Source organism: Kogia breviceps, chromosome 1 (genome assembly GCF_026419965.1).
Source record: "Kogia breviceps isolate mKogBre1 chromosome 1, mKogBre1 haplotype 1, whole genome shotgun sequence".
NCBI classification, from domain to species: Eukaryota; Metazoa; Chordata; class Mammalia; order Artiodactyla; family Physeteridae; genus Kogia; species Kogia breviceps.
This window is the reverse complement of record NC_081310.1, coordinates 63,507,925-63,796,282: the sequence shown is the minus strand read 5'-3', so window position 1 is coordinate 63,796,282 and position 288,358 is coordinate 63,507,925. Positions and strand designations below refer to the sequence as shown.

Sequence of the window (288,358 nt, the reverse complement as noted above, 5' to 3'; positions counted from 1 at the left end):
TAAAGACGTTTCTGTCCTCCAATCTGAAGTCACTGGACCATTGCATAGTTAGCTAAATTGAGTCTTTACACACAGCCATTCCCACTGCAACATCTTATACACAACTGCCAAATTAACCTCACACTTCCTGCTTAAAATCTTCAACTGGCCTCCAATGCTTCTGAATAGCATAAAATGTGGAAGCCTTCCAATTAAGGCTCTCTCAAGTCTGTTGCCAGCCTATCTTTCAGCCTTTTTGTCCCATAGTCCAGTTCAGTTCCCCAAACTCTCCCTAAAGGAAACTCCTTACTATTCGTGGACTCAAATGAGCTTTTCCTGACCCCAAACCTTTGCTCATACCATTCTTATCTTTTCTCATATTTTCCCTATTGCATTGATATTCATTTGTCATATTTAGCTGAATCACTAGGCTGTTAGCCTCTTCCACCCAAATTGCCATGTTCCTTTTTCTCTTTTCTGAACCCCCATACTACACTGATTGTGGCATGCTCACAGCATTTATCATGTAAAACCTCTCTCCTAGGTTACACATTCTGGAACACAAGTATTGGCCCCTTTTTAATGTGCTTCTGAGTACTAAGTGGCCCTCAATTTATTAAAAACCTTCGATGTAGTCATTGGATGGTTCCTGGGACAACGGTGGGAGCCGTGTTTCCTAACCTCTGCCAAAATCATAGATCTATTTTCTATTTTGTTGAATGTTTTTCAATTTAATTATATAAACATTGTTTTGGAATTGGAGAGCTCTATAGAGACTATTTTAGTCCCAAACTCTTTCTTAATCAATGGGTACATGAGTCCCTGAGAATACATAGCTGGTTTTTGGTAGATCAAGTATGAAGGCTCAGCACCACTGCTGACACCAGATGCAGCTGGGTCTCAAATCACCTCCCCAAATTGCCTAATTCAGTGTCCTCCACACAGAAGAAAACTTTGCTGACTGATTCCAACAAAAAGAATGTAGTGTGGTAGGGTAAGATAGGTAAGTGTACTTTTGGGAATCAGACAAACTGGATTTAGACTCTGATCTGGTCACTTAGTAGCTGCACAGATGTGGGTAAATTGCTTGCCTACCCAGCTTGTTTCCTCATCTATAAAATGTGGACAGTTATTTCCACTTCATGAAGTTGTATTGGAAAAATTGTATATAATGTATATGAAGTGACTGGAACACAACAAATTGAGGCCAAAACAATCTTCTGTAAATTATGAGTTTGCATATTTAATTTTTCTTAATCATGTATAGATTTTTGTCATAGAACCTTCTTCTAAATTGAATAAATGGATACCACATTTCTTTTTTTTCTTTTTGCAACATTCTGAGGAAATGTTGAAATTTCCTGGGAGTGGTATTACTAAAAGTGTTACTAAAGAGTCCACCCAGTTATTTCTCATAAAAGTTCCTTTAAATAATGTGTTATCAACTAAGTAGTTTGGAAGGTAAATGCTTAGAGCATTTAGTGTGGCTAAGCTGGGTGAGAGACATAATTTTTTTTTTTTAATATTTGCAGACCTCATTGTTTTCTTTGGATAAAAAGCTATTATATTCACTTAATAAAAACTTAGAGAGCTCTAAGTTAAATCTTAGGCCTCAAAATGAAGTCTTCTAACAGTTCCATAACTGGACTTGACCTTCAACTATTTTTTATGATGCTACCTTGCCTTTCACACCAATTCTATGAGCTCAAGCAGGAATGTACACTACCTGTCTATGATGGTGTGGCCGAAGGGAGTGGTAGTTAAGGTTATGGGAAGCTCTTTGGAAGAATAAATGAAGACCTGGTATTACTTCTAAAACACTGCTGGGCCCTGATATACTTTGTGTTTTTATGTCAAATATGGGAGTAAAAAGAAGGTGTTTTAATATCAAATATGAGGATATATTAGATGGTTTTAAAAGCACCTCCCCTACACCCCTTCTAAACTCTAGAATGTTTTAATACTGATAGGTCATGAAAGCCTATAGGAGTTCCTTCCCTGGAATCCGTACAGGACTGGTTCCAGCACTGGGTGATACAAGGTTCCGTTCAGTACAGTAAGCATGAGTTAGAGAAAATGCTGTTGTCAAAACTGTTGTTTTCCTCCTTATAAAGCTCATACAAACCAATAAAGAGTGACCAGAAAGCATTTTGGAAAGGATAGGAGGCATGGATTCCACAGCTGGTCTGTGGACCAAGGCATAATTCCAAGTCAGGGATTCCATTTAATTAGGTAAAGTGTTTGAGGGCATAGGAAACCTAGGCTAGGACTCTGCTAACCAGATCAGGTAAATTACTTAAGGGAAACATGTAGTTTGAGTTACTCTCCTTGAAGATGAGTAAGTGGCCTTCTCATCAATGTCCTTTAGTGTTTTTGACAGAGACGGTCCTGGGCTGGGTGGATCTTCACTCTGACCAGCACCATACAGCTCTGTGGTTCTCAGCCTGGCTGCAAAGTAGAACTACCTGGAGCGCTTTAAATAATCCTGATGCCCGGTCCTATCTCCAGAGTTTCTAATTTAACTTGTCAGGTGTAGCTTGAACATCTGGATTTTAAAAAAAAAGGCCCCCCACCCCGGACACACCCCATGCGATTCTAAGGTGTGGCCAGCCTGGGAAACCCCTGGCATATACTTAAGGTCTTCTAACAAACCTTCCTCTTAAAATCCACCATCCTACCGTTTAGCTTTCTGGCGCCCGGTTTTCGTTTTGTCATCTTTCTCCCGGCCCGACACACGCATACTCCACAGGATGGTGACTTTCTACCTGCAGTCACACTACAATAGTCCCTAAGTAGAATTCAACAGGTGTCCTTGGTATATAAGGAGAACCCTGGAGACAAAAGCGATTCTCATGCAAACATGGTAAAAACAATGTTCACTCCCTGCTGTGTTTCTTGACCTGTTTTCTGGGGTGGTTTTCCACTTGCTGTTTTCTTATTACAGAGTTTCCTAGGAGACAACACACTGTGGTTTTTATTCTCCCATCCTCTTGTTGGCATTTGACAGACCTTCTAGTTGAAGACACCACGTCCCTGGGTGGGTCCTATTTCTCAGCTCCGGGAACAAACTCAAAATCCACCGCACAGACAGCTCAGCTTTGCAGCACACAAGTGCGCTTAATTTCCACCTAAACTAATTCAGATTCCCGGGGAGCAAAGCCTGCGCCACTTAACCATTCTGCTCTCTCTTCTGTTCCCCCCATTTGTTTGTTTACTTAAGAAAGCAGATATTTACATTTCCACTTGGCGGCTCATTGCAGCCCCCACCCCCACCCCCGCCCCACCAGCGTCCAGCTCCGGAGAGCTCCTCTCCTTGCCCACTTTCCTCTGCTTGGGTCCCCAGAGGCCGGTGACGATGGAGCCCCCGCCCTTACCCGGCCCAGCACCTGGTGTGAGCAAAGCCCTTCTCCACCCATCCCTTTTGGAGATTCAGAGCCCTGGCTCCGCCCAAGGCGCTAATTTAACTCGAATTGCAGAACTACCGGGCGCTCCTCCTACTCCCAGCTCCAGGCTCGAGCCTGCTTGGTCTTAACCTCAGAGACCGCGGAGCCCCGACGCCGGATCCCCGTCCCCGCTCGCCATGAGTCCCGCGCGGCGGAGCGCCCGCGTGGTGCTGCGCCTACTGGGCGGGCTGGCCCTGCCGCTGCTGCTACTCCTGCGTCCTCCCGCTGCGTCGGGTGAGTGGGGGACGGGGACACCCCCGCCCCAGGCTAAACCTTTAGGCATTGTGGGAGGGGTAGGGCCCGTCTCTACAATCACCGAAAAGTCGGCGGACCAGGGTCGCTGAGGAAGGTCGGCATCCCTAATTGTTCCCGTAATCCTCTACCTTTAAGGATCAGCGCTCCTACTGGCCCGATCTCTGGGGACGGGAAGAGGCTCTCCGCTGCCAGCCGGCAGTTAGGAAGCTTGCGGTGCCGGACCCCAGCTGGCAGGGTTTTAGGAGTGAGGCGTGGAGGATAGAGGGAGCAAACACCCGGCAGCCAAAAGGTGGGGCTCGAATAGAGTGAATCCTCAGCATCTCCTTAAGGGTGGAAGGCCACATAGTTGACCACTCTCACCTGTCAACAGGGTCCAGTCGTGTACAGACGTGGCGCTGCAAGTTTGCGCGTCATCTTCTCCAGGTGTAACGTTCCAAGGGGGCGTCTGTCTTTATAGTGTGCCTAGCAGCAGTATATATGTGAAAGTCTAAAGCACTATATATATGTTATATATGTGTATATGTGTGTATATATATATGTATATATTAGATAACGAAGGACAGGAATTTATTTTCGACTATTTCAGTTTTGAATTAATTGACAGACAGGAAGCCTAGCAAGTTCTCGGTATGTCAGCTGAGCATTGGATGGAAATGTTATGTGGGCATGGAAAGCCATTGCTGCTTCCCTTATTCGTCTTGGGAAAGGAATGCCGCAATGAATTGAAAAGTGGTATTTCCTTCAGTTCTGTTTTTTCCTCCCTAGGTGACTGCAGCCTTCCCCCAGATGTACCTAATGCCCAGCCAGCTTTGGGAGCTCTTACAAGTTTTCCCAAACAAAGCACAGTAACATACAAATGCAACGAAGGCTTTGTAAAAGTTCCTGGCAAGGCAGACACAGTGGTCTGTCTGAATAATCAATGGTCAGAGGTTGCAGAATTTTGTAATCGTAAGTTTTTCATTTCATTTTAGAAAAGTTACGGGAATGGAATGTTTCTTAAGTTTAATTTTATCCCTCTTTGGAGTGACTGGTAATAGATAGTTTTCTAGCATTATTAATCGCCAGGGTATACCTGTTGGCACTTCACAATCTAGCTAATTGACAGCATTGCTTTCCGGAATAGGTCCTGCCCTTCGTTAACGGTTTTTTTTTTTTCCCCCTTAAACACTGTAACTCTTGAACTGGTTAATAGCAAAAATAAACAATAGGTACTGTTTAGGGAGTAAATTATATATAACTACGTTTGGCAGTTACCTTGAGACACATAACAGAGATCCTCTGTTTTCTTATTAAATTTCATTTTGTAAAGTACGACTTACCCAATACAACTCTGTAGTGATATTTTAAAAAATTCTCAATTTTTATCTCAAAATCTATCATTATAGGCATAGCCCTAGATTAGCTTTGACATATACAAGTAAAGATAAAGGTAAGACTTGATTCCTGCCTTTGAACAACTTGGAGCAATGGAAGCTACAGTAAAGATAGAAACTGCCACAAGTATTTTTTGAAATCAGGTGTGAGATCAGCTTTAACTTTTTATCTATCCATGATACAAGGCAGGAGGTTGAAGTACATAAGTCTTTGCACATGTATCATGGTTTAGAGTTTATAACTCTTCTGCATATAGTACTTCATCTAATCCTTCCGACAACTGCCTGAGGTTAGTTAGGGACTTATCCACATTTTACAGTTGAGAAAGCAGCCCCCAGTTAAACAACTTCCTTGAGATCAGGAGCTCCCTTATGCAGGAGAGCAAGGATGGGAACTTGAGTCTTTTGACTATAAATCCAGTGCCCCTTCCACTATACCATGCCACTATAAATTCACATTTGCCTGGATGTTTACAGTTTGTAAATACTTCCGGGTACACCATTGGCTCATCTGATCCTTGTCCCCATAGGTTGTTCTGAGGATTAAATGAGTTTATATGTGTAAAACATTTAGAAGCACTCAATAAATATTAGCTATTATTGTTAACTATTATCGTTGTCCAGGACACTAGCCCAGGGATCTGGAAATGCCAGTTCTCATCTACCCCTGTGCTACATGGGGCAGGGTAAGGGAACTGGCATTAACTGAGTCAGTTCCAGAACTAGGCCAGGCAACTTAAATGAGTTATATTTTCTAAATTGTGGGCATAGTGACTTCTATGTACCAAATCTACTTCACAGGCCTCTAGTAACTAGGAAATGAAAATTTATATGTGAATATGCTTGATACACTGTCAATGCCATAGTGACATTAATATAAATACCAAATATGTACAGAGAAGTATAGAAAAAGGAGTGACATAGGACCAGATAATTAAACATAGGTTATAAAATAAAGTGATATTATTTTTGTTGTTGTTGCTTTTGTTGATACTTTTAGGTAGCTGTGATGTTCCAACCAGGCTACTTTTTGCATCTCTCAAAAAGTCTTATACCAAACAGAATTATTTTCCAGAAGGTTCCACTGTAGAGTATGATTGCCGTTTGGGCTTCATAAGGGACCATTCTCTCTCAGGAAAACTAACTTGCCTTCAGAATTTTACGTGGTCCAAACCTGATGAATTTTGTAAAAGTGAGTATAATTTTTAAAGAGTATTCTTAATCATATGGTGTTTGGGGAAAATAGTGTTTCTTCCTTCACTCATTGTGGAAGTCTATGTGTACATGTTATTATTTAGAATGATTCTTAAATGAACCATGGGAACCATTTTATTTTAAATTAGGGAAACTAAATACCTGTGAGCTAGAAATATTACTTTACTCACTGACTTCACATTTAATTAGTTTAAGGTTACTGAAAATGAAATAGCGTATAGTACTAAATATGCTTTCTTGAAACTGATAAAATGAAGGTATGATTTAAATAGTTTAAGGATAAGTAATATCAATGGTTCAGATGATGAATTTGCATAGATGTGCCTGATAATTTAATTTAAAAAATCAATTTGTATTCTCTTCTAGAAAAATCATGTGGTAACCCTAGAGAAATAAAAAATGGTCATGTCAGTATAACACGTGACCTGTTATTTGGATCGTCCATCCATTTTTCATGTAATACAGGGTAAGTTTGGGTGTATGAAACACTACATTTAACAAATTAGGATTTAAGATGGAAGCTTTTAGATTTGTGGCCAGTGTTTACAAGCTAGTAGCAATAAAACCACCCCTCTGTTCAAAGGTCCTTTATCATGAACTCATCACAGTTAAATTTAGTAAAATGGGGCAAGAAAGGAAGATTTCTCATAATACTACCAAAATTCTCTCAATGGTTAGATTTCAGTACATATGTGATTCATTATAAAATTTTAAGTGTGATATGTATAGGAAAAAACTTGTGATAAGTTGATGATCCTTGGAGAAATTAAATCCTTTCGGTGTTAAATATGAAACCATTCTTTACCTAAATAATGAATTTGCATTTGCTTTTTCTATATGCGAACAATCGGTTATAAAATATCATGGGTTAAAAACAATTATTCCTAGTGTGAAAATATCATTCTGACCTAAGATCTTTTGTAAGTTCTCTATGCAGGGAAAAGGAACTTACTCATTGAGTATTGTAAGTGTCTCAGGTGCTGCTAAAACCTTTATACTCATTCTCTCGTTTAATATCTGCAAATTGAATTATGATATTTTAATCTGTGTGTGTATCCCTGTTCTTTATAAAACTATCATTATCACTTGTCTCCTGTACTAAACATAGACGTTTGGATCACTAATATCATTAATATTAAATCTGGGGGTACTTTGAACCCTTTAAATAGAAGTACATTCTATTATTCTATGGCGTCTGTAGTGATCTTTTAGAACTCAGAAATATAAAATATTTAAGCATCTGTATCTTTGAAAAATGTTTTAAAGCACTTTACTATTTTCTAACATGTGCCCTACCCAAATCAAAAATATTTTGCCTGTCTTATACTTTTTCTTTTCTTTTTTTTCTTTTTAGTCAGTGAATATTTTTATTAAACTCTACTATGTAAGAGAAGCCTGGGGAGAGCTGCTGGGCGGCAGGCCCAGCAGCTGAGGCTTCTAGAGCAGAGACTCCTGGAAGCACATGGGTTTTCAGTTTCCTTCTGCTTGAGACGCTGCCTGGCAGCCCCAGGTTCCCAGGTTTTGTCCAGAATGAGTTTGTTCCTGCCACTTTCTCAGACAGAAATCTGGGTCTCTTGGCCAGTCCTGAAATGAGGCCCCTGAGTGGCTTTGGAACAGGTCCGCAAGCTCCACTGAACTGATGGTCCATTTGCTTTGAAGTCACACAGTTGGGTCTTTTCCTCCCACATTTTATTAGGAAGATAAAATTATGTACAGGACACATCGGTGTCGGGGGTGAGGGGCTCACTGGAATTTCTACAAGGAGGCCCACGGCTGGAAGAAGTTCTCTTGTCCACCTGGTGCCTGGAAAAGGGCCGGGTGCGGCCCAGTACTCAGTTCCTTCTTGCTTGTCTTTGATGGCCACCCGGAATCGCTCTTCCAGCAGGGAGAGCTCACTAATGAGGTCTGTGATGGCACTGGTGAAAGCCTCCTGGGGGCTGTAGTCCCTCTGCATGTGGATGATGATCTTGTGTTCCAAGGTCGGGGGGAGGGGTGTGCTTTGTAGCCAGCAAACAGCACCTGAGGGTCCATCGGCAGCTGCGATTTAATGATGTTTCCTAGAGTGGTCTTCCTCGTTGATGGTAAACAAACAGGCATTGGGTACCTTGGTGTCCTTGTTAATGGTGATCTTCTTTTCACCCTCAAAAAGAGCGGGAACGACTCGAAGGTGGGAGGGGCGTTCATCCTAGCGTCACAGCCGCCTCCAATGTCACCCTTTTGGCTATAATTTTTTCTTTTCCTTTAAACTGCCTCATGGACTTTTATCAACTATTGTTTTGTCTCTTTCTACTGGTGTCATAAATATTTTAAGATCATATTCTGGAGAATTTAAGGGAAGTCAAATATGTGTGAATGGAACTTAACTTTTTTTCTTCCCTCATTGTTTTAGGTACAAATTAGTTGGTGCAACTTCTAGTTACTGTTCTCTTGCGGGAAATACTGTTGAGTGGAGTGGTCGGTTTCCAGAATGCCAAGGTAAGACTGAAAAATTCTAAGCACTCAGGTGTGGGACTGAATAATTAATAATAAATTGCTTTCTACTCTTTAAGAATAACCCACAGTATATATTTGTAGTACCCTCACCTTCCAATGTGTGTGTGTTTTATGTAATTTAAAGATCTCTATTAGTAATGCTTCTTAATTTATTAACTGTGCGGATAAAGGATTAAAAACAAACTAAGGTTTATATTGTGCTTGGTCATCTTACCATTCCTTCTAAGAGTCAAGTAAAATAGATATGAGTTTTTTCCCCCATAATTTTTAATTTTATGGATTAAAATACTATTGATCAGAGGGTCTGTATGACTTGATCCTGTATGCCAAAATAAGTGGCAAAAGAAAGCATTTAACCCAGATCTCTTGATTTCAAACCCATAAGTCTTCTAACACCTAGTGTTACCTATGTGTTCCTTTAAGGATTATTAACTGAGATAGTTATGTAGAAGTGTTTTAAAGTGTGGTATATTTTTTTATCATTAGAGAAATAACCTTATATAATAAAGAAGAAGTATGGTTTCTGCACTTGAAAATCTTCTCAAGGAGGGAATAGGACACAGAGATAATTTCCTAAATGGATATATATATCAAGTTAAATGTATGTGCATTAGAGACATGTCTCCTGAAAATTGAGAGGATTAAATATATGTAATATTCTAAAAAGTAGGCTTTATTTCTCTCATTGTCATTAAAAGTATCGCTAAGTGCAAGTTTGGGGGGTTATTAGGAGCAGGAAACTAGAGTAGATGCAGTGTAATTTATCAAGTATTTATTGACTGACACTCTATGGTAGGAAATGTGTGGGGTCAACTGATATGAAGACAAATAAAATGAAGCCTTGCCAACCAGGAGTTTACTCCAGCCACACCCATCTGTCACCCCACCCTCCCATAGCTACTATTTCTCCCTTTTTTTCATTATTATTTTCAAATATCCATCATTACTACCCACCATCACCTCTTCTATTTCCACCATCCAGTAAGGGATGCTGTAAATGATACTGAACCAAATATGGAAAGCAAGCATGAGCTGGACCATATCTTTTTCTAACACAGGCAACAGCTTGTCACAAAGCCTGGACAAGTGGTCTCCCAGTTGAGGCCAATGTCTTTACAAGCAATTGCTGTCATGAGTGTCAGAAATGTGGACACCAAGCATGTATTCCAGCATAGAAGAGCTTTTGCACTGCAAACCCACTCTCTTTTCGTGCTTGCCCACGGCTAGGCCAGGTCCTACTCTCTGTCTGGTATCTTCAACTCTGTGGTGAACATCCTGATGTTCATATTTTCCTCTTTGATTCTTTTATCTGTCTCTGCAACTCAGCAACCACTGACATCTGAACCCTGCAGGAAAGAGCCCTTTTTCCTCAGCAACCCCAGTGTCTTCAATTATCCCTATTAAAGCCCTACTTCTCCTAGGGTAGATTTTCCACATAAATTTTCTGTTTTAACAATACCAAAAACATCAAGTGGAAAGTATAAATTCTTAAGCAATGAGCTGTTTTACCTCAAGTATGCAGCCCTGGCCTCTATCAACACATGAGACAGTATTGATGTCCATGTGTGGATGTGGATATGGAGGTGTGGATATAAAGAATGAATGAACAATGGACATATTCAAAAATTATCCTTGGTTATACATCAATCAAAAGTGATAGTTGTTCACCTCTGAACAAAGCCTCAGTATCAGAAAGATCTGTTTTCCTCTCTCTCTGCCAGTATTTTCTTTTTCAAAAATAATTTTAGTAGACTGCTAGTACATGCTAGCCTGGAAACAATCCCTGCTATATAATATCTGTCGTCCCGGGCCCCTCTCTTTATCTTCTCACTTCTAATCACTAAATCACTTTTCTTTACTCCTTAATCTATTTCTCAAACCTGTGTTTTATCTTCCACCTATAACACTTTTAATAAAGTTTATTATCCCTTGTCTGGACTATTGCAATAAGGGCCACCCCTAACATTTTCAGGGTCCAGGACAAGGGTATAAATGGAAGTCGCTGGCCTAAGACACAGCCTTTCTTGAGTCAGCGCCCCCTTCTTGCACTGTGAGAGATCTCTGATGCGTGTAAATGGATTAGTCGGCATACACACCCAAGTCACGTCCCCTGTAACTCTTATCCCCACTCCATTGAACTTTGGCCTAAAGGTGAACATATCCACAGTATAGACCATCCTCAAGAATATGGACCAGGAGACGACTTAAAAGGGGTGTTGGTACAGGGAGTTCTGGGTGCCAGTTCCTGGAGCATGATTTAGAATGGGGTGGGGGAGGAGCTCTCATTGAACATACCCCCTGAGCCCTGAAGATTCCCCATCTAGTAGAGAGAGGCACAGCCAAAGGAGGGCCAGAGCATGGGCTTTAAAGCTGTGGGAGCTAAGGCAGGAGTCCCATTTGCTCAAGTTCAAAAGTGATACCGATTGCAGTGGCCTCCAGCCTCCATTCTTACACTCCATTAATGTTTTATCTACCCTCTACCCAGTGATCCATCTAAAACACGAATGTGACTTGTCTCTTTCCTTCTTAAAGCTTATTAGTGTCTCCTTATCGTGTACAAAGCCTGAATTCCTTCATATAGTGTTCAAGGCTAGACATGGTCTACCTGCTTCTCCATGCTTATGTCTTGCCCTCATCCTTTGCAAACTTCTGTAGTTGTCCAGATACCTCAGACTTCTTCATGCCCCCCCCCATCATTCCTTGTGACACTGCCTCTGCCTGGAATGTCCTTCAGCCCCTTTTTTGCTTAGGTTATTTTTTTTCTTTAGGGTCTGCTCTTGTAGTTCTCCTAGAAGCTTTCCCTGACCCCCCAGGCTGGTTAACTGTCCCTCTTCTCTCTTTCCACACCACTGTGCATGCTTTTGTGATAATCCTCACCATTTTGTATTGAAATGATCTCTTTGAATGTCTTTTTCCACTGTATTTTAAGACAGAGGAACTGTGTCTTATTCGGTTTTGCACTTCTATTTATAGAACAATGCCCGGTATGTATTAGGTGTTCAGAAAATGTTGGAACTGAACTGATGGTAATATGTGTTGTCAGCGCCCACCCAGCCCAGTGTAAATCAGATTAACTTGTTCTTGTTCCTTGCTTTGATCAATGGTCTAAAAGTAATTTGTAAATTGCTAGTATTCTCTGGGTACTTAAGAGTATTTGTGTAATATAATTTGATGTTCACATGTGATCACATTGCTTTCCTGCTTAAAAAAAAAAAAAAAAAAGAGAAAGAAAGAAAGAAAAACAACTTCATGGCTCCAGAGAATGTGGAACCATTGAATTTTTTTATCAGGGCAACTGCCAGGGAGAGGCTTCTTTTTATAATATAACAAGCAATACTCTGCTTGTATTTGTTTTATAAATTCAGCTGCTCAGTAAGATTTACTTTAAGTAAAAGACCAAGAGTTAACACATGCTTAAAAAATTTTACCCTGAAAGTCAAAGTCTAATCCTGACATTTAAAATCTTTTGCTCTATCCAAAATTCCTGTTTCCCAAGCTTTTGCCACTTAACATTCCCGACTCCTTTCATTTGGCATATTTTCTCCTTGGAATGAAAAGCAGAGCCCTCTTCTCTGCTCTAAGAAGGGTACATCTTAGGTTTAAACTCAAGTCCATTTACTCCCTAAATGGAAATCTCTGCCCTGCTTTCATCTCACTTCTGAGATGAAATGCTTAATTTAGAAGAATAAGTTTTTTCTGTAAATAAAATCTTTAACAAATTTTAGTCTTATTTGTTTATAAAAATACTTTGCCAGTTTAATTAATTTAAAATATGTTGGGATTTTTTTAAAGAAATTTTATGTCCAGAACCACCAGAAGTTGACCATGGAATGATTGAAAATGAACAAAGCAGTTATGCATATAGACAATCTGTAACATATAAATGTATGAAAGGCTTCACCCTGCATGGAGAGAGCTCTATCTATTGTACTGTAAAAGATGACCAAGGAGAGTGGAGTGGCCCCCCACCTGAATGCAAAGGTAATCAGTTTGCAGAGTTATATTTCTGATTTATTCTTGCCCTTAGGTCTATATATGGACATCTGAGAATCTATGAACTCCCTGAGAAATGAATGTAAAATGTTGTACATATGCATATTTGCATTTTTCTGGGGGATACAGTTTTTCATCAGATTCTACGAGGGGTCTATGACTTCCAAAAAGGACGAACCACTGATGTGGAGAACATATGGTAACATGTAAATATATAAATACACACATGACCTTTATGAATATAGATACACACACACACACACACACACATTGTATGTCTCATGTTTTTAGTGAATTAGCTTAAATTTGCTGTGTCTTACCATGTTACTTTCAGTAAGTTAATACAGATATCTCTTTGTTTATACAAAGAGTATATAAAGTAGTTTATTTTATTTAATTGGGAGAGAATCTTAGATTGAACTAAGGGATCTAGATAATGATTATATATGTTGTGACAACGAAGAGAAACTCTTGCCTACCTGTTGACTTCATTGAATTACATTATATTTGTTTTCTGCCTCCAGAATTTCTCTTTTATTGAGAATGCTCTCTTCTTCATCTTTCTAGACCTCTTCTTCCCTCATTGCTTTTTGATACTTAGGCCGTACTCTCAGAATGTTTAGAACTGCTTTTAAAGTATATTTTTGAAGAGATATTTAGAAGATCAATGAAGCTGGATTATAACATTGCACAAGACCAGGAGGTGGCATTTATTTAAGCAGTGTCATATTTGAATGCCAATATAATTCAAGCAAATACTACTTTTATAATTATACTTGAATTTGTAGGGCCTTAACTATACTTACACCCCTACTTCCCTATCGATACTTTTGAGCTTTAAGCTTTTTCGGCTGGCAATAAGATACTGGAATGTCCCCCCACTGGGCAGAAACCGTTCCGAGCAAACAGGTATGGCGGGGGATGAAACCTCGAGCAAACCAGTATGGCGGGTGATAAGAATGATTAAGCCAGAGTTTAAAGGTCGCCCTAGCCAACCATAACTCATGTGACTCAACCCCCCACCACAAAAACACGAAAATGTAAAGTAGGCATCCGACAGCTAACCAATCAAGGAACTAGAGCCAAGACCCCACTCCGGTAAATGTAAAGTAGGCATCCGACAGCCAACCAATCAAGGAAGTAGAGCCAAGTCCCCACTCCGGTCCAGGAACAAACAAATCAATGAGAAAAAAACCCTTGATATATCCACACTTTGCATAATGAAAAATAAAAGCTATAAGATGTATGTGATTCCGCTTGGGGGGGTTCCTCTTCGGCCTCCTGCGTGAGGACCAAGGAACCCCGGTGCACCGGCTCCTAATAAACCTCTTGCGTGTTGCAGCGACTCTCGACTCTTGGCGGTTCTTGGGCGAGCTGGGATCCCTCGGAGACCGTTCAGGTCTAACAAATTCTATTAGCATGAATTTTTTAATAGTATTGCTTGTTAATAATAGTTTTTTCATATAAATGGTATACATAAATATAGTGAAGTAATATTAAAACCATGTCGATGATTGTACAAAATGAGAAGTAAAAGTCTTCTCTAGTCCTACTCTCAGAAGTAGCCACTGTTTACAAATTTTTGTATTTTATTCTAGAAAATAAATATACATACACATATATCTTTTTTAAAATCATATTCATTATATCGATATATTATTTATTTAACCAGTCTCCTATTGAAGGGAATTTAATTTTTGTTCTAGTTTTTTAAAAAATTATTTTACAAAAGGTGCTACAGTAAATGTTATTGTATATCTGTTCATTGTACATGTGTGCAAGTACATTTTTTACAATAAATTCCTTGCAGTGTAATTACTGTATCAAAGGTATATGCACCTAAACTTTTGAAACATTAACAATATTGTTTCCAAAGAAACTGTACCAATTTACTGTCCCACCAATATTGTATTTTTGTTCTCTGTACCATTAATGAAAATGGTTATTATGATACGGAGATGTGATAGTATAAGTGGTGAAAATTTCATTTAATTGTTGAATTCATTTAATTGTGAGTAAATTTTTATATTTTAAAATTTAGCCATTTGATCCACTTCATATTTACTTTCCCCTGTTTTATTAAATCATCAGTTATTTAGAGCTTACAACTCTATGGTAATGCCCAAGGAAGTCATGGCAGGCCAGTGCTCCCATGACAATGACTACAAAACCTGGGTAGATTTTTTTTTTTTAAATCATATTTAAAGGCATAGGTTGTTCCCTCAGGGGAAAAACTAGGGCTGAATGAACTAAAATTCCTGGGGGTAGGGAGTGAAGGCAAACCATTCTGAGGCCCATCTGGGCTGAGGATCCATCTTGACCCAGATAAAAGACCATTGCCAGGAAAGAGAGACTCTAGCAAAGCTTTCAATAGTTGTGGTGAGCTAGGATAATGCACTGGAAATTGGAAGTCCTCAAATGTTGACCCAGTTTTTCCCAAGAGCCATTTGCTGATTTCTGGGAGTGCAGGTGAGACTGGGGAACTAGACCCCAAGCTTCCAAAATACAAAATGAGATCTCCCTGAACCTTATGGTATTTGGACAACAAACCCATCACAGGAAGAGGCTTGTATCAAGCACACAGCCAGTGTCCTCCTTACCACATTTAAGCTCATTTTGAAGCTGTGTGGGGAAGGAGGCTACGTTGCTGGACTGGGACTGCTGAAGGACAGACCTGGCTCTCCTGCCATCTCTCAGTGCTGAGGAAACAAAGATCCACCAGGCTGTCAAATCAAAAATCCAGAATGTCCACTTCCAAGGAGCAGAGACAAGAGAGGAAGTAGACTGAGTCTTACAGAATCAGCCCCTCATAGGCTGAGTCCATCATAGGCTGAGGATGTGATCACTTCAAACCAATCTGCCTATCAGAAAAGGAGACCCTCCCTTTGGTGGATCATATCATCTGAGTTATATGGCATATAATAAAAAATTATTAGATATGGAAAGAAGCAAGAAATTATAACCAAATTAGGAGAAATGAAAATCAAATAAAAACGATCTGGATAATTGAGTCAGCAGACAAGGACTTTAAAATAAGTGTTTAATATATTTAATATACTAACGGAAAAGGTAAATAGAGAACTTCAACAGAGAATTGGAATCTATAAAAATGGTGTAAAATAGACATTCTGTGATGGGAAAATATAATATCTAAAATTAAGAGCACAATAGGTAGGTTTAACAGTGATTTGGATGTAGCAGGAGACAGTATTGGGAATTGGAAGAAAGGTTAATTAAAACTGAAGAACAAAGAGAAAAATGAATGTAAAATATAGATCAAATTTAAGAGACATTTGAGACATGTTAAACTCTTCTAAGGTATGATTTAAAAAAAGAGGGGGGAAAGAGAGAGAGGGGGAGGGAAGCAGAAGAAATACTCTAAGAGATAATGACTGAGAATTTTCCCAAACTGATGAAATACATCAACCAACAGATTCCAAAAGCTCTCAAGACTCTAAGCAGAATAAAACCAAAACCACTTCCAGGCACCTCATAGCAAAAACATTGGCAACTTAAAGCAATGCTAAAAGCACTAAGAGACATTGTTTTCAATTCTCATTATACAAATGAGAAAACAAGCTTAGAGAAGTTGACAACTGTCTCTAGTATGTGGTCAAACAGGCTTAGGCACTGCTCAGTACTGCTTTATGATGGAGATTGCATAAGCAACCCAAAGTCAAACAGGCACTGAAGATGTAAAATTTTAATGTTAGATTTGTGACTCTCAGAATAGGATCTTCACAGAATTTGCACTTCAGATATTTATTATCTCACCTAAAATCCAAAGAGGAACTAACCTATGTAAAGTTGGTAACCAACACAAGAGGAGAAAAGGGGTGTTATTTTATTCTAATTGAATTTATTGCTTTAAAAAAGAAGTGAAACAAAACAAGTTCCCAAGGTCACTAACATGTCCTGAAAGCTTTGGAAAAAGTAACTATGTTGTGATTATCTTTGTTGGTTCAGGGTTGCATCCTGCTGTTCTCTGGTCTTGGCATGAGAGAAAGAAGACAATTTATGAGAAAAACTATCTTTATTTGGGGTGTGTCACAGAATGAGATCACTGCCAACTCTGACTTTGGTTTCCTTTTTCACATAGAAAAGTTTTAAGAACCTCAACACTAGTTGGGTGTAAATTCACTTTAGTTGCCTAAAGGTATAATTTATTTCAAAGCAAAGACAATATAGCATTTTAGTTCTTTGGGAAATACATGAGAATACTTGGTTTCCTAAAAATCATATTTAGTTGTTTGTGGGGAAAGAGAAGAGTCATAGAGCAAACAATTGGTTCCTAAATTTTAACTTGGACAGCATTATTTAGCTAATTTTTTAAATAACACTTTTCCTCCACAGAAACTTTTCAAATTTACAAAGTCACACCAGCAGTTCAGAAACCCACCAGAGTACATGTTCCAGCTACCAAAGCCTCATCATCTCCTCAGAAATCCACCACAGTGAATGCTCCAGCTACAGAGGTTCCACCAACTCCTCAGAAACCCACCACTGTAAATGTTTCAGGTACAGAAACCCCACCAACTCCTCAGGAACCCACCACTGTAAAAGTTCCAGCTACAGAAGCCCCACCAACTCCTCAGAAACTCATCAAAATAAACTCTTCAGCTACAAAGTCCCCACTAGCTTCTCAGAAACCCACCACTGTAAATGTTCCAGCTACAGAAGTCTCATCAGCTCCTCAGAAACCTTCCACAGCAAATGATTCAGCCACAATAGCCCCAAATTCCCCCATCTCAAACACTGTCTCTACAGCAGCTCAGAATCCCATCATGGCAAATGCTTCTGCAGCACAGGCCACACCACCAACCCAAAGATTCACCAAGGCAAAATCTTCACTTACACAGAATCTTAGAGCAACACAAAAGTCCACTGCTGTACATACCCCAGTGACCAAGAGTCTCCATGCAACACAAAGATTGACCTCTGCTCATGTTACAGCAACAAGGAGTCCAGCTGTTCCCAGGACAACCACACATTTTCATGCAACAAGCACACCTAAAGGAGGAGGAAGCTCTCCTTCAGGTCAGTTGACTATTCTGTTCAGGTTTCCAAGTATTGATTTTATGTGCTATGGTGGAAATTTCAAATTGATTGGGATTATAAAATTAAATAGTCTCTGATTAATTGTAGGCAGAGTTTCTTCATACTGATGTTTTGACTTTCTTCAGAGGCAGACTTGGATTGTGCTAGGGCACACCTTTAAGAAAGAAACATTTTGCAGTAATATAGAAAAATGTTGTGGCTCCATAAAAGCAATGCTAAATTAAGGTCGATGAAGAAATTCTGTTTTTTATGTTAGCTTTAGGGAGTCACTGAATTCCTCAAGACCCCTCAAAGAACCAAATACCTTAAGGTTTATTTCTGGGTCTGATTCATTGACAGAGACCCATCCGTCAAGCATGCTAAAGGAACTCTCCAGATTCCCTAGAGTTGCTAATTTGGTAAAGCACCTTAATAGTATCTTCTAAGTAATTAAAAACAGAGTTCTTTGAAATAGTTCATATTAACTCTTTAAATGACAGTTTTCATGAAAGCAGAGTAAAATATGCTGTAGATTTCAGAAAAACCTGTTGAGTGAATGAAACCCCTCTTACTAATTAATGCTGTTTCAGACCACCCGGGTGTCTTCTTGTTTTACAACTTGCTTAATGTATAGCTATATTAATAGACATTCTTGTTCTCTAATAGAGATATGTGTTTTTTGTTTGTTTGTTTAGTTTTTTGGAAAATCTCAATAGGACTGAGCCAAGAGATAATTTTTAAAATGATTTTAATTTTTCATTGACATCAACACACAGAAAACCGTGTAAAATATACATATAAGGCTTAGTAACTTTTCTAAAGCACATATTGGTATAACCACCACATATGTCAAGAAATAGAGCATCAGCAGCCCCTCACTTTCCAGATGCCTTGTTGATTCTGAGCTCTATTCTCTGACTTCTCCAACCAGTGAGCCTGTGGCTTTCTGCTCCCTGCACCAAGTGGCCTAGGGATTTCCCCCTGCTGCATCCATGTAAATCTCACTCCCTGCAGCTTACCCCCTTGCCTGAGCTCTTCAGCTTTGATTAGTTTCTGTCTGAATTAGTTTGCTCTTCCATGCCTTCAAATCATTGTTATTGTTGTTTTTAAAATATTTTGTCCAGATTTCATAATTGCTGTGCTCAAGTTCATTTGGCCATTACCCAGAATCTTTAAGAACTTAAAACATTACAGGTATTATTGTTGAAATTTCCTTTGTATGTTTCTTTATTCCTTTAGGTAAAAGGCCAAATACCCACAAATACACAAACTCTCACTCCATTTAGTTCCCCTCTTTAAAAGGGGAACTTCAATACCTGCCTTCTTTCTTAAAAAAATTTTTATTGAAGTGTAGTTGATTTACAATGTTGTGTTAATTTCCTCTGTACAGCAAAGTGACTCAGTTTTATATATATACATGTATATGTATATATACATATATGTATGTTTTTTCATATTTTTTTCCATTATGGTTTGTCACAGAACCTGCCTGCTTTTGATCACTCTTCAGTGGCATCAGATAGTTGTGTTTTTTAGAATCATGTTTTATACATTATGACCATACTTTCATAATGATTTCATACATGTAATAAGGGTTATCTTGAGGCCTATTTTGCCATTACCTGAATATTTTTAGGAACTTAAACATTACAGATCTTACTGTTAAAGTTTCCTTGCACATTTCCCTACTCCCATTTCTCTTGCTGTAAGGCAATCACTGCAAGCTTCCTCTCTGTGTTTTTATTCTTATGCTACATGTATGTCACCATAAGTAGTATATATTATTGTTTTTATAAAATTTTTATTTTATATTGGAGTATAGTTGATTTAGAGTATTGTGTTAGTTTCAGGTGTACAGCAAAGTGATTCAGTTATATATATACATATATCTATTCTTTTTCAGATTCTTTTCCTATATAGGTACTATATAGAGTACTGAGTAGAGTTCCCTGTGCTATACAGTAGGTCCTTGTTGATTATCTATTTTATATATAGTAGTGTGTATATGTTAATCACAACTTCCTAATTTATCCCTCCCTCCAACCTTTCCCCTTTGGTAACCATAAGTTTTATGTTCTAAGTCTGTGAGTTTGTTTCTGTTTTGTAAATAAGTTCATTTGTATCATTTTTTTAGATTCCACATATAAGTGATATCATGCGATAGTTCTCTTTCTCTGTCTGATTTACTTCACTTAGTATGACAATCTCTAGGTCCATCCATATTGCTACAAATGGCATTATTTCATTCTTTTTAATGGCTGAGTAATATTCCATTATATATATGTACCACATCTTTATCCATCCATCTTTTGATGGACATTTAGGTTGCTTCCACATCTTGGCTGCAAATAGTGCTGCAGTGAACATTGGGGTGCATGTGTCTTTTTGAATTTGAGTTTTCATCTTTTCTGGGTCTATACCCAGGATTGCTGGATGATATGGTTACTCTGTTTTTAGTTTTTTAAGGAACCTCCATAGTGTTCTCCATAGTGGCTGTACCAATTTACATTCCCAGCAACAGTGTAGAAGGGTTCCCTTTTCTCCACACCCTCTCCAGAATTTATTGTTTGTAGATTTTTTGATGATGGCCATTCTGACTTGTGTGAAGTAATACCTCATTGTGCAAGCTTCCTTTCTGTTTTTGTTCTTATGCTACATGTACGTCACCATAAGTAGTACATACTATTGTTTTGTATATTTTTTATAATTTAAACAGTATGTTATATATTTCATTATCTAACTTGACTTTTTGCACTCAACATTGCTTTTGTGGCTTATATTGATATATTTAGATTCAGTTCATTAATTTTAACACATATGTGGTTACTGACTTCTTAAAATTTTATGGCATCTCTGGGCCTAAAAGTTTTAGGTTGAATACATCCAATTTTTAATAGGGCAAGGCAAAGAGAAACAAATTTCACTTTATATAAATTTGTTATAGAGCTAACTTTGTTGAAATATTTTTTTCTGCAAGAATACAAGAGAATTTAACAAATTTAACCTAAACCTAAGTCAATTATTATGATAAAAATGCAAACAAATATTTGGGATCAAATTTCTCTCATATATAATTAATTTACCCTTTAAATATTATTTACTTTTTTTGCTCTTATTGAAAAAATAATAGTAGCTACTACTTACTGAGTGTGTTCCATAGTGTCATGTACCATGCACCTTCCATTTGTTAGTATTAATCCTTACAATAACCTTGACTTGCCATCAAGTCATACAACCAAATGTACATGGTGTTTGTTTCAGTATTCAATAACTCTTTATCATATTTTATGTTTATAATGTTGACTCTGTTTAATAGAGATAGCACTGCTGTATAAGTTACTTGATTAAGTTAATAATGTATAATTGTTTTCATCAATTTATTTACAATTAGTTCTTTTAGTTATGAAAATCTGAGTTACTTTTGAACTTTCAAGTACAGTTGTTGATAGATTTATATATTTGTTAAATTGCTAACAAATCAATGACTTTAAAATATTTTTATTTTTGTAATTCTTTCCTTTTTTTTTCTTTAGTTGCTAGCATCATTGCATCGGGTAAGTGTGGCTCTCTGGCAGTTAACAGAACTTGTCCTCGCTTTCGGATGTGTAATCTATGTTCCTGGAAAATTATATTGTCTTTTAAGTGTCTTAGGAATACTATTAAAATACAGTGTTTACGGGTGCCAAAGAGAAAACAGGTAAATGCATTTTATCGATGTGTTTTGTACTACCATCAGGTACTTGGTATGTTCCTAAGTATTCCCCACCATGTTCTTGTTCCAAGGTAATTTTAGGACAACTTCAGATCATTTGACCAATTGATCAAGTATTATTGTGTTCCTGTCATCTCAATACATCTCATTCTAGTGGCTAAAGAACCACAAGAGGAGAGAGTTATCAATACAGTTTCTATCCTCAAGTATTTTATAATTAATCATAAACTACTCCTTGACCATTTCTAGATGTCTGTCTTATCCCAAGTAAAACAGAGTCTTACCTTTGGTTATATCCTCTTCATTTTCCCTTCCCTGTCAATGGTTTAAAGTTATCTTTAAAAAGTATTATGTTGCTATAGGCATGAGGCCGAAAACATACCTGTGTTGCAGTTTCTTCTAGCATTTGGTCTAGTCCTTTTCTTGTTCGTAAATAAATTATTTGATGTTATGCATTAACAAGAAGATTAATAAACTCCTAAAGAAGATGGTAAAATAAATGTTTGTTAAGAAGCAATACAGCTAAATAAGCATATATTGATAAGTAATGTCTAATGGAAAATATTAAAAAGTGAATTTTTTGATTTATGTGTTAATAAGCTGAAGTCTCCTATCTTATGCATGCATGAATTAGCCAAGGGACTATAAACCTGAAAGCAGGTACTTGTTTTATTATTTTCATTGTTATTTATTATAGTTTTTATATTTTAAATGAACATCTTTTAAGCTAAAAGATTTATCTTGAAAGATTCCAACAGTTGGAATTCACTTTGTTCATTCTATATTTTAAATAAAAATAAATGTATTCTAAATGAAAATCTCATGATTTAATGATTTGATGACATTTTTAATAGATGAGCTTAAAAATTTAATAGGTGAGCTTTTTCTTACAAGCTCAGTGGCATTCAATGAAGGTTTGAGGTGCTTATTATTTTCTCTGAAATTCTTTAAGTGTATACTGTGTGTTTTCCCAGAAACCTTCCCTTAGGGTTAGTTTTAATTCGAACATGTGCTCAAAAATAAAGAGGAACTCCTTCCCTCTTATATCAGACATATGACAATATTTTTCTTTGGGATCCTATACTTAAAATATAAACCTGATATTTTTACTTCTTAAATGTATTCTGTGAATGAGGTCACTTTTCTCATTTTAAAGATAAACTCTATAGCAAGGAAATTGCTTTTATTGATTACACTGCAGTGCACATGAATGATACAAATGATATTAGAACTTTGCAAGTATTTAATATTTTTCCTATTTAATTCTGCTAAGAAGTAAAGACTGACGACTCTTCCCAGAACTTTCTTATCTGCTATGTAAGTGAAGCCTGCATTTGGATTTTTAAAGCTATTCTCTGCTGGCTCTGTATCAGTGTTTTTCAAAAAAATTTTTTTTCATTATTACCCTCTCCCCGTCAAGGAGCTTTTAAGGCATTTTTTCTTAATCATCCCTATGAAATATTAATACTAGAGATGTAATATAAATCTATTTATGTACTGTATGCACATCTGTACTGTATACATAAAAAAGTGAGATTTTTTTTTTTCCCCTCTAGGGATGATACCATCCCCATTGAGAATACATGCTCTATATAGTTGTGGGGTTTTTGTTTTTGTTTTTGTCAACAATGTCATATAGAAGGAAGACTTGTGCTTTGAAGTCAGTCAGACCTTGGTTTCAATCCTCTTTTGGATTTTTTTTTTCCATTTAGTAATAATTCAACCCAAAGTGATTTACTTAATCTCTCTGACTCCCAATTTTCTCATTTATGAGATGGCGATAATGATTCCTATTTAAAGTCTTGGAAGCTTAATGAGATAACGGATGTGAAAACTACTAGCATAGTGCTAAAAATTGGATAAATCCTAGCTTTAAGAATTCATTTTTATTTTATCACTATTTTCCTAAGATGGATTTCTGATAATTTTATTCTCTCTGGCCTCACCAAATAAAAACAGTCTTTTATTAGAGCAATATTTGTATGTTTGGTGTGTGACGAGGACTGTACTGAAATATGCCTATGTATTATTTCATTTACTTCTCACAACAATCCTATAATGTAGCTATGTCCCACTTTTTAGCTGAGAGAACTGTGGCTTTGCAAGATTCTTAACTTGCTCAAGGTCACACAGCTATTAGGCTCTTAAATAGACGCAGATGACTAGCTTCTTCAGCACTAAATACTTGAAAGGATAGAAAAATTCTTCTCCTAGAGCTGCACAACTCAAATTTGACAATTAAGATAGTCCTGATTCTTTACAAGTATTGCTTTTTTTTCCCTCCATTGCTGAAATCCTAATTGTGACATTCATAAATCCCTTGTGGGAATTAATAGGTCAATTGGAGGAATATTAAAGAAAAAATTAGAGAATGCTCAGTGAAATATCTAAAATATTTTTTCTTTTCAATATCACATGCTTATTGACATATTTTTATGTTAAATAGGATTATAAGGAAGAACAAAACCTATTCATAGCTTTCTTAGTTTTTCATAGTATATAGACTGCATTTCCACTTTATGAGATGTATAAGTGAGACCTTTCAAAATGACTGGATGAATCCACATTTCTTCAGAAAAGGAGACAAGCCTCATTTGATAATACCAGATCTTGTAGTTAGGTTCTGACTTGGTTTGTTTGGTAATGGAGATGATACTCTATATATTAATGTAATACCCATCTAATACAAATTTTGTTTGAGTAATCTCAGGTATTTTTATAGAGAATATTGTGAACAGTTAAAATCATGCTCTGAACCAGGGGTTAGAAATAGGTTTTCTCTGGTGATAAACTATTTGTCTTATTGATTTTCAGTTTCAGTTTTCTCATCTGCGAAAAGAATATCATGCAATGCAATTTAATAAAAATTTACTGAACACTCTTTGCTATTTACAAGTACCATGCCAGTTATTGGAGATAATGAGATAATAGGTGACAAACTGCCTTGCAGTGTTTTAAGTACTAGGTAAATATAATTCTACATAATGGGGAATATTACTAAACTACTCCTTTTACTCCTTTTACATTTTCTAAAATTATGTAATTTTCCTACCTATGATCTCTTAATGAATAATTAAGAACATTGGAATCATAATCATAATTTCATTTATAATTTTATAGTTTCATGTAGCCCAAGTTGTGTCAATCTTAACACTGATTCACCTTTGGGTGAATGTTAAGATCATTGCCTTTATACTTTAAAGTTTTCTTTGTTTCTAATTTGCAAAATAATACTCTCATTAATTATTAATTATTGAGGAATCATTTATTTAGAATTATATTTCTCAATTTCTGTATTTTGCACTGGTTTTCTGTTAAAGTATCAACCTCCACACACTTTCTTCCTGAATCACTTACATGTGTTGATCAGTATTCTAAAAATATTCCTAACTTATGTCATCCAGACATTCTGGATCACTTTAAAATTTTCTATTTTCATTTATCATTCAAACTGAACATGAGATTTTTCTGCATCATTTTGAAAATGGTAGGATTAATGGGAAGTGCTGAAAGGAAAAGAAACTCCAAATTTTTGAGGAGCCATTATTTATTTTATGAGTACAGTCTTTTCAAACTAATGCTATGGTGCTAAGGGATAAATTAAAGAAATTGATTGGGTAAAATAGTGTAAAACCTGTGTGGAAACAGCTGTTTTTAAAATTATGTATCGACATGGCCATTCAGTTGTGTGACATCTGTAGTGTTTTGCTGATTTGGAACCAGATATACTTGTTAGTCATATTAGGGCAATGGGTGGTTTTAAGAAGAAAGTTTATGTGTAAAAGTCAATGTATAAAAGTGTTTTGCTGTTATTCAACTTATTTAACCAATTATTTTCTGTTGCTCAACTCAAAATAGTGCATTTAATCTTGAAGGTAAATATAAGTTTTCCTAAAAGAATTTTTATCTGCAACAGACTAAACACTGAAAAGCATTTCTGTAGGCAAAGTATGTTTTACTCTCGGTGCTCAGATGATGATAGCTTTCCTATGATGGAGGAATACCTACATCTCTGTTACCTTTATGAACTAAGTAAATGGCCTTCCCATTAACCACACATGGACGAATCACCTTTCTGAGACTCAGTTTAATTATCTACAAAATGAGCGTGAACTCTAAGATGCCTTCTAGTGCTGAAATTATATAATACAGTCATCATATTTAAATCAATGATCAAATCATTTTGGGGTTGAAACACTTTAGAATCCTCTTAAACCTGTCAAATTTTATTTGAACATTGTGATAATTTATTCTAAATATTTCATCTTTCCTTGAAAGAAAACAGGATAAATAACATGCAGTTTTTACTGTCAGACTTGTGACATAAGCAAGCAAGCAAAATATAATTCATGTCTCCTATTTTTTCTTTAACTTGCCTCATAATCAATATGTTTGTCACTGTGAACTACTGTATATATAATTGTTCATGTTTCTATATTAATTGTCTTATCAAATTCTTTCCCCCTCAAGGATGTGTTGCTGGTACTATAATAATTGGTACCATAATTCTAGTCAAAATTTTCTGGGGCAGTGGAAAATCAGGGTGAGCAGAAATTCTGATGATTTTAAAAATTTATTCTAGCTTCTTTCCAGTAAAACTTGACACTATGCTAGTAGATAACTTTCTTAGCTTAACTGCATTTTTTGATATGCTGTCTCTTTATTCCTTTTGTCTATGATTACTATCCTGGATGAACAGACTTTGTGTCTTAAAAAATTTTTAGATTTCTCAGTATATACGAAGACATTAAGTGATTTGAAAGCCAAAGTCTCATTGCAATCTATGTATCAACTCACCTTTTTCTCTACTCAGTACAATTTATGAGAGTATCTGTGCATTGTACAGAAGCGAAAAAATTTAGAAAGAGAAACTCTAACGTATTGTTAAATTGCCTGTGACTAGGCCTATTAATAAATTGCATTTATTAACAGATGCCAGTCTAGCCAAAATCAGCCCAGTGGTTAAGAGGGCAGGCTCTGGAACCTGACTGCTTGATTCCAATTCCGGGTCTACTATTTAAATGCCATGTGACTGTGAGCCCCTTAACCTCTCTAGGCCTCAATTTTCTCGTTTGTAAAAATGGGAGAAATATAATACCTACTTCATGGGATTGTAGTATCTATTTCGTGCGATCAAATGAATTGCCATCTGTAAAGAGGTTAGAACCTTACTTGTCACATGGTAAGCACTCAGGTGATAAAACAACACACAGAAAAAAAAATCAGTATTTGAAACATCTGATCTGCATTGAATTTACATGTGTTTTTAAGTATAAAGTCATGGTTGGCTCTGATGTATCCTGTAGACAGAGTATTATTTAAATTGACTGTCTTCTGTTTTGTAGATTTTGTTGTTCAGAAAGCTAATTGTGGAATTCATATAAACTTGAATTCTGTCTGAAGTGCCCTAATACCTATTTTTTCATTACTCAATTAAGAACAACTATATTTTAATGCTGTTGCTAAATTGCCTATTTCAATTCTTTGGATGATGTGAGGTGTCTATTTACCCTCCATGGCTCTTTCCCTTCTCTTTAAATTAACAATATCATTTAAGCCTATTATAACCTAAAGTATGTAAACGTTCTTTAAATCACTAAATGGTTCAGTCTTTTACTAAAAATATTTGACCATTAGGTCCTGGGTTGTTTTTTGTTTTTAATAGCTTTTACAGATATTTGTTTACTGCCAATAAAATATTCTAGATGCTATAAGAGCAAATGTAGTAAAATATAACTTTCTCTTCAGATTTTTCAGAAACTTTTTAAAGACTGTGGTTTAGAGCCCAGCATAAAAGAACAGAATTCTAAGTCATATAAAGTGAGTTAAGTTGGTACAGAAGTCTCAGAAAAACTACTCTGGAAAAAAGAATAAACCACCAATCTTCTATACTTCCTTACATTTGGTCCAGCTCTCCTTTTGAATTGGAGCATTATTAATTTACTTCTAAAACCATTGCTCTGGGACTTGGTAGATGAGGGGGGTGGAATGTGATGAGTTGGCTCTCTCTTGGCTATCATTAGTTTCTTTAGATACTTTGGTAAAATAATAGACCATCTTATTTTTAATAGAATGAAAAGTGCTGAAATGTAGAAGGAAGAAATATTTGTTTTATATTTTATTGGGATTTTGCAGTAAACCTAATTCTTCTATTTCTGAATCAGAGGAAATTCATGCAAACCTCTAAGAAAGAATTTGCCTTTTTTAATGTGCACTTAAAAATACTCCACTTGCCTTATTTTGGAAGTATAAGATGTTGAGGATAAGAGCTAACTTTATACATTCCTGGTTATTCTCTCAATTTCATACTGATTTAATTAAAATTTGATCTTAATGAGACAGGAGAAAGAGTTAATGTGTTTGAAGGTGTAATAATGTACCTTCACCTGGTGATACTTCGTGTTTGCCTATCAAAGGATTTATTTACGTCTTTTAGAAGTGTTGGATATATATGATAAATTTTAGTTTATGAAAAGAATGTGATTGTAAGCAAATGCTGATACTGCTTTTTGAGTGAACTTAAACTTTTATAATTCAATCAGTATTTTCCTTCTCTACTATTCAGCTCTTACTATACACATGAGAACCACAAAGCACTTAATGTTAAGTTCCATGATTTAACTGTGACTGGTGATGCTACGGAAGTAAGACCTTCTGTTAATTTACAACAGGTATATGGTTCAATAAAATCAATTTCTGTATCTTGGAAAATGTCCATTAACACAATTAGCTTGATATCTATCTGTGACTATTAAAGGACAATAGAGGCTTAAACCTCTGTTATTGTCAGAATTGTTTTTCTTTGTTGAACGAGTGACTAACACATTGAATCTTTCATTGATGTGACGTGTCTTCAGTCTTCCACTCTTTAGCAGTATACTCATTATCTCATCCTGTGCTTTGTACTCAGTTTATTGAAATGATTGTTTGCTCACAATGCTACAAATATCTGGAAAAAACAGAAGGTTGATACATTAGGGCTTACAAATAGGAATGCCTTCATTGTGACTACTTGCATCATGAGATGATTGGCCCATATTGTATTTGCTTCTCCGTCTTGCTTGGTGACTTTTAAAGTTTCCAGTGTTTAAGAAATATTAAATCTATTTTAATGTGTCTTTTCTAAGTCAAGTTTACAGATCTTCTCTGTTTTACATTGTTAGGCAAAATTATCACACAAAACTAACTTAATATGTATGTACCCATGAAACCTTCTAGGTGTCCTCTTTTGATTAAACTTTCTTCTATTCCAGGGAGTTTTCACTGACTTTTAATCTGAAAGTATCTTAGTTGAATCCATCTTGGCCACTTAATCTCAAGAAACTAAAAACTCAAGTGTCCTGTTTTAGTTGGTATTGCTATAGCTACTGAACTCTAAACTATGCTGGCTGAGGTTGTCCGTGCTCTATAACTTACGAATTTTGCTTTTGTTTTGCACCCTAAATTAACCAACTAACTCTTTTTCATGGTTTATCACATAGTGACTAAAAAATTAATGTTTATCACCAATAAATAAAATTATTTTGATTTAAACTTTTTTTTTTAACTTTCAGGACATATATGTATGACATTGACAGTTTTGCTTATGGTGCTAGTAACCACTGGCTTACTAAGCCAAAGAAGAGTTGAGAAGAAAGTGCACATGAGTACACAGAATATTTCTAGTTTTGTAGAACTTTCTGGTGGAGTGGACACAGTATATGTGGTAGTGTTCTTCGTTTTGCGTGTTATCTTGTCTTTAAGATGCATAAGAATGTCCACGAAGCAAGGAAAAATGAATCTGTCCTGGAATCACATTCTCAGCACTCTTAAGACTCTTGAAAATAGAAGAACTTACAAGATTGAGAGTGATTACTTTCATAAAAGTGTGGGAAAGTGGAGAGATTTGTTGATACTTAGAATGTGAGCAAGAAGAAAAGGAAAAAAGTGAATGTTTTTTCACCAAATGTGTAATGTTATTTTTACTTACAAAGGACACAACAAATTAAAAACATTAATTGGATATTGAAAACAAATAAACCACTCTCTTCTAAGGAAAATTGCCGAAGAGTGATGAAACATTATAAAATAATCCTTCCTTCACTAAAAGGCATTTTCACCTTTTCTTATTCCATTAAAATGAGTCTGAATCAGTTGGCAAAATTTTTTAAAGGAAAAACATGCCGATGAACCAAAAGTGTTGAGTTTCTTAGGTTATTTGGTGACAAAGGAGGAATACAGAATGAAGGAATAATTCTTCCTTTGTCATACAAGTACAGATAGTGAATTAGCTCCTTATTTGTCAGATAGATCAGCTATAATTTTATTCTTAAGACAATTTTTTTTAAAAAAAACAGCCCTGTGAAAGGGTGAAATGTGTCTTTATTGACTTCATGTCTTTAAAGGTCTCCAGAGATATTATAATATTAATATAAGAAAAGATTCTGTATTTCTGAAGTGAGACATTTGTATTCAAATTGTAAATCTTATTCTTTTGTAATATTAAGCTTAATTTATATTTATTTATGTTTTACATGTATACCAAAAAATTCAAGAAGATAGGTAAAGAAAAATTTGTTTTCCCTAAATAGAAATAATTGATCACATTTTTGTCTCAGGTGGTATTTGACATTTATTTTCTTAAATGTAAATAATTTACTTATAAATAAGAGAGTCCCTTCCTGCCTTTCATAAGTAGTTTAGAATGCCACCCTTTGGTTATCCTAGTGTGAATCATTTTCAGTTACTTTTAATGTATCACTTGTTATTGATTTACCTAAGGGCAATCACATCAATTTCCAGATTCTTAATATGTTCTTGTCATCTTGCCAATTACATGTTAAGTGTTGGAATAGACTAGAATATATACATAACTAAATTTAACAATAATTATTTTGTCATACTGCTTCATCTACTTTGTTGTTAAAGTATTTTAAAATAAATTCCATTAGCATCATGGCATTTCACTATAAATACTTAAATATGTATTTCTAACAATACAGACTTTTTTTCCTACCTAACCACTATCATCACAACTAACAAAATTAATGGTAATTTCCTAATAGTTTCTAATTTTAGGATATTCTTTTAACTTCCTTAAGAGTTCTGCAAATAGGCTCACATCCATCTATTAATTCATTCATTTGTTAAATAGGAGGGCCTACTCTGCTTACTCTGTGACAGTCTGATGCTTCCTGGGGTAGTAGCAAGGAAAACACTGATTCAGTTACTCAGAAAAATACATGAGAGCCCATTATGTGCGGGTTATAGTGCTAGGTGCTGAAGCTACCAAATGACTACCACACAGTATCTACCCACACGTTGCTTATAAGACCAGAACGATAACACCTATTGAGAGAAAGAATGTAAAGTTAGAAGTGTTACACTTATACAGAATATACGGAGTGCTAAGTTGTCTTTGCTAAGTGGATGAGTGGTTGGCTGAGAGCCATTCAGGACAGGATGAAAATTGAGAAGGGACAAGTAGATGAGATTCACATGGCAGGACTGGGGATGGCAAATAGTACGGCAAGCTCAAAGTAGGAAAGGCTTGGAGAGAGGACTATGGTATGTCATGTGTTTAGTGTAAAAGTAAAATTATAAATTCCAAATAGTTTATTCTGCTGTGATTAAATTAAAAGTTGGAATCAATGGTCACAAGTTTATGGTAGCAAGAATTTTAGATACTGGGAAACATTGAACTTTGACAATAAAATACATTGAGTTAGCCTTTGTATCTTATTACTTAGATAAGGGTAAAAGCTGAAAAAATATCTAACAACCAGTTACCTTGAAGAAAATAATAATAGGAGCAGGTATGTTAGGGGTAGTGGGATTTTCTTGTAGGACTTATTATTTGTATCCTGTTATCATTAAGTTGAATAGTTTTATATTTTCGCAAGGTAAGCTCTCCTATAATATTATACTTTATTTTTAAAATATATATTTATTTGGCTGTTCTGGGTCTTAGTTGTAGCATGCGGGATCTTCATTGCCGTGTGTGGGATCTTTAGTTGCTGCACGCAGGATCTTTTAGTTGCAGCATGCAGGATCTTAGTTGCAGCATTCAGGATCTGGTTCCTGACCAGGGATTGAACTTAGGTCCCCTGCACTGGGAGCATGGAGTCTTAATCACCAGGGATGTCCCCTAAATATTATACTTTAATTGCCAAGATTGTATTGCCTTTACTCTCGAGACTGATAATTATTTGTTGTAAGAAATTGTAGTTGCTCACCACAGAAATTTGCATTTTATAATAGTTAACCCACAATCACTATCAAATTTCTTGGAACAATTGAACATTGGTAGTTTTTGTCTTATCACACCCTGAGACTGTTTTTTGGTTAATGCCCAAAGTGTAAATGCCTCATTTTCCACCCACCCACCTTGAGTGTTCCCTCCACCCCCTTGCCTAAATTAAGAACAGCCTCTTCTCTAAAGTTGATGCTTCCTTTGCAGCCCATTCCAGTGGTGGCTGGTTCATTTTCAAGCTTTAGATGCCTCAGTGTTGAGAGGTGGTGGTGGTGTTTTCTTTGCTTCCCCTTGTCACTATTTCCATCTCAAGTCTCCTATACATTCTTTTTTTTTTTTTTTTTTGCGGTACACGGGCCTCTCACTGTTGTGGTCGCTCCCGTTGCGGAGCACAGGCTCCGGACGCGCAGGCTCAGCGGCCATGGCTCACGGGCCCAGCCGCTCCGTGGCATGTGGGATCTTCCCAGACCGGGGCACGAACCCGTGTCCCCTGCATCGGCAGGCGGATTCTCAACCACTGCGCCACCCGGGAAGCCCTCCTATACATTCTTTAAAAAGAGTAATTGTTCTTTTACTCTGGTAGGGTAATTAATTTTCTAAAATGTTAAAAGTTTTTCCCTGTAGTTTTTCCTCTCCCAATTCCAAGCAGCTAGCCAAATTTTGATCTTCCTTGCCATGGGAACCTCATGACAAAATGGAAGCAGGAAACTTAAAGAAGCTTAAAGACAGCTCTCTTCCTTGTTTTTTCTCTGAAATCCTATGCTTTTATCATAGACTAAGCTGTGGGGAGGGAGGTAGAAGAAGAACCAGGCAGAGAGAAGATTCCTGTAAACAACAAAGAAGACAGATGTTGCTCACAATCTCAAAGTCTCCAAGCCAAGCATCCTGAGGGTTTCTGGGGTGGGGAGGTAAGGACCCAGAGATGAGTGATGAGAATGCATCTTTTGGAGTTGCATATTTTGAAGTTAAGTTTAGCAAGATTTGCTAAAGCATTAGGTGTGCAGTTAAAAAGAAAGGAGTCAAGGATGACACCAAGATTTTTAGCCTGAGCAACAAGAAGGAAGAGGTTGCCACTTACAGAGCAGGGGAAGACTTTGTAACCGAAAGATCAGGAGTTTGTTTTTTGTTTTTAGACATGGTAAGTTTGAGATACCTTTCAGACATCAAAGTGGACATGTTGTATAAATAGTCAAAAATGCAAATCTGGAGCTCAGAGAAGGTGTTCAGGCTTGATATATTTGGGAGTCAATAGGAGAATATATGTCAGGGAACCCAAGAAAGAAAGATGAAGATGAATATTCAACTTTCAGGTTTATAATATGGAGGCTATTGGTGGCCTTGTCCAAAATTCTTTCCGTAGAGTGGTTGTGGGTAAATGCCTAGATTGAAAGAGAAACCTTACTGACACTACGTTAATCAACTGATCAAAAGTAACATTACCAATAATGGGACAAATAACATGAAGTTGATATTGATAGAACACCTTGAGAAGAACTCAGCGTCACTTGGGTGTGGTATTCCTGCTAAAAATATATAATCTAGATCAAATTATAAGGAAGCATCAGAAAAAAACAGTTTGAGGGACATTCTACAAAATAACTAGCCTGTATACTTCCAAAGTGTTATGGTCATGAAAACCAAGTCCAAAAAAATAAGGAGATTATAAAGATAAGTGCAAAAATCTTTGAGATAGAAAGCAGAAAAATTATAGGAAAATAAACAATGAAATCAAAAGTTAGGTCTTTAAAAAAAATCAATATAACTGATAAAATTCCATTTTGACTGATAAAGAGTAAAAGCAGAAGACAAAAATTACCAGTATCATAATGTAATAGAATACATCACTCACTACAGAGCCTGGTCATTAAAAGAAAAATAATACCAATAAATTCAACTTTATACCAATAAATTCAACAAAAAATTGGATGAAATGAACAAATTAGTTGAAAGACACAAATTATAAAGTCTGACCCAATAAGAATACAAAACTTGAATAGCCCTATATTAATTCAGGAAACTGAGTTTTCATTTAAAATCTTTCCAAAAAGAAAATCTTATGCCCAGATGGCTTCACTGGTAAATTCTAACATTTAAGGAAGAAATTATACCTATCCTACACAAACTCTTTCCGAAAATAGAGGAAGAGAGAATACTCCCAAACTCATTTTATGAGGCCAAAGACATCAGAAAAGAGAACTATGCACCAATATCCCTCATGAAAATAGATACAAATATCCTAAACAAAATTTTAGCAAAACAAACCCAACAATATACAAAAGAATATGGTGCATCATGATCAAATCGAGTTTATCCCAGGAGTAAAAGGTTGATTTAACATCCAAAAATCAACCAGTGTAATTCACCATATTAATAAAATAAAGAAAAAAACATATGATCATTTCAATAGATGCAGAAGAAGTTTGATAAAGTGCAACACCAATTCATGATAAAATCTTTCAGCAAGCTAAGAAGAAAAGGGAAATTTCTTGATCTAATTAAGGGCATCTTTAACAAACCTACAACTTTAATTGTACTAAACAGTGAAAGACTCAGTGCTTTCTACCTAAGAAAATAAACAAAGAGTGGATATCTATGCTACTACTTCTATTCAATATTTTACTGGAGGTTTTAACCAGTGCCATAAGGCAAGAAAAAGAAATGAAAGTCAATAAATTGGAAAGGTAGAAGTAAAGTTGTCTTTATTGGCAAATGATATGATTATGTATATAGAAAATACTTAGAACTAATAAATGAATTTAGTAAGGTCACAGGATATGATGTTAATATACAAACAATTATAATTTTATGTACAAGTAATGAACAATTAGAAAAAGAAAATTTAAAAATAACCCATTTCCATTAGCATCAAAAACATGAAATATTTAGAAATACATTTCACAAAACATATGAAAGAACTCCACAGAGAACACTATAACACTTTGCTGAGAGAAATTATAGGTCTGAACAAATGATATATCATTTTCATGAATTGGAAGACACAATTACAAGATGTCAGTTTTTCACACATCAATCTATAATTCCAGCAGGGATTTTAAGAAACTGATCCTAAATCTATATTAGAAATATACATTTCCTCTCTTAACCCTCTTTCAAAGTGTTATTTTTAAAAACAGGTCAGAAAACTAAGAACTGCATTTCTCAGATTCCACTGAAGCTGGGAGTCTGGAGGCAAATGACATCTACCATGTAAAAGCAGTATTTGGAGGTCAGAGTGAAGGCATAGACCAAATTCCTGCTGCTTCTACTTCTAGAAAGCTAAGAGTGGACAGAGGTAAATGTTTGTGGTGGCCATTTTCCACTTTCCTTTATCTAGTCACAAACTTCATGGGAATAAAAATCTGTTGTGAAATATAGTGGTATAGCAGCAGCTTCCTGAGATCCAGCTCATGACTTCAGTGATGTGGCTTTGAAGTCAATAGTCCAAAAATGGTTCTCTGACTTCTAGCCTTCCCAGCATTTTTTTTTTAAAAGAAACAAAGGGATTTCTGTTTTCTGCACTGAAATGTGGCTAATCCAATGTTCCACAAGTCTTAACTATTTTATATTAATCTGTTTCTTCTTCTTTGCTATGAAGTATGGTCTTCTAATCCACTGATTCTCTCTTAAACTGTGTCCACTATAGAGGTAATACAATTAATTGAGATTGAAATTTGACATGATTCCATTATCCATTTCCAAGTTTTCTAGTTGTTTTATATCTAACAGTCTGTGCTTCACACCTGCCCTATTTTAGTTTAGTTATTAATGCATGTTTATACTTCATTAATTTCCCAAAATACTTATTTTGGTGTTTTTAATCATAGTTTTTTATTTTAAAAAATTTCACCCATAGTGAATTTCTGTCTAAATATTGATTTCCATTGGCTGTTTCCTATAACATTACATTTTTTAACATATGTTACACTTGTGATTTGAAATTTTTAAAAAAATATAGCCTCCCTTGATCTAAGAGCAAGAAGGAGTTTCTCTAAATTTCTGAACACTCTTTTTATGGAAAGTTAAAATTCATTTACTTTTACTATTTTTTAACTTTTTAGTTGAAGTTCACAGCATGTATAACACCTTAAAATACAATTTATAAAAGTTGTTAGATAAATTGAAACAACAACAAATTCTGCATACTACATTACAACATATCCAATGTCCTTTTAGATAAATACTAAATTTGATATGTTACTCTATTTTTTTTAAGTTTTTATTTTGAGATCATTGTAGATTGACAAGTTTTTTGAAGAGATAACCCAGAGAGATCCCCTATTCCCTTTACCCATTTTCCTCCAATGGTCACATATTGCAGAACTATTGTACAATATCACAACCAGGATATTAACATACAATCTAATACATCTTATTCAGATTTTTCAGTTTTACTTGTACTCATTTGTTTGCATATTTATTTAGTTCTGTGCAACTTTATCATATGTGTAGGTTCACATCTTTAACACCACAGTCTAGATACAGTACAAGTTTCATCACTACAATGATCCCTCCTGTTGCCCTTTTACAACCACACCCATCTCCCTCCTGCTACCCCTCCCTGCCCCCTCATCCCTGACCCATGACAACCACTAATTTACTTTCCATTCTACAACTTTCTCATTTCAAGAATGTTATATAATGGAGTCACACAGCATGTAACCTTTTGAGATTGGCTTTTTCATCTGAGCACTTTCTAGAACTGCAGTCTATGTTAGACTGCAAAGTCTAGTACTTTGTCAAGTTACTTAAACATTCCATGCCTGAGTTTTCTTACCTGTACAATGGGCACAACAATTTCTACCTCATAAAGTTGTCCGTAGCATGGAGTATTATCTGTCCCAAGGCAAGTTGGTCCCACTATTGTTGTTCACTTGACTCATTTGCCACGTTGTATTGTGGGCATCTTGTGATCTCCTGCTATAGCCCCTCTAAGAAGACCCTGGCCATTACTGTCTTCTGAGTCATTGTTTGGGGGATACCAGAGACTGGGTTGGCCTGGAAAAGACTTTTGAACTGAAAAGTTTATTGTTATTTAGAAGAAAACACTAGAAGAATATGGCTCCTGCATGGAGCTGGCCATGTCTTGCTAGGGAATACTCTCAGAGGAAGGGATGCCATGGAACACTTTCAGAGGAAAGGATGTTGGGAACATCTGTCAGACAGAGAGTTGCTAGGAACTTTCCATCAGAAAAAGGATGCTAGGAACAATCTCAGAGGAAGGGATGCTGGGAACAGGCTGTCACAGAGGCAGCAATTTTTTAAAAGTGGATTTTTTTTTGTTTCATTCTCTTGTAGATTGTATTAATGTTATAATTCTCACCCCATCCATTTTACAGGTTTTACTTGGACACCTTTTGCTAGGTGACTTTTCAGTATAAGAGGCATAATAAACTTCCCCATAACATTGACGTTGAGGTAGGCTATATGACTTGCTTTAGCCAATGGAATGTTGTCAAACATAATGGAAGTAGAGGCTTTAAATGTCTTACTTGATTTGGCATGGCCTCTTCTGATCCTGTAAGCAACCGTGAGGGAGTGTGCACCAGTTGTCTGCGTGAGAGAAGGCATGGGAAAGAAACCTGAGCCAGACCTGAAGCTAATCCTAGCAAAACCCCTTCCAACCTCCTGCTGATTTCCAACCTAAGAGAGAGGAAAATATTTGCTTTTGTAAGCCACTAAGGTTTTAGAGTTATTTTTACAGCAAATATTGACTAAGAAATTTATACTTAGAAGTGAAAAATCCTAAACTGTGTATCTATTAAAGGAGGCTGGAAAAATGGCAACACTACAGTGGTGAAACATTAGATATCACTCTTGCCTGAGATACTTTGGAAGGCAGATATATACCCATTGAAATTGTGGCCCTGAGCAAAGAGGTTTCGCGGCAGAATTTTAAGAGTATAAATGCTTCCTATTTTTACATTTGATAAGAGACAAGGGATAAATTCAGAATATAACTGACCAGTGTGCACACAGAATTGGAAAAGAATATAGAGAGCCCAGAATGTCCAAAACTTTCAGGGTAGGAAAATGGAACTAGTTCTCCTCTCCAAATAACAATTATAGAAGCTAAAATTAAGAAAAGCTTGGATTTGGAGTCAATCTAAGACATAGCCACTGGGCAAAGACTAACTCAAGGGTGATGTCGTCACACTTTGTTAAGACCTCTGAAAGGATTAAGGTAGTGGTTAGCAGATGGTTTTAGTTTTTTGAAAGGAGACTGATGGCATGGACACAGAGAAACCTGGTTCACCCAAAGTGGAGATGATTAAGAATAGATATTTCAAAAAGAATCATGGAAACCTTTGTCACACTGGTATTCCATACTGTCCATTAGATCAATCTATAAATATGTAAAGTGGTGCTGGAGTGAGATTTCTTGTGTTAAATTATTTTTCTCGGCACTTCCAACTCTGCTGGCCCAACTCTGCTGACATCTACCTGTGGAATATCAGTAAAGGCTTAGGAATCCTGTATGTTCTGATTTCTACATTGTTCTAGGTTTCATTATAGCCAACACCATTGGTCACTAGTATAGTGGATCTGCCCCAGGAAGGTTCTTCCTTGTTCATTTTCTTCCATGGCCACTTCAAAATGACCATGAATGGAGGTTAGGGGCTATGTTTTCTTTGGGGGATGTACAGTTTTCATAGCTCACTTACTGCACATGAAATTTGGGGCACCCAAAGTTTGAACAGTTGAAAGCTTTTCAAGTCCAGTTTCTTCATTTGACTATACAATTCCCTCAGAAACTCAGTAGGCTTCTGATCTATTTGCTTCTAGCGTGCACCATGGGACAGTTGCCACAGCCAAGTAATTTACTAGAATTCTCAAGCCTGAGTTGTTTCTTTGCCTCGTAGTCACCACATCATTCTCTCACTTGTTTTTCCAGGTTCTCATTCGAAAGGGTTTATTTCCTTGTGTACTTGGTTGCCTTTGATTTTGCTGTTCATTCCTCTTTGTAAAATTACTTACTGGGATTCCCCAAAGCAAAGAGTGGAGATACTTCCCTCCAGGAATAATTTAGTTTTTCATCATTTTATTTGGCAATATCGTTAAATTACCTTTAGAGCATGGGGTTTCCTGACACACCCAAGTCATGGGAACTTGGGCTGTGAATCCTCACAATGACTGGGCAGTGGCCACAAATTCTCAGGGTTAAGTTTTTATATTTCTATTCCTTTTTAATCTATTCTTCATGCAATAGCTTCATGCAATGCTATGGCAACCTTCCCTCCAGTCTTCTGGAATTGAGTTCAGAAAAGGCAGGTTTACTTTTAGTTCATTCGAAGCCTGGGGGTAGAGTATTTTGCATGTCCAGTGCAATGCTGGGACCACCTCTGAAAAAACTCTCCACCTTGGATTGGTCCTAGGCATTGACTTCTGTTCCTCTTACTCCATGAAATTGAAAAAGATAAACATAAATTTCCTGGTATCAGTAAATTACCCTAGGGCAAATTTAATTTTGTTACTGGTATTTCCCCTGTCTTTTCTGGGTTCAGTTTTTCTCCTAGAATTTTTTCTAGTAATTTCCACTCTATTTTGTTGTCGCATCATGGTTTTTAAGGTAATTTTTAATTTTTTTAAAGCAGTTATCTTGGTTGCTCTTTAGAGGGTGATTAGTCCAAATGACTTAGGTCACCATTATCGAAAAATAGAATTCCTAAGCACAGTATATAATTTTGTCACATATACCTATGAAAGATGAAACGTTGAAAGAAAAAAAAGGATATGTCAGTATGATACAATATATGTAAATTTAAAATAATAAGTCAAAGAAAAATATATGTGTAGTTCATGAACACTTTCACATATATAAAAATCTTTAAAACTAGACTCCAAGGGTAAGGACTTATGATGTAAGGAACACAAAGGGGAAATAGAAAGAAATATATGGCTATTGTGACATTTGCTTGTAATTCTAGATTTTTTCTGGTAGGCAAGAACCTGATTTCCTGTGGCCATGATAATTTATTGATTCCAGGTGTTCTGTATTATGAATAAGAGTCAATGCTTTGATGTCATTTCTCTAATTTCATTTTTGTTTTCAAGATTCACGTAACTCATGAGAGGGAAAAAAGGGATATAAGAATTTATTTTTGCAAGTTAACACCCCTTTTAATAAAATATTAATTTCAGTACATAATTTTATTTTAGTTTTTAAAATTTCAATTGTATGATCCAAATCCTTATTCAAAATGGAGGCATGTGTCTCTCTGAGCTCATTATGTGCAAGATGCCCTTTGTTCATTCCTTCATTCAATGAACCTATTGTTGATTAGTTACTATGTTAGTTAATTACTTAATTAACGAATTAGTTAATTAGTTCAGCTGCATGTAAGATAGAACAAAAATAACAATGGCTTAAGTGTGAGGGAAATTCATGTATTTCTTAGATAAACTGACTTCCAGAAAACTGACTTCCAGGTTGAACTCAAACCTGGTACCAAAATCATTAGAGACCCCAGTTTATTTTGCCTTGTTTCTCTGTCATCCTCAAACATAATTTCCACTTATGATCCAAGATGGCTGGTGAAAATCCAAAGATTATGTCTGCATTGCAAAGACAAGAAATTAAGAAAGGACAGAAAAAGTACACACCTCTTCCTTTTAAGGTCACGTTCTGATATTAACACATACAGTTCTCCTTATACACAATTGACTTCTACTTAGTCACAAATTTGATAGACACATTGTCTATTGCAGGTGGCTCTGTACTGATGCATAAACAGAATTCTACTCAAAAGAAAGAGGAGGTAAATGGTTATCACATCCATCCTGTATCCAGTTGCTTTCACGAGTGTTTTGGGCTTTAGAATCACGTATTTTCTTGAAAGCTCTATTAGCGCTATGCTATTATTTTACTGTGTTTAGAGCTGCAAAGGGGTAATTTGTTTTGAAATTTGATTATTGGAGGATAACCCAATTAATTTGCCTGGATATTTATAATATCTTTTTTTTTTATTCTGCAAATTTGAAAATAATATCACTGTATGTGGTTTATTTTCATTAAGCTTTCTTAAAACACAATGTCCATTACTAATTTTCATAATAAGGAAGTGGAATTAGATATAAAGTTCACAGTGGTGATAAATTTGTCACAGAATGTGGAGAAATAATCTGTGTCATGGAGCTCTTTACTGTGTTTGGATGAATATTTCCAAGATCTTTGATTTTCTTCTAATCTTGACCAGGCAGATCGTCTTCCTTTTCTATACACAGTTCTTCTCCAAAGAGCATAAAATTAGTTGATTCTGTTTCCATTCCAAAAATTTTACTTAAGTTCAAGATTTGTGAGATCACAAATGTACACCTATGTGACATAGATAAGAGTTTTGTGGATTTCAAAATACATTAATGATACATTTACAGACATTTTAAAGATTTATACCCATCCATTATATATGGGTATATTTCTACCTTAAATCTGAGTCAGGCTTTATTTTCTCATTTTGAAGGAGGAGTCATCATATTCTTGCCATTATGTATGACAATCTGTAGCTATGCTTCATTCTCACCCATCTGATAATACAGAATTTTTAGAGTCTTGTCCTTTTCCTTTTCCATTGTTTTAATGGGAATTTGGTAGGGGATTGTGAGGCTTCTGAAGTCTTGATACCACTTTACCTGGTGATCAAATAATTTTTTTCTCTTTTAAATAAATTTAAATTTTATTAATAAACTTACCAATGGTTGTAAAAAGTAGTGTTTTTAAAATTAATTAATTATTTTTTATTTATTAATTTATTTGGTTGCACCGGATCTTAGTTGCAGCCCACTGGCTCCTTAGTTGCAGCATGTGGGCCCTTTATTTGTGGCAGATTGGCTCCTTAGTTGTGGCATGTGAACTCTTAGTTGTGGCATGCATGTGGGATCTAGTTCCCTGACCAGGAATTGAACTCTGGCCCCTTGCACTGGTAGTGCAGAAGTCCCCAAAGTAGTGTTATACTTGAAATTATTTATTCTTTAGGAGATAATGCATCACCAACATATACATTCCTCAGATCCTTGTAATAATGTCACCACTGTGACCCTTTCACTGGCGTCTACTGCTTATAGATTAAGAACATAAACCAATCATCAAGGTTTTAAAAAATTAATAATTTACTAAAGATACACTATCCTCTCCTGTTATCCAAGTGTAAGTTTCTAAAAATGTAATATTTTACATTGTGTAACACAATTAGAGAAAACTTGATATTTGTCATTAATGAAACTATACAATATATTTTACATAATTAAATATTTGTGGAAAGAACTGTCATATAACTGTATGTTATGGAAAAAATATCACCCTTGCCCAATCACACAATGGCATGATTGCTTTCTTTCTACCTCAGACTCACTAAAATATAAGCTTTATGGGAGCATTGTACTGTTTTTCATTATATGTCCATTGCATAGATGGAGCCTGACACGTATTATCACTCAACACACATCAGTTTAAAAAATGAATCCTTTGGAAATGCAAATTTGAAATTTTAGGAAAGATTTCAGTAAAGTATAAATGACTAAAATTGACCCAAGAGGACAGAATGCCTCAGAAATGACAAAAAATTAATCAGAAACATTGTTAAAGATTTGTAATTTCAAAAGGCACCAGTTTCAAGACTGGATCGTTTTTTAAGTGAGTTTTTATAAGATATTCATTCTATTATTCAAAATATTCCAAATCATATACATTTGGAAAGCTTATCATTTCATTTTATAAAGTTAACAAAAGATAACCAACACATCATTAAGACTGTATGAAAAAAATCCCTGCAATTGTACTTTTACTTATGAATAAAAATGCAAAACATTATTAAAATAGAATAAACATTATTAATATAAGTACAAAATGGTATAAATACAGATGAAATTAGCATATTTAATTCTACACTGTATTAAAAGAAACTCAATCATGATCAAACATGGATTATTCTGGGGCATCAAGGATGGTTCAATAATATGAAGTCTCAAAACAAACCACTGGAAAATCTGGGGATTTGGAGACCTTCACTGGGCTTTCTCCCTCTTCCTTCCCAGCTCCAACCTAGTTGCCTCTCCTGAGCCAATGGCTACTGTCAGCTCCGAACAGTTAATTATTATCTGAACTTGCGATTGCTTGAGGTTTTAGCTAGAGATATATTATAAACCTTTATTCCCTGTCTTGAGCAAGGTATTGAAGAAGATATTTGGTGCCTTGAGACAAAGGAACAAAAGCCATAAAACCCAAGGAAAAGTGTGATGTTCAGTGATCTAATGCAGGGGTCCCCAAACCCCTGGGCCACTGACCATTACTGGTCCACACAGCAGGAGGTGAGCGAAAGATGGGCTAGTGAAGCTTCATATGTATTTACAACCACTCCCCATTGCTCACATTACTGCCCGAGCTCTGCCTCCTGTCAGCATTATGATGAGTTGTATAATGATTTCATTATATATTACAGGGTAATAGTAACAGAAATAAAGTGCACAATAAATGTTATGTGCTTAAATCACCCTGAAACCATCCCCCCCAATCTGTGGAAAAAATTGTCTTCCACAAAACCAGTCCCTGGTGCCCAAAAGGTTGGGGACCGCTGATCTAATGAACTTCCTTAGGAAGACTGATATTTGCTCCATGTGATTTTTCTAGACTCTTTAGATCCCTAAAAGTTCAAGAAGGCACTAAGGAGGTAGGCTGAATCTTCCCTGACTCTCAATAAATATAGACTCTTTTGGAATGTAAGTTTTAAATAATGACTTTGTGAGACTTTAAGGATTGAGGAAATCTGCAAAAGAACAAAGTAACATTATTCTCGAAAGTCTCAGCAGAGAAGGACAGAGAATAAAGGAAGGAAGAAGAAAGAAAAAAAAGTGTTTCAGGGATCTTATCTAGTTTATGTAAGAAGAAATTTGGGCTAATGCAGCTGTATGGAGAAAGATACACATTCATATATTTCTGATCTTGAGAGCATCATGTGAACAATGAAAGGGATGAAAACACACAACTAATCTTTGAAAGAACAAGTGAGATGAATTTATACAAAAAAAAGAAAGAAAAGAAAAAAGTTAAAAAAGGAAATAATGAAATAAAATAGGTAACAACAAAAATAAGTTACAGTCATTATATAAAATGTGAATGGACTATCTTATCCTTCCATTAAAGCACAAAGACTGATGGTCTGGGCTGGAAAACAAAACTTGTGTACAAGGGACATGATTAAATCAGTAAAGAAAGGTGGGATATAAAAAGATGGGCAAATATAAAATATCAATACAGTAGGAAAATTTTACAAAAAAACCCACTCATAAATATGTAGATATCAAACTACATAGCAGCTATCTAAATATATAAACAAAATTATTAGTAATTCACTAAATTTGATAAAATACAATTATAATGAGATTTCAGTATACCTCTGCCAGAATCAGATATAATAGACAGAAAGAGACCAAGGGCATAGAAAAAGAACCTTATATCACTCAAAGAGAGAATGTGATGGTTTTCCTTTACTCTAAGACACTTTGATGCTGGTGTTTTCTTGACTTCTTGATCTTAGCAGAATGTGTGAACTGAACGTTTTACACAATTGCATCACCATTGCTATGGGCTGACAGCCATAATTGCACCTCAATTCCAGAGAGGTAAAAATGTGGGAGAAAATGTGTTTCAGAATAAAAATTTTTTTTGTTTTTCATACGTCCATAAAACTTTTGTACATGGACATCATATAGTTGGTCACAAAGTGTGTTAACTTTTTTAAGAGGTTACAATAATAAATATGAAATGATAAGAAGAAAGACGGTGATCAGCAAAATCTTTACTTGGAAATTAAGAAACACACTCTTAGATCACCCTTATATTAAAGATAATATTGAAAAATGAACAATTTACAAAACAGTGAAAAGAAGAACAATTTTCACCAAACCATGTGGAACACAGAGAAAACTGTTTTTGCAGGCCGTCATTATTAAGAAAAAGGATAGATTAAAATTAAAGTTGGTGAACGTTTGGTAATGCGGGGAGAGTGGCGCACCTGGAGAGGGCATGGAAGCTCCTTACCCTTTCACCATCCCTTGTCCCATGCTTCTCTCCCATCGAGCTGTTCCTGAGTTATATCCTCTTATAATAAACCAGTAATCTACTAAATAACACTGCTAGAGGTGAAGCAGGGTGAAAGTGGAAAGCAAAGTAACAATTACTATATCCCAATACAGGAAACTATGAAAAAACAGACTTTAGTAGGAGCCACAATGATCTCCATCATGCTAAAAACTGAGGGAAGAGCATCTCAGGCAGGGGACATAACAAACACTGTGGTAGGCTGTGTGAGACAACAGCCTGCTCCTCCCACCTTATATTTTGACAAATAGCTGGCCTCATTTAAAGATGGATAGGATCTCCCTAGCAGTCCAGTAGTTAAGACTCCATGCTTCCACTGCAGGGGCCGTAGGTTTGATCCTTGGTCAGGGAATTAAGATCCTACACACCACGCGGCGCAGCCAAAACTAGGAAAAAAAAAAAAAAAAGATGAGTAAAGATGGAAAGAAAAAGCAAGCAACCTAAGCCCTCCAACTCCATCAAAGAAAAATCAAGAAAATAGTGGAAAAGTTCAGATAAATATAATTCTTTTGAATCTTAAAGAAATTATAACGTGATCTCTGAAAGAGAGCTCAAAAAAGATTTTTAAGCCAACAGACAACATTTACAGAGAATGATATAAGCAAAATTACAGAGTTTTGGATAAAAAAGGAGATAAAATAGAAATGAAAGCCTCTTTAGTCATAAGAAAAAGTGGATGAAACATAATGAAAAATACAGTCATAATTGTAATAGTAACTAGACTTGAAAAGGCATGTAAAACAACATAAAAAGGTAATAAAAAAGGTACTGTGATTGAAAAACAGTACCTGAGAGATGAAAGACAAAAAGAGATCTAACATATGTATGCATAATTGTAGTTTCAGAAGAAGAAACAGGACAGGAGTAAACTTTTTTCCAAAGGTTTAACAGTAAGAAAAGAAATCCTAAAATAAAAACTAGTCTGAAAATCAAAAGGGCAAACTATGTCCCAGGAAGAATATTATAAGCCTAATCAATTCCACGAGACATTCTGGTAAAATGATTTCAAGTTAAGATGAACATTTTAGGCAATTAGAAAGAAAAGCAAATTATGTATAAGGGGGAAAATCAGGCTGGCTTCAAACTTCTTCACAGCTACCCTTTACACCAGAAAAGAGTAGCCTAGAAGTTCTAAGAGAAAAAAGTATTGTTATGGGTTGAATTGTGTTCCCTTAAAACTTATATATTGAAGTCCTAAACCCCAGTACCTCAGTGTGACCTTATTTAGAGGTAAGGTCATTATGGTGGAACCTAATCCAGTATGACTGTTGTCCTTAATCAAAATGCAAAGTTTAGACACAGCAACAGGAGAGAAGACACAGGGAGAAGCTGGCCATCTACAAGCCAAGCAGAGAGGCCTGGAACAGATTCTTCCCTCACAGTCCTCAGATAAAATCTATCTTGCCAACATCTTGATCCTGGACTTCTAAGCTCCAGATAAACAAAGGACAGCAAACTAAACCAGAAGTTAACAGGAGAAGAAATTAATAAAGAAAGTATAACATTTTAGTGAAGATAGATATAAAGCAATATTAAATAAAAACTATGGCCTCAATCTAAGGACAATAGAAAACTTTAAGGTAAAGATTGGAATCCTAAGAGTTATGCAATGAATACAGACATTTTTGACAATGGGAAAATTAAAATAGATTTAATGAACCAACTCAATAGAAAAACAATAGGGGATAATTCTTTGTTACATAAATGATGTATAAATCCTTAGTGTCTATAAGCCAGGAAAAGCTTGTAGAAATTGACAAGGAAATGATATGAAACCCAGTGGAATGGAAAAGCATACAAATAGGAAATCTTTAGCAAAGCAAATCAAATTGATCAAGAACACATGAAAAGATGCTCAAATTCACTAGTAGTCAAAGTAAAGAAAATTAGAATAACAACACTTCATACCTATGGGATTGGCAAAAATAAGAAGTGACATGATACCTACTTTGGCAAGGGTGTGAGGAATTAGAATAAACACTGGAAGTGAAGGCATATTTTAAATTTACAAATTACATGAGAACATACCTAGACAATCCAATTAAACTTTACTAAAGTATATTGGATTAAATAACGGACTTGATATTAGGTAAATATTGACAATAACAAGTTATTAATAGATGTGAAAATGCAAAAATAATGCTACACATAAGAGTGGCAATTCTTCTAAAATATCTAAGAATGTGGGTACCCAGAAAGATTCAGGACTATGTGAAGCAACTGTTAACATTTCATTAAAAATTACAAAAAGTTGAACAAATGAAGATAAATCATTCCCTCCACGAAACTATCTAAAAATTAAAAAGTCTTCACAAATTTAAAAGTAAAATAAATGCAATCCCAAATAAATTTTCAATGAAGTTTTTGTTGAACTGGACTGGAAAAGATAATCAAGCTTTGTACGTGTGAAAGAAATAATTGTATTATTAATCATCTGAGGAAAATGTATTATTTCAGGAAAAGTATCAAAATCAGCTTTTTAATAATAAGCTTTACCAGGTAAGGTTGTTATTTTTAACTCCAAGAGATTATACTAAATTGTGTTATTTCTCCAAAAAAAGTAACTTTTAGAAATGAAGCTAGTAAGTACATTGCTGAGTCATTACATAAATAGATGTAATTTATGAACTAACAATTTTCAATTTACATTGGCATATGATATTGTACCCAGATATTGTAATTGGAGTAATACATTAGAGCTACTTAATTTGTAATATGGTCTAAGATTCACAGGACACAATTTAGAAAGATACTGGCTATGTAAATTATTAATTAGTTTAGTTGAGCACTTATGGTAACATCTACAGAAATTCAGATAGTATTATAGATAACTTATCAAAGACCTATAAGCTTCATTTAATTTGGCCTTTTATTAAATTAAGAAAAAAGCTTTGGCATATACTAAAATCAGGACCAACTATACAATTTGCAGAGCCCTGGGGAAAATGAAAATTCAGAGCTTCTTGTTCAAAAGTTATTAAGAATTCCAGGATGGTTATAGCAGAGCATTAAACCAAGTGTGCGACCCTTCTGAGAAACTTCCCTGACATGCAACTGTATAGGTTGCATGTCAACGAAGCCAGCATTGAGTAAAATGCCATGTTTGCATGATTTTACACTGTAAAGCATCAGAGAGAAGATATGTAGCTTTTTTTCTTATTCCAAATTCATAAAATAATGTATTTATCAAAGAGTTTACCTTTAGTGTATGAATGAACTTGGATCATAATTCTTGCTTTAAAACACTTATTTCAGAAGTTTTCAAAGCCTTTAAATACATAAATTTAGGTTAAAAATTAACTTTTTTAATTTACAGAAAAAAAGGTTATTTTCTCCTTAGACATTTTCATGGTTGAACATTTATTGGCTATTGTCCTTTTGATATCTTTATCTTTTTAATCTTGTCACTATGTACAGACACTGAAGCTAGTAAAATAAAATTAGATTTCCCTTTTCCTTGTTCAGATACTTTTAAAAAAATTGAACAAATTTTAATTCTAGAAAACAACTTTTTGATTTTCCATTTACATATTTTATGCATACTCTGGGTATTTTTCTTTTTTCTTGTCAAAGGTGTTATCTACCTTTAGCTAGATACCATTAACTAAAAGGTTTAACACTCAATTAAATAACAAGTTTTTTGAATAAATTTGGAAGGTATTATTTCCAAGGGGAAAGCAACTTTGAGATAAAACTGTCTGATTATTAAATTCATTCTCCTATTTCATATATGAAGATTACAGTGACCAGGTGATTGCAGAACCTTCACTATTCCCCAGTATGTTAGTTTTCTTATAGGAATATAACAAAGAAAGACTAAGAAAGTCTTGCCTAATTTTTTTTTCTTTATTAAAAAAATTTTTTTTATACAGCAGGTTCTTATTAGTCATCCATTTCATACACATCAATGTATACTTGTCAATCCCAATTTCCCAATTCATCACAACACCCCCCCACACACAAACTGCTTTCTCCCCTTGGTGTCCATACGTTTGTTCTCTACATCTGTGTCTCTATTTCTGCCCTGCAAACCGGTTCACCTGTACCATTTTTCTAGGTTCCACATATATGCGTTAATATACGATATTTGTTTTTCTCTTCCTGACTTACTTCACTCTGTGTGACAGTCTCTAGATTCATCCACGTCTCTACAAATGATCCAATTTCGTTCCTTTTTATAGCTGAATAATATTCCATTGTATATATGTACCACATCTTCTTTAGCCATTCATCTGTCGATGGGCATTTAGGTTGCTTCCATGACCTGGCTATTGTAAATAGCTCAGCAATGAACACTGGGGTGCATGTGTCTTTTTGAATTATGGTTTTCTATGGGTATATGCCTAGAAGTGGGATTGCTGGGTCATATGGTAATTCTATTTTTAGTTTTTCAAGGAACCTCTATACTGATCTCCATAGTGGCTGTATCAATTTACATTCCCACCAACAGTGCAAGAGGGTTCCCTTTTCTCCACACCCTCTCCAGCATTTGTTGTTTCTAGATTTTCTGATGATGCCCGCTCTAACTGGTGTGAGGTGATACCTCATTATAGTTTTGATTTACACTTCTCTAAAAATTAGTGATGTTGAACAGCTTTTCATGTGCTTCTTGACCATCTGTATGTCCCCTTTGGAGAAATGTCTATTTAGGTCTTCTGCCCATTTTTGGATTGGGTTGTTTGTTTTTTTAATACTGAGCTGCATGAGCTGTTTATATATTTTGGAGATCAATCCTTTGTCCGTTGATTCATTTGCAAACATTTTTCCCATTCTGAGGGTTGTCTTTTCATCTTGTTTGTAGTTTCCTTTGCTTTGCAAAAGCTTTTAACTTTTAACTGGGTCCCATTTGTGTATTTTTGTTTTTATTTCCATTACTCTAGGAGGTGGATCAAAAAAGATCTTGCTGTGATTTATGTCAAAGAGTCTTCTTCCTATGTTTTCCTCTAAGAGTTTTATAGTGTCTGGTCCCACATTTAGGTCTCTAATCCATTTTGAGTTTATTCTTGTGTATGGTGTTAGGGAGCATTCTAATTTCATTCTTTTACATGTAGCTGTCCAGTTTTCCCAGCACCACTAACTGAAGAGACTGTCTTTTCTCCATTGTGTGTCCTTGTCTCCTTTGTCATAGATTAGTTGACCATATGTGCCTGGGTTTATCTCTGGGCTTTCTATCTTGTTGCATTGATCTATATTTCTGTTTTTGTTCCAGTACCATATTGTCTTGATTACTGTAGCTTTGTAGTATAGTCTGAAGTCAGGGAGTCTGATTCCTCCAGCTCCATTTTTTTCCCTCAAGACTGCTTTGGCTATTTGGGGTCTTTTGTGACTCCAGACAAATTTTAAGATTTTTTTGTTCTAGTTCTGTAAAGAAATGCCATTGGTAATTTGATAGGGATTGCATTGAATCTGTAGATTGCTTTGGGTAGTATAGTCATTTTGACAGTATGGATTCTTCCAATCCAAGAACATGGAATATCACTCCATCTGTTGGTATCATCTTTAATGTCTTTCAACCATGTTTTATAGTTTTCTGCATACAGGTCTTTTGTCTCCCTAGGTAGGTTTATTCCTAGGTATTTTATTCTTTTCATTGCAATGGTAAATGGTAGTGTTTCCTTAATTTCTCTTTCAGATTTTTCATCATTAGTGTATAGGAATGCAAGAGATTTCTGTGCATTAATTTTGTATCCTGCCACTTTACCAAATTCATTGATTAGCTCTAGTAGTTTTCTGGTGGCATCTTTAGGATTCTCTATGTATAGTATCATGTCATCTGCAAACAGTGACAATTTTACTTCTTCTTTTCCAATTTGTATTCATTTTATTTCTTTTTCTTCTCTGATTGCCATGGCTAAGACTTCCAAAACTATGTTGAATAAGATTGGCAAGAGTGGACATCCTTGTCTTGTTCCTGATCCTCAAGGAAATGCTTTCAGTTTTCACCATTGAGAATGATGTTTGTTGTGGGTTTGTCGTATATGGCCTTTATTGTGTTGAGGTAGGTTCCCTCTATGCCCACTTTGTGGAGAGTTTTTATCATAAATGGGTGTTGAATTTGGTCAAAAGCTTTTTCTGCATCTATTGCGGTGATCATATGGTTTTTCTTCTTCAGTTTGTCAATATTGTGTATCATATTGATTGATTTGCATATATTGTAGAATCCTTGCATTCCTGGGATAAATCCCACTTGATCATGGTGTACGATCCTTTTAATGTGTTGTTGCATTCTGTTTGCTAGTATTTTGTTGAGGATTTTTGCATCTATATTCATCAGTGATATTGGTCTGTAATTTTCTTTTTTTGTAGTATCTTTTTCTGGTTTTGGTATCAGGGTGATGGTGGCCTCATAGAATGAGTTTGGGAGTTTTCCTTCCTCTACAATTTTTTGGAAGAGTTTGAGAAAGATAGGTGTTAGCTCTTCTCTAAATGTTGGATAGAATTCACCTGTGAAGCCATCTGGTCCTGGGCTTTTGTTGGTTGGAAGATTTTTAATCACAGTTTCAATTTCAGTGTTTGTGATTGGTTTGTTCATATTTTCTATTTCTTCCTGGTTCAGTCGTGGAAGGTTATACCTTTCTAAGAATTTGTCTATTTCTTGCAGGTTGTCCATTTTACTGGCATATAGTTGTTTGTAGTAATCTCTTTTAATACTTTGTATTTCTGCAGTGTCAGTTGTGATTTCTCCTTTTTCATTTCCAATTTTATTGATTTGAGTCCTCTCCTTGTTTTTCTTGATGAGTCTGGTTAAATGGTTTATCAGTTTTGCTTATCTCCTCAAAGAATCAGCTTTTAGTTCTATTGGTCTTTGCTAATGTTTTCTTTGTTTCTATTTCATTTATTTCTGCTCTGATCTTTATGATTTCTCTCCTTCTGCTAACTTTGGCTTTTTTTGTTGTTGTTGTTCTTTCTCTATTTCCCTTAGGTGTAAAGTGAGATTGTTTATTTGAGATTTTTCTGGTTTCTTGAGGTAGGCTTGTCTAGCTATAAACTTCCCTCTTAGAACTGCTTTTGCTGCATCCCATAGGTTTCTGGATCATCATGGTTTCATTGTCATTTTTCTCTAGGTATTTTTTGATTTCTTCAGTGATCTCTTGGTTATTTAGTAACGTAGTGTTGTGCTCCACGTGTTTGTGTTTTTTTACATTTTTCCTCCTGTAATTCATTTCTAATCTCATAGCTTTGTGATGAGAAAAGATGCTTGATATGATTTCAATTTTCTTAAATTCACTGAAGCTTTATTTGTGACCCAGGATGTGATCTATCCTAGAGAATGTTCTGCGCGCACTTGAGAAGAAAGTGCAATCTGTGGTATTTGGATGGAATGGCCTATAAATATCAATTAAATCTATCTGGTCTATTGTGTCCTTTAAAGCTTGTGTTTCCTTATTAATTTTCTGTTTAGATGATCTGTCCATTGGTGTAAGTGAGGTGTTAAAGTCCCCCACTATTATTGTGTTACTGTCGATATCCTCTTTTACAGCTGTTAGCAGTTGCCTTATGTATTGAGGTGCTCCTATGTTAGGTGCCTATATATTTATAATTGTTCTATCTTCTTCTTGGCTTGATCCCTTGATCATTATGTTGTGCCTTTTCTTGTCTATTGTAACATTCTTTATTTTGAAGTCTATTTTATCTGATATGACTATTGCTACTCCAGCTTTCTTTTGATTCCATTTGCATGGAATATCTTTTTCCATCCCCACACTTTCAGTCTGAATGTGTCCCTAGGTCTGAAGGGGGTCTCTTGTAGACAGCATATATATGGGTCTTGTTCTTGTATCCATTCAGCAAGCCTGTGTCTTTTGGTTGGAGCATTTAATCCATTCAGGTTTAAGGTAATTATCAACATGTATGTTCCTATTACCACTTTCTTGATTGTTTTGTGTTTGTTTTTTTAGGTCCTTTTCTTCTCTTGTGTTTCCCACTTAGAGAAGTTCCTTTAGCATTTGTTGTAGAGCTGGTTTGGTGGTGCTGAATTCTCTTAGCTTTTGCTTCTCTGTAAAGCTTTTGATTTCTCCGTGGAATCTGATTGAGATCATTGCCATGAGATCATTGCTGGGTAGAGTAATCTTGGTTGTAGGTTCTTCCCTTTCATCACTTTAAGTATATCATGCCGCTCACTTCTGGCTTGTAGAGTTTCTGCTGAGGAATCAGCTGTTAACATTATGGGAGTTCTCTTGTATGTTATTTGTCATTTTTCCCTTGCTTCTTTCAATCATTTTTCTTTGTCTTTAATTTTTGCCAATTTAATTACTATGCGTCTCAGTGTGTTTCTCCTTGGGTTTATCCTGTATGGGACTCTCTTTGCTTCCTGGACTTGGGTGGGTATTTCCTTTCCCATGTTAGGGAAGTTTTCCACTATAATCTGTTCAAATATTTTCTAGAGTCCTTTCTCTCTCTCTTCTCCTTCTGGGACCTCTATAATGCAAACGTTGTTGCACTTAATGTAGTCCCAGAGGTCTCTTAGGCTGTCTTCATTTCTTTTCATTCTTTTTTCTTTATTCTGTTCTGCAGCTGTGAATTCCACCATTTTGTTTTCCAGGACACTTATCCATTCTTCTGCTTCAGTTATTGGGCTATTGATTCCTTCTAGTGTATTTTTCATTTCAGTTATTGTGTGGTTCATCTCTGTTTGTTTGTTCTTTAATTCTTCTAGATCTTTGGTAAACATTTCTTGCATCTTCTCGATATTTGCCTCCATTCTTTTTCTCAGGTCCTGGATCATCTTCACTATCATTATTTTGAATTCTTTTTCTGGAAGATTGGAAGGGTTTTTTTTTGGAAGGTTGCCTATCCACTTCATTTAGTTGTTTTTCTGGGGTTTTTATCTTGTTCCTTCATCTGGTACATAGCCCTCTGCCTTTCATATTGTCTATCTTTCTTTGAATATGGTTTTTGTTCCACAGGCTGCAGGATCGTAGTTCTTCTTGCTGTCTGCCCTCTGGTGGATGAGGCTATCTAAGAGGCTTGTGCACATTTCCTGATGGGAGGGACTGGTGGTGGGTAGAGCTGGCTGTTGCTTTGGTAGGCAGAGCTCAGTAAAACTTTAATCCATTTGTCTGCTGATGGGTGGGGCTGGGTTCCCTCCCTGTTTGTTGTTTGGCCTGAGGTGACCCAACACTGGAACCTACCTGGGGTATTTGGTGGGGCTAATGGCAGACTCTGGGAGGGCTCACGTCAAGGAGTTCTTCCCAGAACTTCTGCTGCCAGTGTCCTTGTCCTCATAGTGACACACAGCCACCCCACACCTCTGCAGGAGACCCTCCAACACTAGCAGGTAGGTCTGGTTCAATCTCCTATGGGGTCACTGCTCCTTCCCCTGGGTCCCGATGAGCATACTACTTTGTGTGTGCTCTCCAAGAGTGGAGTCTCTGTTTCCCCCAGTCCTGTCAAAGTCCTGCAATCAAATCCTGCTAACCTTCAAAGTCTGATTCACTAGGAATTCCTTCTGCCATTGCCAGACCCCTAGATTGGGAAGCCTGACGTGGGGCTCAGAACCTTCACTCCAGTGGGTGAACTTCTATAGTATAAGTGTTCTCCAGTTTGTGAGTCACCCACCCAGCAGTTATGGGATTTGATTTTATTGTGATTGCACTCCTCCTACAATCTCATTTGGCTTCTCCTTTGTCTTTGGATGTGGGGTATCTTTTTTGGTGAGTTCTGGTGTCTTCTTGTCATTGATTGTTCAGCAGTTAGTTGTGATTATGGTGTTCTTGTAAGAGGGAATGAGAGCAGGTCCTTCTACTCTGCCATCTTGAACAACTCTCCCTAATTTCTTATTGTTTTCAAATTTTTACAGTCATCTTAGTTTATAACTTAGTTTACAGTTATAAATGTTTGTATAATATATATAGTAAATATCTATAAAGTTATATGTAACTTAGTTTATAGTTATCTTTAGATAAGTACTTAGTAACTTTTAATACAAATTAAAATAGAGATTCTATTATTTAAGGGACTATTTTGCCTTTAAATTTCAGAATTATCTAAAAACCCACATACCAGTCTAGGTAAAGTGAAATCTTCCAATCAAAACCTGTAAACTGGAATTATTTCATTTCTTGAGAAGCACAGACAGCCATAGTGCTTCATCATCAAAGTCAGGAATCTCTTTTTTGGTGTTTTGGGAATCTCCCATTCCTCAGGGTGGATTTGATTTTGCTGGGAATAAAAGATATACAACTGTTGGAAGGAGTGATGCTTTTTAAGAAAAAGGATACAAAACTGTGAATTCAAATGTAGTTACTACCAACTTGGAAAGGGTCATACAAGGAAAGACCCCTGAGCATTAGCTTAATTGATGAAAATAGTCCATAAACAATCTATAATAAGAATTGGAAAGTGTTTTATTTGAGCCAAACTGAGGACTATAGCCTGGAAGACAGCCTCTCAGATAACTGAGGAACTGCTACAAAGAAGCATGGTTTTTAGCAGTTTTGTATCTTGTCAGAACAAAGAACATTAAACAAGTCAGGGATGCATTCCTTCAAGGTTTCAAAAACAAAAAACAGAAACAAAAAACACAACAGATCAGCATGTACACACAACAAGTCAATACGGCCTTGGCACCTGGAAAGGGAGTCTTATCATTGAAGGAGTATTTGCCTTGGTGTCCCAGCAAAAAAGGCATTTAACCTTTAACATGGACATTATTTCTGGTCAATGTGCCCTTTTCCTAATAATTAAAGCAGATTACAATACATGTTTGATAGGCCACAACCTGGCTGTTTTAGTTGGCATAAAATTCAAGTTAACTCATGTATAATCCAGAATGTCTTCCCCATACCTCAATATGTGAAAATATCTTTTATCAGCTTCAAGCATAAATCCTCCTCTGGTCACTCCCCATCTCCATTCATGTTGGCTTTCACAAAGGGTAGGGAGGAAATGACCCTTAAACAGTGACTATACTTTTTTTCCACAGAAAAGAAAGAACTGTATATATTCAGAACAAGTTTAGGTAAGCAGATAAAAGGTCATCTTTCTGCTTGCCTGCTTGACACAGGTTCAAGAATGAAGCACACATTCAGAAGAAAAAATACACACAGCTTTCCTTTTACACAGCTCCCCTGAGCTTCCACTTCTGCTAACCAGATCTTCACCTGCGTTTCTTTCTCACTCTCCAGATGGTGGCAGTTTCTTGTGGTGAGGAACAGCCTTCTACTAAAGATAGGAGTTCACCAGAGCTTCAGCTCTGTACTCCTAGTCTACCTGTAGTGCTAGAAAACTTTGTCTCCTAAAGCTATAGGTCTCACAAAGGAACAAACTTCTTGCCCTGAAGTAGATAATTCTAACCTAATCAGCTCTCAAACACAGAAATATCTATTCCTAAAAGACAGACATTGAACACTCTTTCTCTTATCCTGATGCTAGCAGATCTCTTTCACTTTGTTGGGGAGAAAGAAATTTTTCTCCATCCTTCTACTTTTTTCTGGCTGGTCTAAGAATTAAATTGACATGAGACAGATTAACAGGAGAAAATCACACAAAAGTTTAGTAGTATATATACCTGGGAGAGACCCAGGAAAACTGAGTAACTCACTAAAATGCCTGACCCTCATCTTAAATACCATCTTCAGCTCAAGATCAAAGAGGAGGTTGGGGTAGGGGTTTGGGGCTTCAAGGCGGAAGTGGGGAGGGAAGGCAATTTAGTGGGGATGGAAAAGCAAATGTTTGGTAAACAAATGTTTGCCTAGCCAGGCAAAGATAATGGGACACAGAGGAATTTTAACAAACAGACATTGCTAGGTTCCTCCCTGTCTATCATGCCTAGTACATACCATAGTTATCTGTGGTGATAGCTCCCTTGCTGGAACAGGTCCTCTATCTACATTCTTTTAAGCAGTTAGGGGGAAGGTCAAAATTCTTCCTGAGACTTTTGGGCCTTAAAAACAATCAGCCTAGATTAATCTTTATGCCAATGAGACAATTCAGGGTGGTGAACTTTGCTCCCCTAGGACTTCATTAAGTAAAGCAATAAATTAATTAACAATTACATGCTGAATCCATCTATACTGTGGTACCTTACAAGTAAAATGGGCAGAAGCTACAAAAATACAATCTCTCAGTGCTTCTGCTTTTCCACAGCATGGTATCCATAGATTTTCTCAGCAGATACCTCATTTAAGGTGGTTCAGAAGAGTTTACAGTGAAAAGGTAGAGAAAGGCAGGTTCTTTTAAAAGCATTCCTACTGGGTTTTGTCCTCTACTTCACAATACCAATTGTTATTTTTTAATGGAAACAAGACAAGGACTTTTAAAAATCTGTGTTTGAATAAAGAATCTAAAGCTACAGTCTCCCAGGCGTTCCCTAAGTCACAAAAGCCTGGCTCAAGAATTAATGATTCAAGGGATGTGAACATATAGTGACAAAAATAACAGTTGGGCCAGGAGAATTAATGCTAAACCCCCCACCAAATGGAAGATGTTAACTACTTTATGACCATGAGCAAGTAGTCCCCAGACGTACTAGAGCCTGAAGATTGATAATGTTAATGCCTGTGACACTATTCTGTCACTTCACCATTAGCCAAACACAGAATTGTGCACAAGCTAATCACACACCTTCTGACTCCCTTCCCTCAGCTTGCCTTTAAAAATACTTTCTTAAAACAATTCGGGAGTTTGAGGTTTTGAGCTGCCCAGACTCCTGGCCTGGCACTTTGCAATAAATGCTTCACTTCCCTTCACCACAACCTGGTGTCAGTATATTGGCTTTACTGCATACAGGCAAGAGGACACCTAGATTGGTTCTGTAACATAAGGACTTTCCTATGGTTCCACAAAAAAGAAGTAGAAATGGGATACTCTATAGCAGTGCTACTTATCAGCATGCTCTGCTGCCTGTAAAAGTAACTCCCAGTTTCTACCCTCTTTTATCTCTACAGAAGTTCAAAGTTGTGGCCACTATCAAGATTTTAAATTCATTTTAAAAGAGAAAGAAAACAATGATTATTATCCAAATATTGGCATGGGTAGTCAATATTTTATTTGTTCTAGTCCAATAATATCATCTTATAAATTATGATTAAAATAAATTAGCAAAAACTACAATCCACTTAAGTATCTTTTTAGTTGGTAATAGATCTTGGTAATTTAGCATATTTGTGAATTAGGTACCATCTTAAAAATGACGAAGCTTACAGTCTTTTAAATTATCACACACACATATTTTAAACATTTTCCTGACCAAGTTTTAAACATGTATGTATCTTCCAACAGAAGTTTTAAAATTATATATTTTTGTCCACTATACTGTCCACTTGTCCACTGGAAAAATAGACACATAGATCTTAAGAAGCAAGCAAGATTAGTGCATTTTTAAGAATATATCATGATTATTTCTTTCACCAATAGCTTTCACTTTTCATAATTTTAAATATTTTGTTGTATATGTGTATTTCTATTGAATTAATCTTTCATTTTAATAACATATTTTTCTCATAAGGAGAAAGAAATTCTTAACATTGCTTTTGTGCATTTAAGCTAAGTCTCATAAGAATTCATTTCAGATGCTTAACTATTCTCATTACAAATTTGTATCAAAGTGAATAGAAAAAGCATGAATGACTTCTGAACTGCTTTTGCACCTCTAGCATTATTATAGCCTGCCCACCAACGTATGACTCTTTGAGGTTTCATTATTTATATATTCCATCACTTTATTTTCTTATTTTTTTAAATGTCTATTTGATGTGTAGAAGTGAATACAAGTTTATTGAGAAATGATTTGAAGAGATTCACTTGATTTAAATCTTGTATTAGATCATTCCAAGATAATTAAATTTATTGTCTTTTAGTGGCAAATTCAAAAATCTGGAAATTTTCTCAAATTTTGGCTAATAAGTTCCAGACATTTTTCTTAGCATTACACTGGTATTATCTGTCCAGATTTTAGTGAATTTTCAAATAAATGTTTATAATGGAAACCATATTTATCAAGAAATAAATATAAAATTTTATGTTAATTTAGCTGTTATGTTAATTCTAATTCTACCAAATTATTAAATTATAAGGAATTTTACATTTGAAGTAATTAAATAAAATACAAATTATATTTATTTCAAATAAAATTTAGGAATAGACTTTGTTCTATGAGGTATCTTAATATATGATTAAGGTATCATATATTATGGTGTGGAAAATGTGGTTTATTAAATTAATAATGCTGGAACAATGGTCGACTGGTTGAAACAATAATTGCTTTGTAATTTTTCCTAAGATTTATATTCTCATTTTAGTAGAATATGTGCTGTGATAAGTGTTCCATAAACCTGGGTAGCAATGATAAGATCACATCAATAATTTTTTTGAAACTGTATTAAATATTTTACCTGAAAATGCTTCATTATTTTTTCTATTTAATCATAGTGTTAAAATTATGATGGTTTATTTTAACTTGTTTCATTTATTTATCCACACACTGAAATAAATTATTTTTTCAGAAATTCTGTTATTTCAAATATTTTAAGGTAGAATTTATTTAATATGTGTTTTTAATTTTTCTTTTTGATGATCACAACTTTTCTTTGAGCATGAGTTTTAGCAGAGCATTTTAGTCCCGTTTTGATGAAATATATGAGTATTTCATTTTTAAAGACAAAACTTTTGAGTGACATTTTCTCTCAGTTCTTTTCCTCCAAAGAGCCTTCACACAAGATGCTAGTTTTATTCTGTAGATTTCAGTCTTAATGACTGTCCTGTATTGGTTTTATATAATTTCAAATCCACTTATTTATAACTTAAGTGGAGTTGTTTTAATCCACTTGTTTATGACAAATACAAAAAAAAAAAGTCGTTTTTAGAAGTAAAGTTGTTTTGTTATAAGCATGAGGTCAGGATGTCATCATCCCTTCTGTTGTTGTTGATAAGCACTTGCAGGTCAGATGTTGAGGGGCCCCTCTGGGGGCTTAAGAAGAACGTGTGGGGAAGCAACTATGACGAGGGTACATTTAGACTGAAGATATAGAGATTTTGTGAGGAGTGTCCTAAACATTGCGTCAGGACAAAGCTACCCTTTGCTGATCTAGCTCTCTGAAGATCTTGAGACATTTGCTTCTGCTGCGACCAGGCTACTTTTGGTGGGCAGTGGTAGTAAACCATGCAACCGTTTCAGGGAGAGAAAGGACATCTGTTCCTGCCCGGAGAGGCGCTTAGGCAGTGGCTCAAGCCGGGTGACAGGTCCCAGTGAAAACCCTGGGAGTTTAGGGAGCCGGCCAACACTGGCGCGTCGGTTCCCTAGCAACAAGGGACTTTTATTTTTGCGCTGGCCTCTGGACGTCGGTTCTCGGTTAGAAACCAAAACTCTCGAACTAAATTTGGACTTTATTCCTCTCATCTCCCTTTGCCTGGAACAATAGTGTGATGAATTTATCATTGGTTTGGAGTATGTTATTTCTTGATTGACTTATTATTGTATGCTACTGGTTTGTGAAATTCCCGCAGTGAACCTGTGTTAAACTATTGGCAAAAAAAACCGATCTCAGTCTCTGAGCATAATTTGCCTCTCACCCAGACAAAACAGAGACCTTTTATGATCTGCCTGCCTGCCCCTCTGTTCTACCCACACCTTTCACTTCTCTCTGTCTCTTAATTTATGCTGCATCAAAAGCACACTTTCACATTCCCCACGCACTGTTCCATACAATTTATCATTCTTTGTTATTGTAATTGTATGTTTTGCTTAATTTTATGTCTTATCACTCACTGTAAACTCCTTGAAAGCAGGAACCATATTTATCCTACTGAGCATTGCATTTCCACCCCTTTCAATGTACTGGTCCATTAAAGGTGCTTAATATATATTTATTTAAGAAAAATAAGCAAATAATGACAAAATGAACATATATATATATTTGTGATGTGATATTTATCCTGCTTTATTGTTGACTGAAAATGATAGTGTTATGGTTGAAATTATTAGTCTATTTAAATTCTTACGGTGGTAAGAATATTTTATAAGCTAGTTTTGTGAGTTATAAACAGTTATAGATTCTGAATTCTACTGCTGGTTTTCTGATAATTGTTTCTTGCTTTATTTTTAGGGTTATCATGCTTCTTTTACAATTTTTTCCTCAGATTTCGTCTCTTCCTCTGCTAGTGTTAATCTAGAGGGCATAATCAATCAAACAATTGATGAGGATTCAAATGAAGTGCTCACAGAGCTATTAAAGAAGAAATTTTTGTTTCTTCCTAGCTTTTATAAATATTCTACTTTAGAAGATGAGATAGTTCTCATTAAAAATGTCACTGAGATGCATTTAACCTTTATAAATTACATTTAAAGGAACACAACATAATACGAATGTTCAAAGCCCATTTGCAACTTCTGTGGAGGTTGTATCTCAAACTCTCTCTCCTTTTATCACATAGTGGCAAGTAATCCTCCAGCTTTACAGCAGATTTCCTATAGATGTCCTAGTATACCCATTAGTTTTATATTTAATAAAAAACCAAATAGAATCACTTGCTAATATTTTCTTTTTACACATAATGCTTGTATATTTACAAAATTATCAGACAGTGACAAAGTATTCTGTAAGGCAGTGGTCCCAACTTTTTTGGCACCAGGGACCAGTTTTGTGGAAGACAATTTTTCCACAGACTGGGGGCGGGGGAGAGATATGGTTCAGGCAGTAATGCGAACAATGGGGAGTGGCGAGTGGCAGATGAAGCTTCACTCACTCACCCACCACTCACCTCCTGCTCTGCAGCCCGGTTTCTAACAGGCTGAGGACCCGTAGACAGGTAGAGGTCCATGGCCTGGGAGCTGGGGACCCCCCTGCTGTAAGGTACTCCGTAATTCCATAAGTTGGCTGTTTATTAAACTCACCGTGTCAGAAATACTGATGCCTTGTTATAGATCCAGATAACTTGAATTAGATTTTCCAGTGGTGAGGAACAGAATCTGAATTTGTAAAAGATCACAGGTGACTCTTACACATAGCCAAGTATGAGAACCACTGTTTTAGACATAAGTATTAATATATGTACAGAATGAGTAGCTAGATGTTTAAGTGTCTTCTGTTAAAGTCCGAAATATTCTGGTACATACACCAGGGGTCCATCTACCCCAGTCTCTGGGTACAAGATGCTGAATTACAGTACATTAGTATTTATGAAGTTACTATAATTGAGTTTGAAACCAAATTTATTTAATTTATATTTTTCTAGATCATTTCCCTTATGAGTTTCCTATTTCTTTAGTTTTTGCAGAATTCTTTCTCGCCAAACTTTTGCAATTCTGTTTTTAACCTGGATACTCCTAGCTAAGTGGCATAGAAGAAAATATCATCGTAAGCAATTCAATAAACCACAATCAAAATTTGAATAAAATGTCACTTTAATTGAAATAGGCTATTTTCTAAAATCTTACATTTTACTAGTTTGCTTAAAATCTTAATGAAATAATAAATAAAAATAGCATTTTTCAATCATATAGTTTTTAGTATTTAAAAACCCAAGAAGAAATTACATCAGAAATTTACATATAACACCAATGCTTTACAATTATTGGGTTTTATTTTTCCTGCCTTCTTATAATAAAAGAAGCTTAATAGGTGATTTTGATTGTTTTAGTTGTGGTTTTGTTAAGACCCACTTTTGGTAGGTTACAGAAATCAACTCAATGAAACTTAAAAACAATTGAGCTCATGTGTGTGAGGGGATATTGTAAGGATTAGGGGTCACACGGACCCCATTGACAATCATATAGCTGTCTTCAAACAGTGGGATCTGGTACAGGAAAAGCAGCCAGAGCTCTCTCTCCAACTCTCCTGTGTGCTTGCTTTTTTTTTTTTTTTTTTTTTCCGTCTTTCTTAGCACAGATCCTCCTGCTACTTTGCCCATATATGGCAGCAGACACGACAACCAACAGTTCCCAGGTTTGGTATTTGTTTTCAGGAGACACACCCAGACTGAAGGTGGAATCTCTTCGATCCAACCAAATTTTAGGGAACAGATGCAGGCACTGGTCAGTCAAGGGCCAATCAACCCTTAGGTCGTTCTCTTTGGCCAGAGACATGAGGTCGCGATGCAACAATATTTCATCACAACATCCAACCTGGTGACTTTGTGGATCAGCTATGTCAGTTTCCAGGGAAGAGGATTGCTGGGCAGAAAATGTAATAGGTGCCATTTCCAAAGCCAACTTAATGCACGTGGATAAAGGGTATTTTTTTTTTTTTAAGTTTCAGGTACTATTTCATTATTTAACGCACACATTGATGCTGAACTCACTTTTAGACATAAAACTTTAACCATGTTACTTTTACTTTCAGAATAGTCAATGATTTGAAGAAGATTTCTCTCCATCTGTTTGCTCCTAGATTCTCCACAATCTTTTGTTGACAAATATGCCTACTATGCTATTCTCGGGTAATTTCATATCTCCTAGTGGCAGAAAAAGATGGCAACATTGTTACTACTCCCAGTGCAATGGCTCTTTAGAACCTGTTTATACTGATATAGATCTTCTTATCCCTGTGTTTCCCTAATATCATTTATTCATTGTTAACTATATCATTACTCATTACATTGGTTATCCATTGTACTATCCATGATGTAGACTTAAAACCTAAAAGTTGAGAGTTATGTTTTATTTGTCAGGAATTTTTAAGACTTCAAGCCTGGGAGGCAGCATCTCAAGTAACCCTGAGAGAACTGCTCCAAGGACACGAGCAGGGGGAACCAGGTTATATAGTTTTGCAATTATATAGTTTTGCAACAAAGAGCAGGTAGTGAAGAACATCAAAAGATTATTGTAAATTAAAGAAAACCAGATATCCCAAGTTAAGGAATTTAGCGCTTTTCTATGTATGGGAAGATGCAAGAGTCTGGGCTCACCAAAATCGTTCCTTTGATATGCACCTCAGCTATATGGGGCCAGTATCCTGTATTTTCACATCCTGAGTTTCCTCAGGGCTCACCGTAGGAAGTGGCTGCAGTCTGATGGCTGCTAGATGGCAGGTATTCTTTCCTTCCTAAGTTTCCTGCTCACATTGGAGGGCTGCAATTGCTGATGACTGTGACATCCTTTATTTACTGATATGGCAGGAAATATTCCATTTCTCAATGAACACTGGCTTTCAATGACTCTCCAAGGTCATCAACCTTATAATATTGGCTTCATTGATGATAACTACAAATTCAAGTGTTATCCAGCCAGGAAAAATGTAAATAATACTTCATTTCCTTGTTGTGCTATATTTAGTATTTGGAATTTATTATATGTCTTAGCCTTGGACTTTTTACACCATAATCACTGCATTCTTAGAATGGGACTTTTTAAAAGTGGACTGCATCCCTGCCTTCCATCAGCTGGAGTAGGGGAAGTGAAAAAGCAGCCTATTCCTATAAGAATGCCTATTTCTTCTCCAGAATGGCCTAAGACTGTCCAAGGGTAGCACAATATCTCTATGTGAGTTGGATGCAAGAGAGAGAATTGAGAAGAAGATCTCACTGGCTTTGTGGAGTAATAATCTAGAAAGTTCTGAGGGAGGGATGGAAGTGGCCACCCCTGAATAATGCCTTACACATGGACCAGTGGAGGAAGTGGGTGACTGTTCTGGATGCCATAAAGGGAGGAATAGAGGATAAAGGACATTGGCTACCACTCTCACCATCCTCAGGTGCCATATTCCAGAGGTTCCAGAGGTGGCACCACAGTTGGAACAAATAGGTGACAGCCGTCACAGGGTCCCATACACATTCATAAGCCACAGGGTTGGTGGTAGTTGGTAGCCCAGAACTCTAAACTGGAAATATATAAATAATCTCCAGTAGATCTAATACAAAAAATAACACAGGCTTAGCTTCTTCAATGCAGTGTTATCGAAAAAAAATAGTTACATAAAAACTATACCAAAAATAATTGGATCTATTCCCAACCCCAAATGAGATGATATTTACAGATAGGGCCTTTGGGAGGTAATAAGGTTGAGATGAGGTCATGAAGGCAGGACCCTCATGTGTGATTAGTATCCTTACAATATGAAATCCCAGAGAGCATGAACCTCTCTCTCTCTCTCTCTTTCTGTTTCCCTCTCTCCCTCTTTACTGTATGAGGACACAGTGAGAAGGTGGCCATCTACAAGCCAGGAAAAGGGCCCTCACCAAAAACTGACCATGCTGGTTGGCACTCTGACTTGGGCTTCTACCTTCTAGAAAGGTAAGAAAATTAATTTCTGTTGTTTAAGCAACTCAGTCTATGGCATTTGTTATGGCAGCTCAAGCTAATACAACGGCTAAGTATAGTATTTACTTAGTTTATAAATGACTAGATAAGTATACTTTAAGTATATTTTAATAACACATTTTATATATTAATTTTTAAACTGAAAAGTACAGTTGACCCTTAAACAACATGAGTTTGAATTGTGTGGATCCACTTTTGTGTGTGTTTTTTTTCACAAAATACATACTATCATGCTACACGATCTGCAGTTGTTTGAATCCTTGGGTGCAGAACCTCAGATCCGGAGGGTTGGCTGTAAAGTTATATGAGGATTTTCAAGTGCATGGAGGAGCCCCAAGTTGTTCAAGGGTCAACTGTATGTTGAGATCATTATCATTAGCAGTGTTACTTTGTGCAAGGTATTTAACCTCTCTGTTCCCTCATCTAGAAATCTTATAGTAGAACCTCACAGGATTTTCATGAGTATTAAATTTGTCAATATTTGTAGACTGCTTAAAATAGTGCCTGGGACATAATAAGCTATAACTATATCAAAATAAATATAAGTAAATAAAAATAAAGCACATTTCTAAAGTTATTTATATGTATGTTACTTGATTAAATGTTATCTTATTTTTTATTTTTAAAAATTTTTATTGGTGTATAATTGCTTTACAATGGTTTGTTAGTTTCTGCTTTATAACAAAGTGAATCAGTTATACATATACATATATCCCCATATCTCTTCCCTCTTGTGTCTCCCTCCCTCCTACCCTCCCTATCCCACCCCTCTAGGTGGTCACAAAGCACTGAGCTGATCTCCCTGTGCCATGCGGCTGCTTCCCACTAGCTATCCACCCTACTAAATGTTATCTTTTTACTGCAGAAAACAGTTTAGGCCTAATGCCTCCAATGCTTTTCTCCTTTGGCCTTTTCATGACTATTAATTACTGGATTGCTGCTAATTAATATGTTGTTTTTCTTTATGTTGTAATTCAGCAATGACACAGAGGCCTTTAACTGTAGATTTCCTTCTTCCTCATCTTTCTTAAAGGTTAGAAAGCATTTATACTAGGACAGAAAAACATTTTTATTAATAATTTAGGTTTTTCTACACAGCTATGTGTATGTATTTTATTTCTCCTCTCATCAAGGTGTACTATTTCTTTATCCAATGATGCTATAACACCATTTAATAAGTCGGTACTTTTACTTGGAAGGCAACATTTTCAAATAGAGAAAATATTTTAAGACTTGCTCGTCTGAGTACTAATTTCTTGATCCTATCTAAATAATGGTTGTCTTTGCAAACACAGTGGCTGCAATGCATGTACTTAACATTTTCATCTCTTCTACAGAGGGTTTTGCTGTAGTTTTATTGCTGTAGTTTCAGAGATAACACATTTAAAATATTAGGAACGTTATCTTGTTTTTTAATTTTTTTTGAATTTTAGAGGTTCCTCCCAATTTACATATACATTTAGTCCTCTTTTTAATACTAATACTATGGAAATTCCATCATATTCAAGATACATTATTGCCTTTCTATTAAAGAAATAGGCACATAAACTGATCTTGATCAACTTTCCTTTGGTCATATTCCGAATACATCAGGGTTATCTTCAATATACTCATTTCACTTCTCAGGAAATATGCAGATCCGGAAACTAATCTGTTTCTAAAAGACTAGAGCCCCTATTTAGAAATCATGAATTTCACTTGGATACCCCATTCCTCACCTTCTAATTCAGGGAAGAAAAAACAATCATCTTCAGTGGTAGAATTCCATCAAATGCTTGTGCAAAGTGGAAGTTATGGTTATTCTTTTTGCCCAAAGAATAAAAGGGAAAGAGATAACTAACTCTGAAACTGGGCAAGTAGAGGCTGGCGTTGCAGAGGACTGTTCTTACCCACAGGTTCCTAATCACTGCCAGGAGTGAGCTTTGGGGAACTAGAACATAACACTGGATATTTATCCACCAGGGGGTGACAGTGTCCTTCTACTAAGCAAAGTATCTGGGGAGGTCAGAGGTTAGTCTACAGAGCTCCAGAGCTCCACTGCTGTCCACTCACACTGCAAAAACAAAACCTCTGTTCTGGGCCCTCACTTTGCCCAAAGAAACCTGTTGCCTGCCTTTAATCAGACTAGGGCTCAAATCAGGTGAACTATCCCACCAGAAATGCAGAACTTAGGAATTTAATAACCCATCCTCAAGTTCGAAGGCTTGTAGACTTCATCATGTCATTAAAAAAAAAAAAAAAAAAATCCAACTGGATCCAACCTCAGTAACAAACAGCAACAGGGAGCGATGGAAGCAGACAGCTTTCCCTCTGAGCCCCAGATGGAGGTTGATCTTACCTGTGTCAGCATACACCCCACCTCAGCTTAATCATTCAAACCTCAAACAGTTGTTAACTTAAAAGAGACATAGACTCTTAATTCTATTCTTGAATAAGGAATTCAACAAAACTCTGGATTTTACTTTACCTTTTGAATAATGGGAATAAACAAAATTTCAAAGCTCTTCCCTAAAAATAAGACTCACAAGTACCTATATCTTTGATAAAACAGATACATGAATTTGAATATTATAACCAGGGCTAACATTATTAAAATAACCAATCAGAAGCCCATACTTTCAGGGGATATGTTACAAACCATAGGATGACTTTTATATAATATGGTTCTGAGAGTCTTTGTAGGAGAGATGATGGGAAATACATTTTAATCAGGTTGGCTTACAGTTAAGCAGCCAGTCCAGGCTTTCCCCTACTGAAAGTCCCACTCAGAGAAAAAGACCTTTCATTAAGTTTAGGTAATTTGTGATAGGACAATATGCCTCACTGCTCCCAAGAAAACAGAATTATTTACTGTAGTGTGGGGGGGAAACCCAACGTAAATCAAGACAAAAGAACTATTCATTGTAGAAAAATTATTGAGACAAAAAGCACTGTGTTGTCTTTAGGTTTTAGGAAAACTAGGAATAATCTAGACTTGTAATTTCTGATAAATTCGTAATTTATCTTTTTTGATGCCTCAGAAAGAGGAACAAGTGAAATTATTTATCTTCATCATCAGAAGTACAGGAATTATACTGAATTTGAGAGTTATTGTAATTTTCACAAGTCATTGTTTTATATCTTTATATAATTATTTCAAACAAGATTTTTCAGATTATCATATTGTATAGCTAATGCTTATGTTCTTTTCCATATGCACTTATTAGAGGATGATGTCCTTTTTGCCTTTTGAAGAGGAAAGTGAATTTTGTCAGTTATGATTGTGTCTCCATCTAGTGGTGGAAATATATTTCAAGTACTTGGACAATAAGGAAACATCTTATCCTTATTTCCTATATTTCCACACTGTGAGACATCTGCAGTGCTCAATAAATAGGAATTACTGTGGTTGTTATTGGGTACATATCATTAGGGTCTCCACAATTTCTCTTGCTGTTATAAGGGAGGAAATACTATTTTCTGCTGAGTGATATCTTTATTTAAATTTTACTTTCTTCCGTTCAAATAGTAGCATCAAGTTTTTGAAATATTAGCAAGGTGTTTTCCTAAAAAATGTAAAATTCTAATCTAAAAACATATAGTAAAGATGCTGGTACTTCTTATTTATGTGATGAAGTCAATTAGCTATATGGCCATTGTATCAACTCTGCCTCGTCCTAACCTTTAGAGCTAAGGTTTGTTATTAACACTGTCCTTAAAAATAAAAAGTTCAAGGTATAAAATTTAAATACTTTTGTAATGACTCTCCCTCATTTACCAACTGAATCTTTCTGAGCCTTCATTTCTTTACCCATAACAATGTAAATAAACACTTGACAAACCTACAGTACTTCCTGCATTTACACACATGTTCTCAACCCTTCCTACAACTTTGCCAGGGGGGTAGGAAAGGTGTTTATGACTCTGTCTTATGATGAAGAAAATGTGGTGCAAAGAGATCTTATAACCTATCCAACCTCAATAAACTGGTAATGGCAGAGATGGAAATTTGTGGTAGATTTCCAGATTCAAAATTCAGTACTTTTTACAAGACCTCTCCCCACTTGACAATTATAATGATTAAGTGAAATCATATTCATACAAATGCTTAAGCCCAATAGGAACATAAGTTATTGTAAAATTACATAATAAAGAGAATGATGAGGTCCCTGAATGTAAGAAGGTTATGGGCAGATAAGATAGAAAAATACTTCATAAAAGTATATATGTCAAGTTGAATTGAACTGACCATTAAAATTTAAAAATCTCCAGAAATTTGAGAAGCTTTTAATACATACAACTTATACAAATATATATTTTTCTACCACCCCACTCTTTTCCTATAACCATCTTCTTAAAATACTGTTGGGTGGATTACTGGTAGGTTAAGATTTCTGCCATAAATTAGAAGAGTGACTAGGAGAAGATGCTATATAGTTCAGTAGACATTTTTTTATAATAGAAAAAAAGAAAGAAAGAACAAAAGAGACAGAGAGAAAGAAAGAAAGAAAACGAAAGAAAGAAAAGAAGAGAAAAAGAAAAGGAAACAAGCTAAGTGTTGATTGTATATATAAGGCACTGTATGTAAGAAGTGTGCATGTGGGGACTGGAGGCTGGCTGTAGAGAAGAGTAAGGTCAGGTTCTTTCTCTTGGAAAAGTTCTTGTTTCCTTCCTCCTATACTTCCCTTTCACATTTCACTCTATTCCCATCAAGGGAATTGTGACTTATATACAAGTATGTGACAATAGAAATGGAGGAGAGAGATAAAAGCTGAGTCACATCTTCTTCTGTTCCCATCAAGTTTCATGGGAACAGCTAGTCAGAACAACTAGTCTCCAAATTCACTTGAAGGTCCTTGTACTTAGTGGTACCTTAGGAACCTGCTGTATGTGGTTGTAGAAAAGTAGATTCTGAGTACATACTCCACGTAGAAGGGTAACTGAATTGCAACCTCAATTTCTCTTAACTTCTGCCTCCTGGCCCCCTCCTTCCCACCCTTTGCTCCTTTTAGAGATAATGAGATGCAAAACCCAAAGATCTAATCTCAAGCTCAGTCTTTCTTGTCAGCCATTTCTGAAAACAGAGGGGACTGGAATTACTTGTGGCCCTAATAATCCAACCAGGCATACTCAAAGCTAATCACAGATTTTTATTTTAGGACTAAAACTGAGTTTGGAAACCTAGACTTTCTTCCTTCCTATCACAGGTAATAAATAAGTACAGGCTAGCTCACATTTTTTCTGCCCTTGGAAAGGTCCCATTATGTCTGGACAAATGACTTCTCAACCAGAAGTTAATATTATCTTGTCTTTCACACATAGGCCAACTCGGAGCATGTTCTCCAGCCCAGAAGAGCTTTTGGTTGTATCTGGAAAGGACATTAACTGGGTGTCAGGAAATCAGATTCCAGCCCCAGCTGTCCCTGACTTGTTCTCACCTACCTTTCCGGACCTTAATGCCCTCTCTTGCAAATTGAATGAGTTAAACTAAAGACTCTCAAAACTTTCTTCTAGTATTAGTAAGCTGATTCTAGTGTTTAATAGAGAGCTGGAAATGAATTCCTGCCTGACATTTGCTTCAAAAGCCCCTGGTACTGGAGCGAGTCAATTTTCTTAGCAATCCTTGCAGAGAATCTGCTGTAAAAATAACTGAAGCAAGCTTGGTATAAGTTCTTCCAAAACGATCCTTCCTTTCCTTTACGTTTAACATTTTATTTGTCAGCAAAGTTAATCTATTTTTTATAAGTGCCAAAAGGATAGACTCAAGTTCAGGGATGTCTTTATCTGACTTTGGAGAATCACTGTCATCATTGCTGCTTTTCCTCTTTCTTAGTAAATGCTAATTTAAATTTTAAAATTACATGTAAATCACAGTTATTTTATTGCATTTAGCTTTTTTTCAATATCAGCTGGATTTTTTCTTTAAGGGCTCTTCTAGTTTCCCTCTCTGAAAGAGGAGTCACCCGTGGAATGAAACATGGCCCTCTGCTCTCAATTTGGCAACAGGCCCATCAAGTCTGTCATGCTTAGTACTGGGGCTGCCTTGCTCCTAAAACCTGCACTTACTCCTTACTACTTGACCCCCCAGAGATCCTGGATCCTTCTGGAGAGAGGGATCCTGGATCCCTCTGGAGACAGGTTTCCTAAGATCCTGATATAGGAATCAGGCACGCAAATAAATTACCCCCCTGCTGTGCTCCTCAAGTTTCTCAAATTCATATCATGCCCCCTGCCCCCAATTCTCTCTGTATCCTCTTTAGGTAAATTGTCTAAGAAATTATCCAGAGTCCCAAGTTTTCCAAATGATTCATTTTTTTGCAGAAAGCAGCAAAAATTTCCTTCTTCCTTAAGGGAAGTCTGGAGCAACTCAATTGCATAAGTTTCCAACTAAGTGTCTCTAGGGATTTTCTTTAAGCAAAGAGGAATGGGATGCCTCTAACTACTGAAGTTTCCAGCTAGAAGGTCAACTGGAGGCCCTTTCAGTCCTGCACTGCACAAGCCCTCTGGGAGACCCCACCCCTTGTGGAGCTACAGGCAACAAGTGTGAGACTTCAAAGCTCCTCCAGCTCTCACCCCTTCCTTCCTGACCCCCATTTGTAAGGTTTTGTTTCTTATGCTGTTTACTAGATGTTTATCTTATCATTCTCTATGTATCTTTGTATATCTGAATTACTTAATGATAACCAAAGAAATTTCAGAGGATTGGATCTATTTTGTCACCTTCTACCTTAGTGAATTGAAGCATTGCTTCTATGAGGAGATAATATTTCTTACTGAGTTTTTTCTAGTGCTATATTTTCGTTCCAGCTTAATAGAGAAAACTTTAAAAATAGCTACTAGTTTAGGGATCATTTACATACTTAACTAATTAACAGGAATCTTGAGTCAAATAAAAACAATGAAATTTTGTCTTAAATTTCATTTTAAAGAAATTGAACTTAATACATACAAGTTTTTAATAACCTTTTAGAAAGCTCTCGTGTGTTCTTTTCAACAGATACTTATTCCACACTGTATTCGGCTGGTGTTGCATTAGGAGTCTTAGAGTGTACAAACTGAAATACATGCTCCATGCCATTTAAGTAACTTATAATAAAATAAGGAGATAATAAATTCATGCACTAGCATCTAACATTATTTTTGGAACAAAGCATGGGATAAATATACTTTCATCAATAGTTAAAAGCTATGATTCTGGAAATTGAGAGGGGGTATGATGCTCTTCTTAATACTCCACATACATCAAGGTGATATGGTAGATGGGACTGACTTTTGCAACTTCTCATTCCACACAAAATAATTAGAAAAACTGGGTACAATAAGTGCAAATTAACTTTGAAAATGCATAGCTGAACTTGGAGTTAAGAATGAGAGATCCCTAGGTAGAAGAAATGAATAGAATATTCAAAATCAATGTAGTGAGCAAGAGCTAAACCCAGTGACCCATAGCGGAGACAGAATGAAGTAAATCCCTATGGGGACCATGGTTTTAACACTTACCAGGGTTCTGGACTTGAGACCCAAATCGCAGACAACATTGGCACCTAGAACTGGGCCCTTTCATACATCTGAGAGCCAGTCTATAAAATGGAAAGTAGAATACCCTGCCCACCAAGCCAGTGAGGCAGCAAAGAAGCAAAAGGGAGGAAAAAAAGAAATAAAAAGCCTGCCTCTAAACCTTAGAGTGCCGTAGGAATGTGCATTTTCTTGTCTATATGGAAAACCCCAACTGATAGATTCTTATAAACACTGAAACCCGTGGGGCCTTGGCAAAGTCAAATGTGCTACTGTCCCACTGCGAAACCACAAAGTAGTACACTTTATTACTGTGGAAACAACTCCCACTGAAGAAGAGTTCCTAGTAAAAATGTATAACTCACTAGAGGAGACAAAGAACTAGGGATGAGGGTAGGAGGGGAGAGGGAGAGAGGGAAAGCAAGAGATAGAGAGAGAGAGAGAGAGAGAGAGAGAGAGAGAGAGAGAGAGAGAGCGAGAGCAATGAACTAGAGAAATCCCATGTATTATCTATCCCAGATAATAGAAAAATGTGAGCATGCCTTAAGCTAAGAATATTTACGATGTTCAAAGAGAGGTAAGGAGTAGAAATTGTATTGCGAGAACAAGACATAGTGAAGAGGATCAGACATGTTTAAAAAAGAGCAAAACAGAAATTCAAAAAATTAAAAATATAGTAATTCATACTTCCGTATCTGGCCAGAGAGAATAACTAGTACCAGACCTGCCCTGCTACATAAACAACAAGTAAGTTGAATAAAATATAGAAAACAATTGTTTGTAGACATTAAATTACAGCCTGAGAAAATGGAAACAAATAGCTGACCCCTACAATTGCTCTGGCTTCTATGTGGTGACATATTTTGGATCAAAACAGACAGAGGGAATGCCCAAGCAGAGCACAGTGAGCTCAAAGAATTTAAGAGAAGAAGTCAGGGTTCAGGGAGGTTGAAGTGGCAGGATTTTTCTGAGAAGAGTGAAGAGAGCAACACACAGAAAGAGCTCCATAAATTCGCCTAAGCATCGCCTTGCATCAGACATTGTAGAAGCAGCAGCATAGGACTGTGATCCTTGAGAGAAGGGAAAGAGACAAGGTGAGCTTCCCCACAGGAACAGCTTACTACCTGGAGATGGTTACCAGGCTACAGTACTGGCAGCCGGCAGTCTCACTGGTTGACAGGCAGAGACTGGAGTTTGGTGTGGGCAAGGCAGCTAGGATTTGCAGAGTCAAGTATGAGACAGAAAAGGAGCTGCAAAGAAATCTACAGAGGGGTACTCTCAAGTATTTGGCTGAGTGCTAGCTACACATGTATAACAAATTACCTGAGACCAGAGAAAAAACACCAGAATATACACTGCTTTTTAAAAATATCATTTTCTGTTAACAGACATTTGGATTGTTTCCACATTTTGGCTATTGTGAATAATGCTGCAATAAACATTGATGTACGAATATATATTGGAGTTCCTGTTTTCAGTTTGTTGCGGGGTGTGTCCCTAGAAGTGGAATTTCTACATCCTATGATAATTCTATGTTTACTTTTTTGAGGAACTGCCAAACTGTTTTCCACAGGGGCTGTACCATTTTTCATCGTCATCAGCAATGCATAAGGGTTCTGTTTTCTTCACATTCTTCCTAAAAACTACTTAAGTCAATTTAATTTTTAAATCTTTCCATCCCACCTGGTTGAAAATTCCTCTTCATTTCTTCCTGTGCCCTCCACACCCACCCCAGGGCTGTATGGAAGTCCAAGGGAGACAGGGTGTAGGGGTTTGGGCACTTACGTCACTGAAATGTTCTTTGCTGCTGACTGATACCTTCAAGGTTGGCAACTTTCTGTCGCTTCCACCACCGTTACAACATGGGACATTCCTGGAAGGCTGAGAATTCCAGGGTCTATAAGTTCTTCTCCCTATATATACCATGCAGACATTTCCCTCTGAGGTCTCACAAGACCCCAGCATTATCAGAAAGCCCACTGTGGTGCCTGATACTCTGAAATGCACAAATCCTCTCTTTCAGTCTCTAGACTTCATTTTGCTCTCTGGGAGCAAGTTTCATCCCCTCCTTTTGTTTCTTCCAAATCCCCAATTTCTCTTAAAAATTTTGCAGACTTTACACCTTCAAATGAAAGACCGGAAATCCTGCATGTAACTTCTGCTTTCTTGCCAACCCCATATTTTCCCAGAAGCAAGGAAGCCCAGGGTCAGTTCGTTACCTGATCAACTGAATAGGGGAAGGAAATAGGGAGATTTGGGGGATGGGGGCATCATTAATACTTCAAAGTATTATCCAGACAAATAAACATTTAGATTTAAAACAAAAATAAACACTTATACAAACTCATGGAGAAAATTTGAGAAATTCAGTAAATAGAAAGAAAAAATACAAATTATTTATAATCATAGCACCTAAAGTTAACATTTTGAAAAATAATCTTCCAATCTTTTCTCTAAACATAGAAATGTGCTTTACAATTTTAAGTTCACACAGTATATATGTTACCTTTCAACATATTAGTCACTGTTTCTTAAATAACTCAATAAAATACGTTAAGCTTCTATTTCACATGATTTCCAGAAATCTAGTGCCCTCTCTACTAGTTCTGAGATTTCTGAATGACAGAGAACCTGCTTCTGGTCATTTATTTTTCACCCACTATTTCTGCTTTTATCTAAACACTATGTGTTGTCCAATATGATAACTACTACTCACATGTGGTTACTTACATTTAAATTAGTTAAATTTAAATAAACTGAAAATTCAGTTCCCCAGTCACACTAGCCACATTGCAAATATTCAATAAGCACATGTGGCTAGTGGCTATTGTATTAGCACAGACCTAGAGCATTTCATCACTGCAGAAAGTTTTATCAGCCAGCACGGCTCAGGATCAACTATCTCATCTGATTTCTCCCCTGCAACTGCTACCATTTCCTCTCATCACCTAGCTCCCACTCCCACATTCCCCAGAAGACCAAAAACACATTGCTGCTGGATGTAAAAAAAAAAAAAAAGTATATTTATAAAAGTTTAATAATATCAGAGGAATACTATTGCAAAAGATAAGAAAATAACTTAAAGCCAAATAATGGGTGTCACTGTTGTTCAAGTTCACTAACCTGCAGTCCCAGTGTATAAATCCAGGCAACTATTTAACCAACTAACTAGTTAATCAGTTCTGCAACTGATGGGTAAAGCATCATCATCTTTTTATCCAAATGTTAACTGGTTTTGAGTATTTATTATTCTCTTCTAATTAAAAACTGTATGTAAATATAAATATATATGATGTATAGTTAGAACTTAAGATTGGGACTTCCCTGGTGGCGCAGTGACTAAGGATCCGCCTGCCAATGCCGGGGGCACAGGTTCGAGTCCTGGTCCCTGAAGATCCCACATGCCACAGAGCAACTAAGCCCATGTGCCACAACTACTGAGCCTACACTCTAGAGCCCGTGAGCCATAGCTACTGAGCCCACGTGCCACAACTACTGAAGCCTAGAGCCCATGCTCCACAACAAGAGAAGTCACCATGATGAGAAGCCCATGCACGACAACAAAGAGTAGGCCCCGCTCGCCACAGTTAGAGAAAGCCCGCGTGCAACAGTGAAGACACAAAGCAGCCAAAAATAAATAAATAAAATAAATAAATTTATTTTAAAAAATTAAGATCAAGTATTCTTATGAAATTAGATGTTCATTTTTATTACAAAAGCAACTTTTCCTTAGTCCCTGGCCTGCTGCTATAGCGCTGGCTTTCTTTTTCCTTCTCCTCCCTTTCCTGAGTAAGTGCTCCAACTTTCTTTTAAGCTGCCAATGCACAAACTTAAAACTCCTGTTACATAATATGCTGAACAATTTAGCTCCTGATTTTAAAACCTCTACATATATAGACTGGCCCATGGCCTTCCCTTTCAGACCCAGAGAGTCTCCTTCATCAAAATTTCCTAAGCAAAAGAGTAGTTGTTCTCTACGAATTTTGCCATTCTTCTAAAATGCTGAAGCAGCCACTGGGAAATTTGTTTTTATAACTGACAATTTTTCTTTCTGCTTCATGCTGCTTGTTTCACTTCTCAATATTTCATAAGTATTTTCATAATTATTTTGGTAGATATCTGTAATATTCCTTGGCTATATCCTTTACTTAACTATCTCTTGTTGCATACTTAGGTATTTTATTGGCTTGTTTTAATCTTACTACACATGCAGAAATTAGTAAATTTTGCACATACTTATGATGATTTCTCTGACCTAAGTTTTTAGAAGTAGAATTATTTGATTCAGAATAAGTTAGCAAATATTTACTACCCTCCCACTGTAGATGAGTTTACAGCCCTATGCTCCACACCACCCACCCCACCTCCATTGATGTTGGGTTTGGCTAAGCTACTTGCTTTGGCCAATGAAACTTTAGTACATGTGACACAAGCAGAAACCTTAAATGTGTTTCAGCAGTTGGGCTTGCCCTCTTGCACTTCAATAATTTGCCATGAAAAGAGCACACTCTGTGTAGCAACTGACCTTCAGACTTGGCCCTTGAATCCAGCCCATAGCCTAGCGCCAGCCCAGCTGACTCCTTCTAAAGCAGAGCCACCTGGCTGAGCCCATCCTAGATCAACCAAACTACAGTCTACCTGCAGAAGCATGAGCATGAGAAAAAAATACTGGTTAAAATGGCAATGACTTTTAAGATAGGTAGTTACATATCATTTATTGCAGTGTTAACCAACTAGTGTACTTTTCTTATTATGGTTTGCATTCAGTAACAAGGTTTCCAAAATGTTCTAGAGTCAGGAGTTCTAGCTGGAACTTATAGTTCTGATTCTAGAAAACTCAAAGGACAAAACCTTTACCATGACTAAAGAACTTTTTATTATACAACCAAGACCCAAATATAAACTAATCTTACCTAAATGAGACTAACATACTATAACTCAAGACATTAACTTTATAGTTCCAAAATCTTGTGGAATTCAGCTTTTAAACCCCAGGCAAGAGTCACTGTGATGATTTTCAAATGCATATTCTTAAAGGTTTTACCACTGGGGCACAAATAGTAACTGTCCACAAGATAATACCTGGGTAACTTTGCTCCAGCTACTCAGCATACACTGGCCAAAGCTAAACAGCTCCAACCTTAGGAGATCTATAAACAAACATACCATGTGCCTCATGCAACTATGAAGGAAATAAATATATTTCTATTTTTTCATTAGCCCATGGATCTAATTTTAATGGAAATGAAGGAACTCTAAGGACTGTATGGTCCATTGATTGATTCTAAATGCACTGAAGAGCATGAAGGAAGAAAATGATAAGTTAAAGGCTTTATGTTCTCAATTCAAGGTTAATATAGGAAAATGAAAAAAATTTTGAATGCCATGAAAAAAATTATCTTTTATAGCCAAAGAGTCAAAACTTCTGAAAAACAAACCTACAGTCAAATTCTAAGGGTAGCCAAGTTACAGTGTAATAAGAAACATTTATTTTGAAGAGGTTTTAATGAAAGTCCCAGAGAAATTATACATGCTGATTCTCATGAAGACCCACCTCTATCAGCTCTCATTTCTTCTACACCTATAACCATTTCTAAATTCTATCAGTTCTCAGGGCTTGGGTAAATGTGTGACCTGGGAGGAGGTACCATATGCATGGAAAGAATTTCAAGTTTTTTCTAATTTATATTCACAGAAACCTGGCAAATATGAATGGGAGTGTGTCCTAACACTGTTGGTTCAGGGTGGAAAAAATATAATGTAATATTTTGCCAGATTTCACATTGATGCACTAACAAGAAATGCTGAATTTGATGTATTCACTTAGGCAACTGGGAGTGGCTCTAACAGTTTGCTCCATTGGTTGACTTAAACCTAGACTCAAAGGTGGCCTATGCTGGATAAAATTGAAATGCCAGAATTTCCTTGGTCTATTGTAGAGTAGGGTGTCTAAATACTAAGGATATTTCTGCTTCCAGCAAAGACAGAGGAATAGGAACTGGATTTACCCTTCCAACTGTAACAATCAAAAATGGATAAAATATATAAAATAATAATTTGGAAGACATTGGATATCACAGAACAAAGAACAGTGATCCCTGTGAGGTGGAGCACAATGAACTCCATGAGTTGAGGAGATAATATTGAGTTTCAGGAGACCGTGGGACCAAGGATGGTAGAGTTCATAGGACAGAGACAAAGAGGAGAGAAATACACAAAAAGAGAACTCTGGATATCTGTAGGGGGTCACCTTGAGTGTTCAGCTGAGTAACAATCAATATATGCATGTGAGAAAAGTACCTGTCTCCAAGGAAAATTCCACCCCCCAAAATTAGCTGTAACAGGGCCTGCTGCTCACAAAAGGGCAGGAACAGTGTCTGTTCTCATAGGTTTGCATTTTTAACCTCAAAATTCATGGGCATTGGGCTTCCCTGGTGGCGCAGTGGTTGAGAGTCCGCCTGCTGATGCAGGAGACACGGGTTCGTGCCCTGGTCCGGGAGGATCCCACGTGCCGCGGAGCGACTGAGCCCGTGAGCTATGGCCGCTGAGCCTGTGCGTCCGGAGCCTGTGCTCCGCAACGGGAGAGGCCACAACAGTGAGAGGCCCGCATACCGCAAAAAAAAAAAAAAAAAAAAAAAAAAAAAAATTCATGGGCATTATGTAAAGTGCCAGAGTGTTTTTAGCCCTGAATTGAGCACTGCTCTGGTCCCATCTAAAAAAACCTTAAAAATAAGATGCGAAAGGATCAAATGGTTTTTAAGTAGGTAAATTGCACCCAAGAACAAAGTTCAAGAATATATAGAAGTACAAAAATATCTGCCACCCAACAAGGTAAAATTCATAATTTCTAGCATCTAATAAAAAATTACCAGCTATCCAAAAAGCAAGAAAAACAGTCCATAACAAAGAAACAAATCAACCAATTGAAACATACACAGAATTGACACAGATGTTAGAATGAGCAGACAAGGACAGTAAAACAGTTATTATAGCCATATTTCATATGTACTAAATGTTAAACAAAGGCATGGAAGGTATTTTTTTAAAAAAGACCCAAGCTGAACTTATAGAGGTGAAAACTATATCTGAAATGAAAAATATAGTGGATAAGATTAACAGTAGATTAAACATTGCAGAAGTGATTAGTAAATATGAAGACAGCAATCACAGCTATCCAAATGAAATACAGAAAAAGGAATAAAAGGGTGGCATAGTATGTTTGAGCTGTGGGATAACTTCAAGTGACCTAATATACACGTAATTTGGGTCTTCAAAGAGGAGAGGAAAGGAGGAAAGAAAAAAATATATTTGAAGAAATAATAGTCAGAAATTTTACTAATTTGATGAAAAACATAATGCATAGATCAGATAAGCTCAATGAATCCCAAGCACAAGAAATATGGGGAAAAAAACTACACCAAGGTACATCATAATCAAATTACTCAAAACCAATTATAAAAAGAAAATCTTAAAAGTAGTCAGAGACAAACACTTTATGTACAGAGAAATCATGGTAAGGATGACAGCAGATTTATTGTCAATGCAAGCAAGAATATGGCACAGCAATGTCTTTGAAATACTGAAAGAAAAACCATCAATCAAGAATTCTATACCCAGTGAAACTATAGTGAAAAATAAAGGCTTTTTCAGACATACAGAAGCTGCAAAAATTCATCACCAGAAGACTTACACTACAAGAAATATGAAAGGAAATTCTTTAGGCAGAAGGAAAATAGCAAATGGAAATATTGACCTATACAAAGGAATGAAAAGCACCAGAATAGTAATACATTTGTAAATATGTCAGTTTTCTCTTATTATTCAAATACTAAGGGATATTGGAATTCAGAAATGGATTATGTACAAACTATTCATCTGTCACATATTACATCCCATGGGAGAATCCAGAGGAAAATACCTTCCCAAGAGTTTGAGAAATACATTGGTGAGAGGAATTTCAAGATTCTTTAAGTCCTCTGTACTACATTTTCTTTGAGGCCGGAGATGACAGTAGGAAATTCTTCCAGTTTTCAATGGCAGCATCCTGAAGTGCCTCTTTGAATTCAGTGGGGGTAATTGAATCTTGAAGTGGTAAGGGCCAAGTGGTATCTCTTATTCAACAGAGACAAGGGGCTTCCCTGGTGGCGCCGTGGTTGAGAGTCCGCTTGCCGATGCAGGGGACACGGGTTCGTGCCCTGGTCTGGGAAGATCCCACATGCTGCGGAGCGGCTGGGCCCGTGAGCCATGGCTGCTGAGCCTGTGCGTCCGGAGCCTGTGCTCCGTAATGGGAGAGGCCACAACAGTGAGAGGCCCGCGGTACCGCACACACACAAAAAAAAAACCAAAAAAAAAAAACCAAAAAAAACCCAGAGACAATGTGGCTATTATAATTAAAATCAATGTCAAAGCTGTAATAAGTATGGTTGACCCACAGATGACCTTGGCTTTGGCTAATTGATTAAGGTTGTCCCTTTAACTGATATAGGTGAATGATGAGTGGAGTTTTTGACTCAGGTCCATTTCAAAGGGAGCTCATGTGGTCCCTGGACACATTTCATAGATATTTTCCAATTCTTGAATGCATCGTTGAAATACACATACTCAGCAACTGGCAGAATACAAATATTGTTTCTTTAATTGGCATATTGAGGGTTATTCTGAAAAGAAAACCAGAGAAATGACTAGTGGAAACCCCTAGAACTACTACTATTATCAAAAGAGTAAACCAAAGCAATCTCACTTTCCTGAAGAAATTGCAGAGATTAATGCAACCATCAGAGAATTGAAAGAACTGGAGATTATGATTTCTTCATCATCATTCAACTCACCTGTTTGGCCTATGCAGAAGAGAAGTGGTCATGAAAAAGATATTGGTTTATTACTAACTTAATGAGGTGATGACTCCCATTGATGGTGCCAGTCAACACAGCCCATCCTATCTGCTATGTAGTTGTTGATCCAGAAAATATTTTTCTTTTTACTTGTTAGTAAAAACTACCAGAAGTAGTTTGCTTTCACTTAGAAATGCCATCAATACACCTTTTCTGTTCTACCTATTATTACATCAACTCTCATTCCTTCTGTCTTAATCTAGTCCGTAGGGATCTTGATCATCTCTCCATTCCAAAGAATATTACAGACCTGTGGCACAACTTAGGAACAAAGAGAAAGCTAGGAGGATAGTAGTAGACGGCAAGGCTTGGAAGATTGGCATGGGCCAGACAATTCAGCTTCTTTTAGAGGATTTCAAGAATGTTAAGGATTTTGGTCTTTAGATTAAACACAATGGAAAGTCTTTAAAGATTTTAAAGCTTGGGAGATTGATAAAAGATGGCAACATTCTTTTAAAATTGTTATTCAATAACAATAAGAAACTTATTCTATCAGAGAAAAACATGAGAATTGCATTTTGAAGAGACCACTCAATATCTTGTCAAAAATGGATTAGAATGGTGAAGCACAGGAACTGAGGGGAAATTAATTAAATGACTAGTATGTTAATTCAGGTTAGAGATGGTGGTGGCTTAGAATATGGTAACAGAAGAGATGGAAAATGTGAATTGATAGAAAAGAATAAAGAATAGATGACTCTCAAGGAAGGATTAACTTCTGGAGTGTGAAAAGAGTCCAGTATCATGGATGAATCTGAGATTTTTAAGTTATGCGTCTGTATGCATTGTGTAACTATTCAATGACATTAGAAACATTGCAGAGAAAAATCAACTTTGGAGGGAGTTTGGTGTTTGACATATTGAAACTGAAACATACATATGGAGATATGAAATAAGATATATAGTAGGCTTATTAGGCTTAGAAGAGAGATGTGAGCTACATTTAGAATTTTAAAAGTTATGTACATATACTTGGTAGTAGATGTATTTGCCTGTAGACATGTAATAGAATGTAAACAGAGACCAGGCTTGAGTCTTGAGAAAGTCCAACATTTAATTAACAAGTAGAGGAGGATGAATCTGCAGAAATTTTTTTTTTTTTTTTTGCGGTATGCGGGCCTCTCACTGTTGTGGCCTCTCCCGTTGCGGAGCACAGGCTCCGGACCCACAGGCTCAGCGGCCAAGGCTCACGGGCCCAGCCGCTCCGCGGCATGTGGGATCTTCCCAGATCGGGGCATCAGCAGGCGGATTCTCAACCACTGCGCCACCAGGGAAGCCCTGAAAAAAATTGTTTTAATTATAGAAAGTTAGAATGGCCAGAGAGCTAGGTAGAAAACCAGCAGATAATACTCTCCATGGAAACCAGCGGCATTGTTTCAAGAAGAAAAATGAGGTTAATAATGTTAAAATCTGCCAAGAAGTGAAAAATGTCCATTGGGTTTGGCAGTATGGAGGTGATTGTTAACCTCAGAGGCCAAATTAAAGAAGATTGAACATCAAAGTGTTGAAAAGAACAGGGAATCTATAACTCTTTTAAGAGGTTAAAACATTTGGCTCTGAAAGTGAGGAGAAAGGTGGAAAGTGAGGTGTTAGCCAGAATGGGGTCTGAGTATAGAGGTAAAAAATAAACTTTACAACATTTTTATGCATGTTTAAATGTCATTGGGAATGATCCAATGTTAGGAATCACTTTAACATGCAGAAAAGAGAGAGGAATTATTTGGTTGTGTAATGTTTATGAAAGATCAGGAAAGAGTAGAAGCCAAGACTCAGGTGAAAAGATTGACCTTAAATAGGAGTAGACAAAAGAGAAGGAAAAAATGAGTGCAGATGGAGGTTCATAGAACTGGTAGCAGGAAATTGGAAAAATGTATTTCTGATGGCTTCCAAGTGAGAAAGGAAAGAGGCAGTATGTTTGGAAGGGTGAGGGGTATAAAGAAGATACAAAGTAATCACTCAGAAAGTGAATTAAGAAGAAAAAAATAATTGTAAGGTTGCTATGCAAGGTGGAAAACCAATTTGAAATGTGTTACCCTAAATTTATCTGCCATTGCAACCTGCAGTTGAAGAAGAGCATTCAGAGAAAGAGGAGAATAGGGCTGATCCAGGTTTGGGGCTTTCTAAACACTTATAATAAGAAAGCAAAGAGGCAAAGGAGCATTTGTTATTGGCAGGAGTGCTATTGAATTTGAGCTTTGTAATCTCTAGACTGATTAAGGAACTGGGGAAAGAGTGGGCAAGTGGATTAGGAGGATAGGGAAGGGCAACAGAAAGTCCTGGTGCGGTCAAACAAAGGTCAAGAGTGAAATAAGTAAGCTGAATATAGAGGAGATTATGGACAGAGAATAGGATGTTCGAATTAGCAATTTTGTGTGCAATATTGAGGTGCAGTATTATGATGTAACAAGGTCTAGGGTGTTACCAAGGAAGTAATTTGTTGGGAAACCATGCTAAATTTCAACCTCACTCTTCAAAGTCAATATAATGACAATTATCATTTTCAACCCTGACATTTTGGGTTTATATTATAAAAAAATAATAAATCCACTAGGGATAGCTCTGCATGGTCAATCTCTGAATCCATTCTCATAGACTTCATTTACATGTCTTCACCTGCTAGCAACTGTAAAATATTATATTTAGAGGGCATACTTCCTCTCCATGGCATTCAAATTTCTCTTACCCATTTACCAGAGTTTCCTAAGTCTGTGGTTTCACAACCTTGGCTGATCATCAGTATCACCTGATGATTAAAATTCATAAATTCTCAGACTGCCCAAGGTTAACCAGATTCAGTAGTTCTCAGGTGGGGCGTGGGAATCTGTATATTAAACAAAAGCTACCCAAGTAATTCTGACAATTCGTCAGGGATGGCAACCATTGCCCTGTGGGATGGGGGAAGTATTCTGCCTCTGACTTATCAACTCCTCAATACAAACTTCTGGAGCTAGACATGTCAAGGGAACCAGGTGGAATTCCCCAGACTTTAAAATAATGGAGCCAAAATTTACATTTCATGGAGCTAATTTATGTATTTCAAATAATTTAAAATATTAAGACATTCTGTTGCTTTGCCTTCTGGTTGTCTTTAAGTAAGGAGAAGGGGATATTTCACAATTTCTCTATTATAAGAGTAGTATCAAGATAATAATTTTATTGTAACATTACTGTATGAAAATAAAAAAATATTAAATAATAATTTATTATTAGTTAATATTTAATTTAAAAATATTAACTAATAACAGTATGATAGACTTTACTGTAAAATGGTATAATTATTTGTGATATCGATTTCAAAGTTTTCTTTTTTAAAATATTCCCCTCCATATCTGATTTTTGGAGAATGAAAAAAGAGAGAGGACTTGGAAAGCTGTTGTAGAAGACTACTTTAGAGATAATGGTGATGGAATCTAAAAAAGTAGCAAAATGAATCCAAAGAAGACAAAAAATTGAAAGTGATTTATGAGATAGGATAGAGACAATTTGGGATTAGGGATAGTACATTCAGATTTCTACTGGAGTTCTAAAACTAACTTTGTATGAGTTATAACTTTAAGTGCCACAAAATAGAAAGCATCTTTATTTTGGTTTAAAGATTGTACCTTTGTCTTATTTCAAATTATATGATTATTCCTAATATTAGCTTATTGTTTTAACCAAAAAAGAGACTTAAAACCAACTTTCAAAGTTGTCACAAACACTCTTAACTCTTCCAACTTAAGAAGGACCAGAAAAAGAAGAATTGAGAAACAAGTGCAATGTACCTTGGTTCCTATTTCATATGGGAAGTCTTATGAGAGTTTAAGCTAAAACCCGTGGGGGAAAGGAGGAAGTGAACTTAATTATGTAAGTCAGATCACCAGAGAACAGCTAGAATAAAAACAGTAACAAGACTCACCAACTCCAGGTGGAGGATATTAAACCCTTTTAAAGTCCACATGTAAGGAAATAGAGTTCAACACTTCAGGGAAGCACATACATGATCTATGAGGTTGTGCTTAAGTTAAACTCATTTTATTTTTACCTTAATCCTTACAAAATAATTATTCCTTGCCATTGATAGTTCATTCTAAATAGAGCATGACTTTGGCTCTCTGGATGACTTGGAAGAATTACTTATGGCTTGTGTATAAAATGTGTGATTGATATGAAGTAAGAATGAACAGTCAGAGCTAGTTGAAAGGATGAGGATCCAGAATAATATTGACCCAGGAAAAGTTTAGGCCAAATGAAGCATGAAGAATATTGTAAATATAACTATAAACACTGGTACTTAATTTTTAAAGCATCTCCAAGTGTTTAAATGTGTAAGTTCAGTATGGGCACTAACATGGCTTAAAAGCAGCACATATTAACTTCAGGATTTAATGAATTCAATTTTAGCCAATAATGTGATGAAATAGTCTAAACTGCTTCTGTTATCTTGGAACATGTTGACACAAGTATAGTGTTCGGAAAAGAGAAATGATAATCTCATCGTTCTCTTCACTGTTTATACTGCACAGTGTTGAGGTCAACTTTGCCCACCATATTTTAGAAACAACATAAGCAAACTGGGTTGTATCCAACTGCGAGTGAAGACAATGGTACTAGAACTTGAATCCATAATATAATTAATTAAAGAAGCAAAATACTTACCCTATATAAGAGAAAGACATAGCTGGTGTCAAATATGTGAAGTAACATTAGATTCATTCTGTGTAGTTCCAAGTGGCAGGACTCAGAAAGGTCAATGGGTGAAAAGAGCAAGAAAGCAAATTTTGTCTGTGTGCCAAAATAAGTAAGAAGAGAATGGCTTAACAAATTTCAAGCCAAGAAGGAACTAGTAAAGCTTTTTGGGGATAATACTAACACAGAAAGTCTTGCATAAGGTATAAGAATAAAATGTTCAGAGGCCTTCAAAAATTGTTCAAATATTGGTGTTAAACTGACTACATGCAAACAATCACCTGGGAGATCATTAAAAACAAAAGTTCTAGATTCTTCCCCTGGGGCTTCTAAGTTATTTGGACTTAATTGGGTTGTGGCACAGGAATCCGGATCTTTAACATGCTCTTGGGTGATTGTTGTGAACAGCCACGTTTGGAAACCACTGAATCATATTTTTTCCAAAAGTCTATTTCAGCTCTTAAATTCTATAATTCCAAATATTTAAAAAAGATCATACTATTGGCCAAATGATCTAATGAAATATTCAGTGAGGTTAAGATTTAATTTGTATTTATTAATTTGTCATTGGTTAACATATATGAATGTCCTAAAAAAACATGACCTGAAAGAGAATTTGGAAGAATTAAGAAGCAAAACCAAACACTAGTTCTTCTTTGCTATCTAGTCATTCCACTAGATCATTTAAGAACATAGATGTTTGTTAGATGTCATGGAAGCCCTGGGGTCAAATATAATACTCCTTTGCAATCCTTCAGAAAGCACCAGTCTTTCTTAGTTTGATATAGGGGTTTTCCAAAAGGGAGCAAGGAATCTTTTGTGCAAATAGCCAACTGTATTGTCTACTATTGCTGCTCATTTAAAAAACATATTAGAAAGAAAACTGTTATGATTAAAAGTTTCACAAAGCACAAATGTTCTTTAGTCAGCATGAACATAAGCCAGTAACACTTAGAAATTGTTTCTGCAATATCTGTTTTCTACTCCTGGATTCTTGTCCCACTGTATGTACTCAAATATGTGGCCACCAGGACCTTGGACAGTAATTTGTTTCCTCAGAACAAGGATACCTGAACTGAAAAGGCTGGGATAAAAGCAGAGTTTTATGGGTGAGGCTGTAGACCTATTTTCAATAGGTCAGTCCTGAAAGTGCTAAGAGACTTAAAAATCATAACACACAAGAGTTGAAACAGCCCTTAAACAATATAGAGTGCAATCCCCTTTAAAAACAAGAAAACAGATCCAGAGAAGGACTGTGACTTGACCTAAGTCTTTCCCTTAGATAGTAATAGAATTGGGACTGGAATCTGAATCTCCAGTCTCAGGCCTGTTGAAAAAGAAAATCCAAGATACCACTTTGAGGAAAAGGAGCCCCACATAAATGGAGAAGTCGTGATGGGAGATGTAATTAACACCTGATATGCTCTGTGCTGACAACCAGAACTGGATAGTGATTTGCTCTGCATGTAGAAGGCAGGTAAATAGGATGACAATGAGGGGAATCAATAATTGTGGTAATTTAAGAGCCAGCCAAAGACAAGAACTGCAGGCTAAATTCAGTTTATTGGGATGAAAATTTAATCTGGGATCTCTGGATTAGCATTTATAAAATGTCATTTATGTCATAAATAGAACATGAGAAATAGAAAGAGAACCAGAAACTTAAGAGTACAAAGAATACAATCCTGCAAAGAAAGAGAATTAGATGCATACAACACACTGTGGATTCCTTGGGGCTGGAGTGTGAGAGATAACATCTAGAGAGAAAGCATTGGAGTCCCCTGTACCACCACAGTAGTATCACATCCTTCACACTAAAATACAGTTCTAGAGCAATTTTAAAATTAAAAATGAGGTAAACGTTAGAAGGATCTTCAAATAAATTAGTGTCTAGGAGGGAATATTAGGAAAGAATATTCTAGAAGGAAGTTAGGATTTTGATTCACCTATCAAATTGGAAAACAATCAGGTATTATAAAATGAGACTTTGTAGAAATGCTACAAACCTAAAACTTAACCAGCTGTCATTCAATCTTTTTGGATAAGAGTGAGGAATCATAGTTAAATTGGGTAAATGGTTAAGTAAATTTTGGAATATGTTTGGTGAATATTATGTGACTATTAAAGTGACAAATATGAAAATTTTAGAACTAATTTTTTTAAATGTAAGGCCTAGGATAAGTGAAACATATATCACAGGTTATTGTGAGGATTAAAATAATTGATGATAGTAATTTTAAACAATAAAATGGCATTAAATATAAAATATCATTATTATAACTACAAGAAAAATATTTTTGCATTTGAATAAAGATTTTTTTTTTTTTTTTTCGGTACGCGGGCCTCTCACTGTTGTGGCCTCTCCCGTTGTGGAGCACAGGCTCCGGACGCGGAGGCTCAGCGGCCATGGCTCACCGGCCCAGCCGCTCCGCGGCATGTGGGATCTTCCCGGACCGGGGCACGAATCCGTGTCCCTCACACCGGCAGGCGGACTCTCAACCACTGCGCCACCAGGGAAGCCCTGAATAAAGATTTTAAAAGACCATAGAATATATATAGCTGTCATTTTAAGAAGAGTGGTCCTAATTTTTCATAAAATTGTTCAAATAATAACCATTTGTTTTAAACAGTTAAATTAAATTCTTTACCAAAAGTGAGAACTCACATATAATGTAAACTTCAGGGGCTTCATAGATGGAACTTAATGGATAAAATTCAGTTTTATCAAACCTTAAAATCTTTAGGAGGATACACTCAAAGAAAACGTACTGCTCTTATAATGATCTTATCGAAAGTGAAGGAGGGCTTCCCTGGTGGCGCAGTGGTTGAGAGTCCACCTGCCGATAGAGGGGACACGGGTTCGTGCCCTGGTCTGGGAAGATCCCACATGCCGCGGAGCGGCTGAGCCCGTGAGCCATGGCCGCTGGGCCTGCGCGTCCGGAGCCTGTGCCCCACAGCGGGAGAGGCCACAACAGTGAGAGGCCCGCATACCGAAAAAAAAAAAAAAAAAGTGAAGGAGTTGTAAAATTTTTTAGTGAAACTTTTTCACGGTATAGAATTAGAAAGTGGACCAGAGAGCTAATGACTGGGACAACAAAGTTGACCCCCAAACTCCAAACTGGTTTGGAAATTTTGCAAAATAAATGACAAGATCCAGAATTGTGTGTGGGATAAATGGCAACTTCCCAAACAGGTGGTGTCAGAATCACAAGGAAAGAAGTTTGTGTGCATTCTTGATTTAGCTAAGAGAAGTCTTCTGTCCTCATATTACCTGAATCCTGCCACAGTTAGCACTCAAACAGAAGTATCTGGATTGTCTTAATTCTACCATGAAAACCCTATGCAACTTGGAGATGACTAAGGACATTCTCTTTTTAAAAATGCTTCTCTAAGTCACAGACATCTTGATGTTTCAAGTTTTTAAGATTACCTGCTTCTTCCGTTAGCCCTCATCTTGATTTGTGTTGCCCCAGAAGCAAACCTGAGTACAAGTAGTCTGAAAGGGAGGCTAATATTTCCTGGAGTCCCAGGAAATACTAATAGGAGTATGAGAAGATGAGACATGGAAGGGAAAGAAACCAAAAGTGAGCATTATCACACTCCAGTCCACTGGGGAACTCCAACAGTGAAGAACCCACCTCAAATTTATCCCAACCGAGGAGCAGAGAAAGTGGGATGCTTCTCCACCAACTCCCAATTTGTCATTTGTTGAGAATTGCTTAGGGGAACATGGCTTTCAAACAGTTCTGACTTGCTCTCTTTGGGCCCAGTATTCCTTCATAGTGAGAAAAAAGTCCATGGACAGAGGATCCCAGTGTTTCCAGTAAACAGCCTTAGGTATGTAGAGGTAAAACAACAAGGAGACCGCTAGCTATAGCGTCATCTGCTGCAGACCTTTTCACATAGGACAAAAGATATCCCTCAAGAAGAGTCTCTGTGCTTCTGCTCTTCTCTCTATATATGAATTTACTCAGAGACCTAATTGTTACTTATCACTTTACACCTTTTCTGTGTTGCAAATTTTTAATCTGTATTTCACATTCTGTCTTTCCCTCAAACCCTGGTTCCACATCCCTGGCTGTTGATAGCACAAATCCATTTGGATATCACCATCAACAAATATCCACTAATATTTTCTGAGCCCTAGCTATGGTGCCAGGCATTGCCTAGGTAGTGGGGATATGCCAATAAATAAACTAAATTTGCCTTTGCAGATTTTAAAGCCTGAAGATGAAGAGAGGTATATAGTCAAACAAACAGGCGATTTTAAGGTGTGAAAAGCCCTGGGATACAGGACAGTCCAGAGGGCTGTGGGAGATGTTGGAGAGGCATAACCTAGCTGTGAAGAGTCAGGAATGCTCCTTGGAAGAAGTAAGGCCTGAATTGAGACCAAAGGATGAATAGAAGTTAATGATACTTGTCAAGGCTGTTTTCCCAAGACTCAGCTCAGGGCCTAGAGCAAATTCCCAATTAATGTTTGCCAAATGTGTGAATAAGGAAAAAACACTTCAGGCAGAGATAAAAATATGTAGGGGACTCAGTGTTTTAAGAGAAGTCACTTTACATTTGGGCAAATGGTAGTAACATTGTATGGATAGAAAAGGGATGAATCTCCATCTGAGATGAATAATACTGATGATAAGAGAAAACTATTCATTCCAATAGATAGAAATGTGATTGCAAACTTTTAAAAGTGCATTTCCTTCCTATGCATTGTGCACTTCATTTTAGCTCCAATAACATTGAGAATAGTTAAGCAGTAAAAGAGAAGGATCACTAGGGGATGTGAGCTCTAAGTTTGAAACCTGAGAGATGAGTAGTTGTCCAAAAGAGGGAAAGTGGTAATAGTTGTGGAAAAGGAGTTGGAAAAACATCCTAGGCAAGGGAATACCTGCTCAAGGATGAAAGCTCAGAGATTTGGCAACTTTAGGTGGTAAGGCAAGTGATTCAGTAGTGTGGAAGTGAAGACAAGAGCAAAAAGCCCAAAGGACCCTACTCATAAGTCTTACAGGTCTTGTTAAAATATTTGGACTTTACCTGAGGATAATGATGAGTCCAAGGTTTTATATGGAGCCTTGTGATCAGTTAGAAAGAAAGAGTGAGGTGTTGAGAAAATCTGACTGGATGGCCACCCAGACAAGGTTTCTCATGGTTACTATTTGTATCCCCACATTCCAAGGTCTAATCTTTGACTTCAGAGTTTCAGAAATTGGCTTTCATCAGCATAAGGACAATGGATTGTTCCTTGGTGGATAGTCTCACACTAACAGAACTTCCAAGGAACTTTTTCTATCAATTACATAAATTTTTCCAGTGACCTGTATACTCATGTCTCCTACACGGAATCTCACCTCCCTTCTCTGTATCCAAGTCTGGACCTCAGAAAGTTACTTCTTAAGTTAGAATCAGAGAAAAAAGGCAAGTCAAGTATATTGAGGGATATTTTACCCCAGCCTGCAGCTCTCAACCCTGACTGTACATTAGAATAATTCAGGGAGGTTTTAAAAAAATTATTGATGTCCCTTTTAGCCCAGTTAAATCAGTATCTCCAGGAGTGAGCCCCAATTTACTTTTGTAAACCTCTCACATGATTCTAATGTACAGCCATTGACCTAGGCCCTTGTATAACTTGATGAGACAACTCCCCTACTGAGTAGATGTTCACACCCTTCCAAATTCAGTGTTTGCTCACTGGACAAGACAGGATACATATTGCCAACTTCTTGTCTCTGACCCCAGGTTTTCTAGTTTCTGTTGCAAACCACCTCTGCTCCACTGACATATATTTTCTTTTTCACTTTAAAATATTTCAAACAGACTAGAATAGAAAATAGAATAATGAATAACTGTGAATCCAAAACCAAACTTTGTCAAATCTAACCATTTTGTACATTTGCTTCAGATATTTTGTAAAATTACAGATATGAATTTTAGTCCCCTGTACACCCTTGTCCAATCCAATTTTCCTCCTTCTCTGCTTAGAGGTAACCATGATCGTTAAAGTGGTATTCATTATTTCTAAGCATATCCTTTTACCAAAAATGGTTGCATTTTTAAATGGATGCAAAAAACCAGAACTGTTTTGTGTACTTGTAATTTTTATATAAATGGTATCATCCTTCATGTAGCCTGAAATTTTCCATCATTGATCAAGAGTATGTTTTGGAGAATTATTTATTTTAATACATTTAACTTCAATTCAACCATTTTCACTGATGTATAAACTATACGAATGTAGCTTATATAAATGTAGCTTCCATGCTAGAGTTTCTCTTGGGTATATATCTATAAGTGGAATTACTGGATCAATATATATATGCATATTTAACTTTCCTTGATGTAACTAAATTATTCTCCAAAGAAGTTCTAATTTAGTCACCCCCAGCAGGGTATGAAAGTTCCATTTGTGTCACAGCCTTATCAATGCTAGACATTGTTGCCAATACCAACTTTAAAATTTTGCCTGTCTAATGAGTGTAAAATAATATGGGTTTTAATTTGTAATTCCTTTATTATTAGTGAGATTGAGCATCTTTTCATATATATTGGCTATACAGTTTTCCTTTGCTAGGAAACACAAGTCAAATATTTTTATCCAGCATAGAAAAACTTAATGATATTCTTTACAGGAAAATATTTCAAAAATATGTTCATCAGTAGAAGTGTAGAATAAAATACCCACTTGATCATGAATTATTACAAATAACAGAATTATAGGAGATATATATATAAATAATATATTGTCATATGAAAGCAGAAAGTGGAACAATATGTAATTAAATGCTTTATGAAAGAAAAGGATAGGAATAATACAATGGAAATTATTTAAGGGAAGAATTCGTCTATCTCATTGGCAAAGAAGATTGACCTTTCATTGGTTTATGAATCCCACATTTTATCTACCAGAAAATTCAGTCTCATTATGGATTAGGTAAATACAGGGGATGTGCGCTATACTATCACTTTCAACAAGATGTAGTTCTTCCTAGAAAGGAGAGGAGGTTTCAGTAATACTGAAATCTTTTGGGAGCTAAAACATGTATGGGTTCATTTTCTTATTCATAGATATTTAAAGCTATCCTTTTGGATCATTTTTAATAACACAAGAATGAGATTTTTGACTGTTTTGTCCAGCAATTAGAATAATGCCTGGCCCACACCATTTGTTCAATAAGCATTTGTTGGATGGATGAGTGAATGAATGACAAAGTAAATGAATAAATTGATGCTAACTTGTAAAAATATCATTGTCCTTGCCTGTGATTTCTTTCCAAAAATAAATTCTATCTCCACGTCAGAACCCACAGGAACATGGCTCTTTAATGGCAGCAGAAGGGAGCTGTATGTGATAGTGGGGTTGACCAGTTCTCTTGGAGACTCGGCATTTTAAACTCTTAAACCTCTAAGGACTTATAGCCCCTTCAACTATCAGAAAAGCAAAGATAAGTACAAGATAAACTGAATTACACTTAACATGAAGGTAGCGTTTGTATGTAGATTTTTCACAAAACAGAAGTTTCTTTAAGAAGTCTTACTATACAGAAGCAGTGGCCACTATGTTTTCAAAGAAACTGCAGCCTAGATACTAGCAGCCTTATTCTCCACTGCTATCCACACCCCCGGAAAGGTAAATGCTACGGACACCATTGTTATCCTTTCATTTTATCAATTCTACAGTAAAACATTAAGTTCCTTGATAACTACTCAAAATTGTTCAAGACTTTCCCTTCTGTAATATGTTAATACTGGCAGAAATAGTTCATAAACAGTAAATACAAACAGTAAATACACTAAATACAGACCCAGAAGAAAAGAATTGAAAGCATGTTAGCCATGAGAAAAGATGTTATGGAAGGAAGAAACCATGTGGGATATTATTACATGTTGAAACTAGGGAACCAACCTCTGACTCAGTGAAAGAAGTGTCTTTATTTTTCCAAACAGACTTCAATGAAGTGGGAGACTCATCACAAAATTTACTCACAATCAAATGAATTTTTAAGAGCTGAAGAAACTGATGTTATAGGTTAAAGGTTAATGTTAAAGGTCCAAGGAGAGAGTGATGCAATGCAGGAGCAATTCTGAATGAATGCAATAGAAGGGAGAGATAAACAAGCAAACAAGCAACCACCACCACAACAAAACCATTTACTGAGGCTTAAAACAGTCCCAGCATGTGATTGTGCAGTTTGCTCTACTTAAAGCTAAAGTAGAGGCTGAAGTCTGGTCCAAGCCATGTTCCCCAGCACAGGGCTCTTTTTGCCTAGAGTGGTACAAAATATGTCAACACATTTTTATGACTGCTGTTAAACTTTCAAAATCACCAACCAAAGTAGCAAAGGATCCCAAGAGGAAAAACTGCATGTCTAATCACTTTGCACAAGCTCATATTTTATCACTTATTTTACTTCTCAAAGTGTTTTGGAAAGTAAAATTTTAGATGTATGATTTACAATAGACCAGGGAATTATAATCTATAACTTACGGTGGCTGAAAATATCCAAGATGTTAAAAGATAAATGGTTACTAAGAGAAGGAGGGAATATGCCTAGATGCAGTTTTGTTCATTAATATTTTCATGCAGTATTTAATATTGTTGCATGAACTCTCTTCTAAAACTTCAGAAGGAAGAAAGATTTTATTTTCTTTTATTTGCTCTATATACAATGGAACTTGAAATGACTACTAATTACCGGTTAAAATTATATGTTAACTGGCAAGAATTTATAGACTTTCTGGGAGATTTACAGTTTGGGGGATGACAGATTATCTAAGTTTCCTATTTGCTGTCACTGCTGATTTTATGGATCTTTGCTCAATAAAAACCAGAATCAAAAGTGAGATTGTAGGGCTTCCCTGGTGGCGCAGTGGTTGAGAGCCTGCCTGCCGATGCAGGGGACACGGGTTCGTGCCCTGGTCCGGGAAGATCCCACATGCCGCGGAGCGGCTGGGCCCGTGAGCCATGGCCGCTGAGCCTGCGCGTCCGGAGCCCGTGCTCCGCAAAGGGAGAGGCCACAACAGTGAGAGGCCCGCGTACCGCAAAAAAAAAAAAAAAAAAAAAAAAAAAAAGTGAGATTGTATACATTGTGTGCTTTAGTATATTGACTTTATTGTCTTGTGATTACAAGTTGTAGACGCTTTATGAACTTTGACTTTTTTATCTATTTGCTATATGTGAAGGTGTTAGCTATCTATTTCTACCAAATATGTATAAAACACCATAATCCCAAATTGTTTTGTATTACCCAATGATATAAGAACTTTAAAAAGGGATTTTTCATAATCTCTAGGTCCATGCCAATCGCATTATTTCATTCTTTTTTATGGCTGAGTAATATTCCATCGATATATGTACCACATCTTCATTATCCATTCCTCTGTTGATGGACATTTATGTTGCTTCCATGTCTTGGTTATTATAAATAGTGCTTCAATGAACATTGGGATGCATGTATCTTTTTGAAATATTTTTTTCTGGATATATGCCTAGTAGTGAGATTTCTGGATCGTATGGTAGTTCTATTTTTAGTTTTTTAAGGAACCTCCATACTGTTCTCCATAGTGGCTGTATCAAATTACATTCACCAACAGTGCAAGAAGGTTCCCTTTTCTCCACACCTTCTTCAGCATTTATTGTTTGTAGACTTTTTGGTGATGACCATTCTGACTGTTGTGTGGTAATACCTCATTGTAGTTTTGATTTGCATTTCTCTAATAATTAGCAATGTTGAGCATATTTTCATGTGCTTTTTAGCCATATGTATGTCTTCCTTGGAAAAATGTTTATTTAGGTCTTCTGCCAATTTTTTAATTGGGTTGTTTGTTTTTTGATACTGAGCTGTATGAGCTATTTGTATATTTTGGAGATTAATCTCTTGTCAGTTGCTTCATTTGCAAATATTTTCTCCCATTCTGTGGGTTATCTTTCCATTTTGTTTATGGTTTCCTTTTCTATACAAAAGCTTTTAAGTTTAATTTGGTTCTATTTCTTTATTTTTGTTTTTATTTTCATTACTCTAGATGGTGGATCCAAAAAGATATTTCTGCAATTTATGTCAAAGAGTATTCTGCCTATGTTTTCCTCTAAGAGTTTTATAGTATCCAGTCTTACATTTAGGTCTTTAATCTATTTTGAGTTTATTTTTGTGTGTGGTGTTAGAGGATGTTTTAGTTTCATCCTTTTACAGGTAGCTGTCTAGTTTTCCCAGCACCACTTACTGAAGGGACTGTCTTTTCTCTATTGTATATTCTTGCCTCCTTTGTTGTAGATTAATCAACCATAGGTGCGTAGGTTTATTTTGGGGCTTTCTATTCTGTTCCATTAATCTATATTTCTGTTTTTGTACCAGTACCATACTGTTTTGATTACTGTAGCTTTGCCATTTGCAGCAACATGGATGGACCTAGAGATTATCATGCTAATTTAAGTAAGTCAGACAGAGAAAGACAAATATCACATGATAACACTTATACGTAAAATCTAAAGAAATGATGCAAATGAACTTGTTTACAAAACAGAAACAGACTCACAGACTTCAAAAACAAACTTATGGTTACCAAAGGGGAAAGGTGGGAGGAGGGATAAATTAGGAATTTTGGGTTAACTCATACACAGTACTACATATAAAATAGAAAATCAACAAGGACCTACTGTATAACACAGGGAACTCTACTCAATAATCTGTAATAACTTATATGGGAAATGAATCTGAAAAAGAATGGATATATGTATATGTATAACTGAATCACTTTGCTGTATACCTGAAACTAACACAACATTGTAAATCAAATTTACTCCAATATAAAATAAAAAATAAATTAAAAAGGAGATCTTTCAAATTGTTTATAAAATTAAGGTTTTATCATGTTTATTGTCACTGTTGTTTTTTATTGTTTTTGAGTTTAGAGGCATTGCTTTTATTTTAATTTTCAGATCCTATGAATTCAAGTGAACATACTGATTTAGAGCTTTTACAGAGATGTTAAAATTGCTGTAATAAGCTTATCAACTTTTTATGTATATCAGTATTCTTGTCATGAACAAATTAAAATTTTCACTGGGTTAAACCATTTGTCATTAATTACTAATTTTACAGATTATAGATTTTCATGGCAATTCAGAACTACTTCACTTGATTACTCTGTCTTATTTCCAATGTTGAGAATAATTCCTTCTAATTCCTCTTAATACACAAACTGAACTCCAACTTATAAAAATTTGCTTCCTGTTAGAATACCAAATACTCTTGGGCTTATAAAGATGCCTTTTTAAACTCATACTTTGTTCTTTGTAAGCTTGTATATATATTTCAACTAACTACTGATAAACTGTATAGTTTGGTACTGTCTTTCCTCAATCTTCAAATCTTCAGAGAAAACTTTAAAAAATATACTTGATTGCTGAGTGAATTAGGGAAAGTGATTTTTTGAAAAATAAAATTATGTCTTAAGTGTTCAGAATTTAAATTAGTGTTATCAGTAAATTAGTCTGTTAAAGTTCTTTTTAAAGTGAACTCTCTGCAAGGAACATCAACTGAGGATTTCTTCACATGTCAGGCAGAAATGGGAGACCATGTGCGGTGAGAGTCCTGTGTCTTCTTGAAACCAACGATCTTTGTTTAAATGAAAATTTGGATCAACCCCAAGTAAGAGAAACAAAGGAACCATTAAGAGGGTTGGAGAAGTCTGGAAGGAGTGTGAAAGGACACCTTCCTCCACTACTTACTGTCCCCTCGCTGCTCTTCTTAATCAGGCCTCCTCAGGAGGCAAGATAGGATGTCAAAAAGGACAGCAGTCAGTCTCCTTTCCCAGGGCCTTCACGAGGAACATTCAGGGGTTCTGCACTTCTGAACACTGTAATTGGTCAAGCCTTTGCTTCAGTAACCTATAAACACAGGATAACAGGATATAAGTTAAATATAGAAAAATATGATATGCAAATTCATGAGTTTTGCAGGTAGGTAGATCCAGATGGTAGCAAAATCTCTTCTGCTTTGACTTTAAAGGAATGAAAACAGAAATGGTGATGAAATGAATGTCTATAAAGAGTTAGGCAGCCTGCAAAGGCCCCTGTAAATGTCCCTGTCCCCTAGCCTCCCGACCACCCCACACCATTATCACCACTAGCACCACCACCTGGCCTCAAGGTTCTGAATTAGAAATTGATGTTTGACCACTTTCGTGGACAGTTCATTCGTTGATTAACATTATGTGATAGAAGTATTCTGAGGCAACTTAGTATAGGAGGTGCTTGTTTTAAACTGGCCACTCACTGAAATAATCAAGCAGTTTGGGAGGGGGAAGGAATTGTCCTAGCCAGAATCTAGACACTGATTCTACTCAGTCTGAAACTACATTAATTCTGTTTTCCAAAAGGGAAAGAACATTCTTCCTTATGTGACTCCTGAATGAACTTATTTAACTATTGAGGTCCAGCATTCCACACCCCTAAGCCAGTGTGGAAACTCCCCAAAGGAGCAGTTCCTCTTCTGCTTTTTAAATGAATGACCATATCTTTTTTTCCCCAAGAAATTCCTAGGGATTCTTTCTTTCACACACATTACTTTTTGTTGTATTCAAGAGACCACATTCCAAGTAATGTTAATGTTAATTAATTAGTTGGTAAAAACATTGCAGTTCTTTTAAAACTCCATATTAATGTCATGATAGGATTAGTGTCATGACAGATTTTTTTAAGCACTATTTATTTTAAGTTGGGAAAAATTAAGTTTCATGGAGAATGATTTTCCTCTCTTGTAGCTATCTGGGTGCTCTCTACCATGCCTATACACCCACTATACATATGTGTTCTTGGCAATACCCCAGGAGGTTTGCGTCCCAGATCCTGTCGCCAGTGAAAATCACAATATGCAGATGTGGTAGCCCCACTCTTATAATGGCAATTGCTCCATGCTGGAGCCACGTGCCCATCCACAACCTATGGTAAGCTAAGTGTAAATATAATTTTGTTGTAGGAAAGGGGGACTGGAGATGGTTTATGATGACTTGAAATCAATCTCCTTTATAATTCACCAGAAGTTTGGAAGTTCCAAAACTGATCATAACCATAGATAAATATCTTTGGGTAAATCACAGACTGGGAGGCATTTTGTGAGGAGTTCTGGGTTGATTCATTCAACAAACTTAGCATGACTTCTTGATCCATCTGCAGTAATGACCCTATAGATTTCCCTATTGTGGATTTTCATATGAATGGATCATATAATGTGTGAAATTTTGTGACTGGCTTCTTTTGCTTAGCATGTTTTCAAGGTTCATCCAACTTGTAACATGTATCAGTACTTCATTCTTTTTATGGCAGAATAATATTCCATTGTGTGGGTTGCTTATCCATTCATCAGTTGATTGACATTTGGATTATTCCCACCTTTTGGCTATTAAGAACAATGCTACTATAAACATTTGTTTACAAGTTTTATTATGAACACATGTTTTCATTCTCTAGGGTATTTAACAAAGAGTGGAATTGCTAGGCTTAATCATTTGAGAAACTCCCAAGCTGTTTTCCAAATAACCTGCACAATTTTATATTCCCACCAGCGGTGTAAGAGAGTTCTGATTTCTCCATATTTTTAAAACGCTTTTGTTATCTGATTTTGTTATTTTAGTCATCTTGTGAGCTTTGATTTCTGTTCTCCATGGCTCAAGAAACTTTCAGAATCAAAGCTCAAATTCTCCCACACCCCGCAAAATACCTAACTGGCTTCCCTCTTTCTCTTTTATTTTGCCCTGATAATTTCGCTCACATATTCTGATTACATATACTTATATGGATATCTAAATAGATAAATAGATCCATATCCATACATACACACACACACACACACACACACAAACTCTAGCACTTAAAATTGTTTTCAGTAGAATGATTTGTCTAATTTACCTAGGACATAATATAATGGAAAGTAGAAATTTTTTCTTTTGTCTATTTTTTATTGGGACTTTTTTATGATTGATATGTAGGAGTTCTTTATATATTCTGCATAATAATCTTAATTTTAGTTATATGTGTTGTAAATGTCTTATGTAGTTTATATTATTTTACTCAATACTGTCTTTTAATGAACAAAATTCTTAACTTTAATATAGTTGAATTCATTAATCTTTTCCTTTACGGTTTTCATTTGTATGTTTATTATAAGAAATACTTCTTTACCCCAAGGCCATAAAAATACTGCCAAATATTTTCTTTGAAATGTTTTAATGTCTTTTACACTAAAGCCTTTATCCATTCGGAATAGATTTAGTCTGTGAGGTTGGGATTCAATTTCATTATTTCATTATGTGTAACTGACTGTCCTAACAGTATTTATTGAACAGTCCCATCTTTCACCAGTGATCTACAGTGCCACCTGTGTCATATAGCTGTCTTCTATATATGATGTCTTTTTCATTTTTTCTCATTAATTTGTCTGTGTATTTATAAATACCACACTGTCCTAAATAGTAAGAATTTATGTCTTGATACCTAATAGAACAAGTTTCACCAAGTGCCACATTGTTTCTGTCATTTTGCTTTTCTTATATATTTTAGAATTACATTACCAAATTCCTTGAAAACTGTTGTTAAATTTTGACTATAATTGCATTTAATCTATAGATCAGTTTGTAGAGAGCTGATATATTTTCTTTATCAAGTTTTCCTACCCATGGATGGGCTTACTTATCCACTTATTTAGGGCATATTCAACTTCTCTGAATAACATTCTATAATTTTCTTCATAAAGATTCTTCACATATTTTTCTAAACGTAGTAAGCATCTTGTCTTCTTTGGATTTAAAATGGGATGCTTCTAATAGTTCACCGTAAAAGATGGTATTAACTGTAGGTTTTTTGCAAATACCTTTATCAGGCTAAGGGAGTTCCTCTCAATTCTGATTTATTTAAAAGGGTTTTTTTAAAAAAATATGACTTAAATTTTATTAAATACTTTGATTGATGTGTTTCCTTCAGTCAGAAGCTGGAGGATCACAATAGCCCCCTTTTAGGTTACTCAGCTTAATTCAAGAATTTTAGATGGGGACTTCCCTGGTGGTCCAGTGGTTGAGAATTGGCCTTCCAATGCAGGGAATGTGGGTTCGATCCCTGGTCAGGGAATTAAGATCCCACGGGCAACTAAGCCCGTGCGCTGCAACTACTGAGCCCACGCTCTCTGGAGCCTGTGTGCCACAACTAGAGAGGAAAGCACGACACAACAAAAGATCCAGCATGCCACAGTGAAAATCCCACATGCCGCAACTAAGACCCATTGCAGCCAAATAAATAAATAAACAATTTTTAAAAAGAATATCAGATCAAATTACCTACCTTTTGCAAATCCCTACACGCAAACCTTAGTCCCTTGATTGCAGTAAAACTTGACATTTGCTCTCAGGGAACCTGCCTTTTGTGAATGCCTATAATTCACTGTTACAGTTTCAGTTCCATTTAGATTTTTAAAATTGGCCCCACAGGCAAAAACATATGTATTCTGGATTTTGTTTATTAAAAATAATTAGAAAATCCTCCCAATGCATACCTAGTGTCTTAAGTGCAGTACAGGAGGAAAACCCTGTGCAGCATCCTCATTCCTCCATTGGATTCATATATTTTAAAAATTCAACACATTTCTATTGAGTGTCTACTATGTACCAGACAATATTCTTGGAACTAGGGGGTTTGGTTATGGATAAACAAAGAGACAAAAAAAAATCCTGCCATCATGGGTCTTACATTATACACACAGATAAACAAGATCATTGTAAAATATATAAAGCATTTAATAGGGTTAAGTACTAAGAAGAAAAATAAATAAATCAAAGGGAATATGAATGGAAAAGTAGGTAAAAAAGTGAGATAGGCTATCCAGGGAAGACCAGACTGAGAAGGTGTCTTAGAGTAAGACTAGAAAGAAATGAGGGAGCTGGCCATTGGGATATTCAGGAGTAAAGTCTTCTGGGCAGAGCACACAAGACCCTCTGTGGTCAAAGGACCTTAGTTAGAGCATGAAGGGTCTATTCTAGAACAGCAGAAGTCTTTGCGGTCAGAGGGGGGAAAGAAAAGGAAGTTAGCAGAAGGATGTACTCAAAGAGGTTAAAGGGAACCAAATCATATAGGGCCATATAGTTTTTACTTTGAATGAGACAGGAAATTATTGGAGGGTTTGGAGCAGGAAGAAGTAATTTTTTTTTCTGCCAAAGGTTTAAATAGAATCACTGCAAAACACTAGACACTCAGCACGCTTACCTGCTGAGAACTTGGGTTTTGGTGTTGGTGAGAGGTGTTCATTTGCAAAAGAATATACTTTGGAAATCCAGGAATGAGCACAAGAGTAAACACCAAATGTATCATGGATTTACCTGTAAAATCAAGAAAATGATACAAGTGCAAGAACACATGGATGAATTACTTTATAACCTGGGTGTATTGTACATAAAGCTTTCTCACTATGGATCATAATCCAGATACAATAAAAGAAAAGATTGATCAACTTTTGATAAAAGTAAAAGAAAATGTTTACTAGGCAAAACCAACATAAACCCACATCACTTGCACACCCAAGGTAAATTTCCCAATGAATTTCTTTTATAATTCCGTATGATACATATATAAGGATGTTCCTAATAGCATCGTAATAGCAGAGAGTTAAAGACAATTTAGGTGCCCAACATCACAGAGAGTAGGAAAGTGAAATGTGGCACATGTAGCAGTCAGAAGTAACAGATTAAATGCACATTTAGCAAAATAGATGGATATTAAAAACATAGTGTTGATTGAAGAAAAGAAATACAACAAGGCCTATAGGATGATAACATCTATGTAAATTAAAAGCAGATACCCATAAAACTATATATTCTGCAAGAACATATGCAAATAAAAGGATACACATCAAACACATTAGAATGGTTATTTATGGAGAGGAAGAAGAAGCATGAGAGTGAAGAAGGGAAATAAAAGCAAATGTCACCGAGTTTTCTGAGGCTCACCTATAGGTAATTCTCCTTTACTCCTAAATGTATGGGAGGATAGCACTTCCCTGCCCCACTTCACCCTTTACTTGGGCAATGTCATGGGGTTAGTTCTGTTTTAAGAGTTGTAGGTGGAATTCATGTGTGCCTGTTCTAGACCAGAGCACTTAATTTCTGGTGGGACATCATCCAGTGCTCTAGTCCCCTACTGCAAATAATCATGAAAGCACACATTGAGAAGAAACTTCCATCAGCCTGGATCTCTGAGTGAATACAAGGAGCTGAGCACTCCTCCAGCTCCTAACCCACTAACATGCATTGGCCAGGTAGTTTTAGTGAAAGATATACTTTTGCTGTTTTAAAATTCTGGGATTAGGGGGTGTTTGTTACGACAGCATAGTCCTAGCCTATTCTGATTAATACAGGGAATAATCAATTAAATAAAACCAGAGAGCAGTCTTTCAGGGACCAATGATGCTGAAGAGCATGAATAACTCAAATGTATACACCTGAGATTTCCCTACCCCACCCCAAGTGAGATGGAGAAAGAAGACAAGGTAATTGCCTAAGATCACACTGCCTTGAATTAGGGCATGATAAAAACCCTCAAAAGAATGAACAAGAATAAATGCCTCACCAGCCTAGAATTCAATGAAGTTTTCACAGAGTTCCCTGTGCCATTTCCAGAGACAGGATGGAGACTTGTAGGCTGAGGAGTATGGCTATTGGTTTTCTCAAGGATGAAAATCCATCTTATCCTACAAGGGCTGAAGAATGAATCCATGTTAGCCTGAATTTTCACCCCATTCAACCTTAAAAAACTAAATAAACAAAGTCAAAATATTACTGACTAACTGGGAGAAAATATCTGCAAAAACTGATAGAAAAGTGGACAAAAGCATGAACAGAGAATTCACAAAAGAACAAAAAATTAAAATTGCTATTAAACCTATCAAGATATGTTCATACTCACTCATAATAAGAGAAATGAAAATTCAGAGTACACAGAGATACAAACAATTTAGCCGAACCTATTAGTTCGGCTAAAATTAAAAACGATGATGACAACATATTTGTTTAATGAGACTGTGGGGAAATAGAGTGCTCTTATGCAACCCAGGTAGAAATGTAAATTGATACAACTCTTCTTGAGAGAATTTGGCAGTATCTAACAAAACAAAATATTTGTTTACTTTTTAAACCAAGATTCCCACTTCGAGGAATTTGCACTGAAGATAAACTTCCAATAGTAGAAAATAAATACGTACAAATTTATTTTTTATAGCATTATACAGAATTGCAAAACATTAAATACAACCTAAATGCCCATATATAGGAAAATGCTTGAATAAACTATGGTTATCTACATGAGTTCCTATAAGCTATAAAAGAATGAGGGATACCTCTGAACTTATGAATTCCAGCATATCTCTTAAGTGGGGGAAAAGTGCCTAAACTATGATTTTTAATGTAATAAAGAGAGATAAGAAGACATACGTGGTCTGCTCATTGGGGCAACATTTAAAAGATAGATAAGCCAGAAACTACTGAAATTGGGTAGCCATAAAAAGTGGGTGGAAAGGAAGAAGACAGAGTAGAAGTGGTGGGCAAAAGGAACATGTCACTGATCATATCTTTTTATGTAGTTCTGACATTTGAAACTATATTAATGTTTACTGATACAAAAATAAAAAAGGATGTGGAAAAAACTAAAATGGAATACAGAGAAAAACAAATACATCTATCTGTATAACATACCCACACTACAGGGAGGAGATAATTAATCTAAACAACTTTTGGACAAAGCAATGTTACTTTTATGCTCTAAGTCTAAAGGCAAAACAAAAAAATTTTAAACTAATAGGTTTGATTTCCACCATGGTATAGGATTAGCAATTCCAAAACTTCTTTCTGTGTATTCTAGGACTGAGTAAATAAGTTAATAGATTGTGGATAATGGGGACTAGATATCTCACTGCTGGAAAGGGAGTTACAAATAAGGAAAGAGGGAAGGTTAAAATAACATCCATGGTATTGGCCTTGAGTTTGAAGAACTGATATGAATTCATGACTTAGACATAAATATGAATATAAATAGATTTAAATAGGTATAGGGATATATATACAAACACATATTTCCCAGCTCTGCTTTCTGAGAGAGTCTAGAAGCAATGTTACTCCAATGGCAATGAACACACTTAGTATTCAGATCTTGGTTTTCAAATACCTTTCTCTATTAAAGGAATCAGAATCCTTTGGAGAAATGGCAAGTTTTAGTGCTGAGTCTGGAAAAACACAAGGTGAGCCTGGGACATCTTGTTTTGCCAGAAAAGAAATGTTCAAAGAATGAGGACAACCAGTCAAAATGACACAGGAGCTACTTTGAGGGCTCCCACCAGCCATATCAAGGGCAATCAAAATAAATAATGATAGTAATAAATTATGACCCATTAAATAAATGAAGTCTATATTGATATAGATATTGAGTCTGTATTGATATAAATAAATGAATAAATAAATGGGAGAGAAGGGAAATCTTTTCTTTATAGTAGAATGTCAACAATAAATATAGAAGTAATGACTGAATGAGAAAAAAATACAGTTTGGCAACCATCATGGTAATAATCGATTCAGGCAAGAATCATAAAAATACTAAAACTAAAATCAGTGGGTGAAAATTTGATGAAAAATGAGATATCTACATAGTTTTAAAGAATCTCTTCATCAAATGCTTATTAATTACAAACGGAAAATATTAACTTTACACTAGAACAACTGAGCAGGCACCACTTTAACTAAGTGATCAAAATTAACACCATCAGTAACAAGACAAATAGATAATATATGCCTCCTGATATAATGTACTGAAAAGGACATAATATCCCTTCTGTGATGTTCCTGAAAAAAATGCATAATCAGAATCTAATCTGATGAAGAAACATCAGACAAAACCAAATTGAGGCAAGTGCTGGCCAGCCTCCAGGATGGCTCTGAATGATCCCTGCTTCCTGTTATTCTCACCCATGTATAATGCCTTCTCACACTGAAAAGGGCTGATCTGTGTGTCTGTATTAGTCAAGTTTCTCACAGAGAAAGAGATATAGAGACAGAGACACAGAGACTCATACACACACAGAGAGAGAGAGACAGAGACAGAAAAAAGTGACAAAGAAAGAGAGACAGAGGCAGAAACAGAGATTTATAATAAATAACTGGCTCACACAATTATGGAAGCTCATAATCCCCAAGATCTGCAAGGTGAGTTGGCAAGCTAGAGACCCACGAGAGCCAACAGTGTAGCTCTAGTCCAAAGGCCAGCAGGCTTGAACCTCTGGAAGAGCTGATTTTCAGTTCTAGTCTGAAGGCAACAAAAAAGCCAATGTCCCAGTCTGAGGGTAGTCACACAGGAGGAATTCTCTCTTACTCAAGGAATGGTCAGCCTTTTCTTCTATTCAGACCTTTAACTGATTGAATAAGGCAAATTAAGCAGGACAATGTGCTTTACTTAGTCTACTGATATTACATGTTAATTTCAAGGATTCCAGTCCAATATGGTGACCTGGGAGGCTCCTGAACTTACCTCCTCCCATGGACATGCCAAAACACCCATTCCCTCTCTTTCTCTGAAAGAGGCCTATTTCCATATCTTAAAAGATATAGCCTGAAGGTCAAGCTTCTATTTTAACACATATCTCGAGGTGGACTGCAATCCTCTCCAGAGACCGAGGACACTTGCAGGCACTATCTTCATATTCTCCCCGTGGCCAGCACCAGGTTGCTGGTGTCACCCTGGAAAGAGCTTATGTACACATCTGGTATCCTGGCTTTTGTGACTGCCATCCAGGGGGTGTACCCCTTGGATAGCCTGGTTCTGGTGGCCACCACTGCTTGAGGTCCAGTTCCACAGGATTGTAATGAACAAAGAAACACTTCTTAATCAGCTATCCCTACCCCAACACTCCAGGCTTAGTCCACAAGGAGCAGACAGAAATGGCCATCTCCTAGTCTTTCCCTAAAAGAGGTCTATTTGCCTGCTTTAAAAGGTGCTGCCCAAGTGTCAGGCTTCTAATTTAGCAGACATCTAGCAGACTGTGATCCTCCCTGGAGACCAGGGACGTTAGCAAGTGTCATCTCCATGTTCTCCCTCTGGTTTGCTCCAGGTTACCAGTGTCTACCTGGAATGAGTTTGAACACATGTCTGTCACCCTGGCTTTTGTGGATGCCACCCAGGGGCCTTTTATCACCTGCTTCTGGTGGAAAGCAGGGCTTGTGTTCACGTTACCACAGACTGTAGCAAACAAAGAAACAATTCTTAACCAGCTATCTCCCCAGGGCTCATTGCAGCAGGAGCAGACAGAAATGCCCAGCTCCCAGTCTTTCCTTGAAAGAGGTCTACATACACACTTTAACAGCTGCTTCCTGAGGTTCAAGCTTCCAATCAGCATGCTTCTAGGTGCTGACTGAGATCCTTCCCTTTGGGACACTGACAGATCTTGACACACCCACATTCATTGGGAGCCTCTGAAAACAAAGAGGTGGTTTGGGCAAAAAAGTTTGAGAAACAACTAAGAGCTAAGGCTGGTGTGAACAATATGATTCATTTTCTACATAAAGCCACTCTGTCAAGACTGGCAGAGGTACCTGTTTTCTCTAATACACAGAAATCAACAGAGAGAATAAAGAAGATGAAGGAACAGGAATATATTATAAACAAAAGAATAAGATAGAACTCCAGAAACAGACCTTAATGAAAGGGAGATAAGTGATTTACCTGGAAAAGAGTTAAAAATAATGATCATAAAGATGCTTGCTGAGATCAGGAGAACAATGCATGAACAAAGTGAGAATCTCAACAAAGAAACAGAAAATATATGAAAGAACAAAACAAAAATCACAGAGCTGAAGAATACAATAACTGATATGAAAAATTCAGCAGAGTGGTTCAACATCAGGCTAGATCAAGCTGAAGAAAGGATCAGTGAACTAAAAGCAATTTATGCAATGAGTAAAGAGAAAAAAAGAATGGGAAAGAATGAAGAAAAATTAAGGGATTTGTGAAACACCATCAAGTGGATCAATATTCACATTATAGGGGTCCCAGAAAGGAAAAAAGTCGAGAAAGAGACAGAAAGCTTATTCAAAGAAATGATAGCTGAAAACTTCCCTAACCTGGGGAAGAAAACAGACATCCAGATCCAGGGATCTCAGAGAGTTCCAGTTAGATTAATCCAAAGAGACTTATACCAAAATATATCATAACTGAATCGTCAAAAGTTAAAGAAAAGGAGAAACACTTAAAAGAAGAAAGAGGAAAGCAATGTATTATGTATAAGGGAACCCTCATAAGACTAGCAGCAGATTTTTCAACAGAAAGTTTGCAGGCCAGAAAGGAGTGGCATGATATATTCAATGGCTGATCAAGAATATTGTGTCCAACAAAGTTGTCCTTGAGAATTTAAGGAGAAATGAAAAGTTTTCCAGATAAGTAAAAATGGAAGAAATTCATCACCGCAAGAACAGCATTATAAGAAACACTAAAGGGACTTTCTCAACCTGAAATAAAAGGGTGCAAATTAGTAACAGAAAAACATATAAAAGTATCAATCTCACTGGAAAAGATAAATATATAATTAAATTCAGAATACTCTAACGTTGTAATGGTGGTGGATAAATCACTTATAAATCTAGTATGAAGGTTAAAAGATAAAAGTAGTATAAATAACTGTAACTACAGTGATTTGTTAATGGATATAAAAAAGATGTGAATTGTGATATCAAAAACAAAACATATGGGTGGGAGAGTGTGAAAATATAGAACCTTAGTACGTGCTCAATCTTAAACTGTTATGAGTTTAAAATAGACTATTATAAGTACAAGATGTTTTATACAAGCCTTGTGATAACCACAGCACAAATACCTATAACAGATGTACAAAAGGTAAAGAGAAAGAAATCAAAGCATAGAACTACAGAAAGCCATCAAATCACAAAGGAAGAGATACAGAGAAGAAAGGCACAAAGGAATTACAAAATACTCAGAAAATAATTAAAATGACAATAGTAAGTCCCTACTTAACAATAATTACTTTAAATGTAAATTGACTAAATTTTTCAATCAAAAGACATAGAGTGTCTGAATGGGAAAAAAATAAAGAAAAATGAGCCAACTCTATGCTGCCTACAAGAGACACATATCAGCTTTAAGGACACATACACAGTGAAGGAAATGAATGAAAAAATATATTCCATGCAAATGTAAACTAAAAGAAAGCAGGGGTAGCTATACTTATATTAGACAAAATATATTTTTAGTCAGACTGTAAAAAGAGACAGATGGTCAATATATAATGATAAAGAGGTCAATCCAACAAGAGAACATAATATTTGTAAATATTTATGTCCTTAACATAGGAGCACCAGAATATATAAAGCAAAGATTAACAGAGCTGAAGGGAGAAACAAACAATACAGTAATGGTAGGGGATTTCAAAACCACACTTTCAGCAGTGTATAAATCATCCAAACAGAAAATCAGCAAAGAAACATTAAATGACGTTAGACCTGATGGACTCAACGGAAATTTATATTACATTTCATGTAACAGCAGCAGAATACACTTTCTTCTGAAGATGGAACATCTCCCAGGGTAGATCATATGTAGGCCAAGAACAAGTTAATAAATTTAAGAAGATTGAATTGATATCAAACATTTTTTCTGACCACAAAGACATGAAACCAGAAATCAATTACAAGAAGAAAAACTGAAAATTCCATAGGTATGTGGAAATTAAACATGCTACTGAACAACCAGTGGGTCAAAGAAAAAATCAAAATGGAAATTTTAAAATATGTTGAGACAAATGAAAATGGAAATAAAAATACCAAAACTTATAGGATGCAGTAAATGCAGTTCTGAGAGGGAAGTTCATAGTGATAAATGCCTATATCAAGAAGAAAGATCTCAAATAAACAATCTAACCTACACCTCAATGAATTAGAAAAAGAACAAACACAGCCCAAAGTCAGCAGAAGGAAGGCAAAAATAAATATCAGAGAGGAAATAAATAAAAGAGAGACAAAAAAAATAGAAAAGATCATTGAAACCAATAACTGTTTTTTGAAAAGATTAAAAAAATTGATAAGCCTTTAGCCAGGCTCATAAGGAAAATAGAGAGAGGACCCAAATAAATAAAATAAGAAATGAAAGCAGAGAAATAACAACCAATATCACAGAGATACAAATATCATAAGAGAATACTACAAAGAGTTATATGCCAACACATTGGACAACCTAGAAGTTGACAAATTTTTAGAAACATACAACATTCCAAAATTGAATCAGGAAGAAACAGACAGTCTGAACATGCCAATCACTAGGGATGAAATTGAATTTGTAATTTAAAATAACTTCCAGCAGACAGCTTCACAGGGGAAAGCTACTATATATATATATATATATATATATATATATATATATATATATATACCCTCCTCAAACTATTCCAAAAAATTGCAGAGTACAGGGCACTCCCAAATTCATTCTATGAGGTCACCATGACCCTGATACCAAAACCAGACAAAGACACCACAAAAAAGAAAATTACAGGCAATATCTTTGATGAATATAGATGCAAAAATCTCAGCAAAATATTAGCAAACTGAATTCAACAAAATATAAAAAGGATCATACACCGTTATCAAGTGGGATTTATTTCAGGGATCCAAGGATGCTTCAATATTCATAAATCAGTCAATGTGATACACCACATTAACACAAGAAAGAATGACCACATTATCACCACAATAGATGCAGAAAAAGTATCGACAAAATTTAACTTCCATTCATGACCAAAACTCTCATCAAAGTTGGTATAGAGGTATATTTCTCATATATGTTGGTATAAATTTCAACATAATAAAGGCCATTTATGGCAAACCCACAGCTAACTTCATACTCAATTGTGAAATTGAAAGTTTTTCCTCGAAAATCAGGAACAAGACAAGGATGCCCACTCTTGCCACTTCTATTTAACATAGTATTTGTTTAGCAACAGTTACAGCAATCAGACAAGGAAAAGAAATAAAAGACATCCAAATTGGAAGGGAAAAAGTAAAACTGTCACTATTTGCAGATGACATGATACTTTATATATAAAACTCTAACATCTCTACCAAAAACTATTAGCACTAATAAATGAATTTGGTAGAGTTTCAGAATACAAGATTTATATACAGCAATTTGTTGCTTTTCTATATACTAATAATGAACTATCAGAAAAAAATAAAGAAACAATCCCATTTACAATTGCAAGAAAAAGAATAAAATAGCCAGGAATAATCTTAACCAAGGAGGAAGGATACCCATACTCTAAGAACTATAAAGCATTCATGAAGAAATTTGAAAATGATACAAGGAAATGGAAAGATGTCCCATGTTCTTGGATTTAAAAAATTAATATTGTTAAAATGTCCATGCTACCCAGAGTAATCTACAGATTGAATGTAATCCTTATCAAAATATCCATGACATTTTTCACAGAACTAGAAAAAAATCTTAAAAAATAATTATATGCCAAATCTTGAGAAAAAAGAACAAAGCTGGAGGTCTCATGCTCCCTGACTTCAGACTATACTAAAAAGCTACAGTAATCAAAACTGCATGGTAGTGGCACTAAAACAGACACATAGGTCAGTGGAACAGAATACAGAGTCCAAAAATAAACCCACACACATATGGTCAATTAATCTACAACAAAGGCAGCAAGAATATACAATGGGGAAAAGACAGTCTTTTCAATAAGTGTGTTGGGAAAATTGGACAGCTACCTATAAAACAATGAGAATAGAACATTTACTGATCCCATATACAAAATAAACTCAAAGTGGATTAAAGACGTAAATGTAAGACCTAAAACCATAAAACTAGAAGAAAACATAGGCAGAACACTCTTTGACATAAATTGGAGCGATATTGTTTTTGGATCTGTCTCCTAAGACGAAAGAAATAAAAGCATAAATAAACAAATGAGAACTAATTAAACCTTTTGTACAGCAAAATTGAAAGGACAGCCTACTGAATGGGATAAAATATTTGCAAATGATATGACCAATAAGAAGTTAATATCCAAAATATATAAACTTATACAACATGATATTTTTTTTAAAAATCAAAAAATGGGTAGAAGACCTGAATAGACATTTTGCCAAAGAAGATGTACAGATGGCCAACAGGCACATGATAAGATGCTCAACATCACTAATCATCAGAGAAATGCACATTAAAACCACAATGAGAAATCACCTCACACCCATCAAAAAGTCTACAAGTAACAAAGGTTGGCAATTATGTGGAGAAAAGGGAACCCTAGTAAACTGTTGAGATTGTAAATTGGTGCAGCCTCTGTGAAAAACAGTATGGAGATTCCTCAAAAAGCTAAAAATGGAATTGCCATATGATCTAGCAATTTCACTGTTGGGTATCAATGTGAAGAAAATGAACACACTAATTCAAAAAGATACATACGCCCCAATGTTCATAGCAGCATTATTTACAATAGCCAAGGTATGGAAGTGCCCATCAACAGATTAATGGATATCATTTCCAACATTTAATGCCATAAATTTCTCTCTACATGCTGCTCTAGTTCCATCCTACAGATTTTTGTATATTATGCTTTTATTATCATTCAGTTTGAAAATTTTTAATTTCTCTTGAGATTTTTTTCTTTGACACAGGTTATTTATAAGTATTTTTTATAGGTATCTAGACATTTGGGGATTTTCTGGGTATCTAATATTTATTGATTTCCAGTTTAATTTCATTATGATCAGAGAATACATTTTATAAGGTATCAATTATTTGACTTTTTTGTGACCTACTTTATGGATCAACATGTGGTTTATATTAGCAAGTGGTACATGTGTGCTAAAAAAACAAGTAGATTCATTGCAGTTGGGTTATTTAGCAGTCGTTTGGTATTGTGTTCTTTGTTTTCACTTTTGTGCTTTTCATTAAGGTCATGCACATTTAGAATGTTTGTTTTCCTGATGATTGTTTCTTTTAATATTATGTATTGTCCCTCTTATGCTCTTGTAAAATTCTTTGCCTTAAAATCTACTTTGTCTGATATTAACGTAGACATGCCAATTTTCTTGTGGTTACTGTTTGCATGTTATAACTTTTCAATTATTTTACCTATCTTTGTCTTTATAATGCATTTCTTGCAGAAAGCATATGGATTTTCAATAAACTGATTTTCTAAGAAAAAAAGCCCAATGAATGGATAAAGAAGCTGAGTAATATGCAATGGAATATTACTCAACCATAAGAAGAATGAAATTCAGTCATTTGCAGCAATGTGGATGGACCTAGAGGGTATTATGCTTAGTGAAATAAGTCACACAGAGAAAGACAATTACTCTATGTTATCACTTATATGTGGAATCTAAAAAATGAAACTAACATATATAACAAAACAGAAACAGACTCATACATATACAGAACAAACTAGTGTTTACCCGTGGGGAGAGGGTGGGGAGAGGGGTGAGAGAGGGGTATGGGATTAAGAGACACAAACTATCATGTACAAAATAAATAACCTACGAGGATATATTGTATAGAACAGGAAAATGTAGCATTATTTTGTAATAACTTTAAATGGAATATAATCTATAAAAATATTGAATCACTATGCCATATACCTGAAACTAATATAATATTGTAAATCAACTATACTTCAATAAAAATAAAATAGAATAAAGTAAAATGAAAAATAACTATACAAGACACACATAAATGCAAAGATATTCTGTGCTCATGAATTAGAAGACTTAATATTGCTACACTATCCATACTACCAAAAGTGATCCACAGATTCAATGCAATCCTAATTAAAATTCCAATGGTAATTGCAACATAAATAGAAAAAAATAATCCTAAAATTAGTAGGAAGACACAAAATACCCCTAACAGCCAAAGCAATCTTGAGAAAGTAAAACAAAGCTGGAGGCATCACACTTCCTAATTTCAAACTATAAAGAGAAAATTCAGCTTTTTTCTTTTCTGTGTAGGGAAAACCCCAGTTCTTCCCCCACTTAGTGTTTCTTTCCTGTGTGTCTCCTTTACTTTTAATAGAACACACCTTCTGACACTTCAGTGACCAAATGTGTGGAGGATTTTCCTCACATCAAGCAATTCTCTGCAACACCTGCTGAGGTCCTACACTACAATTCTGACACTACCTACACAGAGATTGCACTAGATCTCACAGGTTAGGGTCTCAGTCCCACAAAACTGCCCCCTCACCCTAATTCAGATGCCAGTCAGAAGCCCATTTTATTTCCTGTGGCCGTGACCAACTGACTGTTGATTGGAGGTTACAAAGACCCCCTCCTTGAGTCTGATCAGTTTGCTAGAGCAGCTCACAAAACTCAGGGAAACACTTCCTTACATTTACCAGTTTATTAAAGGATATAATAGAAGACACAGATAAACAGCCAGATGAAGAGATACATAGGGCAAGGTCTGGGAGGGTCCCAAGTGCAGGAGCTTCTGTCCACATGGAGTTGGAGTGTGTCACCCTCCTGGTGTGGATATGTTCAACAGCCTGGAAGCTCTCTAAGGCCATGCTATTGGGATTTTATGAAGGCTTCCTCATGTAGCTATGGTCAATTATTAACTCCATGTCCATTCTCTCTGGAGGATGAGGAGGGGAGGCAAAACTTTCAAGCTTCTAATCATGGCTTTGTCTTTCTTGTGACCAGCCTAAAACCAGAGCCCACCCAGAATCACCTCAAGGGAATAAAAGATGTTCCTCATGCTCTTATCATGGGAATTTACAAGGGTTTTATGAGCCCTGTGTCAGGCATGGGGTCAAAGACAATATTAGAACAAGAGATCCTCCTAATACTCGTAACAGTTAGACAATTTCAAGGGTTTTAGGAGGTCTGTGCTAGGAACAGGGGGCAGAGACCAACATACATATTTTATAGTATCTCCTATGAACTATATTACAAAGCTATAAAAATCAAAACAGTATGGTATTTGCATAAAAACAAACACATAGATTAATGTAATAGAATAGAGCACTCAGAAATATACTCACACATATATGCTTAATTAATTTACAACAAAGGAGCCAAGAATATACAATTGGGTGAGGACAGTCTCTTCAATAAAGAGTGTTGGTAAAACTGAGCAGCCACATGCAAAAGAATGCAACTGAACCCCTATCTTACACCATACACAAAAATCAACTGAAAATGGATTAAAGACGTGAACATAATACTGAAACCATTAAATTCCTGGAAGAAAGCATAGGGGCTAAGCTCCTTGACATTGGTCTTGGCAATTTTTTTTTATTTGACACCAAAAGCAAAGACAACATAAGCAAAAATAAACAATTATGACTACATCAAACTAAAAAGCTTCTGCATAGCAAACATGAAAAAATGCTCAATATCATTAATTGTCAAAGAAATGCAAACCAAAACCAAAATGAGGTATCACCTCACACCTGTTAGAATGGTTATTATCAAAAAGATAAGGGAAAACAAATATGGGAGAGGATGTAAATAAAAAGGAACTCATAAATTATAAACTGGTGCACCTACTATGGAAAATAGTAGTTCCTCAAAAAATGAAAATTAGAACTGCTATATAATCCAGCAATTAATGAATCTTGCCATTTTTGATACCATGGATGAACTTTGAAGGCATTATACTAAGTGAAACAAGTCAAGCAGGGAGAGACAAATACTGTATGATCTCATTTATATGTGGAATCTAAAAAAACTGAACTCATTAAAACAGAACAGACTGGTGAGTGCCAGAGGTGGGAGGTGGGAATCCGGGGAAATGGGTGAAGGTGATTAAAAGGCACAAAATTCCAGTTATAAGGTAAGTAAGTTCTGGGTATACAATGTACAGCAGGATGACTATAGTTAACAATACTGTATTGTATATTTGAAAGTTGCTGAGAGAATAGATCTTAAAAGTTATTATAAGAAAAAATTTGTAACTATGTGAGGAGATGGATGTTAACTAAACTTACTGCGCTAGTCATTTGCAATATGTACATATATCAAACCATTATGTTGTATACCTTAAACTAATACAATGTTATATGTCAACTATATCTTAATAAAACTGTAAAGAATTAAAATAAATATATCAGTTACCCCCCCAAATTAATCTCATCCAAAAACACCCTTACAGAAACTCTCAGAATAATTTTTGACCATATATCTGGGCACTCATAGCCCTGTCAAGTTGACATAAAATTAACCATCACAGTATCCAACAGGATATTGTGGAAGTAATACAGTGTGAATTCTGAGAATAGGTTTTAAATGACACTGAGGCTTCTGCCTTTCTCTCTTGTTCTACAGGAAGCCAGCTGCCATGTCACAAGACACTCAAGTAGTCCTAGGGCAAGGTCCTCCTGGTGAGGATATCCGGCCTCCAGTCCACAACCATGACAGTGAGTCATCTTAGACTTGGATCCTCTAGTCCCAGTCAAACTTTCAGATGACTGCAATTCTGGCCAATGTCTGCACTGCAACCTCTTGAAAGATCCCAAGCCAGAACCACCTTGCTTAGCTGCTTTTAAATTCCTGACACCCAGAAACCATGTGAGATAATACATGTTTATTCTTGCTTTAAATTAATAAGTTTAGGGTAATTTGTTCCTATGCAATAGATAACTGATTTAAAAGTCATTCTACAAAAATAATTGCTGTGTACTCTTCAAAAATGTCAAGGTCAGGAAAACAGAAAAGACTTAGGATCTTTACCAGATTAAATGAGAAAAGACAATCGAGTGCAATGCATGATCCTAGAATGATCCTGGACCAGAAAAAAAAGGGTGTGTGTGTTCGTGTGTGTGCACGTGCGGGCACCCGCCCGCCCGCACGTGTTTGCTATAATAAGGAATATTAGATGATTGGAGAAATCTGTACAATCTGTCCCTTATGTAATACGTTAATTTCCTCTTTTTGATCATTGTACTGAAATTGTGTAAGACTATTGTCTTGTTTTTAGGAAATACATACTAAAGTATTTAGAGGAGGGGTATCATGCTTGTAACTCCTCTCAAAGAGTTCCAAAGTAAAAAATTATATAATTATACTTATATACACATATAAAGTATATGTGTATATATCTAGATCTCTCTATATATAACTATACTATAGCTATTTATCTAGAAATAGAGATGGAGAATGATAAAGAAAATACAGTAAAATGTTAACATTTGGAGAATCTGAGTGATGGGTGTATAGGGATTCTTTGTATTATTTTTGCAACTTTTCTGTAGTAATTACTTCAAAATAAAAAGAAAAGAACAGCAGAGCTGGTTGCTGTTCTTAAGTTTCCTTTGTAAATAAACGGTTTTCAAACGGAGGGTTGGAAACATTAATAACTTTTGAAATGAGTTTAGCGAATCCAAACCAGAATTTTCAAGAGAGAGAGGGGAGGGGAGTGAAGGGGAAGGGAGGGAATGGGAGGAAAGTGGAGGAGAGGAAAGGAAAGGAGATGATAATAGAATAGAACAGAATAGAATAGAACGGGAGCGAGCGTTGTAGATTAGTAAAGGCAGTACTATTTTGTTTCAGTTCTCCAGAGAGACAAAAGTGGATGCACTGGGTGGCATGGTCAAAAACGTTGGAAAGCCACTGCACTGACGAGTAGAGTCTGAGCCAAAGACTGAATCAGAGTTCTTCCGCCCGCCCGCCCCCGGCCAACCCCTCGCCCCCTCTGCAGCCCTCACCGCGTGGTCCCGCCCCCAACAGCCAGCAGGTGTGCGCTCAAGCTAGCACGTGATGCCAGACACTACTTAAGGGCCCCCCTTCCCCTGCTTGCAGCTGCCCCCTTCTCCAGCCCTGTCATCCCGGAGCTGCCGGAGGCTCGCGGGTCTCAGACGCTTCAAGCCGCTGGGGCTTCAGCCTTGGCATGGGCGACGCGGGTCCGCTCTGGGTTTTCTTGGCTCTCGCCGTGCCAGGGGTCCTCGGTGAGCTGGGAATGGGAGCGCGGAGGTAGGGACGCGTCTGGGACCGGGACGGGCTCTGTGCCGCGATGCAAAGGAGACAGTCAAAAGTTAGAAGGCGGGGCAGTCTTGCATGCCTCGCTCGCTTTGGGGGACCCCGAGATCTCTTGGTCCTGAATGTCCTCGCTCGCTCCTCCTGGGCTGAGACCACCAGAATTGCAGGCTGCATCAGAGACGCACTATGTGCTCTGCCCAGTGTGGCTTGTGGCGTGGCGTGCCCGCTCTGTGCTCTCCGGGCTCCCCGCCCCCGGGACTCAGCAGGTGCTCAGTGCTCTGGATCTTCGAGCTCTAACGCCCGGACACGTATCCGAAACCTACTCGTGCTGAGTGCATGCGACTCGGTTGCACGCTCCGCTAGGCGCGGGAGTTTCTGCGCACCCTGAACTCCCTCCTGCCTGGTAAAAGCAGCACAGCCTCCTGCTGCCTTCCCAGAATATGAATAATGTCTGATCCCCAGGCGTGGTTCTAAATGATAAACATAATGGAGTTATTTAGAAAAGTTGATACGTGAATAAAAACTGCAGTTCTTGTGTTCTTTACCTTCTGCAATGGCAAGGGCTCCAGAACGTTTATTATAATTTTCTTCCTCCAGATTGGCTTAATTTTAAAGAAGTATTGTAGTTTTTTAAGATTGGAGTCTCTAGGTGATAAGATAGGTATAACTTTAAAATAATTTTCAGAGTACATTGGATTCCCAGTTTATTAAGAAGTTTACTGTATACAGACCTCAATACCTGCGTGACTTTTGGCAAGTCCTTTCGCCCCCTAGCCTCAGTTTCTTCATCGGTAACATGAAACTAGAGATAAGCAGCCCTACCTTTACTCGGCTGTCCTGAATATCAGATGAAATTAGGCAAATGAAAGTTAGACGTTGGATGTTACTACTAGATGCCAGTAATAAGACGACTGTCTGGACCTGTTTTTTTTTTGTGTGTGTGGTACGTGGGCCTCTCACTGTTGTGGCCTCTCCCGTTGTGGAGCACAGGGTCTGGACGCACAGGCTCAGCGGCCATGGCTCACGGGCCCAGCCGCTCTGCGGCACGTGGGATCTTCGCGGACCGGGGCACGAACCCGCGTCCCCTGCATTGGCAGGCGGATTCTCAACCACTGCGCCAGCAGGGAAGCCCTGGACCTGTTTTGATGGAGTCAGCATTTAAGCTTGACCACTCCCAGCTTGTTAAGGGATAGTGCATACGTTTGTTCTATCACAGTTCACTTTGTCTGCTTCCTGACATTCAACTTTATCCTGACCCTTAACTGAACATTTCCCCAAACCATTATCTTCATCTCTCTGTCTCCTACATATTAACTCTTTGAACAAACGCACTTTCACAGCATTCTCTAACACCTCCGTGTGTCACAGTTCCCGATCTGACTTCTTGCCAGCATTCCATTCCTTTTTCTAAATTTCAGAGAGGATATTATCAATTGAAAATCAACTTCTTTTCCAGCCCTGTCAATTCATTGTACCCTACAAGGATGCCAGAGCATCCCCTTCCAGTACCAGAGCAGGAGCCTCCTTTCGGTCATTTAACTCCAGACGCACGAAAGATCAGGTCTACTTTTCTGTCGACTGTCACAGCTAATGTGCTTCTGTTGTTTGTCTTATTCTTACACCAATATTCTAATCATATTCATTATGATTACCTTTGTAACAACCTCCTCTCTTACAGGTTACTCTGATACCAGTCTTTAACTTTTCCAACGGTAAAAACTAAAATTTAAAAACATTTCTTTTTCATTATTCCACTCCCTTGCTCAAAAATCTAAAAGGGCTTCCTACTGCCTGTGGAATTAAAAAAAAAAAAAATCTGTCTTCAGCCTTTCAAGCCTTTGGTAATTGGATCTCACCTAAGCATGCCCTTCCTGATTCCCCACTGTTTCCTATCACAAATGCACTGCTCATCTTCTTGCCTGACACCCCAAGGTCCTTTGGTCATGCTATACCCACGCCCCCTCCTGACTTTTGCACGATGGTTTGATTTACATATATTGTGGAAAGATTACCATAGTAAGTTTAGTTAACATCTATCATCTCATATAGATACAATAAAAAGAAAAGAAAAATTTTCTCCTTGTGATGAGAGCTCTTAGGATCTACTCTATTAACAATTTTCCTACGTATCATAAAACCATGTTAACTATAGTCATCGTGTTGGACATTGCATCACTAATATTTATTTTTCTTATAACTGGAAGTTTGAACCTTTTGGCCACCTTCCTCCAATTCTCTCTCCTCCCACTCCCTGCCTCCAATAACCACAAATCTGTTCTCTTTTTTCCTAGTTTTGTCTTTTTGATTTTAGATTCCACATAAAAGTGAGTTCATACATTATTTGTATGTCTCTGTGTGACTTATTTCACTTAGTATAATGCCTTCAAGGTCCATCCATATTGTTTCAAGTGGTAGGATTCCCTTGGTTTTTTTTAATGGCTGAATAATATTCCATTGTATATATTCATCCACAACTTCTTTATCCATTCATATATGGATGGACACCTAGGCTGTTTCCATGAGTTGGCTATGTTTCCATTTGTAAATAATGCCACTGTGAACATGGGAGTGTAGTTATCTTTTCAAGTTAGTGTTTTCATTTCCTTTGTATATATTCCCAGAAGTGGAATTGCTGGATCATATGGTAGTTCTGTTGTTAATTTTTTGAGGAATCGTAGTGCCTTTTTAAAATACAGATTTTTGGGTTCCATCTCACCTTCCAGAGATTCATATGTTTGGGGTGGGGGTGGCCCAGGAAGCTGAGATTTAACAAGCACTCTGGAAAATTCTGAAGCAAGTGTCTTAAAGAGCAAATTTCCTTCTCAGAGTGTTTTCATTTTTCTCCTTTTATCTATTTGCATAAACCAATTCAAATTTCCTGTGCTCTTAAATTTCACTCTTGCCTTGACTGACTGCCTCACTTTAACCAACACTAAGAAAATAAAATCATCAAGTAGGAATTCCCTGATTTTCCAATCATCTACCTCCATCTGAGATCAGATCTTTTTCTCTCCTCTGGTTAAAACCTGCCAAGGGATACCCATCACATTAGGACAAAATCCATGCTCCTTAACCTCAACTCCAGGCCTCTGCTTCTCTGAAGTTCTCTGTACTCCTCCCTCACTGACTCTTCTCCGGTCACACTGGCTTTCTTTCTATTCCTTAAACGGCGTCATGTTTGTTTAGCTATGCACTAGGTGTTCCTCTCTTAAAATGCTCTTCTTTGGGTCATCCCTTACTCGTCTCCTCAACATTCAGATCTCAGCTCCACTGACACTTTTCTGTGATGCTCTGACTCTTACCTGAAGTAGTCTATACCCCAGGTCACTCTCTATCACATAACCATGTTTTATTTTCCACAGAGCACCTATCATCATATAAAACCTTCTTATTTATTTACTTGTTTGTTCCCTCACTGGTATACAAGTTCCATGAGATCAAGGCCTTTATCTGTCTTTATTGCCTGATGAATCTCAGTACGGTATTACCATCAACCAAGTTGCTCAAGTCAAAAGCCTAGACGCCATTACTGAATCCTCCCATTCCCTTAGCCCCACATTTAAGTACAACAGAGTCACCCACTTCTCACTGTCTCCTTGTGCTCAAGCTTCATTTTATTGGTCTTAGATGCTATAATAGCTTCCAGACTGCACTCCCTATTTCTGAAAGTAAAAGTCCAGTCCATTCTCCATCCAATTGCCAGACTATATTTTTAAAAAGTTAAATCAGGCCATGTGACTCTCTTGCTTGAACTCTCCAGTGACTCCTACCCAGAATAACACGGGGACGACCTCCTGTGGACTAAGAAGCCCTGTGCAATCCTTCCTTCTGGACTTTCAAACTCGGTTGCATTTCACTCTGATCACTAAGTTCCAGCCACACTTGACTTTCGTTTATCCCTAAAGCATAGTAAATCCATCCCTGCTGTTAGGCTTCTGCCTAAAATGCTTTTACCCAAAACTTTACCTGTCTGGCACCTTCTTATCCTCCAGTCATAACTCAAATGTCTCCTCCTCATGAGCCTTCTTTAACCATCATAACTGAAGTCATATGCCATCCTGTCCCCTCCTTTTTCCAGTGCATTACATTTTGATACATCACCCTGTTTATTTCCTTTACCTACCATCTATTTATTTATTGGTATTTATTTATGGTCTCTCTCTCTCTATTGGAATATAAATTCCATGAATGTAAGAGTCTTATATCTAATGTTCACTGATGCATATTCTGTGCTTAAGACAGTACCTTGGTTCATATGCACACCCATCATTCAAAAATGATCAGATAGCCAGGAAACCCAGTGTTATGTTATTTGATCATAATAATTCTCATTATCAATAATATTTTTTCCTCCTACCTGCTATCTGACCTATATTTCAGGGTTATTTTGATCATCTTGTATATTTGTTCTTCATTCATTTCAAATGGATTTCTAAGCCAGTCCAGTTAAATCCCCTTAGACACAGAGTTAAAAGTATTTCTGTTCTCTAGAAAGTCCTTTGCCTAGTTAGTTTTAACATGGTTCAAGGGATGTGTATGTCAATGTTTTGTCACTATATTCTATTTTAGATCCAGTCATGATCTACACTAATGTTTACTCCTGATTTTAAAAAGATGTGAAGAGGGTCCAATGACCCTTAAGAAAATTAATGTTACTTAATGGTTCATAGGCTAACTTTCCCTTTTCTGATATGGAAGAGAACATGATTGCTGGAAATTCTGTCCTGTGACCTGGGATTTTGGCAATATCATTACTAATAAGAGCTGGTGTTCCCCGAGAGAGAGGTGTCCCTAAGTCTCATTGAAGATAAAAATTTCCCACTGTTTCTCATCCAGAAAGTATGAATCTTATCTCCTTTCACCTTCTATTTTTTTGCTTCAAGATCTTGGTTGCTTCTCAGTCCATGTCATCACTATTGATTAAATCTTGTAAACTCAAATTGGCTTTCAGATTGTGGAAAATTACTTAGGATTGTTCTTATTCACATTGGATAATTACAGGTTCAAATATTTGATATGAGTGAATTGGTACAAATAACGGCAGGGTCGTGAAGTTGGTCTTCATTGAGGTCAAACCCTGACTTTCCCTATAGAGTTTTGCTGTTTTGCAAAAGTATGCATTTGGAAACATTTGTAGGTGTTAATGGAGGAAACCAAAGGAGTTGAGGAAAGAAATAGGAGACCTACAGTGGGATCTGGGTCCCAACAGTAATGGCTATTCTCAGATCCTGTCCATATGACTTCTCCAACAGAAGTGTTGGGCTATGAAAAGGTTGGGTCTGGCCACAACTTTGGGAGTTCTGTGTTTGCCTTTGTGTCAGTTAGTCCATGTTTGTTCTTTGACTGGCACCTGTATCAGTTTCAGATTTGTATGAAAAAGGAGATTTATAAATTAGATATTCAAATATACCACCATTCTGGAGTTGAAACTTGAACTCTCTTTCATACCTAGAAAAATTCTTTTCCAGGTACATCCTCAAGTATCTGGGTGTTACAGTTTCTTACCCCTCCTAGAATAAGATTTGTTTCATCTTCATCATCCTCATCATAATTATTTTAAGTCACAGAGAAGTGTCTTGAAAAAACTGGCTCCTTTTATCTGGTACCCATCAGGAAGTATTAACTCTTTTGGGAGTATATTACTCTACTAGGTTAATGGAATAAAATAATGAAGAATAAAAAACAACCCTATTTTCTTCTTGCTAGGACCTAAAGGTTTAATGACTAAGATAATAATGTTAATTCATTAAAGTAATTTTAGAGGATCATACATATGATGAGCTTTCAAGGTCTGATATACTTGATATACTTGTTTCCTGTGCTATTCCAGAAAATTTTTTACTTATAAGGTTTTAGTTTTTATTTATGAGGTTGTAAGAAGATAGAACAACTCCAGGGTCTTTATGGAATTTTATTAAAAAATGATTTTCTCCAGCTCTTCTTCTGAAGTCTATCCTAAAAAGTCTTTGAACTCCCGAGCGTATTTCTCTGTATATGCATTCATACTGCAAGATATATCTTCTTTGACCCAGAAAATATCGACATCTTGGGTTTACTGTCTAAACATCAAAGTTGTCATTGTAACTGGTGACAAAACAAGCTGAATAGAGATTTTAGCCTCTCTTAGTTTTGATATTCCTGTGGTCTTTGTCTCTAGGTCAGTGTAAGTTCCTGCCAAGGTATCCTTTTGCTAAGCCTAAAATTCAGAGTGATCAATCTGAGTTTGCTGTTGGGACAACTTGGGAATATGAATGCCTTCCTGGGTATGTCAAGAGGTCATTCTTTATCACCTGCCTAGAGACCTCCAAGTGGTCAGATGTTCAGCCAATCTGTAAACGTGAGTAATCAGTAATAGAAGAATCTTTGGGTCTATAGCATGTCTCTATGGGCTAACCTATTATTTTCAAGATAAAAGATGAGAAAGTTAGTAAGTAATCTCAAATGAAGGGGGCTCCTAGGTTCTCCATGTTTTCTTTTACTCCTAAGGGTATTAAGTTTCAGGTATTGGGGTTAAGTCACACAGCTGGCCAACCCTGTTTATCCTATAATCTTCATGACGTTGTTCTATGGTCTCTGTACTGTGTTACAGTAATCTTAGAAGTTAGTATACAGGAATATTAGTTTCACCTCATATTAGTTTTCACCTAACTCAATTCAAGAAATATTTTTGAGTAACCACTGGGTATGAAGCATTAGGCTAGATGGTGGGGCTTGGAAGCGATATAAAAATTAATCTACTAGTCTCTGTCGTTGAGGAAGTCCTATGTTATTTGTAAAGACTGGTTTTTAAACAAATACTGTACTATGGTGTAACTTCTTTTATTTATAGAGATAAAATTTTATGATATCATAGAGAAGTAGATAAGAAGTGCTATGTAGGAGAATACAGAAATCTAGGCAGTACAGACAGAGGAAACAGCATATGCCAACACATAAAGGTATGGAAGAACATGATGTCTCTGGAAAATAGAAAAATTCAGAGAGGTTAGAATATAAGGTGCATGGTGAGGAATAGTAGTTGATTAAGTGGATTGGAGTTTAAGTGTGGTGGGCCATGCATTCTTTTCCAATAAACAATGGTAAGTCATTGTAAGTTTTTGAATGTGGGGAGTGGCATGACCACATTAGTACTTCTGAAAGATAATGTGTGCAGCAGCATAGAAGATGTGCTGGACCAATGGCGACCAGCATTAGAAAGGTAAATTTTATTACTCGATGATCCAATGAGAGACTACAGTGGTAACAAAATTGTTGGTTTGGAGAGAGATTTCTGGAATCCAGTCATGAAAACTTGGTGATCTATTGAATTAAGGGCAGGGGGTAGAGAAAATGAGTTACAGATAGGAAATGATGACTGTGAGGTTTTTTTTTTTTAAGCCATAAGACTTGGTAGATGTTGCCATCAACTGACAGAATATAAAAAGGGGAAATAGAGATTATAAATTATGGTTGACAACAAATAATGTTTGCATCCATGCTCAGAAACATAGACTACATGCATTAAACAAATAGTGTTATGGAGTTGACTGATCCTTTGGAAGATAGAAGTTTTGGAAATGCCCCAAATTTCTTTGAATAAACATAAGTAGACTACTCAGCAAGTCCAGTCCGGTTGGAATTTAATGTAAAACACAAAACATCCCCCAAATCCCAGTCCCAAATCCTGTTTTGTCTTGTTCTCCCTTATAGGTAAATCATGTGTGAGTCCTAGAGAACTCCTCCATGGCTCTGTCCTTGCACCCAGGGGTATCGTGTTTGGGTCAACAATTACATATTCTTGTGATAAAGGGTGAGTCGCCAGGAGACATCTCCAGAGTACATGGATACTAGAACACTAGTTTCAACCAGAAATCACCCATCTTCCAGAAGAGCTGATTAATTGCCACCCACCCTTAACCATAGATAAGTAAAAAGAGAATCACCTCTCTGATCTGCTCCAGAGGCAACTCTTCAGGATTACCTACTAGAGAGGATCCCTAGTAGAGAAAAAAGTTTGGACTATTCTTCTTCCAATTTTAAATCTTCAGTGTTACTGACCAGGAGGTCAAGTTTCATTTGTCTTTCGATTGTTGGATCTTTTGTATGAGTCCTTAATCTGTCACCATTATTTGTCATATATGATATTCTATTCTTTGCCATTCTTTCAGTGGAAAAAGAACTAAGTTTTCCTAAAATGTCCAGCTGGGAGATGATCACTCATCTCTTTGTCTTTAGATATCGACTCATTGGTGACTCCTCTGCCACATGTATTATCTCAGACAATATTGTAACCTGGGATAAAGAAATGCCTTTTTGTGAATGTGAGTAGAATTTTCCCTTTATTGCACCTAGGTAATTCCTCTTGTACCCCTCCAAAAGGAAAGTGGGCATCTACACATCAAAATAAGTACCCAGGTGGGTTACACTTGGCTTGAGTAGTTCTGGACACAGATCTGTGGTTTATCTTCTTCCATGCCCCCAATCCCATTACACATTCCTTTGCTTACTGTCCTTTGATGGTACATTATCTCATAGTGAATACATGCTCAAATCTAAAATATGCCACAAGATTACACACTGCCAACTTTATTCCATGCCAAATGTACGCCACCCTAGGTGCCTTCTGTAACAGTTTATCTGTATTCTGGGGGTCAAGACTGGTGATCAGATCATATTTTTGTGGGTTTGTATCAGGCCAGTTCTGTGTATCTTCCTACCTTGCTACTTCCCATTTAGAACCATCTTTGAGATGAGGATACAGAATTTCAATAATAGGGGATAATTGTAGGCTAAGTGGAAGTTTGGTTTGCAAGAGTTAAGACAAAATTCCCAGAAGGTATAACATTTAAATGCCTTCTTTCTTTTCCTATCTACCCCATCCTCCCCAAGCTATTCCTTGTGAGTCACCCCGACCCATCTCCAATGGAGACTTTTACAGCAGCAGTAGAGAGGACTTTTACTATGGAATGGTGGTTACTTATAAGTGCCATGTTGGACAGAATGGGAAAAAGCTCTTTGACCTCGTGGGTGAGAAGTCAATATATTGCACCAGCAAAGACAATCGAGTTGGCATCTGGAGCAACCCTCCCCCTCGGTGTATTCCTGTAGTCAAATGCCCAATTCCAGAAGTTGAAAATGGAATTATGGAATCTGGATTTAGACGCTCATTTTCCTTAAATGATTCTGTGATGTTTAAGTGTAAGCCTGGCTTTACCATGAAAGGCAGCAACACAGTATGGTGCCAACCAAACAGCAGATGGAACCCTCCACTGCCAAGGTGCTTCAAGGGTGAGTTGGGCTGAAACTTTGGGGATCTAGAAATAAATTGAGACTTTGGGAGGAATAGATGTACGGTACCTATGAGAAGAGGAGGATAAAGACAGTGTATGTAGTTGGGTATCCTGGTTAAAGAATTTAAAAGTAAACTTTGACAGTAGTATATAAATGTTGAAGAGTTGGGAAATTTACTGTATTCTGGGACAGTGCTAGATATGCATTAATGTGGGGGAAATTAGAAGACACTTAAAAAGAAAAAAGCAGGTAGTACCAGAGCTAATGATCAGAGATTTTTATATGATTAAAATCATATGTTATTGCCAACAAACACATGAGATTGCCACAAACACATGAAGAATGCTCAACATCATTAATCACTAGAGAAATGCAAATCAAAACTACAGTGAGATATCATCTCACACCAGTCAGAATGGCCATCATCAAAAAATCTACAAACAATAAATGTTGGAGAGGGTGTGGAGAAAAGGGAACCCTCTTGCACTGTTGGTGGGAATGTAAATTGATACAGCCACTATGGAGAACAGTATGGAGGTTCCTTAAAAAACTAAAAATAGAACTACCATACGACAAAGCAATCCCACTACTGGGCATATACCCTGAGAAAACCATAGTTCAAAAAGAGTCATGTACCAAAATGTTCATTGTAGCTCTATTTACAATAGCCAGGACATGGAAGCAACCTAAGTGCCCATCAACAGATGAATGTATAAAGAAGATGTGGCACATATATACAATGGAATATTACTCAGCCATAAAAAGAAACGAAATTGAGTTATTTGTGGTGAGGTGGATGGACCTAGAGTCTATCATACAGAGTGAAGTAAGTCAGAAAGAGAAAAACAAATACCATATGCTAACACATATATATAGAATCTAAAAAAAAAAAATGGTCATGAAGAACCTAGGGGCAAGACGGGAATAAAGATACAGACCTACTAGAGAATGGACTTGAGGATACGGGGAGGGGGAAGGGTAAGTTTGGACAAAGTGAGAGGGTGGCATGGACATATATACACTACCAAACATAAAATAGATAGCTAGTGGGAAGTAGCCGCATAGGACAGGGAGATCAGTCACTGCTTTGTGACCACCTAGAGGGGTGGGATAGGGAGGGTGGGAGGGAGGGAGACATAAAGAGGGAAGAGATATGGGGACATATGTATACGTATAACTGATTCACTTTGTTATAAAGCAGAAACTAACACACCATTGTAAAGCAATTATACTCCAATAAAGATGTTTAAAAAAATCATATGTGATTAGATTTTATTTAAATGAGGATAAAATAATCTCTCAATCCTATTGGCCAGGCCAATGGGGGAAATGGACTGATCATAATTTGATTCAAATTACTATAGGTATTATACATTCTCCTATTGAAAAATGTAGCCTTTATGGAATAAGGCTAGAGTTAAGATCAAATCATTTCCCCCATTCCCCCTTTCTCCCCTACTCTTATTGAGAAGTGCCCGACTTACTAAAAACCTGGCAACATTGGAAGCCCCTCCCATAAGGCTCAGAAACTTCATCAGTGGTTTGGGAAGCAGGAAGAAAGAGGAGATTTTTGGTGGTAAAAATGCATTATAATAGTTTGATTCCCTTGGCTACAGTATGAATGAGAGTATATCCATTTAAATGAAATGGGAAAATGATGAATGGGAATAATGTTTCCTGTCATAGATCAAGGTACAGAAGGAAGATAAATGCAAGGTTGATCGTGTCTAAAATATGTAACATATGTTAGCCCCATTGCACCTCACCCAAAATAGTGTCTGCCTTATACTTTGGAGAATTGACATGACCACCTTCATCTGACTCCTGCCAACCTCAAGTTGGCTTAGGTTGTAGAGAAGAAAGTTCTTATTTCAGAAATAAAAGGACTCTGGTCCTGTTCTTTTCTCAGGGTGTCTACCACCTCCACATATCTACCACGGTAATTATAACAAATTGGATGAGGAATTCTTTGCAGTTGGACAGGAAGTGTCCTACAGCTGTGAGCCTGGCTATACTCTCATTGGAACTAACCCTATGCAGTGTACCTCCTTGGGAACCTGGAGCCATCCAGCCCCCAAATGTGAAGGTGCCTAAAGGTCTATTCCATCTCAAGGAAACTTAGCTGTTTCCTGACTCTTCATGTACCAGCCTTGTCTCTTTTTTCCTAGCGAAATCATGTGATGCCATTCCAAACCAACTTCTCAACGGTCATGTGGTAGCTCCTCCTAATCTCCAGCTTGGGGCAGAGGTTGCATTTGTTTGTGATAAGGGGTGAGTGCAAGGTGATGGGGCCTGACTTGGGGCCTATGATCCATAGCTAAGCATTGGAAAGTGTGATCTTTAAAAGTAGTTAAAATTTTTTTCTCTCCTTTTTCTTTACCCTTTATGATTAAGAATTCTGTTATTAAGTAAATTCCATTGATTTTCTCCAAATGTGTATATTGTGCATGGCCAGCCAAAGCTTAGAATTATCCTTTCATCATTTGCAAAAGCAAAGTTTGGGCTCCGAAGTTAAGGCTTCTATTATGGAGTTTGAATAGATGTTGGGGGTTCAGAAAGAGGGGCTCTTTGAAGTGAACTTAGGGAACAAAGTCTTTGATGTTTTCTTTACTAGGAACTGAGGTTATTTCCTTCTAATGGTCAAGAAAATCTTGACATTTGGATGCCAGAGAGGAAAGAGAGAATTCAAGAAAAGAACAGATCATTAGGACTGTTTTCTCTGTGTTTTTAGCTGGTCTGAAGTCCTCACATAGCTTAGCTGATTCACAATCTTAGACATTTTCCTTAAGCCAGAAATGCTTACAAAAATAGAGGGCATTAATACAATATACTTGAGAGAAGTGATGAATTCCATGCAACCGAGAATTGGTTTGTTCTGGTGATGATTTGCTGCCCCTTATTGTTTAAGGTACCGGTTAAATGGCCAATCTTCTAGTCAGTGTGTCTCAGAAGGAATGAGAGTACTCTGGAATAATAAGTTTCCTGTCTGTGAACGTGAGTAGAAAGCAAAAATAATCAAGTATGGATCATGCCTCTTGATTTTTGGTGTATTCTCATGCATCTATCAATTATAAAATCTTATCAATATGAACATATATATATATGCCACTCTTCTGTATGTTCTAGAATGCAGACCAAAACTAAATTTATTCAGTTGACTACATATGGTATTGAGTATTCTATGTGTATAAGGATAAAGGCTGTCGAAAGTTACCCCTACTGAAAATGAATAGCACTGATGTGCTGAAATTGTTTGGCTGTGTCTTCTTATGCCATTTCCTCATCTGATGAGCAATTCTTGGAGCTAAATGGAAATCAACCAGAAGTTTTGGAGGTTGGCAATTTTTCCTTTATTCTAAGACTCACTCAGGAAAGGTGTGCATATACCAACGCAGCTATAAACAATTAATATTCTTCATGCCTATTAGGACAAATAAATAAAAGATATGAGGTCACTATTCCAAACCTCTGATCACTTCCTGTGGGTCTTCAAATGGGACCAGCATCAAAGGATGACAAATGACTTGCAGTGAGGCTGCAGGATCTTTTGTAATGGGACAGAATGTGGTCTCACTACTTATAGCACCAGCTGTGTGTTTGAAACAGGCACTGCACAATTAGTATGTTCCAGATACTGTACTTGCCCCTTTCAGCTACTTTAATGTCACTGGATTCTCATTACAACCTTGAATTATACTAGACTTAGGAAACTGAGGCTTAAAGAGGGTGAGACTTGCCTAAGGTCACACAGCTATTGAATGACTGTGGGGATTTGAAACCAGGTCTAATGAGCCCAGATTTCATTAGTCCGTGGTGCCTCTCCACGTGTGATTAGTATGTCATTAACATATTATTTTCATGTACTGTTTGCCTTTTGTTTCATCATTGAAGTTGATTAGACACAGAACTATTCAATAAATTCTGTTTCATTGTTATTGTTTGGCCAAGATGGCTTAGAGTCCTATATTGCTTTGTTTGCTGAGGATCAAGAGAAAGGTAAGAATTTAGGAACTTGGGGACAGGCAGGGGCTATGAGTAAGAAATAAATTATACAAATTTCTAAGTCTATTTCTGAAAAAGTGACATGACCTATATTTGGACAATTATCTAAATTTGAATCTTATTGTCATAATCAGTATGACCACATATTTTCTTTTCTACTTTGCAGGAATTTTTTGTGACCCTCCTCCTCCTATCAAAAATGGGCAGAATAGTTATCATTCTAGTCCCATAGCTGTTAACGCCGTGGTGAGGTACAGATGTTTGAGTGCCTTCCGCCTCATTGGAGAAAGTATTCTTTTTTGTATAACTAAAGACAAAGTGAATGGAATCTGGGATAAAGCTGCTCCTGTCTGTGAATATTACAATAAAAATTCTATTTGCTCTGAGCCCATAGTACCAGGTGGATACAGAAATAAAATGTCTAGACCACCATACAGACACGGTGATTCTGTGACATTTACCTGTAATACCAACTTTACCATGAAAGGAAACAAAACTGTTTGGTGCCAAGCAAATAAAACATGGGGACCAACACCACTACCAACCTGTGAGAGTGGTGAGTAGAATGAAAATAAAACTGATTCAGGAGCTTGGAGCCTCGCATTTCTGTGCAGATTAAGTTTGGTATCATTCTGAAGGAAGAACAGTGTGGATGTGTGAATGGTAAGGGTGGAAGGAGGAAGCAACAGAAAGGGTGAAAATTACGATTTCCTGGATTTTTCTTGGTTGTAGAGGGATATAAATGTTCATTCAACAAACATCAGTAGAGCAAAGAATTTTAAAGTGTAATGGGAAAATCTAACTAAACACACCTAATAATTGAATGGAATAAGTCCCACAAGGATAGGGCCCAGAGTTTGTATGGACTGCGGGAACTGGGTTTTACAGTTTTCAACTGCATATCTGGGTTATTGTTAAAATGAAAAGAAATGTGGGCTCTAATAGCAAAGATACAACGAGTGGATTTAAAATCGATCTATAAGAGCTGTTAGTATAGTCTGGCAGAAATGATGTGCTGTTCTCTTTGGCCTCTATAAATACTTTCTGAGTGATCCGCTATTTTTCAAACTCATGTCCTAAGCCATAACATTTCAAATCAAGTAACTTTGAAAATAAGAACTACTGTAAGCTCTTCCTTTCCTTATTATTTGGTGTGGTTTATGTTGCTGCTGAACTCTAAATCTGAATTTCAGTTATGTAATTATGGAAACTGGCAATATTTGACAAAAACTTTACCATCAAAATAAGGTATTTATTTTCTTAATAAAAAACAATATTGGGCTTCCCTGGTGGCGCAGTGGTTGAGAGTCCGCCTGCCGATGCAGGGGACACGGGTTCGTGCCCCGGTCCGGGAAGATCCCACGTGCCGCGGAGCGGCTGGGCCCGTGAGCCATGGCCGCTGAGCCTGCGCGTCCGGAGCCTGTGCTCCGAAACGGGAGAGGCCACGACAGTGAGAGGCCCGCATACCGTAAAAAAAACAAAAAAAACCCCAAAAAACCCCAATATTGATAAATTCTAAATTGATTAAAGAGTTGAAAAATTATTATTAGAAAAATATGATTCTATCTATCTGTAGACAGATATATAATCTTGGAGGGAAGGAAGATCTTAAGAAAGTCTCAAATAGGGTGACCATGCAAAACAATTAAAGATTATAGATAGGATTAAAGATTATAAAGATTTAGATAGGCCTATATGTATTGACATGGACAGATATAGATTATTAAGCAAATAAAGCAGGGCCTAGAATAATATGTATTGAGTATACATACACACCCAAAATATGTGTAAAGATATATCACATATAGGATCCAAAAACACTATATTACTAGTATCTGGCAGGATAACCCCATAAATAACAACATGCTACATTTGGAGCAGAAAATAGGCTTAAGGGTAGAATGAGAGTGTGAGTGAAAATGGACTTTTTTTGGTAAATGAAGTTTTTCACGCTGCAAATGTGATTCATAAAGTGTAACTAAAAATAAAAAATAATGTACTATTTGTGGTATAAAATGGATATAATTAAACCATACCTGTTTGATCTTTAAAAGACTGAGTCGAAAATTAATGATGACTGCTTAGCATAGACCACGTATCATTTGTTTGGATGCATGTACTAAGTCAAAATACAGACTGTGAAGGAGCTATCTGATGACCTTTTTCCTAATGTGTGTGTGTAAAGATACCCCCCTGGAGTGTCCATCACTTCCCACAATCGCCAATGGGCATCACACAGGGGAGAGTGTTGATTCCTTTGCCCCAGGATTGTCTGTGACCTACAGCTGTGAACCTGGTTACTTGCTTCTTGGAGAAAAGACCATTCGCTGTTTGCCTTCGGGAGGCTGGAGTGCTGTCGCTCCCATATGTAAAGGTACCCTAAATTTACAATCAATGTTAAGAATTTGGGCTATTATGTTACTTGCCACACTTTGCTCATCTTTGGCCTGTTTTCTTAGAGGCACAGTGTGAACCTCCAGGACCATTTCTCAATGGGCAGTTAAAGAGGCCCACAAGACTTCGGGTTGGTGCAACTGTGAACTTTTCCTGTAGTGAAGGGTGAGTGTCTAGAGGGCCTATGAGATTTAATTCATTTGACTTATGTGTGCATGGTGTGAACTGTGAAACCTGCAGAAGGTTTCTCTATGACGGTCGATGGACAGCTTAAGGTTGTGAGAGATAATGCCAATAAAAGGAATTGGTGCCCACAAATTAAGTGAATTTGGATTTTAAATAGAGGGGTTTGTTCTGCCTAAAAGTTCTGAATGACCTCCCTTTGTCTCCAGGTATCGATTACAAGGCCCACCTTCTAGCCAGTGTGTAATTGTTGGACAGCGTACTTTTTGGACCAAGATGCCAGTATGTGAAGGTAGGTTAAGTGATTGTGGTTTGCAACTAGTTCCTTGGCCAGAGGTTCAACAGGACACCACATTCTCAGCTTAACTGAAAGCTTTTCATCCAGTTGTTACTATACAGGATCTTATAGAGCAAAGATCTCCCCTAGAGATCTTTAGATCTTTAAGGGATATGCTCTTCACTGAAACATCCTTGAATTACCTCTTTGTCCTTTGCTTACTCAAGTAAAACAGTGTTTCTAAGCTTTTCTTTCTCTGATAGCTATGTACAATTGCCAGCCAGACCATGCACATAAAGGAGACTATATACTTGGTAAAAGAAATCAAAGGATCAGCAAAGTAGATATATTCAGGAATAAAGTTTTAAATCATACTTTCTGAATTATATTGCTATAGCCGCTTTGACAGATTCATTACAGATTCCAATATTACTGTCACTGAACCCAGGATGTGAGAGTGGCATGTAGCAACACCTGAGACATTCTTTGTTTGTAGTACAGTTGGAATCTTGTCATCTCTTTCTGTAATTTCCTAGAAATTCTTTGCCCACCACCTCCTTCTATTCTCAATGGAAGACATACGGGCAGCTCTTCAGTGAATGTTCGGTATGGAAGCACAGTCACTTACAGCTGTGACCGGGGCCCAGAGCAAGGAGTGAACTTCATCCTCACTGGGGAGAGAACTATCCGTTGTACCGCTGATAGTCAAAAGATTGGGATGTGGAGCGGCCCTGCCCCACGCTGTGAACTTTCTGTTTCTGAGGTTCGGTGTCCACCTCCCCAGATCCTAAGAGGCCAAATATCATCTGGGCAGAAAGATCAATATTCCTATAATGACACTGTGGTATTTGCTTGCGTATTTGGCTTCGCCATGAAGGGCAGCAAGGGAATCCGATGTAATGCCCAAGGCACATGGGAACCATCGGTACCAGTCTGTGAAAAGGGTGGGTATTCCAATGCTCGGAACAGATGCCACTGATTCATCCTTCTGAAGCATTAGAGAAGCGGTTATGGACTTCAGCAGGGCCTTTTCCAACTTCCAGTCCCCTCAATTTTACAAAATATAGTGAAGATAATTTATATAGAAGGTTTTTTAAACACTGTCTCCCATTCATTTTGTAGGATTATCCTTGGGGGGAGAAATCATTAGGGACCACTAAGTTGCCTATTTCTTTAAAGGGAAAATAACTGGGAAAAAATGTTTGTCTTAACAGTGATTTCTTAAAAGAAAAGTGATTTTGACTTCAGCAAAGTAACCCTACAGATATGTCAGAATCTCCCATTAGAAATGTACAAGATGATTCCTTGTACAACAGAGGAATTGGAGCACCCAGTGGGAATGGAAAAAAAAAAATCTGCAGCTGCCTAAATGCAGAAAAAAAATTGACAACCACTGGTCTAAAATTACCCAAAATTGGGCTGCAAGATTACTTCTGTACTGTACAACTGCCACCAGAGTGGAATTGCAGCATAAATTTCACTTTCTTTGGCTCAGTTTCTTTCTATCATTGTTTACATAAGAAAAATTCTCTGTCTTTCCTTTAGATTGTCAAGCTCCTCCTAAGATCCTCCATGGGCAAAAGGAAGATAGACATATGATTCGCTTTGACCCTGGAACATCCATAAAATATAGCTGCGACCCTGGCTATGTGCTGGTGGGAGAAGAATCCATACATTGTACCTCTGAGGGAGTGTGGATACCCACTGCCCCCACATGCAAAGGTTCCAGGCTTTGAATGTCGATGTTTTTTGGTTTTGAGATTGCCTTGAGTTGATTTCTCATCCTCTTCTTTTTTCTTAGTGGCAGAATGTGAACCTATAGGAAAGCAAGTCTTTAAAAAGCCCAAGAACCAACTTATTAGACCAGATGTCAACTCTTCTTGTGATGAAGGGTGAGTGAGGACTGTCTCGGTCTGAACTAGGTCTGGCTTATCAGTTATACTGCAAGCTCTGTGTAGGAGTTTGTCTCAAAGACCCCCCTGTCACGTGTTCATGGAAGTGTTGATCACGCTATTTTTCCATTAATGGAAACTATGCTGTGCAATGGGTGGGTCGTGCTGATGCTGGCTACGTTTTTGCTCCTATTGATTCCTGTACTGAAAGTAATGTGTCTGCTATTGAGCCAATAGCTCTTGCTTAGGTTAGTGGTCGCCAGATGGCAAAATGTTATGACTCTTTGTCCCTAGGTACCGTCTAGGCGAGAGTGTTTATCAGCAGTGCCAAGGCACAATTCCTTGGTTTATGGAGATTCGTCTCTGTAAAGGTGAGTAGAAAAATAACAAAGGATCTTGAATAATGTGAGATCTATAAATATGAATAACAGAGGGTCTAGAATCCTGTGAGATTTCTGTTTTTGGCATATTATGGGATTAAGAATATTAGATTCCGTTCTATTCACTTTGTCAACAGTTACAGTTGCACAGTTTTGCTTTCTTTTACTTCAAAGCCTAGCAATCACTTAATTTAAATGCATTTAGTTACTGATTCTCTTTTGTGATATGGGAGAATAAGAGTAATGAGGTCAATGAGTATATGAGCCACCATCCTTAATTTTGGGTACACTGTAGTTTAGTGGAGAGAAAGGGAACTGGTGTGGGATCTGAACTCAGATTCTATTTCTACTGCTTATTGACCGGGGGTAATTTATGTAACTTCTCTGAACTCTAGCCTCTTATCTGTAACATTAGCATCAGACTGCAGACCTCAAAGTTATTATAACTAAATGGTACTATCCCTCCTTTGCAGATGAGACAATTGCCTGTCAAAAAGTAGATGTTCAAGCAACAATAAATATTCTTGGCTAGTCTATCATATCACCACAGCAAAAAGATGTACCATCTCAGAAAAGTTTAATTCTATTCCCCTGTGCCTTTTATTGACCTATTAGTTATTTTAAAAAGAATTCTTTTCTTAATTAATAATTTGCTATCAGACTTTACTGCCTCACAATATGATATTGATCTACATCTTCTCTTTTAACACATTACGAAAATCTTTCCTATGAAATCTTTTAAACTGAATTTTGCATAATAATGAGCTTTGATAGAATGCATATCATCACATCTCACCCATATCCTTCAAGAAACCTGATAACAAAAGATTCATAACCAGCCTCATTTCTCTTCTTTGGTGGTTAATACTGGAACAGAATTGTACAATAACTTTTCATCTCTCCAGATATCACCTGCCCACCACCCCCTGTTATCTACAATGGAGTACACACAGGGAGTTCCTCAGATGTCCTATATGGTACCACAGTCACTTACACATGTAACCCCGGGCCAGAGAGAGGAGTGAAGTTCAACCTCATTGGGGAGAGCACCATCCGTTGTACAAGCAACGATCAAGAGACAGGCATCTGGAGTGGCCCCGCTCCTCTCTGTAAACTTTCCCTCCCTGCTGTTCAGTGCTCACATGTCCACGTTGCAAATGGATACAAGATATCTAGCAAGGAAGCCCCATATTTCTACAATGACAGTGTGATATTCAAGTGTAACAATGGATTTACTTTGAAGGGCAGCAGTCAGGTTCGTTGCAAAGCCAATAACACCTGGGATCCTGAAATACCAGTTTGTGAAAAAGGTAAAAACTCAGTGGAGAGAAAAATGAGGTATTTACTTGCTTATTCTTGTTTGTTATCTCCCACCCAAAGCTAGAGTTATGGAAAAAAGCAAGAGGGCATAGATTACTGTCCCATTTCTTCCATTCTGTGACAAAACAGTCTATGTGTGTTGTATATATTCTTTGTGCAAATGCTCCCTTGGATCTGGGAAACAGTCAGGGTGGATAACTGAGAGGACCTTTTTTAAGGTTCCAGGTTCCTTCAAAAGAGCAGAAAGCACTCAGTAATGAATAAGAGCTTGATGATCTTTGGCTTAAAAGTTTCAGACTGTCTATTGTCAAACGTTGTATACTTAGTGTTCTTGAGTTTTTGTTGGTATTTATGTGGGAAGTTTTTTCTTTAGGCTGTCATCCACCTTCTGGGCTCCACCATGGTCAGCATACAGGTGGAAATAGGGTCCTCTTTGTCTCTGGGATGACTGTAGACTACACCTGTGATCCTGGCTACTTGCTTGTGGGAAACAGATCAATTCACTGTATGCCTTCAGGAAATTGGAGTCCTTCTACCCCTCGGTGTGAAGGTACTTTCAGTTCCTGAGTTGTCTTTCTCTTTTATATCAGGCATGTATAAGTAATTCCAACTTTGCTCCTCTAGAAGCACCATGCGAACCTTTGAAAGAAGGTCTTCAAGAGCTTCCATTTGGTTCATCTGTGGTACCAGTTAATATGTCCTGCCAAGATGGGTAAGTATGATTCATTCTCAGAAAGGGTCTCCACCTTGCTTTGTGCATTAATTCTAGCCTCAGTTTGTCTTGGTGACTCCCTCTAGAGGTTCCTCGTTGTCACACTAACAGAGATTGTGAGGTTCCAAAGGTCTAAGTAGCATCTCTAACTTTTCAGCCCTTTCTTGACATGGAAATGCCTTTGCTGGGAGTAACTCTAAGTCTAAAGTAGTTTGCTTACTTGAAGGACCAGGAGTTTTGACTCCTTTCTGCCAAATTTCTTATTTAGAAGTGCCTCTGTATTAGTGGTTTGAGGAGGCTAGGTTTCAGAGATGTGATTTTTAGGAAGAGAAAACATATTATAATCTCTCCCTAGGTACCAGTTGACTGGACATGCTTATCAGAAATGTCAAGATGATGAGAATGGGGTTTGGTTCCAAAAGATTCCACTTTGTAAAGGTAAGTTTAAAAAAAAGTTGTCAGCGGGCTGTAGGGAGTTAAAGAGAACAGGTCACTACAGAACTAATCTATACCTTAACAGTCGATGTGTTCTAGCTCAGTGTACATAAGAAACATGTTTTAGTATTTGGATGGTACTAGCATTGGGAAACAAAATTGTCAAGTAGGAAATGAGTACAGTTGGCCCTCTGTATCTGCAGGTTTCATATCCATGGAGTCAATCAACTGCAGATCAAAAATATCTTTTAAAAAATCCTGAAAGCTTCCAAAAGCTAAACTTGAATTTGCTATGTGCTGGCTACTATTTACCTAGCATTTACATTTTATTTACAACTATTTACACAGTGTTTACATTGTATTAGGTATTATAAGTCATCTAGAGATGATTTAAAGTATATGGGAGGTCGTGCGTAGGTTATATGCAAACACTATGCTATTTTATATAAGGGGCTTGAGTATCCTCAGAATTTGGTATTGATGGGGGATTCTGGAACCAATCCCCTGCGGAATATAAGGGGCTTGAGTATCCTCAGAATTTGGTATTGATGGGGGATTCTGGAACCAATCCCCTGCGGATACCGAGGCATGACTGTATTTGCCATATACCTGCTAATTGCTCAAAATTTAAAAAATAACAAATATAGACTATATCATGAGAACATAGCTGTATTTATTCCTTTCTTAATACTTTACTGTATTTTCTGAATTTTTTTAGAATGAGTATGTATTACTCATGTAGTCAAAAATTTAATAAAGCTTTTTAAAAGAAAGCATAATCTAGCATCTAAAATTTAAATAACTTAATAGCTACATGCACTACATGCAGTTGCATAGTTTTATTATTTAGTTTTATAGTATCTGATTGAAGACTGTCCACCATGGTGTACTAGCTGAAGTAGAATTTCCTAATCTCTTCTGCAGTTATCCACTGTCAACCTCCACCAGTGATTAACAATGGGAGGCCCAGGGGTGTGATGGGAGAACACTTCCTGTATGGCAAAGAAGTCTCTTATGAATGTGACCAAGGATTCTATCTTCTGGGAGAGAAAAGTATACGGTGCATAAGTGATTCTAAAGGACGTGGATCTTGGCATGGACCTCCTCCACAGTGCATAAAATCTCCTCCTGTGACTCACTGCCCTAATCCAGAAGTCACACATGGATACAAGCTAAATAAAACTCGTTCTTCATATTCCCACAATGACATAGTACATGTTGCCTGTGATCCTGGCTTCATCATGAATGGGAGTCACTTGATTAGGTGTCATACTGACAACAAATGGGTGCCAGCTGTACCAACTTGTATCAAAAAGGGTAAGATATTTTTAGGCCTAAAATATGGGATGTTGCACAGAATAAAGAAAAAGGGTTTTGAATCTGCACTTGCCATTCTGCCCAAAGAAAAGCAAGTAAAAGCTAAGGCAGTCATATCATTTTACAAAATACCTGCCTTGCCTTATCTTCTCAGCTCATTCTTTTTTTCCCTTTTCTTTCTAAGCTTGCTGAAAAAAGGTACATGAAAGGATAATGGTTAACTTTGAAACTGATGGAGTCTCCCAAGTTTATTATTTTTATTACTTTAGAATGGGGAAAATGCACATACCATTTTGGGCAAATGTTTGGCAGTAATATTGCTTGATAATTTGATATTTAAGGCTGTGATACCAGCCAGAAAGGGATTTTTGAGTATTCTGGAGAATGGAGTTGGCCTTAAAACTCACTGAATTGTCTTGTAATTTTAGTTATCATCGGTAGTTTTATCCCTATCAGTGGCTATCTACAACAGAGGCTGCCAAGTGGCGACCAAGAACTGAGTGCAAAACTGTTTTCTTTGGCTAGCACCGTAGTCTTATTTTAAATGAAACCTATCTCCACCATCCAAGGCAAACAGTGAACCTGTGATACAGTGTGGGCCCCCTCTGCTTTCCTGCAAGGTACCAGTATCTTGACTTGGGCAGTGGCTGCCATTTTTAGAAGGACAGGTGCTCTGTGACTTACCATATCTGGTGGCTTCACTTCCTGGCACCTGTAGATATTTGAGGGTGTGACCCTTGACTACAGCCTTTTTACCATTTAAAGAGAAAAGAAAAGATTACTATTCTCTGATAGATTACAACTGTGGGCTGTAACCACTGATGTTTCATTATCTTACATTTGACATTTGTCTAAAGATCATATATGATAGAGGTAGGAAATGCAAATCTCTGTCCTGTACTGTTTGGTTTGGGCTAAATGAATATTTTTGGATACTGACTAGTTGGCTTGTTGCCTGCCTTCTTTCTGTATCGCTATCACCCATTTGCTGTCTATGTGTTCCTCTGTACTAAATTAAAGATCTTTTTAAATTGGTGTCTAAGCTTTCTTAGGATGTCAACGTCCATTTAAGATCCCCCACGGAAATCATACTGGTGGAGACATAGCTCGATTTTCTCCCGGAATGTCAATCCTGTATAGCTGCAACCAAGGCTACCTGCTTGTAGGAGAGGCACTTCTTCTTTGCACACATGAGGGAACCTGGAAAGGACCTGTCCCTTATTGCAAAGGTGTGTTGTTTATTTGTTTTCTTATTTTTTAAATAAAATTTGTCCCAAATATATATATTCAGTTAGGTAATTTCAACTTAAAATAGACAAATAGATGCATTAATTGGATCATTTAATTAAATGTATTTAATTGGATTCATTTAATTGGATTAATAGATGAAGTCATCTTAATACTGCAAAATAAGAAAAGTGGCTGAGGCTCTTTCTGAGCTATCTCTTATGTAGTCATTTAAATATGGAAAGTTGAAGTCTTTATGTAAATCAAACAACTAAAGTACAGATTGAATTTACACTGTGGTTACATTTATGATAAGTGTGCATTTGACAAAATACTCATAAAAAGTAAAGTTATCTTTTGAGTATGTTTCCTCTAAGTGGTGGTAGGATTATGGGTATATTTTTATAAATGTTTCAGAATGTCATTTTCATTATCATAAGCAGTGCATATGAAATATGAGTAATGAATTAGTACTGAATATTAGTAGAGCACTTCTTACCATATGCCAGATACTGTGCACAGCACTTTGCATGCATTATCTCATTTAATCCTCGTGAGAACCATATCAGTGATTGGTGCCATTACCCCTGTATTATAGATGAGGTCCCAGTAGAATGGAGAGATTTGTAACTTACACAAAGTCCCACAGCTAGAAAATCCTAGAGTCAGGTTCAAATCCAAAATCTCACACTATTGGCCCCTACACTGAAAAGATGAAAGAAGAAATGAGGAAGCATTTACATGTAAGAAGAATTGGAGAATAAGAGTCAAAGCTGATGAAACAAAAATTCAGAAGTCTTAATGTTACCCATTCAGCCCTCATCATTTCTCTAAGAAGCCACAAAAATTATTCAACGTTATTGGTTTAGAAACTAAAGCACAAAGAAGGAAAGTAATCTGGTATAATTACCTGGATGTTCCTGAGGTAGATGGCTGACACTAAAAGGCTATGCCTAGGACATCATTTTGTGTTATTTCAGTGAAGTTTTACTAACTGAGAATAAACTAAATTGGTTTCATAAACCTTTCCATTAAGGGCAGTATCTATGTTCTTGGTAAAATGTCAAAATATGACTCAGCTTCAATTAGATTCCTTTAATTTCAGAGGTGAACTGTAGCTTCCCAGAGCATGTAAATGGAATCCAGAGTGGGCTGGAGCCTGGAAAAATGTATCAGTATGGAGCTGTCATCACTTTAGAATGTAAAGATGGGTATACCCTAGAAGGCAGTCCCCAGAGCCAGTGTCAGGAAGATCACGGATGGAACCCTCCCTTGGCTGTTTGCAAATCCCCAAGTAAGTGCAAAGGGCTTCACTGCAGCTCCTACTTGTTTCACTGGAAAGAAGAGAGTGAGTGGTATCCCTCAATGTTAGGGACTCCTGGGTTTTAAAGTGACATAGGTCTGTGACCAGTGGTATAGTAACAGACGAATTTGAAGTCGATGGTCTATTGTAGTAAAAGTGAGGCTTTCTGAGAATGGGGAAAGTAAAGAAAGAAAATAAAGAGAGAAGAGCACTAACTTAAAAGCTGCAAAACTAACAACCTTATAGAGTTGTTCTTTGGTATCCTCAGGGGGATTGGTTCCAGGACCCCCTTGGATACCAAAATCTGCAGATGCTCAAGTCCCTTATATAAAATGGCATAGTACTTGCATATAAGCTGTGCATATCCTCCCATATACTTTAAATCATTTCTAGGTTACTTATAATACCTAATATAATGTAAATGTTATGTAAATGGTTGCTGGACTCACAGTGTGAGTTTTGCTTTTTGGAACTTTCTGAAATTTTTTGCTTTTTCGAATATTTTTGATCTGTGGTTGTTTGAATCCACAGATACAGAGGACAGACTGTATTTTGAAAGGAGTTGCTGCTGAGACTTCTATTATTGCTGAATCTTGATTTATAAGTGCTTAGCAATATGACAGGGGCCTCCAAAAATGTTAACCAACCTGTTGTAACAGTCAGTGTTTGCATTCTGACCTGAGAAATCCCTGATTATAAAGTTGAGTTTATTGGTTTTTTTCATGGATGAACTACCCCAACTTAATTAAGGTGGAAAAAAAAATGTAAAGGCCAAGGAAGTTGTTATATAAGAAATGAATAAAGAGTGGGTAGGGACTTCCCTGGTGGCACAGTGGTTAAGAATCCACCTGCCAATGCAGGGGACACAGGTTCGAGACCTGGTCCGGGAAGATCCCACACACCACGGAGCAACTAAGCCCGTGCGCCACAACTACTGAGCCTGTGTTATGGAGCCTGCAAGCCACAGCTACTGAAGCCCAGGCGCCTAGAACCCATGCTCTGCAACAAAAGAAGCCACTGCAATGAGAAGCCCGCGCACCACAACGAAGAGTAGTCCCCTCTCGCCGCAACTAGAGAAAACCTGCATGCAGTAACAAAGACCCAATGCAGCCATAAATAAATAAATAAATACATTTATTAAAAAGAAAAAAAGAAAGAGTGGGTATAATTCAGGGTTCCAAAACCTCTTTTTAAGTAGACTTAGAGAGGAGGGAGCTGAGATTAATTTCTGGGACATTACCATGGGATTTTGAGATATGTGGAATCATACAACTAGACTAATATTTTCATGATTTTGTATTCTCCTTAGGCTCACTTGTTCCTCTTATTTGTGGTAAGTTTTCTTAAATACTTGAAGAAAACTTCTAATGGTGATTTATAAAAATGTATGTAAAATTTGAAGCCTTATATCCTGTTAATTTTTTTTCACTTTAACTCATAAGAAGTTATCTTGTTTTTAGTGTTTTAAGGATCTTTTAATGTGCACCTCACATCACAAACTGTCACTTTTGGATAGCATGGAATAAATGACTTGAACAGCTATTCCCAGTTTTTAAATTGAAAGTTAAGTTTACCAAAAATTTAGTTTAACTCTTGGTCTTTTGCATGATTTGGTTACTATCAAAATAGGCTGGCTTATTCAGCAGTAACAAAATATATTTCACAACTGAGAGTTAAATGTTGCTATGCAAAGTCATGGGATCCTGGTGTCCTGAGCTCCTAATTTCACCCCAGTGACAAGAATATTACTGATAAAACTGAAAAGAACAGAAAAACTCAACAGAAACTTGACTGGAACCCTGTGGTCAAATGCTTGGTCCTTTAGATTAAATATGGACTGGATTGAATCCAAAACTTTAGGCCCACATATAATGATTTAGGAATTCAGTATTGATATGGCTGAAGAAGAACAAGTAGAAAAGTCACATAACATTTTCCCCACCACTAGGAATAGGCCCCACAGTCACTTCAAAACAAAGTAGGTCACATTTTTCTAGCATTTGATACTCTGTTTTGTTTTCTAGGTTTTTCCGCAGGCATAGTATCTCTTTTCTGCTTGGGTGCTGTCACCTTACGCATGATATTAAAACACAGAGAACGGTAAGTTCAATGCATGCTTGACCAAAACGCACAAAAGGTTTTGACTTCTTGCCTGAAACTAAACACAGAAGGACAAGTTAAATACTGCAATGGGATAACTGGAATAAGGTACCTTGTGTTAAATAGAAGGCCCTTTCTGTAAGAACTTAAAAGATAACAAACTAATTTTATTTGAATGGTGTTTATTCAGATCAGATTATGTTTATTTACACATAATAAAAAAATCTAGAAAATAGAAAAAAATCCCTGTCATAACAACTGCAGATATTTGGTACATTCCTATACAGGTATGATCATTTTTCTTATATTATTTCTCTTTTTCCTTTTAAAACTGAAATTTTGACCTTATAATCTCTTGCCTTAATTTTTTTTTCATTTAGCCTCATGTACAGATTTTTAAAATTAAATCATGTTTTCATTTTACCTACTTAATTGAATATTTTTCTATTATATGTATCTATATTGTGGAAATTTTAGGTTGCTTCCACATTTATTTTGATAATAAATAAAGATATGAGAAACACCTTTAAAGAAACTTTTTCCACATCTCCTTATTTCCTTAGCCTAGATTCCTAGAATTGCTAGGGATAAGTGTATGAACATTTAGATGCTTAGTAAATATAGCCAAATGACTTTCTAGAAGGTTAGTTCTAACTTGATCATATGTCAAATAATTAACATATCTGGTTGTATTGTGTTTCTGGATTCTTTTGTTGTTGTTGTTGTATTGATCTGTCTATTCTATCACAAACCACTTTGTGTTTAAATAGCATAGCTTTCTACTATTATAATATCTGATAAAGCAAGAACCCCCTCACTATATTTTTTTAAGTTTTTCCTCTCTATTCTGTTTGTTCTTACAAGAGTTTTAGATGATTTGTCATTTTCTAAAAACAGATATGTTGTGATTGCATTTAAGTTTATAGATTAACCATTGAAAACTGGCAAATTTTCTGTAATGCTTTCCCATTCAGAAATTTACTAGTCCTTTCTATTTGTTCAAGTAATCTTTTCTCTCACTTGGTTGTTTTCATGACTCCTTAAATATACTACTAGGTTTCTATATTTTGTTATGTTTTATTATCCAGAAATTAGACATACTTTTACATTTTATTTTTAATTTATTTTTATTTATTGATTTATTTTTTTTGTGGTATGCGGGCCTCTCACTGCTGTGGCCTCTCCCGTTGCGGAGCACAGGCTCCGGACGCGCAGGCCCAGCGGCCATGGCTCACGGGCTTAGTTGCTCCGCGGCATGTGGGATCTTCCCGGACCAGGGCACGAACCCGTGACCCCTGCATCGGCAGGCGGATTCTCAACCACTGCGCCACCAGGGAAGCCCTAATTTATTTTTTTAAAAAAATTTGTATCCATAAAGTAATGTTGCCATAGTGGGTCATGTGATATTTGGTGAGGACACAATCAAATGGGCAGTGCTTGGGAATTTTGATCAGAAATTCCTCCTCCATAGTGGAGGAGATATTTCAGGTGCATCTCAAGAGAGTGTAAACAAGGGGAGAAAGGTATTCCAGGTAGAAGGAGCAGTTTGAGCAAAGACCCAGAGCCTTGTCATTCCATCATATATTATGAGAACTACATAAGCAGTTGACATGACTGGGAAAATAGTATGTGTGATGGTGATTGAAGGTGAAGGTGGCATAGGTTTATGTGGAGGAGTGGCATAAAAAACCCCTCTGGCCACATAAATCTTGTGGAAATTACAGAATATTCTGATAGGTGCAAAGGATACATTTTTAGCAAAGGATATCATCAGGCATCAGCCTGGAAATGTTCCGTGTGCTCAGGTTCTTAAGTCTCCATACATGGTAGTGTTAGGGAGGATAATCATGGGAAGTCTTACCAAATCTCAGGTAACTTCCAGTGGCAGATGACCAAGTCATGTTATCCTAAACAAGTTACCCATAAACTCCAGCAAAATTACTTTAACGTGCCAAGTCACTTGGATCTACCTAAATGATCTGATTACACTGTTCACAGTTCTATAATGCCTGCCTAGTGCAGGCATCAGACATGAAGGGGTTACATTGAAACTATGTAATAGTGGCATCTTTGAACCTGAATAGTTTCCTCTAAGCCTGGGAGGGCCTGAGCACAGTTGGTCTTGCAAGGGTCTACATTTGAGATGTACTTTAGGCAGTAGTGTTTATCAGAGTATGTATCGCATAACCCTGGTTTTGTGAATGACTTCAGGAGAAACAGTGTTCTCTGACCAAAAAAGATAGGGAAATATCCCTGCTACATTTTTCTCATGGAGATTCACAATGACCATGAGAATATTTAAAGTCCTACAATAAAGATGCCTGTTTGATTTTTTAAAAACTAATTTCTTAAACTAGTTGGACTGCAGAACTTTTTTTTTTTTTTTTCTCATATAATGCTTTTAACATCCCATTGAACTAATGTTTAATTTAACAGTCTTGGGGAAATCTGGAAAGATGGTCAAGAGCTAGATCATCAAAAGCCTTGCATGTGATGACAAGGAATTGGTGTTTATCCTGTAGAATCTTAAGCAAAGAAACAATACGTTCAGATTTGCATTTTCAAAAGAAGGGGCGGTACTGGGCTGTCAACCAAAGCAGCAGTGGTGGGGCTCAAGAGGATGGAATAGATGTAAGAAATACCTTCACTATGAAGAAGATAGGCTTTCCAGGATTTAGGGAATTGATGAATGTGGGGAGAAGGGGACACAAAGAATGAGTCAAGGACATGTCACTGGGTGGACCCAATGGTTCATCAAAAGAAGAGAGGGACATGTTTGTGGAGAAAGATGATGAGTTCAGTTCTGACCTGCTACTTCCAGGCACCGATGACGTAGGACTCAAGAGAGAGGACTGGACTCAGGTAGATGACATTTAAATCACAATTGAAGCCTTGGTCCTAAACAGAACATAGAAGATTAAAATAGGGATGAGAAAAGACCTCAGAAGGACAGTAATGCTTAAGAGGCAGGAAGGGAAGGAACAGTCAGAAGTAAGATGAAAGGGGAAAATATTTTCACAGAATTCAAGACAGAAAAAGGTCTCAAGAAAACAAAACTAGGGATGTCATTTGCATGGCTTTCCTCACAGGAAGTTAGAAGATAATTTTAGCCATGGGTAATTTAAATAAAAATTTAAGTAAAGAAGAAAATGTGGTCTCTATCTCCTTCCTTCCTGCTACTAAGTTTGCTATCAGAGCATTGCATGTATAGGAAAATTTGCAAACTTTGGGAAAGCCTACAAGCTCAAATAATTCATAATGTTCCAGTCTGATTATTAAGGTTATTAACATGTTTTTATCAAATACTATATGTAAGTGCCTCAGTTGATATGAACCGAACATGTATGTTAAACTAAATTCTTAAGCATCACTCACTTGTTTTATTTCCATTTTCTAACTGACTTCAATTTAGTTTCTGATACTTGATGTAGACATTTGAGTTGCCTTAAATACTTTTTGTAAGTAAGATGAGTAATGAATCATTCAAAAATTGATGTCTAGTAACAAAATTAAATATTTTAAAAAGTCATCCAAACATGTGAAGAAGAGACTGTTATTTTTTTTCTTGTCTTCTAAGATATTTTAATAAAACCTAAATTTCACATTAACCTAAAAGTTACCATTTTGTAATAATTTTAATGCATATTCCCCTTAAATATGTAAGTTGACCTCTTAAATATGATAGTGAGTGACAGGTTATAAGTACCCTCAACAGTAATCTTTCTTCCCCAATAATTTTGTATTACTTTATCTCAGAGTTCTACATGATAGTACAATCACATTTTATTGTCCTTTGCTAATTTTGGCAAAGAGTTTTAGAAGCACAGCAAAGTACATGTGCTTTCACAGAATAAAAGTAAAAATGTCTTCAAAATCATTTAAAGGTTTTAGCGCTGCATGACTATGTAAGGATTTTGAATTCAACATCAAATGTAAAGAATTCCTTTTTAAGTTAGATTGGAAGATTGGTTCCCCAAAGGTAAATTTATGGTCATATTATAAAATGAAAGCTTATGACTTTTTTTTCAATCTGGGAGTCATAGTTATTAGTCATTAAGAGTCCTGCCTAATATCAACTTCTGTCTTGGATACTTAGCAGCTTAGCAAGTTATTTTTATGGGTCTTTCCAAAAAATGGGGGTTAATTCATAGGATATTTAAGACAATAAAATGAAATCATCCATGAAAATTACTTACCTGGTGTTGGGAATTATGGAAAGGAAACAACTTTTACACCTTTATAGTAATCATGGCCAATGAGTAAAGAATTCCTTTTTTATTTTTTCTTCCATTTAGCAATTACTATGCAAATACAGGCGGTAAAGAAGACATTCATTTAGAAACACTGGAAGTATATTCTGTTGATCCGTACAACCTAGCAAACTAATCAGAAGACAAACTGGTATCTAATGAAATTTTAAATATTCTTATTAATTTATATGTCAAAATTCCCTTCAATTTAAATTTATCACTAAGCATAGTACTAAATATATATGGTTCTGTTGCACATCTTTAGTAATCATGCACAAAAATTGTTAACTTATCTATTTCACATTGCCAACTGTGTCCCTGTTTTTGTTAAAATTTATTCATCTATTCAACAAATATTTAAATAAATAGCAAAATAATTAAGAATAAGATAAATAAGACCATGATAAGTATTGTGGAGAAAAGGAAAGCAGGAAAGGGGATAGATGGGCAGGGTAGTTGGAAGAGAAGTCCTCACTAAGAAAATGACATTTGAGCAAAGACTAATGTGAAGTAAGGAGCTAGCCTTGTAAAGGAAAGAGCATTCCAGGAAGAAAGAACAGTAAGTGCAAAGATCATAATAAGGTGGTGTGTTCCTGCTGCAGTGTGGCCTTGCATGGACTGACCAAGGGAGAGAGCTGCAGAGACGAAACCAGAGAGGTACAAGAAGAGGGTGGCGATGGTCGACCCTACAGAGTATGCTAGGTCATTGTAATGAGCTTAGTGTTTATTCTGAGATGGGAACCACTGGAGGGTTTTAAGTAGAGAAGCAAATGATCACTTTAACTGCTGTGTTAAGAAGAGAGTGTAGATAGCCACAGGTGGAAGATGTGGAATCCCTGTGGACCCTATCACAGAACTCCAATAAATTGTGAGTGGCTACCAACAAGCTCGTGAGAAGAGTTCAGATTCTGCATGCATTTTTGAGATAGTGACAGCAGAGTTTGATGACAGTTTGTATCAGGATATAAGAGAAAGGGAGGAGTCTGTGATGATGCCTGGGTTTTTTGGCCTGAGTAACTGGAAGGACAGAATTGCCATTAATTAAGACAACTGAGAATGAAAAGCAAGACTGGGGAGAAAAATGAGTTCCACTTTGGAGATGTTAAGTGTGAGATATCTAATAGACATCCACGTACAAGTGGTGAAAAGGTAGCTGGATGTACAGGTCAGCACTTCGGGAATAGGACCAGGCTTGGCATACAAATTTGGGCCTTGTCAGTATATGGATGTACAGAATAATGAAACCCAGTAAGGTCAGCAAGGGGGTGAAAGAGGCTAGTGAAGAGGAAAGGTCCAAGTGCTGAGCCCTGGATCCTCCAACATTAGGAGTCATGAAGTGGGGAGGAGCCAACACAGGGGTGAAGAAGCAGCTCTGATACAGGACAGAACCCCAGAGTGTGGTGTTCTAGAGTCATGCAAAGAGAGAACTTTAATGAGGAGGGAGTGATAGACCCTGTCAAATGCTGCTGAGAGATCGTGAAAGATTAGTCGTGAAAACTGACCATTGTGTTTAGCAGCACAAGATTTGCTGGTGAACTTGACAAGTGCAGTTTTGCTGTAGAGGAAAGAGGCAAATTAGAGCTGATTGAAGTGACCTTAAGAGAGAATGAAAGGAGAGAAATCTGAGATATTAACTCTTTCAAGGAGTTTTTCTATAAAGAGGAGCAGATAAGTAGAGTAATGGCAAGAATAAGAAGTAAAGGGAAGTATTTTTAAGAGTCAAGGAATAGCTGCTATTCCTGTAAGCTGAAGAGAATATTTAGTAGGAAAGGGGAAAATGATGGCAGGAAAGAAAAGGAAGAATTGCTGGAGCAACATCTGGGTAAACTAGAAGGAATGGGATCTATGACTTAAGCAGAGGAGTAGACCCTAGATAGGAGCATGGCCTTAGTAACAGGAGGGAAGGTAGAATATATGGGTGCAGATGAAGGTAGGTGGTGAGATGTGATGGTGAAAGCACATGTGGAAGTTCTCTTCTGTTGCTTCTGTTTTCTCGGCGAATAAAAAGAAAAATGATCAGCTGATTAGGAAAGGAGATGTTAGAGATTTAAGGAGAAACGAGAAGGTATTAAATAGTCACCATGAGAGTTGAAGCCTGAATGATAGGGAGTATAGAAAGGTTGACAGGCAACATGAAGAGTCCCCTTGAGGTTCCCAGGAGAAAAAGGGGCTGAACATTTGACAGTTTGCTAAGCCCAGGCTGTACGCTGAGGCTCTTTCATGCCTTATCTCATTTAGCCCTCACTATAACTTTAAAAGGTGTATATTATTCCAAGATAATATCTAGGTGAGCGTATAATATCCCAGCTGAGAAAATCAAGGTGAAAAGGCTCTCTTGGCCAAAGACTTGGGGGTCAGTAATTAGCAAAGGTAGAATTCAAGCTCCAATCTGACTTCACGCTGCTTTCTCCTACATAATCTATAAGATATAAAATAAAGATATCACCTCTGCCCTCTTGGAACTTATTTTAGTAACAAAAAAAAAAGACATATACATATCATAGTGTAAGATTAAGTGCTATAAACAAGATACAGAAAAACTGCTGTGGCAGCTGAGGAAGAAAAGCTTCCTTGTTGCTAGTGAGTCATAGCCAAAGAGAAGAAGAGAACAGGAGAGACTACCAGAGTGATCTCTAAATTCAAAGCCATGGGGGCCCAAAGTAAAGTTATTACCTAAATGTTTGTTGAATGAATATTTGAATGAGTGAGAATGAAACCATTGCTTCAATTTCTCCCTCATTTATTTTTAGTCATATTTATCAGTATAAAATTTAATTATTATTTGCTTTACTTCATGTTATATGAAGAAGGACCACTTAATTGAATGACACCTTCTCATAGGCTTGATGCTCCATTATTTATAGCACTTGTAATTGGTATATATAGAGAGAATGTTAACGCTCATATTTAAATTTTGAGTTATACAACTGCCTTTCATGCTGTCTCCTAAATAGAAATTCATCTATTTCAGTATGCCTTGTTGCTTGGAACCCAACTGAACATGGGTTGGAGAGAAACCTAATATCAGCAAGTCTATCGGTATGGTCTCAACATCAGTGAGATTATTTCATAAGTTTTAGCTCCTATATGCACTTAGCCTCAAGGAGAACAAAGAAAGTTTGCTTGATGATAAAGATGGAAGCCCAGCTTTACTGCTACATGCTCTTCAAGGACTTTTTGAAGCCTCACCTGTGACATACTTGGAGCCAGGCTATGGATATAAACAGTCAAATAGCTCTGAAAACTGTCACCTTTTTTAGGAAGGCACTAAAAAGAGCTGTCCTCGTGTCTAGACTCTTCTTTTTATAATCAGCGTACTTACTGTTACCATATACTTTTGGCTGTAGTGTGGTTTAAATTATTTAAGCAAAGTATGAAGCATATCCTGTGGTTATGATGGGCATACATTTTTGGGGAAGTCTGATTTTATTTCAATAGGAGTATCTTCCTCTGATATAGTTAAATGTTTCACTTTTATTTCCACTTGGTTTGAGTTTTTCTCATCGTATATACTTTACCTTTGCATAATCACTCAGTAATTCCAATTTGCACAATTTTTTTAAATTATGGGAGTCAAGTTTTAATTCTGAAGCTTAATTCTGAAGTAACTGTACTTGCTTGTAAAATGTCATTTGATAATATGTACTTTCATCATTCAAATAAATGTTGTCTTTAAAGAAAAACACTTGTCTTATGTGATTTTTTTTTTTCTGGAGTCAGTGAACTCTTGAATAACAGACATAGTCTAAGGGTTTTAAAAGTTCCTGATTTAACGTTTATGCATTCTGGATCCCACCACTTCGTCATGTTAGCCAAACTCTCAACCCCCAAACTCAGTTCCCTCATTCTCAAGACTTATCCAGCCAATACTTTCCCCCAGGGCACTCATTCTCTCCTTCCACACTCTAAATCCAGCTGTCAGTTTTCTCTGTTCCAGCATTTCAATTATTGAGAAAATAAGATGTTGCTCATTGGCTACCACAGATTTACTCTCCCCATTTTCTCTTAGATTGTGTATGCTGTTTGACATCTTTTAAAAAAATTTGTGGTTAAAAAACCATGTAACATAAAATTTACGATCTTAACCATTTTAAGTGTACAGTTCAGAAGTATAGAAGTGTTAAGTATATTCACATTGCTATGCAACAGATCTCCAGAATTTTTTCATCTTACAAAACTGAAGCTCTATATCCATTAAACAGTAACTCCACATTCCCTTCATCCTTCAGCCCCTGCCAACCACCATTCTACTTTCCATTTCTATGAATTTGACTACCTTAGATACCTCATATAAGTGGAACCATACAGTATTTGTCTTTCATGACAGGTTTATTTCACTTAGTATAGTGTCCTCAAGGTCCATCTATGTTGTAGCATGTGTCAGAATTTTTTTTCAGACTGAACAATATTTCACTATATGTATATACAATATATTTTTTCCATTCATCCATCAGTGGACATTTAGGTTCTAATGCTGCTATGAACATGGGTGTGTAGAGATCTCTTCAAGACATTGCTTTCAGTTCTTTTGGATATATACCCAGAAGTAGTATGCTGTTTGGTATCTTATTCGTTCACAGTCAGTACCATTTTCATTTCTACAACTCATCTGTTCTTGCACCTCAAGCCACCTGCTCTATTATACCTTCATCTTTACTCTATTCTCCTTCCTTATCATAACAGAGGATGAAAACATCACAGGATAAATCTATTTCCTCTCCCTTCACCTCCAAGCTTATCTATACCCACTCATCCGTATTCTCATTTCCACCTACCACTTTTTACAGTCTATACAGTTCTCTTCTCACCCCTTTCTGTTTCTTCCAGGATATTGCTCCCTCAGAAATACCATCTCTCATCACTGGCTTCTTCTTTCCACCTACAAATATGTTCAAGCCAGTACCCATTCAGCTGCAAGTGACAGAAATCCATCTCACACTGGCTTAAACCAAACAGGAATTTTATTATGCCACATGACAGAAAAGGTCAAGTGTGCAGCTGGCTTCTGTCAAAATGGGAATTAACTATTCAAATCATATCCTCAGGACTCTGTTCCATTCCCTGGTTCTGTTTTTTCTTGCTGGACTCATTCTCTGATAGACACTCCCTAAACACTGGCAAAATGTTTGTTGACGATGCTAAGCGCACATCTCGTCAGCGTAGCATTCCAGCACAACGCACTTCTTTTGTCCAATAACTCCTGCAAAAGTGCCTTCATTACCTCTGATTTGTCCAAGTAGGGTCTCATGTCCCCATTTCAACCACTTACTAGGATGAGAGCAGTGAAACAAGCAGATGACAAGATGACAAGAGCTAGGGATAGGATTGATCTACCTCAGTTGTTCTCAAGTGGGGCACTCACACCTCCTCTCCGCAGAGGACATTTGGCAATGTCTATAAACATTTGTGATTGTTACAGTTGGAGGAGGGGAGTGCTACTGGCATCTAGTGGGTAGAAGTCAGAGATGCTGCTAAACATCTTACAGTGCACAGGACAGCCCTCAAAACAAAGAATTGTCTGTTCAACGTGTCAATAGTGCTGTATTTGAGAAACCTCGGTCCTGTGGAAAAGAGGAAAAATCAGGGGCCCCATTCCAGAAGAAGGGGCCCAGTTAAAGCAACAAATATCCACCCTCAAACCTGAAAACAAATCCTCCCCAAACCATCCATGCTTTCTCTCTTAAACTATCTCCCTTCTCTTTACCACCAAATCTTCTGAAAAAGGGGCTGACCTTAGCTGATTTACTCATTTCATTTATTCACTTAACAAACAATTGTAGAAATCTTTCTTGTGCTAAGCAGTGTTTTAGGTTGTGGAATATAGCAGTGATAAATAGACATGTTCTCTCATGTAGCTTTTATTCTAGTGAAAAGAGGCAGACAACAAGCAGATTGTCAGATGGAAATAAAATGAAAAAAAAGTAAAATTTTAAAAATTATATGAAGCAGAGAAAGAGGAAAGGAAGTTCTGAATGGACGTGCAATTGTAAATAGTGGCCAGAGAAGGCTTCACTGAGAAGATCACGTTTGAGCAAAAAAACTCAAAGAGATGACGGAGGTCACCATGCAGATAGATATCTGGTCAGAAAGTGTTCCAAGTAAAAGAAACATTAGGTGAAAAAACAAAACAAAACACAACAGAACAAACAAAAACAAAAAAAAAATTCAAAGAGGGACTATGTCTGCTGCATTTGGAGAAATTTACTTGCATGCTTATGGTAAAATCCAATGAAAGGGGGGAAATAATGATTCTGGAGAAAGAAGGGAATTCCTGGAGTGATGTCTTTGAGCAAGTAAGAACAAATTGAATCCAGTGCACTAGTGGAGAAGTTAGCCTTCGATAAGGGTGTGAACAGTATAACAATACTAAGAGGAGATAAGGAAACTATATAAACCAGATAGAGGTATTGGGGTTAAGTAATGAGAGAAGTTTGTGGAAGTTTTCTTTGATTTATTTTCTATTTTTTCTGGAAAAAAAAAAAGCGAAGCTATAAACAGAGACTAAGAATGATGGAGGAGAAGTCAGAGTTCAATGTCAAAATAAAAAATTTTAAATAGTCACTTGGAAGAATGAGAGACTAAATGGACTAGGTAACTATAGTAGGAACACCAGGCAGCATTACAAAGGTCCATTTGAAATGAGTTGTCATTAAACCGACTAGTTCTCACGGATATGTGTTTTTCTCCAACCACGTTCAGTTTCATGGTACAGGGGCAAAATTATGGAGAAATGAATCTAACCAAGATTGTTCGTTTAATAAATATGATAAAGTGGGAGAAGGGCTAGGAAGCCAAGGTTGTATGCAAGATAGTGATTATAATGATCGACCATGGAATTTAACCTGGTAAGGATGAAAGTGAGGACACTAAGGGGGTTTGAGATTGAAAGATGCTGGTAAGATCAATGGGCTGTAGGTACTGAGAGATACAAAGATTGTTGGCATCAGGGTACTAGAGGTGAAAAAGAAGGATAGGATTGGTGGTTGGACAGTGGGATGGCCAAAATTATGAAGGGATTAGAGTAATTGATGATGACAGGGTCTAAGGTATGGCCATGGGCATAAGTGGCAGAGTAGAAGGAAGAACAAGATCATTGGCACAGAAGAGGTCAAGGTGCCGAAAGGCCAGTTATTTGGAAAATACCATCACTGTGAATATCAAATCACTGAGGACTATGACAGGAGTAACAGTAGAGGAGTTTGCCATGAGTTAGGAGCTAAAACCTTCAAGACATGAGGGAAGAAAGCAGATGCTAGATTAGTGTAAAAAGAAGTGGTAGTGAGTGGCATATTCTGATAGCATGTGAGGTAAGCCTGGGGAATTGAATCTTCTATTCCCTTTTTCATGGCCTACCATGATCTGGTTTCTTTTTCCGTTGCTCTTTTGAGAATATCTTGAAAGGATAATATCAAATCCTTGATAGAGTGGTATTAAAGTATTAAAAAGGAGGTGTAGTAAATGATGTGATCAAAGTCGACGTTTCTTGCAGTAGAGTCTTGGGAGACAGTCTAATGGAAAGGAATGGAAAATTAAGAACATATCTGGCCTTTGGGACACTGCCCTTTCTCAACTAGTGAGGGTAGGAAGTGAGACTTGAATAAAAGGGACAAATGAAGTAAGACAGTATTCTGGATTGTGTGAGCTAAGGCTATACATGCTGAGTGATATAGATTTGCTGGACTGTGTGTACATGGGTCTCCAACAGTGAAAGTACACTAAGTAGAGAATAATTTCCAATCCTGAGTCTCTTTACTCCACCATGAATCAGTTCTATGCATGGAGGAGAAAATATATATTTTTGAAAAATATCTTTTCAACCCTCATCCCCCTCTTCTCTCTACAGTATTTGATATTTGGAATTACTCCACTCTCCATACGACTTGTTCCGACTCTTGCTTCAGAAATGAGTGGCTCTTGTTTTTACTAATTTTTAAATCTGGAGTTCTTGTCTTAGAAACCACAGACCTCCAAAAATTCGTGGCTAGAACTGTATTTCAGTATAACCAGTTTTCTTTGTAATCCTATATACTTTATTTTTTGCATTTAAAAATAATTCTGAGAAGGGGTCCTGCTTGATCAAACAGGCAAAGGGGTCCATGATACACAAAAATGTTAAAAACCTCTGGTTGATAAGTCAGACAGAAAAAGACAAATGCTGTATGTTATCATTTTTATGTGGAATCTAAAAAATAAAACAAAAGAATGAATACAGGGCTTCCCTGGTGGCACAGTGGTTAAGAACCCACCTGCCAGGGCTTCCTTGGTGGCACAGTAGTTGAGAGTCTGCCTGCCGATGCAGGGGACATCGGTTCGTGGCCCGGTCCGGGAAGATCCCACATGCCGCAGAGCGGCTGGGCCCGTGAGCCATGGTCGCTGAGCCTGTGCGTCCAGAGCCTGTGCTGGGGACACGTGTTTGATCCCTGGTCCCAGAAGATCCCACATGCCTCAGAGCAAACTAAGCCCATGCTCCACAATTACTGAGCCTGTGCTCTAGAGCCCTCGAGCCACGACTACTGAGCCCACATGCCACAACTACTGAAGCCTGCACGCTTAGAGGTCCTGCTCTGCAACAAGAGAAGCCACCACAATGAGAAGCCCACGTACCGCAACGGAGAGTAGCCCCCACTTGCTGCAACTAGAGAAAGCCCTCACGCATCAATGAAGACCCAATGCAGCCAAAAATAAAAACAAATAAATTAATTAATTTTTTAAAAATGAATGAATATAACAGAACAGAAACAGACTCAGATATAAGGAACAAACTAGTGGTTACCAGAAAGGAGAGGGAGGGGGAGAGGGACAAGATAAGGGTAGGGGACTAAGAGGTACAAACAACTATGTATTAATAAATAAGGTACAAGGATATATCATACAGCACAGGGAATATAGCCAATATTTTATAATAACTTTAAATGGAATATAATCAATAAAAATTTTGAATCACTATGTTGTACACCTTAAACTAATATTGTACATCAACTATACTTCAACAAAAATTTTTTAAAACCTCTAGATGAATCCTGATCTTTCTATTGTTTATTGTACATGTTCTCCCTTAACAGACCCAACAATTCCTGAGATTTTTAACCCTCTTCCATCCATTTCCTTTTTAGAAGTCCTCTTTATGGGCCTTACTAGAAGTCCAGCTTCATAATCAACAAACTACCTATATTCCCAAACTTTTCCTAGAACATTCCCACACCTCCTGGCTGTCATGAAACTCCATTTGTCCAATGACCATAACTTTCTCAGTTAAAAATCCAAAAAGCTTTTGACATTTTCCCTTGATCAGGCTACCCTCCTTCCTCCATATTAATTTCCTGTTACTGCTATAACAAATTACCTTGAATCTTAAAACAACACAGATTTTTGTTTTAACAATTCTGGAGGTCAGAAGTCTAAAATGAGTATTACAGGGCTGGACCAAGGTGTTAGTGGGACTGACTCCTTCTGAAAACTCCAGAAAAGAATCTGTTCCTTGCCTCTTCCAGCTTCTAGAGGTAGCTGGCATTCCTTGGCTTATGGCAGCATCACTCCAATCTCTGCTTCAGACATTGCCTTTTCCCACTTTGTTCTGCTGCCTTCCTCTTATAAGAACCCCTTTGATTATGTTGCCCACCCAGATAACACAGGATAATCTCCCCATCTCAAACTCCTTAATTTAATCACACCTGCAAAATCCCTCTTGCCACATAAGGTGACATGTCACACGGTGTGGGGAACAGGACGGGGACATCTTGGGGGTCATTATTCTGCCTACCACACACTCCCATTTCTCTCATCTTTGAATTCTTACCTTTCCCTCCCCCATACTTCTTATTTCAATAAATAGCACTACTGTTCATTTTGAATCCTTGGGCTAACTATTGATTTCCTTCTTTTTCTCACCACTAACTTTAAGAAAGAAATTAACCAAAATCCAACGCTTGAGCAAATTTTGTTCATCTGCAATATCTTTCTTAATTGTCTACTTTATCCACAGTCACTACCAAATCCCACCCAGGTGATGGCAAAAGCCTCCTTGCTGGTCTCCGCTATTGCCTTATTCCTGTCCAGTCTCTATACTATAGACAGAATCAGACTTTAAAAAATGCAAATTTGATTAAGTCACTCTCGTCTAAAAAATCTTTCAGTGGCTTGGTGTATCTCAATTCAACATAAAGAAATTGGTTCTTCATATTTCCTGTACACTGTACAGGCTGCCTGCAACGGTTGCTTCAACAGAGAGAGCAGGCTTTTCTTTAGGTGACCTACCCACGTGGATTCTTGAGAAGGGGAAAAGTCGTGCAGGGGTGTATAAAAGCAAAGTTGTGAGAATCCACCACCTTTGTCTGGAACTGCCCATCCTCACACGCGGAATACATCAAGGAGCTGAAAACGCTGCCAGATTTTCCTCCTGTACCTGGATCTCTAAGGTGATCTTTGGGAGTGATACTTGTTAGAAACAATGCAAACTGGGAGTAAACAAGACCTTGCTCACCAAGGGGAAGTTGTGGTCAAAAGCTTTTTGTCCCGGAACCTCCGCCACGCTTCTCAGACCCTGGGAGCGGAACCGGGTGTGTGGTACTTCTCTCGGCTGCACTTTCCCTTGACTTCGATTTTCTCCGAGATCGCATCTGGTTACTAGAGGCCCTTGGGGAGGATGGGAGCCACTTCTCCGAGGAGCCAGGCGCCTCTCCTGCCGCCAGCGTTCCCTGCCTTCTGTCCCGGAGGAGCCCTCCTGGGGGTCCTGGTGCTGCTTGCGCTGCCGGCGGCCTGGGGTGAGATGCGGGGGGCCGTGGGAGCGGGCGCGGCGGGCACTACCGCGCTGGCCCTTGCGCCCGGTGTCTCTTTCTGTGAGCTGAGCGCGCGAGAAGGCAAGTCGGCTCCGGGATTCCCTTCTGTGTCCCGTGACCCTGTTGGCACTGGTCGAATTTCTTCTCTTCGGGGGGCTTATGTTGTGCTCAGCGCAGACGATGAACAGGTGCTGCACGGAATTGCTTGCCTTTGTGTTAATTCAGAGACTGGCTTACAGAAGTGTGGCGCTGATCACAGGGAAAGAAAGGGGGGTTGGAAATTCGACAAACTTGGGTTCTAATCCTAGAAACATATTAATTGTGAGGAAAGTTGCTACACGTGTTTCGTCATCTGTCAATGCGAATACTGATCTCTGTACCTCATGGGGTTGGTACCTAAATGGCATAAAGCGTGTCCAAAGGTCTAAAACAGGGCCTGCCACTTGATTTTTATCGTTATTACTTCGGCTCTTTGTTCACGAGGGTGTTTGGACAAGCAGTCCAGGGGTTGCAATGATCACCTGAAAAGTGCCCTGCATCTGGCTATATTCACCCCACCCACACCCCAAACAACCACTGCCATCATTACAGATCCCAGGTGCTTGAGGTTAGAAGACCTAGCTAAGCCGCAGAACCCTTAGTGTAACGGTTACCAGTAGAAGGAGAGTGTAGAGATGTTTACATATTGTCTCTTTTTAGTCAGTTGTTTAGAACAAAACTATCATGAAAATTTTGACGTGGCATCCTCCCTTCCTTCCGTTAGCTTCAAACAGGTAAAAAGAGATTAGAACACTTCTCTTCTTATTTTTGGCTTTCCTAGAAGTCTTCTTAGTTGCTTAGACTCGTGTCAACATCTTGGTTGAAGTGACAGTCTTATTTTGTCCAGCCTCTTCTCGACAACTCATTTGCTCTTTGCTGTCACTAGACGTTTTGCATTCATTATTTGATTGTGCCTTCTATTCTAAGAGGAAAAGGGAAACCAAGTTTCCAAAGAAATTGCTATTAATATCTTATCTCCTTAGACGTCATAAAAGAACCTGTTCAGTGAAGAAATGGGATAAAACCTAAAGCTTTATTTTCAGAAGAGAAGCATGCCAAGTAAATGAAGCAATCTGTGCTTATAATTTTTGTGGACTTTGTGGCTATCTGGCTCCCTTTTTACTGGAATGTTGTTGTAGCCTGTCCGTGTTATTAAATTACTATTATAGTACAATCCCAGACACTTTTTTTTTCAATGTCAATTTATCTATTTTTAATGTAACATTTGTTCAATTTATGGAACTAATTTTTTAACATCTTTATTGGAGTATAATTGCTTTACAATGTTGTGTTAGTTTCTGCTGCATAACAGAGTGAATCAGCTATACGTATACATATAACCCATATCCCCTTCCTCTTGCATCTCCCTCCCACCCTCCCTATCTCATCCCTCTAGGTGGTCACAAAGCACGGAGCTCATCTCCCTGTGCCATGCAGCTGCTTCCCACTAGCTATCTATTTTACATTTGGTAGTGTATATATGTCAGTGCTACTCTCTCACTTCGTCCCAGCTTACCCTTCCCCCTCACTGCCAAACACTATTAATTGCAAAAAAAAAATTTCCTAAGGTCATCATAATAACTTCAAAATGTGAAACAGCCTAAACTAAACTATCTAGTAATTTACTTGCCAAAGTAATTTAGCTAAAGAAAATGCTGATGGAATGCTGACAGTATGCACAGCACTTTGGAGTTTGAAAGAAATGTAAGAGAGCTATGCCTCCAAGGTGTATGCATACAGGGTGGTAGGGTGGTGGGGTTTTATGAAATCTCCTTAATTAGGAGGCCAGGGTTCTGGTTTGTCCAGCCTCTGCTACTTACTAGCTGGGAGCCTTGAACCCAGCAAGCCAATTAACATTCCTGATCTTGAGAGTCCACATATATAAAATAAACATAATTGACATTCTTCTATCTGAGAGGGTTATCGTAAAAATCAGATGAGGTAGTGGGTGTGACAGGGTTTTTTAACCTGAAAATCCCCATGGGGATCTACAAAACCATGACTAGGAAGTCACACAAGAGCCTGAAGGCCATGGGGTGATTGAAAAGGGAGATCCAGTGATCTTCACCTGAGTGGAAGGAGCATGGCTTTAACAGCACTAGAGTGAATCCAAAAAAAAAAGATTGTAAAGTATGTTTCACAGGGATATTTATTTTACATAAAAATTAGCACACTAGGGCTTCCCTGGTGGTGCAGTGGTTGAGAGTCCGCCTGCCGATGCAGGGGACACGGGTTCGTGCCCCGGTCCAGGAGGATCCCACATGCCATGGAGCGGCTAGGCCCGTGAGCCAAGGCCGCTGAGCCTGCGCGTCCGGAGCCTGTGCTCCGCAACGGGAGAGGCCACAACAGTGAGAGGCCCGCGTACCACAAAAAAAAAAAAGAAAAAAAAAAAAATTAGCACACTAGTTAAGCATTACTAGGACCACTTTGAACATAGAGCAGACTCTGGCGCCCTCACTTGGTAAACATACATGTTTAAATATATTTAACATTTAAATATACATAATATAACACGTTATATATAAATTAACAATATAATTATGTTATATTCTGTAATATAACATACTGTTTTATATACATAAATTCTTATATTTATATTACAAAGCATTATGCTATATTTATGCTGTTATATAATATAGCATGTATGATTACATTGTATATTGCAAACATATAATTATATATAATAGCTTTATTAAGTTATATAATATATATTATAATGTAATATCTAATATTAACTTCTTAAAGTTTGTATAGATTATATATAATATTAATATATATAATACATAATGTGCATATTAAATATTATATATTATTTTATACCAAACTATACCAAAGTATGTATTATATTATGCCATATAGAAAATCTAATGTATATTATACATTATAACAAAGTATGTAGTACATATTATATATTATATAATACACCAAATATATAACATTTAATACATATCATAAAATATATAAATATATTTAAATATTTAAATATAAAATATATAAAACATTTTAAAGTGCATGCTCTTTTTTTCTCTAACTTAAAGAGTTACTTAAGCAAAACATTTTCAGGTCCCTTCAATAAAGAAGAGAATATGCAGCATGGGGAGCAGAGCATACTCCAGGTTGTCAGCTCATGTTTGAACAGACATGGAAGAAATAAAGGGTAGTTTGTACTTATAGTATAGAATAAATCAACCTGCCTTGAGTAGAAGTTTTGAGTCAGGTGTATTTCAAAGTGGACTGTGTCATCCAAGACAAAAATCACAATGAGATGACACTATACACTCACCAGAATGGCTAAAATTTAAAAAACTGACCATGCCAAGGATTGGCTATAAGGTGAAGTAACTATAATTATCATACATTGCTCATTGGTAAAATGATACAACCACTTTGGAAACAGTTTTGGCAGTTTCTTAAAAAGTTAAACACACATGTATCTAAGCATTTCACTCCTAGGTATTTACTCAAGAGAAATGAAAGCATATGTCCTCATAAAGACTTGTTCATGAATTTTTATAGCAGCTTTATTTGTAACAGCCAACAACTGGAATCAATACAAAAGTCCTTCAACAGCTGAAAGGGTAAACTAAATTAAGGTGTAGTTTTGCAGCTGAATGTTATTCAGCAAACAAAACAAAACAAAACCACGCAAATTTTTATATGCAACACATGGATTATTCTCAAAATAATTATGTTATGTGAAAGCTAGACAAAAATAAAAAGTACAAACTGAATGATTCAGTTTATATGAAATTCTAGAAGTCAGATCAATCTGTGTAAGAGGAAGCAGGTTGGAGGCTGCCTAGAGAAGGAGATAGAGAGATGGATGGATTACAAAGAAACATTAGGAAACCGTAGGGAGTGTGATGGAAATGTTTGTTGTCTTGATTATGGTGATCATTTCATGGTGCATACATATGTCAAGAGTCATCAAATTGTACACTTACTGTATTTAATATATCTTAATAAAGCTATACAAAACGTTTTTTTGTAAACTCTTATAGATCTTGAGTTTACAGAGTTCATGTTAATATAGTTATCATAGGAACCAACCATAATTTGAGGGATTGGCAATGAAGGAGGAAAAAGAAACTAGATCAAGCTTTCTCAGGTGAAGTTTCATATATTCCTTTTTATTTGGGATATTATCCAAATTTGAATTTTTAATTATTCCATATCCTATACCCAGAACTCAGGTAAGAATTTTAGGTAATTAAAGGAAAGTAATGCCATTCCAAGAACTGTCCATTCCATTTGCTTTTTTGTTTTAGATCTCTGTCTTCTCCTTGTGAGCTTTGCTGTGACAGTCAGCCTCTCCTAGTAAAACTTTTGGCACCAGAAGGTCCATTTGGAATCTCTTCCCTTGTCCAGCATCAGTGGAGGAGATGAATATCAAAATTACACTCATCCCACATATAAACTAAAGAAAAGGTGAAGGTATAACATTTGAAATCACAGAGTTGTTTTTTTACTTGGTAGCTTTTTCCTGATTGTCACGGTGGTTCTCAAAGTGCTGTTATCTGTCAAAATCACCTGTGAAGCTTTTTTAAAAGATAGTTTTGTGGGCTGTAACCCACAACCACTGAATTAGAGCTTTTAGGGACATAGCCCAGACTCCTGATTTTTTTAAGTTTGGTAGGTCATTCATCATTCATCTATTCATTGCAACAAATATGCACAGACTGCTTATAATTGAGTGCTAGGCACCTGGACTAGGTATTAGTTTAGAGGAGCAAAACTCATGGGGTTTCTTGCCTTCATATTATGCATGTCTAATACCTATTGAGAGAAATAGATATTCTTAAAAGCACATAAATATAAAAAGCAAACTTATAGTAAGTGATATAAAAGGAAAAGTAAAGGGTCCAATTAGAAATTATTATGGGGGTGGACAGAGGCAAGTAGGCCAGATTCAAAATCCCTGGGAAGGTCAGGGAAGGCTTCACAAAGGAAGCAGCATTTTAGCAGAGACCTGGAAGAAGAGTGGAAGTCAGAATAAAGATAAAAGTAATCACATAGAGGGACGATCACAGAAAGAAGAAAGAACATATGTCTTAAAGAAGGGGGAGAATGGGTTGTGGCAGGGAGGGACTACAGCTCAGTCAGAGGAGACAGTGGTACAAGATGAGGAAAGAATCATAGGCAAGGGCACTCATGCTTAATAATTGCTGGTTTAATAAAGAGAATGTGTAGTGATAGATATAAGACTGTCTAATATTAGGAAAAAATAAGTAAGAAATATGAGCTTTCTTGGATCATCATCCTTTGCTTAAGTAGGGTACACAGATTAAGTCCCCTAATTCTGATTAAAGCCATTAAACAGGAAAGAAGCAACTTAGCAACTCTGCAGGCCTAATGGCTAGTTGGATCCAGTTTCTTCAGGAATTCTCATGTCTGCCAGTGGTCTGGTGGGAACCATGATAGAACTCATGGGTTGCAGAGATTAAATCCCAGCCTGAATCTGGGACACATTCATTCAGGAGAACTTCTGAGATCACTGGTCACTGAGGTCCTTCAGGGCTTTTCCAACTAGACAAGTTTATTCTAAACTAGCTCTGTACATCTAGGTAGAAAATAAGCTCTTGGAAGCAAAGTGAACATGGCCACTTTTGCAGAATATTTGAATCTACTGGTTAGCATCTACCTATCTCTATGGATGATAACTACTATAATGACAATTTATTAAGTGCTTTCTATGTATAAGATGCTACTAAATGCTTTGCATCTTTGACCCTCTCAGTGAAAGTACTAGGTAAATATTATTATCACTTTTATGAAGGTGAAATTGAGGCTCAGAGAAATTCAAGCAGCTCATCTAAGACCCCACAGCTAGTAAGTAGAAGACATTGGATTCAAGGCCAGGTCTCTACAAATTCAAACTTTTTAACACCATGTGCCATTATCTTTTGTGTTAGTTCCTTATTGCTGCTATAACAAATTACCACAAACTCAGTGGCTTAAAACAACAGAAATTTATTCTCTTAAAGTTCTGGAGGTCAAAATCTACAATGGGTCCATAGGGTTGTGTTCTTTCTGGATGCTCAAGTGGAGTATAGGTTTCCTTGCTCTTTCTACCTTCCAGAGGCAGCATACATCCTTTGGCTCATGGCCCCCTTTCTCTACTTTCAAAGTCATCAGTGCACCATTTTCAAATCTTCTTCGCTCTCCTTTGATCATTTGCTTCTTTCCTATAAAGACCTTTGTGATTAAATTTAGGGTCCATCCAAATAATCCAGGATGATCTTCCCACTTCAAGGTTTTTAACCAAATCACATCTGCAAAGCACTGTTGCCATCTTATGTAACATTCACAGTTTCCAGGGATTAGGGCATGGATGTTTTGGGAGCTCATTATCTAGCTTACCACATGTTTCCACACAGATTTTCAAAATTTTAGCTGAGCCTGCTGAGGGAATCCATTGCCATTAGGGTCCAGGTTAGCAGCAAATGGTTACAGCCCAGCAAACAGCCTGCAGTGTGTACACTGATTATGACTAGTGTTAGTTTAAAATGTATGTAGAATTTAAGTACATGATAATGATAGAACAAAAGACAGAAGGGAATTAAATGGAGTTAGCATTTTCTATGGTTCTTGAATTGTTGGGGAAGTTATCATTGTTAATTACGTGTTACTATGTTAAGGATGCACATTATCTTTAAAGGAACAATAAAAGTAGATTATTATGTTCATAATAATCTAATAAAAGGAAATAAGTAAAATAGTAAGTATAATTGATAATCAATAAGAAGGCAAAATAGAAGAGAATAAAGCACATAGAAAACATAGGATAAATAAAAAACAAATAGTAAGAAGATTGATTGAATCCCAAAGACATCAACAATTTTATTAATTATAAACAGACAATTCCACTTTAAATACAAAGATTGTCATACTACTTCATTTCCCAAACTGTGGGTTGAAGTGCCCCGGGGGCCTTCATAAATTCACAGGAGACCTAAGGAATATTTTAAATTTTCAGTGGAAACACAGCAATATTTGATATCTCTCACGTATTCTGCAAACTGCTAGCTCAGAGTTGCTCCCAGTTACATTAGGTTGCAGAAAGCTCCACTTGGTGACATCAAATCTTTGCAAAGCTGGGTTTTCAGCAGTGACTGTGATAAAGAAAAAGTACCAAATGAAAATTAATGGTATAGGAAATTAGGTGGCAGTTTACAATCTGATTCCAAGGTTTGAGAAGTTGAGCAGTGTCTAACAGTCTATCATTAAGAATTATGGTGGGCACAAGACTTATTAAGCTGTTTGGGTCCAGTTATTTAATAAATAAAACTGTTAAAGTATTTCTTTTTTGGCTAGGAATGATGTGAAAAAATTACTAAGACCCCAAGAGCGCTGTGAACTAAGTTTGGGAACATCTATCATAATTAATTAAAAATAAAAACAACAGGGAATTCCCTGGTGGTCCAGTGGTTAGCACTCCGTGCTTTCACTGCCAGGGCCCAGGTTCAATCCCTGGTCAGGGAACTAAGATCCTGCAAGCTGTGCTGTGCAGCCTAAATAAATAAATATATAAATAAAAGTAAAAATAAAAACTATGTGTTCCATACAAAACAAATTAATATACATGTTCAGAGACAGAATGAATGAATATAAAAAGATGGAAAACACATTATGCAAAAATGAACCAAAAGAAAGCTTATTTGACAAATGTGGCATTATGACAATCTTTGTCTTTAAATGATCATTGTGTGTTTATATTTAAAATAGTTATAGATATATTGAGAATTAAATCTACGAATTTGTTTCTTAATTGCCTATAAGTAAAGTGGACAAAATAGAATTTGAGGCAAGATTCATTACTAGAGATAAAGAGAGATATCTTCTAACAATAAAAGAGTCTATCTACTACAAAATATAATTTTAAAATATATAAAGGTACATTACTGTACCTAAATAAAAATGTTAAAAATATGTATATATTAATATATAAAAGTTTAAAAATGGACAGAGTTAGAAATAAGACAAATGTACAATAGCTGGAACATTATATGGTAGAATAAGCATACCCCCAACAAATCAATAAGTATGTAGAAGATTTAAACAAATATTAACATATTGTGCCTCACAGATATACCCAGGGCACTGCACCCTCTACCACAGACACATATTTTTTACAAATACATACAAATACAGTTATCTCAGTTGATCATACGCTGAGCCATAAAACAAAATCAATCAATCTCAAAACTTGATAATAAATATACAGCTAAAAACATTCCTCAAATGGTTGTGAATTCTGCAAAACATTTCTAAGTAAACCATGGGTCATTGAAGAAACTACAATGGTCATTATCAAATATTTGAAATTGAACAAAAAGAAAATATGGCACATTAAAACTTGTGGAATGCAGCTAAATCTATGCTTAGAATAAAAATAATAGTCTGAAGCTTTTTTTTAGACTATGAAAAGCTGAAAATAAAAAAATTCTAAGTAATTATCTCAAGAAATTCATTTTTTAAAAAAGAACACCAAATAAAGTCAAGAAAATTTTAGTAAAAATAAAATGAAGATAAACATAAATCAACAAAGCCAAAATTTGGTTCTTTGAAGACTAAAAAAAGTGACCAGTTAATTGATTGGTTTCAATCTATCCTCCATTATTTGAATTAATTAGTAGGGAGTGTGGGGAGGAACAAGAGATTTAAAAAAAACAGAAAAAAGAGGTTTTTAAAACTAAAGTAAAATGGTATTTTCCAGCAGATATTTATTCTTGATTATATATTGATTGACTCTAAATGGTATTTTTATTACTTTAACTTAAAACTGTGAGGTCTTAAGGGGTAGTAGCTGAGTCTAATATTTTAAATATGCATTTAAAAGTATGCTTTCATAGTTGTTGACCTTTGTCTACAAATCATGTGCTGAAATTTCTTTGTGCTGACTTGGCAACAGACTTCCAACATAGGTTACTGCTACATCTATGAAACATATTGGAGAAAAAAAGAGAAAGTAGCATAGAAATTTCTCCACTATCTTTTTTTTTTAACTCAAACACAAATTGTTTACTTTATTTTTTAACAATAAAACAGTAATAATGACACAATAATTTAGTTGTAACAAAGCATTCCACAGAGCAAAATAAAAGCAAAGCTAATTAGGGAAGCAGAGCTTCAGCTCAAGTTACTTATCTCCTTTAAACAGGAAAAACTATCATTAGTCTAGAGGTTCTCCAACAGGTCTGCTCATTTGAGGAATGGGAGGAAGGAGAACTGGTGCTTAAAAGAAATTGCTACACCCAAAGTCCACCTCAGAACAATTACAAGAGAATCTCTCAGGAGTGGGGCCTATTCAAAACTTTTTGAAGTGTTGTCAGTGTTTACAACTACAAGTCTAAAGTAATAAGCATTAAACACCATACCCTCAAAACAATCCAAAACCAAGGAATTTTTTTAAAAAAGAAAAGAAAAAAATATAAATTTCTTTCCTCTTATCCTGGGAAAAGGGGGAAAGAAGAACCTACTCATTTCTCCTTGTTTTTTATCCATTTTTGATTGCCCAAAGTCAAGTTTAACAAGTGTTAAATATTGGAACTTATCCAAATATCCTACCCAATTAAAATTTTCACTACTTTACATTTAGAAAGCTCTTTTACAACAATACAAGGGGGAAGGAGCTTCAAGATGGCAGAAGAGTAAGACATGGAGAGACCTTACCTGCCACAAATACATCAGAAATACATCTACATGTGGAACAACTCCTAGAGAACACCTACTGAACGCTGGCAGAAGACCTCAGACCTCCCAAAAGGGTCTCAGTGCTCCGACCGGGTGTCAGGGCAGTGCCTTTGAAGTGGGAGAGCCAAGCTCAGGACATTGGTCCACCAGATACCTCCCAGCTCCATGTAATATCAAACAGTGAAAAACTCCCAGAGATCTCCATCTCAACACCAACACCCAACTCCACTAAACGACCAGCAAGCTACAGTGCTGGACACCCTATGCCAAACAACTAGCAATACAGGAACACAACCCCACCCATTAGCAGAGAGGCTGCCTAAAATCATACTAAGTTCACAGACACCCCAAAACACACACCAGACGTGTACCTGCCCACCAGAAAGACAAGATCCAGCCTCATCCACCAGAACACAGGCACTAGTTCCCTCCACCAGGATGCCTACACAACCCACTGAACCAACCTTAGCCACTGGGGACAGACACCAAAAACAAGGGGAATTATGAACCTACAGCCTGCAAAAAGGAGACCCCAAACACAGTAAGTTAAGCAAAATAAGAAGACAGAGAAACACACAGCAGATGAAGGAGCAAGGCAAAAACCCACCAGACCTAACAAATGAAGAGGAAATAGGCAGTCTACCTGAAAAAGAATTCAGAGTAATGATAGTAAAGATGATCCAAAATCTTGGAAATAGAATGGAGAAAATACAAGAAACGTTTAAAGGACCTAGAAGAACTAAGGAGCAAACAAACAGAGATGAACCACACAATAAATGAAATTAAAAATTCTCTAGAAGGAATCAGTAGCAGAATAACTGAGGCAGAAAAATGGATAAGTGACCTGGAAGATAAAAGAGTGGAAATAACTACTGCAGAGCAAAATAAAGAAAAAAGAAAATGTCATGAGAAGACTAGGGGTAGGATGGGAATAAAACAAAGATCTACTAGAGCATGGACTTGAGGATATGGGGAGGGTGAAGGGTAAGCTGTGATGAAGTGAGAGAGTGGCATGGACATATATACACTACCAAACGTAGGGCGGATAGATAGTAGGAAGCAGCCGCATGGCACAGGGAGATCAGTTAGGTGTTTTGTGACCACCTAGAGGGGTGGGGTAGGGAGGGTAGGAGGGAGGGAGAAGCAAGAGGGAAGAGACATGGGAACATATGTATATGTATAACTGACTCACTTTGTTGTAAAGCAGAAACTAACACACCACTGTAAAGCAATTATACTCCAATAAAGATGTTAAGGGCTTCCCTGGTGGTGCAGTGGTTGAGAGTCCCCCTGCTGATGCAGGGGACACGGGTTCGTGCCCCGGTCCGGGAAGATCCCACATGCCACGGAGTGGCTAGGCCCGTGAGCCATGGCCACTGAGCCTGCACATCCGGAGCCTGTGCTCCACAATGGGAGAGGCCACAATAGTGAGTGGCCTGCATATTGAAAAAAAAAAAAAAAAAAAAAAAAAAAGATGTTAAAAAAAAATTCTCAGCCCTCCTCCAGAGCTACAAAAAAAAAAAAAAAAAGAAGAAAAAAGAATGAAAAAAATTGAGGACAGTCTCAGAGACTTCTGGGACAATATTAACCACACCAACATTCAAATTATAGGGGTCCCAGAAGAAGAAGAGAAAAAGAAAGGAACTGAGAAAATATTTGAAGAGATTAGAGTTGAAAACTTCCCTAATATGGGAAAGAAAATTGTTAATCAGGTCCAGGAAGCACAGAGAGTCCCATACAGGATAAATCCAAGGAGAAACACACCAAGACACATATTAATCAAACTATCAAATATTAAATACAAAGAAAAAATATTAAAAGCAGCAAGGGAAAAACAACAAGTAACATACAAGGGAATCCCATAAGGTTAACAGCTGATCTTTCAGCAGAAACTCTGCAAGCCAGAAGGGAGTGGCAGGACATATTTAAAGTGATGAAAGGGAAAAACCTACAACCAACATTACTCTACCCAGCAAGGATCTCATTCAAATTAAATGAGAAGAGAAATTAAAACATTTACAGAGAAACAAAAGCTAAGACAATTCAGCACCACCAAACCAGCTTTACAGCAAATGCTAAAGGAACTTCTCTAGGCAGGAAACACAAGAGAAGGAAAAGACCTACAATAACAAACCCAAAACAATTAAGAAAATGGTAATAGGAACATACATATCAATAATTACCTTAAATGTAAAAGGATTAAATGCTCCAACCAAAAGACATACACTGGATGGATACAAAAACAAGACCCGTATGTATGCTGTCTACAAGAGACCCACTTCAGACCTAGGGACACATATAGACTGAAAGTGGGGGGATGGAAAAAGATATTCCATGCAAATGGAAATCAAAAGAAAGCTGGAGTAGCAATTCTCATAACAGACAAAATAGACTTTAAAATAAAGACTATTACAAGGGACAAACAAGGACACTATATAATGATCAAAGGATCAATCCAAGAAGACAATATAACAATTGTAAATATTTATGCACCCAACACAGGAGCACCTCAATAAATAAGGCAAATGCTAACAGACATAAAAGGAGAAATCGACAGTAACACAATCCTAGTAGGGGACTTTAACACCCCACTTTCACCAATGGGCAGATCATCCAAAACGAAAATAAATAAGGAAACACAAGCTTTAAATGATACATTAAGCAAGATGGACTTAATTGATATTTATAGGACATTCCATCCGAAAACAACAGAATACACTTTCTTCTCAAGTACTCATGGAACATTCTCCAGGATAGATCAAATCATGGGTTGCCAATCAAACCTTGATAAATTTAAGAAAATTGAAATCATATCAAGTATATTACCCAACAACAATGCTATGAGACTAGATATCAATTACAGGAAAAAATCTGTAAAAAACACTAACATATGGAGTCTAAACAATACACTACTTACTAACCAAGAGATCACTGAAGAAATCAAAGAGGAAATCAAAAAATACCTAGAAACAAAAGACAATGAAAACACGATGACCCCAAACCTATAGGATTCCACAAAAGTAGTTCTAAGAGGGAAGTTTATAGCAATACAATCCTACCTTAAGAAACAAGAAACTTCTCAAATAAACAACCTAACCTTACAGCTAAAGCAATTGGAGAAAGAAGAACAAGAAAACCCCGAAGTTAGCAGAAGGAAAGAAATCATAAAGATCAGATCAGAAATAAATGAAAAAGAAATGAAGGAAACAATAGCAAAGATCAATAAAACTAAAAGCTGGTTCTTTGAGAAGATAAACAAAATTGATAAACCATTAACCAGACTCATCAAGAACAAAAGGGAGAAGACTCAATTCAATAGAATTAGAACTGAAAAAGGAGAAGTAACGAGACACAGCAGAAATACAAAGGATCATGAGAGACTACTACAAGCAACTATATGCCAATAAAATGGACAACCTGGAAGAAATGGACAAATTCTTAGAAAAGCACAACTTTCCAAGACTGAACAAGGAAGAAATAGAAAATATAAACAGACAAATCACAAGCACTGAAATTGAAACTGTGATTAAAAATCTTCCAACAAACAAAAGCACAGGACCAGATGGCTTCACGGGTGAATTCTATCAAACATTTAGAGGAGAGCTAACACCTATCCTTCCCAAACTCTTCCAAAAGATAGCAGAGGGAGGAACAATCCCAAACTCATTCTACGAGGCCACCATCACCCTGATACCAAAACCAGTCAAAGATGTCACAAAGAAAGAAAACTACAGGCCAATATCACTGATGAACACAGATGCAAAAATCCTCAACAAAATATTAGCAAACAGAATCCAACAGCACATTAAAAGGATCATACACCATGATCAAGTGGGGTTTATCCCAGGAATGCAAGGATATTTCAATATTCACAATCAATCAATGTGATACACCATACTAACAAATTGAAAAATAAAAACCATATGGTCATCTCAATAGATGCAGAAAAAGCTTTCAACAAAATTCAACACCCATTTCTGATAAAAACCCTCCAGAAAGTAGGCACAGGGGGAACTTACCTCAACATAATAAAGGCCATATAGGACAAACCCACAGCCAACATTGTTCTCAATGGTGAAAAACTGTAACTATTTCCACTAAGATCAGGAAAAAGACAAGGTTGTCCACTATCACCATTATTATTCAACATAGTTTTGGAAGTTCTAGCCACAGAAATCAGAGAAGAAAAAGAAATAAAAGAATCCAAATCAGAAAAGAAGTAAAGCTGTCACTGTTTGCAGATGACATGATACTATACATAGAGAATCCTAAAGATGCTACCAGAAAACTACTACAGCTAATCAATGAATTTGGTAAAGTAGCAGTATACAAAATTAATGCACAGAAATCTCTTGCATTCCTATACATTAATGATGAAAAATCTGAAAGTGAAATTAAGAAAACACTCCCATTTACCATTGCAACAAAAAGAATAAAATATCTAGGAATAAACCTACCTAAGGAGACAAAAGACCTGTATGCAGAAAACTATAAGACACTGATAAAAGTAATTAAAGATGATACCAACAGATGGACAGATAGACCATGTTCTTGGATTGGAAGAATCAACATTGTGAAAATGACTGTATTGCCCAAAGCAATCTACAGATTCAATGTAATCCCTATCAAACTCCCAATGGCATTTTTCACAGAACTAGAACAAGAAATTTCACAATTTGTATGGAAACACAAAAGACCCCAAATAGCCAAAGCAATCTTGAGAATGAAAAACGGAGCTAGAGGAATCAGGCTCCCTGACTTCAGACTATACTACAAAGCTACAGTAATCAAGACAGTATGGTATTGGCACAAAAACAGAAATATAGATCAATAGAACAGTATAGAAAGCCCAGGGATAAGGCCATGCACATATGGTCACCTTATCTTTGATAAAGGAGGCAAGACTATACAATGGAGAAAAGACAGCCTCTTCAATAAGTGGTGCTGGGAAAACTGGACAGCTACATGTAAAAGAATGAAATTAGAACACTCCCTAACACCATATGCAAAAATAAACTCAAAATGGATTAAAGACCATAATGTAAGGCTAGACACTATAAAACTCTTAGAGAAAAACATAGGCAGAGCACTCTATGACATAAATCACAGCAAGAGCCTTTTGATCCACCTCCTAGAGAACTGGAAATAAAAAGAAAAATAAACAAATGGGACCTAATGAAACTTAAAAGCTTTTACACAGCAAAGGAAACCATGAACAAGATGAAAAGACAACCCTCAGAATGGGAGAAAATATTTGTAAATGAAGCAACTGACAAAAGGTTAATCTCCAAAATTTATAAGCAGCTCATGCAACTCAATACCAAAAAAAACAAACAACCCAATCCAAAAATGGGCAGAAGACCTAAATAGACATTTCTCCAAAGAAGATATACAGATTGTCAACAAAGACATGAAAGAATGCTCAACATCATTAATCATTAGAAAAATGCAAATCAAAACTACAATGAGATATCATCTCACACCAGTCAGAATTGCCATCATCAAGAAATCTACAAACAATAAATGCTGGAGAGAGTGTGGAGAAAAGGGACAACTCTTGCACTGTTGGTGGGAATGTAAATTGATACAGCCACTATGGAGAACAGTATGGAGGTTCCTGAAAAAACTAAAAACAGAACTACCATATGACCCAGCAATCCCACAACTGGGCATATACCCTGAGAAAACCATAATTCAAAAAGAGTCATGTACCACAATGCTGATTGAAGCTCTATTTACAATAGCCAGGACATGGAAGCAACCTAAGTGCCCATGTACAGATGAATGCGTAAAGAAGATGTGGCACATATATACAATGGAATATTACTCAGCCATAAAAAGAAACGAAATTGAGTTATTTGTAGTGAGGTGGATGGACCTATAGTCTGTCATACAGAGTTAAGTAAGTCAGAAAGAGAAAAACAAATACTGTATGCTAACACATATATATGGAATCTAAAAAAGAAAAAAAATGGTCATGAAGAACCTAGGGGCAAGATGGGAATAAAGAAACAGACCTACTAGAGAATGGACTTGAGGACACGGGGAGGGGGAAGGGTAAGCTGGGACAAAGTGAGAGAGTGGCATGGACATATATACACTACCAAATGTAAAATAGATAGCTAGTAGGAAGCAGCTGCACAGCACAGGGAGATTAGCTCGGTGCTTTGTGACCACCTAGAGGGGTGGGATAGGGAGGGTGGGAGTCATGCAGACATAAGAGGGAAGAGATACAGGGATATATGTATATGTATAGCTGATTTATTTTCTTATAAAGCAGTAGCTAACACGCCATCGTAAAGCAATTATACTCCAATAAAAATGTTAAAAAATTTTAAAAATTAAATTAAATTTAATTTAAAAAATAAAATAAAATGGATCATGGATAAGTACCTACTGTATAGCACAGAGAACTCTACTTAATACTCTGTAATGACCTATATGGGCAAATAATCTAGAAAAGAGTGGATATATGTATATGTATAACTGATTCACTTTGCTGTACACCAGAAACTAACACAACAATGTAAATCAACTATACCAATAACAATTTAAAATAAATTTTAAATAAATAAATAAGTAAACTAAGGGGAAAAAAACCCCAATACCGGGCGGAGTTCCCTGGTGCCGCAGTGGTTAAGAATCCCCCTGCCAATGCAGGGGACACGGGTTCAAGCCCTGGTCTGGGAAGATCTCACATGCCGCAGAGCAACTGAGCCCGTGCTCCACAACTACTGAGCCTGCGCTCTAGAGCCCGTGAGCCACAACTACTGAGCCCATGTGTCACAACTACTGAAGCCATTGCGCCTAGAGCCTGTGCTCCGCAACAAGAGAAGCCACCACAGTGAGAAGCCATGCATCGCAAAGAACAGTAGTCCCCGCTCACCGCAACTAGAGAAAACCTGCGTGCAGCCAAAATAAATAAATAAAACAAAACAAAAACAATACCAGGTTTCAGAAAGAATCCTCCACATTTTAAGTTTGCATAGATGTTTTAAGTCAGCTATTTGTTCAACGAAGAAGAGTCGATGAAATGTATTAGAAAGCATTTTATTAAGTTATTATAAAACAATATTCATTTCATGTAGTACAAATTAACAAGAGGAATATCTGAATGTTTCCCATCTATTTCTAAAACTGTCAGAATTCCTTTGTGTAAGATTGATATCTTCAAATTTAGAACTTAAACATACATTTTTCTTAAGAATGCATACATAAAATACTTCTCCTGTAATTGCACTATATCCTTGACAAATCCCTATTGGGAGGTACAGTAGTGACTGCAGACATTTATCTTTAAAACAACTTTTCCTCATTTTTCAGGTTTGGGAATGATATCACATCAAGTACGGAAAATAACTTTTTTCCTTAAGAAGACATAAATTCACTTAGAGATGTCTCCTCAAATTCAGAAAAACCCATTTCTTCAGCTCCTTCTGTCAGGGCTCCATATTAATCTCAACCACTTCATTCTTGCCCAGAAGTGTTTTTGTCGGGTTGTCTACACTTATATCTTCAATGTCTGCCAGATCAATAGGTGGTAAAGGATTCCTCCAGCACTGGAAGCTGTTATACTGCCAAAATTCTTCATTGCGCTGGCGCGGCGCAGAGCCCCAGTCTCCCCGCAGGGACTCTGCGCGCCCCGCCCCGTCGTCGCCACCGCCCCTCCCCCGGCTCGCGGGGCCGCATGGGAGGCTGCAGTAGCGGCGGCTCGCGGTCTCCAGGCCGGTGCCCTTACGCTCCGCGCCGTCTGGGGCGCCAGTGTACCCGCCGTCGCGGCGCTTGCTGGACGAAACCGAAGGCTCAGTCATAGCCCCCGCGTCGATTTTACGCTTTAGGGGCAGCTCCGGTACGCCGAGGCGCTGCCCGGTATGCGAGAACCCCGGCGGCAGGATCCACATTCGTGGCCGAGCTGGCTCCTCAGAAAAGTCGCGGAGCAGGAGCCTCTTCCAGGGCACGTGGAACCTCAGGGACTCGGCAGCACGCTGCTTGCCCGTGGGCCCCGAAGGCTCGGGCGGAGCCCTCCGGGAGCGGGAGGCCGAGCTCCCATAGCTGTGGGAGCGTAGGGCCTCTCCACTAACTTTGACGTCCCTGTGGTCTTGCTGTCCAGGTCAATGCCAATCCCCGGTGCACCTTACATTCGCCATGCCTACAGAACTGATTGAGAAAGATGAGTTTCCTGTTGGGACATCTTTGAAGTATAAATGCCGCCTTGGTTACTACAGAAGAGTGTTCTCTATCACCTGCCTGCAAAACTCTGTCTGGTCAAGCCCTGAAAACAACTGTAGGCGTAAGTAACTCTAGACTGAGGACTCCTCTGTGTCAATAATCTTTAATATCTGATCAGTCGTTCAAATTTTGAAACAAAGACACGTGTCTTGGTAACTTTGCCTAAGGTATAAAAAGATGTGAGAGTTATTCTTGTAGGTCATATCTTCCTACTGCTTTGAGTTCCTAGCACCTTCATTACAAGTTCATTTCATGAGAAATGACCATCACAAGGCATGACTGAGGGAAAATCTCCATTCACTAGGGGTGTCCCATTTTTACAACTGAAACTAAGTAATGAATGACTCAGGAAAGGAAAGAAAAGTGTAGGTGGGGAGAGAATCCCAAACTTCAAGACTTTTGATGTACACTGGTTGAATTACAGAGTAAGCATTTTAGTAATAAGCAAAGTTTACATCTTTTTAAGAGGCAAAAAATATGGGGATGAGATCTGGAAGGGAGGTCTTTTTGAATGTGGTGCTTAGTAGGTGGCTGATCCTGAGGCAGTCTTGTAAATTTCCTCAAGGTGGCAAATCTATGGAACTACAAGAGCTATGGCCAGTTTGGGACCTTATGTATTAACAGACGTTCAGAGTATTCTACACCCAATCCCCACATTCTGCTTCTTTCCCACAGGTAAATCATGTGGATCCCTTCCAGAGCTCATAAATGGCAAAATGGACTTCAACAAAGACACCCAGTTTGGATCAACTGTTAATTATTTTTGTAATGAAGGGTGAGTTGGCCGCTTTGTTTGGGATGACAGTTCTAGAATTGTAGCACTAGTCTCTAAACAGTAGTCTCAGAAAGGAAAGTCAAACTACCTGTCCATTTAAAACATAGGAGTAAGATTTCTAAGTAGAAGTTGTGCCTTGAATCCAGGCATTTAAATACCCTTGCAATGACTAAACAAATATTTGAAAAAAATAGGAAAAAACCTGTATCCATGCTAGAAATTGGAGGGATGAGGGTAGTGTTTGCATACCAAATTAATGCACCTAAAGCCAAGTGAAGCATTTACTAGATGAGAAGGACCAGCATTCTAAAGAAGTAAGTGGAACAAACACGCATATATTCTTAGCTCAAAGCAATAAAAGCTAGAAATGTTGGACTCAGGAAAAAGTAGGAAAGAGTTGTTTATTTGGGTTGATGGAGTAGATGTGGTGGATGGGCAAATCTTAATTGTTATAGCACCTCTCCAGAAGTGTACACAATACAGGAATCTTGCTGTGGACATACTCTTGGCTTATCTGTAGGGGAGACAACCAATTTAGGAAAGAAATAGGGACACCTTATATCTTAACTTTTGTTCTGTTTTTATTACTTATTATTACCTACAATACATGCAAAATAACATAAGTGAAACATTAAAATAGTAATAATAAAATGAATTTCAATGCATATGCCACCCACCTTAAAAACCATCACTAGTACCTTTGACACTGACTATGTGCTTTTCCCAATTTCCATTCCTTCACCTCCAAAACTTCTCCAGAAGTAACCACCATCCTGAATTTTGTTTATCCCTTGCATTTCTTTTCCATTTTCTCCCATACATAGTCCTAATCATTATATTTTTAGTTATACATATTTTGAACTTTATATAAATAACATGATTTTATATGAACATCTTTGCAAATTGATTTTGATTTAATAGTTTGTTTCTGACATTCATTCATGTTGTGGTTAATTCATTTTCATTTTGGATAGTGTTCTCTTGTCTGGATACAGAAGAATTTATGTCTTTTTTTGTTGTTTTTAAGTATTTGGATTATTTCTAGTTTGTTTTGCTTTGTTTTATTTTGGCTATTATAAGCATCCCTGATATAAAGATACTCATACATGTCTCCTAGTACACATGGGCAAAAGTTTCTCTAGGACAGTGGTTTTCAAACTTATTTTACCATGATCAACAACTAAGAAATGTATTTCTACAGCACACACACATAAACAGATACACATGTATACCACATCACATACACATTTATATAAATTAAAATTGTCACACAAATATTTAACATTATACTGGAAATTCTAACCAGGAAATTAGTCAAGAAAAAGAAATAAAAGGCATCCAGATTGGAAAGGAGAATTAAAATAATCTGTTTGGAATTAAAACAGTCTCTATTTGGAGGCCAGATCAAGACAGTGGAGTAGAAAAATCCTCGCCTTCTCCCACAGACATATGAAAACTACAACTACATATAGAATAACTATCTCTGAAAGTGACCTGAAGACTAGCAGAACAGATTTTCTACAACTAAGGATATAAAGAAAAGGCCACATTGAGATGAAGAGGAGGGGAAGAGATGTGGTCTAGTCAGAACACCCCCCCCCCACCAATGCAGTGACCCACAAGCCAGAAGAAAATCACAACCATGGGGGTCCCCCCTGAGGAGTGAGGGGTCCAAGACCCACAATGGGCTCCCCAGCCTGGGGCACCTGCACCAGGAAGACAAACCACCATAGTGTCTGGCTTTGAAAACCAGCAAGCTTATGTTTCAGGGGAGCCAGAGGGCAGTGGGAGACTGCTCTTGAAGGGCTCACTTGCTCTGAGTCCCAGCACAGGCAGAGCAGAAACTTTAAAAATGCCTTGGCTTTATGAGGAGGAGAGTTATTGATTAATTCTGGGGCAGGTACCAGGGTATGGAAGTGCTGGTAGGTGCCATTTTTTTTTCTCTCCTTACACCTAGCTGGCCCAGTGCTGGTAGGTGCCTTTCTGTCACTCTCCATCAACACAGATAACACTGTGTGCCCCACCCCAACATTCCCCTAAGTACCTGCCCAACCCAACCCACCTGCCTCAACCAGTCCCTCTAAAGAACCTCCCACCCCATCCTGTCTGGTACATGGTTCTGCCCAGGACCAGTGCTCCTCCAAAGTGGCTCACATAATGGGGACCTAGCCCTTCCCATTAGCGATCCCACAGAAGTTGCAACCAGGCCTCACAGACAGCTGGGCTGGGGATCAGCCCTGCCTACCAGTGTGTCTGTAGAAGTCATGGCCTAAACACAACAGGAGGATGCAGGCAGCCAATGCAGGGGATAGCCTTGAGCACCTGGCTCGGGTGACCAGGGGGGATTATGCCACTGGGCTCTACATAACACTATCTACAGAAAGCCACTCTTTTAAGGTTTGGCGATGTAGCTGATGTACCTAATGTATAAAAACAAACACTGAGAGTTAGGCAAAATAGGAGACAAAGGAATACCTTACAAGTGAAAGAACAAGATAAAACCCCAGAAAAAGAAATATACAAAATGGAGATAAGAAATTTACAAGATAAAGAGTTCAAAGTAATAGTCATAAAGATGCTCATCAAACTCAGGAGAAGAATGGATGAACAAAGTGAGAACCTCAACAAAGAGATAGAAAATACAAACAAGAACCAATCAGAACTGAAGAATACAATAACTGAAATGAAAAATACATTAAAGGGAATCAATTACAGAATAGAGGGTGCAGAAGAACAGATCAGTGATCTGGAAGACAGAGTAGTGGAAATCACCCAATTGTAACAGCAAAAAGAAAAAAAAGGAATTAAAAAATGAAGATAGGGCTTCCCTGGTGGCGCAGTGGTTGAGAGTCCGCCTGCTGATGCAGGAGACACGGGTTCGTGCCCCAGTCTGGGAAGATCCCACGTGCCGCGGAGCAGCTGGGCCCGTGAGCCGTGGCCGCTGAGCCTGCGTGTCCGGAGCCTGTGCTCCGCAACGGGAGAGGCCACAACAGTTAGAGGCCCACGTACCACGAAAAAAAAAAAAAAAAATGAAGATAGCCTTAGGAACCTCTGAGACTACATCAAGCATACTAACATTTTCATTAGAGGGGGCCCAGAAGGAGAAAAGAGAAAGAAAGGGACAGAAAGCCTATTTGAAAAGATAATGGCTGGAAACTTCCCTAACCTGGCAAAGGAAACATATATTAAAATCCAGGAAGCACAGAGAGTCCAAACAAGATGAAGCCAAAGAGACCCACACGAAGACACATTGCAATTAAAATGTCAAAAGTTAAAGATAAAGAGAGAATATTAAAAGGAACAAGAAATAAACAAGTTATGTACAAGGAAGCCCCCATAAGACTATCAACTGATTTTTAGGCAGAAACTTTACAGGCCAGAAGGGACTAGCACAATATTTTCAAAGTGCTGAAAGGAAAAAACTTACAAGAATACTCTACCCAACAAAGTTATCATTCAGAATTGAAGGAGAGATGGAACCTTCCAGACAAGCAAAAGCTAAAAGTACATCACCACTAAACCAACTTTACAAAAAATGTTAAAGGAACTTCTTCGAATGGAAAAGAAAAGGCCATAACTAGAAACAAAAAAAGTTATGAAAGGAAAAATATCTCACTACTAAAGGCAAACACAGAGTTAAGGTAGTGGATCTACCACTTATAAAGCTAGTATGAAGTTTAAAAGACAAAGGTAGTAAAATCCATCTAAATCTAAAATAATTAGTTAAGCAATACACAGAATGAAAGGATGTAAAATATGATGTCAAAAACATAAAATGGGGGAAGGAGTAAAAATGCAGTGCTTTTAGAAGGTGCTCCAACTTAAGCAACCATCAAATTAAAATAGGCTGCTATATACATAGGTTGCTATATGTAAATCTCATGGTAACTACAAACCAAAAACCTATAACACAAAATATAAAGAGAAAAGAATACAGGCATAATGCTAGAGAGAATCATCCAATCACATGGGAAGAGAACAAGAGAAGAAGAAAGGAGCAGAGAAGAACTACAAAAACAACCATAAAACAATTAACAATATGGTACTTACCTATCAGTAATTACTTTAAATGTAAATGAATGAAATACTCTAATCAAAAGATAAAATGTTCTTGGATTGGAAGAATCAATATTGTGAAAATGACTATATTGCCCAAAGCAATGTACAGATTCAATGCAATCCCTATCAAATTACCAATGGCATTTTTCACAGAAATAGAACAAAAAAATTCACAATTTGTTTGGAGTCACAAAAGACCCCAAATAGCCAAAGCAATCTTGAGAAAGAAAAACAGAGCTGGAGGAATCAGGCTTCCTGATTTCAGACTATACTACAAAGCTATAGTAATCAAGACAGTATGGTACTGGCACAAAAACAGAAATATACATCAATGGTACAGGATAGAAAGCCCAGAGATAAACCCACACAGCTATGTTCACCTAATCTATGACAAAGGAGGCAAGAATATACAATGGAGAAAAGACAGTCTCTTCAATAAGTGCTGGGAAAAGAATGAAATTAGAACACTCCCTAACACCATATGCAAAAATAAACTCAAAATGGATTAAAGACCTAAATGTAAGGCCAGAAGCTATAAAACTCTTAGAGGAAAACAAGCAGAACACTCTTCGACATAAATCACAGCAGGATCTTTTTTGACCCACCTCCTAGAGAAATGAAAATAAAAACAAAAATAAACAAATGGGACCTAATGAAGCTTAAAAGCTTTTGTACAGCAAAGGAAACCATGAACAAGATGAAAAGACAACCCTCAGAATAGGAGAAAATATTTGCTAATGAAGCAACTGACAAAGGATTAATCTCCAAAATATACAAGCAGCTCATGCAGCTCAATATCAAAAACACAAACAACCCAATCCAAAAATGGGCAGAAGACCTAAACAGACATTTCTCCAAAGAAGATACACAGATGGCCAAGAGGCACATGAAAAGCTGCTCAACATCACTAATCATTAGAGAAATGCAAGTCAAAACTACAATGAGGTATCATCTCACACCAGTCAGAATGGCCATCATCAAGAAATCTACAAACAATAAATGCAGGAGAGGGTGTGGAGAAAAGGGAACCCTCTTGCACTGTTGGTGGGATGTAAATTGATACAGCCACTATGGAGAACAGTATGGAGGTTACTTAAAAAAACTACAAATAGAGCTACCATATGATCCAGTAATCCTACTAAGGGGCATATACCCTGAGAAAACCATAATTCAAAAAGACACATGCACCCCAATATTCATTGCAAGACTATCTACAATACCAGGGCATGGAAGCAATATAAATGTCCATCAACAGATGAATGGATAAAGAAGATGTGGCACATATATACAATGGAATATTACTCAGCCATAAAAAGGAATGAAATTGGGTCATTTGTAGAGATGTGCATAGACCTAGAGTCTCTCATACAGAGTGAAGTAAGTCAGAAAGAGAAAAACAAATATTGTATATTAACGCATATATGTGGAATCTAGAAAAATGATACGGGTACATATTTGCAGAGCAGGAATAGAGATGTAGACATAGAGAATGGACGTGTTGACGTGTGGGGGGAAGGGGAGTTGGGATGAATTGGGAGATTGGGACTAACATATATACACTACCATGTGTAAAATAGCTAGCTAGTGGGAAACTGCAGTATAGCACAGGGAGCTCAGCTTGGTGCTCTGTGGTGACCTAGATGGGTGAGATGGAGGGGGGTTTGAGGGAGGTCCAAGAGGGAGGGGATATGTGTATACATAAAGCTGATTCACTTTGTTGTACAGCAGAAACCAATGCAACATTGTAAAGCAACTATACCTCAATAAAATAAAAAAGATACAGGGTGGCTGAATGGATTAAGAAAACAAGACCCATACATATGCTGTCTACAAGAGACTCATTTCAAATCTAAAGACACACACAGACTGAAAGTGAAAGGATAGAAAAAGATATTCCTCACAAATGTAAACAAAAAGAAAGCTGGAACAGCAAGACTTATATTAGACAAAATACACTTTAAAACAAAGACTGTAACAGAAGACACAGAAGGATATTATATACTGATAAAGAAGAGGACATAACATCATAACATAAATATATCTATGTACAGTAGTCAAGATATGGAAGCAACCTAAGTGTCATTGATAGGTAAATGGATAAAGAAGATGGAGTATATATACAAAACAATATCACTCAGCCATAAAACGAATGAAATCTTGTCATTTGTGACAACATGAATGGACCTTGAGGGCATTATGTTCAGTGAAATAAGTTAGACAAAGAAAGACAAATATGATTTCACTTATATGTGGAATCTAAAAAACAAAACAAATGAACAAATAAAACAAAACAAAGCAGAAATGGACTCACAGATACAGAGAACAAACTGGTGGTCATCAAAGGGAAGGGGGATAGGGAGTTGGGTGAAACAGGTAAAGGAGATCAAGAGGTATAAACTTCCAGTTATAAAATAAATAAATCACAGGATGTAATGTACAGCACAGAGAATATAGGCAGTAATATTGTAATAACTTTGCATTATGACAGATGGTTACTAGGCTTATTGTGGTGATCAATTCAATATATACATATATATACACATATATATGTATATATATAATATGTCAAATCACCATGTTGTACATCTGAAATTAATACAATATTGTATGCCAACTATAGTTCAATCAAAAAAAGAAAAGGAAAACAACCCCTCTGTTTGCAAATGACATATCTGGTATAGAAAATACTAAGGAATGCACACACACACACACACACACACACACACACACACACACACACACACACACACACATACATACATACATATATTATAGCTAATAAATAGTTCATCAAGATTTCAGGATACAAGTTATCAGATGATTTATTTTTAACATGGGTGTTTCATTGATGTAAAGGAAGATTATTTTTAGAGAGGGATTTAAGAACATAATTATATCTAAAATCACAGAGTATAATAAGAAATCTTAAAATTAAGAAAATTTTAAAGTGCTAGACTTATAGTCAGTGTCTTATTCTTGACCTCAAAAAATGGAGAAAACAAATTCATGTGTATTTTTAATGGATGTTACCCTGGTAGGGTAAAAAATAATTTCCAACTGAACAAAAGTAAACAAATTAATCCATGTAGCAAAACAGAGGGCAGAAAATGTTACACTTTCTTCATATAAATTGGGGGCACAATTGGGGTATTTTTGTTTTTTCCTTTTAGAAATTTATTTTATAAAAATGAGATCATGTTCATTGTAATCAGGATGTAAAGCAAATTTATTGTTTTTCTACATGAAGATTTTCTACCTAGTATATCTATTACTTTGCTTGAATAATCTATGGAATTTAAAAGTACATTCTCTCACTGTAGAGTACAAAGTTGAAAACCTGTCTATTAAAAGGGCTTCAGTTTATATTATTCAAATCTTCAACATCTTTACTTCAAAGCATATTATTAAGTTAAAGTAATTTTAAGTATATTATAATGGTATATTATAAAATACAGAACTCAAAAGAGTAGAATAGGAAGTCCAGAAATAGACCCAAATTTGTAAAAGAGGGTATTGTATGAAGGTATCATGCAGCATTTCAAAGCAGTAAGCAAACTAGTATTTTTTATTTATGTTAAATAATTAGCACATTTTATGCACCACAAAAAATTCATATTGATCAAAGAATTACATGTTATATGTGCACCTAAAGAAAATGAAATAAAAAATAATAAATATGTATCAGATTTAGGAACATTCCAAGTCAGTGGGTTCATTTCAAGCAAAGTCAGAATCCACAGAAAGGTTAATAGAATTGACACATATACAAATACTAAAAACAAATAAAATACAAATGAAGAACCACAAAAATATATAAAAAGCCCTTACAAACAAAATATGAACACCTAAATAGAGAAATGATCAAAAGATACAAAGTGGCAATTAACAAATAAAAAGGTACAAATTGTAAATACATGTGGAAGAGTCTGGCTTTGCTATTAATACAATTAATGCAAATGAAAATATCAATAATATGCTACTTTAACCACTTATTCAATCCAAAAGTATTTATTCAGAGCCCACAAATACTAAGAATAGGTACTATTCTGGAAGCTGGAGATATTGCAATAAACAAAACACACAAAAATCCCTCTGTATAGCTGTTAGTTTTGAAGTTCAGGGTAATGGGCATTAACATAAACTCCTAGTAGCAGTATAAATTGATACAAATTTATACCATTTAACACAATTTAGGCAATACACTTTTGCCAAGAAGTCAAACTTAACAGTCTTCCCTTTTGAAGTCTTTTAGACTTTAAAGGCTTGGAAAGGTTGGAATGGAAAACATCTTAATGTTCAACAACAGGGTATTATTTGAGTAAATAATGGTCCATTCATGTGATGGAATATTATTCTGCCAATAAAAATATTGGGGATTGATTATAATATATTTGCTGGGTTTTGAGGGTTTCCAATAAACAGTACATATATCTTCACCACCAAATTTCTGGACCAGCTGAGGAATCAGACAGACGAAGATCAAATTATATCTTTATTGCTAAAAGAGATTAGTAGAGAATATAACTTTAGGTCAGGGCTAAATGACCTAATTTTTAAAATCCCATAATTAGATGTAATTACCTGTTCTCAGACACAGCTGGACAACTGTAAGCGTCCCGCATCCATCCCATCCCCACTGCCACTCACCACAACCACAGGGGTAGGAGAGGCCCCTTAGCACATGACAGAGAATAAACTAGAATACATCTGCAGGCATGAAGTGTGGGAATGAGGCGCAAGATGCAGAAGTTTGAGATGAATTGCCCTATTTCTTCTCTCAAACTCACCAGTCTGAGAACTCATGATTGGTAGGTAGGGGTAAACAGAGAACCCAGGACTGTCGATCTCAATAAGGCCCCAAAGGGAAATCTGAAAAGCAAATGTAGGTGTCCTACCCAACAATATTGTATATAGTGAAAACAGTTTTAGGATAGACGTTATATTTAAAGAAGGTGAGACCCCAAAGGGCCTGTGCTATGCAAGGCAAGGAGAGGAAGTTGCTTGTTTTTCCAGAGAAGGAGGAGAAAGACAGTGAGGGATGGAATAAAATGCCTAATGGCATTCACTTCCCAGTGCAACACTCCCTAAAACTGCACCCAAATGCAACAACAAATGCTTTAAGCAAGTGGATTTGTGGGAGAAACCCACAAAAATCCTGGGCATGGCTGCTAGATAAAATGTAGTACAGAACCCAGAGCCAGCAGGGAGGGACACAGGAAAGTGGAAGCAGAGAGAAGTATGGGGAAATTAGCCCTAAGACACACAGTAATCATGTGTGTGGAAGAGGACTCTCACACAGCTGTGAAATATAGGTCCTGGCCCAGTTTAACCACACCAACTTGACAACTGACTTCCATGTTACATATATATCTCTTCATGTAAGAAACTGAAATTATTTTCTGTAAGTTCTTGACCCAGAGTATGGTGCACAGACCAGCAAGGTCAGCATCTCCTGGGAGCTTGTTAGAAATGCAGGATTTTCATACCCACTGAATCAGAATCATATTTTCACAAGATCCCCTGGTGATTTCTATGCAAATAAAACTTTGGAGAAGCACTTCTCTAAACCATTAACTATGTTGTAAGATACGGTTTAGGTAATTTTTTTCCATTACTGGAATTTTCTGTATCTTTCACATTTTTTCTACAATGACTGAGTATTAACTTTTGTAATCAGATTTTAAAGAGCTGTGACTGAACTTCCAGTTCCAGATTCACTTTTCCCTGCTTCTCTCTCTACACATAACTAAATACCCTAGAAATTGTTCAACATACAACCATAAAAGGACCACAAAAGGTAGAAAGAAAGTGGACTGGCTAGGGACCCCAGAACTTAATGAATGACCCTGCAGTGAGTTCCCTGGGTTTTCTTTTTATCTCTCAGGATGGGTGCCATAGAAGAAGACTGTAAGCCAGAACAGTCAACAAGCAGAGAGAGAGAGAAGCCTACTCCCCTGTTAAAGGACTGGGGAAGGGAAAGCTCAGCAGGATGTAGTAGGGAGACCCATACTTAGTGATAGTGGTGGCCCAGTCTGCCTAAATTAGCAGCATAAGGAGAAACTGGGAATGGGGGAAGTTTATCCTTCCCATGTCACACACCCACGGGAAGTAGCAGGTCCCAGTCCACCAGCAGCTGTGTCAATAGCGGAACCTGGGTGCGCTGACATATCTCATGCCCCCGCATGTGAGCCTTATTCTGCCTGAAATGGCAGCATCAGCAGAGCCTGGTTGGTGAGACCTAGACTTCAAGATAGCAGCAGGAGGGCTCCTCCACTCACACCAGACATGGGATTGGTAACTTATTTGTCTGGCTTCTTGGAGGCACCTCTGTGCATTTGTTCTCAAGTGGTCTTATGGATGTCTTTCAGAAAATGGTTATTTTATATGATTTGTTATGGAATTTGTTCTAATAAATCATTCTTCTATCATGTGGCAACATGTAAAACAATGCAACAAAACAAAACGTTTCAGAAGAATTGCCGACTAAAGTTAGAACTTGCTTCACCATTTTTATCCCAATCCTCTTGATTAGAAAATCAAAAAGAGCACTTTAAGAAATAATCTTTATGAAGTCAAAAACCAGAGGAGTCTCCATGATTCTCCACTCCTATGGCAAACAGGAAGGAAGAGGTGCACACATAGTGGAAAGACTGCAGCTTTCCTTTACTCCATTTGTTGTCTATTTGTGTGTATGTGTGTTTGCAGTGCAATTTAGAATATTTTCATTTTTGATGGTGTAAAACAATACTGTAAAAACAATACTGAAGGCATTAATAAATACAATATAACCACTGCTTCAATGTAACAGTGATACAGGTTTCTTCAAGAACATCCACAGCTCTTTTCATTTGATCTCCACTTGACCCATTTTGATTTTGAATAAAGTTTGTGCTGCCGTAGTTTCTTATATATTCATAAGGCAGTGTTCTCAGCTATACCAAATAACACTTGATTGTTATTTGACACTATTCATCTTAACCTGTAGTAGTATCAAGTTCGGCCTTACTCTCCACCAATTTTCATGAATGGTTCAGCCCAACATTCCAAGACTATAGAAGATTTCAGTTGAAGTAAAAATAAATGTCATCAGTTTTTCCAAATTGTAGGGCAAACTTTGAACAGCTTGTGGCATACTAATTGAGAATTTCTGCCTTTAACATTTATAATATGAAATAAGTGTTCAACTGTTTTTGTCTTGCTTGGATTTCCTTTGGTTATAGTTTGATGAATCTTATTTATCTTAGATGTATATAAAAAATGTGCCTTAACCTAATAAAGAAGAGAGATCTCATCTAATTTAGAAGGCATGAAGAAAATTTTAAAGTCCAAATAAAGACACAAAAATTGGGAAATCAATAGTACTTTGACAAATGGAAATTGTCCTTCTGAATTCTCCAAGATTGTAATCTCTTGTAAGCAGCAATTTAAGCAGGATTAAGTATTTATTTAGAATATAACATTCATTTTTCTTTGCCTCTAGATACCGACTCATCGGTAAATCCTCTGCTGCATGCATCATCTCTGGCAACTCTGTCACCTGGGATAATGACCCACCTATTTGTGAGAGTGAGTTGAAATATTCTTTTCTATCACCTTTACCAATAAATTCTCACTTTCCCCCTGGGCTTATAAAAATCTTAATTGATTTTTGCATTCTGTCATTCAGATGGATGAAGACAGCTATAATGGTCTCAAAAATACATGTGGGGTCCTGGCAACTGTTTTCTTAAGTTCTTCTTTATCCTAGGTTGTGCCTTTTCTGAACCTTGGGACTTAAATGCATGAAAGTCTTCAAACTTTATTTTTACTTCAATTAATTTGGAATTATGTTGTTTCTGCCATCCCCAGTATAATAACCATCCTGCTTAGAAAATTAGTAAAGATTTTTAAAGTGATACTCTATGAGGTTTGATGAAACTGTGGAGGAATTCACACTTTCATGTGCCAATGGTTCAACACACTCTCTTGAAAGTCATAATGCAATATAAGCCTCAAAAATGGGTTTATATTTTGACCCACTTATTAGAATTTATACTTAGGAAATAAACAGATTGTAAACTTTTTATTGCAGTATACTTTATAATGGCAAACATGTTAAACTAACCTAAATGTACTGCATTCCTAATATGGTTTGGAAATAACCTATTGGAAGCAAAAAGACATGTTAAAAGTGACTACAGAGAATTCCCTACGAAGCATAAAATAGCCATGCAGAATTAGAAGAAATATATCCATACATTGGAAATTTATTCAGCCATAAAAAGATATTATGGAAAAGCACTTAATATTTATAAAGATGATTATTATATATATTTCTGTGAAGAAAATCAGATGACAAAATAGTATGTTTTATACACAATTTATACAAGATTATATAAGATCTCATTATATTAAAAATAATACACCTTGACATATTTCCATATTTTTGTCTGTATCTATAATTCTGCAACCTTTTCTATATCCAACCCTGGCAAATGGCTTCAAGCCTCCTTGGTGAAGGGAGGAAACTTACAGTATACATTTTGGCTGTGCAGCAGTCGCTTCCTCTTCCTCAAGAAGAGCCAGTCTCCTGTTTTATTGAAGCTGCTCTGCATCTCTAAACTGGTTCTCAAGTCTTAACATTGGTTGATAATTAACCACAACTCTCTTTTGTAGTGATTCAAGTCAGACTTATGTTCACTAGACCTAGATCTTCACTGCTAAAACAAATTAACTAAAACTTTAGACCACTCTCCATCTGCTTCAGTTTTAGAGATTCCATGATCAATGAGCTAATGACAAAGATCTTTGCAGGAAAATCATTCTGATTTCTGCTTCAGCTGTCTCTGACAGTTAAGTGCTACCACTTGGCCTCTGTGACCCTGAGGTCCTTTCATCCCCATTGGATTCAGGTAACCCCATTTAATAGCTACCATTCCCACTGTCATTCCTGGCCTATGGAGAATAGCCATCACAGAGTTCTTCAAGGATGCTGAAACTTCTGCATAAACATATTTCTCAAAGCCTTGGGTAAAAGGTCTCACTTTCAACGTATGTGCACCGTGGAGATAATTAGGGAGTAGATGAACAGGTCTTACATAATAAATCCACTCTAGCATTCCTAAGTCCCTAGGCCACAGGATGTTTTCCTCTGCAGTACACTAATAATGTTCTGCTTTTCAACTTCATTCTGTTAGGCCACACTCAAACTAACACATTGAATTCAGAATCTCAATTCTTTTGCTATATTTTATACTTTCTCACAGGTCATAAGTTTTATTTCCCCAAATCTCCCTGGTCCTGTCAGGGCTTGAATCTGGTTAGAGGACTAGAAACAATGCAAGGTGGTAGGGATAGGTCCTGAGGAAAATCAGCAGTCCCTGCAATTTGGGTTGCAAGGTGGTAGGGATAGGTCCTGAGGAAAATCAGCAGTCCCTGCAATTTGGGTTGCCAGACTTAGTAAATAAAAATGCAAGATGCCCAATTAAATTTGAATTCAGACAAGCAACAAATATTTCTGTAGTATAAATATGTCCCATGCAATATTTGGGATATACATAGAAATTTTCTTGTTTTTCTGAAATTCAAATTTAGCTGAGCGTTCTGTATTTTCCATGGCAGTCCCAGCAGGACAGCTACCTCAGGAGAGGCTGTTAGTTTCTTCAGGCAAGAGGAGGATTTTCTCCTCAGACCAGGGAGGAAGGCTCTCCTTCTGGCAAAGGAGGCTTGGCAGAATCTTTTCTTCTTTGCCATCTGTGTATCTTCTTCTTTTTTTTTTTTTTTTGTATTTAGAATTATTTAATTTTCTTTGTGGTTACAATTTTTTTAACATCTTTATTGGAGTAAAATTGCTTTACAATGTTGTGTTAGTTTCTGCTGTATGAAAAAGCAAATCAGCTGTATGCATACATATATCCCCATATCCCCTCCCTCTTGCATCTCCCTCCCATCCTCCCTATGCCACCCCTCTAGCTGGTCACAAAGCACCGAGCTGATCTCCCTGTGCTATGCAGCTGTTTTCCACTAGCTATCCATTTTATATTTGGTAGTGTATATATGTCAGTGCTACTCTCTCACTTCATCCCAGCCTACCCTTCCCACTTACCATGTACACAAGTGCATTCTCTATGTCTCTGTCTTTATTCCTGTCCTGCCCCTAGGTTCTTCAGAACCTTTTTTTTTTTTTTTTAGATTCCATATATATGTGTTAGCATACAGTATTTGTTTTTCTCTTTCTGACTTACTTAACTCTGTATGACAGATTATAGGTCCATCCACCTCACTACAAATAACTCAATTTCATTTCTTTTTATGGCTGAGTAATATTCCATTGTATATATGTGCCACATCTTCTTTATGCGTTCATCTGTTGATGGACACTTAGGTTGTTTCCATGTCCCAGCTATTGTAAATAGAGCTGCAATGAACATTGTGGTACATGACTCTTTTTGAATTATGGTGTTCTCAGGGTATATGCCCAGCAGAGGGATTGCTGGGTCGTATGGTAGTTCTATTTTTAGTTTTTTAAGGAACCTCCGTACTGTTCTCCGTAGTGGCTGTATCAATTTACATCCCACCAACAGTGCAAGAGGGTTCCCTTTTCTCCACACCCTCTCCTGCATTTATTGTTTGTAGATTTCTTGATGATGGCCATTCTGACCAGTGTGAGGTGATACCTCATTGTAGTTTTGATTTGCATTTCTCTAATGATTAGTGATGTTGAGCGTCCTTTCATGTATTTGTTGGCAATCTGTATATCTTTTTTGGAGAAATGTCTGTTTAGGTCTTCTGCCCATTTTTGGATTGAGTTGTTTGTTTTTCTGATATTGAGCTGTATGAGCTGCTAGTAAATTTTGGAGATGAATCCTTTGTCAGTTGCTTCATTTGAAAATATTTTCTCCCATTCTGAAGGTTGTCTTTTCATCTTGTTTAAGCTTTCCTTTGCCGTGCAAAAGCTTTTAAGTTTCATTAGGTCCCATTTGTTTATTTTTCTTTTTATTTCCATTTCTCTAGCAGGTGGGTCAAAAAGGATATTGCTGTGATTTATGTCATAGAGTGTTCTGCCTATGTTTTCAGCTAGGAGTTTTATACTGTCTGGCCTTACATTTAGGTCTTTAAGCCATTTTGAGTTTATTTTTGTGTGTGGTGTTAGGGAGTGTTCTAATTTCATTCTTTCATATGTAGCTCTCCAATTTTCCCAGCACCACTTATTGAAGAGGCTGTCTTTTCTCCATTGTATATTCTTGCCTCCTTTATAAAAAATAAGGTGACCATATGTGTGTGAGTTTATGTCTGGGCTTTCTGTCCTGTTCCATTGATCTATGTTTCTGTTCGTGTGCCAGTACCATACTGTTCTGATTACTGGAGCATTGTAGAATAGTCTAAAATCAGGGAGCTTGATTCCTCCACCTCCATTTTTTTTTTTTTTTCCTCAAGATTGCTTTGGCTATTCAGAGTCTTTTGTGTTTCCATACAAATTGTGTAATCTTTTGTTCTACTTCTGTGAAAAATGCCTGTGGTAGTTTGATAGGGATTACATTGAATCTGTAGATTGCTTTGGATAGTAGAGTCATTTTCACAATGTTGATTCTTCCAGTCCAAGAACATGGTATATCTCTGCATGTCTTTGTATCATCTTTAATTACTTTCATCAGTGTCTTATAGTTTTCTGCATATAGTTCTTTTGTCTCCTTAGGTAGGTTTATTCCTAGGTATTTTATTCTTTTTGTTGCAATGGTAAATGGGAGTGTTTCCTTAATTTCTCTTTCAGATTTTTCATCATTAGTGTATAGGAATGCCAGAGATTTCTGTGCATTAAATTTGTATCCTGCTACTTTACCAAATTCATTGATTAGCTGTAGTAGTTTTCTGGTAGCATCTTTAGGATTCTCTATGTATAGTATCATGTCATCTGCAAACAGTGACCATTTTACTTCTTCTTTTCTGATTTGGATTCCTTTTATTTCTTTTTCTTCTCTCTTGCTGTGGCTAAAACTTCCAAAACTATATTGAATAATAGTGGTGAGAGTGGGCAACATTGTCTTGTTCCTGATCTTAGAGGAAATGGTTTCAGTTTTTCACCATTGAGAACGATGCTGGCTATTGATTTGTCATATAAGGCCTTTATTATGTTGAGGTAAGTTCCCTCTATGCCCACTTTCTGGAGGGTTTTTCTCATAAATGGGTGTTGAATTTTGTCAAAAGCTTTTTCTGCATCTATTGAGATGATCATATGGTTTTTATCCTTCAATTTGTTAATATGGTGTATCACGTTGATTGATTTGTGTATGTTGAAGAATCCTTGCATTCCTGGGATAAACCCCACTTGATCATGGTATATGATCCTTTTAATGTGCTGTTGGATTCTGTTTGCCTGTATGTTGTTGAGAGTTTTTGCATCTATGCTCATCAGTGATATTGGCCTGTAGATTTCTTTCTTTGTGAGATCTTTGTCTAGTTTTCATATCAGGGTGATGGTGGCATTGTAGAATGAGTTTAGGATTGTTTCTCCCTCTGCTATGTTTTGGAAGAGTTTGAGAAGGATAAGTGTTAGCTCTTCTCTAAATGTTTGATGAATTCGCCTGTGAAGGCATCTGGTCTTGTGCTTTTCTTTGTTGGAAGATTTTTAATCACAGTCTCAGTTTCAGTACTTGTGATTGGTCTGCTTATGTTTTCTATTTCTTCCTGGCTCAGTCTCAGAAGGTTGTGCTTTTCTAAGAATTTGTCCATTTCTTCCAGGTTTTCCATTTTATTGGCATAGAGTTACTTGAAGTAATCTCTAAGGATCCTTTTTATTTCTGCAGTGTCAGTTGTTACTTCTCCTTTTTCATTTCTAATTCTATTGATTTGAGTCTTCTCCCTTTTGTTCTTGATGGGTCTGGCTAATGGTTTATTTGTTTATCTTCTCAAAGAACCAGGTTTTAGTTTTATTGATCTCTACTATTGTTCCCTTCATTTCTTTTTCATTTATTTCTGATCTGATCTTAATGATGTCTTTCCTTCTGCTAACTGTGGGGGTTTTTTGTTCTTCTTTCTCTAATTGCTTTAGGTGTAAGGCTAGGTTGTTTATTTGAGATATTTATTGTTTCTTGAGGTAGGATTGTATTGCTATAAACTTCCCTCTTAGAATTGGTTTTGCTGTATCACATAGGTTTTGGGTCGTCATGTTTTCATTGTCATTTGTTTCTAGGTATTTTGATTTCCTCTTTGATTTCTTCAGTCAGCACTGATCCTCTGTGTGGGCATCTCTCCACTTTGCCCTCTACAGCCCTGTTGCTGCACTGTCTTCCGTGGCTCTGAAGCTGTCCCCATGCCCACCTCCCATCTCCACCAGTGAAGCAGCTTCCTACTGTGTGGAAACTTTTCCTTCTTCACAGCTCCCTCCCAGAAGTACAGGTCCTGTCCCTATTGTTTTGTCTGCGTTTTTTCTTTTTCTTTAGCCCTACCCAGGTGCATGAGGATTTTCTTGCCTTTTGGGAAGTCTGAGGTTTTCTGCCAGTGTTCAGTAGGTGTTCTGTAGGGGTGCTTCCACATGTAGATGTTTTTTTGATGTATTTGTGCAGAGGAAGGTGTTCTCCACATCTTAATTCTCTGCCATCTTGGTAGAATTTCCAGGTTCAAGGTATTATGTTTCATTAGAATTTTTCCATATATCTCCATCTCAATTTTCAGAGTCTTTCTTTTTCTAATCAATGCCCAAACTTTAGCGTAAGAGACTCTGAATTGTGAATTCAATTGGCGTTGCAGTTCAGCCACAGGTTTAGGTGGTGTGTTTGTTTTTCAGGAATCTTGGCCCTGTGGCTACAGGATACAAGTGTTTCTTTTAGGGAAGATGTAGAAGCTTCCAGATCCAGACCTTGAGCAGGAATTTAAAGCTCTGTACTCATAATTTTCTTTCTCTTAAGTTCTCTGGTGCACTTACAAGTACGCAACCAACTCTATAATTTGCCTTCCTTAAAATGTTCTAGGACAGCAACCACTTGGTCACCCAAAACTTTGCTTCAATTGATTGTAGATGTCTATGGGTGTTAAATCAGGTGATCTTCTTTCTCTACACTCCATAAACTACTTGTGTGCCCTTTTTCATGGGCAACGTTAATTCCTTTAAATCCAATCGTATCAAAGAACCAATCCCAGACTCTTCTGTTACTCTGGGATAAATTTTGGTCCAAATATGGAAGCAGAACTACTATTGATATTATGAAATAAGAGATTTATTATGGAATTAAACTTTATCCAGTTGCATGAGGAGCTGCTCTAAAAAGATCAGAAAAATCACTAACCAGCTGTCTTGGAGTTAGGGCTTTCAGGAAGCTAAGAATATCTGACTGCTGGGATAGAACTGGAAGAGGGCTGGTGTTAGAAATCTATAAAAGTTTTTTGCTCTTCATGACTACTGCTTCTGTAAGCTCACAATGAAGCATCTGAGACTGGGTTGGAATCACTGTAGGTAAGCAGGACCAGCAGTTAAGGATAGCTGGATGCAGAAATAAGGAGAGCAAGAACAAATGGGAACCTGTCCATTTGTTTGGTGCATTTGTCCCCTTGCCATCTCTAACCAAGGATGACCTTCAGAGTGGAATGGCTGTTGCTTCATTTCTACCTTGCATTTAATGCCAATTTCTCAAACTCTAACCCCAACCTAGAACCATACAGGAAAAGTAAGTCTGGGAAAACTAGCTCCAATTTAGCCTTGATGACATTGTACAAAAACAGTAGATAACTACAAACTTTCTGTCTCCCTCCCTCTTCCTCCTCTTCCTCCTGCTTCTTTATTTTCTTTCTCTATCCCTTCCTTCCTCCTTCTATCCTTCTTTCTGGTTTTTTTTGTTGTAGTTTTTTTGTTTTTTCCATGACACATGATTTCCAGGATCTTAGTTCCCCAACCAGGGATTGAACCTGGGCCCATGGCAGTGAAAGCACTGAGTCCTAACCACTGGACCACCAGGGAACTCTCTCTTCATTCCTCGCTCCCTCCCTCCCTCCCTTCCTCCCTTCCTTCCTTCCTTCCTTCCTTCCTGCCTTCCTGCCTTCCTGCCTTCCTGCCTTCCTGCCTTCCTCTCTTTCTTTCTTCCTTTCTTTCACTAGGTAGACCACCAGTGTAACATTTCACATTGGGGGCTAGATGGCATCCTTGTTTTGTTCCCCATCTCAAAGGGAAAGATTCAATCAAATATTTCACTATTAATCTGGTATGTGTGGTAGGTTTTTTGTAGATACCCATTTTCAGATTAAGGAAGTTCCCTTATGCTCTTCATTGCTAAGAAATTTTGAAAGACAAACTGATTCAAATTCCAATTTTACATTCTTGAAATAAATCAACTTGGTCATAATATTTTTTAATTTTTATTTGTTGTTTGAGATATAATTCACATACCATAAAATTACCCTTTTAAAGTATACAGTTCAATGATTTTTGGTATATTCCTACCTGTGTAACCAGCACCACTCATTTTAGAACACTTTTATTACTCCATTCTTAATATTTTTTAGAGAGATTAGACTGTAATTTTCTTTCTTGTAATGTTTTTATCTGATTTTAGTATCAAATTTATGATAGCCTCATAAAGCCAGCTGGTAGTGTTCCATATATCTGTTTCCCTGTAAGGGTTTAGGTGAGATTGGCATTAATTCTTTTTTAGATATTTGAAAGAATTCATCAATAAAGCCTTGTGGCCTGGAATTTACTTTGTTAGATGGTCTTTTTTTTCCAACAATTTTTTCACACTGTGTAGAGTTTTTATTGAAGTTTAACATATATTAAAGTGCACAATCTTAATCATTCAGTTCATTGAATTTTTACAAAGTGAACGCACCCATGTAGATAGCACTCAGATAAGATATAGAACATTATCAGCACCTCAGACTCCCCATCTTGCCCTTTCTCAGTTATTATCTTCCCAAAGTAACTATTATTCTGTCCTCTATCACCAAAGATTAGCTCTGCCTCTTCTTAAATTTTATATTAAAGGAACAAAAAAATGTGTATTCCTGTGTCCAGCTTCTGCTCAGTGTTATACTTAGGAGACTCATCCATGTTGTTGCATGTAGGATTAATTGGATCTTTTCTATTGGTACATTGTATTTAATTAATTTGTAAATTCAGCTGTTTAAATATCAGCAGTATTTCTTACAGGTACATATACAAATCTATATAAATTTGCAAATCTTTATATATATGCAAATCTATACATATTTATATACATGCAAACCTATATAAATTGTTTATATTTCTATAAGTGGAATTGCTGGGTATAAATATATTCAGTTTTAGTAGATACTGCCAAAAGATTTTATAAAATGGATGTACAAATTTACACTTCCACCAGAAGCATATGAAAGGTCCAGCTGCTCCACATCCTTGGAAACTTGTTATTTATCAATTGTTTAAATATTAGCTATTCTGGTGGCTCACTGTGTTGTTTCTTTTTTTGTTGTTTTGTTTTGTTTTTTTTCACTGTGGTTTTTAATGTGCATTTTCCTAATGATTGATGCTGAGCACCTTTTCATACGCTTATGAATGCCTGTTTAAAACTTTTTCCCAGTGTTTACCTGTTTGTGTATCTCTTTATTGTTCTGTAGAAGTTCTTTACATATTCTCAGATTTTCCAATAAATGTAACACAAAAATTTTCTTCCAGGTTAAAACTTTTTGCTTTCTTAATGATGTCCTTGGTAATAGAAATACATTTTAATAATGTCTAATTCATGAGTCTTTTCCTTTATAGTTACTGCTTTCTCTGTTCTACTTTAAAAAAATCTTTGCCTATCATTTTATTTTTCATGTTTAAGTCTGTGATTCATCTCAAATTTATTTTTTGTATGGTGTGGAGTATGGTCAAAGTATTCATTTTTTGTTTTTTTTCCCTGTTGGATAGACAACTAATCTAATAACATTTATTTTAAAAGACCATTCCTTATACACCACAATGCCCATGATCTGTGAATCTCATTCCAGAGAGGTTCTGTTCCTTTGGTTTATTTACTAAACTGTTTTCACTTCTATAGCATTATATTAAGACTGATATCTGGTGACTCATATCCTCTAACTATTTACTTTCATGATTTACATGGTAACTCTTGGCCCTTTGCATTTCCATATAAAATTTAGAATCAGCTTGTCAGTTTCCACACACACACACACAAAATCCTGCTTGAATTTGTAATGGGTTTCTATTGACTCAGTAGATCAATTTGTGGACCATTAACATATTTACATTTTTGAGTTTTAAATTCATGAACATGATATATCCCTCCATTTTTGAAGTCTTCTTTAATTTCTCTAATATTTTCCAGTTTACATTATAGAAGTCTTGAACATCATTTATTAGATTTATTCCTAGATATCTTTTTCAAAATATTATTTTCTAACTGTTTATTTCTTTTTTTTTTTTTTTTTTTTTTTTTGCGGTATGCGGGCCTCTCACTGTTGTGGCCTCTCCCGTTGCGGAGCACAGGCTCCGGACACGCAGGCCTAGCGGCCATGGCTCACGGGCTTAGTTGCTCCGCGGCATGTGGGATCTTCCCGGACCAGGGCACGAACCCGTGTCTCCTGCATCGGCAGGCGGATTCTCAACCACTGCGCCACCAGGGAAGCCCCTAACTGTTTATTTCTTAAACATACAATCATTTGACCTTGAATCCAGCAATTTTGCTAAATTTTCTTTTAAATTCAATAGTTTATCTGCCTATTCTTTTTGATATGCTGCATAAACCATCATGTCATTTGTGAATAATTATCATATTTTTAAATTGTTTCCTTTCCTATATCTTTTATTTCTTTTATTTTATTTCATTGGCTAGAAACTCCAGTACAGTGTCGAATGGAAGAGATAATATTGGTTTTACATAGTCATTATAAAGCATGATATTTCCTGTAAATTTTTGGCAGATATCCTTTATCAGATTAAGGAAATTCCTTTTGCTATCTAATTTGCTGAAAGTCTTACCATGAATGTGTGTTCTAATTTATCACTCTGCATCTATTGAGATAATCATATCTGTTTCTCCTTTACTTTGTTGATGTTTTGTATTACATTGATTGATCTTTGGAAAGCTAACCAGCTTTGAATTACTAGAATAAATCCATCTTGGTCATGATGTGTTATATATGATTATCTTGTGTGTGGTGTATGTGTTTGTGTGTGTGTGTGATTGCTAATATTTTTTTATTCAAGTATTGTAAGATTGGTTTAATATTTTAAAATTAGTCAATGAAAGTCCTATTTTGACCATTATACCATCCTCTGTAAGTACTGCTGTGTTCAATTTCTTAATATTTTGTTTAGAAAATTTGCATTTATGTTCTCAAGAGATGTTGAACTCTAATTTATTTTTTTCTTTTAATGCTCTTGTCAGTTTTGGGCATCAAGATTATGCTAGTCTTATAAAATGTTTTGGAAAGTATTCATTCTTTTCTATTATCTGGAATTATTTATGTAACATTAATATTATTTTTCTTTATATCTTTACAATAATTCAATAGTAAAGCAATCTGGATGTGAGTTTTTATTGTTAGGTTTTTAATTACTGATTTAATTTCTTCAATAGCTATAAATATTTTTTAAGGTTTTTAATATCTTATTTAATAAGTTTTAGTATGTTGTGCTTTTTAAGGAATGTATTTCATTTACATTAGCTAAGTTATTGGTATAATGTTGTTCATTATATCCTCTTATTATATTTTAACGTGTATGGGGTCTGTAGTGATATCTCTGTTTTAATTCTTGATAATGGTAACATTTTAAAATTTCTTTCTCTTGATTACTTTTACTAGGCGTTTATAAATTTTACTAAGATTTTTTGAAACACGACTTTTTTTTTTTTTTTTTTTTTTTTTTTGCGGTACACGGGCCTCGCACTGTTGTGGCCTCTCCCGTTGCGGAGCACAGGCTCCGGACACGCAGGCTTAGCAGCTATGGCGCATGGGGCCAGCCGCTCTGAGGCATGCGGGATCTTCCCAGACCGGGACACGAACCCATGTCGCCTGCATCGGCAGGCGGACTCTCAACCACTGCGCCACCAGGGAAGCCGTGGAAAACAACTTTTAACTTAATTTTCTGTAGTGTATAACTAGTTTCTATTTTATTGATTTCTGATTTATTATTTCCTTTCTGATACTTACTTTGAGCTTAATTTGTTGTTCTCTGTTCATTAATTCTTGATATGGAAGCTTAGATAATTTTGTTTCAGCTTTTATTTTTTCTAACAGATATATTTAAACCTGTAATTTTTTCTCCAAAAGTGCTGTATTTGCTTCCCACAATCTTCATATTTTCATCATCACTATACAGAAAAATTGTCTAATTTTCCTTTTGATATCTTCTCCTATCCTTAGTTTGTTTTAAAGTGTGTTACTTAATTTTCAAACACTTGGAGATTTTTTAGTTATCATTCTTTTGTTTTAATCCTTTGAAACTTTTTGAAACATGTTTTATAGCCCAGAATATGGACAGTTTTGGTAAAATGTTACATGTGCCCTTGAAAAGAAGGTGTAGTTGTTTTATGTCATTTTCTATAGATGTCTCTTAGGAAAATATGATTTACTGTGTTTTTTCTTCCTCCACTTTTTCTCTCAGTTATTGATGGGAATGTGTAAAATACCTGTGTTACTTTCCTAGGGCTGCCATAACAAATTACCACAACTTTAGTAGCTTTAAACAATACAAATTTATTCTCTCATAGTTCAGAGGTCAGCAGTCCAAAATCAAGGTGTCAGCAAGGCTGGTTCCTTTTCCTGGGAGAAAGAATCTGTCCTGTGCCTCTCTCCTACCCCTGGTGGCTGCTGTAATCCTTGGCATTCCTTGGCTTATAGATGCAGCACTCCAATATCTGCCACCATTGCACATTGCCTTCTCCTCTGTGTGTGTCCCCTTCCCTTCTGTCTCTTACAAACACTCTGGTCTTTAGATTGAAGATCTACTCTGTTAATCCAAGATGATCTCATCTCAAGATCCTTAACTTAATTATATCTTCGAAGACTCTTTTTCCAAATAAGTTCACATTCACAGGTACCATGCGTTAGGACATGGAATATCTTTTTAGGGAATCACCATTTAAACCACTACAATCACCAAATATGACTGGATTTGTCTATCTCTCCTATCAGCTCTAGCGATTTTTCTTTATGTAATTTAAAAGTTATGTTATTACATGCATGAAAATTTTGAATTATTATATTTTCCTGCTTAATTGACTCTTTTATCATAATGAAATGTCCCTCTTTACCTTTCATAATATTTCTTGCCTTAAAATCTATTTTGTATGATATCAATATAGATACACCAGCCTTCTTTTTTTGTTTCCTGTTTTTGTATTACATGTTTCAAATCTTTTACTTTCATTCATTCTTTGTCCTATATTTAAAATTTACCTGGGAATTCCCTGGCAGTCCAGTGGTTAGGACTCTGTGCTTCCACTGCTGAGAGACTGGGTTCAATCCCTGGTCAGGGAACTAAAATTCCACAAGCCGCTCAGCACATCCAAAAAATAAATAAAAATAAAATAAAATAAAATAAAATTGATCTCTTGTAAGCATCATATACTCAGATTTTGTTGTTTTATTCAGTCTGAAAATCTTTGCTTTTAATTAGAATGTTTAGGACATTTCAGATTAATATAGTTACTGATATAGTTAGGTTTAAACTAACTATAGTTATAGGTTATTTAGTTATAGGTTTCTCAAATTTTACAATTAATCAAGTATTTTTATTCTATTTTTTTCTCCTCAAGAACATTTTAGTTGTACTTTATTTTCTTATTAATGCTATCCTAGAGACTCCAATATAGATCCCTGATTTATTATAATCTAATTTATTATAATTATAACCTATTATAATTATATAATCTAATTTATTATAAATAATGCTTTTTACCACTTTCTAAACAATACAAGAACCATAGCAGTTTAACTCCATTTATGCCCTTCTGCCGTTTTCTACTGTTTTTTTTTACATATATTATATATCTCACAAGACAGTATAGTTGCTGCTTTTATAAAAATTGTATTTATTTATATTTATCTACACATTAACTCTTTCTGTTATACTTCCTCCATATTGCAGTTCTATCAGTTCAATGTGACACTATTTTCCTTCAGCCTAAAGAATTCTTTCTAAGCATTTTTGTATTGTAGGTCTTCTGGCAATAAATGCTTTAAACATTTTTCTAAGTATGGTTCCTCTGTTACTTTTTTGTCTATTTACAATCCTTTTGTGTCTCTATGTTATGTCCTGGATATTTTTTTCTGTCCTAGTTTCCAATTCATTGATTTTTCTTCAACTCTGTCTAAACTGCAACTAATCCTATCCAAATTCTTAATTTCAGTATCAAATGCCCCCTCCTGGTTCAACTAACCTTCCCAGGGGGGAAGGTAGCCCAAATGCTTGGCTCTCACCTGGATTTTAACCTTCTATGAAACCAGTTAGCACCCTGATGCATTCTGATATGTTTTATATTTTACCCAGCATTTCTAGTTTTTCTCTGTGAGTGAGATGGGTGGAATGATGTTTGATTTGAATTATTGAGATTACCATTACCAGAAGCAGAAGCTTCCTAAAGAATTTTCATTTTTAATTTTAAGTGTTTTGGAATTTTGGTTGATGTTACTTAGTTCCAGCTATATAGTGTTAGAACAATACAATTTTTTCTAACTATGTCCTACTGTATACTAGTCTTACTTCTATGTTTTTAAATGTATTTAGCATTTTTTTTGGTGGACTACTATATGATCACTTTTACATGGGTATAATATTATGATATCAAACTTAGGCTTGATAAAATGGCTTACTAAGTTCTCTCCTTTACCTCTTGTGAAACACCAGAAATTACATTTAAAAGTATATATTACTTGAAACTGTGATAGAACTTATAGGTGAAATTTTTTCTTCTATTTTTACAAGTTTCTTGGTCTATTCTAGCTTTCTATATCTTCTTTAATGTATATTAGTAATTTATATTTCCATTTATATCATTTAGATTTTCAAAATGTTTAACATCCAGTAGTCTACAGTTTCATAAATATTCTCATGTTTACTCAGATATACTCAAATTCTACTTAGGTATGTCCACCTAAATTACAACTTCATAAAAACTTATCTACATTAGCAAAGATTAAAAGCAAATAATGAAGGTAAAAATAGTTACAATTTAGTGACTCATTTGATTTCTCTCACTAGTTATTTTAATTCACTGCTTTCCCTTTTCCCAGGCATTCCTTGTGGGCCACCCCCAGCCATCACCAATGGAGATTTCATTAGCACCGACAGAGAATACTTTCCGTACGGAACAGTGGTGACCTATCGCTGCAATCTTGGAGAGAGAAGGCAGAAGCTGTTTGACCTTGTGGGTGAGCCGTCAATATATTGCACCAGTGAAGACAATCAAGTTGGCATCTGGAGTGGCCCTCCCCCTCAGTGCATTACACCTAATAAATGCACGCCTCCAGTCATTGAAAATGGAATAAGGATGTCTGAGAACAAAAGCTTATTTTCTTTACGTGAAAGCGTGAGGTTTAGGTGTCAGCCCGGCTTTGCCATGAAAGGACCCTCCACTGTTGAATGCCAGGCCCAAAACAAGTGGGGACCGGAGTTGCCCAGCTGCTCCAGGGGTGAGTCTGACTGAGGCTTTGAAGGGGCCTACAAATGATGTGAGTTGTCGGAGGATCAGGAGGTTAGTGTCGGTTCTGGGGGGGAGGTTGTGTGGTGAGCAATGTGGATGGGTAAATTTTCTTGGGAGGAAACATTAAATAAAGCAGGTGTGTGTGTATGTGTATGTGTTCAAACTCAGAAGCAAAGATAAATCTGGGCAAAGAATGTAAAATTTCCTTGGGATGTCACTACTGACATCATCATCTTTCAGCTCTTTATTTTTTTCAGTTAAAATAATCTTTTTAAAAAAAATTTATTAGTTACTCTTGAGTATTGTAACTGCTAATACGTAATGACTGATTATTCTTGTTAGGCACTGCTATATAATCTATGGATTCACTTAATTTTTTAAAATTAAATTTATTTATTTGTTTATTTTTTGGCTGCATTGGGTCTTCGTTGCTGCACTCAGGCTTTCTCTAGTTGCGGTGAGCAGAGGCTACTCTTTCTTGCAGTGCGCGGGCTTCTTATTGCGGTGGCTTCTCTTGTTGTGGAGCACGGGCTCTAGGCACGCGGGCTTCACTAGTTGTGGCCCGCGGGTTCAGTAGTAGTGGCTCACGGGCTGTAGATTGCAGGCTCAGTAGTTGTGGCTCGTGGGCTTAGTTGCTCCACGGCATTTGGGATCTTCATGGACCAGGGCTCGAACCTGTGTCCCCTACATTGGCAGGCGGATTCTTAACCACTGTGCCACCAGGGAAGCCCCACTTAATTCTTAAAACAAAGACATGAGGTAGTTACTATTCTTTCCATGTTTTACAGAGAAAGTGAGTCTTAGAGAGGTTAGATAACTGTCCAAGATTAAATAGATACTCACTCTGTGAAGACAAGAACCCAAGTCTACCTGACTCCAGAGCCAGGGAAATAGAAGGCTACTCTAGATATTTCAAGGAGTGAGGGATTTAGTGCAGGTAAGAGAATATAAAGATGTTAAAAGGGCAGGAAGAGCAAAAGGAGGAAGGCAGTGTTACCAGAGCTCAGGGGCTGCTATTCCTCCTGGACTAGAGCACAGGCACCTGCACTCATTGAGCAGGTATTTCCTCCAGCTTTTCATGCTGCAGAATCTGCTGCTGCTGCCAGAACATAGCTGAGGTTGCTGGAGCCTGCAGTCATTGGCACTGATAGAATTAATGTTGCTGCTGCTAAGGAAGAGCCATCAGTTGCCACTTCCTGAGCCTCCTTTACAAGAAGAATGACTTCTATCATCTTCCTACTTTTTAATTTAGTATATATGCCTCCAATTGTCAGAGCTTAACCAGGACCCAGCTGGCAAGGAAGATTAGCAGTTGTACTTTCAGGCTTCTGGCCCCAGCAGTCAAAGGAGAATGCAGAAGTGTAAGGCTGGGAGTCAACAGAGATTTAACCAGCACAGCACTTAAATTATCACATCACAGTGCATTTATTAATCAAGGAAAACAGGGGAGTGATGAGCCCTGAAATTGGGTGTTACAGCATCAGAGTATTTACAGAGTCCTTAAGGGAGTCATGTATTCTAGTCCAATGCCCCATTTTATACTTGAGAAAACTAAAGTCCAGAGAGAGAAACTGACCTGATCTAAGCCAAAATGAAATGACTTTTCATGTTACTACAGTTTTATATAATTTAGGAGATTCAAGTGCATTCTGATTCTGAGTTCAAACCAACTGTATAAAGAGACAGAGGCTCAGTTACAGCATATGGTATGGAATATGCACTCTCATTGTGAGGGCTGTAGGTTTTTTAGAAGATTTCATTCAATAGTTGCCCATCTTCTCATTGGAATGAAGTGAATGGTTAAACAGGACCTGGCCCTGTAGAGTGCAGAAAGGAGACTTATCTTCTCCACCAACCCATGTCAGGTGGCGTGACCACTGGAGAGGAGCTGGAAAGAGATGAGAAGAGATGTATGAATCTTGTTTGTCACAGCAGAGTGTGATAGGTGATTAGGAAATCTGTTGGATGAGATTTGGGCTCAAGAATTCCTTATTGCCAAAAAGGTGGATATAAATTGGTGATGCCAATAAAAATAAATATAAAAATAAAAATCCATCAATCTAATAACTGTGTACTAAGTGAACGGTAACAAGAAGAATTGTGGAGGGGAACTGTTTGTTGTGTCATCTTGGGTGTGTACTTTAGATGGAAAACCATGAACTGAAGATGTCTCAGTTCTAGTCACTGTCCTGCAGTGTATCAGTTCTATGACTTTTTGCAAGACTCTCTCTCTCTCTCTTTCTTTCTCTCTTAGTCTCTGTCTCTGTTTCTCTCTCTGTGTTCAATTTTACCATCAATAAAACGAGAGGGTGTTAGTCTACCAGATTTTTAAAAACAAATAGATTTATGATTATGATTCTCTTAGCCAGTTTACCACTGAGGAAAAGTTATTTTCACACAATTAACAGCACTTTGGTTCTCTTTCCCTAGTATGTCAGCCACCTCCAAAAGTCCTGCATGGTAAACACACCACCCCAAGCCACAAGAACAACTTTTCTCCTGGGCAGGAAGTGTTCTACAGCTGTGAGCCTGGCTATGATCTCAGAGGGGCTGCTTCTCTGCATTGTACGCCCCAGGGAGACTGGAGCCCGTCAGCCCCCAAATGTGCAGGTGCCTATACTGTCATCCGGTTTGTGGATCAGTCTCTTTGCCCCTCACAGACATCTCACCCCTGTGTGTGTATATTTTTTTTTCCTAGTGAAATCATGTGCTGCCTTCCTGGACCAGTTACCTAATGGACATGTACTCTTTCCAATTAATTTTCAGCTTGGAGCAAAAGTATCCTTCGTTTGTGATGAGGGGTGAGTGTGAGTTTGCCTGGCCTACTGAACACTGAAATTGAGGTTAATTCAAAAAGGGAAGATTTAGTGTGATTTTTAAAATAGGAAATACTCAGGGATGTTAAATTTGGGGAGTGTGTATGGGAAGTTAAGAGTAGGAACAGGGCTTCCCTGGTGGCACAGTGGTTGAGAGTCCACCTGCCGATGCAGGGGACACGGGTTTGTGCCCCAGTCCGGGAAGATCCCACATGCTGCGGAGCGGCTGGGCCCGTGAGCCATGGCGGCTGAGCCTGCGCGTCCGGAGCCTGTGCTCCGCAACGGGAGAGGCCACAACAGTGAGAGGCCCACATACCACACACACACACAAAAAAAGAGTAGGAACAGGTGGAACTAATAACATAAGATATGAAGGAAAAACTGAAACGTATATTAAATGGCATGCTTAAACACAAATACAACTACTGTTTAAGAGTATACATAGGTGACACATTAAGTGAAAAAATCATATTTTCCAAGCATAAAAGAAAAAGAGTAATTTGGAGAGTTCCAGAAAAAGTTTGATATGTGACAAAAGTCTTATTAAAAATAAGATCATTTAAGAATTATTTCAGAAAATTTTTTAACCATCAAAAGTGAATTTTGTAATGAGAGAAAGTATAAGAATAAGCATTTTAAATCCAATCGTATATCACTTGGTTGATAACAGGCCAAGGGCTCTGAAATGGTATTATGGTGGCTGATATTAGTTTTAAGTAAGGTCATTCCCTTGACCTTACACAGCATGCACATCTCTACATGGGAAGTATCAAGCATGGGCAACAAAGTATCTGATCTCAAAATGTTCCAAAGAATCCTTGACAGGCACCAAATAAAATTTAGGAACCATCAGGGTCCAACATACATTGAGAAATTTGGAGGATCTTGTACAAGAGTCATTTCCAATCTCCTTTCGTTTTTCCCCCCAGAATATTCACGCTTATTCTTCCGTAGCCCAGCGTGCTGTTGTGAGCCTTCTGCGTAACCATCACAAATATAGAGACAAAAGAACAATCTTTGTTCTCTTTCCAGTTATTCTCTGCTTGTCTAGTCCAAACTGGGAGCTGTTTTACTAGCTGTTCCAGTGTCGTCACTTGGAGGATGTTTTATTCCAATAATGACTATGAGTAGATTTATCAGCTTTACCACGGGATGCTCAGTGAGAGACTGATTTCGCTGAGCCTAGGTCCAGGATCACGGAGATGGCAGCTATGCTACAACTGCCTTCTTCAACTTAGGCTGGGACTATATTATGTGACCAAGTGACTGTGCTTTGCTGTTCTCCCTCACTGGAAGCTGTGACTTCTCCAGATCGATGTGGCCTCTGAACCTCTGCCACCTGCTGGTTTCAGAGCCTCAAAATGCTGAGATTTTTGAAAATGGAATGGCATTTTGGCTTAAGCAGCTCACATTCACTACCATTTTCTTCCTTAGATTCCAATTAAAAGGCAGTTCTGCTAGTTACTGTGTCTTGGTTGGAATGGAAAGCCTTTGGAACAGCAGCGTTCCTGTGTGTGAACGTGAGTAGAAGGGATAACACTTCAGGCCAATCTCTCCCTTTAATCTATTTGGTAATTTGACCCATGGCCTCCCCAGCCGTGGTTCTTCTGTTTTCTAATCTGAATTATTTATAAATAGTTGCTTATTTTAATAGTATTTTATTGTGGATCAATTTGTTGTGATGCACTTTCTTGTGCATCATGTGTTTTGAGAAACATCTGATCAGTCTCTGTCATTTAGAATTCTTTGTTTTACGTGATAAATCCTGCTGTAGTTTGTCTCTGAATGAGGAGAGATTAGCTAATGTGAAGCTTTGACAAATTTTGTTCTTTCTTTCTTTTTTCCTTCCTTCCTTCTTTCTTTTTCTTTTTTATGCCATCAAGGTGCAGTCACTCTACAATATTCCTGTCTGTTTGCTAATATACAAATATGAAACATTCATTCATTCAGTTATTTATTGAGCACATACTATGTGCTTGACGTTCTTCCAGGCACCGGTCTTATAGCAGTGAACAAGATGAGCAAACTCCCTGTCCCATGTTATTTATACTCAAGTGGGGAGATGTACAAGAAAGAAAATAAACTAAATCTTATGGAGATGATAGGTCAGAGCAATGCAGAAATGAGGGGAAAGTGGGGAACAGCATTACACAGGGTGAGCAGTTTAAGACTCCTTAAACTCTCAAAACTTGTATCTAAATAAATTATGCTGAAAGATTCAGAAATAATAAGCTGATTAAAAAATGAGTCTCCTATATGCAATGCCACCACTGATTTCTCCTAGTCTACCCATTTGTATTTTCCCCAATAGAAGATAGGACTTTGCCTCATCACTTGATCCTAAAGATTGGAAAATATATACATTTAAAAATAATCCAAATTTTACTAAAATGTTTATGTTGCAAGAAATCTGCTCGGTTCTCCTATGATGCATTTTATAGTAAAACTTTATTTAAAAAAATAACTTCTGGGGCTTCCCTGGTGGCGCAATGGTTGAGAGTCCGCCTGCCGATGCAGGGGACGCGGGTTCGTGCCCCGGTCCGGGAAGATTCTACATGCCGCGGAGCGGCTGGGCCCGTGAGCCATGGCCGCTGAGCCTATGCATCCGGAGCCTGTGCTCCGCAATGGGGGAGGCCACAACAGTGAGAGGCTCGCAAACTGAAAAAAAAAAAAAAAAAAAAAATAACTTCTGTATAGATCCTGTCATCCAAGAAACCCAACTTTCATTGAAGTAACATGACAAATGGCTGTCCACTGGCATGGGTTAGAGCTCAGTTATTGATTGTACTATTTCTCTTATTTTTCATGACTCTTTCTAATTTAAGTAGCTTCTTCCAAATCCCAAGCCTAATAAGAAACACTAAATAGAAGTAAGGAAAGGACTGTTTAAACAGACAAGCAGATACCAGAAAGCAGTAACAATTTGAAGCCTGATGGAAAGTAAAGAAATAAAAAAAATAATAAGCAATCCCATGCATCAAAAAAACCAATAACAACAAAACAGTCTGGATCATTTAGAGTTTTTACAATGAACCATATATGTTTCAATTCATTGTGACAGCACTACTGTCATAATCAATTTATGGTCACTATGGGTAAGTTATTAAGGAAAGGTTTCATATGATTAGGTGATTAGTACATATGGAATACATTGTAGAAATATTTCCTGAGAATGTAAGTTCCCTGGAGGACAGAGACTTTATCTGTGCTCTTCACCATTTTATCCAGCTGGCCCTGATGAGTGGCTGACACAGAATAAGTGCCCAATTAATATGTGTTGATTAAATGAATGAGTTACTCTCCAATAGATTCTTTTTCTTCTTTAAAAGTTTTGGTACGTAATTAAAGGTGTAAAGTTTCTGTCATCCAGAAAACTTAAAAAGTCTGGAAGATTCAGGATTGGCAAATTCTTTTGTACTTTTTCAATTAAAAAAAAATGGGATTGAAATCTCACTTCATTTAGTCCATTCGATGTTTTTAGGTAGTACCAATCATAACACCCAATGACTATAGATTACCTCTGGTGAAAACTCATCAATGAAACTTAGAGCTTTTGCCTTCTTTCCAGAAATCTTGTGTCCAAATCCTCCTGATATCCTTAATGGGAGACACACAGGAAAACCTCTGGAAGTCTTTCCTTTTGGAAAAGAAGTCACTTACACATGTGACCCGCACCCAGAGAGAGGGATGATCTTCAGACTCACTGGGGAGAGCACCATCCGCTGTACCAGTGACAGTCAAGGGAACGGAGTTTGGAGCAGCCTCGCCCCTCGCTGTGGACTTCCAGGTTCGTGCGCGCTACCCCACATTCCAAATGGATTCAGAATATCTAAACCAGACTCTCCAAGTTTCCGTAATTACAATGTGGTGTTTATTTGTGCACTTGATACAATTAAATGCCAAATCAATAATAAATGGTTTTAAGATACATCAACATGTAAGATTCTGATGATCTTTGCTTCTAGAGGGCTGGTGAAAAGAGATGGAGGAAGTGGGTGACGGTTCTAGTTCTAATTAGAATTAGGAGGAAAATGTTTTCAAAGCATAGGAACTGAAAGCAAATACCTATGAACTTTAACTAGCTTAGGTTGTACCATCTTCACAGGTTTTGGAGAGAAGCACAGACCAGCAGAGAACAAAGCCTGGCAAAATCGCTTTTAATTACCTATTTGGCCAGAGACCACTGTGTGTTCTCTCTGAAAACTGGGCTGCATTGTAGACAAAACACAAAGATTCTTTCAGCCAGTATGGGCTAAGTTCTAAGTTAAGATAAGGCTTACTTGCTCCTTAGCCCCACACTAATTTCAGCTGTTGAAGTTTTCCCTCTTTGGTGGAAAGAAAAAGCAAAGCAATGTGAACTCAAGGGAAAAATGCAAAATAGAGTATGTATTTCTAAGGTCTAGAGAAGGTATCCTAAAGTAACCAATACCACTATGACACGCACACTCAGGAAGTGAAGACGGAAGGGGAAAGTAAATTGTCAGAAGTGACCCTAGTCCCGGCATAACATACTGACTGCTGAGGAACTCTGAAATAAAAGAACAGTTCTAAAAGGAAAGGGACCAAGAATGGAGATTCAGAAGTCATTTTTGCCCTCACTCTCCTTCTGTAACACCATGGCTTCAGTTTGGGGTGTCCCTATGAGCCTGTTTACAAATACAGAAACCTAGTTCAGATTCACTGAATCGGCAGTGAAAGGCAATCTTCCCCTAAGTTCTATGACTTTTTCACCAGTACCCTATCCTGAGATGGCAGTCCTAGTTTTATCAGCTAGATTTTTTAGACTTGGAGACCTACCACACCATCTTCATGTGTGATTTGGCCTTAGGTAGTAGGTTTTAGTCATAAGGGGACTCCTTGAACTAGAAGCTAGTATAGCTAATATTCAAACTCTAAAATAAAAAAGAAACAGGCAATATAGATGGATGTATTTCCTGTGAAGCCACCTTGAAAATAAGCCAAATTTTCATATTGAGAAAAATCACTTAATTGTATGTTAAAGAAATGAGAAATTGGTTTGCAAGTCTTCATACAGAGAATTATCTGGGTGCAGAATTGGCTCTAGCATAGCTTTTACTATTTGAAAAAATAATTGAAAGGGAGGTGGAGGACAGCTGGAATAGAAACTAAAAGAGAAGTTATTGTCAAAACCAAGTGGAAACGATTTCTATTCTTCCAAACATATACACTTTTTTGATTTCATACTACTTGAATCCAAAGTGAGTTTTTACTTCTCAAACCTAGAGCTTTAGGTGTAGGGGCTTGGAGCTAAAGCTAGAATTTGATTCAACATACACTTCAAACACTGTTTCTGTTTTTGTTTTGTTGTTGTTGTTTTTATTTTGAGGAGATGCTGTTTATTTCCTTGTTGTGTTGAAATGGCCAGCTTAGGAATCAGACCTAGAAAGTTGGTGGCTGCTTCCTAGTTTCAAAAAACATCTTGAGTTCTCCATTCTTGCTTGTAAGCATGGGTTTTGATGCACTGAAGTACAAAGAAACCAGACCAGGTGTAACCTGGGCAGAAACACTCCTCTGTCTCCCTAAAAATGTGAAAAATTGAATTGAAGCTTTCTTTTACAGTAAATAATATGAGTAAAATGCCCAGATATCAAAATAGCCTTCCAGATAGTATATTTTCTAATGGGCACATGCTAATGTAACTTTCCCTTCAAAGATTACAAGGAAATTATCTTTCCACAACTAAAAGTTTCTTTTGTTCTGATATCATATCTAACAAGAAAGAGAAAAGGAAGAATGGCATTGGGTATCTTTTTGTTAACTCTGATGTTCTTGATTTTTTGGTCTCTAGGTCACTGTAACACACCAGATCATTTTCAATTTGCCAAGTTGAAAATCCAGACCAATGAATCTGAGTTTCCCATTGGGACATCTTTAAAGTATGAATGCCGCCCTGAGTACCACAGGAAGTCATTCTCTATCACGTGTCTACAAAACCTCATGTGGTCAAGTGCCAAAGATGTCTGTAAACGTGAGTAAGCCCTGCATTGGAGCGTTCCTATGTTCGTCAAAGTATCTATAGGATCTTATTTAATTTCTCCAAATTTTAGAGATAAGAAAACTTTGTCAAACATGTTCACATAGGTGGAGGTAAGAGTTGGTCTTGTAGGTCACCCCTAATTATTGGTTGAAATGCTTATCTCCTGAGAATGTTTCAAGGAATATTTGCAGGAGAACTCCATTTTTTTATGGGGAAGTGAATAATGAATTACTCCAGATCAGGAAAAAAATTTGTAAGGAGACATAAACTGTTTGAATAACCAGGTAGTAAAAAATTTTATACTGGTGGGATATAAGGCCACAAATGACCTTTATATTTTGATAAGAGATTTGAGGCAAAGATAGGAGAGATTTAGAGGGGAGGTCTCTTTGAAAGTGGTGCTTAGTGGGTGGCTGATCCTGAGGCATTCTGGTGAGGTTCCTCAAGGTGGCAAAATCGGTAGAACCATCAGAATTTCATATGCTCTTCAGAAAGCTACAGTCAGGTGGGGACTAACTTGTTATACACTAACAAAAGTTCAAATTACTCTTCCTGGCTCCAAAATTCTCTTTCTTTCCCAAGGTAAATCATGTAAAACTCCTCCAGACCCTGTGAATGGTGTGGTGCACATAGATACAGACACCCAGTTCGGACCCAGAATCAAGTTTTCTTGTAATAGAGGGTGAGTAGGCAGGAACATCTCTTGGTTCAAGAGTTCCAGGACAGCGATACTACCTTCTGGTCATATCTTGGACAAGAGGACTAGGCTATTACCATCTGTTCTCAAGAAGCTTGAACATAGGTGTTTAACTCCTAATTGAAATGGACAAAGGTATGATAAGATTTGAGGGGAAATCTGTCTCCTTGCTGGAAACCAGGACAGTACATACAGGAAAAGTGAGGTATTCACCAGGTAGAAAGGAAGAAATTTCGGGGAGGGCATAGTCAAACCATACAAACAGCCCTTACCCAGAGCAGACATTGCTGAAAGAAAGGGAAGGCCACAGAGCCACTGTGTAGAAAGCAGATCTTATAAGGTTAACTGCACTATTTGTTTGCTAGGGCTGCCATAACAAAGTAGGACAAACTGGGTAGCTCAAAACAGCAACAAAAATTTATTCTCTCAAGGTTCTGGAGGTTAGAGGTCCAAAATCAAGGTGTCAGCAGGACATGTCCCCTCCAAAGCCTCTGAGGGAGGATCCCTCCTTGCCTCTTCCAGATTATGGTAACCTCAGGGCTTCCTTGGCATGTGGTGCATCACTCCCGTTTTTCCCTCTGTCTTCCCATAGCCATCTTCATTCTGTGTCTGTGTCTTCACATGGCACTCTCCTCTCTGTGTGGGTCTATGTCCAAAGTTCTCTCTTTTTATAAGGACTCCAGTCATATTGGATTAGGGCCCACCTTAATGACCTCATCTTAACATGATTATATCTGCAAAGGCCCTATTTCCAAATAAGGTCACATTCGTGGGGATTGAGGGCTAGGGCTTCGACATACTTTTTGGTTTTGTTTTTCTTAATTTTTTTTTTTTCGGTACACGGGCCTCTCACTGTTGTGGCCTCTCCCATTGTGGAGCACAGGCTCCGGACGTGCAGGCTCAGCGACCATGGCTCACGGGCCCAGCCACTCCGCGGCATGTGGGATCTTCCCGGACCGGGGCACGAACCCACGTTCCCTGCATCGGCAGGCGGACTCTCAACCACTGCGCCACCAGGGAAGCCCTCAACATACGTTTTGGGGAACACTGTTCAACCCATAACAGAGTCCCCTGTGAAAATGTCAGACATAAAGTGTTTACTGGACAGCAGTCCCACTTTTGGTGCTTACCCTTGCTCAGTCTCAACCTCACTCCCAGTGGGAGCAGCTGAACCAGTTAGAGAATATGGGCTAAATTTGCACTGCCATGATAAACACTGAAAAGGAACTTGTGGCCTTCAGCATATTTGCTAACCAAGGCCTTACAGATCATAGTACCTATAATCTGACAAAGTGAAATTAGCATAAATCTAAACACTTCTGTCTTTCTCTGAGCATTTTTAAGTACAATCTATAAATTCTCTGTCTGTACCCTCTTTATATTGTATTACGGAATAAGAGTGAACCTCTCAATGGCATAAAATAGAAAACCATTGTGCTTATGATATGTTACAGGAAATTAATGTAAAAAGAGCAATCTGAAAAATCACAAGAAATGTCCTCTTACAAAGTAGAGTTACTTCCAAGAAATAAGAGAAACTTTTAGAAAAATCTCCTGTTTACGTTTTTAACAAGATTCAGTTGCACGCTGTTTCTGTGAAACTATTTCGGAAATAGAGAATGTTTGCATATGAATGAAAAGCACAACTGTCAAACTAAAGAAAAATTCTGTGATAAACACACTGAACTGTAGAAAATTAAAGCAGAGGGTAAGAAGACAAATTAATCAAATTCTCCCAAAAGTAAGTGGAAAAGGATGAAGAAGAAGAGAAAAGAGAAGATATGTATAAAGGAGTACTGGGATTCAAATTATATGTAACAGAAATTCCAGAAGGGAAAACAATAAGCCCATATTTAGCCATCACTAGGGAATCATCTGTATTTCAGGGATTATGAAAAAAACCTCAAGAATGCAGAAAGGAAATTAGTAAACTATAATAGCTGCAAAAGAAATTAATTTGTATTGATATCACATTGATCCTTCACATCACTAAATTGCAGAAGATGGAGTTTCTAATGAGCTAAGCTAGTATTCACATCTAGAGGCTACAGATGTACAGTAAAGGATAAGCAAGTACCTAAAAATCACACCTGTGTACTTTCCAGGAAGCATACTTCCTGGGAGAAGGAAAAAGATAAACTCAGGCAATCCATAAGTATTTTCTTAAAGGATAATGATAAATGCTGGTGAGGTAGAAAATTGCCAAAAATCAAACAAAAGAAAAACAAATTTTAAAAAAAGTTCAAATATTTTCAACAAAGTTATAAAACTTAATACAATGACAGAACTAATTGTTAAAAAGTGAAACTTGACAATGTAATCCTAATCTAATAACAATTTCTGAAGTCATAAAATATATCCATAAAACTAGAAAATGGAAGAAAGCAAAAAAAAAAAAACAGTCTAGAATTTTATTACATAGGAGATGGGTAGACTGTATATATTTTGACACCAAAATTGAGAAAATAGGTTTGAATACCTGTGTTGTGTATGTATTGGGTGGGCCAAAAAGTTCACTTAGGTTTTTCCATAGGATGTAGTGGAAAAACCTGAATGAACTTTTTGGCCAATCCAATATATAACACATGAAATGAAATTTCAAAGGAATGAAAATCAGTTATTTAGCTTCCAAATTATTAGAACAACTGAAAGAAGTTCACCTGTCTGGTTCATGTAGCAAATGAGAGGGAAGAAAAAGGAATAGCATGGACTGTATCCATCTCATTCACCAGAAATAAGCCCCCTTATATTTGGGGCAGATCTGTTGTGTTCACTGCTATGTACTTACCATTGAACATTATGAAGGAACATTATGAAGTGATGACAAAAGCAAGATCAACCATACCACTTAGTTCAGTAAATTTGAATGGTTTAATATCCCTGTTGAAAAACAAGTTTCCAAATAGGTTCAAAAGCATCACAAATCTTGTTGTATTTACAAGGAACATGCCTAAACTAAAATGACATAGCAGTGTTAATATACAATATGTATATTTATGTATATCAGGAAAATGCAAAAAGAAAATTAAGTAACAATAATAATATAAGAAAAAACATTTTAAGAAGAAAATTATCAGGCAGGTCTACAAAAGTATTGTTTTATTTAGGTACTGGGTACAATCCAAAATGAAACCAAGAAATTAAGAAGCAGAGTGAGCCATGAGGAATTAAAGAGGAAATATTCCTTTCAACGTGAGAGGATAGAAAAAGAGAAGAAAAGCCAGATAAAATAGGTGGAGTTTAGGCTAGTCCTTGAACTTCTTTCAGATTGTTGCCTTTCAGATTTGCCATGCATGTATGCATGCTGAGGAAATTGATGGGATGTGTACAGCATGCCTATTTTTCATTTTTGGTTTCAGGTATCAACTCATTGGTCACTCCGCTGCTGAATGTATTATCTCAGGCAATACTGTCTTTTGGGATTCAGAGCCACCAATTTGTGAACGTGAGTTGAAATCTCTAGCCCCATTTATTCCATGCTCAATCAGTACAGTTGGTCCCTAGAATAACAAAGAATAAATTTCATCCCTTTTGGCAATAATATCCTTCTGATATTTGAAGAAAACACTCCTACCCTTAAAGGTGCTTACAATGTTCCAAACTTCTAGTTCCTCCTGATTTTTCCTTATCCTAGGGTATAATTTATTTTAAACAATAGTTTTGAACTCATTTAGAAGAGCACCCAAATTCTTCTTTTGTTGGTTGAACACCTTCCAGTTTGAAGACTGTTCTCCTTAGTGAAGTAAATGAATACAAGGTTAGTGAAAGTGCCTTCCTTCCTCTCTATCAACACTTAATACCAGGCCATCTGTTCAAGCTGTGGGCCCTCCCTGCTCTCTTATTCTTTGTCTGAACAGTGACAATGCCATCTTTCCCATGAGTTGTTTGGAATATGAACTTTCTACACTTCAGGGCACATAGAGAAAGGAGCAGTTGCAAATTAACAAAGAACATAAAGATATATATAACCCTGGGTTTGGTGATAATGTAAAAAAATCAGCTCGGTGCTTTGTGACCACCTAGAGGGGTGGGATAGGGAGGGTTGGAGGGAGACGCAAGAGGGAGGGGATATGGGGATATATGTATATGTATAGCTGATTCACTTTGTTATACAGCAGGAACTAACACAACAATGTAAAGCAATTATACTCCAATAAGATGTTAAAAAAAAATGTGGGCTTCCCTGGTGGCGCAGTGGTTGAGAGTCCGCCTGATGATGCAGGGGACATGGATTCGTGCCCTGGTCCGGGAGGATCCCACATGCAGCGGAGCAGCTGGGCCCGTGAGCCATGGCCGCTGAGCCTGCGCGTCCGGAGCCTGTGCTCCGCAACGGGAGAGGCCACAGGGCTGAAAGGCCCGCGTACAGCAAAAAAAAAAAAAAAAAAAAAGAAATCAACAGTCTCCAGCTCAACTGGTAGTATGATAAGTGGTAATGAATTTTCTAACAGGCCAGTACACAGTATGTATCAAAAACCTTAACTGTATGCAAGCCTTTAATCCAGAAATTCTACAGTTCATGACTTTAAAAAATCACCATAGGTTTTTGCAAGGATTGATGTACAGATGTTACCTATATTATTATTTTATGATAGTGAAAAAGTCAAAAGAATCTAAATATAGTGCATATTTCCAAACAATGTTCTGGAAATAATCTACTAAATAATCTAATAAAGGTACACGGAATGTGTTCTAATAAAAAAGTTTAAAATATGCCAGAATGCATTAGACAAGAGAGAGAATTCTTTCAGATGGAATCAGTTAGTATGTTTGTGCTCTGAAATATTACTTAGGCAACAAAGATATTTTAGAAAAAAAATATGTGTGTGTGTGTGTGTGTGTATATTAAAGATTGCACATTAAATAGTTAATAGTGATTCCTTCTAGATAATGGGCTTAAAGGTGATTTTTATTTATATTTTATAAATTTTCTACAATAAATATGCATCTTCTTAAATATTTTCTTAAGCAAAAATAAATAAATAAATGTCTACTTTGATATTCATGCCCAAAATGATAGAAATATTTTATATGCTCAGGAATGATTTAAACTGCCTAGAAATTATCTGTTACTTGAATATTAGATTAAATTTGTCCATAAAATTATCTGTGCTTCATACCTTTTTAGCAGTAGTGGGTTTTTTTGTTTTTTTTTTTTTTTGCGGTACGCGGGCCTCTCACTGCCGTGGCCTCTCCCGCCGCGGAGCACAGGCTCCGGACGCGCAGGCTCAGCGGCCATGGCTCACGGGCCTAGCTGCTCCGCGGCACGTGGGATCTTCCCGGACCGGGGCACGAACCCGCGTCCCCCGCATCGGCAGGCGGACCCTCAACCACTGCGCCACCAGGGAAGCCCAGCAGTAGTGTTTTTGATATATTTTTTTCCACTTCTTCTATATGCTACCTTTTTCTTGAGTCAATATTGGCAAAATATATTTTTATTTCTAACATCCTCATTTTCAAGGTTATTAGCATAGACACACATTTAGTTATTTTTGTTACTTCTGAATCTGTGATTGTTATGTTTGTCGTGTGTAATATTGTGTTTATTTTTTATTAGTTGTACCAGAGCTTTTGGTTTTGATTTATTTGATAGACTGTATTGTATGCTATAGCATATTAATAACCAATAGAATAAATCCAAATGCCCTCTACAGAGAAAGAATTGAATTAAAAATAGTTAAATAACATATAAATTCTCACTTAAAATGAGAAGTATGTGGACTATAATAACATATGGATACATTTATTGAAATAGCATTAATTGAGAACAGCAGAGGTCATAATATTGTGGCTATCTAATCTGCGATTGTGTAAAAACATGTCTGTGCATTAGCAAATATTAGATAAGAGCAGAAGTGTTCTGAATAGTGACATTTTGATCATTTTTTAAACTGGTTACCAAAATTCATAATTGAATATAACTTTAAGAAACTGAGGTTTTAATTTGCTGTCCCTTTTCCCAGGCATTCCTTGTGGGCCACCCCCAGCCATCACCAATGGAGATTTCATTAGCACCGACAGAGAATACTTTCCGTACGGAACAGTGGTGACCTATCGCTGCAATCTTGGAGAGAGAAGGCAGAAGCTGTTTGACCTCGTGGGTGAGCCGTCAATATATTGCACCAGTGAAGACAATCAAGTTGGCATCTGGAGTGGCCCTCCCCCTCAGTGCATTACACCTAATAAATGCACGCCTCCAGTCATTGAAAATGGAATAAGGATGTCTGAGAACAAAAGCTTATTTTCTTTACGTGAAAGCGTGAGGTTTAGGTGTCAGCCCGGCTTTGCCATGAAAGGACCCTCCACTGTTGAATGCCAGGCCCAAAACAAGTGGGGACCGGAGTTGCCCAGCTGCTCCAGGGGTGAGTCTGACTGAGGCTTTGAAGGGGCCTACAAATGATGTGAGTTGTAGGAGGATCAGGAGGTTAGTGTCGGTTCTGGGGGGAGGATGTGCGGTGAGCAGTGTGAGTAAATTTGGGGCAAGGAAGCACAAAATTAAGAAAATGTGTGGGCTTCCCTGGTGGCGCAGTGGTTGAGAGTCCGCCTGCCGATGTAGGGGACACGGGTTCGTGCCCCGGTCCGGGAATATCCCACATGCCGCGGAGCAGCTAGGCCCATGAGCCATGGCCACAGAGCCTGTGTGTCTGGAGCCTGTGCTCTGCAACGGGAGAGGCCACAACAGTGAGAGGCCCGCGTACCGAAAAAAAAAAAAAAAAAAGAAAAAGAAAATGTGTGTTTGCACTTCTGTGTAAGTGCCTTCATTTTGAGAAGCAAAAGTTTAGTTATTCAAGGAAGGAGACATTTGGGACTCTCATATTGAGGAATTCTCAAGGCAAAGTACCAGCTCCAATATCTCTCAGTTGTATTCAAGAAGGATGTGGACTTTCTGGTCAGCTGTATAATAATCTTGTCTACTCTTTGCAACACTCCTTTGAAATAGTGCTATCCTTATATCCATATGACAGTGAAGTTAGCTTGGTCTTTCAGAGGTTAAATAAGTTGTCTAAATTATGTGCTACTAAGTGGCATATCCAGGAATAGAATGCAGTATGTCAGCCCCTAAAGTTGAATCCTCTGGTTCTTGACAGAACTTTGCTTTATAGAATTCTACTTTTATCAGCATCTATCACAGAAAGAAACTGGCTTATGAAGAAAGATATCATATCTTCAGAATAGTGACAAAGACTTTAGAGTTTGTTTTGGTCCACCTCCTACATTTTATCATTAGAAATCTTAAATTGAAAGTACAAGTAACTTGCTCAAAGCCAAACAGATTTTTCATTCTTCTTTAATTAGATACAGGTTAAGTTGAAGTTCAAATGAGTTCTAATGCCCCTAGCACACACCAAAAAGACTGTGAATGGAGGCAGCCACACCTTGAGTTGACTATTCTCTAAGAAATGTGTCCTCTCATTACAAGGACTGACTTATTTAGGGGATTTTGTTCTCAATGGCTGGTCTTGTCTTCTTATGCCACAATAGCTGGCATAAGAAGAACTGTAGAAGTGGATTGGTAAATACTGTGGTTGATACTAGGGACAGAGAGGGAGCTTACAGTTTTTCCACCAACCCATATCAGCCTTGTACAACCAATGAGGGGGCATCTGGGAGGACAAACAGATACAGTATGGATTATTGCTACACTTTGATCACAGAAGTGTGAAAAAAAGAGATAAGGGGAAATCTGTTACAGGTTTAGGCTCAGGTAACCTTCTCATTACCTGAAAGATGAGGCTGTAAATTGTATTGCCTTTCTAGCAAATGTGTGAGTTGGGTAGCCCACCAGTACTAGTGACTCTATACTAGAGAGCCAGCAGTGGAGGAAGAGACACCGTGCCTGGTGGACTAATGAATGTATTTTAGAACTTGTGCTGGGACGGACTGAGTTCTAATTCTCTACCTCTTACTAGCTGTGAGGTTTTTGGCTACATCTCTTCCCTATCCTTAACTTCCACATTAGTAAAACAAGGGGATTGGAGTATCATTTGACTTCCTCTACCCCCTTAATTATGATTCTCTAACTCCTTGTAAGGGTTAGAATTTATCAAAAGGTATTTCCCTATAACTGACAGGTACTTTACTGTTCTTTACCCAGTATGTCAGCCACCTTCAGAAGTCCTACATGGTAAACACACTCCAAGCCACAAGAACAACTTTTCCTCTGGGCAGGAAGTGTTCTACAGCTGTGAGCCCGGCTATGATCTCAGAGGGGCTGCTTCTCTGCACTGTATGCCCCAGGGAGACTGGAGCCCGGAAGCTCCCAGATGTGCAGGGGCCTATACTCTCTTCTGGTTTGCAGATCAATCTCTTTATCTCTTACATGGCAGTCTTACTCTTTTTTTTTTTTTTTTTTCCTAGTGAAATCATGTGCTGACTTCCTGGACCAACTTCCTAATGGACATGTGCTCTTTCCACTTAATTTCCACCTTGGGGCAAAAGTGTCCTTCGTTTGTGATGAGGGGTGAGTGTGAACTGGAAAAGAGACCAGGGCCACATTTCCGGATGCTGATATGCTGATGCCCTGGGCAATGGGTTTTATCCAAAAAGGGGGCTGACCAAGGAGAAAACGTACTAAAAGAGACTAATATCTCAAACGGTGATTGGGAAGTATGGTAAGAACCAGATGGACCATGAACAGATGCTTAAAAAGGAAAAGGGCTAAATATACTGAACAGCAGAAACATAACAACAGAACTTGAATATTTAGGTGGAACATTAAGTGTTTGGATAAAATGGATAAATGGTAATTTGTAAGCATGAAGAGATAAATATTCCAGAGGTTAAGTTTGATATATATATGTATGTGTATATATATATATATATACACATACATATATATGAAAGAAAGTTATTTATAAGACAGATGACATGCAAGGATTGTGTCAGGAAATTTTTAAACCAATCATTAGTGGCATCTGGAATAGGAATGAAAGAGTAAGCAGAAATATTTTTAATCTATAATAATTACATACCATCTAATTAGTATTAGGCTGTGTTGAAAGAACATGAAGACTGCTGTTCATATTTCAAATAACATCATTAACTCTTTGTGTGAATCTAAATGATCTTGATATTATGTTCCGACACCATTGGCAGGTAAAAAGCATGGACAATAGAGCAGTTGTTCTCGGTATATTCCAAGGACTCTTGACAAGCATCAATTACCAGTTACCCAATAAAGAGCCAGAGGCAATTCAGGAGCCACTGGTTTGACAATAAACCAGATGTTTTAGGATGATTGTTCTCTAAGGAATCCTCTCTCCTCACCGTTTCTTCTTTTTTCTAGATAATTTGGCTTTACTCTTCAGTAATCCAGATATGTCAGATGACTCATTCAGGAACATTCCAAATGTATTGGCAAAAGGAACAGTCTCTGATATATTTCCTCATGTCCTCTGATTTGCTTAAATCAGGAGTTGTGTTCCTCCTGATCTACTAAAAGAGGAAAATGCCACGCTTTGCATTAGAGGACAAAGTTTCTCCTAATTACAAAAGGGGGCTTGTCAGAGAGCAGTCAGGGTAAGATGGTCTCCTGAAGGTCCAGGACCAGACTAAGGAAATGCCTGTCTATGTTTTTTGTACCTTCTTTAGTTCAGGCAAGTCTGATTACTGAGCTTTGACAGGTGTTATTGCTTTGTCCTCATTTGAAGCAGCAATTTTTAAAAATGTTTTGGTTTCTGAGCATGTATCATCTGAGAAACAAAATGGGCTGAGCTTTTTCTTTCACCTGGGATTTAACTTGGGCATTAAATTGTGTTTTAGCAGAAGGGAAGTAGCGGAGATCTGTCAATGGATGGAAGAGAGAAATGGTGTGCTCATCCAGTCACTACTGCTTTGTTCCTTAGGTTCCAGTTAAAGGGAAGCTCAGCCAGTTACTGTATCTTGGTTGGAACGAAAAGCCTTTGGAATAACAGTGTTCCTGTGTGTGAACGTAAGTAGAAAGAATATCTGTTCAGGTCTACATCTTTCTCCTTGTTTTTTTCATTTTCATGTTGCATTTTACCACATGAAATTATCTAATGTCTGCCCCTCTGTTTATTTTGGTTTTGATAGAAATATTTATAGTTGAAATAGTTACAAAGAATGTTTTTTGGGGAAATAAACCTGAACATCATGGGCTTTGGGTGTCATTCTATAAATATTTATAAAAATACTATGTGCTATAAATGGGAAGAAATGCTTCACAGATGGGGAGAAATTGATGGCCTGAAGCTTTGTCAAATTTTCCCTTTTTCCTTCTCAAAAATGATAGTCACACTTCAGCTTTTTCTATCCTTTCTTCAATCATCCATCCATCATATACACATTCTTTCAACAGATTTTTTTTGAGTAACTACTATGTGCCATCCAGTCTCCTAGATACTAGGAATATGCCTGTAAACAAGACAGACTAGGTCCCTGCTCCAATGTTGTTTATATTCTTGTGCAGGGAGAAAGGCAAAAAAAATAAATATATAATAAGTAAACAAGCAAACACATAAATAGACAATTTCAAATAATACTAAGTGTTATTAAGAAAAAAAAACAGGGTAATGCATAAAATAGTTGTTAAAGGGGAAAAAGGAATTCCAGAAAAAACTTGTTTCCATTTAAAATAAAATGATTAAGGAAGAAAAAGAGAAAATAACATTTGAGCTTTGATGGAAATTGATTGATGACCAATGTGCAAAGATAGAGGAAGAACTTTCCATGCAGATGGAGTAGAAACTATAAAGGTCCAAGGCAGAAGTGTTCCCGGCATTTTCTTTGAAAAGCCTGCTCCTGACATTTCTCAGAAGCCAATATGGCTGATGTTCAGTGAGCAAATACAGAAGTATACAGAAGCAATAAAAGAGAATATACTCTGTAAGAATTTAGGCTTTCACTCTAAGCAAGATGAAAAGCCATTGGAGTATTATGAGTAGAAAAGTAACATGATCTAACTTACTTTTAACGATTTCACTCTGGCTACTCTAGAGACAGCTGAGTTGAAAGGGTGTATCTTAGATTGAGATTCCTCAAAAAACAGTGCCAGAGACAAAGTTTGAGTTATAATGATCTACTGGAGGGTATAGTTCCAGGGCAGCAAGAGTGAAGGAAAACAAAAAGGGAGGTGGAGAGGAAAGAAAAGCAGATAAATAAAAGAGATTGTGTTATTGAAGTGGCCATAAGCTTCACAAGAAACACGGCTGGTTGTTTGGCCGTATAGGACATCTCCAGAGAGATTCTGTGGAACCAGAACTGACCATTAGAAGAGAAAGAACAAGCAGCTTATCTGCTCAGTCTTTCCTGTCTCTCATCTTCTGTTTATTCCAAGGCTATTAAGTCCTTGGATTTCATGTTGTATTATTTCTCTCCCTGATCAGACTCTGGGGACACTAAAGCTCATGACCTATTGCCTGGTACTCCACCTAAGCCAGGAAGTGATAGAAGGAGCCAGCGTGGACATGGATCCAGTCACGTTGGCTTCGATTTAGAACTACTGTGACCTCCACTGCAGTGGTACAGCAGAGGCTGTGCAGAAGCCCATCTCACCCTTGGGGGAGCTGAGACAGCCAGTGTTGTCAGGAAATGAGGTAGCAGTGGTATCAGCACTCTCAATTGAGAAAGTAACTGAAGGCCCAAAAGATACCTGTAGCCAAGAAAATCTGAGGGTAGAGCTGAGGATACAAGCTGGGAGGCTATTGCAAAAATCTAACCAGAGATGTTGGCCCAGGATAACACTGAGAGAAGTGATAACAAGTATTCAAATTCTGGATATATTCTGAAGGTAGAAATGACAGGATTTGCTGATGGTTTAGATATAGAGTTTAAAATAGAGATTAAGTGAGATCACCCGGAGATTGAATGGGGCCAGAGAATAGATGCATGGCCTGAGCCTTGTGAATTCAACATTAAGGTGTTGGAAAGATTAGAAGGAATAGGAAAAGGAGATTAAGAAGAAGCAGCCAGTGCATTGAGAGAAAAATCAGGAGGATGAGGTATCTTGGAAGACAAGTGGAGAACTTGTTTAAGGAGATGAGACTCAGAAACTGCGTTATATTCTTCAGAGAGGTCAAATAATATGAGGACAGAAAATTATCATTGGGTTTAGCGACTTGGAGGTAATGAATGACCTCGATAAAAGCAGTTCAGTAGAGTTGTGGGGGCAAATGCCAGATTGGAATGAGTTCAAGGGAGAATGAAGGGGAGGAAGGACAGACCATAGGCAACATCTTAGAGGAGTTCTAATGTCAAGGGGGTAGAGAAAAGGGACTGCAGCTGCAAAAGGAAGTGGGATTAGGGAGCTTTTTCTTTTTTAATGACAGAAATGTAACCTGTCAAATAGAGAAACACTACTAGTATATCCAATCTGTACATTTATTTCTTCACTAAATCACCAGGATGTTGCTTCATCTTCTGATTGTAATGACTGAAAGATACATATTTATTTTTTCAAATGAATACTTTGCTTTAATATTATTTGAACATATTGTACTGATTTATATAATGAAACCATAGTTACATCTTTCACGTTTGAAAGTCAGCTATTTGAAAATCTTAACATAATTAAGAAACATGAAAGAAAGAAAGAAAATTACTCCCATGAACGCAAGGATATACCTAAAATCACTTAATAGAGTATAAACATTGGTTAAGCTACTCCACCCTTTGAATAGTTAGTTTATCCATAATTCTTTCAAGCTGCAGTATCCTCTTCCTAAATACAGATCAAATCAGAAGGGGAAAGGAGCATCTCTAAATAGATAACGCTCAAAAGAAGAAATGTGTGTTTCTTCAATGATAAAAACAAACTGTAAAACCTACAAGTATCTCAAAAGTCAAAACATTTCTGAGCCTTTGGAGCATGCACTGGAGTGTGGAGAATGTTTCATTTCACTGTGGCAGCATTTCAGTAACAACTCATTTTGCTTTTGAGAATAACAGCCTCAAGGTATCAAGAAAATATTAAATCATGGATAGACAAATAGTAAATGTATATATTTGGAATATATTTGGAAAAAATTCTCTATGATGAAGATCCTTGATGTTAAAAGATCTCACCTATTTTGTGCTTAAAATAGTACTTTCTGTATAGTAGGTGCTCAAAAAAAAAAAAACCTTCTTGGTGAATTAATGGATGATTTCCTTGTTAAATGGATGTGGTTAAGAAGATTTTTGTTTATTTAAGCCTCAATTATCCAGAAGGCTTAACTCGCTGAAGAGTTCAGGATGCTTAATTCCCTTTTAGACTTTTATAATCAAAATTGATTTTGATGTACTTCATTTAGCTGCATCTCAGCAGTGTCCTAATATATTTAATTTGTAGTTTGTACTCTCCCTAAGAGTTTAATTGTTGTTGAACTGGCAACACAGTCACAGAATCCCACAATTGTGGAATCGACCCAGATGAAAATTTAAACATTTTAATATATTTTTTTGCTCTTTTAGAAATCTTTTGTCCAAATCTGCTGACTATCCTTAACGGGAACCACACAGGAACTTCTCTGGGAGGCATTTCCTGTGGAAAAGAAATATCTTGCACATGTGACCCCCACCCAGACAGAGGGATGACTTTCAATCTCTTTAGGGAGAGCACCATCCACTGCACAAGTGACAGTCAAGGGAGTGAGGTTTGGAGCATCCCTGACCCTCACTGTGAACTTTCTGGTTCTGTTGGTCAGTGCCCACTCCTATATACCCTAAATGGGTTCAGAACACCTGGACCACATCCTTTATATTTCTATAATGAGATATGGTGTTTTCTTGTGAGTTTAACTTTGTCATAAGTGGAAGTGTCGAAATTACATGCCATAGCTAAAACAGATATTTCCAGCAGTGCCAAGATGTTTGACTAGGTAAGATGCTAATCATTCTACTTGCTGGTGGAGTGGTGAGGAGAGTGAGGCAAGAGAAGAATGGAAGCTGGGATAGAGTGTGGCACCAACCTTGGAATACCGCATCATTGGCAGGGGAGCCCAGAGATAGAAGAGCAATCCAGTGAGAAAAGGCTACACATGATGAGAGGCATTTAACCTTTCCTTGATCTTCCTCACCCTCCACCTGGGTGGTATATATCAGAATCCAGTGAGATTTCTTTAAATGCAGATGCCTAGGTCCCCAGCCAGGCTTATTGAATGGGCAAATAGAATCAGTCTCCACCAGAGGAGATAGTCGAGTTCAGACTCTATTTCAAATTATGCAGCACACAGTATACCCTCTCATAAAGAAGACCTAGCTTCTTAGAGGAAGCTACTGAATGGCTTAGTCTGTTTTGTCCTTGTCATTGAATGTCTGCATCAAAATGAGAAGAGTGATCTATTAGTATCCTAGGGCTGCCATAAACCATGAACTAGGTAGCTTAAAACAACAGAAATTAGTTCTCTCGCAGGTCTAGGGGCTGGAAGTCTGAAATCAAGGTGTTGGCAGGGCTGCACTCTCTCCTATGGCTCTAAAAGGAGGATCCTTCTTACAGCTTCTGGTGGCTCCTAGCATTACTTGGCTTGTGGACACATCACTTAAATCTGTGCTTCTGTCTTCACATGGCCTTCTCCCCAATATCTCTGTGTCTCAAATCTCCACTTCCTCTCTCTTAAAAGCACAGGGAGCTCAGCTTGGTGCTCTGTGATGAGGTGGGATGAGGTGCTCTGTGATGCTCTAGATGGGTGGGAAGGGGGGGTGGGAGGGAGGTGCAAGAGGAAAGGTATAAATGTATACATATAGCTGATTCATTTTGTTGTACATCAGAAACTAACACAACATTGTAAAGCAATTATCCTCCAATAAAAAAAATAAAAGCAAAAAGAAAAGGACATCAGCAGTCACTGGAGTTAGGGTTCACTCTGGTAATCCAGGATAATTTCATCTCAAGATCATTACCTTAATTGTGTCTGAAATGACCCTTATTACAAATGAGTTCCCAATCTAATGTTTTAGATGGTTGTATCTTTTGGGGGACATCATTCACCCACTACAAGTGGTGACTGCTACTTAGTACCAGAGAGGCAGCTTATGGTAGGCATCCTAAGACTGAGGTAGGGAGGGATAAGTGAAAAGAGACAGTAAATATGTCTTAATATACATGAGTATGTTAACACCAGTAAATGAGGATGTAATGGTTAACTTAACTCTAGATAAAGGCACCCTTATAGGAGGCCTGGCACGTGAAACTATTGGCTAAAACTCTTGCTTTGAACAGAAAGGCCAAAAAGGTGAATAGTCTTCCAAGCAGTAAAAATTTCCTGATGGGTAGATGCTATTATAAAGCACCATCCTAAGATAACTTCAGGGGTTATCTTAGGGGAAGAAACTCTTTAGCCATTATTATGTCTCTGTTTCTGTGATCCCATCTATCAGCTCAGTTGGAGAGAAAGAGGAGATAGGGTGGAAGTCTCTCTGCTCACTTTGATATTTCTGTGGTTTTGGTCTTCAAGTATTGTAAAGCCCCTAAACAGTTTTCATTTACAAAGCCTACAGTCCTGACTGATGAATCTGAGTTTCCAGTTGGGACATCTTTGAATTATGAATGCTTCCTTGGGTATTTTGAAAATATGTTCTCCATCACCTGCTTAGAAAACTTGGTCTCGTCAAGTGCCAAGATATTTAGAGATATGAGTATCCCCTTCCTGGGAGCCAATTCATGTATATCAAAGAATCTGTGAGATCTGATTTAATTTGTTCAAATTTTGAAGGTGAGACATCTAAGTTTGCCCAAGGTATTTAAATGGAGGGTGGACTTTTAAGTCATCCCTTCTTATTGCCTTGCATTTCTACACCTTGACTAGATATTCATTTCATAGGAATGGCTCTCACAAGAGGAATTGGAGGAAAATTTTCCATTCACTGGGGGTTACCCTTGGTGGCTAAAACCATGAAATGAATAAAACAGGGGCACAAGAAAATTATGTGGGTCACAGTGAATTGTGCTTGGCTAACTAAGATAGGAGGAAAATCCCAAATTTAAGGCCTTTGATTTAGGCTGATGGGATGGAAAACCACAAATGACCTTTATTGAGTGATTTGATGGGATTATTTAACCACAAATGACCTTTATTGGGTGATGCTCATTGGTCGTTTTAAAAGCAGGTGCCCTATAGCTACTTGTATGGTGAGTTTTCTCAAAGTGGTCAATTCTGTAGAACAGTCAGAAGTATACAGGCTGTTCAGTATGCTGCACTCCAGTCTGACTCTTAAAAACAAATGTAAATTGAACTGTACACCTCATCCCAAATTCTGCTTCTTTTCTGTAGGAAAATCATGTGGAAAACCTCCAGAACCCTTCAATGGCATGGTGCATATAAACACAGATACGCAGTTTGGATCAACAGTTAATTATTCATGTAATAAAGGGTGAGTCGGGAGCACTATCTTTGGAATGTGAGTTGCAGAACAGCAATGCCAACCTTCCACCCAGTCTAAGATATGCAAACCAGACTACTGACGTATGTACTTCGAAAAGTAAGCAATAGGACTTTTGGGTAGAGATGGTAGCTTGAACAACATAGGCATGTGACCAAGGAATCTTAAAAAAGAAGGCACAATGTGTACCTGTATTAAAACTAAGGGAGGGCACCATGCTTCTGCTGAAGGTAGTACATGAGAAAGATATTCACTGGATTAAAAAGGACCAGCTTGCCAAATAAATAAAAGGAAAAATGCTGGTTGAACCATGCAAACATCCTTAACAGGTTAGTGGGTGTGTAGCTGATTAGAGGACCCTGGGGCAGGGTTTGGGAGGATAAATATTAAAGGTAACAGCAGCTCTGGGAAATTAAGTGTTAAAGTGCACACAGAGTGGGGACCTTAAGGGAGTTCTTGCACTTACTTTTCCCTGGAATGGGGAAACATGCTAGAAGCCATTGCCTCAACTTAGAGGGAGCAATTAAAGAATGTTTACTAATTTTCTGTTGGCACAATAACTTAGAGGGAAAAATGATATCTATATTAAATCTTCCTGCAAAAACTGTCCCTAGTCATCGGCCCCATGCTATTCTGCCCAGGCTATTATACCTATGATCCAGCAAGTTTAAACTAGGATAAATCAAAATTCACCCCTTCTCACTTTGTCTGAGCTTGGGAGACTTAAAAACTTTCCATACAATCTCATCATCAGTCCCTTTTCACCTCCCCTCAGGAATAAGCCTAAAGCTCTCTCTGTGGTGAGCAAGCCAAAACATCATTAAATATAAGGTAACATACAGCAATTGAAAATAAAAATACCAGTTTGAGAAATCAGAGAAAATATTCCTCTATAAATCAGAGTATTCCAATAAACATGGGAATAAGCTACAAAATAGGATATTAGAAATCTCTCATATGTGTTTATAACATAGAATCTATGAAAGGCATTTATATGATTTAATGATCTGATATTAGGAAAATTTACCTGTGGATAAAACACACAGGAATCTAAAAAGCAGTAATAATCAGGAGATTTAATCCAGGAAAAAAACAAAGAGATCATTAGAAAATAAGATTAAATTCTCCAGAATTAATCCAGGACAAAACTGGAAATTATACACATTCACTCACACACAATCTAGATATGAGAAAAACAAAAGAAAGCAGAAAAAAGTGAAGCATTAATTAGCACATAATGGAAGATAGTTTCTCAGAACAGAATAAAAAAGCCTAGATTGTTTGAATCGTTAAGGCTTACTAAACAAATGCAAGGTTAATGGTAAGAGGCACTGGCCCTACATGAAGGAAATTTATGAAATTCAGATACTGAATAAAAATACTGCAACTATCGTGAGATAAAATAAACAGAAAAAGAAGAACTTCATTTTGGCATCAAAAGTCTCTTCCACACACTAAATTGCAGAAATTAGTGTTTGAGAGAAAATATTATGCCATAAAATACCTGTGCTCAGCCAAGCTATCATTTATCTCCAAGGTACAGATGTATAGTCTTACATGAGTAAGAACCCAAAACATGTGCCAATTAGATATGGTTCCTGGGCTTCCCTGGTGGCGCAGTAGTTGAGAATCCGCCTGCCGATGCAGGGGACACGGGTTCGTGCCCCGATCCGGGAAGATCCCACATGCCGCAGAGCGGCTGGGCCCGTGAGCCATGGCCGCTGAGCCTGCGCGTCCGGAGCCTGCGCTCCGCAATGGGAGAGGCCACAACAGTGAGAGGCCCGAATACCACAAAAAAAAAAAAAAATAGATATGGTTCCTGAAAAAATAATAATTCTCACAAAAATATGAGTAATTTTTAAAATTTTTAAAATTTCAAATTTTTACTATTTCAAAGAAATAGTAGTGAGTCACAAAACTATTTAAACAGTTTAAATTGTTATTTTTAATATGGTTGTGAAATTAAATATAATGGCAGAACTAATTCTTAAAAGAGAACTCATGTATGAAAGGAAGTATAGTAAACTTGATATAAAATAATAGATTTTTATCACAACAACTAGGAAGTTGGTGATGCAGTAAAATAAATATATATATATGCTTAACTTATAATACATACGGATAAATACATATTCTTGACATGATAAATAAAGAAGATATTATTCCATACTAGTATAAAATCAAAATATATAAATTCAAAATCACAATGGCAATCAAAAAAGCACAACCACTTGGTCCATATGACAAAAGAGGGGTAAGAAAAGGAAGAACTAGGAAGCTTTCTATCTCTCTTGCTGGAAACAGCATCAGCAGAGCAAGAATGGAGCTGGTTTTATACAGTACTGAGTTCCAACCCTGGGAATTGTTAAATAAATAAAAGGAAGGAACACTATAAGCAAGATAAAATGTGTAAGTTATTACAGTACCTGTGAATGGCTTAAATTCCCCTTTTGAAGAACAATGCCTTCTAAATATAGTCAGTAAAAACTTCAAACTACATGATAATTAAAAGACACATTTCTAAAATAAAATAATAAAAAAATTCCATTTATAATTGTATCAAACAATAAAATCCTTAGACATAAATTTAACAAAAGAGACGTAAGACTTACACACTGAATACTATAAAACATTGCTGAAAGAAATTAAAGAAGACTTCAATGGAAATGCATTCATATTCTTGGATTGGAAGACTTAGTATTGGTAAGATGAATATACTGCCCAAAGTGATATACAGATTCAAGGCAATACCTACAAAAACCCCAACAGTATTTTTTGCAGAAATGGAAAACCATCCTGAATTTTGTATGGAATTTCAAGGGACCCAGAGCACCCAAACAGTATTGAAAAGAACAAAGTTGGTTGACTCACACTTTTTATTTCAACACTTACTACAAAGCTGTAGTCATTAAAATAGTATGTTACTGAAATAAAGTTAGACACACAGGCCAGTGGAGTAAGTGATAGCCCAGAAATAAAGTTACATATTTATGGTCAATTGATTTTCAGCAAGGGTGCAAGGACCACTCACTACGGAAAGAACTGTCTCTTCAGCAATGGTCCTGGGAAAATTGGATATTCACATGCAAAACAATGAAGCCACCTTACACCATATACAAAACTAAATCAAATGGATCAAAGACTTGAAGTTAAAAGTTAAAATTATAAAATTCAAGGAGGTTCTAAAAAGAAGTAAAAAGATAAATTGATAAAAAATAATAATAGTTGAAAACTTCAGATTGGGTAAGCAAAGGTACAAAAAATAAGACATTGATGGATGAGGCTGCTTTGGTACTTGTGTGTTGAATTTTGTACCTTACCGAGAATGTAAACTCTTTCTAGGGACCATTTATAAGAGTTGATAGCATATCACTCCACAGGGTGTACCTCAGTAGATTTGAACATAGGAGAAACTAAAACAGCTATATACTCTTATTATAATAAAAAATAACACTAGGAATTAATGACAGAAGAATAAATAAAAATTCAAGTTTTGGATCTTAGTCAAAGAGAAAATTAAAACAGACATTGCAGATTACATATCAAATAACAATAAGGAATGATTATTGAGTGCATGAGCCCTGAGAACTCTTCTACTGCTTTACATGAATTAACTTAATCTTGAAAATGACTCTTTGAAGTGAATATTACCCATAGCCCCATTTTACAGAAGAGAGAAACTAAGACAGAGAGATGAACCAATTTACCAAAACTCACAGGACAGAGGTTGAGGTTAGAATTTGAATACTGCCAGTCTTTCTCAACAGCCCATATTGATAAACCTTACATTATTCAACCTGTTCATTATGAATGCTGGTGCAAATATTACTCATGAAAATTTCTGGGTTGCTGATGCCAAAACTGTCCTTAGAGAAATAGTCAATACTTTTGTTATCTGACAAAAAGTTTTCAAATAAATGAACAAAACATTTTACCTAAGAATTTTTAAATGACTAGAACATGAACATATAAAAGAAGCTGGACTAAGAAATTAATAGAGAAAGGAAATTAATAAAAAGGAAAAAGGGAAACGATAAGTAAAAATCTCAGAGTAGTTTCTTAAAGTGGCCAATTAAACAAACGGAATTTGACCAATTGTAATTTCACAAAATAACAAATCTGCAAATACACATGAATGAGAAAGGAGATATCGTAGATATTGAAGGGAGTCACTCAATATTAAATAAAAATAGTATATCCTCTCTATCCTAATGAAATTGAAAACATCCATGAGATGTGCCATTTTGTAGGAAAAATACAATTTCCAGGATGTACTTAAAAATAACATAAATCAGCTGATAAACCTGTATCTACTTGAGTCTCTGTTGTCAGTCTTTCTGGATATATAGCTAGGATTGGAATGCTAGACCATATGTTAATTATATATTTAACTTTTTGAGGAATAGCCAAACTGTTTTCTACAGTGGCTGTACCATTTTACATTCCCACCAACAATTACAAGCATTCCATTTTCTCCACATCTTCACCAACACTTTAATTTTCCATTTTTAAAAAGTTATTATTAAAAAAAAACTCAAAAAAGTTATTATAGCCATTCTGGAAGGTCTGAAGTGGGTTTGACTTTGATTTCCCTAATGACTAATAATTGTTAGTATCTTTTCATGTGTATATCTTTTGTAATTTGTATATCTTCTTTAGAAAAATGTCCATTCAAGTTCTTTGCCCATTTTTCAGTTGGGTTTTTTGTCTTTTTGTTGTTGTGTTATAGGAGTTCTTTATATATTCTGTATATTAAACACTTCTCAGATAAATGATTTCCAAATATTTTCTTTTATCCTGTGGGTTATCTTTTCACTCTCTTGATAGTGTCTTTGATGTTGAGTGGGGCTGCAGTCATCTGAAGGACTGATGAGGCTGAGAAATCTGAGAATGTTTGGAGGGATTTGGAGGGGTTTGGAGGGCGGATGGGAATCTGTACTTTACAAATGTAGAACTGGTGCTTGTGTCCAATTTGACCAGCTCTTCCTTCTAAAGGTAGCTAAGCCCAGTTGACATCTGGGTTACATGTATATTTTTAGATTAAAAGGCTAGAAGGATTCATAGCAAAATATTAGCTACTATGAGTGGTGCTATCTTGAGTGGTGATATTTTTGATCTTTAGGTTATTCACAACTTCCAAATATGTCTACAATGAATGTATGTTAACTTTTATAAGCCAATAAAATTCAATTTAAAATTTTTTTAAAAAAAGAGGACTGCTGAAAATCATATCTGTGAGCTACTTTTAGTAATTTGCAGCCTACTGAATGTCTCCATAGATTCCTTCCACTGCTAAATAGTTCAAAGTACATGAACAAATAGGAAAAGATAAAAGTGACACCATCCTAGCACTTGATTCTCCCATACCTGACCTTACTTAATGGGTTCTCCAATGCCTCAGCACGCTTCTCCACAGTATGTATAATGCTTATAGGGAAAGGAATCTCATGGCTCTTGAACAACAATTTAGAGTTGTTCTATACAGAAAACTATACAGATTTCTAATGCTCAGGGGAACTGAGTAGGCTCCAGTAAAAGAAATTCACAGAGATGGGAAATCGGTCCAGGAAAACAATTACAACATAATCACTACTGCAGTATACTGGTGTCCTACAATATGTTCAAAAATATTCACTGCTTTTTACAGTCATACAGAAGCTGGAACCTGCTTTACATTTTTACTCCAAAGCTCTAGTTTAGTCATAGTGAGTACATTAAGAGCAGCCTTTATAAGGTCAAAAGTCAGGGGATACCCATGACCCTGTGCTCCTAAGGCAACATTTAAATGTATGATAGGAGACAGGCGGAAGGAAACACACACGTAGTACAGGGATGATTATCCTCTTTCCTTACTAAAGTGGTTCTCAAAATGTTTGTTTGCAGACATTTTGAAGATTAAATATTTGTTGGCACACTTAAAAGATTTTAGAACACAGCTCATAAAAAACAAGGTAACAATAAGTAAAATTTAGTCACTACCTAAATATAAAAGTGACTTACCACGTCTACCAAAATATTCACTGTCATTGCTCTACCAATGTGGTTGCCACCATCTTTTTGTTACTGTTTTGGGAAGAGCTGGTATACCAGTTAAGATTAGATTAAGTTATAAAAGACAGAAAAAACACAAAATAACAGGAGCTTGAACAAGATAGCAGTTTACTTATCTCTCTTGTTAAGAACCATGGCTGCCCAGGGCTCATACAGTGGCTCCAAGATCCACAGAAACCTGGGATCCTTCCATTAGAGAGTCCATCTCAACTCATGGTCCAAACTCCATTTAGCAAATAGGAAGAACGGAGGAAGTTCCGGAACACTTATCCCTGTGAAGACACTTTCCAGACACTCCATTTACATCCCTCTAGCCAGAACATAGTCACACGGCTGTAAGGGAAGCTGAGAAATGAAGCCGTTATTGAAAGTGGCCAATGGCCCAGTTAAAAATACGGGTGATGCAAGAGGGAAGAGATATGGGAACATATGCATATGTATAACTGATTCACTTTGTTGTAAAGGAGAAACTAACACACTATTGTAAAACAGTTATACTCAAATAAAGATGTTAAAAAAAAATACGGCATCATGTTACTAATGAAGGAAAGAAAAGTGGATACTGGAGATTCCAGTAGTCTCTGCTACAAATGGGTACTGCCCTGATCACATGTCCTAGGTAGTCAAAAGGCAGATTTCTTAACTGTTGCAGTAACTACCTCCCTGTTATGTGACTCTGCATTACACCCATCACCTTTTATTTTATCAAGATTAGCCCTGCTGTACATTGAAACATATGAATAGCTTGGCTGAGTATCTTTTGTGACATTTCTCACAGTAACAACACAGAGATGTAATAAATAAAAAATAAATGATGAAGTTTCAAATTTTGTGACCTACTTTGAATGATTTTATGACACAGTGGGTGAGTACCCCTGCTTTCTGCATTTGAAAGGTTAAATGGTTAGCTGTTTCCTCTGACTCTTATTTACTAAGTCTTCAGGGTAAAGCCATCATTCTTTCCTTCACTCAGTAGATATTTTTGAGCACCACATGCTTGAAAGTCTCTAGGCTAGGTGCTAAAGAGTGTATATATTTCAGTAAGATATCTTCCCTTCTAATCAACCACTTATAATTTCTTAGCTGAAAGTTCAAATGGATAAAATAATTCTGAGGTATCTTTAAGACAAGTACAGAAGTGTCCCTGATTAATAACAGGAATATGGCAATGAGTTGTGAGGGGACTAGGAATGGAGATGGATTAAAGAGGTAAGAATTTTAGCTTGCCCTGGAGAATAAAGACTAATTTGTATGTGGAGATGGGGTTTCTTTCTTGAGGTCTCTCATGTTTTAATCTGTCCTGTAATTTGTAACATCCTCCTGCTATTGTTTTCTCATGGTGACTTAAGTGGGAAATCTGTGTAGAGTCTAATCATTTTTCATTCTTTGCTTCTAGGTATCGACTCATTGGTTCCCCTTCTGCTACTTGTCTCCTCTCAGGCATTGATGTCACTTGGGATAAGAAGGCACCTATTTGTGAGAGTGAGTTGAATTATTTTTTCCCATAATTCCCTCCATTTGATTCTTATTTATCCCTGGAATTATGAAGAAGGAATTGAATCCTTCTTGCACAGAGTTGTCTCTCAGTTGTTTGAAACTTGGAATCATGTGCTGCATGGTCCTCCTGGTTTTTCTTTACTTAGGAGGTAATTTATCTGAAACTGTGGACTTAAACTCAGGCAAAATTGCCCCACTTTCCTACTTTGATAATAAACTTTCAGTATAATGATCATTCCCCTTAGTGACTAAACTTAAAAGATACTAAAGAAAATTAATTTTGTCTCTACAACCTCTTAATATCACATTATAAGCCCAGGAAGTAGATTACTCCCTTCCTTATCATTCTTACTCTGAAGCATAAAAGATCTTACAATCCTTAGCAATTTTCCCAAGCCTTGGGTTATTCTGCTCTTTATTCTTCCCCCAAATTCTTCCAAGCTCATGCCCTAGTTGTATTTGTTCTTGGTTAGTTGGCCATTCATCTTTTCAATGGAATATTGTAAAGTGAATCTCCAAAATTTTGAGGAACATAGAAGAATGATTGCAAATTGGTAAAGTATTAAGGCTGTTAAGAAATCAGTATCACATGCAGAATTGATGGCAGTAAAAGTGGGCACAAACTTCTGCAAGGCTAATGAGCAATATATACTAAAGCCTTAAATGCAAATACCCTTTGACCTAGCAATTCCATTTCCCCGAATTTATCCCAAGAAAATAATCATCATGGACTTTTCCCGTGATTTTCGTCCAAAGACACTCAATGCAACAGTATTTATGGTAGTGGAAAATGTTAGAAATCATGGTTTGTAAATAGCTGATGGAAGACATAAGGCTTATTAAAAATGGTTATGATAAGTTTTTAAGAAAGGTAAAAAGTATGCCATGAAAAATTAGAGATAGAGATGCCACATCCAAGTAGCAATAGATTTATTTATATATCTACATCCCAGAATATTATTCAGCCACCAAATATACCATAGAAAATATAACCATAGACACACATGCATGTGCACACACATATCTGAAACAATATACATTAAATTATGAAGAATATTTATTTTTGGACCTTATCATTTTTTGTTTGTCCACATTTTATAAATTTCCTACAATGAATATGTTCATTGCATTCACAGGTATTCCTCCAAAAAATACTGTCCTTTTCCCATTGGGTTATTTTCCCTCCAGAAAATAACATTGGCTTTTAGATATCCAAAGACATAAATGAGAAACTATAAAAGGTGCCTTCTTTACTTGCCAAAAAATATGAAATTCTCTGAAAAAAATTCAAATTAGCAAGGTATTATCATTTACTATATACAATTTTCAAAGTCTGGCACCTTTTGTAGGAGGTTATCTTTAATGAAAAATGTTTCCACTTCTACTATATTTATAGGTCAGTAAACATTTAACTGAGTCAGTATTGGTCATGTGTGTACATGTGAATGTATGAATAGTCAATTATACCAGTATGTTTTAAATTACTATGTTGTGATAGAACATAGTAGTCATTTACCATTTTATTACCCCAAATCTGTGATTATTTCCTCATGTCTTATCTTTTATATTTTCTTTTCAACCTTTTTTTTGAAATATATTAGACATATAGCTTTGTGTAACTTTAAGATGTACATTCATGTATTGTAATATAATTGCCATCATAGGAATAATTATCACCTCCATCACATTACATAATTATTCTTTATTTTTAGTAGTTGGAATAATTAGTTTCTAGTCTCTCAGCAAGTTTTATGATTATAGTACAATGTTGTTTCTATATTCATTGATCTGTGCATCTCTAGGGTATATTTTCTACTTGTTGTAAGTTTATACTCTTAGAAAACATCCATCCTGTCCTCCCATCCCCTGGTAACCACCATTTTATTCTGTTTTTAAAACTTGGCTTTTTTACATTCCACATATAAGTGGTATCATATAGTTCTTGTCTTCCTCTGTCTGACATCTCATTTAGCATAACGTGCTAAAATTCCATCCATGTTGTCACAAATCTCACTTGGCATAATGTGCTAAAAGTTCATCCATGTTGTCACTAATGGTAGGAAGTCCATCTTTCAATATTTCATTGTATATGTACCACATTTTGTTTATCCATTCATCTATTGATGGACACTTAGGTTGTTTCTATATCTTTGCTATTGTAACTAATGCCATCGTGAACATGGGAGTGCATACACCTTTTTGAGTTAGTGTTTTTATTTTCTTTGGATAAATACTCAGAGGTGGACTTCCTGGATCTATTTTAAGATTTTTTAGGAACCTCAATATGTTTTCCATAGTGGCCACAGCAATTTACACTCCTACCACCTTTGTACAAGTGTTCCCTTTTCTCCACATCCTCATCACCACTAGACATCTCTTGTCTTCTTGACGACAGCCATTCTAACAGATGTGAGGTGATATCCCATTGTGGTTTTAATCTGCATTTCTCTGATGATTAGTGATGTTGACCATCTTTTTATGTACCTGTTGACCATTTGTATGTCTTCTTTTGAATTGTCTAGTTGTGCCCATTTTTCAATCAGATTTTTTGTTTTTTGTTATTGAGTTGTATGAGTTCTTTATATATTAAACCCCTTATCCAATATATGGTTTGCAAAAATTTCCCCCCATTCTGTAGATTTCCTTTTAATTTTGCTAATTGTTTCTTTTGCTGCACTAAAGCTTTTAAGTTTGATGATTTTTCCTTTTGTTGTTTGTGCTTTTGTTGGTATTGTATTGAAAAAGTCATTGCCATGACAAATGTTAAGAGCCTCTTCCCTACACTTCCTTCTGAGAGTCTTATAATATCAGGTTTTATATTTAAATCTTTGATCCACTTCAAGATACTTTTTGTGAATTATATAATATAGGGATCCAATTTCATTGCTCTGCATGTGTTCATCCAGTTTTCCCAGCACCAATTGTTGAAGAGACTATCCTTTTCCCATTGGGTGCTCTTGCCTCCCTTATCAAATATTCATTGACTGTATAAGCAGGGGATTAATTCTTGGCTCTCTATTCTATTCTATTGGTCTATATGTTTATTTTTGTACTAGTACTGTACTGTTTTTTATTATTGTAGTTTTGTAGTGTAGTTTGAAATCAGGAATTGTAATACCTCCAGTTTTGTTCTTTTTCATCAGTATTGCTTTGGCTCTTCAAAGTCTTCTGTGGTTCCATATACATTTTAAGATTCTTTTTCTATTTCTGTGAAGAGTGCCATTGGTATTTTGATGTGGATTGCATTAAATCTATATATGGGTTTGAATAATATAGACATTTTAACAATATTAATTCTTTTGACCCATGAACATGGGGTATCTTTCCATTAGTTTGCGTCTTGTTCTATTTGTTTCAGCAAAGTCTTGTGATTTTTGTTGTGCAGATCTTTCAGTTCCTTGGTTAAATTTACTCCTAAGTATTTTATTCTTTTTCATGCTATTGTGAATGGAAGAGTTTTCTTTATTCTTATTCAAATGTTTCATCCTTTGTGTATGAAAATGCAACTGATTTATCTATATTAATTTTGTATCTTTCAACTTTACTGAAATAACTGATTAGTTCCAACAGTGTATGGGTTGAGCATTTCAGGTTTTCTATATACAGAATCATATCATCTGCAAGTAGCAACAGTTTTACTTCTTCCATCCTGATTTGGATGCCTTTTATTTCCCTATCTTTCATATTCACTCTAGCTAGGACTTCCAGTATTATACTGAGTAAGAGTTGTAAGAGTGGGCATCCTTGTATTGTTCCTGATCTTAGATGAAAAGCTTCCAAGTTTTTCTCCATTTTGTATAATGTTAGCTGTGGATTTGTTATGGCTGGCCTTTATTATGTTAAGATATATTCCTCTATACCCAATCTGCTAAGACTTTTTATCATGGAAGAATGTCATTTTGTCAAATGCTTTTTCTGCATGTATTGACACGATCATATAAGTTTTTATCTTTAATTTTATTAATATGATATATTACATTTAATGATTTGTGTATGTTGAACTATCCTTGCATCTCCCAGGGGTAAATCCCACTTGGTTGTGGTGTCTAATCCCTTTTATGTGTTCTTGAATTTGTTTTGCTAATTTTTGTTGAGAAGTTTTGGACCTATATTTATCAGAGATATTAGTCTATAGTTTTCTTTTCTTGTGTTGTCCCTGTCTGGCTTTGTTACCAAAGTAATCTAATGCTGGCCTCACAGAATGAATTTGGAAGTATTCCCACCTCTGTAATTTTTTGGAAGAATTTGAGGAAAATTGGAATTAATTATTCTTTAACTTTTCGTAGAATTCACCAGTGAATCCATCTGGCCCTAGGGTTTTCTATGACGGGAGGTTTTCGATTACTGATCCAAACTTTGCTCATTATTGGTCTGTGCAGATTTTCTATTTCTTCCTGATTCAGTCATAGTAGGTTTTGTGTTTCTAGAAATTTATCTTCTTTTTCTAGGTTATCTAATTTGTTGGCATATAATTTTTCATAATAGTCTCTTATAGTCCTATGTATTTCTGTAGTATCAGTTGTAATATCTTCTTTTTAATTTTATCTATTTGAGTTTTCTTTTTTTCATAGTTAGCCTGGCTAAAGGTTTGCCAATTTTGTTTATCTTTTTGTAGAGCCAGGCTTTAGTTTCATTGATCCTTTCTATTGTTTATCTGGTGTCTATTTCACTTACTTCTGTAGAGATCTTCATTATGTCCTTCTTTCTGCTAACTCTGGGCTTAATTTGTTCTTTTTTTTAATTCTTCAAGGTGTAAAGTTAAGTTGACTGTTTGAGAACTTTCTAATTTCTTAGTATATGCGTTTATCACTGTAAACGTTCCTCTCAGAATTGCTTTGCTGCATTCCATAAGATTTGATTTGTCATATTTCCATTTTCATTTGTTTTGAGATAATTTTCTAATTCCCTTTATATTTCTTCTTTCACCCATTGGTTGTTCAGAAGTGTACTTTTTAGTTTCCACATATTTGTAGATTTTCCATCTTTCCTCTTGTTGTTGATTTCTAGTTTTATACAATTGTGGTCAGAAAAGATAATTGGTGTCATTTCAATCTCCTTAAATTTGCTAAGATTTGTTTTGTACTTTCTTATATGGTCTATCCTGGAAAATGTCCCATGTGCACTCGAGAACAATGTTTATTCTGCTGCTGTTGGATGGAATGTTTTATATATGTATGTTAAGTCCATTTGTTCTAGAGTATGGTTCAATTCCAATGTTTCCTTTTTGATTTTCTGATGATCTATCCATTGCTGAGAGTAGGTATTGAAGTCCCCTACTATGATTGTATTGTTGTCTATTTCTCCCTTTAGATCTCTTAGTATTTGCCTAATATATTTTAGTGCTCTGATGTTGGGTGCATATGTATTCATGATTGTTATATATTCTTGATATTCTGACACTTTTATCATTATATAATAACCTTCTTTATCTCTTGTTATCATTTTTGACTTGAAGTCTATTTTTTCTGACATAAGTATGAATATGCCCTCTTTCTTTGTTTTACACTTGCATGGAATATCCTCTTCCATCCCTTCATTTTAAGCCTATATGTTCTTTAGAGCTGAAATGAGTTTCTTATAAGCAGCATACACTTGGGCTTTGTTGCTGTCTTTTTAAAATCTATCCAGCCACTCTGTGACTTTTGATTGATGAATTCAATCCATTTATATTTAGAGTGATTATAGATATGTAAGAACTTACTACTGCTGTCTTATCATTTTTTTGTTTCTCCTTTGTTTCTTTTTCCCTCTGTTTCTGTCTACCTTTGTAAAGTGGTGGTTTTCCATGGTGATTTTCTCAGTCTCCCCTTGTTTTGTTTCATGACTTCTAGAATTTTGATTTGTAATTACTGTATGGCTTACATAAAACATCACATAGATAAAATCGTCCTTTTTATGATGATAGGAATTTATCTTAATTCACCTATAAAATTTCCACCATTTTAGTCCTCCCTTTTTGTATTTTTTTTTTTTTTTTTTTTTTTGCGGTATGCTGGCCTCTCACTGTTGTGGCCTCTCCCGTTGCGGAGCACAGGCTCCGGATGCGCAGGCTCAGCAGCCATGGCTCACGGGCCCAGCCGCTCCGCGGCACGTGGGATCTTCCCGGACCGGGGCACGAACCCGTGTCTCCTGCATCGGCAGGCGGATTCTCAACCACTGCGCCACCAGGGAAGCCCCCTTTTTGTATTTTTGATGTCACAATTTATCTTTTTTTGAGCTATGAATTTATTGAGAAATTATAGTATCTATAGTTTTTTTTTAGTTGAAACCTATAGTTGTTTTTAATACTCTTTTCCTTAAACCTTTATACTATAATTAAGTGACTGACCCACTGTTTTAATATTGAAGTACTGTTTTCTAATTCTGACGGTTTATTTTTCACCTTTGCTAGAGTATTGTATACTGTCATTTGCTTTTATGTCACAAAGTAGCATCTTTTCATTTCAGCTTGAAGAACTTCTTTCAGCGTTTCTTGCAAAGCAAGTCTCATGATGGCAAACATTCTCAGTTTTTGTTTGTCTGGTAAACCTTTACTTCTGCTTCATATCTGAAGAATAACTTTGCTGGATAAAGTATTCTTGACTGGCAAATTTTATCTTTCAGCACTTTGAATGTGTCATTCCACTCCATCTGGCCTATAGAGTTTCTGCTGAGAAATCTGCTAGTAGCCTCATGGCTACTTTGTAAGTTACTTTCTTTTTTCCCTGGCTGCATTTAAGATTCTTTCTTTGTCATTGATTTTTGACAGTTTCATTATAATATATCTTGGAGAAGGTCTTTTTTCATTGAGATAATAGGGTGTTTTATTAGCTTCTTGGACTTCCAGTACCTTCCCCAGGTTTGAGAAGTTCCCAGCTATTATTTCTCTAAATATGCTCTCTGCTCCCTTCTCCCTCTCTTCTTTTTCTTGTAGACCAATTATTCTCACATTTGTTTTTCTCATTATATCTGATAGCTCTCATAGGACTTGTTTTTATTTTTTTCACATCTTTATTGGAATGTAATTGCTTTACAATGTTCTGTTAGTTTCTGCTGTATAACAAAGTGAATCAGCTATACATATACATATATACCCATATCCCTTCCCTCTTGCGTCTCCCTCCCACCCTCCCTATCCCACCCCTATAGCTGGTCACAAAGCATGGAGCTGATCTCCCTGTGCTAAGTGGCTGCTTCCCACTAGCTATCTATTTTACATTTGGTAGTGTATATATGTCCATGCCACTCTCTCACTTCATCCCAGCTTACCCTTAACCCTCCCCATGTCCTCAAGTCCATTCTCTACATCTGCATCTTTATTCCTGTCCTGCCCCTATGTTCTTCAGAACCATTTTTTTTTTTTAGATTCCTTATATATGTGTTAGCATACAATATTTGTTTTTCTCTTTCTGACTTACTTCACTCTGTATGACAGACTATAGGTCCATCCACCTCACTACAAATAACTCAATTTCATTTCTTTCTATGGCTGAGTAATATTCCATTGTATATGTGCCACATCTATATCCATTCATCTGTCGATGAACACTTAGGTTGCTTCCATGTCCTGGCTATTGTAAATAGTGCTGCAGTGAACATTGTGGTACATGATTCTTTTTGAATTATGGTTTTCTCAGGGTATATGCCCATTAGTGGGATTGCTGGGTCATATGGTAGTTCTTTTTTTAGTTTTTTAAGGAACCTCCATACCATTCTCCATATTGGCTGTATCAGTTTACATTCACACAACAATGCAAGAGGGTTCCTTTTTCTCCATACCCTCTCCAGCATTTATTGCTTGTAGATTTTTTTGATGATGGCCATTATGACTGGTGTGAGGTCAAAGTACAATGAGGTATTCATTGTACTTTTTTTTTCTTTTTCTTTGTGTTATTTTATTTAAAATTAAAATGAGGTTTTAAGTCTCAGCTTTCTGAAATCAACAGACTGTTTTGATTTACTAAAGACATCTCTTGAAAAAGCATTCTTTCTTCCAATTTTCCCTCCCCCCCCTTACTCCTTGGTAACTATAAGTTTGTTTTCTACACCTATAACTCTATTTCTGTTTTTGTAGATAAATTTGTTTGTACACTTTTTTTAGATTCTATGTATAAGCAATATAATGTGATACTTTCCTTTTTCTGTCTGACTTACTTTGCTCAGTATGACGATCTCTAAGTCCATCCATGTTGCTGCAAATGGCATTATTTTGTTCTTTTTTATGGCTGAGTAATATTCCATTTTATATATGTGGCACATCTTCTTTATCCATTCCTCCGTTGATGGACATTTAGGTTGCTTCCATGTGGAGTGCACGTATCTTTTTGAATTATGGTTTTCTACAAATATATGCCAGGAGTGGGATTGGAGGATCATATGGTAGCTCTATTTTTACTTTTTTAAGGAACCTCCATACTGTTCTCCACAGTGGCTGCACTAATTTACATTCCCACCAGCTGTGTAGAAGGGTTCCCTTTTCTCTACATATTCTCTGCAACAATTATTGTTTTAGATTTTTTGATGGTGGCCTTTCTGCTCAGTGTGAGGAGATAACTAATAAGGACCTACTGTTAAAATAGAATTACCATATGACCCAGCAGTCCTACTACTGGGCATATACCCTGAGAAAACCATAATTCAAAAAGAGTCATGTACCAAAATGTTCATTGCAGCTCTATTTATAGCCAGGACATGGAAGCAACCTAAGTGTCCATCAACAGATGAATGGATAAAGAAGGTGTGGCACATATATACAATGGAATATTACTCAGCCATAAAAAGAAACAAAATTGAGTTATTTGTAGTGAGGTGGATGGACCTATAGTCTGTCGTACAGAGTGAAGTAGGTCAGAAAGACAAAAACAAATACCGTATGCTAACACATATATATGGAATCTAAAAAAAAATAAATAAATTGGTCATGAAGAACCTAGAGGCAAGATGGGAATAAAGACACAGACCTACCAGAGAATGGACCTCATTGTAATTTTGATTAGCATTTCTCTAATGATTCGTGATGTTGAGCATCCTTTCATGTGTTTGTTGGCAATCTGTATATCTTCTTTGGAGAAATGTCTGTTTAGGTCTTCTGCCCATTTTGGGATTCGGTTGTTTCTTTTTTTGATATTGAGCTGCATGAGCTGCTTGTATATTTTGGAGATTAATCCTTTGTCAGTTGCTTCATTTGCAAATACTTTCTCCCATTCTGAGGGTTGTCTTTTCATCTTATTTATGGTTTCCTTTGCTATGCAAAAGCTTTTAAGTTTCATTAGGTCCCATTTGTTTATTTTAGTTTTTATTTCCATTTCTCTAGGAGGTGGGTCAAAAAGGACCTTGCTGTGATTTATGTCATACAGTGTTCTGCCTATGTTTTCCTCTAACAGTTTTATAGTGTCTGGCGTTACATTTAGGTCTTTAATCCATTTTGAGTTCGTTTTCATGTATGGTGTTAGGGACTGTTCTAATTTCATTCTTTTACATGTAGCTGTCCAGTTTTCCCAGCATCATTTATTGAAGAGGCTGTCTTTTCTCCATTGTATATTCGTGCCTCCTTTATCAAAGATAAGGTGACCATATGTGTGTGGGTTTATCTCTGGGCTTTCTATCCTGTTCCATTGATCTATATTTCTGTTTTAGTGCCTGTACCATACTGTCTTGATTATTGTAGCTTTGTTTATAGTCTGAAGTCAGGGAACCTGATTCCTCCAGCTCTGTTTTTCTTTCTCAAGATTGCTTTGGCTATTCAGGATCTTTTGTATTTCCATACAAATTGTGAATTTTTTTGTTCTAGTTCTGTGAAAAATGCCAGTGGTAGTTTGATAGGGATTGCATTGAATCTGTTGATTGCTTTCGGTAGTATAGTCATTTTCACCATATTGATTCTTCCAATCCAAGAACATGGTATATCTCTCCATCTGTTTGTGTCATCTTTTGTCAGTGTCTTATAGTTTTCTGCATACAAGTAGTTTGTCTCCTTAGGTAGGTTTATTCCTAGGTATTTTATTCTTTTTGTTGCAGTGGTAAATGGGAGTGTTTCCTTAATTTCTCTTTCAGATTTTTTATCATTAGTATATAGGAATGCAAGAGATTTCTGTGAATTAATTTTGTATCCTGCTACTTTGCCAATTCACTGATTAGCTCTAGTAGTTTTCTGGTAGCATCTTTAGGATTCTCTATGTATAGTATCATGCCATCTGCAAACAGTGAGAATTTTATTTCTTCTTTTCCAGTTTGGATTCCTGTTATTTCTTTTTCTTCTCTGATTTCTGTGGCTAAAACCTCCAAAACAATGTTGAATAATAGTTGTGAGAGTGGGCAACCTTGTCTTGTTCCTTATCTTAGTGGAAATGGTTTCAGTTTTTCACCATTGAGAATGATGTTGGCTGTGGGTTTGTGATATCTGGCCTTTATTATGTTGAGGTATATTCCCTCTGTGCCTACTTTTTGGAGGGTTTTTATCAGAAATGGGTGTTGAATTTTGTTGAAAGCTTTTTCTGCATCTATTGAGATGATCATATGGTTTTTATTCTTCAATTTGTTAATATGGTGTATCACATTGATTGATTTGTGTATATTGAAGAATCCTTGCATTCCTGGGATAAACCCCACTTAATCATGGTCTATGATCCTTTTAATGTGCTGTTGGTTTCTGTTTGCTAGTATTTTGTTGAGGATTTTTGCATCTATGTTCATCAGTGATAATTGGCCTGTAGTTTCTTTCTTTGTGACATCTTTGAGTGGTTTTGGTATCAGGATGATGGTGACCTCATAGAATGAGTTTGGGGCTGTTCGTCCCTTGCTATAGTTTGGAAGAGTTTGAGAAAGATAGGTGTTAGCTGTTCTCTGAGTGTTTGATGGAATTTACCTGTGAAGGCATCTGGTCCTGGGCTTTTGTTTGTTGGAAGATTTTTAATCACAGTTTCAATTTCAGTGCTTGTGATTGACCTGTTTATATTTTCTGTTTATTCCTGGTTCCATCTCAGAGGTTCTGCTTTTCTAAGCATTTGTTCATTTCTTCCAGGTTGTCCATTTTATTGGCATATAGTTGCTTGTAGTAATCTCTCATGATCCTTTGTATTTCTGCAGTGTCAGTGGGTACTTCTCCTTTTTCATTTCTAATTCTCTTGATTTGCGTCTTCTCCTTTTTTTTTCTTCATGAATCTGGCTAATGGTTTATCAATTTTGTTTATCTTCTCAAAGAACCACCTTTTAGTTTTATTGATTTTTGCTATTATTTCCTTCATTTCTTTTTCATTTCATATTTCTGATATGATCTTTATGATTTCTTTCCTTCTGCTAACTTTGGGGTTTTTTTGTTCTTTCTCTCTTGCTTTAGGTGTAAGGTTAGTTTGTTTATTTGAGATGTTTCTTGTTTCTTGAGGTAGGATTGTATTGCTATAAACTTCCCTCTTAGAACTGTTTTTGCTGCATCCCATAGGTTTTGGGTCATTGTGTTTTCATTGTCATTTGTTTCTAGGTATTTTTTGATTCCCTCTTCGATATCTTCAGTGATCTCTTGGTTTTTTAGTAGTTTATTGTTTAGCCTCCATGTGTTTGTATTTTTTACCACTTTTTTCCTGTAATTGATTCATAGGTCTTCTTTACCTGTGTTTGTACTATTTACAGGTTTTTTTCCTGTAATTGATTCATAGGTCTTCTTTACTTTTTAAAAACCTTAGTTCTCTCTCCCCTCTCCTGAGTCATTTCTAAATTCCTATCCTCCAGGCTGCTAATTCTTTCTTTGACCTAATTTGCCCTATTTCCTAAGCTCACTAATGCATTCGTCATCTGATTCATTGAATTATTCATCTCCATAATTTGTCTGGTTCTTTTTAAAAATTTCAGTCTCTTTGGTAAATAACTTCTTCTTGTTTATTTATTTTACTTCTGAGTTCATTGAATTGCCTTTGTGAGTCTTCTTGTAACTCATTGAATCTCTTTATAACAGCTATTTTGAATTCATTTTTAGTCAGATTGCAATACTCTGTGCCTTTGGATTCAGTTCCAGAGAATTATTGTGGTTTTTGTGGTACCATATTACTGTGACTTTTCATAATGTTTGACAAAATGTGCATTTGAAGTAGAGCATACCTTTCTTAGTTGTTTACTTTGATTTTTGCAATTCAACAGGTGGCACTATAGCTCAAGTTTGGGTTTCTTTTTACCTGAGTTGGCTCTGGGGCTGCACTTGGGAGGAAGAGTACAACAAACAATCGAACAAACAAAAAACCTGGCATAGGAAAAACTGGTGGCAGAGTGAGGAGAGATGTGGGCTTAGCAACTGTGGCTTATGTAAGCACCACTGAGCAGTAAGAGGATCCTCCAGTAGAGCTAAAATCTCAAAGCAGACAGCAGGCAAAGAATTCCTTCAACATTCTTTGCTATTCTTGTCCACCTCTTTCCCTTTCCTCTCCCTCCCCCAAGTCAAGGAGGTCCCTTCTCAGAAATTCATGCTGCTGGAGAGCAATGGCTCCCTCCAGTTGCAACTGGGTAGCCAGGCAGTAAATCATTCAACACTTTTGCTTTTCACCTCCTCTGTGAGGGAGCTTGCTATTGTCACCAGAGGGGAAAGCCCAGCCCCTGCCAGGGTTGCCTGGAGCAGGGGAACTCACTCCTTGAGAGCTCACCTAGGAGAAGGGAACTCACTTCCTTTCCTCTGCCTCCAAACTCATCTCTATCCTCCTCTTATACTGTGCCTGATTCTCCCATCAGGCTGGCTAGACTTCCACAAATTCTCTATCTCCTTGCATGTCCACCCTGTTTTGTACTCTTCTGTTTTGCTTCTTCTCCAATTACAGCAAGTGAGAGTGGATCTGTCCCCACCTCCGAGGTCCAACCGACCCACTTCCTGAAGCATGGGTGGATAAAAACTTCCTGGGTTTTCTGGTGTAATGTGCAGAGGCACTTTTGTTCTGATATGAATGACCAATTCATTGTTAATAAAAGGGGAGGGGAAAAGGCATCAACACATACTGACATGACTCTTTTCTTTTTGGTCTTTACTTGATGAGTAGTGGCAGAGGTAATATATTTAACCTGCAAAGATGTTATTAAATAAACAATAGAAGACATAGCCCAGCAGTAAGTAAATAACTTAACAATCTGTGATAAAATCACATAGATTATCCATTTAAAATCATAAGTAATAAACCATAATAAATACATGATAATAATAAATAATAATAATAAATAATAAATACATGGATATTTTACATGAAATTATTACGGACAGAACCCAGTCATACACAACTAAATTTCAACTATGTAAATAACATGATATTAGCAAATATTAGAATAAAAGAACAGTATTGTAATTACTTACAGCTTAAGAAGTGACTTAATTCTTTGTATTTGTTATTTAAATTCATAGTAAAATAATTCATAGTAAAATAAAATAATTCTGGGGCTTCCCTGGTGGCACAGTGGTTGAGAGTCCGCCTGCTGATGCAGGGGACATGAGTTCGTGCCCCAGTCCGGAAAGATCCCACATGCTGCGGAGCGGCTGGGCCCATGAGCCATGGCCACTGAGCCTGTGCGTCTGGAGCCTGTGCTCTGCAACGGGAGAGGCCACAACAGGGAGAGGCCCACGTACTGCAAAAATAATAATAATAATAATTCTGGAAAAGGCAAAATAACAGAGACAGTAATAGCATCAGTGGTTGTCAGGGGATGGGTTGGGGGTGGGATTAATGGGCAGAGCACTGAGGAATTTTAGGGAAATGAAAATACTTTGCATGATACCATAATGATAGAAACATGTCATTACATATTTGTTGAAACCCACAAAATTTGCAAACCAAGAGTGAACCCTGATGTAAACTGTAATGTTGAGTGATTATTATGTGTCAATGTATGTTCATTAGTTATAACAAATGTACCACTCTGCTGGGGGATGTTGATAATGGGGGAGACTACGCATTTGTAGGGGCAGAAGGTGTTTGAGAAATCTCTGTACTTTCCCTTCAGTTTTGTTCTGCAATTAAAACTTCTCTTAAAAAGTTGTATTAAAAAATAAAAAGTTAAGCTGTTGTTTACCACACTCTCCCTTATCCCAGGTATACATTGTGAGCCACCCCCAGCCATATCCAATGGAGACTTCTACAGCAGCAATAGAAACGTTTATCAATATGCAACAGTGGTAACTTATCAGTGTCACACTGGGCCAGATGGAGAAAAGCTGTTTGACCTCGTGGGAGAACAGTCAATATACTGTACCAGCAAAGACAATCAGCTTGGTGTTTGGAGCAGCCTTCCTCCTCAGTGTATTTCTGCTAATAAATGCACAACTCCAGAAGTTGAAAATGGAATTAGAGTGTCGGGAAATAAGAGTTCAGTTTCCTTAAGTGAGATTGTGAGATTTAGCTGTCAGCCTGGCTTTGTCATAAGAGGGTCCAGCACTGTGCAATGCCGGGCCAACAACACATGGGTACCTGAGCTGCCAAGCTGCTCCAGAGGTGAGTTTCATCCACTGAGACTCTGCTGTGGGTGTAGGGAGTATAAATGGTAGGAGTTGTTGAAACTAAGGAAAGGGTATGCATGTGTGTGTATAGGCATGCAAGGCTATAAACCTGGGATAAACACTGTAAACATAATACTAACTTTACTATCTGTTACCTCTGATAATAATAATTGTCAAGTAATGCTTACTCTGTCCTATCTGTAATGCACCCATTTTATATACATTGTTTAACTTAATACTTAAGCAAACATACAAGGTAGGAACTATGCTTATTCCTATTTACATTGAGAAAACTGAGTCTTAGGGATGTTGGGGAACTATGCCCAGGTCACAGAACTAGTAAATAACAGAATAAGGCCTAGAATTCAAGAGCCTTTCTGATTGCAGAGCTCAATGATAATGTGTAGTGAAGTATACTATGAACAATAATGTATGATAACAATAACATTGATTTATCATTGGAGAAGGTCAGAAAGCAGATGAGCCATGGGTTCCGAAATGATAGCATCCGATTAAAAAGCCTTAGACATCAGTCATTCTGTTCCAACTCTCCAGTGTTATTACTGAAAACCCTGAGGCTCAAGGAAGTGGAAACGACTTGCTCAAATCCAAGCAATTGTTTTCATTTTTATTCCACTCTATACAGTTCAGATTGAGGCTCAAGTGTGTTCTGATGCCCTGAGAATACGCCAATTGGACTGTGGATGGAGGCAGCCAAACTTTGAGTCAAAATATACTCTAAACAATATGTTCTCACTTTAAAAAGTCTATAGCTTTTTTCTTTTAAGGGGATTTTGGTCTTGGTGGCTTCTCTTGTCTTTTTATGCTGAAATGTCTGGCTTAGCAGTGGAATGGGAAGATTCCAGACTGGCACATAGGAACCAAGCAGAAGCTTACAGTTCTCAAGGAGGATCTGGGAAAAAAGATGAAGGGGGATGGGTGACTAACTGTACGGTAAGCTAGGTATGGGGGTCTGTTGGATGACACTTGGGCAAAGGTATTCCTTGTTGAAGCCAGAAAAGACAGCTTTCTAGGAAGTGTAAGAGGTGGAACAGTCCACCAGCTATCACAGCTGTGTACTGGATGGCCAGTCCTAGAAAGCAAAAGGAACATTCTGCTTGTAGTCTTAGAAATGTTTTAGTAGAAAAAACAGAGGTGTTGGAGAAGGATTCATTCTCCTCATAGCTCTGCTCTGTGGCCTTAGTTTGCTCATCAGTAAACTGTGGGTACTGAATTAGCAAATCTTTTCTTTTAAAATCCACACTGTGTAAATACGATTTTTAAACTCCCTGTTAGGCACAGGATATAGTAAAAGATATTTCCCCATAATTGACAGGTACCTTGCTGTTCTTTCCTCAGTGTGTCAACCTCCTCCAGAAATCCTGCACGGTAAGCACATCCCAAGCCATAAGGATGACTTTTCCTCTGACCAGGAAGTGTTCTACAGCTGTGAGCCTGGCTATGATCTCAAAGGGGCTGCTTCTCTGCGCTGTACATCCCAGGGAGACTGGAGCCCAGAAGCTCCCAGATGTGCAGGTGCCTATACTTTCATCTGGTTTGCAGATCAATCTCTTTGTCCCTCACATGGACATCTCACTCCTGTGTTTTTATTCCTAGTGAAATCATGTGCTGACTTCCTGGACCAACTTCCTAATGGACGTGTGCTCTTTCCACTTAATTTCCAGCTTGGAGCAAAAGTATCCTTCATCTGTAATGAGGGGTAAGTGTGACCTGGAATAGAAACCAGGAACACAGTGCTGGGTAGTGACTGTCTTGGGTTCAGGAGTTAGTCCAAAAAGTGAGGCTGACCTGTGGAATAGAAGTACGTGGGGAGACTGACTTCTGAGCAGTTTTGAAATGTGTCAGTACCCAGGGGCATCACTGTCTTTATATATATCTTTATATATATCTTTATATCAGGAGATAAAGAAATTGGCACATGCAATTCAATGTTGAATACAAACATAAATATAGACATTAATCTTGAATTCATAGTTGGAGTTTGAAGTAAATGGGGAAACAGTTGTTTGGACGCAGAAAATTATAGTTCTGTGGGAAATTTACTAATAAAAAGTTTAATGTATAAGACAAAAATTGTTTGCAATGTGATAATCAGGCAAATGTTGTTTTAGGAAACTAAAAACTAATCAATAGTGGAATTTGTAATAGTATATGGGCAAGTATTTTTAATCCAATCACATCTGTTTGCATCAGTAAAGTCTTTGACATTGGAATCATATGGCCAGTGTTATTGTTTCAGGTAATATTATTAGTTATTCATGTGGATCTAGGACTCTCAGTAGAATGCATTCTCTGTGGGAGGTAACAAGACTGGGCAATATAGTAGTTATTTTTAATAATTTCCAGGAATCTTTGACTTTTACAAAGTCTGCCACCCAATAATGATGAGCAGATTTCATAAGGACCCTAGGATCTAATAATAATCTGGGCATTTCAGTGGCAGAGACCTCTGTGAGCCTCCTTCTGGCCATTACAGCTGTAGTGGCAAGAACAATGTCGGTTCTCTTTCCCGATGTTCCCTGCTTTGCTTCCCCAGATCAGGAGCTGTTCTTGCTCATGACCCACTAATGAGGATAAGAGGAATGTCAGAGGACTGTCAATGAGAGATGGGTGTGGGTCTAGGGCACAGGGGAGAGTCCACCTCTGTGTTCAGGGACTTTTGAGGTGATACTGGGCTATGTTGTTTGACTATTACGTGTACAAGTTCTGATTGCTTTGTCTGTCACAGGACCCTGTGATACTTTAGAATACTTTGGCTTGTGAATTTCTGGCAACTACTGAATTCATGTTCCTAAAGAACTGAGACTTTATGGTATTTAGGCTGAAGTGAGAAAGCTGACTATCAATGAAGAGATGGAGAAATGGGAATTTCTCCCTTACTTGCTACCCTTTTTTCCCCTTAGGTTCCGATTAAAAGGCAGCTCTGCTTGTCATTGTGTCTTGGTTGGAATGAAAAGCCTTTGGAACAGCAGTGTTCCTGTGTGTGAACGTGAGTAGAAAGAATAACTCTGCAATCTGGATATCGCCCCTTATATTTTTCTAGTATGTTTCACCTCATGGAATCACCTGTTGTCTGGATCTTTATTTAACAAATTACTGGTAAAATACTTCTTTGTTGGAAGAATTTCAAAAAAGGTCTGGCAGGTATTATACATCATGTGTTCATATTATTAATCTGTAAGTCACTAGTTTAATGTCAGTGTTGAATTTTGTGGGGAATATGTGGGGAGAAAGTAGATGACATAACGGTACACCAAAATTTCTTTATTCATTTACTTTTTCAGTTTTATCACCAAGTAATAATTTCTCTTAAATTTTTATGTCCTTTTATCTTCTCACGTATCTGAACTATTTATTCAGCCTCTCATTTTGTTCATGGTATATATTGAGGAAGGCTTCCCGTGTGCCAGGACTTTGAATCTAGAGAGAGTGCTGCTGAATAGTGTTATCCCTGCTCTTGCGAGGTTCATTTTCTGTTCAAGGAGGCAGACGATGAAAATAAACCAGTAAGCAAATTTAAAAATAGAATATATAAAATAGTATGTCAAAAAGTGGTAAGTGTTACAGAGAAAATAAAACATTTATAGGATAAATTAGTGTTGTGCAGGAAGGTGAGTCAATATTTGAAATGACTAGGTGAGGTGCCCTAAATTTCAATAAAACTCAAATAAAGATTCAGAAATTGATAAATATATAAAAGTGTTCTATGTGCAGAAACAATACTGATTTGTCCTACTCTGTTTACTAAGACTTTTTAAAATGCCTTTTCCTAATGATTACATTGTTCATTTTATTTTGGATTTTGTTAAAACGCTTTGCTAGAAGTCTGTTTGAACATTTTATGGGATTATGGTGGAGCTTTACAAGAACGTTCAATATGTATTAAACACAGATATCAAGCAAGTTCCATCTTCCTGTGACACATAAAGCTGAAAATAAATATATAAGTTAACTGGGAAAACAAGCACCTAGTTAAACTCCAGGTATGAGAAGTCAATCACCAGTGTAGCCTCGCTTTATGCACGTTTCTGACAAGATCTGATATCTCTTCCTAAATTGGTACCAGATTAAGAGTATCAAATTAGTTTCAGGGAGGGAACTGCTAGAAGTAGATACACTGTTTGACAGAAAGAAATGACAGCTGATAGCTTCAAAGAAAGAAAAAACAAAAAAGGAAGAAGAAAAACAGGCTCCCTGAGGTCCTTTAATCTGGCTATAAAGAGCCCTATGGGAATCAATGTAGTCTGATGACACTGTTGTGTATTTGGTATTGGTACTGATAATTGTCGTGAGTCAGCAAGAAAAATTTACATCTGCTGAAAATGATAGCCCACATTTAATAAACTTAACCCAGATTTCCCTAGAATTTCTTTTTTTTTTTTTGCGGTATGAGGGCCTCTCACTGTTGTGGCCTCTCCCGTTGCGGAGCACAGGCTCCGGACGCGCAGGCTCAGCGGCCATGGCTCACGGGCCCAGCCGCTCCGCGGCATGTGGGATCTTCCCAGACCGGGGCACGAACCGGTGTCCCCTGCATCGGCAGGCGGATTCTCAACCACTGCACCACCAGGGAAGCCCTTCCCTAGAATTTCAAATCTTTGAGGGAAAAATCTTGTCTGTGTTGTACCCCATTGTCAACCCAGGATTCTTATGATGCCTGACTTAAAATTGTCAATAAAACAGTTGCTGGAAAAAAACAAAACAAATTAATTAACTCCAAATGGATTAAAAACTTAGCTACCTGAAGGGTATTTTGTACTTTCACAACAAACTGTAATTTGTCTCACTTGAGTTAGATCCTTCTCAGAGGAAGCCTTACATATTTCAGTTTCATCCAATTTAAGTACGTTGTCATAGAAAAAATGTATTAATACAACAATCACAGGGCATAATTATTTTATAATCCTTTTGACTGAAACTAATGGAACCTAAAACTTTTGTGTTCTTTCTAGAAATCTTTTGTCCAAATCCTCCAGCTATCCCTAATGGAAAACACACAGGAACTTCTCTGGGAGACATTCCTTATGGAGAAGAAATTGTTTACACATGTGACTCCCACCCAGACAGAAGGATGACCTTCAGCCTCACTGGGGAGAGCACCATCCGCTGCACCAGTGACAGTCAAGGAAATGGGGTTTGGAGTGGCCCTGCCCCTCGCTGTGAACGTTCTGTTCCTGCTGGTCAGTCCACATTTCCCCATACCCTAGAAGGATCAGTATGTCTAGGCCAAACCTCCATATTTCTGTAGTGACAGTCATTTTTGCTTGTGAATGTAGCCTCGTTATAAATATGGGACAGAATTACCTGCCAGCTGAATAACAGATGGCTTTAGATGTGCCATATTCTGTCCCAGTTGGGGGTATTCTGATGACCCTTCCCTCTGGAGTGTTGATTGTGGGACGGTGGAGAGAGGAGAGAGTGGAGAGAATCAGTGAAGCCTAGATTTTATGGGGAATATTTTCAAAGCACTGAAAACAAATGCCAAAGAAAACATTGTTATGCCATCTCTACTGAGTTGTCTTTATACTAGATGGATGGGTGTGCAGAGCAAAAAGCACATGTTGATGTTAGTAATATATTTCAGAATTGATGATGTTGTAGAAATAATTAAGGAAACTCTGATATAGGAATTCATGCTACTTTTGTCATTTCTGAGTTCTGCTCCAGCCTCTGACTGTATTTTGTTGACCCTTCATCTCACCTTTAGCCAAGGGAACTCAGGATGACCTGGAGAAGTGGAGTGTAAGGTTGTGCTCTTGACCTCTGTAGCTCATTCCTTTTACATATTAGTCTGGCTTTAAATGACAGTACCAGACAATCAGGTACACTTGTGGCTGTGATTATCCACACGAGCTCCGTCCTCCAGTGAGGACAGAATGCACTGAATTGGTAGTTTGTGTATCCCAGTGGTATTCCCACCTGATGCAGTTTACAAGTAGAGATTACAGATGGTCCTGTTTAAAGGCTGAGAAGTCTGGCTTTAGAGAATTGGTTTTCCCACTGATCAGCAAACATTTAGTGCGTTGGGACCTGCCTGCCTTGGGTTTTCTTGTGATTCTAATAGACAGAGATATTATTAGATGTGTTGGAGTGTTCATACTTCTAAGTTTAACTGAATGTCTTTTGTGTTTTGGTGGGAATTTGTTCTTAGCTTGTCCACATCCACCCAAGATCCACAATGGCCACCACATTGCAGGACATGCCTCTCCATATCTTCCTGGGATGACAGTCAACTACACCTGTGACCCAGGCTACAAGATGGTGGGAAAGGCCTTCATTTTCTGTACACACCAGGGAACCTGGAGCCTGTGTGATCTTTATTGCAAAGGTATTTGGTATTCTTGCCTGATTTTTATGAAATACTGATGCATGATGCTAATAAGGCTGAGAGATCACTTCTGATGGGATCATAAAATGAGTATCAATAGAGTTGGAGAAAAGCAGAAGAAAAGATAGGAAGCAAGGCTGTCCAAGCACCCTCAACTCTACCAAATAAGTAGGAAGAACTTACGGAATTTCCAGTAGTACAATAGACATCAAACACCAATTTTAAATGCTTTACGGACTTTTAACTAATAAAATATTTCAGCTCTAAAGCACCTGAGAGAATCACAGGTGGTCCTCACAAAAACCCTTAGGAGATTAATAGGAGACTTAGAAGCACACTTTGTTGTGCAGAATATTGAACCTGAAGCATGGTTAAAAGCAATTAATTCCTAGAATTACTGGGTATGAAGTCTCATTACAATCTCCAGGGCTAAAGATGAGGTGTTTATTTCCTCTCTTCCCTGGAGAAAGTCTGTTTATAAAAATGACATCTGACTTTAAAATCTTTGTTGGCAATATTCTAAAAAACTACAAAATGTGGAAATAAAAATAATATTCTGTGACTAGGCATGATACTGAGGTCTTTACGAAAGTTATTGGTGTTAGTCTCCAAAACAATCTGATGAGGTGGGATTATTATTTCAGTGATCTTACAGAGGAGGAAATTGAGGTTGAGAGAGATCCAGTAACTGGTCCATGATCTGCAGCTCAGCAGTAGTGGTGCTAGGATTGGACCCCTGCTCAGCCCCTGCTTTTGAACACTGCACTGAACACTGTCTCCTTTTTTAATGGATTCACACTTTACTATACCTCATAATTACAAAAAGAACCTTAAACACACATTTTTTAAGTTTTAAATTCAAGCATTTACAATACACAATATTAACACCAATTAGGATTTGAGGCAAGTTACCACTGGAAACATACAGCAGAGATTGCACCACTTAATAATTCATCTTCAAACTTAATTAAGTAAAACCCGAGATTTGGGCTTCCCTGGTGGCACAGTGGTTGAGAGTCCGCCTGCCGATGCAGGGAACACGAGTTCGTGCCCCGGTCTGGGAAGATCCCACATGCTGCGGAGCAGGTAGGCCCGTGAGCCATAGCTGCTGAGCCTGTGCGTCCTGAGCCTGTGCTCCTCAACGGGAGAGGCCACACAGTGAGAGGCTGGCATACCGCAAAAAAAAAAAAAAAAAAAAAAAAAAAAAAAGTGATAATGTGAACAAATAGGCTTTATTTAGAACTTAAAACTCAATGAAATGCCCTATCATTGTGGACACTGTCCCATTGTAGCAAATCTGGAGACTAAATGCATCCATCTGCTTGTTTCAATATTTGGTTGGGAAATGGCCCTTGGGAGCCTCCTGTTATCAGCTTCTGCGGGATTTTGGGCAAGTTGGGCAAATAACACAACATTCTTTCTGTAAAGGAAAGCCGAACGTGCCCTTTCTGTTTCCTACACGTATACAAGCTTAAGTCCAAAGAGCATGGAGACATTTGTGGGGGAGATGGGACCCGGGAGTTTGAGATGGGACATCTGGTGGATGTCCCCTTCAAAATTTTTAAGTCTCAGCTTCTTCTAAACTCTCAGAGCCTGCAGAATTGACCCACCTCTCCCTATTAAGAATTAGCACCGGGCTTCCCTGGTGGTGCAGTGGTTGAGAATCCACCTGCCGATGCAGGGGACATGGGTTCATGCCCCGGTCCGGGAAGATCCCACATGCCGCGGAGCGGCTGAGCCCATGAGCCATGGCTGCCGAGCCTGTGAGTCCGGAGCCTGTGCTCCGCAATGGGAGAGGCCACAACAGTGAGAGGACCGCGTACTGCAAAAAACAAAAAGAAAAAACAAAAAAACCCGAGATTTGCCAGAACCTATCCAAATCTGTAACAGAAAGATGCAAATTACAAAGTACAGCTTGGTTAGACAAGCCATAACAACTTTAGCTATAAAATGTATTCTCTCAATATGTTTCATCATGCATTACAGTGATGAATTTTTAATTAGTTAAAAACTTTTTTCAAATGATGATTTTCTAAAACACTTGGGGTAATAAAATTATATCGTTTTCAGCAATAAAGATTGTGGTAAATTACAGACACTGAAGAAAGTTGTAAGGCAAGAATCAAAATGCTGGTGTAAATTCTGCTTTCAGAACACTGTCTCCTTTCAAATGTAGTTCTTTTGATTTTGCAAAACTGTAAGTTAATTGATTTTACTTTGTTTCTTTTCTATTCTTGCTTTTTTCTATTCTTCTATACTAGACTAAGGTCAGGGATGAGGCAGGAGAGATTTCAGGCATGCACGTGTTTCTAATGTTGAGGAGCAGTTAGTCCTATGGCTGCTGTGGTTATAGGATCTTAGGGCTCTCCCCAACCTAAATCCTTCTTGTCCTCCTAGCCCTCTGATTTAAGAGATAGAGAAAATTAGGCCCACCACAGAGACGCTCCTGTGTTTATTTGCAAGAATGGACTGCACAAAATCAGAGTCCCCATGGCTCTGCAGAAACTGGAAAGCTTGCCCCTCCTTGCTTTAGTTATATAAAGAAATATGAAGATTCAGGGAATAGTTCAAAGATGAATTATAAAAATTAAGACTTTGTGATAGTTCTTCTGCTGAAAATAAAAGGGTAATATGCCATTCTCTTGACAGCTGCTTTCTTCTCATGTAAATAAAATTCATTTTGTCTTAATAACTGTGCTCTTTAAACACGCTTTTTAGCAGTCATTCTCTGTCTTTATCATTAGCAAAATCAGCCAGGGAACTTTCTAAAACTATGGGGTCTTTTTTGAAAATTGAAATATAATTGATGTGCCATGTTATGTTACTTTCACATGTACTGCATTGACATTTGCATACTTTATTCAAAGACCATCAAAATAAATCTAGTAATCATCTGTCCCCATACAAATTTATTACAATATTATTGACCATATTCCTTATGCTGTGTATTATATCCCTGTAGCTTATTTATTTTATAACTGGAAATTTGTATCTCTTAATTCCCTTTACCTTTCCCACCCACCCTCTAGAAACCACCCATTTGTTCTCTGTATCTATGAGTCTGTTATTTTGTTTTATTTGTTTGTTCTATTTTTTTAGATACCCCATATAAGTGATATCATATGATATTTGTCTTTCTCTGTATGGCTTATTTCACTTACTATAATACCCTCTAGATCCATCTGTGTTGTCACAAATGGCAAGATTTCTTTTTTTTATGGCTGAGGAATATTCCATTGTATGTGTGTGTGTGTGTGTGTACGTGTGCATATATATATATATATATGTATATTATATATACACCTTATCTTCTTTGGATGAAGAATTCATACATTGATGGACACTTAGGTTGCTTCCATATCTCAGCTATTGTAAATAATGCTGCAATGAACATGAGGATGCATATATCTTTTCAAATTAGTGTTTTTGGTTTCTTAGGGTAAATACCCAGAAATAAAATTTTTAGATCACATGACAGTTGTATTTTTAATTTTTTTGAGGAACCTCCATACTGTTTTCCATAGTGATTTCACCAACTTACATTCCCACCAACTGTGTACAAGTTCCCTTTTCCCCACATCCTCCCCAACACTTGTTACTTGTCTTTTTGACGATGGCCATTCTGACAAGTATGCATTGGTATCTCAATATGGTTTTGATTTACAGCTCCCTGATGATTAGTGACGTTGAGCATCTTTTCATGTGTCTTTTGGCCATCTGTATGTCAGGTCCTCAGACCATTCTTTAATTGGGTTATTTGGGGATTTTTATGTTGATTTGTGTGAGTTCTTTGTATATTTTAGATATTGACCCCCTTATCAGATATATCATTTGCAAATATCTTCTCCGATTCAGTAGGCTGCCTTTTCATTTTGTTGATAGTTTCCTTTGCTGTGCAAAAGCTTTTCAGTTTGTTGTAGTCCCACTTGTTTACTTTTGCTTTTGTTTCCCTTGCCTGAGAAGACATATCCAAAAAAATGTTGCTAAGACTGATGTCAAAAAGTGTACTGCCTGGCTTCCCTGTTCGCGCAGTGGTTGAGAGTCCGCCTGCCGATGCAGGGGACATGGGTTCGTGCCCCAGTCTGGGAAGATCCAACATGCCGCGGAGCGGCTGGGCCGGTGAGCTATGGCCGCTAACCCTGCGCATCTGGAGCCTGTGCTCCACAACGGGAGAGGCCACAACAGTGAGAGGCCCGTGTACCACACACACACAAAAAAAGTGTACTGCCTATATATTCTTATAGGAGATTTATGGTTTCAGGCCTTACACTTAATTCTTTAATCCATTTTGAGTCTATTTTGTATATAGTAAGAAAGTAGTCCAGTTTGATTTTTTTATATGCTGCTGTCCAGTTTTTCCAACACCATTTACTGAAAAGACTGATTTTTCCCAGTTGTACATTATTGCCTACTTTGTCATAAATTAATTGGTTATATAAGTGTGGGTTATTTCTTGGCTTTATATTATGTTCCATTGATATATATGTCTGCTTTTTTGTGCCAGTACCATAGTGTTTTTATTACTGTAGCTTTCTAGTATTTTTTTGAAATCAGGGAGCATGATACCTCCACCTTTGTCTTCTTTCTCAAAATTGCTTGGCTCTTCAAGGTCTTTTTTGTTTCCATATAAATTTTAGAATTATTTGTTCTAGTTCTGTGGAGAATGCCATTGATGTTTTGATAGGGATTGCATTGAATCTGTAGATTGCCTTGTGTAATATGGTCATTTGAACAATATTAATTCTTCCAATCCATGAGAATGGTATATCTTTTCATTTGTTTGTTTTGTCTTCAGTTTCTTTGATCAATGTCTTATAGTTTTCAGAGTACAAGTTTTTAACTCTTTGGTTAGATTTATTCCTTTTTATTTTATTCTTTTTGACACAATTGAAAGTGGGATTGCTTTTGTAATTTCTCCTTCTTACAGTTCATATTAGTGTATAAAATTGCAAGAGATTTCTGTATATTAATTTTGTATCCTGCAACTTTACTGAATTCTTTCATTAGTTCTAATAGTTTTCTGGTGGCATCTTTAAATTTTTCTACGTATAGCATCATGTCATGTGCAAACAGTGACAGTTTTACTGTTTCCTTTCTGATTTGGATTCCTTTTATTTATTTCTCTTGTCTGATTACTGAGGCTAGGACTTTCAAACCTATGTTGAATAAAAGTGATGAGAGTGAGCATGCTTGTCTTCTTCCTGATCTTGGAGGAAATGCTTTCAACTTTTCACCATTGAGTATGATATGAGCTGTGAGCTTGTCATATATGGTCTTTGTTATGTTGCAGTATATTCCCTCTATACCCACTTTGTTCAGTGTTTTTTCCATAAATGGATGTCAGATTTTGTCAAAAGCCTCTTTTTCATCTGTTGGATGATCATAGGATATTTACTCTTTAATTTGTTAACATGGTGTGCCACTTTGATTGATTTGCAGACTGAACCATCCTTGCATCCCTGGGATAAATCCCATTTGATAATGGTAAATTATCCTTTTATTGCATTTTTGAATGCAGTCTGCTAATATTTTGTTGCGGATTTTTGCATCTATGTGTGTTGGACATATTGTCTTTTAATTTCCTTGTGGTCTTTGCGTGGTTTTGGTATCAGGGTGATGCTGACCTTGTAAAATGCATTTAAAAGTATTCCTTCCTCTTCTATTTTTTGGAATAGTTTGAGGATAGGTGTTAAGTCTTTAAATGTTTTGTAGCATTCTCCAGTGAAGCACTCTGATCCTGGACTTTTGTTTGTTGGGAATATTTTGACTACTGATTCAACTTCATTACTAGTAATCATTCTGTGCCTAGTTTCTATTTCTTCCTGATTCAATCTTGGGAGATTGTACATTTCTAGAACTTTATTTCTTCTAGGTTGTCCATTTTATTGGTGTCTGTTGCTGTGCTCTCTTATGATTCTTTGTATTTCTATGTTGTTGGTTTTAACTACTCCTCTTTCATTTCTGATTATAGTTATTTGGGCCCTTCTCATTTTTTTTTTTCCTGGATGGGTCTGGCAAAAGACTTATCAATTTTGTCTATCTTTTCAAAGAACCAACTCTTAGTTTCACTAATCCTTTATATATTTTTAAATGTCTATTTCATCTATTTCTGCTTTGACCTTTATTATGTCTTATTTTCTACTGACTTTGGGGTTTGTTTTTTTTTCTTTTTCTAGTTCCTTTAGGTATAAGATTAGCTTGTTTATTGGAGATTTTTCTGGTTTCCTAAGGTAGACATGTATTGCTTTAAATTCCCATCTTAGAACTGCTTCTGCAGTTCTTTAGATAGTTCTAGATATATAGCATAGATTTTGGATCATTATGTTTCCATTTTCATTTGTCTCCAGGTATTTTTTTATTTCCTCAGTGACCCATTCATTGTTTGGTAGCATATTGTTTAGCTTCCACGTGTCTGTGGTTTTTGCAGTTTTTTTTCATATGGTTGATTTCTCATCTCATAGTGTTGTGATCTGAAAACATGCTTGATATGGCTTCAGTCTTCTTAAATTTATTAAGACTTTTTTGTGACCTACAATGTGTGATGTGTCCTGGAGAATGTTCCACTTGTACCTGAAAAGAATGTGTATTCTGCCGCTTTTAGATTAAGTGCTCTTTATATATCTATTAATTGCATCTGACCTAATGTGTAATTTAAAGCCAGTGTTTCATTATTGATTTTTTTGTCTGAATAATCTGTCCATTGATATAAGTAGGATGCTAGAGTTCCCCCCCATTATTGTATTATTGTCAATTTCTCTTTTTATGTTTGTTAATATTTGCTTTATGTATTTAGGTGCTCCTCTTTGTGGTATGTGTGTGTGTATATATATATATATATATATATATATATATATATATATATATATACACACACAATTGTTATATCTTCTTGTTGGATTGATGCCTTTACCACTGTGTAATGTCTTTGTCTCTTGTTACAGTCTTTGTTTTAAAATCTATATTGTCTGATATAAGTATTGCCACCCAGCTTTCTGTTTCTATTAGCATGGAGTATCTTTTTCCATCCCTTCGCTTTTGGTCTGTGTGTGTCCTTACATATGAAGTTAGTCTCCTATAGGCAGCATCTATCTATATATCTCTATCTATCTATCTATCTATCTATCTATCTATCTATCTACAGCCACTCTGTGTCTTTTTTTTTCCATGTATTTTGCAACTGACAGTTTGTACCTCTTAATCTCCCTCACCTATTTCTTTCCTCACCCATTTCCCTCCCCTCTGGCAACCACCTGTTTCTTCTCGGTATATATAACTCTGTTTCTGTTTTCTTATGTTTGTTCATTTGTTTTGTTTTGTTTTTTTTTAGATTCCACAATAAGTTAAATCATGTAGTACTTGCCTTTCTCTGTCTGACATGTCATTTAGCATAGTACCTCGAGGTCCATCCATGTTGCTGCAGATGGTAAGATATCATTCTTTTTATGCCTCAGTAATATTCCATTGTGTATGTATACCACATCTTCTTTTTTCCATTCATTTATTGATGGGTATTTAGGTTGCTTCCATATCTTGGCTTTTGTGAATAATGCTGCAATGAACATAGGGGTTCGTATATGTTGTCTAATTAGTGTTTTCATTTTCTTCAGATGAATGCACAGGAGTGGAATTGCTGTCATGCGGTAGTTCCAGTTTTAATTTTTTTTAAAATTTATTTATTTACTTATTTTTGGTTTCATTGGGTCTTCGTTGCTGCATGCAGGCTTTCTCTAGTTGTGGAGACCGGGGGCTACTCTTTGTTGTGGTGTGCGTGCTTCTCATGGCAGTGGCTTCTCTTGTTGCAGAGCATGGGCTCTAGGCATGCGGGCTTCAGTAATTGTGGCACGCAGGCTCAGTAGTCGTGGCTCATGGGCTCTACAGTGCAGGCTCAGTTGTTGTGGCACATGGGCTTAGTTGCTCTGCAGCATGTGGGATCTTCCCACACCAGGGCTCGAACCCACGTGCCCTGCATTGGCAGGCAGATTCTTAACAATTGCACCACCAGGGAAGGCCCTAGTTTTAATTTTTTGAGAAGTCTTCATACTGTTTTCCACAGTGGGTACAATTTACATTCCCAACAACAGTGCATGATAGTTCCCTTTTCTCCACATCCTTGCTAACACTTGTTATTTGTTTCTTTCGATATTAGCCATGCTGACAGGTGATAGGAGATATCTCACTGTGGCTTTGATTCGCATTTCTCTGATGATTAATGATGCCGAGCATCTTCTCACATGACTGCTGGCCGTCTGTATGTATTCTTTGGAAAAATGTCTATTGAGATCCTCTGCCCATTTTTTAATCGGATTGTTTGTTTTTTTGATGTTGAGTTGTATGAGTTCTTTGTATTTTTCAGCCTTTCTTTGTCTTTTGATTGGAGCATTTAGTCCATTTACATTTAAAGTAATTATTCATAGATATGGACTTATCGCCATTTTGTTAATTTTGGGGGATTGTTTTGTTGTGTAGTTCTTCTTTCTTCTTTTCCTCTCCTCTTTTGCAATTTGATGACTTTCTTTGGCATTATGTTTGGATTCCTTTCTCTCTTTTTTGTATGTGTATCTATTATAGGTTTTGGTTTGTGGTCACCATGAGGTTCATATATAACAGCTATCTATCTATCTATCTATCATCTATCTATCTCTCATCTATGATTACATATAGATGTATATATGATTAATTGATCATCTCTTAAGTTCGAATGTATTCTAACAACCCTGCATTTTTACTCCCCCCCAAACAATGTTGAATATTTTAGATGTCATATTTTACATCTTTTTGTTTTGTGTATCCTTTAACTACTTATTTTGTATATAGATGATTTCCCTACTTTTGTCTTTTAACCTTCCTGCTAGCTTTATAAATAGTTGATCTACTATTTTACCTTTACCAGGGAGATATTTTCTTTCATAATTTTCACATTTCTAATCGTGGCCTTTTTTTTCCACTTAAAGAAGTTCCTTTAACGTTTCTTGTAAAGCCAGTTTAGTGGTGCTGAACTCTTTTAGTTTTTATTTGTCTGTAAAACTCTCCTTCAAATACAAGTGATAACTTTGCCAGGTAGAGTATTCTTGTTTGTAGATTTTCCCCTTTTATCATTTGATTATATTGTGCCACTCCCTTCTGGCCTGCAAAGTTTCTGTTAAAGAGTCAGCTGATATTCTTATGGAGGTTCCCTTGTACATAACTAATTGCTTTTCTCTCACTGTTTTTAATACTCTCTCTTAATCGTTCACTTTTTGCCATTTTAATAGTATGTGTTTTGGTGTAAATCTCTTTGGGTTCATCTTGTTTGTGATTCTCTGTACTTTCTTACTTGGGTGTCTGTTTCCTTCCCCAGGTTAAGGAAGTTTTCCACTATTAGTTCTTCAGATAAGTTCTCTGCCCCTTGGTCTTTGTCTTTTCCTTCTGGGACCCCCATCATGTGAATGTTAGTATTCTTGATATTGTTCCAGAGGTTTCTTAAACTATCCCATTAAAAAAAACTTTTTTCTCTTTTCTGTTCAGCTTAAGAGATTTCCATAACTTTGTCTTTCAGATCACTGATCCATTCCTCTGCATCATCTAGTCTACTGTTGATTCCTTCTAATGTATTTTTTATTTCAGTTATTGTATTCTTCAGCTTTGTTTGGTTCTTCTTTATATTTTCTATTCCTTTGTTAAACTTCTCACTGTGCTCATCCATTCTTCCCCTGAGTTCATTGAGTATCTTTATGACTATTACCTTGAACTCTTTATCATGTAGATTTCTTATCTCCACTTCAGTTATTTCTTTTACGGAAATTTTGTCTTGTTCAATCATTTGGAACATACACCACTGTTTCCTCATTTTGCCCAATATTCAGTGTTTATATCTGTGTGTTAAGTTGGTCCATGACGTTTCCTGATGTTGAAGAAGTGCCCATGGTAGGAGCATGCTGGTTCCAGCAGCATGCTCCCCTCTGGTCATGAAAGCTATATGTTCTATGGGTGCCCCCTATGTGCGATGCTTGTGCCCTTCTTTTGTTGTGGTACCAACTACCGTGGGCACACTGCTATGTGGGGCTGACAGCTAGCCAAGTTGGCTGCTAGGCCATGCTTTGTACAGTAACTGTGGGCCCACTGGAGGGCTGGGTAAGCTTCCTTCATGGTTGGCTGCACACCCAGGGGGATGTGGGGCTGATGCTGGCCCACTGAAGGGTAGGACTGTGTCCCTGTGTGGCTGTCTGCATAGCTTGGTGGTGGTGGTGGTGGGCTCAGCATTGGTGCTGGCCCACTGGTATGAGTGGCTGGGTCCCCATGGGGCTGTCTACAAGACCCTGGGGGCTCAGGGCTCATGCAATCCCACCGGAGGTCGGGGCCAGGTCCCAATGTGGCTGTCTGCATGGCCCAGAGGGACTCAGGGCAGGTGCTGTCCTTCTGGTGGGTGGGGCCAGGTCCCCACATGGCTGTGTACATGTCTGGGTCAGGGTGGGCTGGTAAAGGCCCACTGGTGGTGGTAAGCCTCCAGCACTAATAGGTTAGAGGGAGGATTTCCAAATGGCATTTTCTAGCACTGGTGTTATCGTGGTAGAATGAGCTCCCCAGAATGGATGCTAACAGTGTCTAAGGGGAATCCCAGTTGCCTGCTGCCTCTCTGGGAGGCTCTTCAAGATCAGCAAGTAGTTCCGACTGAAGCTCTTTTCAAACTACTGCCTCTGTGCTGGGACTCGGAGCATATGAGACTTTGCACGTGCCCTAAAAGAGTGACATTTTTGTTTCCTATAACCCTCTGGCACTCCCGAACATAAGTGCCACTGGGTTTCAAAACTAGGTGTTGTGGGGGCTCATCTCCCTGGAGCAGAACCCCTGGCTGGGGAGCCCAATGAAGTGCTCAGACTCCTCACTCCTCAGGGAGGACCTTTATGATTGTGATATTCTTCCCATTTGTGGGTCACCAACCAAGGCTGTGGGTCTTGACTATACCATGTCTCTGCCTCTCCTACTCATCTCATTATGGTTCCTTCTTTATCTCTTTAGTTATGGAAATTTTTTTTCTGCTAGTATTCAGGTCATTTTCATAGGTAGTTGCTCTATAAGTAGTTGTAATTTTGGTGTGTCCATGGGAGGAGGTGAGTTTAGGGTCTTCCTATGCTACCATCTTGGACACCTTTCCCTAAAAAGACAGATTCTTAAATTCCATTCCCAAGAACTCTCTGACATGTTGAGGCAGAGTCCAGAGGTCTTTTTTTTTAACAAACCCATCAGAATATTTTGATGTAACAAGACCACAGACCATATTTTGAGAAATGCCACTTTATCCTGTTGGTTCTTATTTTAAAAAGAGAACTTAGGCTAATTTTGAGACCATTACAACTGAAAAGCAGACTTTGCTTGGAAGGTATCAGTGGCAAGGCAGAGAAGGAAAGCAAAACAAAGGGTGGGCTTGTTGGCCTAAAACAAATAGACTGCCAGTTATTTCTCCAGCAAAAATGGTCTTGCTTGGGATCAGCAGAGAATTGCGGTTTGGGGTCTGCAGCCATGGTGAGCCACATGCAAGTCCCCGCATAGCAAAGGAAGGAGAACTCTTTTAACAGAAGGGAAAAGGAAGTTGTAAGGGCTCTAGCAAACAAAGAGTCCATGGCTTTTCCTTGCTGATTTGCTGCTAGGAAAGAAGAGGAGTCTTCCTTCTTGCTGTTGAGCTCTGCTGTCATCACAGGGTGTGAAAGCTCCCCCTTCTGGTCTCCAGACTCTATTTAATTATTTAATTTAAGGTTTCTATTTATTAAGTTTTACAAGGTAAATGAGATAAAATTAAGTAGAAAATTAATACCTTAAATTCAGAATCATAATTAATTTTGTCCTATGTATAGAAATGAGCCAGAAATATGCATTTATTCAAGAGACAAAATACCCATATTAGTTGTATACCTAAAGAGAGTTAAAATGATATTCCTGTTTTATTATGGTGTGGCCCAAGTGGTTCCAAGGCTGGAACATGGTTATCCTAATTCCTAACCTTTCCACAACTTTCCTGTTGAAGAGTTAACAATAATTTAAAGTATGATAATTTAAAATAATTATAAGTAATACATTTATATTCTCTTGCTTTACATAAAAAGGGAAATCAGAGAAATTTAAATAATAAGATGTTGTAGGGCTTCCCTGGTGGCGCACAGTGGTTAAGAATCCGCCTGCCGGGCTTCCCTGGTGGCGCAGTGGTTGAGAGTCCGCCTGCTGATGCAGGGGGCACGGGTTCGTGCCCCGGTCTGGGAGGATCCCACGTGCCGCGGAGCGGCTGGGCCCGTGCGTCCGGAGCCTGTGCTCCACAGGGGGAGAGGCCACAACGGTGAGAGGCCCACGTACCGCAAAAAAAAAAAAAGAATCCGCCTGCCGATGCAGGGGACAAGGGTTCGTGCCCCGGTCCGGGAAGATCCCACATGCCGCAGAGTGGCTGGGCCCATGAGCCATGGCCGCTGAGCCTGTGCGTCCAGAGCCTGTGCTCCACAACGGGAGAGGCCACAACAGTGAGAGGCCTGCGTACCACAAAAAAAAAAAAGATGTTGTAGGAGAGGTATCAATAATTTTTGATGGAAGACATGACTCATCTTTGCTAAAAGCAAAGTTTCAACTAACAATTAACAATAAAATATCAATTTCTTTTTAAATTTTTCTAATTTCAGAAGTAAAATGTAGCCTCCCACAGATTATGAATGGAGTCCAGAAGGAACTGAAAATGAGAAAAGTATATCACTCTGGAGATAATGTAACTTTGGAGTGTGAAGATGGGTATACTCTGGAAGGCAATCCCTGGAGTCAGTGCCAGGAAGATGACCTGTGGGACCCTCCTCTGGCCATATGTACCTCTCGTAAGTGCAAGTGCAAGGAATGTAGGTCCTTCCCAGCCATGGTTACTGTTCATTCATTCATCTGTACTGACACTGAATGTGGTGGTGTGCCATACGGTGTGCATTAGCTAAGAGCTAAGGAGTGCAGTAAGAGTCCCTAATTCTTCCCCCAAAGCCCTTAGCAATGAGAATAAGGCAAGCCTTGCTCCTCACACTTCTTAACCCATCCATCTCTCCTCAGGGACTCCTCTGAACCTTTTTTGCCCATTATCACTCTATTGCTGCATACATTGCACAGTAATAATCTGATTACATCCTATGGGTCTTAAAATTCAGTAGCAGATTAGTTGGCAGAGCAGGCCTTCAAGAATGTTTTCAGCATGAGTCGGGGATCACCTTCCAACTTGCAGAGACTAGCTGGCCACTCTCCCACACTGGTGTAGACTACAGGATTTTAACCTGGTACATTGGATACAGTGATTTAGGAATCATGTGTCATTGAGATCTGTAGAAGGGTAGCCTTCTGCTGGCAACTAGAGGGTGATGTAAAATAGAAAATCCTAAACCTTAAACTTGTACACATCAAATAACAGATGGGCAAAATGAATAATGAATAACCTTCCTTAATCTAAATTAGTCTTAGCCTTCTCTTCTCCTCCATTCTTTTCACTCTTACTTAAAATACGTGGTTGAATACCAAGATTGTTCAAGATACATTTTTTTTACAGTTAATGCCTTAAATGCATTAACAAAGCTTACTCACAAATAATATTTCTAAATTATAAACTTGACACTCCCTTAATATCAAATTATATTCATGTCTTTGGCAAAAAGATCACTGCCTATCTGAATGCCTTTTGAGTATTCTAACGATGTGACTGTGAGAGACAGAAAATTCACATAATTTGGGGGTACTGACCTGCCAGATATTAAAATAGAAAGTCACAATACATAAATCATTTTATATCACCAAAAACAGACTTATGTTTATTAAAAATGGAATAAAGTAGATATTAATAAAATAGAGCTCAGTATAAATAGAAATTAAAGTATCTTACAGAAAACAATCTAATAACGGAGACATCATCAATCCAAGGGGAAGAAAAAGATGATCAAATAGTATACGTAACACTGAAAAAATTTGGAACCTTTTTTTAATCTTACAGTAAATACCAGATGTAATAAATAGTTAAAAGTTTTAAAAGTCAACATAGGAAAGCTAAAGTAGAAAAGGAAAAAAAGAAGATAAAACAGCTAGAAAAAGAAGAACAACTTTTGGAACTTTTTGATATGATAGAGAAAATTATAAAAGGTCAACAAATTTGACTTAGAACTTATGAACATTGAAAAGTAAATAAGAAAGTAGTAGACAGATGAGAAATATGTTAAAAATATAATGAAGTGTTAATAGTGTTATACACGTAGCAGTAGTGGTGGTTGTGGTAATAATAAAGGTTGTAAAAGTAAATATATGTTGAGCACTTAATTCAACTGTTCAAAGATTAGATAGATATTCTATAATTATGTAAAAACTTAGATGCATGAGAAAATGTACTAGAAGGGAATGTACTAAAATATTTCAGGATAGTAGAATTATGGATGATATTTTTCTTTTGTTCTGTTTTATAAACTTTCTGCTTTAATTATACTACTTTTATGACAAAATAGTAATTTTAAAAGAAAAAACCAGACTTTGCTGAGTACACAAAATAATATGAGACGGGCTTCCCTGGTGGCGCAGTGGTTGAGAATCCGCCTGCCGATGCAGGGGACGCGGGTTCATGCCCCGGTCCGGGAAGATCCCACATGCAGCGGAGCGGCTGGGTCCGTGAGCCATGGCCGCTGAGCCTGCGCGTCCGGAGCCTGTGCTCCGCAACGGGAGAGGCCACGACAGTAAGAGGCCCGCGTACCACACACACAAAAAATAATAATAATAATAATAATAATAATAATATGAGATTGTGTGAGTAAAACCAATGGCTTTTATATTAGAAAAAAATTAAGAATCTGTACAGAAAAAAGTCAGGATGAATTATAAGTGGCTGAGAGCTCCTGTTTGATCATGTTGTGTGCCAGACTGATGTTTTTTGTGGATTTTGCTTCTTTTTAGGCACGAGTGATTATCTCATAGTTGGTAAGTTTTATGAAGGGTTTGCTGAGGAAACATCCTTAACAGTAGGTATCCACCGATACTAAGTGAAATGTAAAAAGAGAGATCAAAATATCTTAGACTGCTATTTTAATTAGAAAGAAAAGAATACTGAATTCAGGCCATAGTGTAGCAAAACTGGTATCCTTATATGCATATAGAGTGAGTGTCCTTTATCAAAGTTTCTGTACTATCTTTGAACCATTATAAAAAAAGAACCATTCTTCCTATTTTAATGTGTCTGGAGAAGGCAACTTGCTCTTTAGTTTATAACCTGGGAATAGTCTTCAGGATGGTAGTCATGCCCATTTGCATAAATTGAAAGCCACAAAGACCAATTTTCTAAGCCCATTTCTGTGATCTGCGTATGTGAGAGGAATAGTTTTGTGGTATAACTTCTAAGAGAGTCAGTAGAGTCTGCTGCATAGAGTAACTCGCGCCTTGTGCCTCACACAAGAGATGTGCGCAGGGTCATGGCGAGCTGAGCAGAGGAGCTCCAGTACTTCTTCTCACCCACTTGTTGAAATGCTGCTGTTGGACAAAGGTCACAAACTGCTCTCTCACTGCTCATTTATAACCCTGTAGTAATAAGACTAATATGCTAGATTAAACCAGAAACAGAGGGGAAATCTTAAAGATAAGCCTGTGGGGGGTGTTTTTTTAAAAACAGAATTTATACTTACTTTTTAAAAACTCATTAAGACACAGTTTGAAACCTACAGGTTATATTTTCCATGCATTTAATTACCATGTTTTACTGCCTAGGCATGTTCTTTGGTATGATCTTCTTGATTTTACCCATCATTGTTTCCTGTTTGATAATTCTAAAGCGCAAAAAAGGGTAAGTACAGCCATATTCTCCTAGAATATGTTTGTAACTCTATTTGCTGCTTCTTGGAAGCCAAAGAGATGTAAAAGATGTTGACCTAAAACAAATAGACTGCCAGTTATTTCTCCAGCAAAAATGGGTTTATTTGGGATCCTCAGAGAATAGCAATTTGAAGTCTGCAACTATGGTGAGTCATATGCAAGTCCCTGCATGGCAAGGGAAGGAGAGTGCTTTTCTGGGAGGAAAAGGAAGTTGGGAGGGCTATAGTAAACAAAGAGTCCATGGCTTTTCATTGGCTGAGCCCTTGCGAGGAAAGGAGAGGAGTCTTTCTTCTTCCTGCTGGTCTCTGTTGTCTTCCTAGGGCAGAAGAACTCCCCCTTCTGGTCCCTCAACTCTATTTATTTGAGGTTTTTGGGGATTAATATTTTACAAAGAAAACCTCAAAAAAGAAGTACTACATAAAAAGAGGTGATAATTCTTATAAAGAAGGCTGATGACACATATTAAGCATAAAGAAGGATTCACACTATTAAAAACAACAAAATTCAGCTGAGTAAATTTGAAGATCTAATTGGCTTTATTAAAAGATTCATGGATTCAGCAGCATCCCATTTAGCAGCTAGAAAGATGCACAGAGGAGTTGTACAAATGGAAGGTTTTCATAGGAAGAAGGGTGGGGCAAAGGAGCTATTAGGGGAAAAAAGGATTATTTTAAAATCAGGACATCTTCTTTGGGGGCAGGACAGAGGTGTTAGACAGCAAAGATTTATGAAATTGATGGCCTTTTCTTCCTCTGGGAGGTGGAGAGGACCTATATAACAGATTACCTTATTGATGCTGACCAGAAAATTTCAGACTGGTTGATTAAGATTAATTTCTGCAGAAGGTCAAAACTGCAATTAAATCTTGGGATCAAATGATGCCATTTTGTGTCTGTTACTTTCTTTAAAGAAATATATATGATAATAAGAATACTTTCTTTAAAAGCATAGAATTTATGAAGGACTCAACTTTTGCAAAAGAGAAAATAGAAGGAATTTTTACAAGGGTGTTGATGAGAATGTTGTTATCCTTGTTTTGCTAAAACATTTCAGACTCTGACCTCTATACACTGACCCTATCAGGGAACTAGAAGTTAGAAAGTGTGTCCAACTGGCACACATACCCAAGCTGCCAGTGTGGAAGAATTAAGGTTTTGCATGGGTATTTTTTAAAAATAATAATCTTGGAGATTGGTTCAAGATGTGGAGTAGAACGACATGCTCTCACTCCCTCTTTCGAGAACACCAGAATCAAAACTAACTGCTGAACAATCATCAACAGGAAGACACTGGAACTCACCAAAAAAGATACCCCACATGCAAAGACAAAGGAGAAGCAACAATGAGACGGTAGGAGGGGTGCGACCACAATAAAATCAAATCCCACCCAGTCACACTGGCTGGGTGACTCACAAACTGGAGAACACTTATACCACAGAAGTCCACCCACTGGAGTGAAGGTTCTGAGCCCCACGTCAGGCTTCTGAACCTGGGGGTCCAGCAACAGGAGGAGGAATTCCTAGATAATCAGACTTTGAAGGCTAGCAGGACTTGATTGCAGCATTTTGACAGGACAGGGGGAAACAGAGACTCCACTCTTGGATGGCACACACAAAGTAGTGTGTGTATCGGGACCCAAGGGAAGGAGCAGTGACCCCATGGGAGACTGAACCAGACCTACCTGCTAGTGTTGGAGGGTCTCCTGCAGAGGCAGGGGGTGGCTGTGCCTCACTGTGAGGACAAAGACACTAGCAGCAGAAGTTCTGGGAAGTACTCCTTGGTGTGAGCTCCCCAGAGTCCACCATTAGCTCCACCAAAGAGCCCAGCTAGGCTCCAGTGTTGGGTCGCCTCAGGCCAAAAAATCAACAGGGAGGGAACCCAGCCCCACCCATCAGCAGAAAAGCAGATTAAAGTTTTACTGAGCTCTGTCCACCAGAGCAACAGCCAGCTCTACCCACATCAGTCCCTCCCATCAGGAAACTGCCACAAGCCTTTTAGATAGCATCATCCACCAGAGGCAGACAGCAGAAGCAAGAAGAACTACAATCCTGCAGCATGTGGAACAAAAACCACATTCACAGAAAGATAGACAAGATGAAAAGGCAGAGGGCTATGTACCAGATGAAGGAACAAGATAAAACCCCAGAAAAACAACTAAATGAAATGGAGAGAGGCAATCTTCCAGAAAGAGAATTCAGAATAATGATAGTGAAGATGATCCAAGACCTCGGAAAAAGAATGGAGGCAAAGAACGAGAAGATGCAAGAAATGTTTAACAAAGATCTAGAAGAATTAAAGAACAAGCAAACAGAGATGAACAATACAATAACTGAAATGAAAAATACACTAAAAGGAATCAATAGCAGAATAACTGAGGCAGAAGAATGGATAAGTGAGCTGGAAGACAGAATGGTGGAATTCACTGCTGCAGAACAGAATAAAGAAAAAAGAATGAAAAGAAATGAAGACAGCTGAAGAGACCTCTGGGACAACATTAAATGCAAGAACATTTACGTTATAGGGGTCTCAGAAGGAGAAGAGAGATAGAAAGGACCAGAGAAAATATTTGAAGAGATTATAGTGGAAAACTTCCCTAACATGGGAAGGGAAATAGCCACTCAAGTCCAGGAAGTGCAGAGAGTCCAATACAGGATAAACCCAAAGAGAAACACACCGAGACACATAGTAATCAAATTGGCAAGAATTAAACACAAAGAAAAATTTTGAAAGCAGCAAGGGAAAAATGACAAATAACATACAAGGGAACTCCCATAAGGTTAACAGCTGATTTCTCAGCACTCTACAAGCCAGAAGGGTATGGCATGATATACTTAAAGTGATGAAAGGGAAGAACCTACAACCAAGATACTCTACTCAGCAATAATCTCATTCAGATTCGATGGAGAAATCAAAAGCTTTACAGACAAGCAAAAGCTAAGAGAATTCAGCACCACCAAACCAGCTCTACAACAAATGCTAAAGGAACTTCTCTAAGTGGAAACACAAGAGAAGGAAAGGACCTACAAAAACAAACCCAACACAGTAAAGAAAATGGAAATAGGAACATACATATTGATAATTACCTTAAACGTGAATGGATTAAATGCTCCAACCAAAAGACACAGGCTTGCTGAATGGATACAAAAATAAGACCCATATATATGCTGTCGACAAGAGACCCACTTCAGGCCTAGGGACACATACAAACTGAAAGTGAGGGGATGGAAAAAGATATTCCATGTAAACGGGAATCAAAAGAAAGCTGGAGTAGAAATACTCATATCAGATAAAATAGACTTTAAAATAAAGAATGTTATAAGAGACAAGAAAGGACACTATGTAATGATCAAGGGATCAATCCAAGAAGAAGATATAACAATTATAAATATATATGCACCCAACATAGGAGCACCTCAATAAATAAGGCAACTGCTAACAGGTCTAAAAGAGGAAATGGACAGTAACACAATAATAGTGGAGGACTTAATCACCTCACTTACACCAATGGACAGATCATCCAAACTGAAAATTAATAAGAAAACACAAGCTTTAAATGACACAATAGACCAGATAGATTTAATTGATATTTATGGGACATTCCATCCAAAAACAGCAGATAATACTTTCTTCGCAAGTGTGCATGGAACATTCTCCAGGATAGATCATATCTTGGGTCACAAATCAAGCTTCAGTAAATTTAAGAAAATTGAAATCATATCAAGCATCTTTTCTGACCACAATACTATGAGATTAGAAATCAATTAAAGGGAAAAATATGTAAAAAACACAAACACATGGAGGCTAAACAATACATTACTAAATAACCAAGAGATTACTGAAGAAATCAAAGAAAAAATCAAAAATTACCTAGAGACAAATGACAATGAAAACACGACAATCCAAAACCTATTGGATGCAGCAAAAGCAGTTCTAAGAGGGAAGTTTATAGCTTTACAAGTCTATCTCAAGAAACAAGAAAAATATCAAATAAACAATCTAATGTTAAACCTAAAGGAACTAGAGAAAGAATAACAAACAAAACCCAGTATTAGCAGAAGGACAGAAATCATCAAGATCAGAGCAGAAATAAATGAAATAGAAACAAAGAAAACAATAGCAAAGATCAATAAAACTAAAAGCTGGTTCTTTGAGGAGATAAACAAAATTGATAAACCATTAGTCAGACTCCTCAAGAAAAAGAGGGAGAGGACTCAAATCAATAAAATTAGAAATGAAAAAGGAGAAGTTACAACAGACACCACAGAAATACAAAGCATCCTAAGAAACTACTACAAGCAATTCTATGCCAATAAAATGGACAACCTGGAAGAAATGGACAAATTCTCAGAAAGATATAACCTTCCAAGACTGAACCAGGAAGAAATAAGAAATATGAACAGACCAATCACAAGTAATGAAATTGAAACTGTGATTAAAAATCTTCCAACAAACAAAAGTCCAGGACCAGATGACTTCACAGGTGAATTCTATCAAACATTTACAGAAGAGCTAACACCCATCCTTCTCAAACTCTTCTAAAAAATTGCAGAGGAAGGAACACTCCCAAACTCATTCTATGAGGCCACCATCACCCTGATACCAAAACCAGACAAAGATACTACAAAAAAAAGAAAATTACAGACCAATATCACTGATGAATATAGATGCAAAAATCCACAAAAAAAGACTAGCAAACAGAATCCAACAACACATTAAAAGGATCATACACCATGATCAAGTGGCAGTTATCCCAGGGATGCAAGGATTCTTCAATATACGTAAATCAATCAGTGTGATACACCATATTAACAAATTGAAGAAGAAAAACCATATGATCATCTCAATAGATGCAGAAAAAAGTTTTGACAAAATTCAACACCCATTTATGATAAAAACCCTCCAGAAGGTAAGCATAGAGGGAACCTACCTCAACATAATAAAGGCCATATATAACAAACCCACAGCCAACATCATCCTCAGGGGTGAAAAACTGAAAGCACTTCCTCTAAGATTACGATCAAGACAAGGATGTCCACTCTCGCCATTCTTATTCAACATAGTTGTGGAAGTCCTAGCCACGGCAATCAGAGAAGAAAAAGAAGTAAAAAGAATCCAAAATGGAAAAGAAGAAGTAAAACTGTCACTGTTTGCAGATGACACAATACTATACGTAGAGTACCCTAAAGATGCCATGAGAAAACTACTAGAGCTAATCAATGAATGTGGTAAAGTTGCAGGATACAAAATTAATGCATAGAAATCTCTTGCATTCCTATACACTAATGATGAAAAATCTGAAACAGAAATTAAGGAAACACTCCCATTTACCATTGCAACAAAAAGAATAAAATACCTAGGAATAGGGGGCTTCCCTGGTGGCGCAGTGGTTGAGAATCTGCCTGCCAATGCAGGGGACATGCATTTGAGCCCTGGTCTGGGAAGATCCCACATGCCACGGAGCAACTAGGCCCGTGCACCACAACTACTGGGCTTGTGTGTCTGGAGCCTGTGCTCCACAACAAGAGAGGCCACAATAGTGAGAGGCCCGTGCACCACGATGAAGAGTGGCCCCCGCTTGCCACAACTAGAGAAAGTCCTTGCACAGAAACGAAGACCCAACACAGCCAAAAATAAATAAATATTTTTTTTAAAAAAACCTAGGAATAAACCTACCTGGGGGGACAAAAGACCTGTATGCAGAAAACTATAAGACATTGATGAAATAAATTAAAGATGATACCAACAGATGGAGACATATACCATGTTCTTGGATTGGAAGAATCAATATTGTGAAAATGACTATACTACCCAAATCAATCTACAGATTCAATGCAATCCCTATCAAATTACCAATGGCATGTTTTACAGAACTAGGACAAAAAATCTTAAAATTTGTATGGAGACACAAAAGACCCCGAATAGCCAAAGCAGTCTTGAGGGAAAAAAGCGGAGCAGGAGGAATCAGACTCCCTGACTTCAGACTATACCACAAAGCTACAGTAGTCAAGACAATATTGTACTGGCATAAAAACAGAAATATAGATCAATGGAACAGGATAGAAAGCCCAGAGATAAACCCACACAGCTATGGTCAACTAATTTACGACAAAGGAGGCAAGGATATACAGTGGAGAAAAGAGAGTCTCTTCAATAAGTGGTGCTGGGAAAACTGGACAGCTACATGTAAAAGAATGAAATTAGAACACTCCCTAACACTATACACAAAAATAAACTCAAAATGGATTAGAGACCTAAATGTAAGACTGGGCACTATAAAACTCTTAGAGGAAATCATAGGAAGAACACTCTTTGATATAAATGACAGCAAAATATTTTTGATCCATCTCCTAGAGTAATGGAAATAAAAACAAAAATAAACAAATGGGACCTAATGAAACTTCAAAGCTTTTGCACAGCAAAGGAAACCATAAACAAGACAAAAAGACAACCCTCAGAATGGGAGAAAATACTTGCAAACGAATCAACGGACAAAGGATTAATCTCCAAAATATGTAAACAGCTCATGCAGCTCAATATTTAAAAAACAAACAACCCAATCCAAAAATGGGCAGAAGATCTAAATAGACATTTCTCCGAAGAAGACATACAAATGGCCAACAGGCACATGGAAAGCTGCTCAACATCACTAATTGTTAGAGAAATGCAAATCAGAAGTACAATGAGATATCACATCACACCAGTTAGAATGGGTATCATCAGAAAATCTACAAATAACAAATGCTGGAGAAGGTGTGAAGAAAAGGGAACCCTCTTGCACTGTTGGTGGGAATGTAAATTGATACAGCCACTATGGAGAACAGTATGGAGGTTCCTTAAAAAACTAAAAATTGAATTACCATATGATCCAGCAATCCCACTACTGGGCATATACCCAGAGAAAACCATAATTCAAAAAGACACATGCACCCCAATGTTCATTGCAGCACTACTTACAATAGCCAGGTCATGGAAGCAACCTAAATGCCCACTGACAGACAAATGGATAAAGAAAATGTGGTACATATATACAATGGAGTATTACTCAGCCATAAAAAGGAACAAAATTGGGTCATTTATGGATACGTGGATGCATCTAGAGACTGTCATACAGAGTGAAGTAAGTCAGAAAGAGAAAAACAAATAACATATTAACACATATATGTAGAACCTAGAAAGTGGTACAGATGAACCAGTTTGCAGAGCAGAAATTGAGACTCAGAAGTAGAGAAAATACGTACGGACACCAAGAGGTGAAAGCAGCGGAGGTGGGCGGGGGTTGGTGTGCTGAATTGGGCGATTGGGATTGACATGTATACACTGATGTGTATAAAATTGATGAATAGTAAGAACCTGTTGTATAAATAAATAAATAAAATTTTAAAAAACTAATAATAATCTTTTATAAACACCATTTATTTTTTAAACTTGCCAAAACCTTGCAAGGATTCAGATCTAAATAAAGAAATGTTTTTGATTGGGAAGAGAACACACACAGCTTGTGTACTAATTGATTTAATTATAACAAAATCAGTGTGGTCAAAGTCAATGAGATATGAGCAAACTATATCCACAAGAAACAGTTTGAACTTTAAATGAACAGTTTTCTATAGCAAACGTTCTAAGCAAATACAGTCTCCTAAAGAAGCTTTACAGAAATTGTAGTTTTGATATGCACAGAAGATGCCAATATAAACCTTAAGAAAAACAAAGTATCACAGCAGAACTTCTTGCAGATAATCTAGCCATTTCCTGCCTCTCCCTGAATTGTCCTTTCTCACACTCTTTAAATTCTCTCCTGTCTTCTTGGTCTCCACTACACTTCTCACTGTGCCCCTCCACAGACAATGAGCTACTTGTGAACAGGGACCACCTACCTACAAGGGACTCAAAATAATTTTTATTTAATGACTTTTGATCTCCACTTTTACAGTAGTCAAGGCTAATAGTAAGAATAGCAATAGCTGGGCTTCCCTGGTGGTGCAGTGGTTGAGAATCTGCCTGCTAATTCAGGGGACACAGGTTCGAGCCCTAGTCTGAGAGGATCCCACATGCCACGGAGCAACTAGGCCCGTGCGCCACAACTACTGATCCTGCGCGTCTGGAGCCTGTGCTCCACAACAAGAGAGGCCGCAATAGTGAGAGGCCCTTGCACCGCGATGAAGTGTGGCCCCCGCTTGCCACAACTAGAGAAAGCCCTTGCACCGAAACGAAGACTCAACACAGTAAAAATTAATTAATTAATAAATAAACTCCTACCCCCAACATCTTCAAAAAAAAAAAAAAAAAAAAAAAAGAACAGCAATAGCTAACGTTTACAAAATGCTTTACCACCATTTGTGGTCTTCTTTGGCCCTCAAAGCAACTCTGTGAAGTAGGTAGACCCAATAATATTATTATCCCAAAGCAGAGAAGCCTCTGAGATGCAGAGAAATTCAGTGACTTGCTTAAAATCGTATCAGTGGGAAGTTGTTAAGAGTTAAGGCTCTAGTCCAAGTTATCTGAAGCAAAATCATGAACCCTTTCACACATTCTGTTGATAATTTTCTTTGCCCATTTCTGAATCTGATTTTGTATCACTGAATTTCAGTATCTAGAACTGTGTATAGTATAGGGTTGAAATATTTCCTCTTTCTTTCAATAATCCTTTTTTTCTCCCTCTATTTTATTGGATTTGTCTTAGCTACTCTGGTATAATGAGTCAGCATCTTTCTAGAGAATGGTAGGCAAACTCTCATTTTTCACTCTATTTTGAGTTATTAGCCTACAAGAGAATTATAATATTTCTGTAAGGGCCTCTGTCTTATTAAGGTTTAGTGATAATTTTCCTATTTGTTCATGCAAGGTTTTTTTCTGTGATATAACCTCACTGGATTGACATTTCACTAGTTTTTTTAAGAAAAAGGTCTTATCTGCACACTTGGTATTTTACTATGTATTTACTACCTCAATAATTTGTGACAAATGTTAGACAAGATAAGTCATGCACTGATCACTGAGAAATAATAGATTCCTCCATTCAGAGCCCAATAATCCTTGCCTGTTGTTTTTGCCTCTGATTCACTCCAGTTTCTATACAAAACAGCCCCTTGTCCACATTCAGATAAAGCCTGAAGTCTTCATTAGTATTATGCATAGAGTTCAAAATTATTAAGGCCGCTCTCTGGAAAGGCTTGCTGCATTACCCTACATTCACATTAGCCACCATCAACCACTTGCACAGCTGTTCTTTGAACACATACTCACTAAGGTTGTATCCTCTCATACCCCATGTACCACTCAGCATCCAAGACCATTTTCAGGCCATTACTCACCTAACCACCTAGTCAGTGCTCCTTGGACGCCCATCCAACATGGCTGTTCAGCCCTCTACGTTTCCTCATGCATGAATCTCAAGTTGCCCTTCCTAATCCTGTGGACAATTTGCTCCTGACTCACAGTCTCCTCTTTGTCTCAAGTGGTGCCACCATCTCACCTCCATGAGAGTGTAAAGAAGAATAATGAGGAAGTATTGGGAAGTGGTGGAGTGAGTGAACTCTTTGTGCTTCCATTCTTAAATCTCTAATACCAACCTAGACTTGAAGTCTAAAGGTACTGGTATTGTATGATTCATCATTTCATTTATGTAAAATGAAGTGCTGATTAAATGACCCACAAAGGCAGAGGAGCATACCCGGTAAGACCCTAGGCTTTGCAATCGGTAAGACCTGTGTTCACACTCACTACTGTGAGACCCTCAACAAGATACATATCCTGTCTAAACTCCTCTTTCCTTCCCTACAAAATAGGGAAAATAATAGATTCTACCTCACTTAACACAGGTTCTCACATATGGTGAATGTCAGAAAAGTTAACTCTATTTATTGTTATTTACACATGATTGTTATTATTGACATTTAAAAGTAATTAAGTACTTCTGTATACTGTCAGTTCTTATATACCTTCATGAAAACTACTGCTGCTCTCCTAACTGTTGGTATTAACGGTACAGAAAACAAAACTTACATCTTCACTACATGGAAAGAAAGAAGCCTTGTGTAAAATTGCAGTGCAAAGCCATTCACATTGTGAAGCCTAAATGTCACAGTATTGTGGTGAACAATATTTACTAATCAAAATTACATTGGAAATAGTGAAATGTGTTATTTTAAGTATGGACACATTTGTCTATAAGCAATTTAGAATCTTCTGACACAATGTATAGGATGGTTTTATTATTATTTTCTAATGCAAGTTTTTACTTAGACTTGAAATGTGGGATTTGGTTTTTCTTTTTAGATATCTTCAAAGATTTGAGAAACTTGAAGCAAAGTATGGCCTAAATTTCAAAATGAAAGCTACTAATTTCTTTCAACACTGCAAGTTATATATTTAAAATATTTTTCCTATTTTTCTCCATTGTCAATTGGCAGCAATACAGATGAAAACTTGAAAGAAGCAGTTATCCATTTGCATCCCAAAGAAGGCAGTGGTGTCCATCCTCATACTCTGCAAACAAATCAGGAAAATATCAGGTACCTAATACATAAACTGAATTCAAAACGTTTTCAACAACTCAAATGTTGAAAATGAAAGTAGGATTTGAATATGCTATGGCACTAGTTGGATCACTGATACCAAAGGAGATGGAATGTACTTCAGGAGCTGGAAACGCCTTTTTGGTTTTTTTCTTGGATTGTTGTTTCCAGTGATTTGGGGAGGATGACTGTCAGTGCTCTGCACAGGCAGTTTCTTTTCAGAGCTTTCCTACATTTTTGTGCATTTATGCTGTGAACCTTTGAGAATAGTAAGCTTTTCTTTTACTTTTGGAACCCAAGCATTTGCTCAAGGTGCATCTCTATCTGTGCACATTGACCGTTGATCGCCTTTTTAAAAACAGGTAGGAATTCCTTAATGAAATTGTCTCAAATTTCCCTTTTAAAATTGGAATTTTGGCCACAGTATTTCACAGGAGTAAGGTTAATCATTTGTGGCAACATGTGGTAAGGTTAATCATTTGTGGCAACATGTGGTTGACAAGGAGTGAGTTAGAGTCTGTATAAAACTTAAGACCTGTGCACCCAGACCAGGTGCAGGGGCAGAGAGGGCAATCTAGCCATCTCCAGTGTCACAGCACCATGTTAAAGGACATGAGAATATTCAATGCTGCAGGTAACACATGATGTTGGGAAGTCTTGTGAGGTGGAAGGAGAACAATGATGAGGGATCCAGTGGCAGTAATAACTGGGAGTGACAGGTAAGCTGATGAGCCTCATCGGGGGTGTCCATTAGTACAAGAACAGTGTTCCTGGCCTTGAGAAACAGGAGAGGCTTCAGCATGGCCAAGGGAGCATTTGGATATCTTGAACTATACAGTAACTTCTTTCAATCTTACTGCGAGTAGGGGAGGAGGACATGCTATCTGAAGCTGACCCTCCTCCAAACCTCGAGCTCCTGTTTATTTCCTCTAACAAAACCATCAATCAGAAAAGAGACTCAAGGAATCATTTTTTTGTGTTATGAGGGACCTGTGTGTGTTCCAGAATGAGGCTCTTTTTATTTAGTTGCTCAATTCTTTAAAATACTTTTTTTAAAATTTTTGGCTGCATTGAGTCCTCGTTGCTGTACGTGGGGCTTTCTCTAGTTGTGGTGAGCAGGGGCTACTCTTCGCTGTGGCGCACAGGCTTCTCATTGCAGTGGCTTCTCTTGTTGCAGAGCATGGGCTCTAGGCACATGGGTTTCAGTAGTTGTGGCACATGGGCTCAGTAGTTGTGGCTCGCAGGCTCTAGAGTGCAGGCTCAGTAGTTGTGGTGCACAGCTTAGTTGCTCCACGGCATGCGGGATCTTCCCGAACCAGGGCTCGAACTCGTGTCCCCTGCATTGGCAGGCAGATTCTTAACCACTGCACCACCAGGGAAGCCCAGTTGCTCAATTCTGAGAACTCTTCCTTTGACAAAAGAAGCAATGAGGAAAGGTCAAGTTATTGTTAGTCTCTTATCGATTTATGCTGTTGACTGAAAAGAACACACAACGTGAGAGTTGTGAGTTAAGTTTTATTTGGGGCAAAATGAGGACTATAACCCGGGAGACAGCATTCAGATATCTCTGAGAAATCGCTCCGAAGAGCAGGGGAGAAGGTCAATATATATGTGATTTTGGTGGTGGGGGGGTATATGCAGTCAAGTCCACATTTTTGCAGAAGGTTGCTGCTAGTCTTGTGAAGGTTGCTGCTAGTTACGAGGAGCAGACATCACCGTGAAAACGTTTAGTACTTACCTAGATAGGAGGAGATACAAGAATAAAAATAAAATCTCATATAATCTTCTCTTGAAAATATCTAACTATCTGAAGGCCTGTTCTGCCAGTTTTTTCCAAAGCACAGAGTGCCTCATTCCCGATCTCCACCCTGAACTCCTTTCAGCGGGTGTTGAAAGTCAGCAGCTGCAGCGGCTCATGATTTAATTCTTGTAGAGGTAGATGGCAAGTGCCAACTGGTAGTTGGCAATGCTATACTTTTTTGTGCCCGACATAGCAGCCACAACAGAGGACAGTAAACACTTCTTTTATTATTTATTTATTTATTTATTTATTTATTTATTTATGGCTGTGTTGGGTCTTCATTGCTGCATGTGGGCTTTTCTGTAGTTGTGGTGAGCGGGGGCTACTCTTTGTTGCCGTGCGCAGGCTTCTCATTGCGGTGGCTTCTCTTGTTGTGGAACATGAGCTCTAGGTGTGTAGGATCAGTAGTTGTGGCTCGTGGGCTCTAGAACACAGGCTCAGTAGTTGTGACACACGGGCTTAGTTGCTCCATGGCATGTGGGATCTTCCTGGGCCAGGGCTCAAACCTGTGTCCCTTGCATTGGCAGGTGGATTCTTAACCACTGTGCCACCAGGGAAGTCCAAGTAAACACTTCTTTTAAAACTTGTAATTTATGTGCAATGCTAGCATCATGATTATCAGCATATAAATTCTGGGTAGTTCAGTTGTTGACCACGCTGTCATCTAAATAAAAATATCTTGTTATTTCAGTGTCCTTCCTTGACAAAGTACTATAAAGCTGGAGAACACCTCCAATTAAAATGTTGATTGGGAAGGAGCCAA

The 288,358-nt window shown here is 37.1% G+C and overlaps 4 protein-coding genes across 16 annotated transcripts; 3 read left to right on the top strand and 1 right to left on the bottom strand.

Annotated features, from left to right (window-relative positions):
* Positions 1-3,371: 3,371 nt before the first annotated feature.
* On the top strand, positions 3,372-97,709 carry CD55 (CD55 molecule (Cromer blood group)). Of its 10 annotated transcripts, XM_067032824.1 has the most exons (12): positions 3,372-3,656; positions 4,443-4,625; positions 6,051-6,242; positions 6,632-6,731; positions 8,655-8,740; positions 12,551-12,739; positions 17,105-17,269; positions 17,705-17,788; positions 21,322-21,342; positions 25,971-26,043; positions 28,066-28,171; positions 29,054-30,449. In XM_067032824.1, the coding sequence occupies exons 1-12, from the start codon at positions 3,560-3,562 to the stop codon at positions 29,066-29,068; spliced, it is 1,311 nt and encodes a 436-aa protein (XP_066888925.1). In that variant the 5' UTR covers positions 3,372-3,559; the 3' UTR covers positions 29,069-30,449. The 10 variants fall into 10 exon arrangements, 9 of the variants coding, with proteins under 9 accessions (XP_066888925.1, XP_066888879.1, XP_066888911.1 ...); XM_067032778.1 differs by having other exon boundaries at positions 3,390-3,656; positions 17,105-17,788; positions 29,054-30,439; XR_010840445.1 differs by lacking the exon at positions 25,971-26,043 and having other exon boundaries at positions 3,390-3,656; positions 17,105-17,788; positions 29,054-30,439.
* A 20,193-nt stretch (positions 97,710-117,902) lies between these two features.
* CR2 (complement C3d receptor 2) lies at positions 117,903-152,811 on the top strand. Of its 4 annotated transcripts, XM_059045586.2 has the most exons (27): positions 117,907-118,044; positions 124,233-124,412; positions 125,765-125,864; positions 126,290-126,375; positions 126,944-127,342; positions 129,255-129,431; positions 129,514-129,616; positions 130,254-130,339; positions 131,514-131,903; positions 133,533-133,721; positions 133,807-133,906; positions 134,134-134,216; positions 134,738-135,145; positions 135,747-135,923; positions 136,003-136,093; positions 136,388-136,464; positions 137,379-137,783; positions 138,167-138,343; positions 138,418-138,505; positions 138,861-138,943; positions 139,865-140,257; positions 141,301-141,486; positions 142,590-142,778; positions 144,097-144,120; positions 144,812-144,887; positions 149,183-149,288; positions 152,109-152,811. In XM_059045586.2, exons 1-26 carry the CDS (start codon positions 117,987-117,989, stop codon positions 149,271-149,273), a joined length of 4,416 nt encoding a protein of 1,471 aa, XP_058901569.1. In that variant the 5' UTR covers positions 117,907-117,986; the 3' UTR covers positions 149,274-149,288; positions 152,109-152,811. The 4 variants fall into 4 exon arrangements, with proteins under 4 accessions (XP_066888844.1, XP_066888849.1, XP_058901569.1 ...); XM_067032735.1 differs by lacking the exons at positions 125,765-125,864; positions 126,290-126,375 and having other exon boundaries at positions 118,034-118,044; positions 124,233-124,254; positions 127,252-127,342; positions 129,255-129,284; XM_067032743.1 differs by lacking the exons at positions 124,233-124,412; positions 125,765-125,864; positions 126,290-126,375; ... (2 more) ...; positions 129,514-129,616; positions 130,254-130,339 and having other exon boundaries at positions 117,903-118,044.
* Positions 152,812-159,733: 6,922 nt separating this feature from the next.
* Positions 159,734-260,636, top strand: CR1 (complement C3b/C4b receptor 1 (Knops blood group)). Its single transcript, XM_067032761.1, has 24 exons — positions 159,734-159,897; positions 177,755-177,934; positions 178,549-178,648; positions 190,188-190,273; positions 204,893-205,291; positions 207,733-207,912; positions 208,001-208,103; positions 209,553-209,638; positions 211,687-211,905; positions 213,928-214,107; positions 214,699-214,798; positions 218,173-218,258; positions 220,774-221,172; positions 222,906-223,080; positions 223,167-223,271; positions 224,656-224,741; positions 231,019-231,118; positions 238,575-238,660; positions 252,709-253,107; positions 254,472-254,648; positions 254,730-254,832; positions 256,037-256,122; positions 258,083-258,310; positions 259,282-260,636. The coding sequence occupies exons 1-24, from the start codon at positions 159,780-159,782 to the stop codon at positions 259,494-259,496; spliced, it is 3,996 nt and encodes a 1,331-aa protein (XP_066888862.1). The 5' UTR covers positions 159,734-159,779; the 3' UTR covers positions 259,497-260,636.
* On the bottom strand, positions 176,887-177,659 carry C1H9orf40 (chromosome 1 C9orf40 homolog; the record flags this gene model as incomplete). Its single annotated transcript, XM_067020343.1, is given in 3 exon segments — positions 176,887-177,312; positions 177,314-177,359; positions 177,362-177,659. Coding segments are annotated over 3 exon segments (573 nt in total), but the record flags the coding sequence as incomplete, so codon positions are not given.
* Positions 260,637-288,358: the final 27,722 nt, after the last annotated feature.

What these genes read in the sequence shown, in the direction of transcription:
- CD55 (XM_059045593.2), top strand. Translation starts at nt 3,560, where the DNA reads ATGAGTCCCGCGCGGCGGAGCGCCCGCGTGGTGCTGCGCCTACTGGGC. An exon ending in GCGTCCTCCCGCTGCGTCGG is followed by an intron (nt 3,657 to 4,442) that starts GTGAGTGGGGGA and finishes TTTCCTCCCTAG; the next exon opens with GTGACTGCAGCCTTCCCCCA. An exon ending in CATTTTTCATGTAATACAGG is followed by an intron (nt 6,732 to 8,654) that starts GTAAGTTTGGGT and finishes TCATTGTTTTAG; the next exon opens with GTACAAATTAGTTGGTGCAA.
- CR2 (XM_059045586.2), top strand. Translation starts at nt 117,987, where the DNA reads ATGGGCGACGCGGGTCCGCTCTGGGTTTTCTTGGCTCTCGCCGTGCCA. An exon ending in AACTTTTCCTGTAGTGAAGG is followed by an intron (nt 133,907 to 134,133) that starts GTGAGTGTCTAG and finishes CTTTGTCTCCAG; the next exon opens with GTATCGATTACAAGGCCCAC. An exon ending in CACTGCCCCCACATGCAAAG is followed by an intron (nt 135,924 to 136,002) that starts GTTCCAGGCTTT and finishes CTTTTTTCTTAG; the next exon opens with TGGCAGAATGTGAACCTATA.
- CR1 (XM_067032761.1), top strand. Translation starts at nt 159,780, where the DNA reads ATGGGAGCCACTTCTCCGAGGAGCCAGGCGCCTCTCCTGCCGCCAGCG. An exon ending in TGCCAAAGATGTCTGTAAAC is followed by an intron (nt 214,108 to 214,698) that starts GTGAGTAAGCCC and finishes TTCTTTCCCAAG; the next exon opens with GTAAATCATGTAAAACTCCT. An exon ending in AGAAGCTCCCAGATGTGCAG is followed by an intron (nt 254,649 to 254,729) that starts GTGCCTATACTT and finishes TTTTATTCCTAG; the next exon opens with TGAAATCATGTGCTGACTTC.